The 268,925-nt window shown below is 42.1% G+C and overlaps 6 protein-coding genes, 1 long non-coding RNA gene, 1 other non-coding gene and 1 pseudogene across 10 annotated transcripts; 4 read left to right on the top strand and 5 right to left on the bottom strand.

Annotated features, from left to right (window-relative positions):
• Positions 1-40,087: 40,087 nt before the first annotated feature.
• LOC123391272 lies at positions 40,088-41,573 on the bottom strand. The gene is made up of 2 exons (XR_006605904.1): positions 41,515-41,573; positions 40,088-40,369 (listed from the first exon to the last, which is right to left on the bottom strand). It is a non-coding gene; the product is annotated as an uncharacterized LOC123391272 (long non-coding RNA).
• A 6,146-nt stretch (positions 41,574-47,719) lies between these two features.
• On the top strand, positions 47,720-192,120 carry LOC123391211 (zinc finger protein 493-like). The gene is given in 3 exon segments (XM_045077275.1): positions 47,720-48,897; positions 64,722-67,049; positions 191,453-192,120. Coding segments are annotated over 2 exon segments (2,925 nt in total). The 5' UTR covers positions 47,720-48,897; positions 64,722-64,792.
• Positions 128,891-146,266, bottom strand: LOC123391251 (zinc finger protein 883-like). The gene is given in 3 exon segments (XM_045077373.1): positions 128,891-130,784; positions 130,787-133,660; positions 146,188-146,266. Coding segments are annotated over 2 exon segments (2,181 nt in total). The 5' UTR covers positions 132,858-133,660; positions 146,188-146,266; the 3' UTR covers positions 128,891-130,674.
• Positions 128,891-161,350, bottom strand: LOC101693213 (putative protein ZNF720). 3 transcript variants are annotated; one of them, XM_045077454.1, is made up of 7 exons: positions 161,151-161,350; positions 154,168-154,349; positions 153,290-153,348; positions 149,548-149,674; positions 148,959-149,054; positions 141,059-141,120; positions 139,585-140,479 (listed from the first exon to the last, which is right to left on the bottom strand). In XM_045077454.1, the coding sequence occupies exons 3-7, from the start codon at positions 153,302-153,304 to the stop codon at positions 140,456-140,458; spliced, it is 324 nt and encodes a 107-aa protein (XP_044933389.1). In that variant the 5' UTR covers positions 153,305-153,348; positions 154,168-154,349; positions 161,151-161,350; the 3' UTR covers positions 139,585-140,455. The 3 variants fall into 3 exon arrangements, with proteins under 3 accessions (XP_044933391.1, XP_044933389.1, XP_044933390.1); XM_045077456.1 differs by lacking the exons at positions 139,585-140,479; positions 141,059-141,120 and adding an exon at positions 128,891-129,512 and having other exon boundaries at positions 161,151-161,349; XM_045077455.1 differs by lacking the exons at positions 139,585-140,479; positions 141,059-141,120 and having other exon boundaries at positions 148,348-149,054; positions 161,151-161,347.
• Positions 190,953-191,094, bottom strand: LOC123391286. Its single transcript, XR_006605910.1, has one exon. It is a non-coding gene; the product is annotated as a U4 spliceosomal RNA (small nuclear RNA).
• A 20,543-nt stretch (positions 192,121-212,663) lies between the features above and the next one.
• Positions 212,664-214,440, top strand: LOC101674722 (annotated as a pseudogene).
• Positions 214,441-232,103: 17,663 nt separating this feature from the next.
• LOC101674429 (putative protein ZNF720) lies at positions 232,104-238,255 on the top strand. Its single transcript, XM_045077457.1, has 3 exons — positions 232,104-232,192; positions 237,118-237,244; positions 238,146-238,255. Exons 1-3 carry the CDS (start codon positions 232,178-232,180, stop codon positions 238,253-238,255), a joined length of 252 nt encoding a protein of 83 aa, XP_044933392.1. The 5' UTR covers positions 232,104-232,177.
• Positions 238,256-239,958: 1,703 nt separating this feature from the next.
• On the bottom strand, positions 239,959-240,792 carry LOC101670033 (PEST proteolytic signal-containing nuclear protein-like). Its single transcript, XM_045077447.1, has one exon. The coding sequence runs from the start codon at positions 240,763-240,765 to the stop codon at positions 240,229-240,231; it is 537 nt and encodes a 178-aa protein (XP_044933382.1). The 5' UTR covers positions 240,766-240,792; the 3' UTR covers positions 239,959-240,228.
• Positions 240,793-247,277: 6,485 nt separating this feature from the next.
• Positions 247,278-249,792, top strand: LOC106003461 (zinc finger protein 850-like). Its single transcript, XM_045077405.1, has one exon. It carries the CDS (start codon positions 247,649-247,651, stop codon positions 249,389-249,391), a length of 1,743 nt encoding a protein of 580 aa, XP_044933340.1. The 5' UTR covers positions 247,278-247,648; the 3' UTR covers positions 249,392-249,792.
• Positions 249,793-268,925: the final 19,133 nt, after the last annotated feature.

Here is a 268,925-nt window from a genome sequence, read left to right as displayed (position 1 = left end):
CTCCACCCAGATTTTTATCATTATAATTTGAAGTGCTTGCACTTTGTTGTTGTTGTTGTTGTTGTTTTGTTTTTGGTTTGATCTGGTTTTCGTTTGTTTTGGTTTTTTTTTTTTTTTTTTTTTGCAATGTATGGGTCTTTATTAATTTAGGGCCAGTTTTGGAGATTTGTTTTGTTCCTCTGATTGGAACATATTTTTCTTTTTCTTTGAATGTGTTGTGATCTTGTAGTGGTATTTGGGAATTTAAAAAAAAAAAACAGTCTAAGGACCCAGGATTATAGACTTGTTTTTTTCTTCAGGAGAACACTAATAATAGCAATTCCTGGGTTCTGTCACACTTGACCCGGGCATTTGTCAAGTCTGCTTTCCTGTTCTTTCCCAGTTTCAGGAAGAGGAGTCACTACTGTACAACGAGTGATCCCCACCTCTCTTTGCCTTCAGCTCTGTCGTCTCTCCTTGTTTGAGCAGGAGCTCACCTGTCTGAGTAGCCTCCACACTGCCTCTACAGGTGCCCTGATTCCCTCTCTGTTTCCTGTGTCAGGCATGTGAAAAGGAGTCAGGTTTAGTAATGAATAAAGGAAATGTGTGTTGTGTATGTTGTGTGTTGTGCATGTGGTGTATGTGTGTCCAGACAGTAACATGACCACAAGCACCGAGGGTTTCTGAGAGTGCCTTCTGTGGGGATAACTCAGGATTGACCTGTGACTTGGTTCCTGCAGAGGTTGTGCAAATTGTCCCGGGTCAGAATCACCAGGAGCACTTGTAAATCTTGGATCGCTGTGCCCAGGCTTACATTACCATGTCAGTCGCTCTGGGGGCAGCCACCAACCTTTCCGTCATTACCCCATCTCAGGTGGTTGTGTAGGGACTAGACCTTGAGAACCTGTATCTTGGGACACATTCATAGTTGTGTTCTTCGGGAAAGGTAGTAGCCCATGTGTAATGTAGTGAGATACACAGGTGTGTAGTCTTGGTTCTCCAGGCATGAAAGTGGACTGTTGTGTGTTGGGCCTTTCCTGTGTTGTACCTTGGATGCCTGACCTTTGTGTCTACATCTGAGTATTCAACCAGGAAACCACTCAGGCTACCTATGTGTGGTGTGGGCTGGAATGTTCACTTTGAAGTGTTCCTTCATGGAAGCTGTTCTGTGTGAGGACTGCTGGGTGAACCACTGAGTGTCAAAGAGAAAAGGAACAATCCAAACATGGGTCACCTTCTAGAAGGCATATGTACTATGTGCTTCCTGTTCCTATGTAGGCACCCAGGTTCAAACCCCGACTCGACCAATAGTGAGAGGTTACCTATACCTTCCTTTATCTACATGATTTCTTTGAGTGAGAGGACAATAGTATTATCACTAACCCATAAACTCTAGAACATTGAATACATTAATAGCAAATACAGCATCAGTAACTGTGAGACAGACATTGTATACACTGTGCAAAGGAATGTTTCAGATACTAGTAAATATATTTTTCTAATTCTCTTGATCTTATGAAAAATTTTTTAAACCATACCACAGAGATAGAATCCCTTGTGTTTCTCTGAACACATCATTATGTTTAAAATTTTAGCCAGATACGTATTAGAAATTAACATACTCTGTGGTTTCTTTCTATTTTTATTTCCCCACTTGGCTAATAAAGTGAAATGTATTCTGAAAATTTGTATTATGCTTTCTTTTTATTTGCTTACACAAATCATTTTAAAATTTTTTCTTCATTTGAGAGAGGGAGAAAATAAATAGAAGTTAGGGGAGGGCCAGAGGCAGAGAGACCAGCAGAATCCCCACTGAGCAGGGAGCCCCAGGTAGGGCTCTTTCCCAAGACCTGCATCAGGACCCAGTTTTTAGGCAGAAGCTTAACTGACTGAGCCACCCAGGCTTCCCTACACAAGTCATATCTTGATATAGATTCCCATGGCCATGATCTTGTATCAGACTTCTCTGTTGTTTTATCTCTGTGTCTTCCTCCTCTAGTGGTGTTAGCAGTCTCCCAGGACCACTCACCCAATGCCAGTTGTGATGTCAGAGATCTTCTATGGGGCCTCTGTGCTCAGATCAATGATTATTCCTCTTTTCCCACAGCAGACATGCCTCCAGGAGCTGGGCAGTTGCCATAATCTTTGTGGTGCAGGCTGTCCATGCAATCGTGGCAACCTGATAGATGTTACACCACTGTCGCTCTTTACTTCACTGGAGATAGGATAAGTTCTACAGCTTTTATCGCCAAACAGGGGAGCATAGGCAACTCACTGTACATTGTTTGTAATGGAGTCCGACGCACACTGACAGCTTTTGGGTGAAAGATTTCTGCCATGACATTGGATGCACACTTCTTTGTTAGGTTGACAGAGTGGCCAGGGATGTGTGTATGGTGGCACAGTGTTCATCTTTGGGTTCTTCCAGACCTTCACAAGTGGCCCTATGGCCTATGGTTGAAAGCATCTTAAAGTCAAACTTTCCAGGTCCATTGACTTTGTGACCTACCCTTCATGGGACTGTATATCATTGCCAGGTGAGCAGGAAAAGATCATGAAGGAAAATGTATTGATTGCTGTTGTGGATACCTTCCCTGAATCATACATTCATATATGTGCCTCATACAGTCTTGTCACTATTCCTTGAAGTCATGTGTTGATGTTGTGATCTGCATGAGCATTTCCTTGTTTGATGTTTTAGTAATACTTGCCATTCCACACGTTTGTGTATAAAAAAGCTTGGGAATATAGTGAACGCATCTGGCTCTTGGGTAGAGGGCAGATGAGTTTGTTTATTGTACAGGAAAACAGATGTTTCTTTCTGTGAGAAAGGACCGGGTAGATACATTGGATGTTCCTTGATGATACTAGGGTTTCCTGTGCTCAGAATCCCACAGAAGTGATTCAAACCCACCGCATGTGTAGCATCTCGCAGTATCAGTTGTGGGTGTGCAGCTGGCCAGTGGAATTCGTGTGATGAAGACGTTTATGATGTTTGCTGTGTCATGAGTCATAAGATGCTTAGACTTTGACCTGGGAACCTCCTGTCGTCTGCCCAGATTGGGAAATGGTTACAGGCCACCTGGTCACAGTTTAGAATGTGTGTCATGTTGGGCTTTTCATACTCTTGGGATTATCCATGGATTTTATTCAAAACAAAATAGATATTCATGAGTGTGTTTCTTTTTTTTTTTTTTTAAAGATTTTATTTATTTATTTGACAGACAGAGATCACAAGTAGGCAGAGAGGCAGGTAGAAAGAGAGAGAGGAGGAAGCAGGCTATCCGCGGAGCGGACAGCCCGATGCGGGGCTCGATCCCAGGACCCTGGGATCATGACCTGAGCCGAAGGCAGAGGCTTTAACCCACTGAGCCACCCAGGCGCCCCCATGAGTGTGTTTCTTGTTTGTTCACTTACATTGTTGTTTTGATTATACACTTAAGTGAATATATATGATATGTCTTTGTGTTACTTGACATCGCAGAATACTCTGTGGTTCAAACCATGTTGTCATACATGACAAGACACAGTGAAAGAAGAAGAATCAGACCCATAAATGCAGAGAGTAACCTGACTGTAACCAGTGTGGAATGGAGAAGGATGATGGGCAGCATGAGGAAATGGGAATGGGAAGCACATGCTTCCAGTTGTGTTATAATGAGTCATGGGGAAAACAGAATATAGTGAACTCGTTCAGTGGCATAATGACAACATTTTATGGTGCCAGATGGTAGCTACTTGGTAGTGAGCAGAATAGAACCTATAGAGTGGTCCAGTCCCCATGTTTTACACCTGAACTAATGGAACATTTAAAAGAAAGCAAGATAGATAGCGAGAAGCATATGCCTTTATAGGTTAAAGTAGTGTGTTAAGAGGGTGCAGGCAAACAAAGTAAACCAACTGTGCAAAATAAGCTAATCCTAAGTATTAGTAGTAGGAAAAAATCCTAGGAAAGCAAACTGACCTGTATCACAGTGGAGATACAGGTGCATAGTGGTAGAAGGGAGAGAGCAGGGGAAAGACAAGCATCTACACAGTAGTGTGAGGAAGTAAATTGGTAGATGAAGAAGAGCCTGTGGTCCTCATAGACTGAGCAGCCCAGGGGGTACATGGAAGAACAGTTATTTCTGTGAGAGCTTCTTAAGTCTATTTCCCTACAGTGTGTTCTCTCTCATGTCTCACCATTACAGAGTGTGTAATAATGGCCACATGTGTCAGGAAGGCTTTTCTGTGTAAGTGGATTCTTTTGGGAAGACCAGAAAGTGCAACCAACTTTAATAACGGTACTCATTTTACACAAAGTCAATATTAAGGAGGAAGCCTAAGTTGAAACAAGTGATCATATAGCCTGATGAAGACATGGGTACTAGTACTAATGCAGGGGAAACTTGAAATTGATAAAGACCACGGATGCAGTGAGGTCCAAGCTACAAAATGCACTGCATTTGTTGTCAAGGAGGGAGTTGTTTCCATGAATACGGTGGCCATGGTGAATTTGGGTTGGGTGGTTTGTTGCTCTTAATGTATGATCCTGTTTTGGGAATTGCTCTTCGTTGTGTAGAAACAAAACTAAGTTTTATGGTTTGGTTTGTGTACTAACTTTCTAAAATCCACATGAGTTGTTAGAGAATTAAAACAATAAGGATTCACCACGGGAAGCAACGGCTGTGGAGCAGGAGGATCCTAGACTCATTTGTCCTGTCATGAGCACTACTAGGCAACTGTCAGGTCCTCCTGAATGCCCCAGACATTGGGCTGAGGAGTGACAGGACAGACTCCCAAGTGAACGGAGAGAAGAGGCCACATGGAAGATGGCAGATAGTGTGGAGACATGGTTTAGGGAGGAGAGGAGTATAGCACTGTGGCTGGAAGGGAGCCCTGGCTGTGCAGTAGGTTTCATGACAGCGGAACACTCTGGGGATGCCTAAGGAGGTTCCACAAAGCCAATGGCTTGGAGAGGGAGAAGGGCTGAATTTCATGAGTTCTTGGAACCAGCACATCTTAAAGCCTGGTTTAATGGGCAGCAGGTTTGGATGGGATAGAACTAGGATGGCACTGGGGTGCTCCTGGAGAGAAGGCTGGCAAACAGCCTGGGGGCTCACGGCATGGAAACAGCCACCTGGAGAACACCTGGGGTGCACAGTGGGGAGAGTATTCAGTAGTCTAGGAGCACATTCCTGAGAGGAAACTTTCAGTGACATGTGGCTCCCAGAACACTGGAGTTGGATGACACCATTTCCCTCTCCCATCCTGTAGCATAAAGCAGAGCCCCACTCAGTGAGGACACTGGCTGTCTGCCTTGCTTGCACCAGGCCCCACCCCCTGTGATCTGAGGGGACTGCCCTTCTCAGTGAGGCTTGTCTCAGGCTCAGCAAGGTCAGCCCCTGCCCAGATCCTGAGCAGGGATTCTGCAGGGCTGCAGTCCTGGTGGAGTTGATGTCAGGTCTCCTTTCACAATCAGAGCAGAGCTCACCTAGCTCAAACTGGCCACATTGAGGCCAGGGACAAAACACTGCCCATAGCAGGCAAGGAGAGCTCCTGCAGACCACTGGCCTGAAGGATACAGAATGAGTCATTGTTGAGTTTTCTAATGGACAGAGGAAGTTAGAGAATTAGACAAAAGCCATGATGAAAGAATTTATCCCAAACAAAACCAGCAGGTAAGGCCAGGGCCAGAGAAGCAATGGAAACAGTAGTTAGGAGCTGGATGGCGAATTTAAGGCAGCAATCCTAACAGTACTCAAGGAGTTGAGAAAAGAATAGTGAGAACTTTACTACAGGGATAAGAGTTTAAAAAAAAAAAGGTTGAAAAAAAGTTGGTTGTCTGGGTGGCTTACTCTGTTAAGCCCCAGGTTCTTGGTTTCTGCTCAGATCTTGATCTCAGGGTCCTGGAATCCAGGCTCAAGTCTGCCTCTGGACTCAGTGTGATGCATACATGTGATTTCATCTCTCTAGCTTCCACCCAAACTCTTATCACCCCCATTCCCCAGTAGATGTCTTTTTAAAAATCAAACATAGGTGAACAATGCAATAAGCTAGATTAGAAATAGGTTATTAAGAGAAGGCTGGAGTTAAGAGAAGGCTGGAAGATACAGAAGAATGACTTTGTCACATAAAAGGCAAAATGAAGGGAAATACTGAATTGGAACCAAAGGAGGGAAAAGAATCATGCAGCAAGGGATTTTTTTTTTTTAAGATTTTATTTATTTGACAGGCAGTGATCACAAGCAGGCAGAGAGAGAGAGGCAGGAAAGCAGGATCCCTGCAGAGCAGAGAGCTCTATGCAGGGCTCAATCCCAGGACCTTGGGATCATGAACTGAGACAAAAGTCAGAGGCTTAACCCATTGAGCCACCCAGGTTCCCCTAACACAAATTATTTAGGGAGCTCATTGACCCCATTGAAAGTAGGAAGATTCCCAGGTCTAGGGCTTTCCTGTGCTGGGAGAGTATTTCTTCGAAATTCAACCCTCATGCTTCTTACTGGTCTAAGGTGATTTCCAAATTCTTTGGTTCAAGGTTAGCAATTCATTCTTAATAACTTGTCTGTTTTTAGGCATTATCTTTCTTTTGTTCTAAATTACCCTATTTGTTTTTGTTTTTGTTTTTTATGATTTTGTTTATTTTGGGTGCCTGGGTGGCTCAGTGGGTTAAAGCATCTGCCTTCAGCTCAGGTCATGATCCCTGGGTCCTGGGGTCAAGTCCTGCTTTGGGCTCTCTCCTCAGCAGGGAGCATGCGTCCCTCTCTCTCTCTCTGCCTCCCTCACTGCCTACTTGTGATCTCTGTCTGTTAAATAAATAAATAAAATCTTTAAGAAAAAAAAAAAGATTTTGTTTATTTGACAGAGAAACACAGCAGGAGAGGGAACATAGGTATGGGGAACAGGAGAGGGAGAAACAGGTTTCCTGTTGATCTTAGAGCCTGAGCAGGTCTGGAGCCCCATATGGAGACTGCATCCCATGACCATGGGATACTTGACCTGAGCTGAAGGCAGAGGCGCCCCTTTATCTGTTATTATATAGTAGTTTGTGGGATTTAGTGTTTTACCACTTTTATTTTTGATAAAATGGGCATTACTTGTTAGTATTAATTACCTCTGTTAGTATTAATGTGCTATTTATTTCAGATATTTCTTTGTAATTTTTATTCCTATACTAAGTTTCTTTTAAAAAATATTTTATTTATCTGACAGAGGGATCATAAGTAGGCAGAGAGGCAGGCAGAGAGAGAGGGCGAAGCATGCTCCCTTCCGAGTAGAGAACCCAATGTGGGACTCGATCCTAGGACCCAGGGATCATGACCTGAGCTGAAGGCAGAGTCTTAACCCATTTAGCCACCCAGGCATTCCTCTCTACTAACTTTCATCTAATTGTTTCCTTTTTTAGTTGTGGTGGAAATTAAGTTGCTTATTCCAACATTTTTGTTACCTCTATTGTATAACATAACAAAAATGAAAAACAAAGTGTACTCAGGAAACTGGCAGAAATAAACAAATAATGACCAGAAACAGTAAAAGAATTAAGGTGATTTTTAGGGATTTCTGTAATCATGTCATGTGTGAACAGAGATAGTTTTACTGTTTCTTGTTTAGTTTAGATTCCTTTACTAGATTTATGGTTGCATAATTGTTCTCAATAGAGAACTCAAAAGGCAGTGGTGGGGTCAATTCATTACCTGCTGATCATAGAGGAGAAGCTTGCAGACTGTCCCTACTGAATAGGTTTCATCTTTTCATACATCTATGGCATTCATTAGGTTAGGGTTTCCTTCATTCTCTACCTTGAGTGTTTTTAGCATGACATGCTGTCCAATACTGTCTCCCTTATTTGTATTGTGTCTCCCTTAAAATGATCATGTCATTTTTGTCCTTGGTTCTGTTAATGTGGAGTCTTGAGTTTATGGTTTTCTGTATGTTGGAGCGCTCTTCATTCCAGGTCCAATTCCCACTTGATGATCTTGTAAAAAGGGAAAATGTTCTGTTGATTCAGATTGCTATTTATTGTGAGCTTCGAGTGAATATTGGTCTCAGGCAGTAGTTTGTAAACTTTGTTGTTTGTAGTGTCTTTGTCTGGCTTGCATGAGCTGGTAATGCTGGTGCCACAGAGAGAGTGTTCTGCTAGTTTCTCTGATAATTCATGCCTTAGAAATGTTTGAGGAGATTTGCAGTCCTTTCTCCTTCAGTGTCTGAATATCCAGTGAATTCATCTGGCACACAATTTTTGCTTGTTGGATTTTTTCCTTTATTCCTCTCTCACTCTGCTTTGTGGTTGTAGATCAGTTTGGGGTTTTATTTTTAATTTGTTTTTATGAATGCTGAAGTCTAAATTGTTCATACTTTTTTTTTTTTTAACATTCATACTCATCTTTTGGTGTGAGTTTGTAGTCCCTGATTATCCACTGTTGCCTCTTATTTGATTCCTATAGTCAGTTATGCTCTCCTTTTGCCTTTTTACCTCTCATTTTAGTCGCACTTTTCTTTATTCTATATTTAGTTCATGGGCTGTCAATGTTGATCTTTTCTGACAAACAATTCTTCCTGTGGTTGATAGTTTCTATTTTCCTGTACTCTAGTTGGTTCATTTCAGTTTTCTGTTTCAGTATCCACCGTTCTGCTAATTTTGAGCTCATGTGACCCTTTTCCTGATTGTTAGAGATTCAGGAACTTGATTTGTGCTACACCATGACCATACCGCAGTATTCTCTATTAGACTCTACCTAGGGTGCCTGGGTAGCTCAGTGGGTTGGGCCTCTGCCTTCGGCTCAGGTCATGATCTCAGAGTTCTGGGATGGAGTCCTGCATCAGGCTCCGCATCAGGCTCTCTGCTCAGTGGGGAGCCTGCTTCCTCCAATCTCTCTCTCTCTCTCTGTGCCTACTTGTCATCTCTCTCTGTTATATAAATAAAATCTTTAAAAAAAAAAAGACTCTACCTAGTACATTGTGTGCCATGTTGTGTGTCCATGGAGAAATGAAGTCCTGATGACTCATTCTCAGCCATCTTTCTGACATTGTCTGATTGACTTGATGCTTCTGTATTAAAAGTCATCAGTATATTTTTCTGAATGTAGTAAGTGCAATGGTTTTACTTTTATTTGGTATCTTTCAGCTGTATCGTCACATGACACCCAGAGTTTCCTGCTAAAGCAGAGCATACAAGGTTCTTTCCAGAACGGATCAATGCACAGATACAAACATAGTGCTGTTGAGATTTTACACTTAAATAGAGACTGGGACAATGATGGGGAAAGTGATGGGTATCAAAGATTTCAGAGAAGACAAATCCAAACCAAGTCAACTGTCTTTCATGAGAATCTCACTGCCCCAAATGGTGAAGGATGTAAACATCTGTGGAAATCCTCCCTTTTGAAGTCAACTGTTTCTGCAGAGCAGTGTGTTTCTGTCAGCACACGCTCCGATCAGATATTCCATCATAGCAATTCGTGGACAGACCATTTGGCACATCTGGAAAGTAACCTAGTCCATGCTGAGAATAATGATTTGAGCCATTTGGAAGATAGGACTGACCTGACCTTAAATCAGAGATTTAGAAATGAAAAACAAAGTGCTCAGTGGGATCCATTCTACAGGGGCTTCACCGAAGAGTCGACCCTCCAGAATGAACGGAGGCTTCTCAGGGGAGATAGAATTGCTCAGTGCACTGAATCTGAGAAAACATTGAACCAGGGCTCCCATGCTCACAGATGGGTCAGGACTAGGTTTGCAGAGAACCATTATGAATGTGATAAATGTGGGGAAGGTATTCATCCAAGCTCTAACCTCAGTATACTCCCTTCAGGAGACAGTCCTCACAAGGATAATGAATGTGGGAACGCTCATAACCATTCCTCCAGTGTTGGTGATCATCAGAGAATTTATGAGGGAAAAAGCCCATTCACATGTAATAAACCAGGGACCATGTTTAGTCCGTCATCGAGACCAAATAGAAACAAGACAATTCCTAGGGGCGAGGAAACTTGTATTTTTAAGGAATGTTGTAAATCCTTTGACTGCCACTCGACATTATCTCAGTTCTCACGAATGCATACTGGAGAGAAAATATGTAAATGCAAGGAATGTAGTAAACCTTTTAAGGAGCCTTCATCAGTAAAGGGACATAAACCAACCCATACTGGAGGGAAACCATACAAATGGGCAAAAGGTGTGAAAGCATCTACATTGTCCTCCACCCTTCCTGGAAGTCCCCAAACTCATACTGGAGAGAAACCTTACCAATGTCACATATGTGGCAAGGCCTTTAAGTCGCATTCAGATGTTACTCAACATCACCGAGTTCATACTGGAGAGAAACCTTATAAATGTCAAGAATGTGGCAAGGCCTTTCACCGGAGCTCAGGCCTTAGGCAACATCACAGGCTTCATACGGGACAGAAACCTTACCAGTGTCATGAATGTGGCAAGACCTTTAACCACAGCTCAGTGCTTACCCAACATTACAGAATTCATACTGGAGAGAAGCCTTACCAATGTCAAGAATGTGACAAGGCCTTTAGGCAGAGCTCAGGGCTTCTTCGACATCACCGAGCTCATACTGGAGAGAGACCTTACAAATGTAAACAGTGTGGTAAGGCCTTTAAGATGCCCTCAGATATTATGAAACATCACCGAATTCACACTGGAGAAAAACCTTACAAATGTAACGACTGTGGAAAGGCCTTTATGTGGGTCACATCCCTTACTAAACATAATCGAATTCACACTGGAGAGAAGCCTTACCGATGTAACAAATGTGGCAAGGCCTTTCATGACAGCTCAAGACTTACTGCACATCACCGAATTCATACTGGAGAGAAACCTTATGAATGTGAAGAATGTGGCAAGACCTTTATGTGGCCCTCAAACCTTACTCGACATCGCCAAATTCATAAGTGGAGAGTAATCTACAGACATAATGTAATTGTGAAAACATCTATGGCCTTTTCTTCATTTACTTCATGTCAGAAATTTTATATAGGAGACTAACTGGACACATAGAATGTGTCCGACCTCTCACTAGAACTCCCAACGTACTTCAAGTCATAGTTACCATGTAGCAGAAGAACTGTAAAATGTAAAGAAAGTGGATAAGACACGCCTTTTCTGGAATTTAGTATTTACTCAATATCACAAAATGCTTACTAGATTCAAACCCTTGGAACTAATGAATGTGGAAAGACCTTCATTTTTATACACACCGGAGCAAACACCGGAGAGAGCATTAAATAAAGTAAATTTGAAGACATAAATATTTAGATGACTTTCTAATTGAATTCAAATGCCAATAAATGTAAGGAATGAAGGAACTCAATTCAGACATTACTCTGAAAATAGTTATTACAAGGAAAAATCAATCACTTAGAAAAGGTATATACTATTCTGTTTCAACAGATATAGTAGATAGGCTTCTATGTATGCTTTGAATTTCAATATATTTTTTTAAACATTTTTTACATTGACCTTATTTGAGATTTGTGACAAACAGTTTTATTTTACTCTGAAATCTCTTACCAAGAATCCCTTTATCCCTACTGAATCTGGAAGACCATGTGGCTGATTGTTGCTCCATCAAAGACACTAGATGCCCTGCTACATTAACTGGGATGCACACATGCCTAATTTTCCATGGAAGATGTAGGATTGTATAATATATAACATATGAGGAAAATCACCGTGGAGATGTTTATGGTTACAACATTGATGTATGTTACCATGAAATAGGTGTTCAGAACACATACTGCTTCATGTTTTAAAATAAAGAACTTCCTCAATATTAGAAATAGAAGGTTTTACTAATTGTTCTTTAAGAAAAAGAAGGTGTCAGGCAGTACGCTACCAATGTGTCTTTGTAGGCACAATCATTAGAGAGTATGACTTGATGTGGTTAAATGAGGAAATCCTGACAGATGACTGAAGGAGGGTAGCTAACTCTTCCCTACAGTGTCATACCACTGAACATACACATTTCTTAGGAATGTACCTCAGTCCTGAAATTTTGGGAAATAGGTACTCCCCATCCTTCCGACAACACTTGAATGGTTTTGCACACGTTTGTTCTGTATTTCGAACAGTGACGATAGACTGTATTTGAAATGCATAACGTAGTGTACCTGTGAACTTAATATATATTTTCATTAATAAAACCTAGTGGTTTTTCATGTATTGATATGGGTGTGTCATGAATGAGATGTTATCCTACCTACAGTGTTAATCTCTCTCTTTGAAGGTTGCAGGTAAATGATGGAATCAATCACCTGTTTGGTACTGGAGTAAAACAATTTACTTAGGAAGCCATTTTCCCAGTGCTCTGAAGGTTTTAAGGGATATGTGATTGTTTTCCCCCTAGTCTGTGCTCTGATTCTCTCTTCTTTGTGAATATGATGATAGTACTGTGGGTGTATTAACTGAGGCATGTAGCATAGAGGTAGGTATTTTTGGTGTTTTTGCTCACGTACTCCATGATGCTACTTGGCATTGATTTTGTGTAGCTAGCAGTTTTGCAGGGGCCTTGCACTGACATTCCCCAGTCAGCACGCTGCAGAGTGTCAAGTTAGTGGAACATCTCATATGAGATCTACACTCCATCCTTGTGAGCCAGCATCTCTCTTTCCTTATTTTTTCTTTTTTAAAAATTCTAAAAAAGATTTTATTTATTCATTTTACTGACAGATCACACCTAGGCAGAGAGGGAGGCGCAGAGAGAGAGGAAGGGAAGCAGGCTCCCCACTGAGCAGAGAGTCTGATGCAGGGCTCCTTTCCAGGACGCTGGGATCATGACTTGAGCTGCAGGCAGAGGCTTTAACCAACTGAACCACCTAGGCATCCCCATCTCTATTTCTTGCAATGCCTTCCCTCCCATAACCCATAGAGAAGACTCCCCCGCCCCCAGGCCTTCCCTAAATCTGTTTTAGTTAGGATGGCATATTCTGGACTTAGACTTGGGACTCTGTAGCACAGCACCATGGCCCCAAATGAAACATGTGCCCCATGAGCTACACTGAGTGGTATTTTGATGTGTCTAGAGGTATACACATGTGCATATGACCATGTTATATGTGTCATAGATACCCCATAAGAAACAAATCTATCCCAATAGAAATCATGTGGTAGCCCAGGGAAGAGACAGAAAATATTCAAGATGAAGAATTAGCATGTAGAGGAGGAGAACTGTCCTGAGTTTCCCTAGGGACTCCCTAGATGTAGAAGTTATCTCCAGATCTCCAGTTGTTTTTTTTTTTTGTTTTGTTTTGTTTTTTTTTTGTTGTTGTTGTTTTTTTTTAAAGATTTTATTTATTTATTTGACAGAGAGAGATCACAAGCAGGCAGAGAGAGAGGAAGGGAAGCAGGCCCCCTGCTGAGCAGAGAGCCTGATGTGGGACTCGACCCCAGGACCCTGAGATCATGACCTGAGCTGAAGGTAGTGGCTTAACCCACTGAGCCACCCAGGCGCCCCAGATCTCCAGTTGTATTCATCCTCATTTTTCTTTCCAGCTATGTAGGCACCACAACCATCCTTTCTTGCCTGTCCTATGGAGAGAGTGTCCTCAGAAAATGCTACATTGAGATTAGACAGATGGAAACCGATGGGTATTAATTCTAACTTGAATGATGTGGGATGTGAATCTAAGTAAAATTTGAGGAAGGCACCGTCCTTTGAGAGAAAGACAAGACCTATTGAAAGGAAATGTGAGGAACTCTTTCCTGTGTGGGGAAAGAGCCAGAGGTGGCTCCCTTTAGTCACTGCAAAGGCACAGGCAGCTCTTGCTGATGAATACATGTAATGTATTCAATCAGTCTTCTGATGAATACATGTAATGGGGAAAGGAAATGGCAAATGTGGGTTTCTCGGGAGTATGGAGGTCCTGCTTCATCCTTATGATTTGATCGACCTCCTGTGTCTTCCTGAGGATTAATGCTGTTGGATGTCAGTGATGACTGTACTGCCCCGACCTAGATGCATGAAAAGGGATGGAGGAGGGTGTTAGATGATGCAGTCATGTGGGCATTCTACCATGTGACATCTTACGACGTCACACGGTAGAATAGATGTTTGAGATGAAGAAGCCTTTTGGAGAGTGGAATAGGCCGGATCAGCTGGGCATGTGCTGTGGTTGCTTTCAAGCCCTTGTTTCCTATGTAGATCCTGCAGGGAAGCTGCTTCACTGCTGTGCGCTACATTCCTGCCTTTCCTCAGCAGGGTAGGAAGTACAGTTCTAGGCTCTGCCTCCTTCCATGGCACAGATTTGTTAGAGAATCAGTTCAGCAGTGAGAGGTAGTGAACACATCTGCCTGAAAACAGTCCAGCCCAAGGACTGCAAGTTGGAAATCAGAAGGAATGATTTCCATTGCTGGCCACAAAACAACTTTAGGTCCACAAACAGAAGCACAACCACACGCCCTCTCAGAGTCTGTAACTTAAAACCAAAAGAGAACTAGTCCTCATCAAAATGAAGTTACGATACAATTGAAATAATTTCTTTGGTTTTATCACATGCCATGTTATTTTCCATGAGATCTGCCCAGTCAGATGCCTTATTTCTCTACACCGCAAACTGAAGGCACCATATTCAATAAGGATTTCACTTTTTCCTTCTCTCTTTGCCTGCCTCCCTGCCTACTTGTGATGTCTCTCGGTCAGATAAATAAATAAAACCATAAAAAGATTTTATTTGACAGGAAACACAAGCAGGGGGAGAGGGAGCAGTAGGCTTCCCACTGAGCAGGGAGCCCAATGTAGGTCTTGATCCCAGGACCCTGGGATAATGACCTGAGCTGAAGGCAGATGCTCAGTGACTGAGCCACCCATGTGCCCCCACAGGACAGACTCTTAACTGTTAACTGTCGAGAACAACCTAAGGGTGGTTGGATAGGGAGTGGGTGGGAGGGGTGGATGCAATGGGTGATGGGTTAAGTAGCAAACCGTGATGACTGATTGATGTTGTATGTAAGTGGAGAATAGAAATTCTCCCGCTGAAACTAATACTATGTGCAAATAAAGTGGAATCTAAAGAAAACTTGGAGCTACAAAAAAGTAACTTAAGGACAGAAAATTGTTACTTGGTGAAAAGATGAGACATAGAAACAAAAACACTTTTCGCCCGGAAGACTGACTTAGCCTGCATAGTTAGGATAAGTATCTAGTAAGTGCTGATAAGTGCTGCTTGCTACTTTTTTTTTTTTTTTTTAAAGATTTTTATTTATTTATTTATTTGAGAGAGAGGCAGTGAGAGAGAACATGAGCAAGAAGGTCAGAGAGAGAAGCAGACTCCCGGTGAAGTTGGGAGCCTGATGCGGGACTCGATCCCGGAACTCTGGGATCATGACCTGAGCGGAAGGCAGTTGTCCAACCAACTGAGCCAACCAAGCGTCCCTGGTTGCTACATTCTTAAAGGCTCTCGTAACTTTTGTCCATCCACTAATAAGTAATATGGAACTTGACGGGGTTTTGGAATATAGGTGAGGCACAGTGGGGTGGAATCCAAAGCTGATGACCAAGAAAGAATTCTTGAGATGTCTTTGGTGTAAACTGGTGGTTTCTTAAAGCACTAGGACAGGACCCCTAGGCAGAAAGAGCTGCTCATTTTCCTGATGTGTCACTGATTATATAATTGGGAACTGGGGAGTTGAGGACAAACAGGGTGTTCAGAAGGACTGTCACATGCGAAAGAAGACTCTAGAGAGAATGGGAACCTGGTTATTGTCAAGCAAAAGCTGTTTTTCTTTCCAGTGAGCTACGGATATGAAGATAGTTTCCAACTTCCTGGAGGACTGTTGTATTCTTCAATCACACATCCTTGTGGTTTGGTTTCAGGTTTATTTTATTTATTTGACAGAGAGAGATCACAAGTAGGCAGAGAGGCAGGCAGAGAGAGAAGAGAGAGGAAGCAGGCTCCCTGCTGAGCAGAGAGCCCGATGCGGGACTCGATCCCAGGACCCTGAGATCATGACCTGAGCCGAAGGCAGCGGCTTAACACCCACTGAGCCACCCAGGCACCCTGGTTTCAGGTTCAGAAGAAATTTAATTTTACGTACCTTTCCTTCTGCCTCAGCCTCCCTCAATTTTGTAGAGGGGAGGGTGATGTTAGGACCTCAGGAAACTGAGTTAATGGGTCTCCCGAAGTTAGGCTATACATCTGATAAGAAAGCTTCTTGCTCATAAATCCGTAGGATATGTGTAAAGTGAGGAAGAAAATTGTCCTGTAGTGATAAGGAAAACCTGTGTTCCAAGATGGCTTACCTAGGGAGCTAAGGAGTCCCAACTTCTACCCTTGGGCTCTTCTGGTTTCTCCTCTCTGCCCTGCTGCTTGAAGGTGCTAGAAGTACCAAGTATGCAGAAATAGGTACAAATTATCCTCTTTGTGATACATACTAAGAATCGATTAGATGGAGGACCTCGATCAGAAAGACTGCTGACACCAAAGATTAACTTTTTACATCCTCAAGAGTTGTCTACCTGGAGAGGCAAAGCATTATTTGATGTAGATTTCATCTTTTCATTCTCCTGTAAGTTTATGACTCCTGTTTGCAATTCTAAATCCCTCCCTCTTTTTTTAAATTCACTGTGGCATGCAAGCTTTCATTGCCTGTCTTTGAGCCTCATGTCTTTCAGGCGCTCATAATTAGGAAATTTTTAAAGTATTCGACAAACCAAAAATGGAGAATGGAGTGAGGAAAACAAATCTCTCCTTATATTCATTCTATTGTATGAACTGACCTCTATGTTTCAGACCCAGATCAGAACGTGCAGACAGAACTGGGGATCAAGGGCAGCTGTAGCTTCATTGCTTTGCCAGCCAAGGAGGCTTCAGCAGGTTGAGGCCTTCAAACTGGCAGCCCACTCACAGGAAGGGGCTAGGGGTTTGTAGGGGAACATGGGATAATGGCTGATTTCCAGAGGAATTGTGTCTGTGCTGCCAGCCGTGTTCATCATGCTGTCAGGGTTAAGTATGCTTTTTTTTTTTTAAGATTTTATTTATTTATTTGACAGACAGAGATCACAAGTAGGCAGAGAGACAGGCAGAGAGAGAGAGAGAGAGGGAAGCAGGCTTCCCATGGAGCAGTGAGCCCGATGCGGGGCTCGATCCCAGGACCCTGAAACCATGACCTGGGCTGATGGCAGAAGCTTAACCCACTGAGCCACCCAGGTGCCCAAATAAAAAATTTTTAAAAACTTAAATTAAAAAAGAGACACAGGGGCACCTGGGTGACTCAGTGGGTTAAGCCTCTGCCTTCGGCTCAGGTCATGATCTCAGGGTCCTGGGATCAAGCCCCACATGGGGTTCTCTGCTTGGTGGGGAGCCTGCTTCCCCCTCTCTCTTCCTGCCTCTCTGCATCCTTGTGATCTTGGTCTGTCAAGTAAATAAATAAAATCATTGAAAAAAAGGAAAGTAGAGTCACATGTACAGATCACAAGTGAAGAGCTTCATGGATGGAATTTCACAGACTTATTTCATCTGTATAAGCCATCGAGGTAATGAAACACAATATTGTCCTCTGAACTCCTTTTGAGGTCTCAGTAACTTTTCTCCTAAGCTCAGCACTGTTTCAGCATCTAAGGCAAAGGATTGCTGTGCTCCCTTTTTTTACTTTGTAGAAATATCATCAGGCAGTGGGGACTCTTATATTTGGCTTTTTTTTCTTTCTCTGTCTTTGTGAATTGGTTGGTTTTCCTGCATGTTACTGTGCATCATTCATTAGAATGGACCGATCCTGTTCCATTGTGTGGATGCCAGTCGCAACATTCTATTGTTAACAGGAGGGGGAATGGTTCTCTGTGCAGGACTGTCATGACTAGTAGTGACATATAAAATCTATGATTTGTATTTCAGTGGAACATGTACACAAGTTGTTTCTTGTGACAGATTCCCATTGCCATGATCTTAGACCTAACTACTCCTTCGATTTCTCTCCATCCTTTGTGTATCTCTACAGAGGCACAAAGCCTGCTGTAGGGCTCAGTCCTAAAACCCTGAGATCATGACCTGAGCCAAAATAGACGTTAACCCAAGTGAGTCACTGATGCAGCCCCATCTATGATTTTTATTTTATTTTATTTTTAATTTTTATTTTATTCATTCATTCATTCATTTCTTCATCCATCCATCCTTTATTTATGGAATTTAGAACTGTGGAATTGAAAGTATGGGCATTAGTTGCACACTTGTGAGAAATGTAGAAACTTAGACCCTAATCAGAAATGAATATCAGAATATGAATTTTAACGAAGCCTCAGTTGATTGTCATACACAGGAACATTGGAGAAATATATGTCTAGATGCTCTACACTCTTCCCTTATTCTGTGGCTTTCTTTCTGTCTGTAGTATATTATTTTGATAACTGTGACTTTGCAGTATGCCTTAAATCACGATGTATGCTGTTCATTTTCCAGATTATTCTGGTAGGTGCTATCCTGTGACATCCATGTAAAGTTAGGGTGCATTTTGTCCTTTCTGCAAAAATAGCATTGGGAATTTGATAGAGAGTACATTAAATCTGCAGGTCAATTGAAGTTTTATTGATAGGTCAATAGTCTTAAGTATTTGAGTGAAAGAACATCAATGTGTTTCCACTTATTTCTTCTTTCAATTCCTGCACACTATTCATAGTTTGCATTGTTCCAGATTTGATATCATTATTTTAAATTATAAGCATTTTATTTGGGGGATGTTCCTCTAAATGTATTATGTCTCAACTTTTGGATTCTTTTTTAAGTAGAAACAACAAATTTTCTATGTGTTGAGTTTGTATTCTCCAGTGTTGTAAATTTTTTTACAAATGTTTTTACAAATTTTTTTAGTTTGCACAGATTTCTTTTTATTTGTTAAAAGATCTTATTTATTTATTTATTTATTTATTTATTTATTCAATCAGTAGGGAAGGAAGATCCCTACTGAGCAGAGAGCCCGATTTGGTGCTCAATCCCAGGACCCTGGGATCATGACCTGAGCTGAAGGCAGAGGCTTTACCCCACTAAACCACCCAGGTGCCCCTTTTCACAGGTTTCTAACAACAAGGATTTCCAGGAGAGGAAAATGGCTTTGGAATAGGAGGACACTAGACTCATCACATCTCAGGAACACAACTAGATAAGTACCGAATCATCTTCAGTACTCCAGAAATGGCCATGAAGACTGTCAGATCATACTCCCCAAGTTAAATGAAAGAAGAGGCCACATCATAGATGGCAGAAAGTTTGGAAACATGGTTGAGGGAGGGAAGAATTACAGTGCTACGGAAGGCAGGGATCCCTGGTTGTGGAGAAAGTGACATGACAGAGGGAAAGCACAAGGAGAATGTTTCTCCAAAGCCCCTGGTGTGCAAAACAAGAGGGGTTGAATTTCACGAGTTCTTGGAACTAGCAGGTATTAAAGCCTAGAGTTTTAAAGTTCAGCAGGCTTGGCTGGGATAGAGCCAAGAAGGTGCTGTGCTACTCCTGCAGAGAAGGAGGACAAGCAACCTGGGTACAGACAACCTGCAGACAGAGATCAGAAGAATGACTGGGGGACACAGTGGGAAGAGTATTCACTAGTCTAGGAGTGTTTCCCTGTGAGGAAACATTCAGTGGGATATGTGTCTAAGAACACAGGAGTTAGATGGCAGCATTTCCTTCTCCTGCCCTGTAGCATAATCTCAGAGCAGTGTCCCAGTGTCCCAGTCAGTGAGGACATTGGCTGTCTGGCTTGCTTCCTAAGCCCCAGTCCCCTGTGCTCTGGTTGGACTGACCATCTCAGTCTAGCTAACCTCAGGCCCAGAAAGGTGGGCCCCTGCCCACACCACATCTCCTGAGCAGAGAGTTCTGCACAACCTCCGTTCTGGTGGAGGTGATTTCAGGTCTCATTTCACAAGCAGACCAGAGCTCACCTAGGTAAAACTGACCACATTCAGACCAGAGAGCAAATACTGTCTACAGAAGGCAAGGAGAGCCTCTGCGGACCACTGACTAGAAGGATGTAGCAGGACAAATCACTGGCTTTTCTAACACAGAGAGGAAGGCAGACTTAGACAAAATGCCACGATGGAAGAATTTATCCTAGAAGAAACAAAAGAATATGGCCATGGCCAGAGATCTAATGGAAGCAGTTATCAGTAACATACCTAATGGAGAATTAAAGGCAACAATTGTAGAGATACTCACAGGTTTGAGAAAAAAGTGCTGAGAACTTTACCACAGAGACAAGAGTTAGAACGGAAAAAAAGATGGAGCGCACGGGTATCTCAATTATATCTGATTCTTGGTTTAAGCTTAAGTAGTGATTTCAGGATCGTAGGATCCAGCTCCAGGTCAGTGTGGACATTCAGTGTGCTGTCTACTTGATATTCTCCCTCTCTCTCTGTAGCTCCCACTCATGCTCTTTCTCTCTCTTTATTTTTATCTCAAATAAATAAATCTTTTTAAAGACTTTATTCATTCATTTGACAGACAGAGATCACAAGTAGGCAGAGAGGCAGGAAGAGAGAGAGGAGGAAGAGGCTCCCCGCTGAGCAGAGAGCCCAATGTGGGGCTCCATCCCAAGACTGTGGGATCATGACCTGAGCTGAAGGCAGAGGTTTTAATGCACTGAGCCACCCAGACACCCCTCAAATAGATAAATTTTTAAAAATCAGTGAAATTAACAATGCAATAAATGAGATTGAAAAGAAGATTCGTGGGGCGCCTGGGTGGCTCAGTGGGTTAAGCCGCTGCCTTCGGCTCAGGTCATGATCTCAGAGTCCTGGGATCGAGTCCCACATCGGGCTCTCTGCTCAGCAGAGAGCCTGCTTCCCTCTCTCTCTCTCAGCCTGCCTCTCCATCTACTTGTGATTTCTCTCTGTCAAATAAAAATAAAATCTTTAAAAAAAAAAAAAAAAAAAAAAAAAAAAAAGAAGATTCGTGCAATAAACAGCCAGTTGGAGGAAATAAAGGACTTTCTGACCTCAAGGACACAAAAAAGGAAAATAATGAATCTGAGCAAAAGAGAGAAGAATCCTCTAGCACAAAATTTGATTTAGGGAACTCAGTGACTGCTTCAAATGTTGTAACATTCCTAGGTTTTGGGCTTTTCTGTGCTGGGAGAGTTTTGTTTCCAAATATAATTTAAATTCCTGTTTCTGGTGTAAGATGAGTTCCCATTTATTTGGTAGAGGTTAGATAATTCAGTCTTGGTGACTTGTGCAATTTTAGGAATTATCTATTGTTGTTGTTACTGCTTTTATTCCCAAATTATCTGATTTGGTAGTTTATAAATGCGGACCAAGTTAAAACACAGCCAGTTTTATTATTTTGGGTGAACTGGGCATTACATTCAGTGTTCTGTTACAATTCTGGTCTCCCTTTTACTTATTTCAGATTTATCTTTGTCATTTATTGTACTACTACATTTCATTTAAGTTTTTTCCTTTCCTAGTTTCTCGTGGAAAGTTTAGTTTTTTATTCCAGCTCTCTCTCTCTTTTTAAAAAGGTTTTATTTTTTTATTTGATAGAGATCACAAGTAGGCAGAGAGGCAGGCAGAGAGAGGAGAGGAGGAAGCAGGTTCCCTGCCAAGCAGAGAGCCCAATGTGTGACTCGATCCCAGGCCCCTAAGATCATGACCTGAGCTGGAGGCAGAGGCTTAACCCACCAAGCCACCCAAGCATTCTTCCAGCTCCTTTTTTTTTTTTTTTAACTGAGCCATACATTGCATAAAAGAAATTTGAAAATGGAAAGTGTTGTAGACAATGTTTAGCAGAAATAAACAATACAAACAATAGAAAAAAAAAGCACAGAAAAATTAAATTAGGATTTTTTTAAAAAGATTTTATTTGTTTATTTGACAGACAGAGATCACAAGTAGGCAGAGAGGCAGGCAGAGAGAGAGAGAGAGAGGGAAAGCAGGCTACCTGCGGAGCAGAGAGCCCAATGCGGGGCTCGATCCCAGGACCCTGAGATCATGACCCGAGCCGAAGGCAGCAGCCCAAACCACTGAGCCACCCAGGTGCCCCTAAATTAGGATTCTTTAGGGTCTTTTATAGATCATGTCATCTGTGAACACAGATAATTTTACTTTTTCTTTTTTTAGTTTGGATTCTTATTATGTGTTTTTTTTTTTTACCCCAGTTCTGACTTGAATGTCCAGTACCATGTTGAAAGGCAGTGGTGGGGTTATTTCATTACCTCATTTCTGATCATAGAGGAGAAGCTTACAATCTTTACCTGTTGAGTATGTTGGATTTTTTTCCATTTGTTTCATTTCAGTTTTATGTTTAAATAACCATCCTTCTAATTTTACGCTCATGTGGCACTTTTCCAGATTATTTGAGATGCAGGAAGGGACTTGTGCTAGAACATGACAGTATCACAGAATTATCTATTAGGGTATGTGGTCAGTATGTTGTGTTCCAAGGTAGGGTGTCCATGGAAGAAGGAAATTCTGATGATTCCTTCCCAGCCATCTTTCTGACACTCTCTGATTGACTGGAAACTTGTATGTTACAAGTCATCAGTATATTCATCTGAAAGTAGTAAGTTCAATGAGTTTACTTTTCTCTTATTTGATATCTTTCAGCCATATCTTCACATGACACCCAGAACTTCCTGCAAAAGCCAAGCATAGAAGCTTCTTTCCAAAAAGTGACAATGGGTAGATACAAAAATAGTGCTCTTGAAAATATATACTTAATGACAGACCGGGAAAGTAATAGAGAGAGGGAAGGGCATCACGGATACCATGAAGGACGTAGCCCATCTGAGGCAGCGGCATCTAATAAGACTCAAAATGACCCGAATAGTGAAAGATATAAAACATCGTGGAAAACCTCCCTTTTTAAGTCAGCTGTTTCCACAAAGCAGTGTGTTTCTGTCAGCAAAAGCTCCATTCAAGTATTCCAACACAGCTCTTTGCGGAAAGACAGTTTGGACAATCTGGAAAGTTACCTAGTCCGTGCTGAAAACAATGATTGGAACCATTTTCAAAACAGGATTGGACTGACCCCATCAGATACTTCTGAAAATCAGAGATTGAATAATGAAGAACAAAGTGCTAAGCGGGATCCATATGAGAGGGGCTTCACTGAGGAGTCGACCCTCCAGAATGACCAGAGCCCTTCCAATGGAGACAGCAATGCTCAGTGCCCTGAATCTGAGAAAACACTTAACCAGGGCTGCAGTGTTCAGAAACGTGTGAGGACTCAGTTTTCAGAGAACCAGTATGAATGTTATAAATGTGGGGAAGTCTTTCATCAGAGGTCTAACCTTATTACACATGAGAGTATCCATTTGGGAGAAAATCCCGATGAATCCAGTCAGTGTGAGAATGGTCCTCAGCAGTCCTCCAATATTGGTGATGATCAGAGAATTCATGAGGCCAAAAACCCATTCAGATATGCTAAACGTGGTCCCACATTTAGTCAGTCATCAAGACTAAGTAGAAAGAAGATGATCCCTAGTGGAGAGAAAACACCCATTTTTAAGGGATGTGGTAAAGTCTTTGACTGGCACTCAACCCGATCTCAGCATCAGCAAATGAGTACTGAAATGAAATCATACAAATGTGAAGAATGTGGTAAAATCTTTAAGTACTGCTCATCCCTAAAGAAACATAGGCAAATCCATACTGGAAAGAAACTCTATGAATGCAAAGAGTGTGGCAAAGTTTTTAAAATTCGCTCAACACTTATTCAACATCACAGAATTCATACTGGAGAGAAACCTTACAAATGTAAGGAATGTGGTAGGTCCTTTAACCAGCTGGCCCACCTTACTCGACATCACAGAATTCATACTGGAGAGAAGCCTTACAAATGTCAAGAATGTGGCAAGGCCTTTAAGGAGCGCTCACGCCTTGATCAACATCACAGAATTCATACTGGAGAGAAACCTTACAAATGTAAGGAATGTGGTAGATCCTTTAACCAGCAAGCACACCTTACTCGACATCACAGAATTCATACTGGAGAGAAACCTTATAAATGTCAAGAATGTGGCAAGGCCTTTAAAGAGCGCTCATACCTTGATCTACATCACAGAATTCATACTGGAGAGAAGCCTTACAAATGTCAAGAATGTGACAAGGCCTTTTACCAGAGTTCATTGCTTAGTGCACATCACCGAATTCATACTGGAGAGAAACCTTACAAATGTAAGGAATGTGGCAAGGCCTTTAACAAGCGCTCACGACTTACTCGACATCACAGAGTTCATACTGGAGAGAAACCTTACAAATGTCAAGAATGTGACAAGGCCTTTAAGTGTCACTCAACCCTTAGTAATCATCTCAGATTTCATACTGGAGAGAGACCTCACAAATGTCAAGAATGTGGGAAGGGCTTTCACCGGAGCTCAGGGCTTAGCCAACATCACGAAATTCATAGTGGAGAGAAACCTTATGAATGTCAAGAATGTGGCAAGGCCTTTAATGATCGCTCATGCCTTGATCAAGATCACAGACTTCATACTGGAGAGAAGAAACTTTACAAGTGTCAAGAATGTGACAAGGCCTTTTCCCATAGCTCATTGCTTAGTAAACATCACCGAATTCATACTGGAGAGAAACCTTACAAATGTAAGGAATGCGGCAAGGCTTTTAAACAGCGCTCACACCTTACTCGACATCACAGAGTTCATACTGGAGAGAGACCTTACAAATGTCAGGAATGTGACAAGGCCTTTAAGGGTCACTCAACCCTTAGTAATCATCTCCGATTTCATACTGGAGAGAAACCTTACAAATGTCAAGATTGTGGCAAGGCCTTTCACCGGAGCTCATTGCTTACTGCTCATCACAGAATTCATACTGGAGAGAAACCTTACAAATGTAAGGAATGTGGTAAGGCCTTTAGCCGAACTTCAGCCCTTACTCAACATCACCGAATTCATACTGGAGCGAAGCCTTACCAATGTCAAGAATGCGGCAAGGCCTTTAGCCGGCCGTCACAACTTACTCAACATCACCGAATTCATACTGGAGAGAGACCTTACCAATGTCAAGAGTGTGGCAAGGCCTTTAGCTGGCCTTTTGACCTTACTTGGCATCACCGAATTCATACTGGAGATCAACCTTACCAATGCCAAGAATGTGGCAAAGCCTTTAACAAGCGCTCACAACTTGATCAGCATCACAGAATTCATACTGGAGAGAAACCTTATAAATGTAAGGAATGTGGCAAGGCCTTTTCATTGCATTCAAACCTTCTTAAGCATCACAGAATTCATACTGGAGAGAAACCTTACAAATGTGAAGAATGTGGCAAGGCCTTTTACCGGCGCTCACACCTTACTAACCATCATAGAAGTCATACTGGCAAGAAACTTTTTAAAAATTTAAAGTCTAGGAGCAAGGACTGTAAAACCCTTACATCACAGACCTTACATCCAGTGTAACTGGAGAATAACTATACACATCTAAAGAAGTCCACCCTCTCTCTCCCTGACTCACAACATCGTAGTTCTCATATGGGAGCAACATGGTAAAATGTGATGAATGTGGTGAAACCTTTAACTGGAATTCAGTCTATGTCCCAATATGCACACTATGTTCAAACCCTAGAAACATGATGATTGTGGAAAGACCCTCATTTTAATATACACGTTCGCAAACAATGTGCTAAAGAAGGGAAATTGAATCATACAAATAATTAGAAAACTCTCTGATTGAACATCTAATGTCAATAAATGTGACAGATACCAAGTAAAAGGAGTGTATCAGTCCCTCTATTCAGATAGTACTCGTTAGTCCAAGTAAAAGGATCAAGTTAAACACTTGGAAAATGCAAATGCTGTTATGTTGGAAAGATTCAGTGGGGGGTTTTTTACAAGGGTACAATAGTTTTGATGTGCTTTTTGTTATATTGAGCCTTTTTGAGGTTTGTGACCAACAAATATTAATGTACTTTATTCTCAAATCACTTCTGGAGATTGACTTACTTGTACTTGGTGCATGAATCCGTGAGCCTGATTTTTGCTCCGTCAACGACATTTGATGCTCTGCTGCACTCGGGGGGACTCAATGCATCCCACATTTTCCTTGGAATATGAGAACTGTGTAATACAATACATGAACGAAGAAAATCTAAATGGAGACACTGCTTAGGGTTATAGCATTGATGTAAGTTACCTTGAAATAGGTGTTCACAACAATATTTTTCTCCATTTACTAAAACTAAAGAACTTCCTGAATATTAGACATACAAAGGTTTTCCTGATTGCTCTTTTTTATTTTTTTTTAAGATTTTATTTACTTATTTGACAGAGATCACAAGTAGGCAGAGAGAGAGAGAGAGAGAGAGGAGGAGGAAGCAGGTTCCCTGCTGAGCAGAGAGCCCGATGCGGGGCTTGATCCCTGGACCCTGGGATCATGACCTGAGCTGAAGGCAGAGGCTTAACCCACTGAGCCACCCAGGCGCCCCTCCTGATTGCTCTTTAAGGAAAAAAAAGTGGCACACCAGTTAACTACTCATGTATCTTCGTAATAGGGATCTTTAGAGAATAGGAGTGGATGTGATTGAAATGAAGAAATCCTGCTGGGTAACAGAAGGAGGTTATCTAACTTTTCCATACTATGCCATATAGCCTGTCATAGACATCTGTTGTGACTGTCAGTAGCACTGGAACTTAAGGAGGTCACTTCCACACCGTGATATCAGCTATGGGGGTTAACGCTTGTATTCCGTAGTTTGAACAACTGTAACAGTGGATTTGAAATGTATAACATAGTCTATGTGTGAACTTAATGTACTTCAATTAAACATAATGGTTTTTAATATGTTAACATGAATTTGTGATGAGTGGTGTGTTATCCTACCACCAAGGTGAACCTATCTCTTTTTTTTTTTTTTTTAAGATTTTATTTGACAGATAGGGAACACAAGCAGGGGGAGAAAGAGAGGGAGAAGGATGCTCCCCGCTGAGCAGGGAGCCTGATGCAGGGCTTGATCCCAGGACAGGGAGTATGACCTGAGCTGAAGGCAGGTGCTTAATGACTGAGCCACCCGAGCAGCCCCTATCTCATTTTACTGAAAGCTGTACGCAACTGGTATTATCTGTAACCTATTTGGTAACAGAAGGGAAAAATATTCCTATGAATCCATTCCCTCAGTAACCTTAAGATTGAAATGATAGGTGATTTCCCCGCCTAGTTTATCTAGTGTATCATTTTCTCCTCCTTGTGCTGACTTGGGCTGCATCAGGATTCTGAATTCTGGGTCACTGGAAGTTCGGCTATAGATAAAAGAAAGCTTCTTCTTTGTAAATCACTAGGACATTTGTAAACTGAGGAATACTCGGGTCTTGCAGGATTGTGATCTCTACAAGGTAACTATTTGTTTCTCCTTTAGGGCAGCCAGGAGTGCCTGAGGAATGTCCCATATATCCCATGGTGGGTGGGAGTTCATGGGGTGTCAGCTTCTGCTTCGTCCTCAGCTTGCCTTCTGTTCTCTTATCACTTAGACAGCACTCTGTAGAGTCACAATGTAATGTAACTTCAGACATAATGATCAGATCCACCTCTGTGGGCAATCCTCTGTCCCTTTTCCCAAGCATTTCCCATCCTGTGTTCTCCTAGAGAAGATGCCCACAGAGCTTACCTAAGCCGGCTTTAGTTTAAATGGCCAAGTGTGGACTTGAACTAGGACTCTGAAGCACTCCACCATGACCCATATAATAAAGGTATGTTCTCCATTTATTGATGGGAGTGTTGGTTTGAATCACAGGTGCCCATGTGACCATGCTGCATAGGTTAATAGAGACCCCGGAAGTAGGAGAAACCTCCTAAATGGAGTGACACTGTAGCCCAGGTCGCATATCAAAAATACATAAAATGAGTAAATGAGCATGTAGAGTGCAAATATCTCTTTTGGAGTCCATTATAAATGGAACAAGACTGAGACAAAGTGAAAGTTATGCAAAGCCTTATTCTATGCCAAGCATTAGAAGTTAGACTGACCGGCCAGGGGATGAGACTGAGACAAAGTGAAAGTTATATGAAGCTTTATTCTATGCCAAGCATTAGAAGTCAGACTGATAGGCCAGGGCCGCCTCTGTATTGAGCGACCCCCTCCTGATCTCACAGGCTGGTTTTATAGGGCATAAGCACAGACCGAAGGTATATGGCTTCTATTGTTAAGGCATTTACTCCCGGAATCGATACCCAGAACCATACCAGGAGCTACTGGGGCATTTATTCCCGGAATGAAGTCCGTGGATGTAAAGAACAATATGGCTACCTGGGCAATATGGAGTTGCTCTGGCTCAGCAGGCCCTAATAGTTATTAAACAGGTTTTAACATTAAATTGGCACTAACATTCCCCCCTTTTTTGGAGATTAGTCAATTCTTTGACTCTTCAGCCAGTTCTGGAGGGTGAATACAGGCTGACCTGAGGTGTTGTTAACCTTGAGTGTTGTTCCATCCGCTGTTTTTCTGGTTTTCTATTGAGCTGTTTCTAGGCCAGTGATGTGTCCTCTGCCCGCTGCTGAGTAGGAACAGGGTTAAAAGTGACCACGTGGGGCGCCTGGGTGGCTCAGTGGGTTAAGCCGCTGCCTTCGGCTCAGGTCATGATCTCGGAGTCCTGGGATCGAGTCCCACATCGGGCTCTCTGCTCGGCAGGGAGCCTGCTTCCTCCTCTCTCTCTGCCTGCCTCTCTGCCTACTTGTGATCTCTCTCTGTCAAATAAATAAATAAATAAATTCTTTAAAAAAAAAAAAAAAAAAAAAAAAAAAAGTGACCACGTTATGAAACCCTTTTGAGTCTTAGTTTTAGTCCACAGTTACTGGGGTCCACCGGTAGTGGCTCCCATTTCTGGGGGGTGTTCTTGTGACGTGACATGTGTGAATGCAGGCCCTCATCCAGGCCCTCATGCCTTATACTTTTACTGCTGTGCAGGTGGTCAGGATGACAGTGAATGGTCCCTTTCAGCAATGCTCCAAGTTTTCCATTTGGTGGTTACGTATCCAAAACAAGTCTCTGGGTTGGTAAGGACGCGGGTGTTTTTTTTCATCTTCATCTCCGTGTAGACAGCTCGGGTCTGTGCGTGGGCTCTTTTTAAGACAGACTGTAGTGCCTGCAGTGACTGGAGTACAGACTGATCAGTCATTTCTGTTAGGGCAACATTTTGTACCCATAGGCAGAGTGGAGGGAGGTCTCCTGAACATCATTTTAAATGGGGTAAGCTTGTTTAAGTAGGGTGTACATCGCGCCCTAAGGAGGGCGATGGGAAGGAGATCCACCCATCCATCGCCAGTCTCCAGAATTAACTTTGTAAGGTCTCTTTAAGAGTCCAGTTCATTCTCTCTACTTGTCTGGAGCTCTGGGGCCGGTAGGCACAGTGTAGTTTCCAATAAGTGCCATGGCCTTGGCCAATGCCTGTGAGACTGAACTCACAAATGCAGGGCCATTGTCTGTCCCAATCACAAGAGGCAACCAAAACCTAGGAATTATTTCCTCTAGTAGCTTTTTGGCTAACATTCCTGCTGTTTCATGTTTGGCAGAAAAAGTCTAACCACCCTGAAAATGTATCCACAAAAACTAACATATACTTGTGTCCATACTTTCCCTGTTTCATCTCTGTAAAATCTACTTCCCAATAAATTCCTGGTTCCCTTCCTCTTGCTCTTTTTCCTCTTCCCATCCGAGTTCCTCCCGCATTTACTGCCTGACATTGAGCCCATCTATCAACCATGTCCTGAGCCATATACCCCAATTTAGAAACCTGGAACTGTTTACCCACGAGCTCCTTAAGCTTCTGTGTCCCTAAATGAGTGCCCTGATGTATTTGGCTTACTAATTTTTTTCTCTAGTCTTCGAGGAAGAATTAACTTTTCTGCCTTAGTCTTAGCCCAATCCCCTTCATAGTCTAATTTAGTCCATTTTTGTAAATATTTTAAATTTTCCTCTGAATAATCTGTTTGGTTTTTTTTTTTTTTTTTTTTTCTGGTAGGGCTGGAGCCAGGAGTGTAACCAGTTCTTGAGCTGTTTCCCTGGCTGCTTGCTTTGCTGTTCGATCTGCTAATTTTTTTTTTTTTTTTTGAAACCAGATCAGTCCCCTTTTGGTGCCCTGGGCAGTGCATAAGGGCCACCTCTTTCATGTCCCAAATAGCCTGGAGGAGAGCCAATATTTCTTTTCTGTTTTTAATTTCTATTCCTTCTGCTGTTAATAGGCTCCTTTCTTTATAAATAGCCCCATGTATATGGAGATTAGCAAAGGTGTACCTGCTGTCCCTATAGATGTTGGTGGTCTTACCCTTGGCCATCTGCAGTACCTTAGTGAGTGCAATCAGCTCCACTTTTTGCAATGAGGTTCTGTGTGGCAGGGCTGCCTTCCAGAGCTCCTGTTCAGGAGAAACCACTGCAGCCCCTGCATACCTCTTTCCATTTGTCATGTAGCTACTCCCATCTGTGAACAGAGTCATCTTGCATCCAGGAGGGGAGTGTCTCTAAGGTCAGGCCTTATTCCTGTGATCTGGGTTAGGACTTCCCTGCAGTTGAATGGGTGGTCAGTTAGCTTTTATGGCAATAGTGTGGCTGGATTTAGCACTGCTGGGGGCCTGAAAATCACTTTCGGTTCAGTGAGGAGGAGGGCTTGATACCCTGTCACTTGGGTGTTTGTCATCCACCAGTCTGGTGGGGTCCAGAGGAGGCCTTCGACAGTGTGAGTAGTGGTCAAGATGAGATTTTGACCCAAAGTTAATTTACTTGCATGGCAAGTAATTATGTGGAGTCAAGGGGGGAACCCAGCCACTACTGGATCTAGTTTTTTTGCTAAGAAAGGCTACTGGCCTTTACCAAGGCCCCAGAGTCTGAGTCAAAACCCTTTGGCCACCCCTGCCTTATCATCTACATAAAGTGGAAGGGCTTGGTTACATCTGAGATGGCCAGTGCTGGGGCACTCAATAAGGCTGTTTGTAATTTTTGAAATGCTCCTTCTGCCTCAGTGGTCCACTCTACCATAGTGAGTTTTCCCTTAATCAATTCGTAGAGGGTTTGGGCAATCTCTGCGAACTGTGGTATCCACAGTCTGCAGTAGCCCACTGTCCCAAGAAACTCCCTCACTTGTTGGGGCATGGTAGGGCGAGGGTATCTGGTGATCACCTGTTTCCTGGACTCAGTGAAGGCACTTCCTCATGGAGATCAAAGCCTAAATAAGTGGCATGGCTCTGACAAAGCTGTGCTTTCTTTGTTGACACCCAATACCCTTTTTCCTGCAGTCTGTAAGAGAGTTTTCGCCCGTGGGCCCGCCCCCCCCCCCCCCCCCCACCCAAGCATGACTCACAGTCCTCAGCAGCTATTATCAAGTCACCAACATACTGTAACAGAGTGACTCCCATTTTGGTGATTCTGTACTCATGCAAATCCTCATGTAGGGTCTTGTCGAAGATGGTGGGTGAATTTTTGAATCCTTGGGGAAGTCTTGTCCAGGTGAGCTGGCCTTGGAACCCTTCCTGTGGGTCAGACCACTCAAAAGCAAAGAGGGGTTGAGACTCCCTTGCCAAAGGTATGCAGAAAAATGCATCCTTGAGATCTAAGATGGTATACACAGTTCTTTTGGGGCCTAGGAGGGAGAGTAGGGTATAGGGGTTGGGCACCGTTGGGTGGATATCTTCAACCCATTTGTTAACTTCCCACAAGTCCTGAAAGGGTTGGTACTCCCCAGTTTCAGCCTTTTTGATGGGCAGAAAGGTGTGTTCCATGGAGAGGGGATGTCTCTCCATGGAGGCGATTAATATGTTTTCTGATCCATTACTATGCTTCCCAGGAGAGGGAGTACTGCCGGACTTGAATGGCCATAGCCGTTACTTTTAACTGTACCACTACTGGAGGCCATCCCTTGGCCAGGCCAGGAGGCCTCCCTTCTGCCCAGATTTTGGGAAGTTTGACCTGTAGGGTTTGGAGAAGGCTTTCCTCCCTTATCTCCTCTGGTTTTGAGACTGGCTTGTAAAGGAGATGTTCATCTACTGCTGCCACAAGCATCTGCACAGTGGGTTGTCCCAAAGTCACAGTCATGTCTCCTTCCAAGAACTGAATGCCAGCCCGTAGTTTGTGGAGGAGATCTCTTCCCATAAGGTTATACGGGGCATTAGGGAGGACCAAGAATCGATGTTTGGCTACTCCCGAGGCCAAATTTAAAGTTCTTTCTGTTGTCCATTTCTGTCTTTCTGTGCCATTTACCCCTTGTACTCAGACTTCCTCTCCAGATAGTTTTCCCATAGACTTTAGTAATGATGAAAATTGGGCTCCCGTGTCCACCAAAAAATCAATTGATTTCCCCTCCACCTCAATTTTGACCCAAGGTTTGGGGAGGGGCCCCAAGCCACATCCCCTTCAGTCTTTGGTGGCCAGCATTGCCATTTTCTTCTTAGGGCACTCTCTGGCCCAGTGTCCTTTTTCCTTGCAGTAAGCGCACTGATCTGAATCTAAGCCTTCCCTCCTGCTTTCTCTGTGTTTAGGCTTTTCTTTCCATTGACCATCTGCTACCTGCCTTTTTCTTTCCCACTGACTTTTTTTTTTTCTGTATCCTTCCCACCTCATGTAATGCCAAAACTTTAACTATTTTTTTAGTCTGTTTTTCATACTTTAATATAAAACTATTTATTCTCTTAGGCCCTCTTTTTTTGTGTGTGTACAGTTTTTTTAAACTTACTATCAGTTAACTGTCTTTCCTCTGGTTTTTCAGACAACATTAAAACCTTTAATAAAAACCTTACGGTATATTTCTTTTGGTGGTCTGTCCTGATCATACCTAATTTTTTTTTTTTTTTCTGAAAATTTCTCTTCACAAACATTTTACAACTTCTTTTGTATCCAGGTTTTGTCCCAAGCCATTTCCTTTCAAACAACCATCTCATTTAGGAAAAAATAACCTTTTTCCTTAATAAAAGGTATTCCCATTCCTTATCTTTCTTATGTATCTCCTACTTTTTTATATGTATGGTTATTTCCCATACTTCTATCAGTCTTAGTTACAGTTAGCAGAATTTTATATTCTTAGAAACACTTCAGTCTCTCGTGATGGTTAAGTATTAACCGATTGTGAACAGTTACAGTAGAATTGCATAAGAAGTAAGAAGTCAAAAGCATAAACCTACATCAAGTACTCAGTGCTTTAGCATTTTGTCTCATTTGGTTAAGACCTAGATGTCCATAATTTAATTCCATTTGTCATCCAACCAAAACGTTCACGTTTCAGGTTACCAAATATTTTGAAAGTTACTTTAACAATTACCCATTAAAACTTTGAGACAGACAATTAACCATCAATTCAGTTATTTCTTTGCTAACATATTTTAACAAATAGCATGAATTTATTGGACCTTCAGTAAACTTTGATTGAAGTTTCACATTTACTGCTGTAACTTTAAAGACATGTCTATCTTAATTAAACCAACACATTTAACTTAGTTCAAATACCGATTTACGTTTCACCTGGACCCACTCCACTTTGAATGTTTACCTGAGACATGCGTGGGAAGATCTGGAAAGGGGGGTGTTAGGTCCAGGGGGTGCTCTTCTTGCTCCTTGACAGTGAAGAGGGAAAGGAGCCATGGTGCAGGAAGCACCGAGGACGGCCTAGAGGCAGTTATGCAGGCTGCACCCAAGTCAGTGCAGAAACAGAAGGGGGATTGCTGCCAGAAGGCATAGAAAGGATTCCTAGTTTTATTTATTTATTTGTTTGTTTGTTTGTTTGTTTGTTTATTTATTTTTTAAGAAGATTTTATTTGTTTGACAGAGAGAGATCACAAGCAGGCAGAGAGGCAGGCAGAGAGAGAGAGAAGGAAGCAGGCTCGAGGCTGAGCAGAGAGCCCGATGCGGGGCTCAATCCCAGGACCCTGGGATCATGACCTGAGCCGAAGGCATCGGCTTAATCCACTGAGCCACCCAGGTGCCCCTTGGATTCCTAGTTTTAGAGAGTTTTCCTGGGTAAACTTTGTCACCCAACTGGGTGGTTTCACCTTGAGAATTCTTGAAATGCTGGAGAACAAGACTTAGGGGTGTCATAGGTCCCTTATTCTCCGCTTGCCCCATTTCTTCAAATACAACAAACAACACAACAGACAACAAAAAGACAGGATCATACAACTGCAGACCAGACCCAGCAGCCCTTCCTCAACCAGATATCAAGTCTAAGGGTGTGCAAGACTTAATCGCAACTCAAAAATACAGCCTGCCGCTGGTGAGGATTTTCTTGGTCCCCTGACCACCTAGGGGGACTTGAACCCCCAGGCAGATCCCCTGACAGCCTAGGGGGATTCAAACCCCCTGGCAATATCCCAGTGGAGGGATGGGGCATCCCCACATCCACTGCAGCCCCGGGAGCAATGCTGTGTCCAGCTTGTCCCTGGTGGGCTATACCCTGGAGCTCTGCAACCAGACAGAACGGATCCTGCAGGATAAAATCTCAAGATCTTACCTCTGGAGGCTTTTCCCAGAAATTCTGATGCCTTCGGTCGTGGATGAGCCCCCGGAATGTTGAGCCAGTTATCAAAGGAATGAGCCTGAGACAAAATGAAAGTTATGCAAAGCCTTATTCTATGCCAAGCATTAGAAGTCAGAATGACCGGCCAGGGCCGACTCCGAAGACAACGACCCTCTCCTGATCTCACAGGCTGGTTTTATAGGGCATAACCGACAATCCAAAGTACATGTCTTCTATTGTTAAGGTGTTTGCTCCCAGAATCGATACCCAGAACCATACCAGGAACTACTGGGGCGTTTATTCCCGGAATGAAGTCCGTGGATGTAAAGAACAATATGGCTACCTGGGCAATATGGAGTTGCTCTGGCTCAGCAGGCCCTAATAGTTAAATAGGTTTTAACATTAAATTGACCGTAACAGTCTCAATTTAAAGAATGCACCCCGTGGATTTAGAAAAATAAATTCTATTTGTTTTATTTCCTAGTTATTTCCAGATTTACAGTTATATTTTGGCTAATTTTTTTTTCCATCTAATAGGCATCACAAGCATTTTTTTTTTCTTTGCCTGGGTTGTGCAGGAGTGTCTTCACTAAACACTTGATATTAGAGAGTTGGAAGGCCAATCGGTATTAATTCAGACATTAAACACTGGGATGTGGCATGTGAATCTATGTAGAACTTGATGAAATCACCATCCTTAGAGAGAAGCATAAGCCCTATTAAAAGAAAGTGTTAAAAAATTCTTTCTACTGTGAGGAGGGATCCGGAGGTAGCTCTCTTCAGTCGCTGCAAAGGCACAGACAGCTCTTGGTGGTGTCATCTGATCAATACATGTAATGGGAGAAAGGAATTGGCAAATGTGGTGGGTTTCTGAGGAGTAGGGAAGTCCTACTTTATCTTCATTATTTAACTGAATTCCTATTTGTTACTGATGATCGGATGCTGTCGGATCATATTTACCGCGATCGCCCAAACCTAATTCAGGATAAAGAGGGGTATTGGTGATGCAATCATGTGGTGATAGCTTCCAAAAGTCACATGGTAGAGTAGCTGTTTGCGGTGAAGGAGCCTTCTGGACACTGGGGTAGGCAGGATCACCAAAGTGTGTGCGTGGTTGAACTCAAGCACTGCTCTCCCAGGGATAAAAGCCCAATCAAGATTTGAGCCACTGTAGATGGGGGACCATTCAGGGAAGCTGCTGCAGTGCATTGTGGGAACTTCCTGTCTACTCAGTGCCATGTTCAATACCCTCCCCTGCTCTGGCTCTGTCTGCTGTAGTTTTGGAATATAGGTGAGCTTCAGTGGTGTGGGGTCTGGAGCTGATGACCAAAAAAAAAAAAAAAAAAAATTCTTGAGTCGTATTTGGTGCCAAATGTTGTTTTATTAAAGCATGGGGAGAGGAGGAAGGCAGAAAGAGTTGCTGCCACCAGGGTCATAGGGGTGGCTGGTTTTACACTATGGTTTGGGGAGAGGTGAGGAATAAGGGACCTTTCAAAATGATTTTTTTTCTTTTTTTAAAAAAAGATTTTATTTATTTGACACACACAAAGAGATCACAAGTAGGCAAAGAGGCAGGCAGAGAGAGTGGGGGAAGCAGGCTCCCTGCTGAGCAGAGAGCCTGATGCAGGGCTCCATTCCAGGACCCTGGGATCATGACCTGAGCTGAAGGCAGAGGTTTTAACCCACTGAATCACCCAGGCGCCCCCATCTCTATTTCTTGCAATGCCTTCCCTCCCATAACCCATAGAGAACACTCCCCCTCCCCCAGGCCTTCCCTAAATCTGTTTTAGTCAGGATGGCATATTCTGGACTTAGACTTGGGACTCTCTAGCACTGCACCATGGCCCCAAATGAAAGCATGTGCCCCATGTCCTACACTGAGTGGTATTTTGATGTGTCTATGAGGTACACATGTGCATATGACCATGTTATGTGTGTCATAGATACCCCATAAGAAACAGAAATCTATCCCAATAGGAATCATGTGGTAGCCCAGGGAAGAGACAAAAAATATAAGATGAAGAATTAGCGTGTAGAGGAGAATTGTCCTGAGCTTCCCTAGTGACTCCCTAGATGTAGAAGTTATTTCCCGATTTCCAGTTGTATTCGCCCTCATTTTTCTTTCCAGCTACATAGGCACCACAACCATTCTTTCTTGCCTGTGCTATGGAAAGAGTGTCCTCAGAAAATGCTTCATTGAGATTAGACAGATGGAAAGCCAATGGGTATTAGTTCCAACATGAATGATGTGGGATGTGAATCTAAGTAAAACTTGAGGAAGGCACCGTCCTTCGAGAGAAAGACAAGACCTATTGAAAGGAAATGTGAGGAACTCTTTCCTGTGTAGGGAGAGAGGCAGAGTTGGCTCCCTTTAGTCACTGCAAAGGCACAGGCAGCTCTTGCTGGTGTCATCTGATGAATACATGTAATGGGGAAAAGAAATGGAAAATGTGGGTTTCTCGGGAGTAGGGAAGTCCTCTTTTATTTTATTGATTTGATCGACCTCCTGTGTCTTCCTGAAGACTAGTACTGTTGGATGTCAGTGATTATTGTACTATCCCTGCCTAGATCCATGACAAGGGATGAAGGAGGTTGTTGGATGATGCAGTCATGTGGGCAGCTTTAAAATGTCACATGGTAGAATAGATGTTTGAGATGAAGAAGCCATCTGGACAGTGAAATAGGCCAGATAAGCAAGGCATGTGCTGTGGTTGCTCCCTATTTCCTATGTAGATCACCTAGTCAAGGTCAGATCCAGTGTGGTTGGGTGATCCTTCAGGGAAGCTGATACACTGCTGTGCGGTACCTTCCTCCCTTTCCTCAGCATGGTAATAAGTGTAGTTCTAGGCTCTACCTCTTTCCATGGCATAGATTTGTTAGAGTAGCAGTTCAGCAGTGAGAGGCAGTGAGCATTTCTGCCTGAAACAGTCCAGCCCAAGTGTTGCAAGTTGGGGTGCAGATCAGAAGCACTGATTACCATTGGTGGCCAAAAAACAACTTCAGGCACACAAACAGAAGCAGGATCACACACCCTCTCAGAGTCCGTGACTTATAACCAGAAGAGGACTAGTCCTCACCAAAATAACGTTACAATACAATTCAAGTAACAAATTTCTTTGGTTTCATCACATGTCATGTTACTTACTGTGAGATCTTCCCAGTCAGATGCCTTATTTCTCTACACCGCAAACTGAAAGCACCATATTCAATAAGGATTTCGCTTTTTCCTTCTCTCTTTGCCTGCCTCCCTGCCTACTTGTGATGTCTCTCTGTCAGATAAATAAATAAAATCTTAGGGACGCCTGGGTGGCTCAGTTGGTTGGACAACTGCCTTCCGCTCAGGTCATGATCCCAGAGTTCCGGAATCGAGTCCCACATCGGGCTCCCAGCTCCACGGGGAGTCCGCTTCTCTCTCTGACCTTCTCCTCGCTCATGCTCTCTCTCATTGTCTCTCTCTCAAATAAATAAATAAAATCTTAAAAAAAAAATATATATATATATGTAATCTTAAAAAGATTTTATTTGTCAGGAAATGCAAGCAGGGGAAGAGGGAGCAGTAGTCTTTCCACTTAGCAAGGATCCCAATGTTGGTCTTGATCCCAGGACCCTGGGATAATGACCTGAGCTGAGGGGAGATGCTCAATGACTGAGTCACACAGGTGCCCTCACAGAACAGACTCTTCTAACTGTCGAGAACAACCTAAGGGTGGTTGGATAGGGAGTGGGTGGGAGGGGTGGATGCAATGGGTGATGGGTTAAGTAGCACACCGTGATGACTGCTGGGTGTTGTATATAAGTGGAGAATAGAAATTCTCCTGCTGTAACTAATACTATGTGCAAATGAAGTGGAATCTAAAGAAAACTTGGAGCTACAAAAAAGTAACTTAAGGACAGAAAATTGTTACTTGGTGAAAAGATGAGACATAGAAATAAAACATTCACTTTTAGCCCAAAAGGCTGACTTACAGCCTGCATAGTTAGGATAAGGATCTAGCAAGTGCTGATAAGTGCTGGTTGCTACGTTCTTATAGGCTCCCATGACTCTGTCCATCCACCAATAAGCAATATGGAACTTGACGGAGTTTTGGAATATAGGTGAGGTTCAGTGGGGTGGAATCTGGAGCTGATGACCAAGAAAGAATTATTGAGATGTCTTTGGTGTAAATCAGTGGTTTCTTAAAGTACTAGGACAGGACCCCTAGGCAGAAAGAGCTGCTCATTTTCCTGATGTGTCACTGATTATATAATTGGGAGCTGGGGAGTTGAGGACAAACGGGGTGTCCAGAAGGACTGTCATATGGGAAAGAAGACTCTTGAGAAAGGGGACCTAGTTATTGTCAAGCAAAGGCTGTTTTTCCCTCCAGTGAGCTAAGGATATGAAGACATTTGCCAGCTTCCTGGAGGACTGTTGTATTCTTCTATCACACCTCCTTGTGGTTTGGTTTCAGGTTTAGAAGGGATTTAATTTTATATACCTTTCCTTCTGCCTCAGCCTCCCTCAATTTTGTGGAGGAGAGGGTGATGTTAGGGCCTCAGGAAACTGAGTTCATGTGTCTGAGTTAATGGAAGGTAGGCTATAGATAGGTAGGCTATAGATACGATAAGAAAGCTTCTTCCTTGTAAATCAGTAGGACATGCGTAAAGTGAGGAAGAAAACTGTCTTGTAGTGATAAGGAAAACCTGTGTTCCAAGATGGCTGACCTAGGGAGCTAAGGAGTCCCAACTCCTGCCCTGGGGCTCTTCTGGGTTCTTTTCTGTTCCCTGCTTCCCGCAGGCGCCAAAAATACCAAGTATGTGGAAATAGGAGGGTATAAATTACCCTCTTTGTCTGCGATACATACCAAGAAATGATTAGATGGTGGACCTCAATCTGAAAGACTGCTGACACCAAAGATTAACTTTTTACATCCTCAAGAGTTGTCTACCTGGAGGGGCAAAGCATTATTCGATGTCAATTTCATCTTTCCATTCTCCTGTGAGTTTATGACCCGTGTTTGCAATTCTAAATCCCTCCGTCCCTTTTTTAAGTCACTGTGGCATGCAAGCTTCCATTGCCTGTGTTTGAGCCTCATGTCTTTCAGGCTCTCATAATTAAGAGTTTTTTTTTCCTCATGAATCTGTCTTACCTCAATTTAAGTATTCGGCAAAGCAACGAATGGAGAATGGAGTGAGGAAAACAAATTTTCCTCTCCTCACATTCATTCTGTTGTGTTAACTGACCTCCACACTTCAGCCTGTAAGGACCTATTTAGCAAGAGGCTTCCATTAAGGTTAAACAATAACCTTGTTGTTTAACCCTTAAACTGTCCCTGCTCCCCTTCCCCCAGGGGACTTACTTAAAAACATGTCCTGGAAACCAGCCCCAGGTACCAAAGCTCAAATACTAGAATGGGTCAGGCCAGGTGGAGACATCCGATCAGTGGGGGATGCGTACTTTCTTCCTAGTTACCAAGGAGTATGGGCCCTGCCCTTTGGGCCCCTTTTGGGCACCAATTCTGACCAAGGTGATAGGCTGGTTCCAATGTCTGCTAGAGTAAGTGGTCATTCAATTGGTCACCTAGCATGACTGTGCAGCTTTCTCTGTGTTACAGTTTCATTGGCCACCTCTACATGGCCAGGCCCAACCGCATGGCCTTTGCCCTTAAAAGCTAGTATGTGCAACAGAGAAAGGTTGCCCTCTCTTTTAAGAGGTGTGTCCCCAAATGTTCGGTCTGATTCTTGATACTTGGCATGGAATAAAGCTTTGCTTGACCTTGGCTTTATATCAGTCTCACTCCTTTAATCATGGAACCATTTTTTTGGGGGGGCCTAACAAGCCCCAATACAGAACATGCAGAGAGTTGGGGATCACGGGCAGCCGGAGCTTCATTGCTTTGCCAGCCAAGGAGGCCTCAGTAGGTTGGGGCCATGAAGACTGCATCCCACCTAGAGTAAGGGGCTGAGATTCTGTAGGGAGATGCTGGATAATGGCCGATTTCCAGAGGAATTGTGTCTGTGCTGCCAGCCATGTTGATCATGCTGTCAGGGTGGAACCAGGTTCCTGAAATGAGGGGATGAGATGAGAAGAGGGGAGGTTTACCTAAGAGAGGGAAAGAAAGTTGCTTAGCTTATCCCGGAGTTCGCTGAAACATTGATGCAGCCATTTGGATATTTGTTCCACTTTATCGCCCTTGGCCCGCAAGGACGACAAGAACCCTGGTTCGGATGCATCTTCTCTCTCCTTATTTCCGCAAGTCTACACATTTATATACGCTTACATGACCAATCAGCGAGCAGGGCACAGGAGGGAGCGAATCAGGCTGTGCACCTAAACGAACAACTTTGCTAGCAACCAATACTGTTTACTTCCTCTTTGGGCGTTCTGCTTAGTCTCACGAAGCAATCCTAACCTGGCAACTAGCCAGGCGGAGGCCGCCCTGGCCAGGGGCCTGCCTCCGACATCTCCCCCTTTTTTCTTTTATGGCAGGGATCATGCCTGTCTTAGGTTGTCAGTGGCGGGGAATATCCTTACCCGTCATCAGACGGCAGGTATCAATGATCTACCTCCTGTCTTAGGTTGGTATATTTCCCCCACCAATCTTACCCGTCGTTGACTACCGATCCAGCATACTTAGCCACACTTGGGGCGATGTTCCAGCCTCGATGGCTAACAAGGCCTGCACCATGGCTTGCTGTTGCCTAGGTTGCTTTCGCCTCCAAATTTGCAGTTTCCTTACTAGCAGAATCAAGCCCACTACGAGGATTATCATCAGACCAATTATGCTAGCGCATTGTTTCATAAAGGTTAACACATCTTGCAATGTTTTGATTATCTCTGGGAGGGTTGCAAGCTCACCTCTGGTGTTATTTATCCTTGTTATGCCTAGTAGCAGGTGCTGAGTATAGTTTTGGAATTCTGCGGACTAATTCCCCCGCAAGTATTGGGAGAGCTGTCGGGAGACATTCTGTAAGTCACTCATATTAGTATAAGCTATGGGAGTTACATAAATTGCCGAGAAGGGTACTATACATCCCAGTCCCAATAGGGCCCCCCATATGTCCACTTGTTAACATGGACACTGCTGAGATATCAGTACATGCTCCTAGCAAGTTACAGACCTGCCATGCATCAAAGAGAGAGGAGGGAATATGAGAGAAGAGTTAGTCACTGGTAAAGGATATGGCCATGCTTTAACCACTGCTCACAGCTCTCTGCCTTGAGTCTGCCGCAGGAGGTGTAGCATCCCCAGAGTTATCATCAGCATCTTCAGCATCATGACTGGTGTTTGGAGGCAAGGCTGCACGCACCAGCCACTCTGGGATCCAAATTGGAGCCTCCTTTTCCTGTGGAAAAACACATACAGACCCCCTACTTCATACTAACACTGGATCTCGTCCATTCCACTTTCCTGTGAGGATGTCTCTCCAAAGTACTAAAGGCTTAGGGGAAGCAGCAGCATCACTTACATGTCTGTCTGCAGCTGATTTACCCGTTTTGTCCAACATTAAAAAATTCAAAATAAAGAGAATGGTGTTGAGCTTATCTTTAGGGGACCTGAAGGTGTCCCCTATTCCCCCTCTTTGTTTATAAAGCCCATTTTTTATTGTAAGATGCGCGCGCTCCACAACACCTTGTCCTTGTGGGTTATAGGGTATTCCATGTATCGAGTCAATGTCAGGTTGTTGTAGGAAGGCTTTAAAGGGTTGTGGGCTATAGGCTGGACCATTATCTGTCTTTAATTGGCGTGGCTTTCCCCATGCCGCAAAAGCCTGTAGGCAATGGGCGATAACATCTCTGGATTTCTACCCCCCCCCCATGCACTGAGGCGAAAATTATTCCAGAGCAGGTATCTACAGAGACACGAATATATCTTAACTTTCCAAATTCTGAAACATGTGTGACATCCATTTGCCATATATGATTAGGTAACAAACCCTTAGGATTAACCCCGAAGGATGGTGCAGATAGTAAGATCACGCAATTTCTGCAGGAGACTACTATGTCCCATGCCTGTGCTTTTGTTATGTTAAATTTGAGGCGGAAGAGTTAAAGCATCCTGTTTCTTCAAATCCTCCCCTAAGTGGTCCCATTGAGGTATGTTTAGCAAGCCTTCATCTAGGAACCATGGAGCCGCCTTTTCCATTGTATTCAAAAAGGCCCGAGCAGTTTTTGCTTTTAGTGGAGTTCCATTGGCTTTCAGCAGGTCTTCTAAAAAGACCCTTCAGATCCCATTATGAACACACAGACAACAGACGCAGATGTTAAAGACTCGCTGCTAAATTCCGGCTCTAAGGCCGCCCCGCTTCTTATTGCGGACTTGCTAAATCCCGGCTCAAAGGCTGCCCCGCTTCTTATTGCGGACTTGTACATGTTAATCCCGGCTCTATGGCTGCCCCGCTTCTTGTTGCGGTCTTGTACAAGTTTCCCACCACCTTTGTCGTGGTTTTACCCCACATACTGCGGACTTCTCCCTTGCAAGGTTTTTCTATTTTTACTCCCCGCTTTACCACGGAATTCCCACTTTTGAACGTGGCTAATGTCCCCGCTTACCTGTGGACCTTTACTCCCCGCTTTCCTGAGGATTACCTTGCAAGATTCCTTTTTTTAGTTCCTGGGTGCCGGCGCCATTTATCACCCTCGGCCCGCAAGGATGACAAGAACCCTAGTTTGGATGCATCTTCTCTCTTTATTTCCGCAAGTCTACACACTTATATACGCTTACATGACCAATCAGCGAGCAGGGTACAGGAGGGAGCGAATCAGGCGGTGCACCTAAATGAACAACTTCGCTAGCAACCAATGCTGTTTACTTCCTCTTTGGGTGTTCTGCTTAGTCTCACGAGGCAATCCTAACCTGGCAACTAGCCAGGCGCCATCTTTTAATGGAGGAGGCCGCCCTGGCCAGGGGCCTGCCTCCAAAACCACTTGATGTTTTTAAGTGGCTTCCTTTTCAGGAACCAGAACAACTGTAGTAAGACCTTTTCCTATTTTACAGTTGAGAAAGCACTCAATATTTTTTAGAATGAATAAAATAAAAAGTATAGCCCCAACTTTCAGTGAGAATGCTAAGAATTAGAATTCTCATATTGAGGGTGCCTGGGTTGCTCAGTGGGTGAAACCTCTGCCTTCAGCTCAGGTCATGATCCCAGGGTCCTGCATCAGGCTCTCTACTCAGTGGGGAGCCTGCTTCCTCCTCTCTCTGCCTGCTGCTCTGCCTACTTGGAATCTGTCATATAAAAAAAAAGAAAAAAGAATTCTCATATTGCTGATTGGAGGGTAAATACATTCACTTTGGGAAATTGTGTGGCAGGTAGTTATGGAAATAAACATTTACCTATGGAAACGGAGCAATTTGTCACCCTAAAATGTGTCTCCTTGGTCTAAAGATTATTTCAGACTAGTATTTTAAAGAAACAGCAGATAAAGGAAAAGCTCTGAAATCCTGTGTTTACTTTGAAAGAGACATTTGCATTTCTATGGGAAAGTTCGGTCTGTCTGGGGTCTCCCTCTGGTAGCAGATAGAGGGAGAAGGAGGCAATCTCTGGAAACTGTGGTCGTGGAGAAGGCAGGGCTCGAACTGTGCTCCCAGCTCCAGCCTTGGTTCCCCTGCTTTGCATGGTGTCTTCCCAGATGCTTCCGTATAGGATGAGGTTGGAAGATCCAAAAGGATCCGATCTGTTGGCCTCCCCCTCAGAGTCTGTCTGTCGGTTTGGGTGGAGACATCATTGTTGTGTTAATTACGGGCTCCAGGTGATTCTCAGTGAAGCCAGCGGTGAGCAGGAGGTTTTTCGGCTTATTTTACTAGTGGAGAGGGGGCTTTGGCTCCTGGAGGGGTAAGAGGGTCTCTGCTTCGCGAGTCTGCAGGGTTAGGTCCATGGAGAACAGGATTCCTACACTGAAGCCGAATTTGTGGGCTCTGTGGGAGGGGAGACGCCCCTGAAAGCAGAGAAGGAAAAGGCAGGGATTTCTCTTCCTGCAGGAGCTCACGGTTTCTGACTAGCTCCTGACACAAAGGCTAGGAATTTGGGCCTTTTCTGCATTTTAGGATCCTGCAGGTAGCTGAGCCGTTTTCGGGTGAAGAGGCTCTGTTGGCGATGTTAAAAGCAGTTCTTGTGATGCATCTGTGGTTTCTCCGCAGAAACCTTGTGAGAAAGAAATCTAGAGAACGATGCGAGAGCAGAAATGGCTGGGTGCTCTGTAAGTCGTGAGTCCCAGTGGTCATGTCATCCTTTTCCCTGGAAATTCCTTGTGTTTAGAAATTGTGAATCTTGATTTCTGTAGCTCTGATGTTTCTTCCTTATATTTGTACCTATTTTTAAAACCTTTTCAGAAATAATACTCAAAGTTAGGTCTTTAGAACCCTTCTCCCCAGTATCCCAGATCCTTCTCTGCCTTCTTAGAACCTGCGTTCCAATAGGACACCAACCGTTGTCACTTTGAATTAAGTAAAGTCCGGTAAGTATTGAAAATATTTCCTTGGGACATCAGCGGAGGAAAGCATTTTCATTTATGTCCCATGCGAATGCTTTATCAGCTCTGTGCATCCCAGGGTTAAGAAAATGCATAAATAAACAGGATAGATAAGAGATCCAGAATCACTCAGAGAGTTCGCAGGGTAATCCCAGGGAGTGAGTCGTGCTCCCTAAAATGTGAAAAACAGGGGCGCCTGGGTGGCTCAGTGGGTTAAGCACTGTGCTCTTGATTTCTGATGGTGATGAACCTGGTGGTTCTCTACTTAGTGTTCCTGGGGGTGTGCAGGGAGTGTAAGATCATCGCTGTTTCTTCGAATGTGTACTTGTGATGAAGTCCCAGAACCTAAGTCAGGTTCGATGGGGTGAGGAGGTTCAAAGCCGACGACTAAAGAAAGAATTCTTAAGACGTCGTTGGTGCAAAATGGTGGTTTATTAAAGCATGGGGACAGGACCCGTGGGCAGGAAGAGCTGCTGCCCCGGGTTGTGAGGGTGGGCATGTTATATACCCCACGGTTGGGGGGAGGTGGTGAAGGCATGGGAGGTTTCAACAGAGTTCTCACATGTTAGGGAGGGCCTACAAAGTGCGGGGGGGGGGAGGCCTTGCCCTTATGGCTTGATCAATGTCGTCTTTAGGTCAGGCATTAACATCAAGATAGTTGGGAGATTCTTGGTGGGGTGTTATGATCCTGCTATCATTCACATTCCCTTCTCCCTCAGTCTCCTCCGGTTTATGGTGGGGAGGGAGACATTAGGGCTTCAGGAACCGAGAGTTATTTGCCTCTGGAAATTTGTGCTATTGATAAGGTAACCTCCCTGTTTAGGTCTCTAGGACATCTGTAGAGCAAGGGAGATTCCTGTTCTGCAGGATTGCGATCCCTGCAAGTTAACTATTTATCGTTTTATGGCAGTCAGGGGTGCCTGAGGAATGCTATACATAGGGAGGGGGCAGGTGGAGAGGGGGTGCAAGGCGCCAGATTTTGCTTTGTCCTCAGCCAACCTCCTGCTCCCTCATCACTTGTACTACTTTTGCAAGATTTCTCTGGTGCTAATGAGTTCTGTATTAATTGTAGCTGAGATGTACAGGCAGTCATGAGATCTAACCTGAATGCAGCAGTTTGCCCTTATGTGATGGTTCTAGAACCATCCATAGAGACCATAGAGACCATAGATAGGTCAGACTTCTGGGCTCCAGGTGAACATTTTTTGCTTCTATCCCTCATCCTAGATGACTCAGAAATAAGAGCTGTTCCCTTTCTGTCATTCTGTGTGTTTGTGTTGACAATGTGAATAAAAGACAAAAATCATCATGGGTAAAAAGATTTATGTACCCTATCATTGAAAATGTTTCTTAAAGTAGTCGTCATGACAAGTTTCTATTCTGTCACTTTTCCTTTGGGGGTAACCACTTTCTAAATCTCTGGGTGTGTCCTTGAATGTACAATGGCAGATCAGTGCTGGGTGAATCAGTTCTTGTTTCCCTCGTTCTTCTCAGGTTTGACCCCTGCTTTAGGGTCTCTCTGCATAACGGCCTCTGTGTCATTTTAGAGTGACTCTAGGTCACAACACCTTGGTGAAAACTTGATCCCTTGCATGTCACTGGATGTTTGACAAAATATTCCTATGAAAATAGAATAATGTGTTTGTTCTCTGAGATGGTTATTACACATTTTCCCTTAATTTATGATCAAGTGTTAGGAGCTCTCTAGAAACTAGGAAATGGTGAGAAAGGATTGTTTTTGTCTTTCTGGCTTTGCCAGTAGAATCTATAATTGGTATAAAACCCACTCAGGCATGCTTGGGTGGCTCAGTCGGTGAACTGTCCGACTTTGGCTTGGGTCATGGTGCCATGAGTCCTGGGATGGAGCCCTGTGTTGGGTTCCCTGCTCAGGTGGGAGTCTGCTTATCTCTCTCCCTTTGCTACCGGCCCTCTATTCTCCCCCCAGCCTTGTTATTTCTTGTGTGAGCACGCGCTCTCTCTCTCTCTCTCAAATAAAAAAAAATAAAAACCAGTTTAAACAAACAAACACACATTTCTGTTCCAAGTCCTCCAAGAATTCCTCCTCAGAGTTCTACCTCTTTCTTACTCCAAAACGTATCCCTTGGTGGTTGGGCTATTGCTCTCTTAGAAATGCAGACTCACATCCCAACCCAGTCCTCCAGAACAGAATTTGTATGTATATAAGATCTTCCCTGCCCTCTTAGAATTTAATAAGTACATTTGTAACCCACTAAACCATCCCACCTAAGAAGCAGACACTACTTACACTGTATGATGTTAACATGGTATAAAAAATGTGTATGCCTCTGTTGATGCCTTCGTATGCCTGTGTTGATGCCTTCGTTTAACAAGTTGTTTTGGATGAACACACAGTATTATACTGATTTTGTGGATTCTGTGTCGTCCTCTTACCTCAAAGCCAGAGAATACATTAGCGCCTCTTACTGAGTTAATAATTATCTTCCTGTACAAAGGAGGATAGTCTTGAGGGCAGAACAAGTTGTCCTAATAAAATGGGACTAACATGGGTTCACTGCTTGGTGAGTCACAGAAAGTACACAGGGATGGGGTGATGGTGGTCACACAGTGGAAACTTGATTTGCCTTTAAAAAAAAAAAAAAGGCGGGGTGCTTCACAGGGAATAAGTTCCAAATAAGACACTGACAGAGCAAGGGGGAAGGATTTCCTGTTACTTGGGGTTAGGGTGGATGTTCAGAAAGTGGAGTCTGGTCTTGTGTAGAGCTGGGCAAAAGGTGACACAAGAGTCTCAAGAAAAAAACTTCTCAGGCCTCTGGGGGGCTCAGTCATTAAGCATCTGCCTTCATCTCGGGTCACGATCCCAGGGTCCTGGGATCGAGACCCACATCGGGCTCCCTGCTCCATGTGGAGCCTGCTTCTCCCTCTCCCACTCCCCCTGCTTGTGTTCCCTCTCTCGCTGTCTCTGTCAAATAAATAAAACTTAAAGAAAAAAAAAACCACAAACCACTTCTGCACATACTTTGTATGTTATGTACATGATCTTTGAGTTCCTTTTTGGGTGGAGATTTTAATACTAAAATAAAGGGAGCTCTATAAATCACTCCATGGGTTACCCCTTGGTACATCTGCTTAGGTGTGAGTCTGGGCTTAAGCTTAAACTGGGCCAGCCTAAGCTCTTCCTCAGGACAGTTTGTACTTTTGTTGGATAGTTTCCGTTTGTTTTGCAGGAGACGGTGGGGGAGGGGGGTTGAATGAGGTAAAAGATAAGGTGGAAACACGAGGGTAAGTAAAATCTGGGTTAGAGGTTAGAGGGTACAAACATGTAACCAGAGAAGGTCAGGTCTTGGGTCTGGCTGGTGACATTAACTCCTTTCATCTTGGGGACCATCGTGAAGTCTGCCAGTGGCCACTTGGTGACTGTGGTATTTATTGCAGGGACAGCTGACCTTCAGAAATGTGGCCATAGAATTCTCTGAGGAGGAGTGGGGACGCCTGACCCACACTTAGTGGCAACTGTAAAGGGATGTGATGTTAGAGAATTATGGACACCTTGTCTTCTTGGGTGAGAATAAGTCCTTCCAGATTTCCAAACCCCACTCCGGGTTTTGTTCCTTCTTGTGAAGACTGTGTCTTGGAAGATTCCTGTGTGAGTGACTGGAATTCAGATCCAGGCAAAAAGGGAAATAAGTTGGGATTTGTAGATGGAGAGAGAAATCTTCATGATGTGTCCTTTTCAGCTCTAGCTTCCCCTTCTTCATCACTTCTGTAGATTCCTGGTCATTCTAAACACTGAGTGGCATAAAATGGTTCTGCCCACGTCTTCTACTCCAGTTTCCACTCACTGTTGTGTAGGTGGTACGTGGAAGTGGAGGTCAGGACGTGAATGTTGGAAGTACCTCCCGTGTGTTCTAAAGGGGCTGTTGAGCAACAGGATGTGGGAAATGTTTTTCTAGAATTCTGCAGTTTCCTCTCTTCTCTACCAAGCACAACTGTGATTGAAAGAATCTCCAGTGATACTCACTTTCATTTTTTGTAAAAAACAGGCCTCATTACATCCAATCCAGACTTTGTCTCCTTTTTAGAACAAAAGAAGCAGCTCTGGGATGTGATAAGAAAGGAGACAGTAGTCATCCATCCAGGTAGGTGGGAATGAATGAAGTGGGTGACAGAGGTGACGTCCAAATGTGAAGGAGGAGATTTCCTTGAATGGAGATTAGTTTAGGAAGCCTGGTGGTGCTGGTCTCCCTGTCACCGAGGGACATCTGCTATCCAAGATTATCAGGCTGTTACATTCTCTAGGGATTCTCCTTCAGCTCGAGTGCTGTAGTGAGGGCGAGGCAACTGCCCTGGGAGTGGGAGGGCCTCCATGATCTGAGAGCTTCTCCATTGCCATGAGGGACCCAGGGAAGTCACTTTATTTCTAAAAACCTTAGTGTTGAGTCCTTTGTAAGTTCTGTTTTGCCTCATGGGAGGTACATTTGAGGGTAGTGGTGGGCATAATGGGATTTGGTGCAGAAATGCTGGGAGCACTGGAGACAGACATCCCATGTTTTCTTGATTTATGCTTTCCAATGTTATGGAGGCTTTAATCTGAACTATACAAAATTGAGACTCAGTAGCATTATCAGATCAGAAAGTACCTCCCTGAAATGACAAGGTCTGATCCTTTACTCCCTTTCAAAAGTTGGTTTTACTTCATATGAACTTGATCCTGGTATCTCCCCTGCCAGGTAAGTTCTGTATGAACTAATAGTAGAAATGTTTCCACTCTGTATTCCATTCCTCAGTGGTGAAGTAATGTAATGTATGTTTGTTTCCTAGAATTCATACCTAAATAATGCCATGGGGGGCTAGAACATTTGGAACTCAACATTTGTAGCCTATAATACAGTCTCAGTTGTTGCTTTATTTATTAATAATTGCATCATTTCATAATTTCATTTTATATAAAATGACTATTTTATATAAATATATATGTTTATATTTATATATATACAAATATAAATAAATATAGTTATTGTGACTTTGCCATGTGTTTTTATTTTTTAATTAGTTGTAGTTGAGATTCATTTCTTTTTTTTTTTTAAGACTGTATTTATTTATTTGGCAGACAGAGATCACACGTAGGCAGAGAGAGAGAGGAGGAAGCAGGCTCCCCACCTAGCAGAGAGCCCAATGCAGGGCTCGATCCCACGACTCTGAGATCATGACCTGAGCCGATGGCAGAGGCTTAACCCACTGAGCCACCCAGGCACCCCGAGATTTATTTCTGATGTTTCTTAAATCCCAAATCCTGATAGGACATGGGCATTTGCTTTATAAGAAGTGAGGTAGATCATTAGTATAGTCCCCATGTTTAAGAAAAACTTCTGTTTATAAATGTAGTTTTACATCAGGGAAGGTCAGTCATTAGATTTTTGTTCTGCTTTCTTCAGAATATACGTGAATTCATCCAAATACTTATGTAAAGTCTTTGTCAGTATATTTTAGGTATTTTTCATCTGGAAATGAAACGATTTTGCTTGCTGTTCTACAGAATGAATTATACATTCTGCATCAAAAGAGGACTCTGTTAATAACATGATATATTTTTAATGTCTTGTAAGTCCTTATTGGTAAAATTTTTCATTAGATGTTTTTCTGGTTGATATTAATGACTATTCATTGCAATTTGACTGTCCGTGAAGACATGCCAATAATTCCACTGCTTGTTTTTTATGGGGTCACAGTCACAGTCTAAAAATACAGTTACACGGTGGTTTTCTTTTTAAATAACTCATCCTTTTTAAGTAAAATGTTTTGGATTAAATTTGGACTTACTCTGGTTTTGCAATTCCATGATCATGTGCTTCTTTTTGTCTTGGACTTCCCATATCACAAAGTCATCTGGGTTTCCTTTTTACCTGTTTTATTTTATTATATTATTATAGGGTGACAATTTTTAACTCAATAGATTTCAAGACAATGTGAGTTTTCCTCAAATCTAAATCACTTTTAGGCCCTTTGCCAAAAAATTATGTATGTATTGGTCTGTATCAATATTACGCATACATACTATGTTACTCCTCTTGCGTAGTTCATTGGTCAGTGGTCAGTGTATGTTGTATCATGTCTGTGGAGTTGTCATAACAATAGAATTCATTTCATCATCTATTGGTGAAATTATATTTTCCTTGCATGAGAGAAACACTTTCTTGAACTGAAAGTAATTTTTGTAAAGATTTTATTTATTTGACAGAGAGAGAGAGATCACAAGTAGGGAGAGAGTCAGGCAGAGAGAGAGAGGGAAGCAGGCTCCCCACTGAACAGAGAGCCCGACACAGGGCTGGATCCCAAGACCCTGAGATCATCATCCGAGTCAAATGCAGAGGGTTAACCCTCTGAGCCACCCAGGCTCCCTAAAGATAGATTTTCGAGTAACAGCACCAACTAAGAGGAAGCACATATATGTATGTATCACACCTGTGTCTTCAGAAGGAAAAGGAATATTGGTTCTGAGGAGAACATTTCCAGGTTTCAAAACTGATGATATCCTAGCAAGCAAAAGTATTATATATTCATGTTAGGAATAGTACGGAACTGGGGCGCCTGGGTGGCTCAGTGGGTTAAAGCCTCTGCCTTCAGCTCAGGTCATGATCTCAGGGTCCTGGGATTGAGCCCCAAATTGGGCTCTTTGCTCAGCAGGGAGGCTGCTTCCCTTCCTCTCTCTGCCTGCCTCTCTGTCTACTTATGATCTCTCTCTCTGTCAAATAAATAAATAAAAATCTTTATAAAAAAAAAAAAGGAATAGTACGGAACTTATAGTTCCTAAATCTCAAGAGTATCTTGGTTTGAGACTCTCTGCATGTAAATCCTATCTTGTGTACCTGGGTGTTAACTCTTGCAGGATCCACTCTGCTTCTCTTCCAATCTGCATAATCTTAAAATCTCAAGGATTTTAAGAACAGTTTGCATGAAATGACTTGGTGTTCAGAATTTAATGTGCACATGGGAGTAATTCTCCAGGGAGCATATGATATTCCATGTAGTTTAATTGATAACATTCATTCTTTCCTTTGTGATTGGAGAAGTAATCTTCCTTTCTTGGAAGTGACATCATCCAGGTTGCTCACTTCACTGTAACAGTTTGATTTGGTGAAAACGTAGAGACTTCAGGACGCCTGGGTGGCTCAGTGGGTTAAACCTCTGTCTTCTGCTCAGATCATGATCCCAGAGTCCCAAGATCGAGTCCTGTATCGGGCTCCTTGCTCAGCAGGGAGCCTTGCTTCTCCCTCTGCCTGTCACTCCATCTGCTTGTGCTCTCACCCTCTCCCTCTCTCTCTGTTAAATAAATGAATCAAGTCTTTAAAAAATGGGGGGGGGGAGGAGTGATGATGTAGCTCAGGGTAAGAGATGAAACACATCTAGGCTAGAGCTTTGGCACGAATTCTTCATGTGGGAGAGGACCCTTGAACAAGGCTGTGCTACTGACTGAATTTAGAAATGTAAATTTTTCTCGTTTCCTTTCCAAATCATCTCCAGTTCTTCTGTCTCCTTATTTCCATTCTGGTGATGTGTAGGCATCAGAGCTGACCTTCCTTTTTATGCTATGGAGGCCCCATCGTCACTGCTCTTTCCTCCCCCAAGTCACACAGGCTCTTGTAGCTCCTTAGAAGTACCATGGAATTTTCTAGTTTATTAGTAAATCATTGGTAACAAGATAATTTGAGGCCATATCTCAGATTTAAATACATTGTCATTACCGCTTCATTGGAAGCTTTGGAAAACACCATCAGTGGGCCACAGGATTGATTTAGACACTTGGCACTGAGAGAGTTGTGAGGACAGATAAAACATGATGATGACCTAGTTTGAGAGGAAGAGAAGTCCTACAAAACACCAAATATGGAGAATTCTTGATGTGGGCAAGTTCTGTAGGGAGCTCCCTTTGGTCACTGCAAGGCCTTAGGAAGCTACTTGTGATGAGCAAATGTGACAGAGATGGGGACTTGAGAATGGTGAGGGTGTTCTAGGATTCAGAGGAGTAAGATGCTTTCTTCACGGATTCATGAATTCCTTGGTTATAAGGGAATCATCAGCAGTGACCATTTCTGCTTCAGACAGCCTACCCAATTTGGGGGCTAGCTGTCCCTATGTTGTTTCACAGCCCATGCTGTCCCTACAGTCCTCCTAACCTGAGTGGAAAGAGGACTTGCATCAGTTGTAGAAACTAATCAGATTAAGTACATGTTATCCTCACATTTAACATTGGAGGGATAATAATGCATTTTTCAATACCTGTTACTTTGTGGTCAGGTCTACCGTGAAAAGACTGATGTGTGGGGCACCTGGGTGGCTCAGTGGGTGAAGCCTCTGCCGTCAGCTCCGGTCATGATTTCAGGGTCCTCTGCAGGGAACCTGCATCCCCCTCTCTCTCTGCCTGCTTCTCTACCTACTTGTGATCTCTCTCTCTGTCACATAAATAAATAAAATCTTTTTTAAAAAGTTGAAAAAAATTAAAAAAAAAAAGAAAAGACTGATGTGTATGCATAGAAAAGAAGATGTGTATTTTGTGTTATGTATACAGTGAGTAGATAGGTGTTCAGGCCTGATAGAATGGCTCAGACACACTCAAGTGCACTCTCATCTTTTATTTCTTCTCTGCGATATGGTCCTCCCTCGGCATTCTGTTCATACTAGCTCTCTAATGGCCCCAAAATACCTGCTCCTCCCCACCACACACACACCAGGCATCAGTCCATGTTGAAGACAGCAAAGAAAACAGTGTAAGTCTGTTTCCACTTAAGAAATTTGAATTGATGCCTCTTCGTGTTCATTCAGGGAAAGCCATCCTCCCCAAGGCCTACTCCACCATGCCGTTGACCAGAACTCTGTCATAGGAGTCAGTCTAAGTAGAAATGTGGAAGTGTAGCACAGGTGGACATAGAGATGTTTGCAAATGGCTCTTGCTCTGTGAACTGGTTCACAGCATCTGAGAGAAAGGTAATCACACTTTGCACTGAAACTGTTTTTTAAAAAGATGCTAAAATTTAGAGCATCTTTAATCTTAATGCACATGGATTTTATGCTGCATGCAAATTGAATGCTGATGAGCTCCTTAAGCCTGCAATTATTTATGATCTAACGGTAAAAATCATCATCAACAGATTTACAGTGAAAATGGTGGATGCCATCTCAATATAATACATGACATGTATCAATGTCTTGTGTGTATGTCATAACTTAGTTGATAAAATATTTACATAAGTGCACATTCATTTTAATTATATTACCTTTATACAAGAATGCGACCAGAGGTGTGTTTGGGGTGATTCCAGAAAGCTCAAGGAGAGTATTGAGAGAAAGCAGAGATGGAAAAGAAGGAAGCCAAGATAGACTTCATTAGAGTCAGATTAATTTATGAAAAAAGAAAATGTGTCTTGTGTATGTTGTGTGTGAGTTGTCTAAGTGTATGTCACAACAGTAGCATGATCACAAGCATAGAGGGATTCTGAGAGTGACTTATCTGTGGATAACTCTGGGATGACCCATGACATTTCCTTCAGAGGTAATCAGATTTTGCCTGCATCAGAATCACCAGGACAGTTTGAAATCTTGGATTGCTTTGCCTATCCCTATATTACCATGTCAATAAGTCTGGGGTGTAACTCAGGAATTTCTTTTCTTACGCATTCTCAGGTCCCTGTCCAGGGAACAGATGCTGAGAACCAGTGTCTGGGGACACATTTAGAGCTCAGTGCCTCAGGAAGGGTATTAGCCTATGCAAAATGTAGTCAGGGTACAGGTCCATAATCTCCACGTGTGAAAGTGGACTCCTGTGTGTGCTGGGCCTTCCCTGTGTTTTGACTTTGGACACCTGACCTCTGAGTCTTAAGTAGTCAACCGGAAAGCCACTCAGGCTACATGTGTGTGCTTTGAGCTGGAATTTTCACTTTGAAGTCCCAGTTTAGGGAACCTGCTCCATGTGAGGGCTTCTGGTTCAACCGCTACATGTTGAAGATGAAAAAGAATGCAAGCATGAGTCACCTTCTGGAAGAGCATTGGACCAGGGTGCCTCGTGTTGATGTGCAGGGTATCCAGGGTCAAACCCTGAGTCTACCAATATTGAGATAGTCACTCAACCTTCTTGTATCTAAACCATTACTGCCAGTAAAAGGACAATAACATTAGCACTAACACACAGAATTAAGGATATTAAATACATTAAAATAGATAAAGCAACTGGCACCTGAGTGGCTCAGTGGGGTAAGCCTGTGCCTTCAGCTCAGGTCATGATTTCAGGGTCCTGGGATCAAGCCTTGCATTGGGCTCTCTGCTCAGCAGGGGGCCTGGTCCCCACCCCCCCTTCCTCTCTGCCCACTTGTGATCTCTCTTTCTCTATCAAATAAATAAATAAAATCTTAAAAAAACATATAGATAAAGCATTAGTAACCATGGGACAAACATTGTAGGTATTATGCAGAGGAATATGTGAGACTTCGGTGAATATTTTAGATTTTATTTTTCATGAAAAAGGTAGCCCAGCAGTCCTGTTCCATGCTGAATGCTCTCCATTTGAATGTAGCTTTTGAACCTCAGAAGAAAGCTGAGTAGACTGCATGCGTGTGAAAACTACAGTGGTCTGTCTGGTCCAGATGGTCCCTGGAATCCTGCAGAATTGCTCACGCTGCTATCTGTACCTTTCCCTTTACTGGAATGGAATGAAGGCACCTTTGAGAGGTTTTAGCCTCAGTCATCTGTCATTCATTCTAGAGGTATCCCAGGGACCATGGCAACTTTTAGTTTAAACATTTGCAGTAATTTGGTTGCTAATGTTATTTTCTGTGTTCACAGAGGGTCAGATATGTACCCATTGGCAGCTGTGGGCCCGAGTGTTTTCCAAGCCAGTGCTGGCATGTCCCCGGTCAGGTGGATCCCCAGGTTATGTACAGACGTTGGCAGGACTGAAGCCCATTCTCTGTTGCAGAAAGAGTACAGTAGGTTGGGCTCTGAGACCGCCCCAGTTCACTGTTCAACACAAGTTCACTGGTCATCCTGCAGAGAGACGTTATGCTCCACACTTGGGCCATGTTACTGGCTTGCTGCTCTCCTCAGTAGCCATATGACATGGGCTCTGTGCTCGCCCAGGGCCTATGTTCAGGCATCCTGATATGATAGCAGCGGAAGCTATGGTCAGCAGTGGAAAGTGACTGCCTGTTTGCAGGCCTGCCCAGACAGAGGGATAGAATGTCCTTAATGCTCTAGTGCAGTGTGTTGGCAATGACCAAACACAAGCCTAGCTGGTGACAAACCTTGACCAGGAAGTTCCATCTAGCCCTGCACATGAGCAGAGTCCCTGGGGTCTCTCGGTGTGACTGCAGGGCGGGACACAGTCTAGTCTGGCAGTCTTCCAAGATCTGATCACCTTTTTATTTTTTTAAGGTTTATTTATTTGTCAGAAGGAGCATAGGTGGGAGGAGCTAGGCAGAGGGAGAGGGAGAAGCAGGCTTCCCGCTGAGCAGGGAGCCTGATGCAGGGCTCCATCCCAGGACCCCGGGATCATGACCTTAGCCAAATGAAGGCAGACAGTTAACTGACTGAGCCCGAGGTGCCCTTGATCACTGGTCGTTGTAGCCCTGCCCACCTTGCCCGTGTCTGTGAGGTCCTCTGGTCCAGCACCAGCTTCCTTCCAGGGTTCCCCATGACGTGAGATCTCAGTTGGCCACCCAGAAAGGGGCCTGCCATTTGGGGAATGCTGGATGCCCATGGGGGTTTTTCTTGGTGGAGCAATTGTAGTTCGTTTTGGTCCTTCATGGTAGGGCTGTGCTGGCCATAAGGAGGAGCCTTGTAATCAAAGTGAAATCACTCCTCTTACTTTTTTAATGACCCTCTTGGTCTCTGGGATTCAGGGGCTACTTTGGCCTCACCACTGAGTACTGAGAGTTGCCATGGAGGTCTGATGCAGACAGGTTCTAGTTTGATGTCGTCATCCCTCTGTGATGGATGGTTTTGTGTTTCAAGCTAAACATATTTCTCTATATGCCAGTGTTTATGTGTGTATATTTTTACGTTTCTGTATATAAATATGCACACAAATGTTTGTCATCCATGAAGTAGAATATTTACATAGTGTAACATTTGATATTGACAGGTATAAACTCCTTTCATGCTAAAGATTATACAATATGCATATTGTGAAGCTGGTTATTTGATTGGTTGTGGAATATATTTTTGTTCTGTTTTGTTTTTTGATTTTATCTTGTGTTCTAGTTAATGCCTTTTGATTTTATCTTGTGTTCTAGTTAATGCTCCAGGAAAACTCCAGTGAAATATATTCAAGCAGAGTTTACTGTTACCGTTAATATTTTTTTTATTTATGTCCAGTGTTCCAGTGGAGGTTGGGTTTGCATTTACTGAGTTGTTTTATGTTTTTCCTTAGACTTTATCTATTTTTTTTAACTCTTTGTTTCTTGTGTTTCCTTGTGTTCATATTTAAAAAAATAATTCTAGGGCGCCTGGGTGGCTCAGTGGGTTAAGCCGCTGCCTTCGGCTCAGGTCATGATCTCAGGTCCTGGGATCGAGTCCCACATCGGGCTCTCTGCTTGGCAGGGAGCCTGCTTCCTCCTCTCTCTCTGCCTGCCTCTCTGCCTACTTGTGATCTCTCTCTGTCAAATAAATAAAATAAAAAATCTTTAAAAAAAAAAATAATTCTACAGTTCATTCTTTGTGACCATTCTGTTTCCAGTAACATACTGCTTCAGCTAGAAATAAAAGCATGCATTTTTTTTAAAGCATGCATTTGAAATCTAGTCACAGTGTGAAATTCCTTCCTACTTTAATTTCAGTTTGTCAGTATATGTATATTTTTCATACTTACATCTATGTTTTTGATGATATGGCTTTTGTTTCTATTTTTAATTTAATTTTTTTTAAAGATTTATTTATTTATTTGACAGAGAGAGATCACAAGCAGGCAGAGAGGCAGGCAGAGAGAGAGAGGAGGAAGCAGGCTCCCTGCTGAGCAGAGAGCCCGATGCGGGGCTCGATCCCAGGACCCAGAGATCATGACCCGAGCCGAAGGCAGTGGCTTAACCCACTGAGTCACCCAGGCGCCCTTTAATTTAATTTTTAACAAATTATTTATTGGGGCATCTGGTTGGCTGAGTTGGTTATGCCTCTGCCTTCAGCCCAGGTCATGGTCTCGGGGTCCTGGGATCAAGCCCCACATTGGGTTCTCTGCTTGGTGGGGAGCCTGCTTCCCCCCTCTCTCTGCCTGCCTCTCTGCTTGTTTCTGATCTCTGTCAAATAAATAAACAAAATCTTTTTTTTTAAATTTATTTATTTATCAGAGAGAGAGGGAGAGAGAGCGAGCACAGGCGGACAGAATGGCAGGCAGAGGCAGAGGGAGAAGCAGGCTCCCTGCGGAGCAAGGAGCCCGATGTGGGACTCGATCCCAGGACGCTGGGATCATGACCTGAGCCGAAGGCAGCTGCTTAACCAACTGAGCCACCTGGGCGTCCCAATAAACAAAATCTTAAAAAAAAAAAAAAAAAAGAAAGAAAGGTCACGTCACGTGTACAGATCACAAGCAAACAGCTTCATGGAATATCACAGACTGATCTCATCTGTATAAGCCTTTGAGGTCATGAAACACAATATTGTCCTCTGAATCCCTGTTGAGGTCTCAGTAACTTTCCCCCTAATCTCAGCACCATTTCAGTGTCTAAGGCAAGGGATTGCTGTGCTCCCTTTTTTACTTTGTGGAAATATCATCAGGCAATGGGGACTCTTGTATTCGGCTTTTTTTTCTTTCTCAGTATTTGTGAATTGGTTGGTTTTCCTGCATGTTACTGTGCATCATTCATTAGAGTGGAGCAATCCCGTTCCGTTATGTGGATACCAGCCGCCTCATTCTATTGTTAACAGGAGGGGGGATGGTTCTCTGTGCAGGCCTGTCATAACTAGTACTGACATGTAAAATCTATGATTTGTCTTTCAGTGGAACATGTACACATATCTGCTGGCTGTTTGATGTGGGACTGGAATCTGGGTACTTAGGTTAGATATGTTCAGTTTTAATAGATACTACCAAACCCTTCCCCCCAAAACTTGTACCATTGTTCACACACACCAGCAGTGATTCCTAGGACTTCTGGCTTATCTGCGTGCCTTCTAAAACTTGGTAGCTTATGTGATTTTGGTGTCGGGCTTTGGGTTAGCAAGTGATGTTACCAAGTTGTGGTTTTATTTGCTTTTTTGTTTTGTTGTTACTCTCTACTAGTATGAAGTTGGGTATTAACCTATGGATAATCTCTTTGTCAAAGTGTCTTACTTATTGTGCCCCTTTTTTTCTGTTATGGTATTTTTTTCTTTAGTCTTTGTAGTTCTGCATATATTATGAGAATGAGTTCTTTGTCTCCTCTCTCACTGTACTTCTATTTCTATCTCTTAAGATTGTGATGCAAAGAAATTCTTAATATTTTTGGAATCTAATTCATCATTTCATCCTTCATGGTTAGTTTTTTTTTTACTGGTTTCAGAATTTTCTTCTTATAGCAAGCCCAGAGAGATAGAATGATTTGTGTTTCTCTAAACACCTCATTATTTTTACAATTTCAATCAGAAGTGTATTAAAAATCAATGTGCTATATGGTTTCTGCAGTTACTGAGGTTTTCTATTCTTTTTTCCCCCCACAACATCACTAACATATTGAAATGTATTCTGAAAATGTACTGTAGTTTCTTTGCAGTTGCTTACACAAGTCGTTTCTTGTGACGGATTCCATTGCCATGATTTTAGACCTAACGACTCTTTGATTTCTCTCCATTCTTCATGTGTCTCTAAAGAGGCACAAAGCATGCTGTGGGGCTCAGTCCCAAAACCCTGAGTTTACGACCTAAGCCAAAATAGATGCTTACCCAACTGAGCCACTGATGCAGTCCCACCCATGATATTTATTTTATTTTATTTTTATTTTATTCATTCATTCATTCATCCATCCATCCATCATTTATTCATTCATTCATTTATGGAATTTAGAACTGTGGAATTGAAAATATGGGCATAAGTTGCACACTTGTGAAAAATATAGAAACTTAGACCCAACCCAGAAATCGGAATCAGAATATGAATTTTAACAAGGCCTCAGTTGATTGTCATACACAGTAACATTGGAGAAATATATGTCTAGATCATCTAAACTCATCCCTTATTCTGTGCTTATCTTTATATCTGTAGTATATTATTTTGAGGCACCTGAGTGGCTCAGTAGGTTAAAGCCTCTGCCTTCAGCTCAGGTCATGATCCCAGGGTCCTGGGATCAAGCCCCACATTGGGCTCTCTGCTCAGCGTGGAGCCTGCTTCCCTTCCTCTCTCTCTGCCTGCCTCTCTGACTACTTGTGATCTCTGTCTGTCAAATAAATAAATAAAATCTACAAAAAAAAAAAACAAAACAAAAATCTGTAGTATATTATTTTGATAACTGTGACTTTACAGTATGCCTTAAATCATGATGTGTGCTGTTCATTTTCCAGATTATTCTGGGTATGTGTTATCCTGTGACATCCATGTAAAGTTAGGGTGCATTTTGTTCTTTCTGCAAAAAATAGCATTGGGAATTTGATAGAGAGTACATTAAATCTGCAGGTCAATTGAAGTTTTATTGATAGGTCAATAGTCTTAAGTATTTGAGTGGAGGAACATCGATGTGTTTCCACTTATTTCTTCTTTCAATTCCTGCACACTATTTTATAGTTTTCATTGTTCCAGAATTGATATCATTATGTTGAATTATAAGCATTTTATTTGGGGGGATGTTCCTCTGAATGTATTATGTCTTTACTTTTGGAATTCTTTTTTATGTAGAAACAACAAATTTTTTATGTGTTGGCTTTGTATTCTTCAGTGTTTTAAATTTTTTAAGTTTACACAGGTTTCTTTTTCTTTTTCTTTTTTTTTTTTAAGTTTAACAGAGAGAGATCACAAGTAGACAGAGAGGCAGGCAGAGAGAGAGAGGGAAGCAGACTCCCTGCTGAGCAGAGAGCCCTATGCGGGACTCAATCCCAGGACCCTGAGATCATGACCTGAGCCGAAGGCAGTGGCTTAACCCACTGAGCCACCCAGGCGCCCTTTTTTTATTTTTTTAAAGATCTTATTTATTTATTTGACAGACAGAGATTACAAGTAGGCAGAGAGAGAGGGGGAAGCAGGCTCCCTACTGAGCCCAATGCAGTGCTCAATCCCAGGACCCTGGGATCATGACCTGAGCCAAAGGCAGAGGCGTTAACCCACTGAGCCACCCAGGCCCTTCTTTTCACAGAGCTCTAACAAGGATTCCCAGGAGAGGAAAATGGCCTTGTAATAGGGGGCGCTAGACACATCACATCTAAGGAACACAATTAGATAAAACCGAATCACCCTCAGTACTCCAGAAATGGCCATGAAGACTGACAGATCATACTCCCCAAGTTACAGGAGAGAAGACGCCACATCATAGATGGCAGAAAGTTTGGAGACATGGTTGAGGGAGGGAAGAATTACAGTGCTATGGAAAGCAGGCATCCCTGGTTGTGGGGAAAGTGGTATGACAGAGGGAAAGCACAGGAGGATGTTTCTCCAAAGCCCCTGGTGTGCAAAACAAGAGGGGTTGAATTTCATGAGTTCTTGGAACTAGCACAGAAATCCCTTGCCTAGAGTTCTAAAGGTCAGCAGACTTGGCTGGGATAGAGCCAAGAAGGTGCTGTGCTACTCCTGGAGAGAAGGAAGGCAAGCAACCTGGGTACAGACAACCTGCAGACAGAGATCAGAAGAATGACTGGGGGACACAGTGGGAAGAGTATTCACTAGTCTAGGAGTGTTTCCCTGTGAGGGAACATTCAGTGGGATATGTGTCTAAGAACACAGGAGTTAGATGGCAGCATTTCCTTCTCCTGCCCTGTAGCATAATCTCAGAGCAGTGTCCCAGTGTCCCAGTCAGTGAGGACATTGGCTGTCTGGCTTGCTTCCTAAGCCCCAGTCCCCTGTGCTCTGGTTGGACTGACCATCTCAGTCTAGCTAACCTCAGGCCCAGAAAGGTGGGCCCCTGCCCACACCACATCTCCTGAGCAGAGAGTTCTGCACAACCTCCGTTCTGGTGGAGGTGATTTCAGGTCTCATTTCACAAGCAGACCAGAGCTCACCTAGGTAAAACTGACCACATTCAGACCAGAGAGCAAATACTGTCTACAGAAGGCAAGGAGAGCCTCTGCAGACCACTGACTAGAAGGATGTAGCAGGACACATCACTGCCTTTTCTAACACAGAGAGGAAGGCAGACTTAGACAAAATGCCATGATGGAAGAATTTATCCCAAAAGAAACAAAAAAATACGGCCATGGTCAGAGATCGAAGGGAAGCGGTTGTCAGTAACATACGCAATGGAGAATTAAAGGCAACAATCATAGGGATACTCACAGGTTTGAGAAAAGAGTGCTGAGAACTTTACCACAGAGGCAAGAGTTAAGAGGGGAAAAAATGGAGCATATGGGTGTCTCAATTATATCTGATTCTTGGTTTAAGCTTAGGTAGTGATTTCAGGATCCTAGGAGCCAGTGTCAGTGTCGACATTCAGTGTGCTACTTGATACTCTCCCTCTCCCTCGGTAGCTCCTACTCATGCTCTTTCTCTCTCAAATAAATAAATTTTTTTAAAAAATAAATGAGATTAACAATGCAATAAATGAGGGGCGCCTGGGTGGCTCAGTGGGTTAAGCCGCTGCCTTCGGCTCAGGTCATGATCTCAGGGTCCTGGAATCGAGTCCCGTATCGGGCTCTCTGCTCAGCAGGGAGCCTGCTTCCTCCTCTCTCTCTCTGCCTACCTCTCTGCCTACGTGTGATCTCTCTCTCTGTCAAATAAATAAATAAAATCTTTAAAAAAATTTAAAAAATAATAAAAAAATTTAAAAAAACAATGCAATAAATGAGATTGAATACAGGATTGATGCAATAAACAGCTAGCTGGAGGCAACAGGGGAAGGACTTTCTGACCTCAAGGACACAAAAAAGGAAAATAATCTGAGCAAGAGAGAGATTTGACTTAGGGAACTCAGTGACTGCATCAAATGTTGTAACATCCCTAGGTCTTGGGCTTTTCTGTGCTGGGAGAGTTTTGTTTCCAAATATAACTTAAATTCCTGTTTCTGGTGTAAGAAGAGTTCCCATTTATTTGGTAGAGGGTAGATAATTCAGATTTAGTGACTTGTGCAATTTTAGGAATTATCTATTGTTGTTATTGTTTTTATTCCTAAGTTACCTGATTTGGTAGTATATAAATGCTGACCAAGTTAAAGCACAGCCAGTTTTAGTATTTCGGGTAAACTGGGCATTTCATTCATTGTTCTGTTACTATTCTCGTCTCTATTTTATTTATTTCAGATTTATCTTTGTTACTTCCTTGTACTACTAAATTTCATCTAAGTTTTTTCCTTTCCTTGTTTCTCATGGAAAGTTAAGTTTTTCTTTTTTTTTTCTTTTTTTAAAGATTTTGTTTATTTATTTGAGAGACAGAGATCACAAGTAGGTAGAGAGAGGAGAGGAGGAAGCAGGCTCCCTGCCAAGCAGAGAGCCCAATGCGTGACTTGATCCCAGGACCCTGAGATCATGACCTGAGCTGGCGGCAGACGCTTAACCCACCAAGCCACTCAAGCACCCTTCCAGCTCTTTTTTTTTTTTTGAATTAATTTTTTATTTTTTATAAACATATATTTTTATCCCCAGGGGTACAGGTGTGTGAATCACCAGGTTTACATACTTCACAGCACTCACCAAAGCACATACCCTCCCCAATGTCCATAATCCCACCCCCTTCTCCCAAACCCCCTCCCCCCAGCAACCCTCAGTTTGTTTTGTGAGATTAAGAGTCACTTATGGTTTGTCTCCCTCCCAATCCCATCTTGTTTCATTGATTCTTCTCCTACCCACTTAAGCCTCCATGTTGCATCACCACTTCCTCATATCAGGGAGATCATATGATAGTTGTCTTTCTCTGCTTGACTTATTTCGCTAAGCATGATATGCTCTAGTTCCATCCATGTTTTGTTTTTTTTTTTTAACTCAGCTATGTATTGCATAAAAAAAAATTGGAAAATGGAAAGTGTTGTAGACAACGTTTAGCAGAAATAAACAATACAAACAATAGAAAAAGAGCACAGAAAAATTAAATTAGGATTCTTTAGGGTCTTTTATAGATCATATCTTCTGTGAACACAGATAATTTTACTTTTTCTTTTTTTAGTTTGGATTCTTTTTATGGGGTTTCTCTTCCCCAGTTCTGACTAGAATGTCCAGTACCATGTTGAAAGGCAGTGGTAGTGTTACTTCATTACCTCATTTCTGATCATAGAGGAGAAGCTTACAATCTTGACCTATTGAATATGTTGGATTTTTTTCTATTTGGTTCATTTCAGTTTTTTATTTTTTTATTTTTTTTAAGATTTTATTTATTTATTTGTCAGAGAGAGAGCGAGCGAGAGCCAGCACAGGCAGACAGAGTGGAAGGCAGAGTCAGAGGGAGAAACAGGCTCCCTGCGGAGCAAGGAGCCCGATGTGAGACTCGATCCCGGGACGCTGGGATCATGACCTGAGCCGAAGGCAGCTGCCTAACCAACTGAGCCACCCAGGCATCCCGGTTCATTTTAGTTTTATGTTTAAATAACCATCCTTCTAATTTTATGCTCATGTGGCACTTTTTCAGATTATTTGAGATGCAGGAAGGGACTTGTGCTAGAACATGACAGTATCACAGAATTATCTATTAGGGTATGTGGTCAGTATGTTGTGTTCCAAGGTAGGGTGTCCATGGAAGAAGGAAATTCTGATGATTCCTTCCCAGCCATCTTTGTGACACTCTCTGATTGAGTGGAAGCTTGTATGTTACAAATCATCAGTATATTCATCTGAAAGTAGTAAGTTCAATGAGTTTCCTTTTTTCTTATTTGATATCTTTCAGCCAAATCTTCACATGACATTCAGAATTTCCTGCAAAAGCCGAGCATAGAAGCTTCTTTCCAAAAAGTGACGATGTGTAGATACAAAAATAGTGCTCTTGAAAATGTATACTTAATGACAGACTGGGACGGTAATAGAGAGAGGGAAGGGCATCACGGATACCATGAAGGACGTAGCCCATCTGAGGCAGCGGCATCTAATAAGACTCAAAATGACCCGAATAGTGAAAGATATAAAACATCGTGGAAAACCTCCCTTTTTAAGTCAGCTGTTTCCACAAAGCAGTGTGTTTCTGTCATCAAGAGCTCCATTCAAGTATTCCAACATAGCTCTTTGCAGAAAGACAGTTTGGACAATCTGGAAAGTTATCTAGTCTGTGCTGAAAACAATGATTGGAACCATTTTCAAAACGGGATTGGATTGACCCCATCAGATACTTCTGAAAATCAGAGATTGAATAATGAAGAACAAAGTGCTAAGCGGGATCCATACGAGAGAGGCTTCACTGAGGAGTTGACCCTCCAGAATGACCAGAGCCCTTCCAATGGAGACAGCAATGCTCAATGCCCTGAATCTGAGAAAACACTTAAGCAGGGCTGCAGTGTTCAGAGACGTGTGAGGACTCAGTTTTCAGAGAACCAGTATGAATGTTATAAATGTGGGGAAGTCTTTCATCAGAGGTCTAACCTTATTACACATGAGAGTATCCATTTGGGAGAAAATCCTGATGAATCCAGTCAGTGTGAGAATGGTCCTCAGCAGTCCTCCAATATTGGTGATGATCAGAGAATTCATGAGGCCAAAAACCCATTCAGATATGCTAAACGTGGTCCCACATTTAGTCAGTCATCAAGACTAAGTAGAAAGAAGATGATCCCTAGTGGAGAGAAAACACCCATTTTTAAGGGATGTGGTAAAGTCTTTGACTGGCACTCAACCCAATCTCAGCATCAGCAAATGAGTACTGAAGTGAAATCATACAAATGTGAAGAATGTTGTAAAACCTTCAAGTACCGCTCATCTCTAAGGAAACATAGGCAAATCCATACTGGAAAGAAACTCTATGAATGTAAAGAGTGTGGCAAAGTTTTTAAAATTTGCTCAACACTTGTTCAACATCACAGAATTCATACTGGAGAGAAACCTTACAAATGTAAGGAATGTGGTAGGTCCTTTAGTCAGCAGTCAAACCTTACTCAACATCACAGAATTCATACTGGAGAGAAGCCTTACAAATGTAAGGAATGTGGTAGGTCCTTTAACAAGCAGGCACACCTTACTCGACATCACAGAATTCATACTGGAGAGAAACCTTACAAATGTCAGGAATGTGGCAAGGCCTTTAAGGAGAGCTCACGCCTTGATCAACATCACAGAATTCATACTGGAGAGAAACCTTACAAATGTCAGGAATGTGGTAGGTCCTTTAGCCTGCAGGCATACCTTACTCGACATCACAGAATTCATACTGGAGAGAAACCTTACAAATGTCAGGAATGTGGTAGGTCCTTTAAACAGCAGGCATACCTTACTCGACATCACAGAATTCATACTGGAGAGAAACCTTACAAATGTAAGGAATGTGGTAGGTCCTTTAACCAGCAGGCATACCTTACTCGACATCACAGAATTCATACTGGAGAGAAGCCTTACATATGTCAAGAATGTGACAAGGCTTTTTCACAGAGATCATTGCTTAGTAAACATCACCGAATTCATACTGGAGAGAAACCTTACAAATGTAAGGAATGTGGCAAGGCCTTTAAACAGCACTCAGTCCTTACTCGACATCACAGAGTTCATACTGGAGAGAAACCTTACAGATGTCAAGAATGTGACAAGGACTTTAAGTGTCACTCAACCCTTAGTAATCATCTCAGATTTCATACTGGAGAGAAACCTTACAAATGTAAGGAATGTGGCAAAGCCTTTAAACAGCGCTCACACCTTACTCAACATCACAGAGTTCATACTGGAGAGAGACCTTACAAATGTCAAGTATGTGACAAGGCCTTTAAGTGTCACTCAAACCTTAGTAATCATCTCAGAATTCATACTGGAGAGAGACCTTACAAATGCCAAGAATGTGGCAAGGCCTTTCACCAGAGCTCATCGCTTACTGTACATCACAGAAATCATACTGGAGAAAAACCTTACAAATGTAAGGAATGTGGCAAGGGCTTTTCATTGCACTCAAATCTTCTTAAGCATCACAGATCTCATACTGAAGAGAAACCTTACAAATGCGAAGAATGTGGCAAGGCCTTTAACCAGCGCTCACACCTTAGCAGACATCATAGAAATCATACTGGCAAGAAACTTTAAAAATGTAAAGACTAGGAGTAAGGACTGTAAAACCTTTACATCACAGACCTTGCATCCAATATAATTGGAAATATCTATACACATCTAAAGAAGTCCACCCTCTCTCTCCCTGAAACTCACATCGTAGTCATATGGGAGCAACATGGTAAAATGTGATGAATGTGGTAAGACCTTTAACTGGAATTCAGTCTATACTCAGTGTCCCAAAATGCACACTAGATTCAAACACTAGAAAGATGATGATTGTGGAAAGACCCTCTTTTTAATATACACATTTGCAAACATAGAAAGTGCTAAAGAAGGTAAATTGAATCATACAAATAATTAGAAAACTCTCTGATTGAACATCTAATGTCAATAAAAGTCACAAATATCATGTAAAAGCAGTGTATCATTCCCTCTATTCAGACAGTACTTATTAGTCCAAGGGAAAAGATAAGTTAAACACTTGGAAAATGCATATGCTGTTACGTTGGAAAGATTCAGTGGGGAGTTTTTACAAGGGTACAATTAGTTTTGATGTGCTTTTTGTTATATTGAGCCTTTTTGATGTTTTTCACCAACAAATATTAATGTACTTTATTCTCAAATCACTTCTGGAGATTGACTTACTTGTACTGGGTGCATGAATCCATGAGCCTGATTTGTGCTCCTTCAACGACATTTGACGCCCTGCTGCCCTCGGGGGGACTCATGCATCCCACATTTTCCTTGGAAGATGAGAACTGTGTAATACAAAACATGAACGAAGAAAATCTAAATGGAGACACTGCTTAGGGTTATAGCATTGATGTAAGTTGCCATGAAATAGGTGTTCAGAACAATATTTTTCTCCATTTACTAAAACTAAAGAACTTCCTGAATATTAGACATACAAGGTTTTCCTGATTGCTCTTTAAGGAAAAAAAGGTGGCGCACCAGCTAACTACTGATGTATCGTCGTAATAGCGATCTTTAGAGAATAGGAGTGGATGCGATTGAAATGAAGAAATCCTCCCCGATAACAGAAAGAGGTTATCTAACTCTTCCCTACCATGCCATATAGCTGGGCATACACATCTGTTGCGACTGTCAGCAGCAATGGAACTTAAGGAAGTCACTTCCACATCATGATATCAGCTATGGGGGTTAATGCTTGTATTCCGTATTTTGAACAAGTGTAACAGTGGATTTGAAATGCATAACATAGTCTATGTGTGAACTTCATGTGCTTCAATTAATCAAACATAATGGTTTTTAATATGTTAACATGAATTTGTGATGAGTGGTGTGTTATTCTACCACCAAGCTGAACCTATCTCTTTTTTTTTTTTTTAAGATTTTATTTGACAGGGAACAGAAGCAGGGGGAGAGAGAGAGGGAGAAGGAGGTTCCCCACTGAGCAGGGAGCCTGATGCAGAGGTAGATCCCAGGACTGGGGCCACGACCTGAGCTGAAGGCAGATGCTTAACTACTGAGCCACCCAGGCAGCCCCTATATCATTTTACTGAAAGTTGTACACAACTGGTGTTATCTGTTACCTATTTGGTAATGGAAGAGAATAATATTCTTATGAATCCATTCCCTCAGTGACCTTAAGGTTGAAATGATGGGTGATTTCCCCGCCTAGTTAATTTAGTGTATCATTTTCTCCTCCTTGTGCTGACTGTGATATTACTGATATATTACAGGTTTTGTGGGGGGTATTGTTGATATTTTAGCTCACCTATGGTGCTGCTACTTGCCATCCACTTTGTGTACTCAGCACTTTTGCAGGGACCTTGAGTGGACACCTGCCCTGCTAGCTAGTGTGTTTCCTATGATGTGGTTTTGGAATATAGGAGAGGTTCTGTGGGGTGGAGTCTGGAGCCTATGACCAAGAAAGAATTTTTGAGATGTCTTTGGTGCTAGATGGTGGTTTGTTAAAGTACAGGGACAGGACTCATGGGCAGAAGGCGCTGCTCCCCTGGGGTTGTGAGGCATGGCTGATTTCTCTCTATAGTATGGGCTTGGGGGAGGTAAGGAAAAAGGGAGGTTTTGAGAAAGAACATTCATATATTAAAGAAGATTCAGGGGATCCTGGGGGCCTTGCTGTTGTCAAGGTTGTTTACCCCTCTCGTAAAGCATTAACGATAAGATAGTTGGGATATTCCGGAAGCAGTATTACATTCCTCCTATTCAACCCCATCCTTTTTAGTAGGGTGTAGGTTTAAAAGAAATTCAATTTTATTTACATTTCCTTCTGCCTCAACCTCCCTCAATTTGAAGGAGAAGAGGGTGATGTTAGGGCTTCAGGAATCTGAGTTATGGGTCGCTGGAAGTTCGGCTATAGATAAAAGAAGGCTTCTTCCTTGTAAATCACTAGGACATTTGTAAACCGAGGAATACTGAGGTCTTGCAGGATTGCGATCTCTACCAGGTAACTATTTATTTCTCCTTTAGGGCACCTAGGAGTGCATGAGGAATGTCCCATATATCCCATGGGGGGTGGGGGTTCATGGGGTGTCAGTTTCTGCTTCATCCTCAGCTTGCCTTCTGGTCTCTCATCACCTAGACAATACTCTGTAGAGTCACAAGGTAATGTTACTTGAGACATGGCAATCAGATCCACCTCTGTGGGCAATCCTCTGTCCCTTTTCCCAAACATTTCCCATACTGTGTTCTCCTAGAGAAGATGCCCACAGAGCTTACCCAAGCTGGCATTTGTTTGAATGGCCAAAAGTGGACTTGAACTGGGACTCTCAAGCACTCCACCATGACCCATAATAAAGGTATGTTCTCCATTTATTGGTGGGGGTCTTGGTTTGAATCACGTGCCCATGTGACCATGCTGTATAGGTCATCGATAACCTGGAAGTAGGAGAAACCTCCCAAATGGAGTGACACTGTAGCCCAGGTCACAGATCGAAAATACATAAAATAAAAAAGTGAGCATGTAGACTGCAAATGTCTCAATTTGCACAATGGACTCCATGGATTTAGAAAAAGAATTTCTATTTGTTTTATTTCCTAGTTATCTCCGGATTTATAGCTATATTTTTGCTCATTTTTTCCCCCAGCTAATAGGCATCACAAACATCTTTTTTGCCTGGGTTGTGCAGGAGTGTCTTCACTGAACACTTGAGACTAGAGAGCTGGAAGGCCAATGGGTATTAATTCAGACATTAAACCCTGGGATGTCGCATGTGAATCTATGTAGAACTTGATGAAATCACCATCCTTAGAAGCATAAGCCCTATTAAAAGAAAATGTAAAAATTGTGTCTACTGTGGGTAGGGGCCCAGAGGTGGCTCTCTTCAGTCACTGCAAAGGCACAGGCAGCTTTTGGTGGTGTCATGTGATAAATACATGTAATGGGAGAAAGGAATTGGCAAATATGGTGGGTTTCTGAGGAGTAGGGAAGTCCTACTTTATCTTCATGATTTAACTGAATTCCTATTTATTACTGATGATCGGATGCTGTTGGATCATATTTACCGAAATTGCCCAAACCTAATTCGGTAGCACTGGATAAAGAGGGGTATTGGTGATGCGCTCATGTGGGCATAGCTTTCAAAAGTCACGTGGTAGAGAAGCTGTTGGCAGTGAAGGAGCCTTCTGGACACTGGGGTAGGCAGGATCAGCAAGGTGTGTGCTGTGGTTGAACTCAAGCACTGCTCTCCCAGGGATAAAAGCCCAATCAAGATTTGAGCCACTGTAGATAGGGGACCACTCAGGGAAGCTGCTGCTGTGCATTGTGGCAACTTCCTGTCTATACTCAGTGCCATGTTCAATACCCTCCCTGGCTCTGGCTCTGTCTGCTGTAGTTTTAAAATGTAGGTGAGCTTCAGTGGGGTGGAGTCTGAAGCTGATGACCAAGAAAAAATTCTTGAGGCATCTTTGGTGCAAAATGTTGTTTTATTAAAGCATGGGGAGAGGAGGAGGGCAGAAAGAGTTGCTGCCACCAGGGTCATGAGGGGTGGCTGATTTTATACTATGGGGTTGGGGAAAGGTGAGGAATAAGGGAGTTTTCAAAATGATTTTCATATGTCGAAGACTCACAGGATACTGGAGGCCTTGCCATTGTCAAGTTAAGGTTGTTTTTCCCTCTTCGGAAGGCATTACCATGAAGACAGTTGGGAGTTTTCTGGAGGAACATTACATTTTGCCCTCTTCAAGCATCTGTCAATGGGCTGCAGACTCTAAAGTCACTTAAACATATGTACATTCCCTTCTGGAAGCTGGGTAATTGATAGAAATGCTTTGTTTTTGTAAATTTCTAGGACATTTGTAGAACAGAGGGACACCCATGTCTTGCAGGAGTGTGATCTCCATAAGTTAACTATTTGTTTTTTCCTTCAGCCAGGAGCTCCTGAGGAATGTCACATGCATCCCATGGAGGGGGAGTTGAGGGTGTCAGCTTTTGCTTTGTCCTCAGCTTGCCTTCTGGTCCCTCATCATGTCCATGACATGGATTTGTTGGAGGGACAGTTCAACATGGGATATTAATCTGCCTACCTGCCATTTGCCTCAACATGGGTGAATTAGAGAGTATTATGCTAAGTGAAATAAGAGAAAGACAAATACCGGATGATTTCACTCCTATGTAGATTCCAACAAACAAAACAAGTGAGTAATGAGAAAGAGAACAAGAAAAGGAAAGACAAAGTACGAAACAGACTCTTAACTATAGCAAGCAGACTGGTGGTTGCCAGAACAGAGGTGGGAAGGCGGATGCGTTAAATGAGTGATGGGATAAGGAGTGCACCTGCAAGGCGCACTGGGTGTCGTATGGAATTGTACACTTTTGTACTCCCGAAAGGAATATTGCCTTGTATGTTAACTAGCAGGAATGTAAAGAAAAACCTTTAAAAAATGCTTTTTACAGATGGGAGAAACTTTGTGTCTTAGGTCACCAAAATATACTTTTGGAAAGAAATTGAAACATTTATCCTTTTTCCCTTGCTGATGCTATCAAGTTTGGAGACTCCTTTTCACTATTCTTATTTATATGTATTTTTTAAAGGTTTAATTTGTTTATTTGACTGACAGAGATCACAAGTAGGCAGGGAGGAAGGCAGAGAGAGAGGAGGAAGCAGGCCCTCTGCAGAGCAGAGAGCCTGATGCAGGGCTCCATTCCAGGACCCTGAGGTCATGACCTGAGCAGAAGGCAGAGGCCCTAACCCACTGAGCCACCCCAGTGCCCCAACTATTCTTATATTTTTCAGCCAACATGTATATATTTGCATAATTTCAATAAGCAATTGTTCTGCTTATGACAAGACACACTTACCAATGCTGCTTTTAGGAGTTCCTAGTGGCCCAGTGGGTTAGGCATCTGCCCTCGATTCAGGTCATGATCGCAGCATCCCACGATTCAGGCCAGTGTTCATCTCCCTACTTACTGGGGAGTTGCCCCTTCCCCTGCTGGATGCTCACTCTTTCTCTCTTTCCCAAACAAATAAAATAATACAACAAACAATTTAAGAAACCCTGGTTATATTACCAATGCTTTCCGTAGGATGTCCTAGTTGGAAAGAGCTGCATAGACTCAGGCATGACTCGAAAACTATAAGGGATTAAGATTCACTTTATGAAACAAATGAAGCCCCCTTGGAAGGAGCATCATGAGACCTTCTTGACAGAGATCCCAGCAGACTTACTGTGTGAGTCAAGAAGATCATTTTCTAACAGCTGCAGGAACCTAGAGCTATTTGAGGGACTCCAAGAAGAGAGGAGTTCACCCAAATCCATAGGTGTTCCACACAATGTCTGGTGGCAAGGATTTGGCTTGTCTTCTGGCCTGGAGAGGCTGTTAAGAGTTCTGTCTAGGGGTGCCTGGGTGGCTCAGTCAGTTAAGCATCTGCCTTCATCTCAGGTCCCAGGGCCCTGGGATTGAGACCCACAGAGGACACCTTGCTTGGCCGGGAGCGTGCTTCTCCCTTTTTCTCTGCCTGCTGCTCCCCCTGCTTGTGCTCTGTGTGTGTGTGTCAAATAAATCTTTGAAAAAAAAAAAAAAGAGTTCCATCTAGAGATTCAATATGAAACATTCAGCAAAGCTGCTCTTAAAGTCTGTAAGTCAAACATCTGTTCTTGGGGCACTTACGTAAATAACCAGGCCAAGTTTTCTTTCTTGAACTAGCCTTATTTTCCAATAAAATTTGTGTTCATTTGGTTGTGTTTTTTGGTAACAATGAGAGTGATTATAGAGAAAAATATGTCTCAGTAATACATGTGTCTAGATAAAAGATTCTAATAACATTCATTATAAAGTGGAATAGATCCTGATTTTTTTTTTTTCCTAGTGTCATCCAATGCCAGGGTCCAAATCCCCAAGTATTTTGATCTTTCTGTCAAGTTTCTAACTTTAATCATTTGAGGATGAAAACTGCCTTTTTTCCTGAAGCTCTGTAGATTTAGTACAAAGGACTCAATGTAACAAAATGGTCCTAATAGCTCATGTAGAAACAGCCTTAGGGCTGTGCCTCCATGGGCCACTAAACACATTACCAGATGCATTTGAACTGTAAACCAGGAAGATCCAACCGGTGGTCACTACCTGCCCTCAGTCTATCTAAAGATAGTTCAAGTCTGACATCCAGATGTCTGCTCAACGGGCTAGCCTTAAAAGTCAGAATCTGGCTTCACCTTTTTTTTTTTTTTTTAAAGAGTTTATTTATTTGACACAGAGAGCGCAAGCAGAGGGAGAAGCAGGCTCCCCACTGAGCAAGGAGCCCAACTTGGGGCTTGATCCCAGGACCCTGGGATCATAACATGAGCCAAAGGTGTTGCTTAATTGACTGAGCCACCCAGGCGCTCCTTAACTTTCAATCCAATCATCAATCACAGTTCTTTTGTTTTCATATAAAAGCCTCCTTTTTTTTTTTAAAGATTTTATTTATTTATTTGATAGAGAGAGATCACAAGTAGGCATAGAGGCAGACAGAGAGAGAGAGAGAGAGGAGGAAGCAGGCTCCCTGCTGAGCAGAGAGCCCTATGCGGGACCTGAGCCAAAGGCAGCGGCTTAACCCACTGAGCCACCCAGGCACCCTAAAAGCCTCCTTTTATTACATTACTTGTACCATAGGGTACATTTGAAAATACACCTGTGTCATTGCCTCCTGAAGTGACTTTGACTCAACTGACCTATTGTCAGGCCTGGATCATTGATATGAAACAATCTACATGTTCAACTTTTAATATGTGAAACTCCCAAGGAAGTTTCAGATGGGAGAACTGAAGGGAGTCAGGACAGCATCTCTGTCCTCCCAACACCCGAATGTGCCACCTTGGTCTATGGATTATTTGACTTCAAGGTACTTGAGAACCTCCAGGCTCAAGAGAACATTCTCCCCCTCCCTTAAGCACCCAACAGAATTATTGGGGGTCTTCCCCAGCATTAGGGTTATTAGAGAAAAGTTTGTCTCAGTGACTGATCCTTAAGGTAGGACAAATATCTCATTACAAACTATGTGCTCTTATCAGCCTATAAAAGTGTTTTCCTGTGTGCTGAAACTTCAGGCCCTGGTTCTTTTGCCTTAGTTCAGGATCACACTTGTAACTCTTTTTGTTTTTTTTTTGGAAAGATTCTATTTATTTATTTATTTTATAGAGAGCGTGAGACAGAGCATGAGAGGGGAGAAGGTCAGAGGGTGAAGCAGACTCCTTGTGGAGCTGGAGACTGATGCAAGACTCCATCCCAGGACTCTGGATCATTACATGAGCTGAAAGCAGTGGCTTAACCAATGGAGCCACCCAGGCGCCCAAACTTGACTAGCCTGACAGTCTCTAGAATTTCCATGTCTATGTGGATTCTCTGTATGTACACTGATTTAATTTTATTTTCTCCTCTTTATCTGTTCCTGACAGTTTCTTAGTCCAGCCTAAATGAATCTTTAAGGGGACAACAAATCTTGTTCTCTGATACGGTTTGATTCTAAGGCCTAAGTTCCTGGTATTTTACTTTTTAAAGCATAAAAACAAGGTGGAACAGTAGGAAGTATTTCTACAGGAGTTGATTTTTTTTTTTAAGATTTTATTTATTTATTTGACACAGAGAGAGATCACAAGTAGGCAGAGAGCAGGCAGAGAGAGATGGGGAAGAAGACTCCCTGCTGAGCAGAAAGCCCAATATGGGGCTTGATCCCAGAACCCTGAGCCAAAGGCAGAGGCTTAACCCACTGAGCCACCCAGGCGCTGCTACCAGTTATTTTTTTAAGTCATTTTAAATTTTCTTTTTTACATTTATGTTATATATGTATATATAGTTTTCATTTTTTGATTCCTCTCATTGTATTCAATTTTATTTTTGTGTATATGTGTTTTTTCTTTCCTATTTTGGGATCCTTTTCTTCTTTATTTCTTTCTTTCTTTTTTTTTTTTTTTTAAGATTTTATTTATTTGACAGGCAGAGGTCACAAGTAGGCAGAGAGGCAGGCAGATGGAGAGAGAGGAACCAGGCTCCCTGCTGAGCAGAGTGCCTCATGCAGGGCTGGATCCCAGGACCCTGGGATCATGAACCGAGCCAAAGGCAGAGGCTTTAACCCGCTGAGCCACCCAGGGGCCCCATCCTTTTCTTATTTCTTATTTTGGATTTTCTTCTACCAAGCCAACCAAAATAAACCCAGGGTCTAGTTTCTCTATCTAGTTGTCTTCTATTCTAATTTTTGTTTGATTTTATTTTCTCTCCTCCCCCCCCCCTTTTTTTGTTCCTTTTTTGAAGTGTACATTTTTTTCTGGCGTCATTATTGCTGTTTTTGTTTTTTTTCCCCCTCATTCATCTATTCTTTTCTGGATGTAATGACAAGATGGAAAAACTTATCCCAAATAGAGAAGAAGGGACAGTACTCACTACCATGGATTTAATCAATATGGATATAAGTACACAGAACTAGAATTCAAATCAACAACTGTAAAGATATTAGCTGGGCTTCAAAAAAGCAAAATGACACAAGAAAATTCTTAACCGGAGCAATAACCAAAATCTAATCAAGTTGAAACCTAAAAGGCTATTACTGAGATGCAATTTAGGAAGGAGGCTCTAACTGCTATGGTAAATGAGGTAGAAGGGAGCATCAGTGACATAGAAAACAAAATAGAGAATAAGAAAGCTGAGAAAAAGATAAACAGCTATTGGGTCACAAAGTGAGGATTCAAGAGATCAGTCATAGCACAAAGTAAAACAAGTTAGTATAATTGGGATCCTAGAGGAAGAGGCGGGGTTGGGGGGCAGGAGAAGGTTTATTTGAGCAAATGATAGCTAAGAACTTACCTAATCTTGGGAAGAAAATAGACATTCAAGTCCAGGAGGCACAGAGAAACCCCCCACAAAATCAATAAAAATAAGTCAACAACATAGAATAGTGAAGCTTGCAAAAATCAGAGATAAAGAGAAAATCCAGAAAACAGCTCAGGTCAAGAGGTGAGTAAACTACCAGGGTAAAAAGAGAAGGCTGTCAGTACACCTAACCACAGAGATCTGGCAGGTGAGAAAGGACTGGCATGATAGTGTCAATTTACTAAATGAGAAAAATATGCAGCTAAGAATACTTTATACAGCAAGCCTGACATTAAGAATAGGAGAGATGAAGAGCTTCCAGGCGGAACAAAAACCACAGGACTTTGTGATCACTAAACCAGGCCTGCAAGAAATATTAAGGGGATCCTCTGACCAACGAGGGAGTCCAAAAGAAGAAACACTCAAAAGAAACAGAGACATTTTACAAAAAAGTGACTTTATAGGTAATATGATGGTGCTAAATTCCTATTTTTCAATAATCACTCTAAGTGTAAAGGGACTAAAAAGTTCCAATTAGAAGACACAGGTTAGCCAATTCAATTCAAAACAAAACAAGACCCATCAATATGCTGCTTAGAAGAGACTCCTACGAGAGCCAAACACACCTCCAGATTGAAAGTGGGGGGTTGAAGAACCATTTATCATTCTAAGGGACATTGAAAGAAAGCTAGAGTAGCAATCCTTATACCAAACTAGATTTAAACCAAAGACTAGTAAGAGGTGAGGTAGGACACTATATCATAATGAAAGGGTCTATCCAATAAAAAGACCCAACAACTGTAAATACTTATGCCCCTAACTTGGAAGCAGCCAATTGTATAAACCAATTAATAACAAAATAAAAGAAATGCATGGATAATAAAACAATAATAGTAGTGGACTTCAGCACTGCACTCACAGCAATGGACAGATCATCTAAGCAGAAGATCAACAAGGAAATGAGGGCTTTAAACAACACACTGGACCAGATGGACTTCACAGATAAATTCAGAGCATTTCATCCTAAAGCAACAGAATACATATTCTTCCTGTGTTTACATGGAACATTCTGCAGTATAGATCACATACTGTGTCAAAATCAGTCTCACCTGGTACCAAAATATTGGAATTATTCCAGGCATATTTTTGGAGGCTTTAAAACTAGAACCCAATCACAAGAGAAAACTTGGAAGGAACACAAAGACTTGGAGGTTAAAGAGCATCCTACTAAAGAATGAATAGGTTAACCAGGAAATTAAAGAAATACTTTTTTAAAAATCATGACACAAGTGAAAATTAAAAACAACAACAACAACAACAACAATTCAGAACCTTTGGGTTGTAGCAAAGGTAATGTTAAGAGGGAAATAGTAATGCAAGACATTCCCAAGAAACAAGACAAGTCTCAAACACACAGCTTAATCTTACACCTAAGGAGCTGGAGAAAGAACAGCAAATAAACCTCAAATCCAGCAGGAGAAGAGAAATAATAAGGATTAGAACAGAAATCAATGAAATAGAAAGCAAAAGAAGAGTAGAACAGATTAATGAAAATAGGAGTTGGTTCTTTGAAAGATTTACTAAGGTCTATAAACTCCAGGCCAGACTTTTCAAAAAGAAAATTGAAGAGCAAAAAGAAAAGATAAAGGACCCAAATAAAATCATAAATGAAAGAGGAGAGATCACAACCAAAACTGAATAAATACAAGAACATATTATGAGCAATATATGTCAAAAAATTAGACAATCTGGAAGAAATGCATGCATCATAGAATCACATAACCTATCAAAACTGAACAGGAAGGGCGCCTGGGTGGCTCAGTGGTTTGGGCTGCTGCCTTCGGCTCGGGTCATGATCTCAGGGTCCTGGGATCGAGCCCCGCATCGGGCTCCCTGCTCCGCCACCAAGTGGGCCTAATGTAGAAAGTCTAAAAGAGGGGCTCCTGGGTGGCTCAGTCATTAAGTGTCTACCTTCAGCTTGGGTCATGATCCTGGGGTCCTGGTTCGAGCCCTGCATGGGGCTCTCTGCTAAGTGGGAAGCCTTGTTCTCCCTCTCCCACTTCCCCTGCTTGTGTTCCTGCTCTCGCTATCTCTGTCAAATAAATAAATCTTCAATGAAAAGAAAAACCAAAAGACTCCACCCAAAAATTGCTAGAATTGAATCAGGAAGTAAAGTGGCAGGATATAAAATCATTGTAGATATTAGTTGCATTTCCATACAGTAACAATGAGACAGAAGAAAGAGAAATTAAGGATTCTATGCCATTTACAATAGCACCAAAAACCTTAGGATACCTAGAAATAAACCTAACCAAAGAGGTGAAGAGCCTGTACTGAGAAAACTATAGAACACTCATGAAAGAAATTGAGAAAGCCACGAAGAAATGGAAAAACTGTCCATGCCCATGGATTGGAAGAACAAATATTGTTACAATGTCTATGCTACCTAGAGCAATCTACATATTCAATGCAGTCCCTATGAAAATACCATCAACTTTTTTCTCAAAGCTGGAACAAATAATGCCAAAATTTGTATGGAACCAGAAAAGACCCCAAATAGAGAAATGTTGAAAAAGAAAACCAAACTTGGTGGCATCACAGTTCTGGCCTTCAAGCTCTATTACAAAGCTGTAATCACCAAGACAGCATTGTATTGGCACAAAAACAGACACGCAGATCCATGGAACAGAATAGAGAACCCAAAAATGAACCCTCAACTCTATGGTCAACTAATCTTCGATAAAGCAGAAAAGAATATCCAATAGAAGACAGTCTCTACAGAAATGGTGTTGGAAAATTGGATAGCAACATGCAGAAGAATGAAACTAGACCATTTTCTTAGGCCATTTACACGGAAATAAACTCAAAATGAATGAAAGACCTAAATGTGAGACAGGAGTCCATCAAAATCCTAGAGGAGAACACAGGCAATAACGTCTGTGACCTCAGCCAGAGCAACTTCTGTCTAGACACAACTCCAAGGCAAGGGAAACAAAGGTAAAAATGAACTATTGGGACTTCAAGGTAAAAAGCTTTACAGTCAAGAAAACTAAAAGACAGTCAGAGACTGGGAGAAGATATTTGAAAAATGTCTTATCAGATAAAGGAGACTAGTATGCAAAATCTCTACTTATCAAAGTCAACACTCAAAGAACAATTAATCCAATCAAGAAAAGGACAAAAGACACAAAGAGCTCTTTCTCCAAAGAAGACATACAAATGGTCCACAGAAAAATGAAAAAATGCTCAACATCATCTAGCATCAGGGAAGTACAAATCAAAACCATAGTGAGATACCACCTCACACCAGTCAGAATGTGTAAAAGTAACAAGTCAGGAAACAACAGATGTTGGCAAGGACGAGGAGATATGGGACCCCCTTATCCTGGTTGGTGGGAATGCAAACTGGTGCAGCAGCCACTGTAGAAAACCATATGGAGGATACTCAAAAAGTAAAAATAGAGCTACCCAATGCCCCAGCAATTGCACTACCCTGTATTTACCCAAAGAATACAATCATAGTGAAACAAAGGGGCTCCTGTGCCCAGCGTTTCCAGGAGTAATGTTCTCAATAGCCAAAATATGGAAAGAGTGCAGATGTCCAGTAACAGATGGATGGATAAAGAAGACATGATATATATATATAAAAGAATATTACTCAGCCATCAAAAATGAAATCTTTCCATTTGCAGTGATGTGGCTGGAACTACAGGGTATTATGCTAAGCAAAATAAGTCCATCAGAGAAAGATAATTATCGTATGATTTCACTCAAGTGTGGAATTTAAGAAACAAAACAGGATCATAGGGAAGGGGAGGGAAAAATAAAGTAAGAGAAAATCAGAGAGGTAAGACAAACCACAAGAGACTCATAACTCTAGGAAACAAGTTGAGGGCTGCTGGAAGGAAGGTGGATGGAGGATGGGGTAATTGGGTGATGGGCAATAAGAAGGGCACATGATGTAACCAGGACTTGGTGTTGTATATAACTGATGAATTACTAAACTCTACCACTGAAGCTAGTAATACACTATATGTTCATTTATTGGAAAAAATAAAAACAAAACAAAAAACAGTGACATCTGTGCTTCAGACCCAAAATACAATGTGAACATAGAGTTGTGGATAAAGAGGAACAGTAGCTTCATTGCTTTGCCAGCCAAGGAGGCCTCAGCAGGTCAGGGCCTTCAAACCTGCAGCCCATCCAGAGGAAGGGGCTGGAGGTTTGTAGGGAAATATGGGATTATGGTCGATTTCCAGAGGAAATTGTGTGTCTGTGCTGTCAGCCCTGTTCATCAGGTTGTCAGGGTGGAATCAGATTCCTGAAACAATAGGCTCAGAAGGTAGGAAGGGAGGTTTATAGAAGAGAGAAAACAGTTCATTTAGTTTGAAATGGAGTCTTGCTGAAGCAGGAATGCAGCCATTTTTGGTTTTGGTTTTTTTAATTGAGAATGGCTAATACAAGCCTTTCAGGTCTTTAAGATTTTATCTATTTATTTGAGAGAGAGACAGCATGAGAGGGGAGAAGGTCAGAGGAAGAAGTGGACTCCCCATGGAGCTGGTAGCCCGATGTGGGGCTTGATCCCAGGACTCTGGGATCATGACCTGAGCCGAAGGCAGAGGCTTTAACCAACTGAGCCACCCAGGCCTCACCATTTTGGTTTTTGTTCAACTTGATGATTTGAAGTGGTTCTGGTTCAGTCACCAGGACAAGTGTAGGAAGACAACTTCATATTTTATAGTGAGAAGCCAGTCCACATTTTCTAGAATGGGTAAAGTAAAGAAAAAAGATAAAACAAACAATAAATTTCATTGAGAATGTGGATGAATTGGAATTCTCATATTGCTGATGAGAGAGTAAAAAGTAGATTCACTTTGCAAAACTGTGTGATACTTATGAAAATAAGTATTTATCTACCAAAGAGGAGCATTTTGTCACCCTAAAATATCTGATCAGTGGGGAAAGCATGGATCTAAATGTGCTCACAATCATTGACTTGGTTCCTGTTCTGTGCCTGGTCACCTCTCCAAACGCTTCCCCATAGGCTCAGGTGTGGAGTTTGAAAGATGATTGTCACCTGAGCCCTCCCTCTCTGGTTCTATCAATTGGTTTGGGTGAAAACAACAGTGTTGTGTTAATTGGGGGCTCCAGGTGATACTCAATGAGACTAGGTGATCCTGTGTTAAACTTGAGGGCTTCCTGTTATTTTTTGAGTGTTGAGAGCAGGCTTTGGCTCAAGAAGAGGTCTGAGGGACTCTCCTACAAGAGTCCGGGTGGGTCATGTCCATGCAGCACACAGTTCTTATGCTGTAGCGGAATTTGTGGGCATCTGTGGAAGGGGAGGGTCCCTGAGAGCAGGGAAGAAAAAGTTAGGGATTGGTCTTCAAGTAGGAGCTGCTGACAAAATGGATGAGGAAGCTAGGACTTCTCTGCATTTCGTGGTCCGGTCCTCAGGTGAGCAGGTTATACGTGAAGAGGCTCTGTTGGTATCTTTTTTTTTTTTTTTTTTTTAAGATTTTATTTATTTATCTGACAGAGAGAAATCACAAGTAGACGGAGAGGCAGGCAGAGAGAGAGAGAGGGAAGCAGGCTCCCTGCCGAGCAGAGAGCCCGATGCGGGACTCGATCCTAGGACCCCCAGATCATGACCTGAGCCGAAGGCAGCGGCTTAACCCACTGAGCCACCCAGGCGCCCTCTGTTGGTATCTTTAAGGGAATTTTTTTTTCATGATATTCCTGTGATTTCTCCACAAATACCTCGTGAGAAAGAAATCTAGAGGATGAGGGGAAAGAAGAAATGGTCAGTTCTTGGGTAAGTCTTGTGTCCCAAGTCCGAGACCATGTCATGTTTTTCTCCTGAAATTCCTTGCATTAGAAATTGCAAATGTGGGTGCCTTGGTGGCTCAGTGGGTTAAGCCTCTGCCTTCGGCTCAGATCATGATCTCAGGGTCCTGGGATCAGGTCCCACATTGGGCTCTCTGCTCGGTGGGGAGCCTGCTTTCTCCTCTCTCTCAGTCTGCCTTTCTGACTACTTGTGATTTCTGTCAAATAAATAAATAAAACCTTAAAAAAAAAAAGACTTAAAAGAAAAAAAGAAACTGCAAATGTTGGGTGCTTGGGTGACTTAGTTGTTAGGCAGCTGCCTTAGGCTCAGGTCCTGATCCCAGGATCCTGGGATCGAGCCACGTGTCGGGCTCCCTCCTCAGTGGGAAGCCTGCGTCTCCCTCTCACTCTCCCAGCTTGTGTTCCCTCTCTGGCTGTCTCTCTCTCTCTGTCAAATAAATGAATGAATCTTTAAAAAATAAAAAAAAAAAAAAAGAAGAATTTGCATATGTTGATTCCTCTGGTTTTTAAGTTTCTGCATCATGTTTTCACCTATTTATAAAACCTCTCCAGAAATGACACTCAGGGCTAGGTCTTTAGAACACTTCTCGCCTATGGGGCGCCTGGGTGGCTCAGTGGGTTACGCTGCTGCCTTCGGCTCGGGTCATGATCTCAGGGTCCTGGGATCGAGTCCCACATCGGGCTCTCTGCTCAGCAGGGAGCCTGCTTCCTCCTCTCTCTCTCTGCCTGCCTCTCTGCCTACTTGTGGTCTCTCTCTGTCAGATAAATAAATAAAATCTTAAAAAAAAAAGTTATAAAAAAAAAAAAGAACACTTCTCGCCTATATCCCAGATCCTTCTCTCCCATGTCTCCAACCAGGCTTCCAGTAGGGCCATCAGTGTTTGTCACTGAATTAAAGTCCTGTGCGTGTTGAAAATACTCCTCGGTGACAGATCCGCAGGGGAAGGTGGTGAGTCCAGGTTTCCTATTGCTGCCAAGGTCTGTTCCTGGGATCTCGGGGAAGGAAAACGTCATCTAGGTCCCACCTGGATACTTTACCAGCTCTCTCTAGCCCAGAAGCAAAAAAACACACAAATACCCATGATGGATATGAGGTCTAGAATAACTGGCAACGTTTTCAGACTGCAAATAGGTGTCAGTGTGAGTCTTGTTCTTGAGAATGTGAAAAAGATGCTCTACTAAAAATATGATGGGGGGCACCTGGGTGGCTCAGTGGGTTAAAGCCTCTGCCTTCAGCTCAGCTCAAGATCACAGGGTCCTGGGATTGAGCCCCACATCAGGCTCTCTCCTCAACAGGGAGTCTGCTTCCTCCTTCTCTCTCTCTCTCTGCCTGCTGCTCTGCCTACTTGTGATGTGTCAAATAAATAAATAAAATCTTTTAAAAAATATATGATAGGGGACACCTGCATGGCTCAGTCATTAAGCATCTGCCTTCAGCTCAGTTCATGATCCCAGGGTCCTGGGATGGAGCCCCTCGTTGGGCTCCCTGCTCAGTGGGAGGCCTGCTTCTCCCTCTCCCACTCCCCCAGCTTCTGTTCCTCTCTCTGTGTCTCTCTCTCTCTATCAAATAAATAAATAAATAAAATATTATAAAAAATATGATAGAGAGGCATGTGGGTGGCTCAGTCGGTTTAGTTTTGGACTCTTGATTTCTGATCTGGTTGTCATCTCAGGGTCCTACAATGGAGCCTCATTTTTGGCTCTGCGCTCAGAGGTGAGACTGTGAGATTCTTTCCCCCTTTCCCCTGCCCCTCGCCTCCTCTCTCTAAAATATAAAAAAGTCTCTAAATAAAAATTAAAATTAAAATAAAAAGAAAATAACTTCCCCACTACCCTTTCTGAAAGAGTTCCACTCCCAATATATTTCAGGAAAACCAATGGATGCCTTTTTCCATGGCAGTGGTTTGGGTAGATACGCTGGATATACATTTAAGCTCTTGGAGTTCCCTATGCTCATGGTCTACAGATGTGAATGAAAACCACTGCATGTGCAGCATCTGCCTGTATCAGTTGTAGGTGGCGGAGCTGACAAGTGAGATTAGTGTGATGGAGAAGTTAATGGTTTTCGCTGTGTCATGAGCCATAACATACTTTGTACTTTGCTAGGAGCTTCCTGTCTTTTTTTTTTTTTTAATCTATTTACTTATAAAAGATTTTATTTATTTATTTGACAAACAGAGATCACAAGTAAGCAGATAGGCAGGCAGAGTGAGAGGGGGAAGCAGGGTCCCTGCTGAGCAGAGAGCCTGATGTGGGGCTCGATCCCAGGACCCCGGGATCATGACCTGATCCGAAGGCAGAGGCTTTAACCCATGGAGCCACCCAGGTGCCCCTATTTATTTATTTATTTATTTTTAGTGTTCCAAGATTCATTGTTTATGCACCACACCCAGTGCTCCATGCAATACGTGCCCTCCTTAATACCCACCACCAAGCTCACCCATCCCTCCTCCCCAACCCCCCGCCAAAACCCTCTGTTTCTGAGTCCACAGTCTCTCATGGTTCATCTCCCCCTCCGATTTCCCCCAATTCCCTTCTCCTCTCCATCTCCCAATGTCCTCTGTGTTATTCCTTATGCTCCACAAATAAGCGAAACCATATGATAATAGACTCTCTCTGCTGGACTTATTTCACTCAGCATAATCTCTTCCAGTCCCATCCATGTTGCTACAAAAGTTGGGTATTCATCCTTTCTGATGAAGGCGTAAGAGTCCATAGTGTATATGGACCACATCTTCCTTATCCACTCGTCTGTTGAAGGGCATCTTGGTTGTCTCCACTGTTTGGCGACTGTGGCCAGTGCTGCTATGAACATTTGGGTACAGATGGCCCTTCTTTTCACTACATTTGCATCTCTGGGGTATATACCCAGTAGTGCAATTGTAGGGTCATAGGGTAGTTATATTTTTAATTGCTTAAGGAGCTTCCTGTCTTCTGCTGGGTTTGGAAAATTGTGAGTGGCCAGCTTGTTACATTTTAAAATGTGTGTAATTTGGAGTTTTTAATAGTCCTCGAGATTGTCCATGGACTTTATTAAAAACAAAATAGATATTTATGGATCTGCTTCTACTCTTATTTACTTGTTTTTAGATTTGATTTTATATATATGTGAATTCATATGGTATTTGTCTTTTTTTGACTTATTTCAAATAGCATAATACCTTCTGGGTCTATCCACACTATCACAAATGTCAAGAAACAATGAAAAAAGCAGAAAGAGACCCATAAAGACCGTGAATAACCTGCTGGTTACCAGAGTGGAATGGAGAAAGATGATTGGCAAAATGAGGAAATGGGAATGGGAAATACAATCTTTCATTTATAGAATTAACAAGTCCTGGGGGGTGGGGAGCGGCACCTTGGTGGCTCAGTGGGTTAAATCTTCTGCCTTCCACTTGGGTGGTGGTCACAGGGTTCTGGGTTAAAGTCCCACATCAGACTCTCTGCTCAGCAGGAAGCCTGCTCCCCTCTCTCTCTCTGCCTGCCTCTCTGCCTACTTGTGATCTCTGTCTGTCAAATAAATAAATAAAATCTTTTAAAAAAATCACATTTAAAAATTTTTTTTAAAAAAGACATCAGTCCTGAAATTTATGGAAATTACTACTCCCACTTCATTCTAACAGCCCTTGAATGCTTTTAACCACTTCTATTCTGTATTTTGAAGACAATAGAGTGGATTTGAAATGCATAACATAACCTGTGTGTGAACTTAATGTATTTTAATTAGTAAAACTTAATGGTTTTTAAAGTGTTAACATGGATGTGTAATGAATGACATATCCCAGCACCAAGGTGAACGCATCTCATTTTACCGAAGGTTGTAGGGAACTGATGGTATCTATTCCCTATTTGGTAATGGAGTGGGATAATATTTCCAAGAACCCATTTTCTCAGTGCTCTGAAGGTTTAAATGACGTGTGATTATTTTGTCCCCCTAGTATTGTATCCTCTTCTCTTTGTGAACGCGGCAGTATTATGACGGATATGTTGCCGATCATGTGGAGGTACTGTTGGTGTTTTAGCTCACGTGCTCCATGATACTGCTGCTCGGCATCCACTGTGCATGCCCAGTCATTCTGCAGGGACCCTGAATGGGCTCCAGTCCCTGTCACTAGTGCGTTCTCTAAACAACATGATGCTGAGTCACAAGCTAATCGTAACTGCTGATATGACAGTCCCAGCAAACCCTTCTGAGCCGCCATCTTTCCTTTTTCCCAATTCTTTCCCCTCCCAGGGTCCTTGGAGAAGACTCCCACAGAGCTGACCTAGGCCTGTTTTGGTCTGAACAGTCTAATGCAGACTCCTTCCTGGGATTCTAAAGCACCACGGCCCCAGATAGAGAGATATGTGCTTCTCTTTGCATGTAGGGGTGTTGCTGGGGTATGTTTCTGAAGTAAACATGCACATTGAACAGTGCTGGGTGTGTAACAGGTACCTCCTAAGTAGGAGAAACCTATCCCAATAGGAGTGATATTGTAGCCCAGGGGAGAGAAAGAGAAGATTGACATGATGAGCATCGGGTGTTCTACTTAACTGATAAATCCTTGAACACAATGTCTGAAACTCATGATGTAGTATATGTTGGCCAATTAAAATTTAAATAAAAAAAAAGAAAATACAGAAGATGAAGAATTAGCATGTGGAGGAAGACAACTGTCCTGAGTTGGACACCAGACTCCCTGGATTGGAAAAAAAATGGCTCCTACTTGTTTTATTTCCTAGTTGTCTCCAGAGCCCCAGTTGTATTTTTCCTCATTTTGTTGCCAGCTACATAGGCACCACAACCGTTCTTGTTTGCCTGAGTTGTGGGAAGAGTGTCCTCACTAAACACTTAATTGAGATTAGAGAGATAGACCAGCAATGGGTGTTAATTCAGACATTTAGCACGGGGATGTGAGATGTAAATATAAGTAAAACAAAATGAAGGCACTAACCTTGGAGAGTCCAGTCTTATTAAAAGAAAATGTGAAGAACTTTTCCCATGTGGGGAGGGGCCTGGAGGGGCTCCCTTTAGTCACTGCAAAGGCACAGGCAGCTCTTGGTGGGGTCATCTGTTGAATGCATGTAATGGAGAAAAGGAATTGGCAGATGTGGTGGGTTTCCGAGGAGTAGTGAAGTCCTACTTAGTCTTCATGATTTAATCAAATTCCTGTGTTACTGAGGACCGGATGCTGTTGGATGACAATAATGACTGTGATGGCCTAGGCCTAGATCAGTGGCAGTGAATAGAGGAGGCATATTGGATGACGTAACCATTCGGGCGTAGCTTTATAGCACTTGGCAGAGTAGATGTTGGTCATGAAGTAACCTGCTAGACAGTGGAATAGGCAGGGTCAGCAAGGCGTGTGCTGTGGTTGCTCCTGAGCACTGGTATCCCAGTTATATAATGCCAGCATAGGTCAGATCCACTGCAGATGGGGGACCTTTCAGGGAAGCTGCTTTCCTGCTGTGTGGGACCTTCCTCCCTTTAGTCAACACCTTGATGAGTATATTCCCTGCTCTGGCTTTGTCCTTTCTATGATGTTGGAGGAGCTGTTCAACAGGGAGAGGCTGTGGGATTTTCTGCCCCCAAACAGACCCAAGTGTTCATTGAATCCTGAATGAATAAAGACTGGGTATATAGATAAAGATATAGATTGGAGATCGATGATAGATAGATAAATGATAGAATAGGTATGCCTGGGTGGCTCAGTGAGTTAAAGCCTCTGCCTTCAGCTCAGGTCATGATCCCAGGGTCCTGGGATCGAGCCCCACATTGGGCTCTCTGCTCAGCAGGGACCCTGCTTCCCTCCTGTCTCTCTGCTTGCCTCTGCCTGCTTGTGCTGTCTGTCAAATAAAATAAATAAAATCTTAAAAAAAAAAAGATAGATGATAGAATATATATAGTTTGGAATATTTAAATCACCCTAAAAAGGAATGAAATCTGGCCACTTGCAGCAACATGAATGGAGCTGGAGAGTATTATGCTAAGTGAAGTAAGTCTGAGAAAGAAAAATACCATATGATTTCACTCCTATGTGGAATTAAAAATAAAACAAAACAAAAACAAGTGTGCAGTGGGGAAGACAAAAGAATGGGAGAGGCAAACCAAGAAAAGAACCTTGACTATAGATCATAACCTGATGTTGCCAGAGAGGAGCTGGGTAGCTGCTTGCATTAAGTGGGTGATGCGGTTTATGGGGGGCACTTGTGATGCACACGGGGAATTGTATGGAAGTGTACAACCGCTGTGGTACTGCTGAACCAAATGCTACCTTCCATGTTAACGAACTGGAATATATACAAAAACCTTGAAACATGTTTTGTTTTTACAGATTTAGAAAACTTTTTGTGTTAAGTTGACTGACTTGTAGCAGTGGCACAAAAATACTCCTTTAGAAAGAAACTGGAATCTTTATCTTTTCTTCTTTTCTGATTCCTCCCAAATCCAGAAACTCTTGGTGACCACTCATATATATATATGCATATGTGTGTGTGTGTGTGTGTGTATATATATATATATACATATATATAAATTATATATATAAATTATATATAATTATATAATTATATATATATATATATATATATATATATATATATATATATATATAATTATATATAATTATATATAATTATATATAATTTATATATATAAATGTCAAATAAATAAATTTAAAAAAAAAGTTCAGTCTAGAAATTCATTATGAAACAGCAGCAAAGCTGGTTTTAAAGTCTGTAAATCAAATCTCTGTTCTTGGTGGAATTATGTAAATAATCAGGCTGAGTTTTCTTTCTTGAACTAGAGTGATTTTGTGATGAAATTGATGTTTTTTTCTATGTCTGGTAAAAATGCAGGTAATTATAGAGAAAAATGTAGGGTTTTTTTTTTAAGATTTTATTTATTTGACAGACAGAGATCTGCTTTAACCCACTGAGCCACCCAGGCGCCCCAAAACTGTGTTTTAATAACACATCTTAGTTGATAAAATATATATTTTTAAGATTTTATTTATTTATTTGACAGAGATCACAAGTAGGCAGAGAGGCAGGCAGAGAGAGAAGGGAAGCAGGCTCCCCGCTGAGCAGAGAGCTGGATGCGGGGCTGGATCCCAGGACCCTGGGATCATGACTTGAGCCAAAGGCAGAGGCTTTAACCCACTGAGCCACCCAGGTGCCCCATGCATAAAATGTTTTAATAGTTTTCATATACAATGGATTAGATCTTGATTTCTTCTAGGGTTCTCCAATGTCTGGCTACAAATCACTAAACTAATATTTTTATTTTTCTCCCACCCATTTTGATATGGAATTATGAGAGAACTAAAACTGTCCTTTTCCCTGAAGCTCTGGAAACTTAATATAAATGACTTGATGGAACAAAATCACCCTTACATTCATGTAGAGACGATCTTAGGGCTATGGCTCCATAGGCCACTGCAAACATTGCCAGATGTATTTGAACTACAAACCAGGAAGATCTATCCAGTGGTCGCTACCTGTCCTCTATCTCAAGATACTTCAAGTCTGACATCTGACCAGATGTCTGGTCAACTGCTACCCTTAGAAGACAGAAATTGGCTTAACATTTGCTCTAATCATTAAGTGTAAATACTTCATTAATTACATTACTTGTGCCACAGGGCTAACTTTGAAAATACACCTGCATCACTGCCTCCTGAAATGACTTTGATTCTACTGACCTATTTATTGTCAGGCCTAAAATGCTGGATCAGTGACAGGAAACAATTTATCGGGTGAAATTTTAATGTATGAAACTCATAAGGAAGTTTCAGGTAGGGAACTGAAGGGCTTCTAGACAGCCGGTCCATCCCCCCCAGTGCCTGAATGTGCTGCTTTGTCCTGGAGGTAACTTGAGTTCAAGGCACTTGAGAACCTGCAGCCTCAAGAAAGCCTTTCCCTGCTCCCTTAACCACACAATGGAATCTAAATTGGGGCTCTTTCTCAGAACAAAGGTTAGTCACAGAGACCAAGTTTATCTCCATGACCCAACTGTAGGACAAATATCCTGTTACCAAATATGTGCTCTTCTTATCACCCTGTGAGGGGTTTTCCTTTCCTCAGAAGCTCCAGGCCCTGACCCGTTTGTCTTAGTTCAGGATGACATTTGTACCTCATCTTGCTTGACAGTCTTTGGAATTTCCAAGTCTGCAGATTCCCTATATGTACACTGATTTAATATGATTTTTTTCTTGTTAGTCTGCTCATGTCATTGTGATTCTTAGTCTAGCTAGAAGGATCTTTGAGGTGACAAGAATTCCTGTTCTCTGATAGAGGATTTGATTTTTTTTTTTTAAAGATTTTATTTTATTTATTTGTCATAGAGAGAGAAGCGAGAGCAAGCACAGGCAGACAGAGTGGCAGGCAGAGGCAAGAGGGAGAAGCAGGCTCCCTGCCAAGCAAGGAGCCCCATGTGGGACTCGATCCCAGGATGCTGGGATCATGACCTGAGCCGAAGGCAGCCGCTTAACCCACTGAGCCACCCAGGCGTCCAGAGGATTTGATTTTAATGCCTCATTTCCTGACATCCTATTTAAGGTATATAAAGAGGGATGCCTGGGTGGCTCAGTGGGTTAAGCCTCTGTCTTCGGCTTAGTTCATGATCTTAGCGTCCTGGGATCAAGGCCCGCATTGGGCTCTCTGCTCAGTGGAGAGCCTGCTTCCCCCTCTCCCTCTGCCTGCTGCTCTGCTTCCTTGTGCTCTCTCTCTGTCAAATAAATAAATAAAATCTTTAAAAAAAGTATGTGAAGAAGGTGGAGTAGTAGGAAATACTTCTGCAGGAGTTGAGATTTTTGACCTCTGCTGTTGTCACTGTCTCTCAGGGTTCCTTAGTTGTTTCCTGCGTGGTTGCTGTCTTGTCAGTGGTTCCTTAATGCTTCTCAATCCCAGTCAAAATATGTGTCCACTTAGTTTGTTTAGATTAATAGTTGTCTCTCTCACAGTAGGTGCCTAATTATGCAAATTATGTATTTCCAATGTTTCTCATTTAGGCCACTTGAACATTAAAATCATCCTTAGTATCATTTTCATTTCATGTAGACACTTGGAAACAGGTCACCAATGTGTATTGAACATGAGTCATACCAGATTGTTGGAAGATGGTTCTCTATCACTTCTTTCATGGTGTGATGGTTACTTTCCATCCTTGTGGGTTGATTGCTCAGCACTACCTCAGGGGAGTTAGCTGTGACTGAATGTGCTGATTAGAGTCCTCTTGCTCCTTCTGGTGTCACTGGAGATGGTTGATTATATTTCTGCTGGTTTTCTCTGGAGTCATAAATTCAGAGCACTCAGTGTGCTAAGTGGTGAGTTTTCTATGCTTCCCCGGATGGAGCATCTGAATTATTTGTATTGTGAATGTCATCCTTGGGCCATGGCTGATGGGTGCTGAAGGTGACTCTGTCAGGTTCTACTAAGAAGAGCTAAGGTCCTTTGTCTTTGGCTTTATTCAGAATCTCCTCTACAGAATGCATCAAGCCTTTAAATGGGCTGCATTGTGAAGAATTTTAAATATCTAAGAGGCAGATGCATCTGGGCCTGCAATCTGTGCTTCTCTTGACCATAAAGCATATTGTGGCCATGCGGTATTACAAGTTGAGGTCATCATCCTTTAGTCAAGTCATAACTGAACTGCAGCTAATTTTGTAACGTGCAGCCTATTGGGCTATAAGTGGGGAGCTAGATCAGAAACAGTTTCTCGTGGCTAGCTAAAAAACAATTTAAACAGGGACACTTGGGTGGCTTGTTGTGTTCTCAGGGTTCTGTGATTGACTTCTGGTGGAGTTATGCTGCGCATGGAGCCTGTTTAAGTTTCTCTCTCCTTCTACCCAACCCCCCCATCTGTCTGTCTGTCTGTCTGTCTCTCTCTGTTAAACACACACACACACACACACACACTCATCAACAACAAAAACCATCAAGCTTCTCAGATTCCATAGCCTACTATAACTAGTAGAGGACCAGTCCTCACCAAAATGAGTTTATGATCAAACTCCAACGACACAAAAAGAAATTTCTCTGCTGTTACATATGCTAAGTTATTTACCAAGAGAGATCTTCCCAGCCAGAAGCCTTACTTCTCCCACTGCAAAATGAAAACACCATACTCAGGAGTCATTTCACATTTTCCTTCAGTTTTCTTAAAGCTAAGTTTTTGATATGCACATCCTTTTAAACCTTTCTGTTGTTGTTCATTACAGTTTAATTCTATTTTTTATATCTTTAAAACAGAACAAATGCTTTTAATGTTATTTTTGCTTACATAGATATTTGTAGGTTGAGACCAACTGTGCAAAGTCTGGGGCAGGTGATATTTGTGGTATGGCTGTATTGTCACAGAAAATAATCAGATTGGCAAGAGACCAAGAGACACTCAGAGTAGTAGGAGAACTTGAATTTATTTTACGCTGGTGGACCTAGACGAGCTAGTGCTCAAAGCTCTGGGCCCTATGTAGTGGGATTACAGAGTTTTTATAGGGGGGTAAAAGGGGTCAGGTTCCAAAGGCTATGATAGCTGCTGGGAGGTACATTTAAACCGGGGGAGTGGGAGGTTGCTTTAGTCTCTTATGGCAGTGGAGGGGGCTTGTGGTGGGAAGTCTGTTTATAGAAGCAGAAACAGCTGGTTTTCTCTTGCTCCTTAGTGGGACTTCTAGTTATCTCTTGCTCTATCTACTGGGGTTTGCTGGCCTGGGGCTACCCTGGGTGGACCTGCTCTGACTGATTTTCCTCTTCATCCCCTGCTTTCAATGACTTTTTAAACTTAGAATGGACATCGATAATTTCCATTGGATTTTTTGTTGATCTAGAGACCTGTACTGAGTTACCAATAGTTGCAATTTAATTGATTCCAACTGAGAGCTGATGAATAGGGGATAAGATTAATAATACATGGACTGAACAGGAGTACCAACAGGAGGATGCGAAGAGGGCTGGCTAAGGAGCCACACAGCCCAGCCACAGACATCATACCAATTGCCCCTTGTCTCCTGTGTGCAATCTGATCTTGTAGTCATTAGATCATGTCTCTGACTAACCCTGACTGGTTCATATAGAAACAACATTCCTCTTTTGGGAAGAGGCAGAGTTCCCCCCTTTTTGGCAGTGAGCAGGTCTAAGCCCCTTTGATTCTGTAGTACCCCTGCTTCTAAGGAGTAAATCTTATCTTATATGGTCATCATAGACTTAGCCACCTGCTCCATATCTTCTGCAAGATTTTCTGACAGCTTCTTGTAGTAATAGGATGAGGCCTTTCCTCCTATCCTTATGCCCACAGCTATCATTATGCCTAATCCAACCAAAAGTGGGATGATTTGGATGGCCCTCTTGGGCCGTGCATATGCCAACAAGGGAATGGAGAGGGATTGATTTTTGGGGACTATATCTACCTGTGGAGTAGGAAGCATCCATGGACATGGGCCTCTCTGGTTAGCTGGTAAACATTGATGGATATATCTTCCACATGTGAAAAGGGTGCCAGGTTCTGGAGTGCACCATGATGTGGTGGACATGTGCCCATCAAGTGAAGGGCAACTATGGGTTTGGAGACATTGGGTGTCATCATTTTCCTTAACTGCAGTGCAACCATGACAAGTTGGAGAGGTATTTCTCAGTCATTTGAATGTAGGAAAGTGTTGGTCATCCTTCTAGTGGAATCCCAGACACCTTGGCAGCTTTTGCTTTAAAACATCTTCTCCATCATTTTCTAGTTTCACAGAGTGTCCAGAGATTGCCCACTGGCAACTCTGACCTCTTGAATATCTTCCAGGCCATCACCATCAGTCCAGCTAGGCAAAGCATTAAGGAAAGGTTCCACATTCCATTGGCTGCTCCAATAATCTCTGCTGAATTCTACCTCAGCTGGTCAATATCATAGTTACTTTGTATGTATAGGACCAGAAGATCAAGTACATCACAAACATTATTAAGCTTTGGATCCTGTTCTACTACTCTACCTTGTGAGGAACACATAGTTACTCTATGCAGCATTCAGATGTATCTCAACTGTTTTGTGCATAGGACTCATTATGGTTTTAATTCTGCTCATGTACAAGCTGAGGGGCCAACACCTTCATAGGAAATATCACACCTAGATTCTCCCCTGAGATAACAGCTGTGACCCCAAACATTCTCATCCTGGGGAGCACTGTTGTAAATTTTTATATTCTCTCTGCCATCATTGTAATTTCTCTTTTTTATTAAACCACATGGAGGGAAAGGAACAACTGGGTCTTAATCAATGCATGTTTCCAACCTGCCAGAACTTTACTCTGTTGAGTGATGACCACTGTGTATCCAGGTCCTTCTCTGTATCCTGGAGAAATCATAAAACTTCCTCATCTCATGAGCAAAATGTAGTCTGTTTTCCTCCATGTATGTCATTTACATATTCATGCCTCAAAGAGTGTCATATACAATGACAAGACAGTCACATTGTAGGTAAAATTGTAAATTCTTACTATTTCATAGTAAGAAATAATAAACTATAGCCATAGAATGAATCCTTTTATAATTATTATATAATTATCCATACAATTATGTTATATTGAGGGTCCCAAGAGATAAGGTCAGAGTCCAATCAATGATGAAGTAGTTTCTCTTGAAAGAATGCAGAGATACTCAAATGTCTTTGAATGTATAACTTTCAATATGAGATGTTATATTTGCCTACCATTTACCTGGGGGTTGGGTTATAAAGAAAAGCTCCACAGAGGTGGTTAACAAGTTTGATGGTCCTTCAAGAAACTGGTGCACCTGATGGTCAGAGCAGAATGTCTACATGGCAACAAGTATAGGCATTAAAACCTGCCACATTAGGTTCTGCCTCAGTGCAGCCTCAGGAGCGGGGGTAGATTCTTTAACAGTGCAAAGTTAAGATCCACAGCAGTTCTAAAATCATGACCACAACTACAGCTACCTGTAACCCATGTTAACTGAAGTACAGGCTACTTACTGCAGAGAGCCCTGCTCAGACATGGGAAATATTATACCTGCACCAGAGGACACTGCTCCACCAGGACAGGTCTGTGCTCTCTACCTGATAGCCCAGACTCAGCCCAAGGTTTCTGCTCCCTGGATCCCTATGGGGGCAGTCTCACTGGGGACACACTCTTCAGGACCAGGGACTCTTGGGAGTACATAGGGATGGCCTCTATAGACTGGGGTTAGGTTGGCATCAGAATCTGAATCTGCTTTCATCTCCAAGAAAGAGGAATGAATCATCCAGGGTCCTCTTCTCCCTCCATAGAGGGAATCTTCTTCGTGGTACCCACGTGGGAGTCCCTCTGGGTTCCTCACACTATGGTAAAGAACACTGAGAAAGTATAGAGATGAAAACAGAAACTTTATTTCCATAGCATCCCATCATTAGAAAAACAGATAAAGAGTCATGACCCACATCATCCAGGAATTTTTAGGTTAGGGTAATTGGGCACATTGTTGAATTCGGGATTGTGGAGTCAGTGTGAGGAGGAAGAGTGGTCTACATGGAACTTTGTTTCAGTTGGGTCAGTTCCTTGTCTGTGTTGTTGTGTGTGTTCTGATGTTACCCCTGATGGGTCATCCATGGACCACAGACTTTTCTTTTTTTTTTTTTTAAAGATTTATTTATTTATTTATTTGACAGAGAGAAATCACAAGTAGACAGAGAGGCAGCCAGAGAGAGAGAGAGAGGGAAGCAGGCTCCCTGCTGAGCAGAGAGCCCCATGTGGGACTCGATCCCAGGACCCTGAGATCATGACCCGAGCCGAAGGCAGCAGCCCAAACCACTGAGCCACCCAGGCGCCCCCCACAGACTTTTTATTAGCAGTAACAGTAGCATTGATTTGACATTCTTCTTAAGAAAAGCTTTCTGATATAATTGTCCCAGAAAATTCTGTTCATGTTAAGTTGCTTTTTTTTTTCTAACATAGAAAGTAAAGAGACCAAATAGATTTAAATAATATGAATTCTGTGTGTTAATCTTCTTTGGATAGGCTTAGGAATGACAGAGCTGGATATATCCCCGAGGCAGGGAGATAAGGGCCTACAGCCCACTCCCTCCCTAGGTCAAACCAGATACACCCTCTTCTGAGTCTGGGTCCCTGTTTCTCTGGCTCTGGGAGCTCCTCCCTTCCCAGGACAGATTAGAGAACAAATTCTGAGCAGCTGTTCCTTTCATCTCTCCAGGGCTGGTGCTCACAATTCCCAAAACCGGGAATCAGAAAAATGGGAGCAAAGAACTATGTATCTTAGTGCCTTCATTTCTGTTTTTATCATTAAATCCTGTGCTTCACAAGTCTTTCACTCAGAATCCTGTTTTCCATTCCTGAAGATGGAGTAGTTACTCAAGTAACAAAATAGAAATATATGTATACATTATGACATGGTTACAATAACCTAGCTAATGAACATGTCCATCACCTCAAAGTGTTAGAAATTTTTCATTTTTGATGCTTTAATTTTTGTAAGAACATCTAAGATATACTCCCTTAGCAAATTTCAAATATTAAAAGACACAGAATTGTCTGTAGTTACCATGCTGTAGCTCAGATCCCAGAACTTACTCAACTGCATAAGTGAAATTTTGTACTATTTGACCAGCACCTCCCACTTCGCCATCAGCTACCTCTTGGCATCACATTTCTATTCTGCTTTTAGGAGTTCAGTTTCATTAGATTTCAGATATAATTGAGATAATACAGTATTTGCCATTTTGTGTGTCTTATTCCACTTAGTGTAATATCCTCCATGCTCACCTCCACTGTCCAGATGGAAGGATGTCCTTCTTCTAAGCTGAGTTTTGTATAGATAGATACAGAGATCAATATTATATTATTTTTATATGTATCTTGAATGTATATATTTGATATGTATATATGTCTACATTTTATATATTTGATATGTATTTTTATATATATCATAAATAATATATTTATATGATATTTATATTTATATACATATACAGTTTTCTTTAGTCACTACTCTTAGAAACCAGGGAGACTACTCTTCCTATTTGTTAGAATAACTAAAATTGAGAAAAAAAAATAGAAATTTGTATCACCAGGGATGCCGAGGTGGCTCAGGTGGTTAAGTGTCTGCCTTCAGCTCAGGTTATGATCCCAAGTCCCACACTGGGTTCCCTGCTCAGCAGAGAGCCTGTTTCTCCTTTTGCCCACCATTCCCCCTGCTTGAGCTCTCTTTTTCTGACAAATGAGTAAAAATAAAATCTTTATAAAAAAAAAAAAGAAATTTACACTATTGTGGAGGAATTAAAATAATCATATATTGGGGGCGCCTGGGTGGCTCAGTGGGTTAAAGCCTCTGCCTTCGGCTCAGGTAATGGTCCCAGGGTCCTGGGATTGAGCCCCGCATCGGGCTCTCTGCTCAGCGGGGAGCCTGCTTCCTCCTCTCTCTCTCTGCCTGCCTCTCTGCCTGCTTGTGATCTCTGTCTGTCAAATAAATAAATAAAATGTTTAAAAAAATAATCATATATTGATGAAGAGAGTATACATGGTACACAAAAACTCATTTATGTATAAAATATTTTCTTTCCTCTTAAAAACATGTAAATGCACAATGAAAACTCCCTGAACTTTTCTTCCTTTCTGTATTTTTACATTCATCCATATTTCACTCATACAGAATACAAACATTTCTTGTAATCGACAGGAAAAAAGGCAGATAGGTGGGGGCCAGTATCTACATCTTCATGGTTATTACAATACACCTAGTGCCCAGCTTGCAGGATTATATGGGGGTGAAATCGCATCATACATGGGCAGTTGCCAACATGTCGCACCATAACCCTTGTGAACACAAAATCAGTGCTCAGTCAACATTGCAGTAATCAATGTGTACACATTGTTTTCCAAATAGAGACTTGCTCAGACATTAGTGTATTCATTGGTCTTCTTTCTGTAAACTTCAAAGTGCTGTGAAAGCACGTGGTCCTTCAGGGTGGTGATGGTAGTCTTTGCTGGGACCAACAGTAAACTCACAACAGTGAAAAGTAAATAGTAAATTCTTTCCTGGGAACTTACCAGGAAATGTTTGTGTTGACATAAGATGGTGGCGGGGGGCGGGGGGGGGGGCTCAGGTGTGCTGTCCTTGCATTCTCCAGTGTAGCCACTAAACGATTCCCCAGGGGCAGCATCAGCACTAAGGAGGAACTTGTGAAAGGTGCCAATTCTGGGATCCCATTCCAAACCTGCAGAATCGCCATCTTTTTCTGTGGAACCTGGAACACCAGGTGATTTTTTAAAAAAGATTTTATGTATTTATTTGACAGATCACGAGTAGGCAGAGAGGCAGGCAGAGAGAGAGAGGAGGAAGCAGGCTCCCCACTGAGCAGAGAGCCCAATGTGGGGCTCGATCCCAGGACCCTGAGATCATGACCTGAGCCGAAGGCAGAGGCTTTAACCCACTGAGCCACCCAGGCGCTCCTACCAGGTGATTTCGATGCCCATCGAAATGTGGAAGCTCATCATTGCTTATCAGCCTGGGTTTACGGTAAAGATCCCACGGTGCGTTTTAAAGAACCGCCATCACCTGTGCGCTCTGCTAGAGTCTGTCTATGAGTCAAGGGGAGAGCATCAGTGCCGCTTTAACTACTTGCTCCAAGTGATTTTTCAGGGAGACCAGGGAAAAGCACGAGGATTTGAAGGTATATCTGTGAGAGCTGACCTGGCTTTCTGGTGAAGAGAAGGTAACAGTCTGTTCGGTCTGCAGTTGAAAGGGGCAGGTCAGGGCAGCCCAGGCTCCCTGTGCTGTGGCAGGATTTGTGGCTGCCTGTGGGAAGCGAGGACATCTGAAACCGGGAAGGAGAAACACACTTGTAAGTGTCCACTTAGCAGCTCCTTTTTTCTGAATCCTTCCTCTGACAAAGGAGAGGTGGCCTTTTGTGCAGTTCGAGATCCTTCTGCCTCTGAGCTGATGATAGTGGGTGAAGAGACTGTGCCAAGAACTTAAAAGGCTTAAAGGTGAGATTTCTCTGTATTATCTCACCCCGAGAAAGAAACCTGCAACAGAAGGGAGAGGAAGAAATGGCTGCTTCTCAGGTAAATCTTGTTTTGACTTAGCTCAGGGCACTGTTCTCATTTTTTACTGAAATGTCATGTATTTAGAATTTATACACATTTACTTCTCTAGCTCTGGTGGAACTGTCTGCCAAATGTATTTTCCACTACTGTTTGTTGTTTCAATGATAGTCAAAGTCAGCCCTTTAGGATATTTCTCTCTTTCATCCCTGGGCTGTCTCTCCATTCTCTCCAACAAGGTTTTCTATGCAGCATGAATTCCTACCATGAACTCATGATCTGGAACTACTGAAAATACTCACTTTGTGACAAACTAATATGGGGATGAGTTAAAATCCAAGATTCTTACTGGAGGTGGTTTAGATTTCAGGACCCCAGTGTAAGAGGAGAATACATACCATTGAGGTCCTGTCTGGATGTGGCCTGACTCTATGGAACCTAGATGAACATAAACAAGCCCCATGGTTATTAGGCCCAGAACAAGCCAAAGTTCGGGGACAGCCTTGCTGTCTAGCTTGCTTCAAAGAAAGACTTACTGGGGCACCTGGGTGGCTCAGTGGATTAAGCTTCTGCCTTTGGCTCAGGTCATGATCCCAGAGTCCTGGGATCAAGCCCCACATTGGGCTCTCTGCTCAGCGGGGAGCCCGCTTCCCCTTCTCTCTCTCTGCCTGCCTCTCTGCCTACTTGTGATCTCTCTCTGTGTCAAATAAATAAACAAAATCTTAAAAAAAAAAAAAACAACTTTGAAATACATTCAAGATTATAGGACGCGAGAGCAATCTGTCTTAATTTCATAAAAATATTTTCACAATTGGAATTATGATATATATATATATATATATATATATCATATATATATATATGATATATATATATATCTTATATATATATATAAGTATATATAAGTATATGTAAACAGTATCACAGCAGTGGTAATTCTTTCTACATGCTTCATGCCATCGATACCAGTTTGTCTTGTTACATCTGATGTTAAAATTTGTTGACTTGATTCAGGGTTTCTCTGCTGGATGCCCCCAGACAATGAAAGCTCTAACCTTTGTTTACTGGAGATCCTGGCCTTTGCAAATAAAAGTTCTAAATGAGTCATGGACCTGTAAGTTTCCATTTTATTCTGTACAATGTCACAACTGTTCTCTCCTTTATTGCTTTTCTTTTTAATTTTCAGCAAAAGGAAATAAGTATAATTACTCTATGTTTACATGTTAAAAATCTGTGGTGTAACTTACCACAAATTAAAAATGATGTGCTTTTTTTTTATTAACATGTAATGTATTATTTGCTTCAGGGGTACAGGTCTGTGAATCAGTCCTACACAATTCAGAGCACTCACCATAGCACAAACCTCCCAATATCCACCACCCAGCCACCCTATTCCTCCCCCCGCCCTGGTCCCCAGCAACCCTTAGTTTGTTTCCTGAGACTGAGTCTCTAATGGTTTGTCTTCCTCCCCAGTCCCATCTTTCCCTCCCTACCCCTCACAGCACACCCCCCCAATTCCTCATATCCGAGAGATCATATGATAATTGGCTTTCTCTGATTGACTTATTTCACTTAGCATATTGAAATATGCTAGGTCCATCCACAACATTGTAAATGGCAAGATTTCTGGTTTTTTAATGGCTGCATATTATTCCATTATACACCCCCCAACACACACACACCCCACATCTTCTTTATCCACTCATATGTCAATGGACAGCTCAGCTCTTCCACAGTTTGGCTATTGTGGACATTGCTGCCATAAACATTTGGGTACACATGCCCCTTCGGATCACTACATTTGATTCTTTAGGGTAAATACCTAGTAGTGCGATTGCTGGGTGAGCCATTGAGTGTCAAAGAGGAAAGAGAATCCAACTGAGGTTACATTCTGGAATCTGGTTGTAGGGTAGCTCTATTTTCAACTTTTTGAGGAACCTCTGTACTCTTTTCTAGAGTGGCAGCACCAGCTTGCATTCCCACCAACAGTGGAGAAGGGTTCTTCTTTCTCCACATCCTCACCAAATATCCACCTTATTTCAGACAAAATTACCTTTTTATCCTTCAAAAAAAAATGTATTTTCATTCATTTTCTCTTTCCTACATATCTCCTACTTTTCTACATACAGAGCATCTTCCCTTATTTCCATCAGTTTTAGTTATACTTAGCAACTTTTGCATTCCTAGAAACCTTAGTCTCCAGTGACAACTAAGTAGTAACCAACTGTCAACTGTCACACCAGAATTCTTTAGATAGCAAATCTGTGAATCGGTTAAGCATGAAGCATGTTTACCCACAGACTCAAATATCCTCCGGGTTTTTCCAGTAAGTAAACAAAAGCACAAACCTATGTCCAGTCCTCAAGGCTTTAGCACTTTATCCTATTTGAAAAGACCAAGATGTCCAATGAATTCAATCCCATTTATCATTTAAGCAAAAGTTTGAAGTTTAAGGTTACCGAAAACTTTGATGAAAGCTATCTTCACAATTTTGTATGAAAACTTTGAGACAAGACAAGATTAATCATTACATCTGTTTATTGCTAACAAACTGCAACAGAGATAAAATGGCTTATCTGACCTTCAGTAAACCTCCACAGAATAAAAGTTTCATGTTTACTGCTGATAACTTAGAAGATAGGTCTATCTTAATTAAACCAACAAACTTAGTTTAGTTTTAGGGTTTTTTTTTTTGTTTGTTTGTTTTTGTTTTTTAAACTTAAGTACTGAACTGTGTTCCACCTGGACCTATCCCATTTTCAATGTTTATCTGAGACCAGTGGGGAAATCTGGAGTGGGAGGTATTAAGTTCAGGGGTGCTCTTTTGGCTCCTTGACAAGGAGGGTAGGAGAAGCCAATGGTGCAGAAGGCACTGAGAATGGTTGTTCAGAAGTTCTTCAGGTCTCACCCCAGCTGGTACAGAAACTGGAAGAAGGGCAGGGGGAGACAGAAGAGGCAAAGTGCTGACAGAAGACAGTGAAAGGGTCCCTGGTTCTAGAGGTCATCAAATCCAACAGAGGAGCCATCACCATGTTTTTGCACAAACCAGGGGGAATAGGCAGTCCATGTCAGGCCAGAGAAGACAGGGAATTTCCACCAAAACAAAGGGAGAGCCAAGCCAGCACTGTTTGCTTAGTGTTGAGTATAACATCTGACTCTGCTTGACCAAGGAAGCTGAACAGTAAATCTAGGCAGTCTCAGAGGCTAGCTGATGGTACTGCCCACAACAGAGAATGTCCATTAGTCCTGACAAATCTCAATATCACCTCTGGCCCCACCTAAACCACAGAGCTAGCAGCATAGTTTTGGAAAACACATGGGGGACCCCAGTGTCAATGAACATATATGTGGCAATCTGTAATCTTAGAATATGAAATTACATCCAAGATGATTGTGGGGGACCTGGGCAGCTCAGTGGTTAGTATCTGCCTTTGGGTCAGGTCATGATCCTATGGTCCTGGGATCGAGCCCCGCATTGGGCTCTCTGCTCAGTATGGAGTCTGTTTCTCCTTCTCCCTTTGTTCCTAGCCCCCACTTTGCTGGTGCTTGCTCTAATAAATGAAACAAAATCTTAAAAAAAAAAATGACAAATGTTTTAAACCAGAAGTTGCCATGTCTCTGGGAGATCTCTAGAAGAAAGGACAGAATAGTTGGCTACCTTCAGATGACGGAGAATAAAACCTCTCAAACTTGCCTTCATTCCATTTCAGTTAAGAAAGAGGTACACATACAAGAGAAATTCTGCAGACGTCAGTTGACATACTGGACCAGACAGATCATTCCACTAATGAAATGCACACAGGTATTTCTTTTCCAAGGTTCAATATTCACATTCAAATAGAGAGGACTCAGCATGAAACATGACTTGTGGACTATCTTTTCCTGAAAAATAAAATCCAAAATATTCACTAGTATCTGGCACATTCCTCTACATAAAATGTACAATGTATGTCCCACAATTACTAATGCTTTATCTACTATAATGTATTTAATGTTCTTTTGATTCTATGTGTTAATACTAATACTATTGTCCTTTTATGGACAGAAAGGATTTAATGAGGGTTTAGTGAGCCTCGATATTGGTAGAGTCAGTGTTTAAATATGGATACTCTAAAAATCAACATGGGGAACCCAGGTCAAATGCTCTTCCAGAATGTGACTTCTCAGAAAGAGAATGGATTCTCTTTCCTCTTTGACACTCAATGGCTCACCCAGAAGTCTTCACACAGAACTTCCATGAACTGAGACTTCAAACTGAAAATTCCAGGCTACATGACACACATGTAGCCCGAGTGGCTTTCTGGCTGACTACTGAGAACCAGAGACAGAAGTCAGGTGTCTGAGGTAAACACACAGGAAATTCCCAGGAATGAGTTCACTTTCACACCTGGAGAAGCAAGACTATACAGTTGTGTATCTGACAACATTTTGTATAGCTAATACCTTGCCTGAAGAACACAACTATAAATATGTCCCCAGACATTGGTTCTCAGTATATTCCCTAGACAGGCACTAGAGATTATGTAAGAAAGGCAAGCTGGGGGAGAGGGGTTGTACCCCAGGACTACTGACATGGAAATGTGGGGATAGGCACAACAATCCAAGATTTACAGATCCTCCAAGTGATTCTGAAACCTCTGCAGGAACTAAGTCACAGGTCAATCCTGAGTTATCCACACAGAAGTCCCTCTTAGAAGCCCTCTATGCTTGTGGGCATTTTACCGTTGTGACACACAAATATGACATTCACAGCACACATTTTCTTTATTCATAAGTACATCTGACTCTAACAAAGTCTGTCTTGGCTTCCTCCTCTTCCATCTCTCTCTCCTCTCTATGCTCCTTGAGCTTGCTGAGATCACCCCAAATATACTTTAGTTCACATTCCTGAATGAAAGCAATCCAAATTTATGTTAATTAGAACAGGGGTGCCTGGGTGGCTCTATTGGTTAAGCAATCACTCGGTTTCAGCTAAGGTCATCATCTCAGGGTTCTGGGGTCAAGCCCCAAATCGGGCTCTCAGCTCAGCCAGTAGTATGCTTCAGGATTCTCTTTGTACCTACTCACTTGCTCTGCTCTAAAATAAATAAACCTTTGGGGTGCCTGGGTGGCTCAGTGGGTTAAAGCCTCTGCTCCCCACTCAGATCATGATCCCAGGGTGCTGGGATCGAGCCCCGCATCGGGCTCTCTGCTCAGTGGGGAGGGGAGCCTTCTTCCCCCTTCCTCTCTCCGTCTGCCTTTCTGCCTACTTGTGATCTCTGTCAAATAAATAAATCAAAATAAATAAATAAATCCTTATTAAAAAAAAATAAAGTGTGGCTCCTGTGTGCTCTGTTGGTTCACCATCCAACTCTAAGTTTCAACTGAAGTCAGGATCCAAGGGTTGTGAATATAATCACAATGCCTGGGGGTGGACAATACCGGAGAGCAGAAATGGAAAAATCAGGATACCCAAGTGTATCTAACATATTTTATAAGATTTGAGTGTCTACCTACTCACTGTATACATAACTGAAAACATAACATTATCTTTTCTATATGTACACATCAACCTTTTCATTATATAGCTGACCACAAAACAAAGGTACTAAAAATGAATTATCGTCAATTGATGCAACGTTAAATATGACTGTAACATGCTAACCAAGTCCTCTTTTCTCCCAGGTCGGGAGGAGTAGAGGGACGGCACAGGCTGTGAAACAACCTAGGGACAGCTAGCCCCAAAACTGGGTAGGCTGTTTAAAACAGAAATGGTCCCTATGGTGTCAGGTGACCTGCTTCTCAATCAATGCCTTGCATATAGCTCAGAGCACAGGACTAGACTCATCATGGGGCTGAGTGGAAGTTCCTGCCAACCTCAGGTCAGCTTCCTTGGAAGGTCACCCATCTATACTCGAAGAGATCGGTGTTGGGGTTATATTCCTGGGATACCAATGCTTTGTGGAACTACAACACACACCGTGCTGGTTCTAACTAGTTGCACCCAGAAGCCTTTCTTCATCTTCTGCATCTACTCAGTCATGTGATATCTTCAAACTATGCACACAATACTTAAATCCTCCAATATCGCCCCCCCACACATCACTCTGTGAATCGGAGCCTGGAAAAGTAGAGTTATCTCTGTCATCCAACAGCAACTGGTCCTCAGGAGCACCAGGAAATTCTCAATCATGAGAAAAACACCTGACTTCCCAGAAAAACACCGCAATTCCCAAGAACACATCTCTGTCACATGTGCTCATCATGAGTAGATTCCTAAAGCCCTGCAGTGACCAAAGAACTTCCTCACATTTCAAGAGTTCTCCATATTTGATTTTCATAGGATTTAACTTCCTTCAAGCTGTGTCATCATGTTTTATTGCTCCTCCCAACTCTCAAAGTGCTAGTACCTAAATTAATCCTGTTCCCATTGGTGGCATTTTCCTATGCTTCCAATGAAGTGGTGACAACACTGTATTTAAATCTCAGTTATGGCCTCAAATGATCCTGTTACCAACCTTTTACCCTTGAAGTGGAAAAGTCCAAGCTATTCCTAAGGACTGCAAGGGCCTGCAAGGTTTAGATGGGAGGGGGAGACCAGTGACAGTGGGCTTTCCAGAACACAGGAATGAAGATCAGTTTTGATACCTCCATCATTGGAATGGAGAAGAAGAGACAAAAGATGTGAGAGGATTCGGAAGGAAAACAAGTAAAATTTGGCCACCTGGGTGGTTCAGTGGGTTAAGCTTCTGCCTTTGACTCAGGTCATGATCTCAGGGTCCTGGGAGTGAGCCCTGCATTGGGCTCTCTGCTCAGTGGGGAGCCTCTCTCTCTGTGTCTACCTCTCTGCCTACTTGTGATCTCACTCTCTGTCAAATCAATAAATAAAATATTAAAAAAAAAAGGAAACAAGTAAAACTTATCTTTCTAGATTCAGAGTCAATAGTGTAGCATTGGACAGGCCACTCTCCAATGAAGACTTCATGCCAGTGATTCAGCTTAGACATGTTTCATCTCTTACCTTAAGAGGCATCATCACTACTAATAGAGGACTGATTCTTTCCTGAGGTATAATATCTACTCAGCAACAGAATATACATTCTTCTTGAGTACACATGGAACATTCTCCAGAACAGTTCACATACTGGGTCAAAAATGGGTCTTGAATGGTACAGAAAAAATGGGATTATTCCCTGCATTTGTCAGGCCACATTGCTTTATTTTTAAATTTTTTTAGATTTTATTTATTTGACAGAGATCACAAGTAGGCAGAGAGGCAGGGGGGGGGGGGAAGCACTGAGCAGAGAGCCCCATGAGGGTCTCAATCCCAGGACCCTGAGATCATGACCTGAGCCGAAGGCAGCGGCTTTAACCCACTGAGCCACCCAGGTGCTCCAGGCCACACTGCTTTAAAATTGAACTCAATGATGAGAAAATTTGCAAGGAAAACAAATAAATGGAGGTTAAAGAAAATCCTACTAAAAAATGAATGGGTTAACCAGGAAATTAAAGAAGAATTTTAAAAAATACATGGAAAAAAATAAAAATGAAAGCATGACTGTTTAGGACATGTGGGATGCACCAAGGGCAGCCCTAAGAGGGAAGTATAGAGCAATAGAGGCCTTTCTCAAGAAAAAGACAAATCTCAAATATGTAATCTAACCTTCCATCTAAAGGAACTGGAAAAACAACAACGACCAGCAAATAAAGCCTAAAGCCAGCAGAAGAGATCTGAGCACAAATCAATGAAATAGAAATAAAAAAAAACAAACCCACAGTAGAACAGATCAACAAATCTAAGAACTGTATCTTTGAAGGAATTATTGTCTGATAAACTTGATAAACCCCTAGGAGACTTACGAGAAAGAGCAGAGGACCCAAATAAAATCATGAATGAAAAATGAGAGATCATAACCTACACTGAAGAAATAGCAACAATTATAAAATAATATTGAGAGTAATAATATACCAACAAATTAAGAAATCTAGAAGAAAAATGGATATATTCCTCAAAAACTCTACCTACCAAAACTGAAGCAGGAAGAAATAGAAACCCAGATAGACTCATAACCAGCAAAGAAGTTGAAGCAGTAGTCAACAATCTCCCAACAAAAAAGAGCCCAGGGCTGGATGGCTTCACAGTGGAATTCTACCAAACAATTCAAGGAGAATTAATACCCATTCTTCTGAAAATGTTTTAAAAAGTAGATGTGGAAGAAAAACTTATGAACTCATTCTATGACATTACCCTGATTCCAAAACCAGAAAAAGACCCCACTGAAAAGGAGAATTACAAATCAATATCCCTGATGAACCTGGATGCCAAAACTCTCACCAAGGGTGCCTGGGTGGCTCAGTGGGTTAAGCCTCTGCCTTTGACCCAGGTCATCATCTCAGGGTCCTGGGACTGAGTCCCACATCAGGCTTTCTGCTCGGCAGGGAGTCTGCTTTTTCCTCTCTCTCTCTGCCTGCCTCTCTTCCTACTTGTGATCTCTGTGAAATAAATAAATAATCTTAAAAAAAAAAAACCTCCCATCAAGATACTAATAATACGATCCAAAAATACGTTAAAAGGATTATTCCTGGTGCACCTGGGTGGCTCAGTGGGTTAAGACTCTGACTTTGGCTCAGGTCGTGATCTCAGGGTCCTGGGATCGAGCCCCACGTCAGGCTCTCTGCTTAGGGGGGAGCCTGCTTTCCCCCTCCATCTGCCTTCCTCTCTGCCTACTTGTGATCTCTTTCTCTCTGTCAAATAAATAAATAAAATCTTAAAAAAAAAAAAGAATTATTCATTAGGACCAAGTAGGATTTATTCTGGGTTGTAAGGGCGGTTCAACATCCACAAAATCAATGTGATTCATCACATTAATAAAAGGACAAGAACCATATGATCCTCTCAATTGGTAAAGAAAAAGTATGTGACAAAAACAGCATCTTTTCTTGACAGAATGCTCTCTGCAGTGTAGGGATAAAAGGAACATATCTTGACATCATAAAGGACATATATGAAAAACACACAGCTAATATTCTCAATGTGGGAAAAATTGGGAGTCTTTCCTCTAGGGTCAGGAACATGGCAGGGATGTCCACTCTCATCACTGATGTTCAGCATAATCCTAGAAGTCCTAAACTCTGCAATCACACAATAAAAAATAAAACCTATCCCAATCAGCAAAGTAGTTAAACTCTCACTCTTCACAGACAACATGATATTCTATGTAAAAACCCCAAAAGACTCCACTCATAACTTGCTAGAAGTGGGACACCTGGGTGGCTTAGTCATTAAACATCTGCCTTTGGCTCAGGTCATGATCCTGGCGTCCTGGGATAGAGCCCCACATCAGGCCCCCTGCTCAGCAGGAAGCCTGCTTCTCCCCTTCGCACTCCCCCACTTGTGTTCCCTGTCTTGCTGTGTCTCTCTGTCAAATAAATAAAATCTTTATTTTTAAAAAAATGCTAGAAATGATATAGTATTCAGCAAAGTTGCTAGATATAAAATCAATGCACATAAATCAGTTGCACTGCTATACACTAACAATAAGGCAAAAGAAAGAGAAATCAAGGAATCCATCTCATTTATAATTGCACCCAAAACTGTAAGATACCTGGGAATAAACCTAAAAGAGGGGAAAAATAAACCTAAAAGAGGGAAAGGATCTGTACTCTTAAAATCTAAAGAAAACTTAGGAAAGAAATTGAGGACACACACACTAAAATATCTATGCTACCCAAAGCAGTCTCACATTCAATGCAATCCCTATCAAAATATCATCAGCATTTCTCACTGAATTGGAACAAACAATCCTAACATTTCTATGGAGCCAAATAGGCCCCAAATATCCTAAGTAATAATGAAAAGGACATACAATTCTGGAAGCATCAAAATTCCTAACTTCAAATTGTATCACAAAGCTGTAACATCAAGACAGTATGGTACTGGCACAAAAACAGACACATAGATCAAACAGAATAGAGAGCCCAGAAATGGTCCCTGAACTCTATGGTCCATGTATCTTCAACAAAGCAGTAAACAGTATCTAGTGGAAATCGGATAATCCCCTAAAAAAATGGCATTGGGAAAGTTGTACAGACACATGTAGAAGAATGAAACAGGGCCATTTTCTTACAGCATACAGAAAGATAAACTCAAAATGGATCAAAGATCTAAACATGAGACAAAAGTCCATCAAAATCCTAGAGGAGAACTCAGACAGCAACCTCTGTGACCTTGGCCGCAACAGCTTCTTGCTAGACATGTCTCCAAAAGCAAAGGAAACCAAAGCAAAAATGTTAGGATTTCAGCAAGATAAAAAAACTTTTGCACAGTAAAGGAAACAGTCAACAAAACCAAAAAACCAGATGTCAATCAACAGATAAATGGATAAAGATGTGGTGTTTGTGTGTACACACACACGTCTACATGTATACATATATGTATATATACACATGTATGCATGTATATATTTGTATATGTGAATATTTAATGAACTATATTATATCATATATACATACACATATATTATATACATATACATATACACACATCAGGGAGACAAAGTTTGTGACGCTTGCCCACGATGGTGACTCACCCTCCCAGACACTCCATGTCAACACTGTGAGAACACTCTCACCTCTCCTCAGGAGAGAAACAAATGAGTGACCTGTGCGTTCAGTGCTCTCACTACTTTGCTGCTGCCTGTGGACATGCTTCAGTCATGCCTGACACAGAAGGAGCAAGGAATGACAGCACCTTCTAGATGCACTGTGGTGGCTGCCCGGCCAAAAGGTGAGCATTTGTTCAACCAATGGAGAGACTACAGAGATGAAGCAAGAGAGGAAGATATCACAGACTCTGAAAAGGTAACTACATTTTGAGAACTGAGAAATCACACATTTTCAGACACGGCAAATGCCTAGAACATGTAAGAGCAGTCCCCAAACTGCTATTATTTCTGTTCATCTGTACAAAGCAAGTCCATAATCCTGGGCCTGGAGGCTGCTTTTTAAAAATTCCCAAATGTCAACAGAAGATAATAAGGCATTCAAAGAACCAGAAAATTGTGTTCTAACCAGATGAATGAAACAAATGTCCAATACTGGCTCTTAATTAATTAATAACTGCTTCTCTTCCTTTCCCTCTGCTTGTGTTCCCTTTCTCGCTGTCTCTGTCAAATAAAGAAAATCTTAAAAAAGAGGGGGGTGCCTGGGTGACTCAGTCATTAAGCATCTGCCTTAAGCTTAGGTCATGATTCCAGGGTCCTGGGATCGATTCCCGCATCAGGCTCCCTGCTCAGCAGGAAGCCTGCTTCTCCCTCTCCCACTTCCTGTTTGTGTTCCCTCTCTCTGTATCTGTCAAATAAAATCTTTTTAAAAATAATAAATAAATTAATAGCTATTTATTGCCTTAGAAAGAATTCAAATAACCATGGTAAAGCTGCTCATGGAGAAAGAAGAAAAATAGATGGGTAAGTAAATCTTATCAGGAAAACTATGCAGGACCAAAATGTAAATCCAAAGACACAGAAACTATAACAACCAACCAACCAACCAGAAACTGGGATTTGAAGAATACAATTCCTGAAGTGAAAAACACACCAGCAGCTCACCCACAGACTTGAGCAAGTGGAAGAAAGATTTAACTTCAAGATCCATTATTTTGTTCTGTTTTTTGTTTTGCAAAGACCCCTTGTTTTAAATTACCTGCTGAGAGGACCAAAGAAAAATGTGGAATAGGATAGTCTAGGCACTCACGGGACACCAGAAAGTGGTCCCATGGCTACATTAAGGGGCCCCCAAAAGGAAAGGAGAGTGAAAGGGGGCAGAGGGCTTACATGAAGTTCTAAGGGCTTGTGCTTCTCATGTATGTGGAAAGAACAAATTCAGCAAGCCCAGGAAATTCAAAGTGGGATAAATGTCAACACAGGGACACCTTGTAATTAGCCTATGAAAAAAATCAAAGGTGAAAAGAAAATTTTGAGACAATATGAAAAAAGCAATTCTTCTTATACAAGAGAGCTCCTATAAGTAGTAGGATTCTCAGTAGACCTGGTAGGAAGAACTGTATGGGACAGTGTATTCAAGCACTGAAAGATCAAAATATCCACCAAGAATACTCTATCGGGGAAAATTATTTTCCATGAAGGTAGAAATGAAGACTTTCCCACATAGAAACCCCTGTATGTTTACCAGTAGTCCTGTCCTTCAAGAAATACCAAAGGAAGTACTTCTAGTTGAAAGAAAAGGATTCTAAACAGAAACTAAAACCACAAGACAACATAAAGCTCTCAACTAAATATAAATATTTCCAAGATTATAGAAACCCACAGTGTTGTAATAAGGTAGCACAGGTTGCTTTCATTTCTACCTCAAAATATTTTAAAAACCAAAGCACAAGACATAATAAATATAGGTAATAAAGCACACAACATAAAAGATAGGATTCATGATATTACAAACAAGGTGTGTGCAGGAATGGAGATAAGCAGAATAATTTTGGATGCAGTTGAGACTATCAGTTTAATTTATTTTTTTAAGATTTTATTTATTTGACAGAGTCACAAGTAGGCAGAGAGGCAGGCAGAGAGAGGAAAGGAAGCAGGCTCTTTGCTGAGCAGAGAGCCCAATGTGGGGTTAAATCCCAGGACCCTGGGATCATGACCTGAGCCAAAGGCAGAGGCTTTAACCCATTGAGCCAGCCAGGTGCCCCAGGAAGTGTGTCAAAATTACTTTTCAAAAGTGTCTCTCATGAAAGGAGAATAAAAATCCACCAGTAAATAGATGATGAAATTATTTCTATAATGACAACTCATGTAGGCATGATGCAGTATACACGGACCACTAACCAGTGAAAGAAATACACAAGATGAGTCACAAAGTATGTATGGGTGATATTGACACAGACAGATACATAATATTCTTGGCAAAGGGCATAAAGTGAATTCATATTTGAGTAAATACACATGGTTTTCAAATCCAGACTTAAAAATTGTTATCCTATATCAAGATACACAGTTAATAAGGAAACAAGAAGTAACTAAAGTTGTGGAGAGTCCCAGACAAAAGGAAGTGCATGATTATGGAATTGCAAAGCTGGAGTAAGCCCAAATTGAACCCAAATTTCTACATTAAAAAACACGATTTAGTAAGAAAACTACTAAATAAATACAATTTTAAACTGTGTATGCAAGAAAAACAAGCAATGAATTACTGACAGGCCTTCACTGACAAATTAATTAAAATTCACACACACAAAAAAGTCTAATGATAATTTTACAAATAAGTGCTTAAAAGACTTGAAAAAAAAATGTATCATGTTATTAATATATTCCTCCTTTCATCTGAATGTAAGATATAACTCATTCCTTGGAACCAAGCAAATTAAAATCCTTTTATTTCTATTTTTAAAAATACTTTATTTTTTTTGACAGAGCCCATGAGCGGCTGGGGGGGGGGGTGCAGAGGCAGTGGGAGAAGTAGACTCCCCACTGAGCAGGAATCAGACCTGGGGCTCAATTTTAGAAATCTTAGATCATGCCAGGAGGTGAAGGCAGATGCTCAATTAGCTGAGTCACACAGACACCTTAATCTGTTCATTTCTAAATAAACACCACCAATATGTAAAATATCCTGACAACTTCATTAAACATAAATATTTGGGATGAAATTCAGATACATTCTGAGGAAAGTAGATGAAAAGTACATGTTTAATTTTTAGTGAAGTAAAAAATTTATGAACAAAATTTTTTCCTTAAATATGGGGATTTTACTCATTACCTTGCTTCTTATAACGGACATGCCTACATACTATGAGAACTTTTGATGAAAAAAAAATGAGGATGCTTATATATAACTATTTAAAGATTTTTTTAAAAGATTTTATTTATTTATTTGATAGAGATCACAAGTAGATGGAGAGGCAGGCAGAGAGAGAGAGAGAGGGAAGCAGGCCCCCTGCTGAGCAGAGAGCCCGATGCGGGCCTTGATCCCAGGACCCTGAGATCATGACCTGAGCTGAAGGCAGAGGCTTAACCCACTGAGCCACCCAGGCACCCATATATAACTATTTAGAAAATGAAAACGCACAGGAAAAAGTCACAGGAGCTTCATACAAGACAGAATTATGAACTGATGCAATTTTTAATAAGGTAGCAACTGAGACTTTATTAAAAGCTACAAATCCAAATGTTCTGACTCCACTGTGGCATTCATTTAGGTAGGAATTCTATGTTATTTCAACGCTGAGGAACGAAACAGAGTGGAAATTTCTATATTAGTTAATATTTAAAAAAATAACTTTTTAAAAAAAGACCTTATTTATTTATTTGACAGAGAGAGAGAGATAGTGAGAGAAGGAACACAAGCAGGGGTAGTTGGAGAGGGAGAAGCAAGTCTCCCATGAAGGAGCAGGGAGCCTGATGCTGGGCTTGATCCCAGGACTCTGGAATCATGACCTGAGCCAAAGGCAGACACCCAACCACTGAGCCACCCAGCGCCCCCAAAAAATACTTCTGAAGGGAAAGGAAGCATTAGATTTTCTCATTTCAGGGAGGTGCTTTGTTATCTGACAAAATTACTGAGTCTCAGTTTTGTAGAGTTCAGATTATAGCCTCCATAACATTGGAAAGCATAAACCATTTCTGGTTTATACATGTGGTATCTGTCTCCACTGTTCCCGGATTTCTGCACTAAACTCCAATATGTCAACCATGACCGGACACATTTCTTAGAGGAGGAAAAACACAACTTGCAAAGGGCTAAACATAGAGTTCCTCAGAAATAGGGAGATTTCTGCAGGCCCTCGAAGCAATGGAAAAACTCTCAGATTATGGAGGCCCTCCTTGTGAATGTGATGGACCATGACTGAAGGAGAATCCTTAGAGAATGAGAGACCAAGAATGTTGGATGGCATCTGCCCCTCTGTAAGAAAGAGAGAAATAACACCACACTACTAAACTAATTTCTATTCAGACAGCTACTCAAACCACAGTTTAAGGTCTATCATCTTCCTTTGCATTTGGACCTCCCCTCTGTCACCCGCCTCATTCATTCCCACCCACCTGGATGGAGGATACAGTATCCTTTCTCATCACATCCCTAGGTTCTCTCTTTGGTTCCAAAAAGGAGACCAAGTCTGGCTCTGACACAATGAGACCTATTTATTAGAAAAAAAAAAGGAAAGGTGGGGCACCTGGGTGGCTAAGTGGGTTAAGCCACTGCCTTTGGCTCAGGTCATGATCCTGGTGTCCCAGATTGAGTCCTGCATCAGGAATCCCTGCTCAGTGGGGAGCCTGCTTCTCCTTCTGACCTTCCCCACCCCCTTGCACTTTCTCTCTTAAAGAAAGAAAGAAAGAAAGGAAAGGAGTACTGCAGGAGATTCTAACTTTCCATTATGACTGTGCTCAGGAGAGAAGAGAGGACACTGCAAAATCAAGAACATGTTTTCCCAAATGCTGCTGAAAAACAGCCCCTTTACAACATGAAGGAGGGATTTCCAAAGTTCACATCCTGACCCTCACTTCCAAGAATGAAATACAATAATAAAGAGTAGAAATTGAAGTAGAAGATGTGAGAAGTACCCATTTTATGCCCCTCAGTATTTAGAACTGACACTCATCTACAGAAGTGATGATGTTCCCTTAAGGAAGGGAAGGTAAATCTGAAAAGGACACATCATGAAGTTGCTTCTCTACATGTACAAACCTGTATTTATTTCCCTTTCTGCCCCGATCTGAAATCCAGTGTTCAAAGAGGAATCTCCAAAGAGACAGTCTTCACAGACTGAGTGGGGGGCACCTGGGTGGCTCAGTGGGTTAAGCCTCTGCCTTTGGCTCAGGTCATAATCTCAGGGTCCTGGGATCAAGTCCCTCATTTGGATCTCTGTTTGGCAGGGGGCCTGCTTTCTTCTCCCTCTCTCTGCCTGCCTATCTGCCTACTTGTGATCTCTCTTTGTCAAATAAATAAATAAAATCTTTAAACAAAAAACAAAAAACCCTGAGTGGGGTGTGGGAAATCTGGAAGGAGTCTTCCTCACCCAAGAATAGGAAGTGTCCATAGTTCTCCAACATCACATCCCTGTACAGTTGCCGCTATGTGTGGGTCAGGAATCCCACTCCTCCTGAGAGAATTCTATGGCCACATCCCTGAATGTGAGCTGTCCCTGAGCTGTCCCTGCAATAAATACCAGTCACCAATTGGCCATTGGAAGAGTTCATATTGTACCCAAGATGATACAGGGAGGTAGTTAGTTCCCTTTATCTCATTATAGTTTAAAATCTCCACCCAAGCAGGAGCACAAACTCATTTAGGTAAAATGCAAAGCATGTAGAGAAGTGTTTTCTTGGGGCACTTGTGCCCCCTTGTGGCCAGCTCTACAGAAGATGACAAGGGCCCCCTTTTAAATATTTACCCTAACCCCAAATAAAAAGAAATCATTCTCCCTTGCTCTGTAAATCTCTACTTTGGAAGTTATTTACTGTTCCCTCCTTATTGGCTGCAAATTGCAGGGCTTTTTTGGTGTGACAACCCCTACCGAGTACACTTTCTGTGACTCACCAATCAGCGAACTCATGTTAGTTCAATTATACCAGGACAACTAGTTCTGGCTTAGGTGAATTTTCTACTTTACACAGGAAGATAATTTTTAACACAGTAATATGCTCTAATGGATTCTCTAACCTCGAGGTAAGAGGATGGCTAGGATCCACAAGACCATTATTAACACTTTGTTTCTCCAAGATAACTTGTCAAATGAAGGCATCAACACAGGCATACACATTTTTTACTACTGTGTTTACATCATACAGAAAGTTGTGTCTGTTTCTTAGGTGGAATCTCTTAGTGGGTTAAACTTCAAAACCATGCATTAGAGATGTTGTGAAAATGCATATTCTGTTCAGGAGTACTGGGGTGGGATCAGAGTCTGTGTTTCTTTCTTTCTTTCCTTTTTTTTTTAAAGATTTTATTTATTTATTTGAGAGAGAGAGTGAGAGAGTATGAGAGGGGAGAAGGTCAGTGGGAGAAGATGACTCCCCGTGGAGCCGTGAGCTCAATGTGGACTTGATACTGGGTTTCCAGAATAATGACCTGACCTTAAGGCAGTCGTTCAACTGACTGAGCCACCCAGGTGCCTAGAGTCAACCTTTCTAACAAGGCAGTAACTTATGGGCAAAGGGATAAAGTTTTAAAGAAGAAAGGGGTAGAACTCTAAGACAAGAAGTCTTGGAGGATTTGGAACAGGTAAAAAATGCTTTTAATTATTTTTTAAAATCTTTTTTTTTGTTTGAGAGAGAACACAAGAGATGACTTGAGGAAGGCAGGGGTTACAGAGGGAGAGAGATAAGCAGACTCCCCCCTGAGCAGGGAGCCCAATGCAGGGCTCCAGCCCAGGATCCTGGGACCATGACCGAAGCTGGAGGCAGATGCTTAATTGACTGAGCCACAGAGGTGCTCCCTGAATGGGTTTTATACCCATTATAGATGTTACTGGAAGAGCAAGAAAGCCAACAACAATCCTTTCTCACCATTTCCTAGTTACCCAAGACCATCTAGCAGTAATTCATAAATTAAATTAATTAATAATAAATTAATTATAATAAACAGTTAATTATAATATAATTATATATTATTATAATTATATAATTTATATATGATTATATAATTTATATAATTATATAAATATAATATAATTATATCTTTACGATCGATAAAATCATAATTAATAATTAATTATAATATAGTAATATCTTTATAATTAATAAATTAATTATAACAAAAATAATAAATTAATTATAATAAATCAATAAATAATGAATTAATAAATTCTTCTTCTATTTTGGGGGGAATATTTTGTCAGACATCCAGTAACATGGAAGTGATTGGGTTTTCACCCAGGTTTTCTGACCTTTATAGAGTCTATCTAAAATGACATGCAGATCAATATACAGAGAGGACCTTAAAGCACTGTTCACAGCAGGTGTCAAACTGGAGAAGAATGAGGGAAACAAGAAGGGGTCTAAATAAAATTGATCTACTTTTTGTTTGTTTGAGAGAGAGAGAATGAGAGAGACAGCACAGAAGGGGGCAGGGTCAGAGGGAGAAGCAGTTGCCCCCAAAAGCAGGGAGCCATATTTGGGACTTGATCCTTGGACTCCAGGATCATGACCTGGGCTGAAGGCATTTATTTAACTGACCCACCCAGGCACCCAATTGATCTACCTATTTACTTTTCATGCACACATCCATACTTTGTAAAAACAGATTTTATTTCTTTATTTGACAGAGGAAGACAGAGCAAGAGAGGGAGCACAAGTAGGGGCAGTGGGAGAGGCAGAAGCAAGCTTCCTGCTGAGCAGGGAGCCAGGGGTGGGGCTCAATTCCAGGACCCTGGGATCATGACCTGAGCTGAAGGCAGAGGCTTTAACCCACTAAACCACCCAGGTACCCCTTTCTTGGCTATTTTAATCCATGATTCCTCAACATGGTATTTCATTAAAAAGTTTTGTTTCAATGATCATTTGTGATCTATTATATTTCAGGATTTTAAGACCCTCAAAAAGTTAATTATGGGGATACCTGGGTGGCTCAATGGGTTGGGCCTCTGCTTTTGGCTCAGGTCATGATCTCAAGGTCCTGGGATAGGACCCCACATCCAGCTCTCTGCTCAGCAGGGACCCTGCTTCCCCCCACCTCTCTCTGCCTGCCTCTCTGCCTACTTGGGATCTCTGTCTGTCAAATAAATAAATCTTTTAAAAAATGTTAATTATGTGATTTTTCTCTTTTTCTGAAAACACAAAGAGCTAAACAGAAATGTATGTCCAGGGGTGCCTGGGTGGCTCGTGGGTTAAGCCTCTGCCTTCCACTCAAGTCATGATCTCAGGGTTGTGGGATTGAGCCTCACATCAGGCTCTGCTCAGCAGGGAGCCTGCTTCTCCCTCTCTCTTTGCCTGCTTCTCTGCCTACTTGTGATCTCTCTCTCTGTCAAATAAATAAATCTTAAAAAAAAAAAAAAACTTGTTATTAAAAAAAAAAGAAGAAGAAGAAGTGTATGTCCATGACATTAATGTGGAGAAAAGAAAAACCAATGGGACAGAGGGCTGGCTGCCTAAGAACCTCCACCCCCAGAAGTCAAATATATCAACTACACAAAGGTGAGAGCTCTCCCTATTCAGTGCAAACAGGGATGTGGGACAGGAGCCACTGGTCAAGAAAGAATTCTTGAGATTTTTTTGATGTGAAATGTTGGGGTTCAGGAGTGAACGATGAAGAAATCATTAAGATGTCTTTGGTGCAAAAAAGTGGTATTATTAAATATGGCGACAGGACCTGTGGGTAGAAAGAGCTATACTAGGTTTGTGAGCAGTGACTGATGATGTATGTTCAGTGGGGGAGGGGGTTGAGGGAACAACAGAAGTCTCTAATGAATTTGGAAGCAAGGTTTCCAGGACCTTGAAAGTGGTATCATGATCAGGTCACATATGACTATCTTGTAAAACCTTAGTCATGGACCCTTCAGATATCTATCAGTGGGCTCTATGCTTGGGGGATGATTGCCAACATATATTCAGGGGGTAGCCATAAAGACAGTTTTCAAAGGGATTATCCTATGTTAAAGAGGACTTACAGGATCCTAGAGGTCTGGCTAATGACAAGCTAAGGTTACTTTTTACCTCCAACAAAACAACATTGCCATCATTGTGAACACCTTGAGGAATGTCACACTGTGCCTGTCTCAAGAGTTTAGCAATGGGCTGCAAGTAAAAGGAAATTTAATTTTATCTGCACTTCTTTGATTGTGTTCTTTTCCTCAGAGAATACAAGAAAGGTGCATCTGGGTGGCTCAGTTAACTGTCCGCCTTCAAGTCAAATTGTGATCCCAGGGTTCTGGGATTGAGCCCTGGATCTGACTCTGAGGTCACCCTCCACCACTGCTCATTTGCTATCTTTATCAAATAATAAATGTCATCTTTTTAAAGTTATGTTATTATTATTGACAGAGGGAGAGACAGCAAGAGAGGGAACACAAGCAGTGGGAGAGGGAGAGGGAGAGGCAGAAGCACAGTCCCCACTGTCCAGAGCCAGATGCAGGGCTCCATCCCAGGACTGTGGGATCCTGACCTGAGCCCATGGCAGATGCTTAACCCAGAGAGCCACCAAGATGCCCCAGCAAATATAATCTTTAAAAAAGAAAGAAAGAAAGAAAGAAAGAAAGAAAGAAAGAAAGAAAGAAAGAAAGAAATCTCCTGCCTATCCCAATGCTGCCATGGCCAGTGCCATTGGCCTTCCTCCTATACCTGCCTCCCTCCCACCCCCGCCCTGGGCTGGGGCCAGAATGGGGGCAGGCTGCTCTGGCTGCAGGCAGCTTTGTGCTGCTGGAGGCAGGTAAGGCTTCCTCTTGCTCAGAGGAGCTCCTGGCCCAAGGCTGAGGAGGGAGCTCCCGAGGGCACCGTCAGACCTCCTCTCAATGGTACCCCAGCCGGCTCCATTTTGTGCGGTGAGCTGGGTGGGAGACACTGGCCTGGACCCAATTCCCGACCCTGGGCCCTTAGCAAGGCTGGTGCACAGAGTCAGGGTGGGGGTGGGGGGCTCCCAACAGCTAGCAGGGGCATGGCAGGGCTGGGTATCTTTGCCCCAGTGCCCTGGGTGGGTAGATGCCCGACAGGTGTTGGGCGCTAGCCTGGCCTGGGTCAAGGCGTAGGGTGATGCATGCCATGGTTGGCCTGACAGTCAGCCCACAGGGGCGGAGGGGCTAGGGTCAGCCTGCAAACCTGCCTGGGTAGGAACGGAGGTGCCCGGGAGGGAGGAGTGGATTTGGCTTACATGTAAAAAATGCAGCCTTCTGGCGGCTTGTGGTCCCTGGACTTGCCTCAAAGGCTGAAGTTGGGCAAAGATCAGACCCCTTTTTAGAAAGGTGTTTCTGAACACCACTGACAACACGGTTCTCACAGTATTTCATGACAACCAATGGCGACAGTGCTACGACAGATGCTTCTCTACTAGGCACAGCTGCACACTACATGGGAGGAAGCCACGATGTGATTCAGCCTCATGATGACACTGAGCACAGCGTGAATGATCTGAAGACACAAATGGTTCAAAAGACAGTTTCAGAGAATGCGATATCTATCTTCCAACTGCAAATGTAGCAAGGATAATGAAAAATGTCATACCTCAAACAGGAAGGATTGTAAAATGCCAAGGACTGTGTTCAAGAACGAGTAAGTGAGCTCATCAGCTTTGTAACATCTGAAGCAAATGAAAGATACCATCAAGAGAAATGGAGGGCAATCAAGGGAGAAGAAATTCTCTTTGCCATGCTGACCTCAGGCTGTGATGGTTCTGTTGAACTTCTAAAATTATCCTTTCAGGGGCGCCTGGGTGGCTCAGTGGGTTAAAGCCTCTGCCTTCGGCTCAGGTCATGATCCCAGGATCCTGGTGATCGAGTCCCATATCGGGCTCTCAGCTTGGCGGGGAGCCTGCTTCCTCTTCTCTCTCTGCCTAACTCTGCCTACTTGTGATCTCTGTCAAATAAATAAATAAAATCTTTAAAAAAAATAAATAAAATTATCCTTTCAGAAATTCAGAGAGGCTATGAAAGGAGAGAAAGGAGTTGGTGGAAGACTCATAGCTACAGATGGACTAAGTGAAGAACTTACAGAGGATCAACAAAATGTTACGTTTATACAATGTCATATTTCTGGTGTTCAACGAATTCAGTTTTCAGGGTCTGAAGAAATGGTGGCATGCGGTGGAGAGAAGCTTAAGTCTGTATGATTCTGGAACAGACATTGGATGAAGTGACTAGGGAAAGAAGACTCTTTGTACATTAAATAGCTGTAATGTAGCTTCCTAATGCTTGACTGAGGGCTTAATTCTGACTTGGGATGCTTTTTCATGAATGATTTAAGAAATATTTGGATTTTAAAGGTATTAAAACATTTTTGTTTCACATGAGTTTGTTGCTCTGTAGGACTCCTATATACATTATACATTGCAATTTACTACTGTCAGAGATTTGTAGAAAGTTTCTTATTTTCATGTTAAATCATGTTACTTTTATAATTCAAGTCAACAGCTGGGTTAATTCATGGTATTTGCTGTTTTGGTAAAATATAAGGGTGGAGTTAAAAGAAGGAAAGACTCCAAGCAAAAGAAACTCAGGAGAAAGAAGTTTTCATCTGAAATGTGATGGTTTCTGCTTATCACTCAGTACACCTAAGGTCTGTACAAATGTAAGACGGGGAATATGAACACTATAGGGGAGGAATCTGGCAAAGAGCAACAGGCCAGTAAAAGCAGTTAACATTAGGTGTATGCCAACAACTTGATCTCAGTGCCCAAGGAACACCAAAGGACACGCTATCACTCGTGTTTTCTTGTGGTCTGAGAACAGTAATGCAGACTAGAAATCTAATTATGAAAATAGTGGATATAAATGATGTTAAATCACCTATAGTTTCTATTGAGGCTGCTTTTAGGGAAGCAGACTTGATCAAAGGAATGGAGAAAGGGCCCCCAGCACCCCTATGGTTGAATACAGACAGGCCCATCAGGGGACCCACCTCAAAGTAACCATGGGCCCTGAGCAACCACTGGGCTACTGAAGATGGGGTACAGTGACCAGAAAAGGGAAAATTGGATAAGCTCCCATAACCCCCACCTTCCCCATTTAAACCCTGTGTTTAAAGGCTCCTTACAGACAGCCTCTCCTCTGCTGTCCTGCCTGCTGCTCTCTTGCAGTGTATTCAATAAACTTCTAATACCTTTGTTCTGCCTCAGGTGAATTCTTCTCAGTGCCTACTTGACTGACTTCCACTCAATCATTGACCCACATTCGGGGTCCCCATCTGACTCTCAGAGATACCATATTTAGACACCACGTGCTGTAATACCTACTGTATTTTTTTAATGTCTATTTTTATTAAAAGATTTATATTTTAGAAGGAGGAGGGGAGGGCCAGAATTAGAGGGAGAGAATCTCAAAGAGACTCCCCACTGAGCAGGGAACCAGGATTCTAGGATCTAGGAGATGCTAGATTCTAGGATCTGGAGATCATGACCTGAGCTGAAATCAACAGTCCAGTGCAAAACTGACTGAGCCACTGAGTCAAAGAGACTCCCCACTGAGCAGGGAACCAGGATTCTAGGATCTAGGAGATCCTAGATTCTAGGATCTAGGAGATCCTAGATTCTAGGATCTGGAGATCATGACCTGAACTGAAATCAACAGTCCAGTGTGAAACTGACTGAGCCACCCAGGCAAACCTCTAGTGTATTCTACATAGAACATCTTTTTTACATTATTTTTTTAAAAAAATATTTTATTTATTTTTTGGTCAGAGAGAGAGAGAGAGAGCATGTGCACACAAGCCGGCAGAGTGGCAGGCAGAGGTGGAGAGAGAAGCAGGCTCCTGCTGAGCTAGGAGCGCAATGGGGGACTCAATCCCAAGACCCTGGGATCATGACCTGAGCTGAAGGCAGCTGCTTAATGGACTGATCCACCCAGGCTTCCCATCTTTTTCACATTCTAAAGGGGAAGACTCAACAATCTCCTCCCCCCACTTCTTTTATCTGAGCAACTTCCACGTTATTCTGGACCCTATATCCATCATTTTATTTGTGCATTTTCTTCCTCCTGGGCTACACAGACCTGGTAAAGCATACAGACAGGCCCTAAATGAGAAATGTTTCCCTTCCCTGATAAACCAGGACTAGACCTCATCAGCAACGGGAATCTTAGACGCCACACACCTTCCCCTCTGGATATGCCACCAAGGGAATATTTTCAATACTTGCAGGACTTTAACTCAAAGTGACAACTGCTGATGGCCTACTGCAGCCAGGTTGGAAAGAAGGCAGAGAAGGGAGGTAGGGGAGGTAGGGGTTATCTGGGATATAGGGGAGTAGTGTTCTAAAGACCTAGCCTATCGTATCACTTCAGAAAATGAATACTACATTCAAGAACACATGCACCAGAAACATCAGGACTAGAGCAACCAACATTTGCAATTTCTAAATGCAAGGAATTTCAGGAGAAAAACATGACTAGACTTCTGACTTGGCATGCTAGGCTTACCTGAGAACTGGCCGGCCATTTCTTCTTTCACTTCATCCTGTAGATTTTTTTTTCTCATAAGGTTTTTGTAGAGAAGTCACAGCTCTATCAGGAAAAAATGCCCCTCAACCCACCAATACAAACTCTTCATCTGTAAACTGCTCTCCTGAAGACAAGACCCTGACATGCAGATAGACCCAACATCCTAGTGCTTTGTGTCAGAGCTATTCAGAAACTTGGGAGTTCCTACTTGAACACCAGGCCCTGAATTTTCCTTCTCTAATTCCAGGGGGGCTCCGCTCCCAAAATGCCCAGAGAGACAGAGAGCGCATAGGCACCATATGCTGCATGGTCCTGACCCTCCCAGACTCACATAGCAGAGACCATGTTGCCTCTCCATGAGCCAAAGCCTGCTCTCACTCTCATAAAATAACCTGAAGCCCTCGTGCTTACCCTGGCCTCACTGAGAATTACCTGGAGCCCTTAATTAATGCAACAGGATTGTTTCCACCCAAACTGACCAACAGAATCTGAGCGGGAGACTAACAGAGAAGATCCTTTTTTTTTTTTTTTTTTTTTAAAGATTTTATTTATTTGACAGAGAGAGAGATCACAAATAGGCAGAGAGACAGACAGAGAGAGAGATGAGGAGAAGCAGGCTCCGGGCTGAGCAGAGAGCCCCATGCGGGACTCGATCCCAGGCCCCTGGGATCATGACCCGAGCCGAAGGCAGAGGCTTAACCCCCTGAGCCATGAGAAGATCCTTTTTGAAACTCCACATGTGATCCTATTGGAACGTAATTGCGGAGTGACTAGGCAAAGCACATTAACCAAGGCTGTGGTGGTGACAGATGAAGATCCATGCCTTCACTGGAGTTTCTGGAGACACATTCTCCCTCTTTCTGCTACACAGAGACACCTTACAGGTGGAGATTTTCCTTACAAATGCAAAAGTCTTCCAAAAGTAAACACAGGATTTCAGAGCCTTTCCTTTATCTGACTCTTATTTAAAATAATCAGCCTAAAATAATGCTTATGCCAGATACATTTTAGGGTGACAAATCGTTCCCCTTCAGTTGGTAAATGTTTCTTTTCATAAGTAACTGCCACACATTCTGAAGTGAATGTCCTTTTGACTCTCCCATCAGCGATATGAGAATTCTAATTCCTCAACATTCTCACTGAAAATTGGTGTTATCCTTTTTCTTTTAGCCATACCAGGAAATACTGAATGGTGTCTCACTGTCAAAGATGAAGTGGTCTTTCTAGAGTGGTCCTGGTGACTGAAACGGGAAACCACATAATAGAATCAAGTGGAACAAAAATCATGTGGCTGGGGGAGCCTGGGTGGCTCAGTGGGTGAAGCCTCTGCCTTCGGCTCAGGTCATGATCTCAAGGTCCTGGGATCAAGCCCCGAATTGGGCTCTCTGCTCAGCGGGGAGCCTGCTTCCCCCTCTCTCTGCCTGCCTACTTGTCATCTCTGTCAAATAAATAAATAAAATCTTAAAAAAAAAAATCACACGGCTGCATTCATGCTTCAGGGAGACTCCATTTCAAAGATTAAGGGGGACATACACCTGGTGAGTACTGGGGGAGGTACAGAACTGTGGAATCGTTAAATTCAACACCTGAAACCGAAAACATGTTATGTTAACTAATTGGAATCAAAATAAATTATTTAAAAAGGAAAACCGGAGGCTAAGTTGGATAGGCAGCTGACTCTTGATGGGGCTGAGGTCAAGATCTCAGGGTTAGATGGAACCCCAGGACTGGCTCTGTCCCCAGGGTGGAGGGTACTTAAAATTCTCTCCCTTTGCCACTGCCCTCCCCCAACACCACCAGTAACAAGTGTAGTCTCTCTCATAAGAATTTTTTTCTAGAGTGCTGTGAAGTGTGTAAACCTGGTGATTCACAGACCTGTACCCCTGGGGATAAAAATATATGTTTATAAAAAATAAAAAATTAAAAAAAAAAGAATTTTTTTCTAAAGATTTATTTATTTGACAGAGAGAGACAAAGCGAGAGATGTAACACAAGTAGAGGGAGTGGGAGAGGAAAAAGCAGTCTTCCCACAGAGCAGGGAGCCCAATGCAGCGCTTGATCCCAGGACCCTGGGATCATGACCTGAGCTGAAGGCAGACAACAACTGAGGCACCCAGGCACCCCATCTCATAAGAATTTTTAAAAAGCAATTGTTCTATGTTAAGACTACAAAATAAATCCTAGAATTAAGTTGTCATAAACCAAAGAGAAAAAAATTTAAAAGTTACTGTAAAGGGACTGTGTATATCAAAAAGTTAGCATTAAGAACACTAGGGGCACCTGGGTGGCTCAGTGGGTTAAGCGGCTGCTTTTGGCTCAGGTTATGATCCTGGCATCCCAGGATCGAGTCCCACATCAGGCTCCTTACTCAGCAGGGAGCCTGCTTCTCCCTCTGCCTCTGCCTGCCATTCTGTCTGCCTATGCTTGCTCTCTCTCCCTCTCTCTCTGATAAATAAATAAATAATTTTAAAAAATCACTAGGAATTCAGTTATGAATCTACTAAAAGGAAGGTACTTTTCTTTTGTAATACTGCATGGCCACAACACACTTTAGAGTTAGGAGAAGCACAAATTGCAAGTCTGTGGCACAGATAAAACTGTCTTTTGAAATTTAAAATTCTTTTTTTAAAGATTTTATTCATTTATTTGACAGAGAGAGAGATCACAAGTAGACAGAGAGGCAGGCAGGGTTGGGGGGGAAAGCGGTCTCCCCGCTGAGCAGAGAGCCTGATGCAGGGCTCAATCCCAGGACCCTGAGTTCATGACCTGAGCTGAAGGCAGAGGCCTAACCCACTGAGCCACCCAGACACCCCTAAAATTTTAAATCCTTCACAATGTAACCCATTGAAATGATGCATTCTTGCAGTAAGATTCTGAATGAATCCAAACACAAAAACGACAGTAGTTCCTCTCAGTAGACAGCGGCAGAGTCAGCTTCAGCATCCAACAGCCATCCCACAGGGATTTCCATTCAGGACACCAATAATTTAGGTATTCCATCAAGGGAAGTGTAGAAGAATCAGCCACTTAACATACTAAGCACTTTGAATTTAGGCAGACTAACTACAGAGAAAACCATAACATGAAATATAGTAAGATCACTCTGATTAGCATATTCATTCAGAGCTAAAACATATAATGGCATAAAAATTAAGAACAGTCACCAAAACTTTCTGAATTTGGGAAGAATGAGGAAGGGAGAACAATAAGTATTTCTATTTGTGGGCAAAGGTGTATTTTGGGCAACAGCTACAAGTCAGACAATATAAAACAAAAAAAATCTCTTAAATGTGCAAAACACAAAATATGTTTAAGATTATTCCTTATATTCCACTTTGTTAACATATGAAGTAATATTTGATTAAGGTGTACAACAGTGATTATACAATTCCATATAACATTCTATGACTATCACAGGGGCAGTCCTTAATCCCCATTATTTACTTAATGCATCCACTAAACCATGTCCACTCTGGCAACCATCAGGTTGTTTTCCAAAGTTAAGAATCTGTTTCTTGGTGTGCCTGGGTGGCTCAGTCATTGAGTATCTGTTTTCAGCTCAGGTCCCGATCCTAAGGTTCCAGCATCAAGCCTCAAATCCTGCTCCATGGTCAACATAGTGCCTACTTCTCCCTCTCCCACTCCCACTCCTTTCGTTTCCGCTCTCACTGTCTCTCTGTAAAAACAATAAAATCATTTCTTAAAAAGTTTATTTCATGCATTGCCTCTCCCTTTCTCTTTTCTTTCCGATTGCTCACTTGTTTTGTTTTCTGAATTCCAAACATGAGTGAAATGATACAATACTTGTCTTTCTTTGAATTATTTCACTTGGAAGAATACACCCCAGCTCTATCCATCTTGTGGCAAATGGCAAGATTTCATAACTTTTAGGGTTATAAATATGTCTTTTGATTTCTATCTTTCTTTTTTATTCATTGAGGGGTCAATAAACGCTTGGGTTGGACTGTTTCAAGCAGATATACTCACTGCTTCTCACTGCTGAACTGCTTCACCAACAAATCCATGCCATGCAAAGACCCACAATACAGAACTACACTCATTATGGTGCTGAGAAAAGGGAGGAAAGTCCCACACAGCAGTGAAGCAGCTTCCCTGAAGATCACCCAACCACACTGGATCTGACCTTGACTGGGGTGATCTCCCTGGGAAATGAGGGCTTGGGAGTAACCACAGCACATGTCTTGCAGATCCTGCCTATTCCACTGTCCAGAAGGATTCTTCATCTCAAACATCTATTCTACCATGTGACATCTTAAAGCTGTCCACATGATTGCATCATCCAATACCCTCCTCCATCCCTTGTCATGGATCTAGGCAAGGAAAGTAGTGTAATCACTGACATCCAGCAGCATTAGTCCTCAGGAAGACAGAGGAGATCAATCAAATCATCAGGATAAAGCAGGACTTCTCTACTCCTGAGAAACCCACATTAGTCAATTCTTTCCCCCATTATATGTATTCATCAGATGACACCAGCAAGAGCTCCTTGTGCCTTTGCAGTGACTAAAGGGAGTCACCTCCAGGTCCCTCCCCACATTGGAAAGAGTTCCTCACATTTCATTTTAATAGGTCTTGTCTTTCTCTTGAAGGATGGTACCTTCCTCAAATTTTACTTAGATTCACATCCCACATCCCCGTGCTAAATGTCCTAATACCCATCAGCTTTCCACCTGTCTAATCTCAATGAAGCATTTTCTAAGGACGCTCTCTCCACAGCACAGGCAAAAAGGAATGGTTGTGGTGCCTATGTAGCTGGAAAGAAGAATGAGGAAATTCAACTGGAGATCTGGAGATAACTAGGTCGTAAACAATTAGAAGTTATTTTTCTACATCTAGGGAGTCCCTTGGGAAACTAGGGACACTTCTCCTCCTCTACATGCTAATTCTTCATCTTGAATATTTTCTGTCTCTTCCCCGGGCTACCACGTCACTCCTATTGGGATAGATTTCTCTTTCTTATGGGGTATCTATGACACACATAACATGGTCATATGCACATGTACACCTCACAGACACATCAAAATACCACTCAGTTTAGGACATGGGGCACATGACTTCATTTGGGTCCATGGTACAGTGCTAGAGAGTCCAAAGTCTAAGTCCAGAATATGCCATTCCAACTGAAACAGATTTAGGGAAGCTCTGGGGGAGGGGAAGTCTTCTCTAAGGGACATGGGAAGGAAAGCATTGGGAGAAAGAGAGATGGTGGCTCACAAGAACAGAGTGCAGATGTCTTATGAGACATTCCACTAACTTGACACCCTGCAGTGTGGTGACTGGGGACTGCACTCTTGAGAATGGCTCCTGTCAGTGCAAGGACCTTCAAAAATGTTGGCTACATAAATTGATGCCAAGTAGCAGTAACACAGAGTATGTGAGCTAAAACACCAACAATACCTCTATGTTACATACCTCGGTAATACACCCATGGTTAATATCACTGTATTCACAAAGAGGAGAAAATCACAGCATAGACTAGGGGAAAAATAATCAGTTATCCCTTAAACCTTCAGACAACTTAAACCTTCAGAGAAAATGGATTCCTAGTATATTGTTTTACTCCAGTATCATATAGGTGATTGACTCAATTAGATCCCTACAAACTTCAATGAGATAAATGAACACTAGATGTAGGATCATACATCATTTATGACACACCTATATCCAGATGTTAAAACACCCTAGGTTTTATTAATGAAAATGTATCAAGTTCACACAAACACTAAGTTATGCATTTCAAATCCACTCTATTGTCACCATTCGAAATACAGAACACATGTGCAAAAGCATTCGAGTGTTTTCAGAAGGATATGGAGTACCTGTTTCCAAAAATTTCAGGACAGAGGTACATTCCTCAGAAATGTCTATGTTCAATGGTATGGCATTGTAAAGAAGAGTTAGCTACCCTCCTGCAGTCATCTGTCAGGGTTTCCTCATTTAACCACATCAAGTCATACTCTCTAACGATTGCACTTAGGGAGATACATTGGTAGTTTATTGACCGGCTACCTCTTTTTCCTTAAAGAACAATCAGGAAAACCTCTTATTTCTAATATTGAGTAAGTTATTTAGTTTCAATGCGTGCAGAAGTGTGTGCTCCGAACACCTCTTCCATGGAATTACATCAATGTTATAACCATAAGCACCATCTCCACTGAGATATACTTCATATGTTTTATATCATACAGTCATCTTCCATGGAAAATTAGGTACGCATGGGTCCCACTTAATGGAGCAGGACATCTAATTTGATGTAGCAACAATCAACCACGTGGTCTTACACACCTACAAGGAAAGGAAGAATTTTCTGGAGTGATTTCAGAGGAAATACATTCATACATTATTCACAAATCTCAAATAGGGTTAATGTAAAAAACTAAAAAATACTGAAATCCTTATATATATGAAAAAGTCAATCCGCTAAATCTGTTGCAACAGAATACCACATACATTTTCTAAGTGTGTAAGTTTGATTTTTCCTTATAATCACTATTTTCATAGAGAGTAATGTTTGAATAGAGTAAATAATGTTTGATTTCTGTAACATTCATTGGCATCAGGTGTTCAATTCAATAGTTTTCTAAACACTGCTAATTTTCTGCTGACTTCTCTTAATGCACCCCCTGGTGTGTGCTCCAATGTACTAAAATGAAAATCTTTCCACATTCACGATGTTCCAAGGGTTCAAATCTACTATGCATTTTGAGATACTGAGTAAGCACTGAATTCTAGTTACAGGCTTGGCCAGATTCTTTACATTTCACACTTTCACTCCTGTATGAAAACAACGATGTTAAGAAAGTTGGGAGTCCCACTGAGAGGTCAGATACATTCTTAGTATTTTAACACTTACTCTCCTTTTTAAAATCTCTCATATGGAGTGAGGAGGGAGCAGTCCTTAGCACTCTCACACATTCATTACATCTATAATTTTCTCTGCAGGGTGAATTCTGTGATGTGCAGTAAGGGTTGTGTGCCTGCTAGGAGTTTGGCCACATCATTCATCCAATATGAATTCTCTGTTTAGAAGGTGTGCATGCTGGACAAGGGCCTTGCCACCCTGGTTATATTTGGGAGGTTATGGTCCAATATGAATTCTCTCATAGGCATGAATGGGTGAGCACTCCTTAACTGATTTTTCTCACGTTTTTTTTTTTTTTCTTTTTTCTTAAAGATTTTATTTACTTATTTGACAGAGAGATGGAGAGAAAGCACACATAGTGAGGAGGGTCAGGCAGGGGGAGAGGGAGAAGCACGCTGCCTGCTGAGCAGGGAGCCTGATGCAGAGCTCAATTCCGGGACTCTGGGATCATAACCTGAGCCCAAGGGAGTGCCCTAACTGACTGAGCCACACAGGCATCCCTCTTATTACATTCTGTACACTGGTAAGCTTTCTATCTAATATGGATATTATGATGTTTAACGAGGACAGAGTGCCTGCAAAGGCCTAACACCATTCTTGACGTTGGTAAGATTTCTCTCCAGGATGAACCCTGTGATGCTGAGTCAGGGCTAAGCGGTCCTTAAAGGCCTTGCCACATTCATGACTTGTTAAGTTTTCTCTCCACTATGAGTTCTATGATGTCGAATAAGGCCTGAGTTCCGGTTAAAGCTCTTGCCACATTCACAACATCGGTAAGGTTTCTCTCCAGTATGAATTCTGTGATGTCGTATAAGGGTTGAGCTGTGGATAAAGGACTTGCCACATTCTTGACATCGGTAAGGTTTCTCTCCAGTATGAATTCTGTAATGTTGAGTAAGGCTTGAGCTGTGGCTAAAGGCCTTGCCGCATTCTTGACATTGGTAAGGTTTCTCTCCAGTATGAATTCTGTGATGTCGAGTAAGGTCTGAGCTGTGGTTAAAGGTCTTGCCACATTCTTGACATTGGTAAGATTTCTTTCCATTAGGAATTCCCTGATTTTGAGTAAGCCTTGAGCACCAGTTAACGGCCTTGCCACATTCTTGGTATTTATAGTGTTTCATTCTGGTATGGGTTCTGCTATGTTGACTGAGGTGTGAGTGCACGTTAAAGGCTTTGCCACATTCCGGACATTGGTAAGGTTTCTCTCCAGTATGAATTCTATGATGTCGAGTAAGGTGTGAAAGGCAGTTAAAGGCCTTGCCGCATTCTTGACATTGGTAAGGTTTCTCTCCAGAATGAATTCTTTGATGTTGAATAAGTCTTGAGCTCTGGTTAAAGCTCCTGCCACATTTCTGACATTGGTAACATTTCTCTCCAGTATGAACACTATAATGTTCAATCAGAGTTGAGTTGTCCTTTAAGGTCTTGCCACATTCTTGACATTGGTAAGGTTTCTCTCCACTATGAATTCTGTAATGTTCAGTAAGACTTGACCTCCAGATAAAGGCCTTGCCACATTCGTGACATTTGTAAGGTTTCTCTCCACTATGAATTCTGTGATGTCGAATAAGGTCTGAGTTCCGGTTAAAGCTCTTGCCACATTTGTGACATTGGTAAGGTTTCTCTCCTGTATGAGTTCTGTGATGTTGAATAAGGGCTGAGCTCCGGTTAAAGCTCTTGCCACATTTGTGACATTGGTAAGGTTTTTCTCCACTATGAATTCTGTGATGTCGAATAAGGATTGAGCTGTGGTTAAAGGCCTTGCCACATTCTTGACATTGGTATGGTTTCTCTCCAGTATGAATTCTGTGATGTTGAGTAAGGGTTGACCTGTCATAAAAGGCCTTGCCACATTCCTGACATTGGTAAGGTTTCTCTTTAGTATGAATTCTATAATGTTCAGTAAGACTTGACCTCCAAATAAAGGCCTTGCCACATTCTTGACATTGGTAAGGTTTCTCTCGAGTATGAATTCTGTGATGTTGCATAAGTTGTGAAGGGAAAGCATAGGCCTTGCCACATTCTTGACATTGGTAAGGCTTCTCGCCACTGTGAATTCTGTGATGTTGAGTAAGGGTTGACCTATCATAAAAGGCCTTGCCACATTCTTGACTTTCATAAGTTTTCTTGGCATTATGAATTCCCTGATGTTCAGTAAGCCCTGAGCTCAAATTAAAGGACTTGCCACATTCTTGGTATTTATAGGGTTTCTCTATACTATGAATTATGCAATGTCGAGTGAGATGAGAGTGCATATTAAAGGCCTTCCCACATTCTTGACATTGGTAAGGTTTCTCTCCAGTATGAATTCTGTGATGCTGAGTAAGGTGTGAAGGGTGTTTAAAGGCCTTGCCACATTCTTGACACTGGTAAGGTTTTTTTACACAATGAATTTTGTGATGTTGAGTAAGTTCTGAGAATGATTTAAAGGCTTTGGCACATTCATTACCATTGTAATTTTTCCCTGCAATATGAATTCGTTTATGTCTATTAAGACTTGAGTGACCATTAAAAGCCTTGCCACATTCTTGACATTTGTAAGGTTTCTCTCCAGAATTGATCTGCAAATGACCATTTAGTGATGAACAATCCTTAAAGGTTTGACCACCTTCTTCACATTTGTATACTTTTCCTCCAGTATGCATTCGCTGATGTTGAGATAGAGTTGAGTGGCAGTCAAAGGATTTACCATATTCCTTAAAGATGTAAGTTTCCTCTCCCTGAGAGATTATCTCATTGATGTTTAGGCTTGGTGGCTGAGTAAACATGGTCCCTGGTTTACTAGATGTGAATGGGCTTTTTCCCTCATGAATTCTCTGATGATCACCAACACTGGAAGACTGGTTACAAGCTTTCCCACATTCATTATCTTTATGAAGACAGTCTCCTGAAGGGAGTATACTGAGGTTAGAGCTTGGATGAAAGCCTTCCCCACATTTATCACATTCATTCTCTGCAAACCTAGCCCTGACACATCGGTGAACACTGGAGCCCTGGTTCAATGTTTTCTGAGATACAGTGCATTGAGCAAATCTGTCTCCAGTGAAAAGCCTCTGGTCATTCTGGAGGGTCGACTCCTCAGTGAAGCCCCTCTTGAATGAATCCCACTGAGCACTTTGCTCTTCATTTCTAAATCTCTGATTTAAGGTCAGACTAGTCCTATCTTCCAAATGGCTCAAATCATTATTCTCAGCATGGACTAGGTTACTTTTCAGATGTTCCAAATGGTCTGTCCACAAGTAGCTATGTTTGAATATCTGATTGGAGCTTGTGCTGACAGAAACACACTGCTCTGCAGAAACAGTTGACTTAAAAGGGAAGGTTTTCTGCAATGGTTTATATCCTTCACCATTTGGGGCAATGAGATTCTCATTAAGGGCAATTGCCTTGGTTTGCGTGTATCGCCCAGAAATTCTTTGATGCCCTTCTCTCTCCCCATCATTGTCCCAGTCTATGCGTAAGTGTAAAATCTCAACAGCACTATGTTTGTATCTGGGAATTGATCCATTCTGGAAAGAACCTTCTATGCTCCGCTGTAGCAGGAAACTCTGGGTGTCATGTGAAGATACAGCTGAAAGATACCAAACAAGAGTAAAACGATTGCACTGACTACATTCAGAAGAATATACTGATGAGGTCTAATACAGAAGCATCAAGTCAATCATACAAAGTCAGAAAGATGGCTGAGAAGGAGTCATCAGGACCTCATTTCTCCATGGAAACACACCATGGCACACAACGTACTCAGCAGAGTCTAATAGAGAATTCTGCGGTATGGTCATGGTGTAGCACAAATCACTTTCCTGTATCTCTAACAATCAGGAAAAGGGTCACATGAGCTCAAAATTAGCATAAGAATAGAGGATATAGAAAGAGAAGACTGAACTGAACCAAATAGGGTATAGTAAAAATAGGAACATATCAAGCACAGGAAGAGTTGTTTGGCAGAAAAGATCAATGACGCTGACAGCCCATGAACTAAATTAAGAATAACACAAAAAAGACAAACTAAAATGACAGGGGAAGAAGTGAAAGCAGACACAATGTAACTGACTGTAGGAATAAAAGTAATTATAAGAGGCAACAATGGATAATCAGTGCCCATAAATTGTTAATAAAAGACAAGTATACATTTCAAAAAAGGTATAACCAATTTAGACTCCATCACTCTGAAAAGTAGAAAAAAATTCTCAGCTGATCTGCAAACATGAAGCCAAATGAAAGGGGAATAAAATTAAAAAGCCGAACAAACAAAAACTGGTGGAAATTAAGTTCACTGGAAATTGAGTTCACAGGGTATTCAAACAGACACCAAAGGAGAAAGGACTGCAAATCTCCTCAAACATTTCCAAGGAGTGATGACCAGAGAAAATAACAGAACACTCTCTCTGTGGCACCAGCATTCCCAGGTCATGCAAGCCAAAGACACTACAAAGAACGAAGTTTGCAAAACTCTACCTGTGATGCATATTCACTCAAAGTCCACAACAAAATAGAGGAAATGGAATCAAAAGCACATTTTCCCTTTTTACAAGATGATCAAGTGGGAAACGGACCTGGAATTAAGGGCACTCCAACATACAGAAAACCATAAATTCAAGACTCCACATTGACAGAATGAAGGGCAAAAATGACATGATCACATTAAGGGAGACAGAATACAAATATCGTCATACCAGACAACATGTCATGATAAACATACTCACAGGAGAGACAGAAAGAAACCCCAACCTAATGAATGCCACAAATGCATGAAAAGCTGAAACCTATTCAGTAGGGACAGTCTGCAAGCTTCTCCTCTATCATCAGCAGGTAGGTAATGAAGTGAGCCCACCACTGCCTTTGAGCATAGTACTGGATTCTCTATTCAGAACAATTATGCAACCAAAACTAGAGTAACGGAATCTAAACTGAAAAACAATAAAACTCATTGTTCACATGGGACATGATTACTGAAATCCCTAAAGATCATCATTTTAATTTTTTTTACTGTTTTTGGTCATTGTTTGTATTGTTTATTTCTGCCAGTTTTTCCCTACTAGACTTCCCATTTCCCAAGTTTTTCATGTTATACAATACAGAATTAAGAAAAATGTTGGAACAAACAACTTAATTTCCACCAGAAGAACTAAAAAAGGAAGAGACTAGGATGAAACTTAGTAGAGGGATGATATAAAGAAAAGTGTGAAATAAATACAGTAGAAGATAAGCATTAATGGAACACAGAAAGTAATGCCAATTTCAATCAATAAAACAAAATTGGCCATGCTTTAACTCCACAAACCATTACATAACAACAAATGGAGAAATTTGTGTTTTTAATATTTAATTTATTTATTTGACAGGCAGAGATCACAAATGGCAGAGAGAAAGAGATAAGCAGGCTCCCCACTGAGCAGAGAGCCCGATGCAGGGCTTGATCCCAGGACCCTGGCATCATGACCTGAGCTGAAGGCAGTGGCTTTAACCCACTGAGCTTCCCAGTGCGCCCAACTAGGGAAATTTATTAAAAACAAAAACAAAAACAAAACAGAGAATTCCTAAAATTGTACAAGTTATTAAGACTGATTTCCTAACCATGAACCAAAGAAATGGGACATCTCCTGAGATCAGTAAGAAGGGTGAAAATTGAACTTGGAATCAATACTCTAGCAGCACAGACAGAAAAGCCCAAGACCAAGGAATTTTACTACAACTGATGGGGTCAATGAGTTCCCTAAATGCAATCCTGTGTTGCATGATTCTTCTCCCTCTCTTGTTGAGATTCAGTATTACTTCATTTGCCTTTTATATGACAAAGTCATTTTTTTTGCTTCTTCAAGCCTGCTCTCTAGATCAAACCTTTTTCTACTCTCACTTACTGCATCATTCATCTATGTTTGATTTTTAAAAAGACTTATATATTTGAGGGGGGCACTCACAAGATTCCAGGTGGGAGCTACAGAGAGAGGGAATCACATGCAGGCATCACACTGAATTCACAGTGTGACTTGAGCCTACATCCCAGGAGCCTGAGATCAAGATCTGAGCAGAAATCAAGAGTTGGTACTTACCCAAGTGAGCCACCAAGCACCCAATTATTTTTTAACTCTTATCTCTGTGGTAAAGTTCTCACTATTGTTTTCTCAACTCCTTGAGTATCCTTATGATTATGACCTTAAATTCTCCATCAAGCTCCTTACTACTCCATCAGGACTGTGGCCCTGCAGAACTCTCTGCTCAGGAGATGTGAGGTGGGCAGGGGCTGACCTTGCTGAGACCGAGGAAAGCCTCACTGAGAAGGGAAGTTCCCTCAGATCACAGTGGGTGGGGACTGGTGCAAGCAAGGCAGACAGCCAGTGTCTTACTGAGTGGGACTCAGTCTTTATGCTACAGGACAGGAGAGGGCTCCCATGTTTTGGAAGCCACATGTCACTGAATGTTTCCTCTCAGGAATGTGCTCCTAGACTACTGAATACTCTCCCCACTGTGTGCCCCAGGTGTTCTTCAGATGACTGTTTCCATGCTCGGTGCCCCCAGGTTGTTTGCCAACCTTCTGTCCGGGAGCACCCCAGTGCCCTCCTGATTCTATCCCATCCAAACCTGCTGACCATTAAACCTCCAGGCTTTAAGATGTGCTGGTTCCAAGAACTCATGAAATTCAGCCCTTCTCCCTCTCCAAGCCAATGGTTTTGGGGAATCCAAAAATGTATCCCCGGAGTGCTCCTCTGTCATGACACCTACTGCACAGCCGGGCTCCCTTCCTGCCACAATGCTATACTCCTCTCCTCCCTAAACCATGTCTCCACACAATCTGCCATCTTCCACGTGGCCTCTTCTGCCTCTTACTTGGAGAGTTTGTCCTGTCACTCCTCAGCCCAATGTCTGGGGCATTCAGGAGGACCTGACAGTTACCTAGTAGTGCTCATGACAAGACACAGGAGTCTAGGATCCTCCTATTCCACTGCCCTTGCTTCTCCTGGGAATCCTTATTGTTTTAATCCTGTTAAAACTCATATGGATTTTATAAAGCTGGTATGCAAATCAACACATAAAAATTAGTTTTGTTTCTACACAACAAAGAACAACTCCCAAACAGAGATATCATACATTTAGAGCAAACCCCCTCGTCCCACAAAATGCTTCCAATTTAACATAATGGTAGAGGTCAAACCAGAAACGATGAAAAGTGTAATATACTGTGCTGGATTCAAAGAATGAATAACTATGAAACACATCCATGTTCTTTCACTGGAATAACTGAAACACAATAAATCTTGATGTGACCTATAGAAAATGCAATCTCTACAAAATGCCAATGTCATTTTTGCACAAAGATCAAAATCCATCCTAACATTATGTGATGTCATGGGATAACCCATGCCCAAAATAATCTGGGAAGTGAAGAGCATATATCCTGACTTATAGCATACAAAGCACAGATATCAAACTAATGTCCTATAGACATGACATCAGGAGTAGAATAATGGAAGAGTCTGGCTGAGCTAGATGTGCACGTCTCCAGTGTTAATGTGTATGACAATGAACTGGAGAGACTATTAAAATTCATATTCTGATTTTTTTAAAAGATTTTATTTATTTATTTGACAGAGATCACAAGTAGGCAGAGAGGCAGGCAGAGAGAGGCAGAAGCAGGCTCCCTGCTGAGCAGACAGCCTGATGTGGAGCTCGATCCCAGGACCCTGGAATCATGACCTGAGCCAAAGGCAGAGGCCTTATAACCCACTGAGCCACCCAGGCACCCCCATATTCTGATTTGGATGTTTGGATGAGGTCTGAGTTTCTACTTTTCACAAATATGCCACTGATGTCTTACATTGACAATGCATGCTTCCCACAGAACTCCACAACTGAATCACGATGAAGAGTTTCAAAGGTTCCTAAAAGGCGGGAAGAGCATAGAGGTGGGCATGGAGACCTTCCCTTCCCTTCCCTCTTCATTCAAGCCAACTCTACCCCTGTAAAATTTTCTCTGGACCTCCTCTTATTTTTGTTTCTTCAATTCACCACGCCACCGTATTCACAGAAATAGCTCCCTCTTTCATGAGAAATGCAGGTGCAATCTACTTCTGGCTGCAACCCTGGATTTTGTAGCTTGGACCCCACTGTGTCCATGGCCTTTATGAATTTCAGGTTTCCCCTGCACTTTTTCCTAATACTCATGGCTTCAGGCTACAGGATCACTTCTTTCCACCTAGGCTTCCTCCTGAAAACTGACTTTGGTGGGGGGCCTGAGTGGCTCAGTGGGTTAAGCCTCTCCCTTCGGCTCAGGTAAGCTCTCAGGGTCCTGGGATCAAGTCCCACATCTGGCTCTCTGCTCGGTGGGGGACCTACTTCTCCCTCTCTTTCTACTTGTGATCTCTTTCTCTGTCTAATAAATAAATAAATCTTAAAAAAAAAAAGAAACTGACTTTGGTGAAAATGAGCACTTTATAAAAGTTGGTTATACTTTCTGGTCTTCTCCAAAGAATACACTTACACAGAAAAGCCATCCTGAAAACTGTGGCCATTACTACCCACTCTTAAATGGGGAGAGATGAGAGAGACCACACTCAAGGAAACAGACTTAAGAAGCTCTCACAGAAGTACTGCGAAGTATGTAAGCCTAGTGATTCACAGACTTGTACCTCTGGGGCTAATAACACATGATATGTTAAATTTTATTTTTTTAAAGATAATATGGTTCATATATACAATGGGATATTATGCCTCTATCAGAAAGAATGAAAACCCAACTTTTATCAACATGGACAGGACTGGAGATGATTATGCTGAGTGAAGTAAGTCAAGCAGAGAGAGTCAAGTATCATATGGTTTCACTTATTTGTGGGGCATAAGGAATAATACGGAGGACATTGGCAGATGGAGAGAAGTGAGCTGGTGGGAATTGGAGTGGGAGGTGAACCATGAGAGCTGGCTGACTCTAAGAAACAAGCTGAGGGTTTTGGAGGGGAGTGAGGTGGGGGTTTGGGAGAGCCTGGTGGTGGCTATTAAGGAGGACACATATTTCATGGAGCACTGGGTGTGGTGCATAAACAATGCATCTTGGAACACTGAAAAAAAACAAAACCAAGTTTAAAAAAAGGAAAAAAAAAAAGCTCTCACAAAAATGACTGTTTTTCCATGTACCCTCGTGGCTGCTCAGCCTATGAGGACCACAGGCTCTTCTTGGTCTTCCGGCTCATTTCTTCACACTGCTGGGTACATGCTTCTTATTCCCTGTCCCCTCCCTTCTATATTAAGGAAATTTTATCTCTACTGTTGTACAGATCAATTTGCTTTCCTAGGACTTTATCCTTATATGAATACATAGGAGTAGCTTCCTTGGAAGAGTAGGGTTAGTTTTCTCTACCTGCAAATCTTTTTTTTTTTTTTTAAGATTTTTAAATTTATTTGACACAGAGAGAGAGAGAGAGAGGCAGACAGAGAGGGAGGGGGAAGCAGGCTCCCCGCTGAGCAAAGAGCCCAATGTGGAGCTCAATCTCAGGACCCTGATATCATGACCTGAGCTGAAGGCAGAGGCTTAACCCAGTCAACCACCCAGGCACCCTACCTGCAACTTCTTAAGACACTAGTTTAATCTACATAGGCATATGCCTCTCGGTATCCATCTTGATTTCTTTTCTATGAATGTATAATGGACAATGTTCCATTAGTTCAGGTGTAGAACATGGGGATTCGACAACTCTGTAGGTTCTACTAAGCTCACCACAAGTAACTACCATCTGGCACCATAATATGCTATGAAAATACCATTGGAGGAGTTCCCTGTATTCTTTTCACCCATGGAAGCCTCTAGTTCCCATTCCCACTTCCTCATGATGCCCATCATCCTTCTCCATTCCACACTGGTAACATTCAGGCTATACATTGTATTTGTGTGTCTCTTTATGCTTTTTTCATTGTGTCTTGCATTTGCGATAATGAGGTTTGACCCAGAAGTAATTATGTGATGTGAACTAAGTCAGAGATTCAAAGACAAATACCATACATATTCACTTATATGTACAATCAAAACAACAATGTAAATGAACAAACAAGAAACAGACCTATGAACATCTATTTTGTTTTGAATAAAGTCCATGGATAATCTCAATAAATATAAAACTTCCAAGATGACACACATTCCATATTGTAACCCATTGGTATGTAACAGTGTTCCAATATGGACAGAAGACAAGAGGTTCCCAGGTCAAAGTCCAAGTGTCTTATGGCTCATGACATAGCAAACATCATAAACATCTTCATCACACTAATAACACTGGCCAGCTGCTCACCCCCAACTCATACAGGGATGCACTGCACATGCGGTTGGTTTATGTTGGACACTCTGAGCATAGGAAACCCCAGTATCTTCAAGGAACAGCTAGCGTATATGTCCAATCTTCAGCTATGAAAAGAAACATCTGTTTTCCAATACAATAAACTCATCTGTCCGCTACCCACAATCAAGATGCCATCACTATACTACCAAATATGAGTGGAATGACAATTATAACTAAAATATCAGTCAAGGAAACACCTGTGCAGATCATGAGGTCACCACATGACTTCAAGGAATATTGATAATACTATATAAGTCACATCTGTGATTCGATGCAGGTATCCACAACAGTAACCAATACATTTTCCTTCATGATCTTTTGCTGCTCATCTGGGAGTGATATACAGTTACATGCAGGGTAGGTCACAAAGTCAATGTACCTGGAAGGTTTGACTTTAAGATTTTCCAACCATCAGCCATAGGGCCAATTGCAAAGCTCTGGAAGATACCTAAGATGCACATGGTACCACCAAAGACACATCCCTGGCTACTCTGTAAACCTAAAAATGAAGTGTGCATCCAACATCATGGCAGAAATCTTTCATCCAAAAGCTGTCAGTGTGGGTGCGACTCCATTACAGACAATGGACAATGAGTTGCCTATGCTCACCTGTTTGGCAATAAAAGTTGTAGAACTTATCCTACCTCCAGTGAAGTAAAGAGAGACAATGGTGCATCAATCAGGTTGCCAGGATTGCAGGGACAGCCTGCAAGACAAAGATTATGGCATTTGCCCAGCTCCTCGAGGCATGTCTGCTGTGGGAATAGAGGAATAATCATTCATCTGAGCACAAAGGCCCATGGAAGATCGATGACACCACAACTGACATTGGGTGTGTGGGCCTGGGAGACTGAAAAACACTGCTAGAGGAGGAAGACAGAAAGATAAGTCAACGGAGAAGTCAGCATCTAAGATCTTGGCCATGTGAATCCATATCAAGATACAACTTGTGTAGGGAAGCCTGGGTGGCTCAGTCAGTTAAGCTTCTGCCTAAAAACTGGATCCTGATGCAGGGTCCTGGGATAGAGCCCTGCCTGGGGCTCCCTGCTCAGTGGGGAGTCTGCTTGTCTTTCTGTCTCTGGTCCTCCCCTGACCTTGTGTTCATTCTCTCTCTCTCACACAAATAAGTAAGTAAAGTCTGTAGAAAAACTGATCTGTGTAAGGAAATGAAAAGAAAACATAGTTCAGGGGCGCCTGAGTGGCTCAGTGGGTTAAAGCCTCTGTCTTCAGCTCAGCTCATGATCTCAGGGTCCTGGGATAAAGCCCTGCATTGGGCTCTCTTCTCACTGGGGAGCCTGCTTCCCCTTCTCTCTCTGCCTGCCTCTCTGCCTATATGTGATCTCTGTCAAATAAATAAATAAAATATTTTTAAAAAAAGGAAAAAGAAAAGAAAACATGGTTCAACTTTTTCAGAGGACATTTCATTTTGTTAGCCATGTAGGGAGAAAAAATTAGGAAACCCCAGACACTAAGGAAACCACAGAGCACATCAGTTTATACTACATTTCTGACTGATAAATATAAGGACTCAATCTCTGGGGTATGGTATAAGAAAAAATTGCTAAGAGGAAGAAAACAACAACAACACACCAACCATGAATGGTGAAATGAAGAAAAGGATTACAAAAAGAATTAAAAACATCTCTGTATCACAAGCTCAAGAGAGAGAAATAGAGGACACATTCTCATGATACATGGAGAACTACAAAGACTGAAGAAAAAGGCATAACAGAAAAAAATGAGGACAAGAACTCACTAGACACTTTGAGAAAGAGATTGGCCAACAGTTAGTGCCCAACTTTGTAGTAATAGAGAGAAGCACCACCAGCAACAAAGCAGATAAATGTAGGACATGGTATGATCATGTATGAACCAGGAGCCAAACATCAAAATCACATAAGCTGCCAATATGGGGACAACGCAGAAACTGAAATTTTTCTTTTAGCTATAAATAAAAAACTGGATGATCAAATTTAAAGAGACGGAAGAAGAAACAACCCATGTGGTGATAAGCAATCAAATAAGCAGCATGGCAACAGACATATCTCACAGAATAATCATTAACACGAAAGGCATTTGTCTCTGTTAGGGTTATGTTTCAATATCAAAAAAATCACGATTTAAACATACTACCTCTTGGATATCAAGCATGTATATGTGCAAATTCATACACACATATAAAAAAAAAAAACCCACAAATACATGTATACAGGGAAACAACTGTTTTTACCCCAGGAGAGAGAAGACTGCTCCTCACAGAGTGAGGACCTCATGAAGATAGTGAAAAAGTAGTTCCACCTTCGCTCAACAAACAATTGTTCACATGAGACACCAATTCATGATTCTCAATACAAAAGCATAGGCTGATGCACCCCGGGACCCCAGAGACCAAGAAGGACACCTCTAGAAGGGTAACAGGAGCAATTTCACATGCATCCCAGTATGCCTTCCCCGGGCCAGCAAAGTGTGCCACTAAGAGGGACCTGAAGGAACTACAATGGCTCCACAAAGAAAATGACAGCACAGAGTGGACATCCAGCATTCCCCAAAGGGCAAACCACTCTCTGGGTGGCCCAGTGAGAGCTCACCTCACGGGGATCCCTGGGGGAATCTGTGGTGCTGGACCACTGGGGATCCTATAGAACGGAGAAGGTGGGCAGCGCTTACAGCAACCAGTGCTCAGATCGTAGAGTTGCCGAACAAGAGAGTGCTCCAACTTGTAGTGGCAACGAATCAGAGATCCATGGGAATCTGCCCACTTGCAGAGAGGAGATGAACCTACCTGGCTAAGGAGATTTGTCAGCAGCTGTGACTGACTTGGGTGTCCAGCCAACGCTTTGAACTAGAACATTCTCTGTTCTCTGTCTGGTAGCTATGCAAGTTCTAAGTTACTTCCCATGGCTGAACCTAGCCTCCAATCCTGCTCCACTAGAAGCCTGAACAGAGACCCTAGACAACCTCAGAGCCTCTCTAACAGGCCTCTGGGGATAAAACCAAGCCAGCAGCAGGGACCAAGCATTGAGCATAACCTCTTACTCTGCATGAGCAGGGAGCCTCCTCAGTGAACCTGGGCAGCCTCTGAGCCCAGCCTATGGTCCTGCCCAGCAATAGAGAATGGCCTTTGGTTCCGCCACATGTTCAGCATCACCTCTGGCCCTGGCTGATCACAGAGTTGCCAGCATAGGTTTTGGAGGCACTCAGGAGTCCAAATGTGTCGGACAGATGTCTAGCCCTCTGTGCTCATAGAGAATAAGTGTATATTCAAAATGATCGCACATGTTTTACAGCAGAAGTTGCTGAGGTCCATGGGATACCTCAAGAAGGAATGCCAAACAGTTGGCTACATTCAGATGACTGCGAATAAAACCACAATTTCAAAGGATTCCAATGAAAATTGGCATCAGACAGATACTCTCACGTTTCAAATGCACACAGGGTATTTTTTTTTTTTAAACAGGGTTCAATATTCATTTTCAGAGATGATTCACCATGAAACATGGCTTGTGGGCTACTTTTTATCATTAAAAAGAAAATCCAAATATTCACTAGCATCTGACATGTTCCTCTGCATACTGCATACAATGTATGTCCCACGGTTATTGAATCTGCTCTTAATGTATTCAATGCTCTGGATTCTATGGTTTAGAGCTAACACTATTTTCCTTGTACTGAAATAAATTATTTATTTTTTCATTTATTTATTTTGAAAGAAATGATGTAGATAAAGGAAGGTATAGTGAGCCCCTATTGGTAGAGCAGGGTTTGAATCTGGCTGCCCTACATAGGAACATGAGGCATACAGACAAAGGAGAAAGAGACCCTTTTAGAAGGTGACCCAGGTTTGGATTCTCTTTCCTCCTGGACACTCACTGGTTCACGCAGCTGTCCTCACACAGAACAGCTTCCATGAAAGGACACTTTAAAGTCAACATTCCAGTCCACACCACACATATATAGCCTGAGTGGTTTCCAGGTTGACTACTCAGAAGTAGACACAAAGGTCAGGCATCCAAGGAACAATACAGGAAAGGCCCAACACACAGGAGTCCACATTCACACCTGGAGACCCAAGACTACACACCTGAGTATCTCACTACATTACCCACAGACTACTACCTTCCCTGAAGAACCCAACAATGAATGTGTTGCCAGATACAGGTTCTCAAGGTCTAGTCCCCAGACAGCCACCTGAGACTAGGTAAGAAAGGAAAGGTGAGAGGCTGCACCCCAGAGCTACTGACATGGTAGTGTAAGGTTAGCCATAGGGATCCAAGACTTATAAGTGCTCCCGGTGATTCTGACCCAGGCCAATCTGCACAACCTCTGCAGGAACTAAGTCACAGGTCAATCTGAGTTATCCCCACAGAAGTCCCTCTCAGGGGCACCTGGGTGGCTCAGTGGGTTAAGCCCCTGCCTTTGGCTCAGGTCATGATCTCAGGGTGCTGGGATCAGGCCCCGCATCAAGTTCTCAGCTCAGCAGGGAGCTTGCTTCCTCCTGTCCCACGCTCTCTCTCTCTCTCTCCCCCTGCCACTCTGCCTACTTGTGATCTCTGTCAGTCAAAAAAAAAAAAAAAAAAAGTCCCTCTCAGAAACCCCCTGTGCTTGTGGTCACATTAGTGTTGGGGACACACACACACACACACACACACACAGGATTCCTTTTCCTTCTGAAGATACAGGTACCCACACATATGTATGTACACGTGCTTCTTCCTAGTTAGTTCTCTGACCCCCAAATCTGTCTTTAGCTTAATATAACACATTGCATTCTGTGCATATCAAAACCCTAAAACTCTGCTTGTGTTCTCTATGCTCACAGAACAACTGGAGAAACATACAGGATAAAATTTTATTGAGAGTCCCTGAGAATTCTCTGACTAGGCCATATCATTATATTTTTAGTGACTTTGTTCAATTAGCACTTGTTAGGTAGAAACCCTGGGCATTAGTTCAGTACAACAAAAAGAAACTAACATTTACAAAAACCATTCATGACAATCCTTACCAAAATCTTAGCAATAAAAAAGAAATTTTTATGTACTGAAATAGAAAAATACACTCAAAACCATTCTGTGAGGTCAGCATACCCTGATACCAAAGTAGTATAAACAAAAGATAAAAGGCTGGTTTATCTCATGAATTTTCTGCTACTCTGGCTTTCTTTGGACATCCATCTACATGTACTAATAGAGTCAAAAGAAAAAAACGAATCACACTGAAAATAACTGTCCCTCTCTAGAGATCCATCTGCCCCTGAATCCTTTCAGGTCTACTAACAAATACAGTCGACCACTGAATAACGTGCTTTTCATAAGTAACAGTCCACTTACAACAGACAAGTTTATCTTAATAAATCTAGTGCACCACAGTAAATGTCTTTGCACTATGACTGCCTTAATATTTTATTTCCTCAAATTAATTCCTTTTTTTAAAATTTTTTTTAAAAGATTTTATTTATTTATTTGACAGAGAGAGCTCACAAGTAGACAGAGAGGCAGGCAGAGAGAGAGAAGAAAGAAGCAGACTCCCTGCTGAGCAGAGAGCCTGATGTGGGGCTTGATCCTAGGACCCTGGGATCATGACCTGAGACAAAAGCAGAGGCTTTAACCCACTGAGCCACCCAGGCGCCCCTCAAATTACTTCCTTATAAAACTATGGTATATACAGCAGACCACATACAAAGAATGGGAAGACTGATGACATGTTGCAATTAAACCATCAAACACCACAGATGAAAAGAGACTTTTGAAACAGCAAGGCAAATGCACTTCACCTTGTGCAAGAGCTCCTAGAAGAGCAGTAGTGGGATCCCAGCAGTCCCAACAAGAATGGGGCCAGCATAATGCACTCTGGTACTGAAAGATCAAAAAATACCACCAACAATACTTTACCCGGCAAAATTATTTTCCGCAGACATAGAAATGAAGACATTCCCAAGTAAAGACCCCTCTACATTTACCAGTAGATCTATCCTACAAGAACTATTAAAGAAACACTCTCTAGATGAAATAAAAGGATTCTACCCAGAACCTGCAACCACACAAGAACACAAAGCTCTCCACTGAGCAGAAATATGTAGACAATTACACAAACCTGTAGTGTTGTAATGAGATACCAGTCACGTTTATTTCTGCTACAGACCTTTGTTTTTGTTTTTGTTTGTTTAATACTTTGTTAAAGTATTAAAATCACAAATGTAGGTCATAAAGTACACAACATAAAAGAATTTGTAGTATCAAAGTGGGGGGGTGCAGGGGTAGAGACAGGAAGAAGAATTCTTTATGGTATTGGTACTGAGTTTTAAACTGTTTTATAACAATGTTGTTTTAAGGAATCTCTAAGGTAATCACAAGGAAAATACTCCCAGAAGACACAAAAGGCAATGAGAAAGGTACCAAGGCATATCATGGGTATTCATTTTACAATTACAGATAAAATATATCTTTCATATTTCATACCAAAACATGATACAGAAGTATAAAATGTTTGAAAATTACTTTGAATTCAAAACAGTCTTTCTCTCATGCAGAGAGAATAAAAATTCACCCACAAAAACATGGTGAAATGAATTCTATGTTAATGACAACTCACCTAGACATGGTACAACATTCACTGACCACTCACCAAGAAGAGAAAAAGTAGGGGCACACAGTATGTATGTGTGACATACAAACAAAGACAAAGACACACAAAATTCACTGGCAAAAAACATAAACAGCATTTTTTTGAGTTATGCTCACATGGTCTTAAAATATACTGAGCTGAAAATTCCCTTCCTATAACAACACACACAGGTAAGACCAAATCCACACTTAACAAATATGGTGGAATAAGCCAGACAGAAGAAACACTTTATTAGGAAATTACCAAATTAGAGTAAGACAAAACTCAACCCAAGAAATTCTAAATAAAACACTGATGTATGACAGAAAAGGAATACTTCCATATAACCATAATTTAAAACTGTGTCCACGTGCCCATGAATAACAAGCATTTGATTGGCATGTATTCATGAACTATAACATCGTAAAGAATTCTCATTAGGGCACCTGGGTGGCTCAGTGGGTTAAGCCGCTGCCTTCCGCTCAGGTCATGATCTCAGGGTCCTGGGATCGAGTCCCGCATCGGGCTCTCTGCTCAGCAGGGAGCCTGCTTCCCTCCCTCTCTCTCTGCCTGCCTCTCTGTCTACTTGTGATCTCTGTCAAGTAAATAAATAAAATCTTTAAAAGAAAAAAAAAGAATTCTCATTAAAATCAATTATAAAAAGCTGTAAATAAAAAATTTATAAACACTTAAAAAAGCTTCAAAGAAATGTACTACGTTATTAATATATTTCCCCTCCTGCACAGAATGTAATCCTATAATCCATTCTGTAAGACAGAGGAAACAACCTCTTCATTTTTCAGTATATAAACACCATGGAAGTTGAAAAATATGCTGAGAGACAGTGTATATGAAATTAATATTTGGGATTAAATCCTGATACATTCTGAGGAAAGTAGAAGGAAAAGCTCATGATTAATTTCCCAGAAATAACATTGCATTATTGAAAAAAAGGATTTCCCAAACATGGGTATTCAGGGTACCTGTGGGGCTCAATTATTTAAGCAGTTTCCTTCAGTTCAGGTCATGAGCTTAGGGTTCTGGATCCAGGACTCCCTGCTCAGCAGGGACGTTGCTTCTCCCTCTCCTTTTGCCCTTTCCCTACTCATTTTTTCTCTCTGTCTGTCAAACAAATAAAATTTTTAAACAAAATATATGAGAATCTTACTAATTGTCTAACTCACTACTTAAAAAGCACATGTGCATGTTGTATCAGGACATTTGATGTACAAAATATAGAGCTAAATCACATATAGAACTAATCAGAAAGTGAAAACACACATGACAAAGTCACGAAAAGTTCACAGAAGACAGAATCATGATGCAATTATTAACAAATGAGATAATAAATTAAACTTTATTAAAGGCTACAAGTCCAAGCACTAAATGTGCTAGTTCCCCAGTAGTACTTGTTACGTAGGAATTCTAGGAAACAAAGAGAGACATTGCACTATTTGACTACTGAGGAACAGAACTCAGAGTGGAAATTTCTATAGGTTAAAAAAAAAAGGAAATAAGAAAAAAGAACACTTGAAGGGAAAAAAAGCAGTATATATTCTCATTTTAGAGCAGTGCTATGTTATCTGATGATGTTACTAAATCTCAGTTTTGTTTAAGACTAGTATTAAAGCCTCTAACATTAGAAAGTCAAGGCAGAGAACATTAGAAATCTGTCTCCAGTGGTCTGGAAATTTCTGCATCAAACCTCACTGTGCATGCATCAACCCTGACCTACTTGTCTCATGATGAACCAGAATTTACAAAGGCTTTAGCCTAGTGGAAGAGCAGATACCCTTCGGAGAGAGACAGAGACATAAAACTGGGCATGTCTCCAACTGACATTCCTTCAAGGAGAGCTACTCAAACCACAGCTTAAGGTCTACCTCCCTCCTTAAGACTTGGACGTCCACTCTGTCACCTGCCTCACCCATTCCCACCCACCTGGATGGACAGCTACAGTCTCCTTTCTCTTCACATTCCCGAGCTTCTTCTCTTGCTCCAAAAACATGATCAGGTCTGGCTTTGACAGAAGGAGACCTGTTTATGAGGAAAAAGGAAAATGACTATTGCTGCTGATTCTAACTTCCCATGAGTCTTGTGTTCAGTAGAGTAGAGATGATATTAGACAATTCTAGAAAATGGTTTCCCAAAAGCTGTTGCCCAACAGTCCATTTAGAACACACTGGAGGCATTTCCAATGTTCACATCCTGACCTCCACTTCCAAGTAGCAGACATGATAAGAAGGGTAAATTTCAGTCTCAGATGTAAGCAGCACCATTCTATGACCCAATGTTGAGAACTGCCACTCCTCTTCACAAGCCATGATGTTACCTTGAGGAAGGAGAAGCTGACGCTGAAAAGGAAACATCATGAAGATTTCTCTCTCCATCCACAAACCCCTACTTTTTCCCTTTCTGCCTTGATCTGTTATTCAGTCATCCCAAGAGAAATCTCCCAAGAGGCAGTCTTCACAGGAAGCAACAAAACACGGTGTGGGGCTTTGGAAACCTGAAAGTAGGTCTTCCTCACCCAAGAAATGGAGGTGTCCATAGTTCTCTAACATCACATCCCTGTACAGTTGCTGCTGAGTGTGGGTCAGGCGTCCCCACTCCTCCTCGGAGAATTCTATGGCCACATCCCTGAAGGTCAGCAGTTCCTGTAACAAATACCACAGTCACCAAGTGACCAGTGACAAACTGTGCCCCTAAGATGGTCCATAAGATGAAGAGAAAGTTAGTGTCACCAGCTAGAACCAGACCTGACCTTTTCATCTCCGTGATATGAGTGTGGGAAAAAAGCAAACCTAAGGGTCAGGGGGCTGCCTGGTTGAGAACTTTCACTCCTTTCACTCCCAGAAGTCAACTCTATCCACTACACAGAGGTGACAGCCCTCCTTGTCCAGTGCAAAGTGCTGGGATGTGGGAGAGGAACCAATGGTCAAGAAATTCTAAGACAAACCATAAGTGACTCTTAATCTCACAAAACAAACTAAGGGTTGCTGGTGGGAGGGGTGTTGGGAGAAGGGGGGTGGGGTTATGGACATTGGGGAGGGTATGTGCTTTGGTGAGTGCTGTGAAGTGTGTAAACCTGGTGATTCACAGACCTGTATCCCTGGGGATAAAAATATATGTTTATGAAAAATAAAAAAAAAAAAAAAAAAAAAAAAAGAAATTCTAGACATGTTTCTGATGTGAAATATTGGGGTTATGGAGTGAATGATGAAGGAATTGTTGAGATGTCATGGTACAAACACTGTGGTCCTAACACAAGGGGAGAGGAAAGTTGTGAGCAGTGACTGGTTCTAAGCGTTCAGGGGGAGAGGGGGTGAGGGACAGCAGGAGGCTCTAAGAAATTTGGAAGCAAGTTTTCAGGACCCTCAGGGCCTCCCAGCTGGTGTTTTGATGAGGCCACTCACTGTTTAGTAACACTTTAGTCAGGAGACCCTCCAGGTATTTATCAGAGAGCCACAAGCTTGAAGGATCATGGCCAAGCTACATTTAGGGAATAGAGTTCAAGGAGGTTTCCAAAGGAATTTTCATCTGTTAAGGAATTACAAGATCCTGGAGGTCTGGCTAGTGTCAAGCTAAGGCTGCTTTTTGCATCCAACAAAACATTAACCTTGAGGCAGTTATGAGTTCCCTGAGGAATGTTCTACTCTGCCTTTCTTAGGTATTTATCAAGAGACTGGAAGCTGAAGGAAATTGAATTTTATCCACACCTCTTTTGACTTTGTTCTCCTCCTCAGAAATTATAAGCAAGGGGGAACCAGATAGTTCATTCAGTTGGTTAAGGGTCTGCCTTCTGCTCAGGTCATGATCGCAGACTCCTGGGAAGGAATCCTCTGTTTGGCTCCCCACTCAGTGGGGATCTGCTTCTTTCTTTCCCTGTCCTCACTCATGTGCTCTGTCTCACAACTGAGAAAATGTGTAAAAGAAAGAAAGAAAGAACAAACCTACAAGCAAGCGAAACGCAAAAGAAAGAAGTTGACACCTGAAATGCGATAGTTCTTGCATATTCCTCAGTATCCCATGTTCCTTACAAATGACAGGAGGGAAAATAGGATCATTTCAGGGGAGGATCTGGCAGACAGCACCAAGCCAATAAAAGAAGTTCCCATCAGCTGAATGGAAACAAACGTTATCAGTGCCTAATGCACATCATCATCACTGGAGTTTCCACTGGACTGAAAACAGGAATTCAGAATATAAATCTGATTTTTGAAATACAGTAGATATACCTAAACAATTGAATCACTGTAAGATTTGTAGAGGCTGCTTTTATGCAAGCAGGCTTGAGCAAAGGAGTGGAGGAAGGGCCCCAGTGTCCCCTTGGCTGAGTCCAGACAGGCCCAGCAGGGGACCCTCCTCAAAACTACCAAGACCCTAAGGAACCAATGGGCTTCTGACAACCAGGTACAGTGAGCAGAAAGGAGCAAGTTCCTGGTTCCCCAGAACTCCTCACCTTCCTTCCCCCTTTAAGGAACAACACCCCCAAGCCCCTTGCAGACAGGCTCTCCTGTGCCCTCCTCCTTCTCATCTCTTCGGTCTTCAGGAAACTCCCACCACCTTTGTCCTGCCTCAGGGGAATTCTGGCAGTGCTGCGGGACAGGCTTCCATCTGATCATAGACCCATGTCTGGGGCACCAAGCGACTGACAGAGACACTACACTGAGATAGCACAGCGTCCCTGTGCTAGTAATACCTAGCTTACTCCTTTCTTTTAATTTTTAAGATTTATTTTTATTTTTGTCTTCTTTAAAGATTCTATTTATAGGGGCACCTGGGTGGCTCAGTCAGTGGGCATCAGCCTTCTGCTCAGGCCAAGACACAAGGTCCTGAGAATGCCTCCTAAATTGAGGCCCAGGGGTGTGTTTTTACTCAGTGGGGAGCCTTCTACCTCTGACCATAACACAGCCTATTTGTGTTCTCACTCTTTTTCTTACAAATAAATAAAATTTTTTACAAAGATTGTATTTATTTCAAAGAGAGCAAGTGAGAGAGCACAAGCAGGCAGAACAGGAGTAGAGGGAGAAGCAGGATCCCTGCCCACCTGGGAGCCTGATGTGGGGCTGGACCCCAGGACCCTGAGATCATGACCTAAGCTGGAGGCAGAGGCTTAACCCAAGTGCCACAATAAATAAAATTTTGAAAAAAAACCCACAAAACTATAGTATTTATTTCAAAAGGAGCAAGAGAGAGACCACAAACAGGCGTAAGCAGAGGGAGAGGAAGAAGCAGGATCCCTGCCCACCTGGGAACCTGATGTGGGTCTGGAACTCAAGTCCCCAGGATCAGGACCTGACGTTGAGGTAGAAATCAGACTCTTAACCAACTGAACCACCTTAGGTCCCCAAGACTGATTTATATTTTAGAGGAGATGGAGAAGGGCAGGAGAGGGAGAAAGAGAATGTCAAGGGGACTCCCCTCTGGGCACAGAGCCTGAAGCGGGGATACCAGTCCAGACCAGGACCCTGAGATCCTGACCTGAGTGGCAATCAACAGTCCAACCTTAGTTGACTGAGCCCCCAGGCACCTTCCTGTAGTGCATTTTTTTTAAAAGATTTTATTTATTTATTGGACAGAGAGAGAGATCACAAGCAGGCAGAGAGGCAGGCAGAGAGAGGAGGAAGCAGGCTCTCCGCTGAGCAGAGAACCCGATGCAGGGCTCGATCCCAGCACCCTGGGATCATGACCTGAGCCGAAGGCAGAGGCTTAACCCACTGAGCCACCCAGGCACCCCTCATCTAGTGCATTTTAAGTAGTATATCTCTTTCAAGTGCTAAAGATGGAGATACACACACCCATTTTTAGAATAAAAACTTTCGAAGTTTTTCTGGACTCATAGCCACCGAGCTTATGTCCACATTTCCTTACTCCCAGACTGCACACAGCTGATCGAGAATCCCGAGAGCCCGAATGAGAAATGATTTCCCCCACTGACATCCCAGGACCAGACCTCATCAGCCACAGGAATCTCGGACTCAACACCTTCCCCTCTGGATCTGCCACCAATGGAATATTGTCACTCCTCGTGGGACTTTAATTCAAAGTGACAATGACTGATGCCCTATCAAAGTCAGGTTGGGGACAAGACAGAAGGCTCTGAGAAGCATTCTAAAGACCTGTGAGTTATCACTTCTGACCAGATCTTAAAAACAGGTGAACACAGAAGGAAGAAGCACCCGGAGTCAAGGCATCCACATCTGCAGCTTCTAAACGCGAGGGTCTGCGGAGAAACAGAGGACACGGCTCTGCGAGGACACCAGGCTCACCTGAGAACCAGCCATTTCTGCTTTTGCCTCCACCTCTAGATTTCGTCCTCAAGAGGGATCTGTGGGAAATCACAGCTGCATCAGGAGAAAATGCCCTGAAATCCAGCAACAGAGCTCCTTGTCCTCACACTGCTCACCCACGGGCAGGACTCGGAGATGCAGAATAGGCCCAACTTCCCAGTCCTCTGTGTCCGGAGCAGCTCAGAAACTGTGAGCTCCCATGAGGACACCCATCCCTGCATTTTCCTCACCTGCTTTGTGGGGAGGGAGGGGTCTCCTGCCACCGCCACTCACAACTTCAGCGTCAGCATAGGAACCGCGGGCTGCAGGGCCCCGACCTTCCCAGACTCACGGAGCAGAGACTCTGCCACCTCTCCAGGACCAAAGCTGAAAAACTACTCTCAGAAAACCACCAAATCCCTCAGGCTCCCCCCCTCCCTGGCCTCACTGAGAATAACCTGAGCACTTAATTAACAAAACAGTGTTGTTTTAGGTCAAACCAAGTGACAGAGATCCTTTCTGAAACTCCACAGGTGACCTTGCTGGGAAGGAACTGAGGAGGTGACCAGTCCAAGCAGGGGAACCAAGGCTGGGGCTGGGAGCAGAGATTGAGCCCTGCCTTCTCCACCATCAGAGTTTCTGAAGACTGGTTCCTTCTCTCTCTTTCTGCTACAGAGGGAGACCACTGAGAGACTGAACTTTCCTGTATAAATGCAAATGTCTCTTTCAAAGTAAACACAGGATTTCAGAGTTTTTCCTTTATCTTATTTTGCTTCAAAATAACCGACCAAAAATAATGTTCAGTTCAAGGAGACATATTTTTGGGTAACAAAATATTCTCCTTCAGTAGGTAAGTGTTTCTGTACATAAGTACCTACCACACAGTCTTCCACACGGCATGTTCTTTTTACCCTCGGATCAGCGATATGAGAATTCTAATTCTCAGCATTCTCGGGAAAATTGGATGTTATCCTTTTTCTTTATTTTAGCCATTCCAGAAAACACGGAGTGGTTTCTCACTGTAAAGTTTGCAGTCTTCTTAAAACAGCTGTCTTGGTGACTGAAATGAAAACCAATTGAAAAGTATCAGGAGGAACAAAGAAAAAAGCAATTAATGCTTCAGGGAGACTCCTTTTCTAAAAAAGGAACCTTTCCCTTCTCCACAGACCTCTTCTCCTCACTTCTCAGCCCTTTCTTTCAGGAATCTGGTTCTAAGAATATAAGTGAGTTTTGGTGTGTGAGGTGCAGAGCTGATGACCAAGAAAGAATTCTTTAGACATTTTTGGTGCAAAATGGTGGATTATTGAGGCACAGGGACAGGATCCTAGGCAGAAAGAGCTGCTGCCCTGGGGCTGTGAGGAGTGGTTCATTATATACTCGCCAGTTGGGAGGGGGTCAGGGATGGTGTAAGTCTCTAAGGAGTTTTGGAAGCCAGGTTTCCAGAACAGTGAGGAGCTAGGTATTATTGGGGAAAAGGTTATTCATTATTGGTAATAAAACCTTTGACGTGAGACCCTTTAGATGTATGTCAGTGGGCCATATGCTTGGGAATGATTGTCAACACATATCTTGGAGCGTTTAGAGATAAAGTTTACAAGGCATAGTTACAGTAGACTTCCAGGATCCTGGTTGGGGGTAGGGGTCTGTCAGGCTAGGATTGCCGTTTGCCGTTAGCAAAGCCTGAATGTGGAGTTTGTTGAGTCCCTAGAGGAGAGTCACTCTGCCTGTATGAAGGGCTTGTCAGGGGGTAAGGAAATTGAGTAATTTTTCTTCTGCCTCTGCTTCCCACCTCAGTGAGACTCCATTCCCAAATACGTAACCTTTTCCTTCTCCACAGACCTCTTCTCCTCACTTCTCAGCCCTTTGATTCAGGAACCTGGTTCCACCCCGATGACATGATGAACAGGGCTGGCAGCACAGACACAATTCCTCTGGAAATGGGACATAATCCCATATTTCCCTACAAACCCCCAGCCCTTTCCCCAGGTGGGCTCCAAGTTTGAAGGCCCGACCTGCTGAGGCCTCCATGGCTGGCAAAGCAATGAAACTCTGGCTGCCCTTGATCCCCAGCTGTCTGCATGTTCTGTTCTGGGTGTGAAGCGTGGAGGTCAGTTCACACAACAGAATGAATGTGAGGAGAGGAAAATTTGTTTTTCCTGCGCTGTTCTCAATTCTTCGGCTGGTCTAAGACTTAAAATGATGTAAGAGTAGAGAAAACAATTTCAGTAGAGAAAACAATTAAGTTCTTAATTATGGAAACAAGAAAGACATGAGACGCAAAGACAGGTGTTTGAAGCTTCTGTGTCACGGTGACTTAAGAAGGAGGTAGGATTTCGAATTTCCAAAGAGGGGATTATATTCAGAGAAAGGAAAGATGAAATATTTATCAATATTTATCAATGTTTGTCCTCCAGGTAGACAACTCTTATTATTTTTTTTTCAATTTTATTTTTTTTTCCAATGTTCCAACATTGTTTATGCACCACACCCAGTGCTCCATGCAGTATATGCCCTCCTTAATACCCCCCACCAGGCTCACCCAACCCCCACCCCATCCCCTCCATAACCTTCAGTTTCTTTCTCAAAGACAATAGTCTCTCATGCTTCATCTCCCCCTCTAAGTTCCCCCAATTCAATTCTCCTCTCCTTCTCCTAATGTCCTCCCTGTTATTCCTTATGCTCCAAGTAAATGAAACCATATGATAACTGACTCTCTCCGCTTGACTTAATTTCACTCAGCATTCTCTCCTCCAGTCCCATCCATGTTGATAGAAAAGCTGGGTATTCATCCTTTCTGATGAAGGCATAGTATTCTATTGTATATATGGACCATATCTTCCTTATCCATTCATCTGTTGAAGGGCATCTTGGCTCTTTGCACACTTTCATGACTGTGGCCATTACTGCTATGGACACTGGGGTGCAGATGGCCCTTCTTTTTACTACATATGTATCTTTGGAGTAAATACCCAGGAGTGCAATTGCAGGATCATAGGGTAGCTCTATTTTTAATTTCTCAAGGAATCTCCAGACTGTTTTCTAACGTAGTTGCACCAACTTTCATTCCCACCAACAGTGTAAGAAGGCCCCCCTTTCTCCACATCCTCTCCAACACTTGGTGTTTCCTGTCTTGTTAATTTTGGGCATTCTAACTGGTGTAAGGTGGTATCTTAATGTGGTTTTGATTTGAATCTCCCTGTTGGCTAATGATGTTGAAACTTTTTTCATGTGTCTGTTATAGGTAGGCAACTGTTTGTGATATAAACTGTTCATCTCTGGTATCTATGCAGGAAAGAACATTAGGGCTTGATACCCATGGCAAGGAAAGAATTCTTGAGATGTCTATGGTGCAAAAGGTGATTTTATGAAAGCATGGGGACAGGACCCAGGGGAAGAAAGACCACACTCTGTCATAAGGCATGGCCCATTATATACTTTCAAGTTGGATGGGGTTTGGGATAGCACAAGAATCTAAGGAATTTTGGAAGCAAGGTATCCAGGACCTTGAGGGGCCTATCGGTTCTTGGGAAAAGGTCATTAATTGCCAACCAAAAATCTTTAGTCAGGGAACCCTTCTGATGTCTACCAGCCGGCCATCTGCTTGGAGGATGATTACCAATAGATAGCTAGGGGGTTTGAGAGAAAGGGGAAGTTTCCAAAGGAAATGTTTTATGTTAAAGTAGACTTACAGGATCCTGGTGGGGGTTGGGGAGTTAAGGTCAGGACTGTCTTTTCCCGTTAGCAACCTATTAACATCATGGCAGTTGAATCCTTGGAGAAATGTCACTCTGCCTGTTTCAAGGATATGTCAATGACCTGTAGGTATAAGGATATTAGTAGTTTTTCTTCTGCCTTTGTTTCCCACATCATGATCAGTTCTCTTCCTAATAAAGGTCCTCCATCTAATTGATTCTTGAATACACACACACACACACACATATAACTCGGCATCATAGCAGAAGATAATAATGCCATTTGTATTAGAGGACAAACCTTGAAGACAGATTTCTAACTTTTTTTTTTTTTTTAAGATTTTATTTATCTATTTGACAGAGTTCACAGGCAGAGAGGCAGTCAGGGAGAGGAAGGGAAGCAGGCTCCCTGCTGGGCAGAGAGCCAGATGCTGAGCTGAATCCCAGGTCCCTGGGGTCATGACCTGAGCCAAAGGTGCAGGCTTAACCCACTGAGCCAACCAGGCACCCCTCAAAATAACAGATTTAAGCAAAACATATTTGAGTACAATTAACCCATCAGCAAGATAATTGGTAGTAAAATCATGCCAAATACAACATTTAAAATTACATCTCAGCAAGAAAGTTTCAGCAAACACTATGATCAGCAGTCAACATTGAGAGCATTTTCGTGAAAGTGAGTCTGGGACTAGGGGCCCAGTCCGGGTTCTTCCCGTTCACTACACACAGGATGCCTGAGCGGGGACCCAGATAAACAGGTAAAGGTGGAAACAAGACAAGGACAGTAGAAGGCTAGAACTGTTATTATTCATGGGTGACGTGATTACATACCTGAAACAGCAGAGTTTGTATTTCGAGTGTTAGACTAACAAGAGAATTGAGAATGTCAGTGAGGGAGAACTTCCCCTACCCTGTGTTCCCTCTCACTGGGCTTAAGAATCAAATTGACACGAAACAGGCGTACATCCGTGGAACTCAGACATGCAAGTCCAAAGACAACTAGGCACCACGAAGCTTACTTGAGCTAAGGAGAGGGGCAGGGAAGAAGACTCCTTGGCAAGGTGAAAGAGAAGCTTGGAAAAACAAGATTGTTCCATCAGGCAGATGAGGGGCCTCGGTTAACACCTGTCTTCCTGCAGCAGGCTGATCTTTCTGATGTGTGTTAGGCAGTTACATGGGAAGCAGAGGGCCTTTCCTGCATCTGCTGGGTTTTTATTACTTTTAGCTCAGAACAACTTTTATGTGCCACTTTTGGGGGCAGCCTGCTTTGTGTCCCTACAAGAACACAGAGCAAATCCTTAACACAGTGACATCAGTCTTTCTGCTTTACTAGCAGTAATTAAAAAATAATGCAAACAAAAATCGAACGGGTTGCATTTCCCATCAGCAAATACACTGTGACTCTTTCTTATGAAGCATTTCCAGATTTGCACAAAGGAGAACGTAACATTAAACATATCAGATGGTCTGGTTAAATTAGTTTTTGACTTAATGTAAGAGATCATCAATATCCTTAGTATTAGGAGTTGAACTGTGCTTTTTCTCAGAGAAGATATTGTTAAGTCCTAACCCACACCCCCTTTGCCCCTGGCTTCCTCAGTGTGATCTTACTGGAAGTGGGGTCATCGCTGATATAATGAGTTAAGATGAGGTTATCCTGGGGTAGAACAGGGCTCTAATTCAATATGACAGGTGTCCCTATATAAAGACATGCATCTTGTGAAGATGAAGGACTGGAGTGATGCACCACAAGCCAGGGAAAGTCAAACACTGCCCACCAAGACCAGAAGCTAGAGGAGGGGATGCCTGGGTGGCTCAGTTGGTTATGCTGCTGCCTTCAGCTCAGGTCCTGATCCCAGGGTTCATGGGATTGAGTCCCCAATCGGGCTCATTGCTTGGCAGGGTGCCTGCTTCTCTTGCTGCCTCTGACTGCCTCTCTGCCTGCTTGTGTGTACTCTCTCTCTCTGGCATATAAATAAAATCTTAAAAAAAAAAAAAAAAGCTAGAAGAACCAAGGAAAGATTTTTTTCCCGACAGGCTTCAGAGGGAACAGGGCCTTGCAGACACCTTCCACACTCAGGACTAGGAATCAATACATTTGTTTTTATTTTATTTTGGCTTCTCTTTCTTTCTTTCTTTTTTTTTTTTTTTAACATTTCTGTTTTAGGCCACCCTATTTGTGGTATTTTTTTTTTTTTAAAGATTTTATTTATTTGCGAGAGAGAGAGAGAGAATGCACACAGGCAGGCTCTCTACTGAGCAGGAGCCTCTTGTGGGACTTGATCCCAGGACCCTCAGATCATGACCTGAGCTGAAGGCAGATGCTTAACAACTGCGCCACCCAGGCATCCCTATTTGTGGTACTTTGTTAAAGCAGCACTAGGACTCCTGTATGTTAAGCAAGTGCACAATGAAATAGTGTAAAATTATGTACCAGATACTAAGAGTCTTTTCAATATATAATTATTATAAAACCCTTGAGAACTCATCTGTGATACAATTTAAAGGAAAAACACTGGATACTTAAAAAAAAAAAATTGGAATCAAATTTAAATGAAACTTGAGGATACAAAGATAGGAAAAACAAAACAAAAGAGAATAAAACAAAAAAAAAAACCCCAAAAAACAAAACCCCCCCAAAACCCTTGTATGGGGAATACTCTTTCCAGTGGGGCACTGGGGCCGTACACATGCCACTAAAAGAGGACTTTGGGTGCCTCCATTTTGACCTCAATCTTTCTGGTTGGGTTCTTTCCAGTTCGAGTCTCAGCTCACATGGAAGATCCTGAGAGCAAATCATCCTGAGGGAAAGTGAATCCACCCCCTCAAGGAAAGAATGGCCCTGAGCCAGCCAGTCCCCACCAATGATTGACTCACAGACGCCGTCACTTAGACTTCCACTGCCTACCTGCACTACTACTCATCCACCCACCTTTGCCCTACATTTTCCTTAGAAACTTGGCAGTATTTTCAATAGTTTGGAGAACAGTCTTTGAGAGGCTACTCTGATGTCTTCCCACTGTCCGCCTCCCTGAAGCAAATCCTTTTTTTCTTTCACCACCACTGGTTTCTCTGCCTTTGAGTTTTGTCAGCGGGAATGGCAGAACCTGGCTTGTTTAGGACCCCAAAAGATGTGGATCCCAGCCCTCCGCTGTGATGTGGGAAATCGAGGCAGAAGATAACTTATTAAATGCTCTTACTGACTACAGCCCAATGGTAAGTCCTTCAAACAGGGAGTGACATTCCTCTAGGAACTCAGCTGCCTTGATGTTCATACTTTGATAAGGGCAAAAGGCAATCCCAGCCCAACCTCCTGGATCCTGCACGTCTACTTTAACACATAAAAACTCCTTTAGAATTTTCCTGTAGCTCTAACCTAGTCCCCCCAACCCCCACCCCGCCAAGATATGTGTTAACAATCATCCTCCAAGCATATGACCCACTGATATACACTGGAAGAGTCTCATGACCAAGGTTTTATTAGATGGTAATAAATGACCTTACCCTAACAGCTAGCCCCCTCAAGATCCTGGAAACCTTGTTCCCGAAATTCCTTAGAGACTTACGCTATCCCTAACCCTCTCCCAACTTGAAAGTATACAATGGGCCACCGCTCATGACCCCAGTGCAAAGGTCCTGCCCAAAGGTCCTGTCCCGGTGCTGTAATAAAATCACCTTTTTGCACTAAGACGTCTCAAGAATTATTTCTTGGCCGTCACTTCAGGCTCTAACATCTTTCTTACATCAAGCTGCTGCTGCACAGCTGCCCCCGAGCCACAGCACGACTAGCACATCCCCCTCATGGGATGAGCCTAGGGATGGAACAAACACGACCTGTCACGGGACACGAGCCTGTCACCTTCTGCAGGGGTAGCAACAGTGAGCAGAAGCCCAGGCGAAAGAGGCCCTTCGTGATGCTGTGGGGGTGGCGCCTCAAGACAGGGTGAGGTGCACAGAAGCCCCGGACCAGGGAGGACACCGGGCAGGGGGGCGGCCGCGGGCGGGACGGCGCCCCCGCGAGTGGCATCCGGCCACTAGTGGGGCTTTCACACGGCACCGGGTGCGTGAGGAAGGTGGGCCAAGGGTACCAAGCAGAGAAACGAAGAGGCAGGTGGTGTCCCCACGCCAGAGCTGGAGAGGGACCAGGGGTGGCCTCCCCAGGATTTTACCGGCAACGGAGGCGAGACCCAGCCCTCCGATCGTGTCGCAGCGACGTCCGGGCTCATGACTGGAGAACACAGGGGCCATTAGTATCCTACCACCCCCACACCCATGTACGGACCTTGGCCGACTGAGTGCCGCCGCGCTACAGCTTGAAGCGGAAACAAAGTGACCTTCTACAGGGAGACCGCCAGGGCTCCAGAACCGCTTCCGGGTCTGCCGGAAATACGCCATGGCGGTGCTGGGAGTGGAAAAGGGCGGGTCCGCGGCGGTCGCGGGGGCGGGGGCGGGGTCTACGAGTGAGCCGGGAGTCGGCTTCTGTGCTCCCTGCCCTATCTGCCAGGCTGAGCTTGGTCTTCTGGTTTGGGTTCGTTTGTGTTCTTCCGGCATCACGCGGAGCCCCTAGCAAAGCCTCCTGACTATTCTACAATAAACGTTTCCAACCGTTCAGGGTAAAAGCTTACTGTGCTGTGGACACTTAGGCCGGAAGCTGAGATGTTTTCCTCTTACTAGTCGGGAAAGCTTTGAGTCTGAAGCTGCCTCTGCTAGCAAGTGGAGACGTGAGGGGGCGCTGGGACCTCCGCGGGGATCTGTGTCGACCTTGGCTCCACTCCGGACCTGTACCTGCAGCCCGGACAGGGAGAATGGCTTATTTAGTTGATGGAAAACTGGAGATGTCTGTTGTCTGTTCAGGGTACATGAGCTGGAAGGGTCAGGCATAGCGCCTGTGCAGAACCTGTAGCTTTGTACCCACTTCCACCAGAACACAGCTTCCATTCTTCACCCCCCGCAGGACGGCTGAGCAACCAGAGGATTCAGGTCCAGCAGCTTTCAAGGAACAAGGATGGGTGGGTGGGTGGACAGGAATCTGATGGTTTAGGTCACCAATCTATTGCTTTAAACCATGAAATAGGGGCACCTGGGTGGCTAAGTGGGTTGAGTGTGGGACTTCTATTTCAGCTCAGGTCGTGATCTCATGGGTCCTAAGATCAAGCCCCTCTTAGGGCTCGTTCCTCAGCGGGGAGTCTGCTTGATATTCTCTGCCTCTGCCCCTCCCTCAACGCACACAGGCTCTCTCTAAAATAAGTGAAGAGATCTTTTTTAAAAAACCAGTTTAGGGATGTCTGGGTGGCTCAGATGGTTAAGCCATCTTCGGCTCAGGTTCTGATCCCAGACTCCTGGGATCAAGTCCCACCTCCGGCTCACTGCTGGTCAGGCAGCTTGCTTCTCTCTCTGCCTCTGCCTGCTTGTGCTCTCTCTCTCTTTCTCTGACAAATACATAAATAAAAGAATTTTTAAAAAATCAATTTAAAAAAACCCTTGAAAATAGGTACTAGTTACTAGTTACTTTGTTCATCTATCTTCAGTGTGTTGATCTATATATTATATGCTGGAGGTGAGCCATAAATCCATGTCTCTTGAAATAGTTGGATTATATCTACTTTTTTTTTCTGTTTGGTGAATTTTTTTGCCCTACTGTAATCCCACATTGATAGATGTTTTGTTACAGCACCCAAAGTCCAGGTTCCCATGGCTCAAAAGACCAATACCCAAGAGACAAGACATGAATTTCTGTTTTGTTTTGTTTTTAAAGTATGATCCACACCCAGCATGGGGGGCAGCCTGGGGCTTGAACTCAAGGCCCTGCTATCAGGACCTGAGCTATGATCAAGAGTTGGAGGCTTACCTGGCTGAGCTACACAGGTGCTCCCCAAGAGATGAGTAATGACTGGGAAGGAATTTGGGCTTGATTTAGGAGTCTGGCCACCTGGAGAGAAGGCAGACTCTGATGACACCAGCTACAGATGTTATCTCAGTGCTTAGAATTTGTACAAGGGGGTCTGGTTCCTTATGCCCCAGGGGTTGTGCAAGGGTGTCAGGGGTCTGGTTCCTTAGTACCTAGAGATTACACAGTGGGTCTGTTGTTTTTTTTTTTTTAAGATTTTATTTATTTATTTGACAGAGAGAGATCACAAGCAGGCAGAGAGGCAGGCAGAGAGAGAGAGGAGGAAGCAGGCTGCCTGCTGAGCAGAGAGCCCGACTCTGGGCTCGATCCCAGGACCCTGGGATCCCAGGACCCTGGGATCATGACCTGAGCCGAAGGCAGTGGCTTAACCCACTGAGCCACCCAGGCGCCCCTGGGTCTGGGTTTTGTTTGGTGAAGCACAGAGGTGCTCTGCTGTTTCTAGGAAAGAATGTATGACCTATAGATATTCAAAGATAAGATAATCAATCACAGAGGCTAAGAGTATTTGCTATAGTTTAAAGACTTCTAGATTGATTGGAGGGGCCAAGGCAGCTTCACTATGTGTGTGTTCAAGTGGAATAAAGAGTATTTCTTAGGCGCACCTGGCTGGCTCAGTGGGTAGAGCATGCAACTCTTGGTTTCAGGGTCATGATTTTGAGCCCCACATTGGGTGTAGAGCTTACTTAAAAAAACCAAAACACATCGTTTAACAAAAGTGTAAGAAGAAACAGTATTTAAATACAAATATTTTATTGTAGAGAACTATCATAAGCTATTTCAGCAAAGATAAAAACTAATGAGTCTGTGATTCATCCCAATCATCACAGGGAAACATGTGCCAAATAACACCAATCCTAGGATGCCAGCATTCCCCTGAAAGGAAACCAGGTTTTAAAATCTTTCACAGGTTTCAAATTTCTCACTTGTTTCAAAATATTTCATAAGATTTCCTGACAATCTGGTGAGATATTGCCATGTTGATTATCTTTAAAATGACCAGCTCTCAGGGTGCCTGGGTGGCTCAGTGGTTTAAAGCCTCTGCCTTCAGCTCAGGTCATGATCTTGGGGTCCTGGGATTGAGCCCCATATCGGGGTCTCTGCTCGGCAAGGAGCCTGCTTCCCCCCACATCTCTGCCTGCCTCTCTGTCTACTTGTAATCTTTCTCTGTCAAATAAATAAAATATATTTTTTTAAATGATCAACTCTCCTCAAACAATGAAAACATATGAAGAAGGTACAAAAGCATGAAAAGAGTTGGAACATATAATGCAAACTGATGGAGAAGTGGTCCCAATTTTTTTTTTTTAAACATTTATTATGGGGCGCCTGGGTTGCTCAGTGGGTTAAGCTGCTGCCTTCAGCTCAGGTCATGATCTCAGGGTCCTGATCGAGTCTTGCATCAGCTTCTCTGCTCAGCGGGCAGCCTGCTTCCTCCCCGTCTCTGCCTGCCTCTCTGCCTACTTGTGATCTTTGTCAAATAAATAAAATTTTAAAAAATTATTATTGAAGTTTAGTGGACATACAATGTTATATTAATTTCAGGTGTACAGCATAGTGATTTGAAAATTCTATATGTTGCTCAGTGCTCACCATGATAAATTTACTCACCATACAATGTTAATTACAGTATTATTGGCTATGTTTCCCATATTGACTTATTTATTTTATAATTGGGAGTTTGTATGTGTTATTCCTCTTCACCTCTTTCACCCATCACCCCACCATTTCTCTCTGGCAAGCGCCCATTTGTTCTCTGCATTTAAGAGTTCTGTTTTTTTTGTGTTTGTTTTGTTTTTTAGACTCCACATATAAATGAAATCCTATGGTGTTTGTGTTTCTCTGACTTACTTCACTTTGCATACTGCCTAGGTCTGAGTCTTTATTTTCATTTCAGCAGTCTCTGTATCCAACAAAGGGCTTGAACTCACAACCCCAAGATCAAGAGTTGCATGCTCCACTGAGCCAGACAGGTGCCCCAATCTTGATTTTTCTTTAAAAAAATAAAAAGATTTTATTTATTTATTTGACAGAGAGAGATCACTAGTAGGCACAGAGGCAGGCAGAGAGAGGGGGGAAGCAGGCTCCCCACCCAGCAGAGAGGCAGATGCGAGGCTAGATCCCAGGACCCTGAGATCCTGACCTGAACTGAAGGCAGAGGCTTTAACCCACTGAGCCATCCAGGTGCCCAATCTTGATTCTTAATAGCAAAAATCTTTCCCATCTGAGAACTGCTACCAAAGCCACATCCTAATACTTTGAAAACTTCAGTGTTCATAGATATAAGGTATAGTTGAATTTGACAAGTACTTATGCCTGTAGAGTTTTCAATATGGTCATCTAGGACAGTATATCTCAAAATCCCTGATGATAGCCACATGATACAATTCCATCAGAATCTCTGATATATTTTTTGAAACTCCCAGGTAATTCTAAAGGACTGCCCTGTCTGAGAAATCACATGTAGGGTGTCTTTTTTTTTTTTTTTTAAGATTTTATTTATTTTTTTGACAGAGAGATCACAAGTGGGCAGAGATGGGGGCAGGGGCAGGATCCCTGCTGAGCAGAGAGCACAACCAGGGGCTTGATCCCAGGACCGTGGGATCATGACCTGAGTAGAAGGCAGATACTTAACCGACTGAACAACCCAGATGCCAGATGGTTGCAACTTTAATGTAATTTTTTTACTTTGGAGTCAGTTTAGCAAAGAACATACAGAGAATTCCCATCTTCCACTCAGTCTGTTTCCCCTATTGTTAACATCTTAGGTTACCATAGTACATTCTGGAAAACTAAGAAACCAACACTGACACCACATTAGAAATTGAATTGTAGACTTTATTCTTATTTCATCAGTTTTAACACAGATGTCTTTTTTCCTCCCTCTTCCAGGATCCAATCCAAAATACCACATTACATGTAGCCCACATGTGTCTCCCACCTCCTCTTCTCTCTGTCAGATTCTGTCTCCTCAGTTTTTATGAACATGATAGGTATGTGGAGGACTGGCCAGGTACTTTCTAGTACCTGGGTTTGTCTGATTCGATAGTGTTTATAGATTTTTTTCTCCCTTTTTAAAATTAACATATAATGTGTTATTTGTTTCAGGGGTACAGGTCTGTGATTTCTCAGTCTTACACAACTCATGGCACTCATTTTTGGACCTCCCCTTCAAATCCCTATGTTCGTACCTTTGGGGTAAATAGCCAGTAGTGTGATTGCTGGGTGGTAGGGTAGATCTATTTGGAACTTTTTGAGGAACCTCCACACTGTTTTCCAGAGTGGCCGCACCACCTTGCATTCCCACCAACAGTGTAGGAGGGTTCCCCTTTCTCCACATTCTCTGCCAACACCTGTTGTTTCCTAATTTGTAAATTTTAGCCATTCTGACCAATGTGAGGTGGGATCTCACTGTGGTTTTGATTAGTATTTCCCTGATGCCAAGTGGTTGAGCACTTTTTCATGTGTCTATTGGCTGTTTGGCTGTCTTCTTCTTCTTCTTCTTTTTTTTTTTTTTTAAGATTTTATTTATTCATTTGACAGAGAGAGATTACAAGTAGGCAGAGCAGCAGATAGACAGAGGGGGGGAAGCAGGCTCCCCGCCGAGCAGAGAGCCTGACATGGGCCTCAATCCCAGGACCCTGAGATCATGGCCTGAGTCAAAGGCAGAGGCCCAACCCACTGAGCCACCCAGGTGGCCTGGATGTCTTTTTTGCAGAACTGTCTGTTCATGTCTTCTGCCCATTTATTTATTGGATATTTTGTCCTTTGGGTGTTAAGTTTGATAAGTTCTTAATAGGTTTTGAAGACCCTATTTATTTATCAGAGAGAGAGAGGGAGAGAGAGCGAGCACAGGCAGACAGAATGGCAGGCAGAGGCAGAGGGAGAAGCAGGCTCACTGCTGAGCAAGGAGCCTGATGCGGGACTCGATCCCAGGACTCTGGGATCATGACCTGAGCTGAAGGCAGATGCTTAACCAACCGAGCCACCCAGGCGTCCCTCTTAATGGATTTTGAATACTAGCCCTTTATCTGATAGTTAATTTGCAGGTATCTTCTCCCATTTTGTTCATTGTCTTTTGGTTTTGGTGACTGTTTCCTTTGTTAGGCAAAATATTTTTATTTTGATGAAGTCCCAGTAGATCATTTTTGCCCTTGCTTCCCTTGCTAGGAAGAAGTTGCTGTAGCTGAGGTCAAAGAGATTGCTGCCTGTGTTCTCCTCAAGGATTTTGATGGATTTAAGACATGTATATAGATTTTTATAAAAACATCTCACATCTCATCTAATCACATCATATCACATCAGGGAATTCATGCAATTAGCTACTACTTATCATTGGCGATGGTAATCTCTATCACGTGGTTATCAAGAGTTGGTAGTGTTATCCAGTCTCTCCACTGTAAAATTGCTATCTGCCCATCCCCATTCTGTACTGACTGGAAGGGAGTCAGTAAGTTTAGCAGGTCAATCAGTCTCCACCTCTTAGAAAGAGTGGTATCTGGGGTGCCTGGGTGGCAGAGTCGGTGAAGTGTTGGACTATTGATTTTGGCTCAGGTCTGATCTCAGGGTTGTATGATCGAGCCCTGTGTTGGGTTCTGCACCTGGCAAGGACTCTGCTTGAGTTTCTCTCTCTCCCTCTTCCCCTCCCCGCTCCTTTCTCTCTCTTTCTTTCTAAAATGGGTAGATAAATCTTTTCTTTTAAAAAAAACCATCTTTTTTTTTTTTTAAGACATCTTTAAAAGAATAAATAAATCATTTTTTTTAAAAGTCACCTGGGTGACTCGGTTAAGCATCTGCCTCTTGATATGGGCTCAGGTATTCATCTCATGGTCATGAGTTTGAGCCCAGAGTCAGGCTCCATAAGCACACTTAAAAAAGAAAAGAAGAAAAAAAAAAGAAAATGTGCAAATAAACAGGAAGGATTGGTGGTCTAAAATAATTCAGAATTTTCTGCAAAAAAGAACTTTGCTGTGTAGTTTGCTAAAGAAACACTACTTACATACCCTGCAGATTATAGGGCTTGAAAGCTAAATGTGCCTTGATATTTGCATATAGCCGATGTTTTCTCATGATTCAATTCTGATTATAATTTTCTTTCTTTAAAAGTCAACTTTTGGGACACCTGGGTGGCTCAGTTGGTTAAGCCACTGCCTTCAGCTCAGGTCATGATCCCAGAGTCCTGGGATAGAATCCCGCATCGGGCTCCTTGCTCAGTGGGGAGCCTGCTTCCCTCTCTGCCTCTGCCTGCCGCTCTGCCTGCTTGTGTTCTCCCGCACTCTCTCTCTCTCTCTGACAAATAAATAAATAAATAAAATCTTTAAAAAAAAGTCAACTTTTATTGTAATTCACATATATTGTGGAAACAGGATTGTAGCTAATAAGTCAGGTTTATACAAAAAAAAAATTGTTTTTAAGCTATAGCTCTGTGCATGTTGGAACAGGCTCTCCCCCGCATGGAGGCCGGCAGGCCCACTTGTCCAATGCCGACACAGCCTAGGGCACAAGGCCAGGCCCACAGTGTGATGCACTGGCAGGAGCTGGTGCACGTGCCTGGGCTGCTGGTGGAATGTGAGCTCCTGGGATCTACTTGGAGTCCAGCTGAGGATGGAGGTCCACAGCAAGTGACAGGGAGGCACTGGTGCAGGCAGGAGGCGTCTGGATTTTGTTTTTCCAATGACACAAAAATTGGTGATGTGTCCTGGGTACATCAGGCACCTGACAGCGCTGTGATGTGCTATGTTATGGCCGATGTTACCTTCATCCCCTCAGCTCAGGTGTTCTCTGCCAGATCACCCCGCTCTACAGCTAATACAGCATTTCATCCTTATTTAAATTCAATTAGCCCACATAGAGTGTATTATTAGTTTCCAATGGAGTGTTCAGTGATTCATCATTTAACAGCTAGTGCTCATCACAACACATGCCCTCCTTCATGCCCATCCCCCAGTCACCCAATCCGCCCTCCAGCAACCCTCAGTCCATTTCCTAGAGTTGAGTCTCCTGTGGTTCATCTCCCTCTCTGATTTTTTTCGTTCCCTTCATCTATGGTCTTCCACACTATTATTATGGTACCACATATGAGTGAAACCATATGATAATTGTCTTTCTCTGATTGATTTACTTCACTCAGCATAATCCCCTCCAGTTCCATCTATGTTGATGCAAATGGTGGGTATTCTTCCTTTCAGATGGCTGAGTACTACTCCATTGTGTATATGGACCACGACCTCTTTATCCATTCATCTGTTGAAGGACTTCTCAGCTCTTTCAGTTTGGCTGTTGTGGCTATTGCTGCTATGAACATTGGGGTGCAGGTGCCCCTTCTTTTCACTACATCTTTACCATTGGGGTAAATAGTGCAATTGCTGAGATAATACTGTTTTAAAGTTAGTAAAGGGGGTGTCTGGGTGGCTCAGTTCATTAAGCGTCTGCCTTTGGCTCAGGTCATGATCCTAGGGTCCTGGGATTGAGACCCCTGTTGGGCTTCGTGCTCAGTGGGGAGCCTGCTTCTCCTTCTTCCTCTGCCCCTCCCCCTGCTTGTGTTCTCTCTCTCTCTCAAATAAATAAATAAAATGTTTAAAAAAATTAATAAGGGGCACCTGGGTGACTCAGTGGGTTAAAGCCTCTGCCTTCAGCTTGGGTCAGGATCCCAGGGTCCTGGGATTGATCCCCGCATCCGGCTCTCTGCTCAGCGGGGACCCTGCTTCCTCTTCTTTCTCTCTGCCTGCCTCTCTGCCTACTTGTGATCTCTCTCTGTCAAATAAATAAATAAAATCTTTTTTAAAAATTAAAAAAATTAAAAATTAATAAAATTATTAAAAATTAATAAAATAAAATCGTTTAAAAAATAAATAAAATTAATAAAAATTAATAAAAATAAAAATAAAATCTTTTTTTAAATTTTTGAAAAACTAATAAATATTTTTTAAAAATTAATAAAAAAAAGTTTGTCTTTTACTGTTAATATGGGTCCTGGGTGAATTGCTTTGAGATGAGTATAAAACATGGTGTTTATTTTTTATTTATTTTTTTAAAGATTTTATGTATTTATTTGACAGAGATCACAAGTAGGCAGAAAGGCAGGCAGAGAGAGAGAGAGAGAGAGAGAGAGAGGAGGAAGCCGGGACCCCGGGACCATGACCTGAGCTGAAGGCAGAAACTTTAACCCACTGAGCCACCCAGGAGCCCCAAAACATGGTGTTTAATCTGGAAAGCCCCCTCTCTCCTTTCTCTTTGCTTACAGTTTGCTTGGGAAATGAAGGCTCTCACCTTTTTTTACTTGGAGATTCTTAACTTTGCAGGTGGAGGTTCTAAATCATTAGGGCATTGGTCCTGCAAATTTACACCCATTCCACACTCATGTCACACAGACACATTCTTCTTATTGCTGGGAAACAATCATATCATATTAACATATGTTCAAGGGTTCCAGAATTCTAAAAGATAACACCCAATTGATCAACAAAATAAATTTTCAATGAAAACATGGTGTGTTGAAACTACCCAAAAGATGTGTATGTTTTATACCACTGAAAATATTTAAAATTGCAGTCACAATGAGAAATTTTCTACACTACCTCTTTTTTTAAAAAAAGATTTTATTTATTTATTTGACAGACAGAGATCACAAATAGGAAGAGAGGCAGGCAGAGAGAGGAAGAGAAGCAGGCTCCCTGCGGAGCAGAGAGCTCCATGCAGGGCTCAATCCCAGGACCCTGGGATCATGACCTGAGCCAAAGGCAGAGGCTTTAACTCACTGAGCCACCTAGGTGCCTCTACACTATCTCTTTTAAAGTGTATATAATTATCTTGTCAGTGTATCAGTATATGCATAAAATATAGAAGTTGTTAGATGAGTTCTGTGGTCTTACCTTCTTTATATTATTCCTCTCACTTAGAAAACCTGTCATGAATAGTCTTTTAGCACCTTTCTGTACATTGACCAATGCGGTCCTTTTGGAGAAATTCTACATCTCACAAATGAGGTTAAAACCCAGGCCCTTCTGTTTACTGGATGTTTGACAGAATAGTCTCATAAAAGTTGAAGAATAATATTCTCTTAGATTATTTTTGTGGTTTTATGTGTTAATGATGAAAGCTCTTTGAATAATACCTAGGGAAATATTCAAAAAAGATTGTGGTCATATATTAGAATCTATAATTTCTTTGCTCAGCTGGGAACTTGCTTCCTCTTCTCTCTCTGCCTACTTGTAATCTGTCTCTCTTGTCAAATAAATAAAATATTTTTTAAAAAGGATCTATAATTTCCATAAAACTGTTCTAAGTCACATATAACTATTTCCCTCAAGATTTTACTTCTTTACTATTCAGAAGTGAAGCCCTTAGGGGTGCCTGGGTGGCTCAGTCAGTTAAGCATCTGCCTTTGGCTTAGGTCATGATCCTAGAGTCTTAGGATTGAGCTCCTCATAGGCCTTCCTGTGCAGCAGGGAGTCTGCTTCTCCCTCTGACCCTTTCCCCTCTTAAACACTCTCTCTAAAATAAAAACATTAAAAAAAATCTTAAAAAAAAAAAAGAGTGTGTCTCTTAGACCAGAGGCAACACTTGGTGAACTTGTTCAATATGCAGAAACTCAGGGCACCTGAGATTGAGCCCCACATCGGGGCCTTTCTCTCTCTCTCTGCCTGCCTCTCTGCCTACTTGTGATCTCTGTCAAATAAATAAAATGAAATCTTTAAAAAAAACTGCAGAAACTCAGGTCCCACCCCAGAATGGAATCAGAGCCTGTATTTGAATAAGTTCTCCAGCTTGTGGCTGTATACATTAAATTTTGAAGAAGTGCACTTTTGACTCACCATGACTCCCATTGAGAAAGATACACAACTTACGATGTAAATAGAGAGACCAAACATATCCATGTATGCCTGTGTTGATGCCCTAATACATTTTACCATCTCTGGAAGTAGTATTTATCAGGGTTTTGTGAACCTTATGCTGTCCTCTTTCCTCTGAACTAGGGAAAACATCAGGGAGTGTTTTTGTGTCTAATCATCTCAGTGTGTAATTCATGCCACTCACCTAAGTCAGTTCTCTGAACTCTCTTAGGCAAAATGAAAAACTCTGCACAATGGCCACATGATAAATGTATTCTTTATCTCAGAGATGGTTGACATTCAGGAATGGGACTGAAGATTTCTCACAGGAGCCGTGCTAGTGATGAAGTTCTTGAACCTAGGTGAGGTTCAATGGGGTGAGGTTCAGAGCCGACGGCTAAGAAAGAATTCTTAAGATGTCTTTAGTGCAAAAAGGTGGTTTATTAGAGCACAGGGACAGGACCTGTGGGCAGACGGAGATGCTGCTGCGCCAGGCATGTGAGGAGTGGCTGGTTATATACACAGGAGTTGGGTAGGTGAGAACAAGGGCTATTGGGGTAAAGAAGACTGTCAGGATATTGAAGGCCTGGTTACTATCAAGCCAAGGCCACTTTCCCTCTGATGAGGCACTAACATAAAGACAATTGGGAGTCTCCTGGTGGAATGTTACATTCCTGCTATCAAGCGTCCTTGTTAGTGAGATTTGGGTTTAGAAGAAATGTAACTTTATTTACTTTTCCTTCTACCACAGCCTCCTTCAGCTTTTATGGAGGGGAGGGTGACATTAGGGCTTGGGGAATTGAGTTATGTGCCTTTGGAAATTGGGCTATTGATAAGGTAATTTATTTGTTGTAAATCTCAAGGACATTTGTAAACCAAGGGAGACTCCTGCCTTGCGGATTGTGATCTCAGCAAGTTAACTCTTTGTTTTCCTTTTAGGTTAGTCAGGGGTGCCTGAGGAATGTGACACATATTACCAAGGGGAGTGGGTGGAGAGGAGGTGCAAGGTGCTAGCTTTTGCTTTGTCCTCAGCCAGCCTCCTGCTCCCTCATCACTAGTGCCTGGACCCCGTTCAGTGGGATTTCAACCAGTGCTTATTGTTAACAATTCTGGGGAAAAAATCAAGTGATGAGAACTATGGTAATCCTTCACTACTCTAGATTTCAGTAAGTTCCATTGGGTTAAGTGATTGATAGAAATAGTGCAATCTGGGGTGCCTGGGTGTTGCAGTGGGTTGGGCCTCTGCTTTTGGCTTGGGTCATGGTCTCAGGGTCCTGGGATTGAGCCCTGTATCTGGATTTCTGCTCAGCAGGGAGACTGATGCCCCTCTCTCTGCCTGCCTCTCTGCCTCCTTGTGATCTCTCTCTCTGTGAAATAAATAAATGAAATCATTTAAAAAAATGTAGTACAATCTGCCTCTTAAAGTCTGACCCCAATGCTTTTATTTGTGAGGGGCTCTTCTGAGACTTCCCTCTTTCTTCCATGGACACTCTTCTGTTGTTCCTGTTGTGAGTGGGGGTCAGTGTCACTGTTCACCTTCCTATGAATTCATATTAATTTGCATTGAACTATGCCGAGAACTCAACATGGGGACAGAGTCATGCAGATTAAGTCCACTGATTTCTAACTGAAATATTGGTGTCGTGGATAGCTTTCACTTGTTGGTGTCGTGGATAGCTTTCACTTGCATCTGTCTGGAAATCCTCAGGGGATGCCTGCCTCATTTTTGTCTCTGCTCATAACTGATGTTTTGGTGCACGTGACAGTCCAAAGAGGGAAAGAACATGTTTTCCTGGCAGAATGACTTCTTACAGATGTTCTCTGTGAGTGCAAGGAGACCCATGTGTTTCCTGCCCACTTCATTGCAGTATTGTGCTAGTGGTCTTTAGATGTGCTAATGTTTGCCAGCATCTGCCTTTAGGGATCATGGAGAAAGAGTCATTCTCAAACGTTCCAAAACTCCCTTGGGAGACAATGAAAGGAGATGTGTAATTGTTTTGTTTGGTTGATTTTTTTTTTTTTTAATTAGCGACTGGAAAAGGGTTTCTGGAAACTTTCTTCCTCCCAGCCTGCACTCTCATTGCCACTGAAGGAGAAATGATAAGTGCGGTCAGGGGGTTGGTGAGGTTACAGATTCCTGAACTCATATCTCAGGGTCTGGCTGCCTCCTCTCCTCACCTGTCCTGGCTGTTAGGACCTTCACGTCTGCCCACCATCCTCATAGTGGGAAGGGGGTGGTGGCTTCTGTTTCAAGCAGAAGGTCAGAATCTACCATACCTCTGCGTTTATTAAGATTTCTAAATCTTCATTCATTGTTGGCATTGACTATGGGGTAAAGCTATATCTATAAATAGAAACTTTTTTTAACATCTGAATTTAATTTTATTTTTTCAATGTTTTAATTTTTTTAAAGATTTTATTTATTTATTTGACAGACAGAAATCACAAGCACGCAGAGAGGCAGGAAGAGAGACAAGAAGAAGCAGGCTCCCCCCCTGAGCAGAGAGCCCAACTTGGGACTCAATCCCAGGACCCTGGGATCATGACCTGAGCCAAAGGCAGAGGCCCCAACCCACTGAGCCACCCAGGCGCCCAGTATTTTCATTTCATAAGGAATCTCTACACTGCTTCCCAAAGTGACTATGCCAGCTTGCATTCCCATCAACAGTGCAAGAGGGTTCTTCTTCTGCCACATCCTCTCCAACAGTTGTTGCTTCTTGTCTTATTAATTTTGAGCATTCTAACTGGTGTAAGGTGGTATCTCAATGTAGTTCTCATTTGAATTTCCCTGATGGCTAATGATGATGAACATTTTTTCATGTGCTTTTAGCCTTTTGTATGTATTCTTTGGAGAAGTGTCTGTTCATGTCTTTTGCCCATTTTGTGATGTAAAATCCTAGAGGAGAATGCAGGCAGTAACCTCTTTAACATCAGCCACAGCAACTTCTTTCAATATATGTCTCCAAAGGCAAGGAAACAAAATAAAAAATGAACTTTTGGGACTTCATCAGGATAAAAAGCTTCTGGGGGTGCCTGGGTGGCTCAGTAGGTTAAGCCTCTGCCTTTGGCTCAGGTCAAGATCTCAGGGTCCTGAGATGGAGTCCCGCCTCAGGCTCTCTGCTCAGCGGGGAGCCTGCTTCCCTCTCTCTCTGCCTGCTGCTCTGCCTACTTGTGATCTCTGTCTGTCGAATAAATAAAATCTTTAAAAAAATAATAATAAAATATACTAGATGGGCACCTGCATGGCTCAGTGGGTTAAGCGTCAGACTCTTGATTTCAGAACAGGTCCTGATCTCAGGGTCCTTCAGTGGAGCCCTGTTTTGGCTCCATGCTCAGCAGGGAATCTGCTTGATATTCTCTCTCTGCCTCTTCTTCAGCGCTTCCCCTCTTCTCTCTAAAATATAAATAAATCTTTAAATAAAGTAAAAAAAACCCCAAAACTAAAACATACTAGCTATTACAGGTCATGGAAACTGGTGTTTCAATGACTTTGACAGTCAGATGGGGACCCCAAACATGGATCAAAGATTGGGAGGAAGCCAGTCATGTGGGCATTGAGAAGAATGCACCTGAGGAAGAACACAGGAGACATAAATTGACTGAACACCCTGCCAGAGAGCTGCAGGCAGGGCACCAGAGGCTGGCTGCCAGGATGCAGTGAGTGGGGCTGTGTTGGAAGGGGGAAGGTGAGGAGTTGTGGGGACTTAGGACCCTTTATTCGTCACTGTACCTGGTTGTTAGGTCCTATGGCTACCTTGAGGTGGGCCCCCTGTTGGGGCTATTTGGACTCAGCAGGAGGGTCACGATGGGCACTTTCTCCCCTCCTTTACTGAAGCCTCTTTGCCTAAAAGTAGGCTCTACAGAATCTACATGTGATTGAAGTGTATATAAATCCACTGCATTCTCATAATAAGATTTTATTCTGAATTCCTGTTTCTGGACTCTAAGGAAACACCCATGATGGTGTGTCCTTGGGTGTGCCTTAGGCACTGATAGCAATTTGTTTCTATACACTTGATGAGAACTGCTTTTATTTGCTTGGTGTTGTCTGCCAGATTCATCCCTTATAATATTAATGTTTTCCCTCTTATTATTTGTAAGGAGCTCAGATGTTCTGAGCCACATGCAGCAACCATTGCCTTCCAATTGGAAACTTCTTTGTTCTGAGTTTCACTTGCTTTTAGTTTCTTTTTCTTTTTAAAATTTTATTTATTTATTTGACAGACAAAGATCACAAGTATGCAGACAGGGAGACAGAGAGGAGGAAGCAGCTCCCCACTGAGCAGAGAGCCCAATGCGGGACTTGATCCTAGGACCCTGGGACCATGACCTGAGCCAAAAGCAGAGGCTTTAATCCACTGAGCCACCCAGGCACCCCGAGTTTCTTTTCTTAAAAAAATATTTTATTTACATTTTGAGAGAGTATGAGAATTAGGGGTGGGGGACAGATAGAAGCCGATTCCCCACTGAGCGAGAGCCCCAGGAAAGTCTCCATCCCAGGACTCTGGGATCACTACCTGAACCAAAGGCAGACCCTTAGCCAACTGAGCCACCTAGGTGCCCCTTGCTTATAGTTTCTGAGGAAGAGAACAAAGTCCTAAGAAGTGTGGATACATTTCCTTCAACTTGCAGCCCATTGATAAATACTTGAGACAAGCAGGGTATGGCATTCCTCAAGGAATTCACAACTGCCTCAATGTTCATGATTTGTTGGAGGTGAAAAGCAGCCTTAGTTTGATGTGCCAGGCCTTCAGGATCCTCTAAAAACTCTTTAACATATGAAAATCCCTTTGGAAACTTCTTTTATCTCTACTCTCCAAATATGTGTTGGCCATCATCCTCCAAGCATATGACCCACTGATAGATATCTGATGGATCTCCTGATAAGGTTCTGGAAGCCTAGACTCCAAATTCCTTAGACACTTCCACCATCCCTCACCTTCTCCCCATTTGAAAGTATGTAATCAGTCACTGCTTACAACCCCAGTGCAACTCTTTGACCAAAAGGTCCTCACCTGTGCTTTAATAAGGCCATATTTTTTGTACCAATAATATCTCAATGATTTTTTTCATAATTCACTATTGAACCCCAATATTTCACATCAAAAACATCTCAAAAATTCTTTCTTGACAAATGGCTCATATCCAAAATCCATCAGTTTGCACTGGACAAGAAGGGCTCTCACTTCTGTGTAGTTGGTATATATGAGTTCTGGGTTGGAGATTCTCATTCAGTCAACCCACCATCCCATAGTTTTTCTTCTATTGGACACTCCTATCACAGACTTACTCTTCTATTTACTTCTTTGTGTTTTCAGAAAAAACCCAAGAATCACAAAATGAACATTGTTCAGTATTTTAAAATCCTGAGATCTAATACAACACAAATCATAATTTAATCGAATTTTTCAATGAACTACTATGATACAGGATCATTGACTACAATGGCCAAGAAAGAGAGAATTCTTGAGAGGATATATGGTGCAAGTTAGTAAATTTATTTTCTTTTTTTAAGGTTTTATTTATTTATTTGAAAGACAGAGATGACAATTAGTCAGAGAGGCAGGCAGAGAGGAGGAAGCAGGCTCCCTGCTGAGAAGACAGCCCAACGTGGGGCTCCATCCCAGGACTCTGGGATCATAACTGGAGCAGAAGGCAGAGGCTTTAACCCACTAAGCCACCCGGGTGCCCTGAGTAAGTTTATTTTAACAGCACTGTATCAATGGGCAGGAAGAGCTGCACTTTGGCTGCATCAAACTGGTGGTTCTGTGCTTTATATTCATTGGGGAGGGGCTGTGCAAGGAGTATAAGATCATAAATGTTTCTTTGAATCTATACTTGTAAAACTCCTTTTGCAAGATTCCTCGGACACTTATTCCACTTGATATTAATATGGGGGAGATGTACAGGTAGTTTCAAGATCCACTGAGAATGTAGCAATTTGGCCTTAGGTGATACTTCTAGAACTATGCAGGCAGGATGCCTGGGTGGCTCAGTCAGTTAAGGGTGTGCCTTTGATTCAGGTCATGATCTCAGTGTCCTGGTATTGAGCCCACATCAGACTCCTTGGTCCATGGGGAGGCTGCTTCTCCCTCTCCTTCTGCCCTGCTCATGCTCTCTCTCTCTCTCTCAATAAAATCTTAAAACTACAATAACAGAAAAACTATGCCAGCTGTAGGTCAGCCCTCTGGACTACAAGTGAACATTTTTTGCTTCTAGCCCTTATCATGGTAGTGTCAGAAATAAAGAGTTGTTTTCTTTCTGTCATCCAGTGTGTTTGTGTTGATAGTGTAATAAAAGACAAGCATCGTCATCAGGGCACCTGGGTGGCTCAGTCATTTGGCCTTTGCCTTGGGCTCAGGTCATGATGCTGGGATCCTGGAATGGAGCACCAGATCCAGCTCCCTGCTCAGTGGAAAGTCTGCTTCTTCCAATGCCCCGGCTTGTGTTCTCTCTCTCACTGACTCTCTGTTTGTCAAATAAATAAATAAAATCTTTTTTAAAAAAGCATCATCATCAGCAAAAATATTTATGAATGTCATGTCATTGAAACTGTTTCTTAAATTAGGCATCACAAAAATTTTCTATTCTATCACTTTTCCTGTGGGTATAAGTACTTTCTAAATATATGGATGTGTGCATGAATGTACAATGGTAGATCAGCATTGGGTGGATCCTTCTTGTTTTCATCATTCTTCTCAGGTTGGGCACCTTCTATGAACACTGCTTTAGGGTCTCTCTGTATATTGACCTGAGTGCCATTTTAGATCAACTCTAGGTCAGATAACCTTGGTGAAAGCCTGATCCCTTCCATGTTACTGGATGTTTGACAAAATATTCCCATAAAATTAGAAGAATAATGTTTTCTTCTCTAAGATTATTATTCTTCATTTCACCTTAATTTATGAACAATTGTTAGATGCTCTCTAGAAACTAGGAAATGGTGAGAAAAGGATTGTTGTTGACTTTCTTGCTATTCCAGTAGAATCTGTCATTGGTATGAAACCTACTCAGAAACACTTGGGTGGCTTAGTCAGTGAACTGTTTGCCTTTGGCTTGGGTCATGGTGCCAGAGTCCCGAGATGGAGCCCTGTGATGGGCTCCCTGCTCAGTGGGGAGTCTGCTTATCCCTCTCTCTCTGCAAACCTCACCTTACTGCCCACACCCCAGCTCATGCTGTTTCTTGCTCTCTTTCTCTCTGTGTTTGAAATTAAATGAAAATCAGTAAAACAAAACAAAAAACCAACCATTTCAATTCCAAGTCCTCCAATAATTCATGCCTTGGAGTTCTAACTCTCATTAAAAAATAGATCTCTTGGGTCATGTGCTATTGCCTCCTTAGACATGCAGACTCCCATCCCACCCCAGTATTTCTGAACAGAATCTACATTTTTACAAGATCTCCAATGTACTGATTTAAAATTCGAATTCACAATAGAATGTGATAAGTACATTTGTAACCCACTAAAACATCCCACCTAAGAAGTAGCCACAATTAATACTGTATGATAGTAACACGGTACTCAAAACTGTGTATTCCTTTGTTGAGGACTTCATTTGACAAATTATTTTGGATAAACCCACAGTATTTATACTGGTTTTGTGGATCCTATGCCATCCTCTTACCTCAAAGTCACAGAATACATTAGAGCCTATTACTGGGTTAAAAATGATCTTCCTGTACAAAGGAGGATGTTCTCTGAAGGCAGAACCAGTTGTCCTAATAAAACTGGACTAACAGGAGTTCACTGCTTGGTGAGTCACAGATAGAAACTACAATTGATGGTGTTGTCACAGAATGCAAACTTGATTTGCCTAAAAAAAAAAAAATCACAGGAAATAACTTGCAACATAGAGACTCCTAGAACAAGGGAGAAGGATTTCCTATTATTTGGGGTTAGGGTACATATTCAGAAACTGGAGCCTTATCTTCTGTAGAGCTGGGCATTAGATGGCACAAGAGCCTCAAGGAAACCTTGTCTACATACTTTGTATTTATGTAAATGGACTTTGTATACCTTCTTCGGTGGAGATTTTCATATTATCATGAGATAAAGGGGACTGTAGATCACTCCAACATTTACTGCTTGGTCCATCTGCTTGTCATGGGGGTGAAGTTCAAATTGCACCAGCCCAAGCTCTTCCTCAGGGCTGTAAGTGCCCTTAGTTGGATAGTTTCTGTTTTCCTGGGAGCAGACTCTGTCCATGGGTGTTTTGAAGAAAATGAAGATAAGGTGGAAACAAGAGGGTAAGTAAAATGTGGTAGAAAGTTCAGAGGGTACAAGCAGGACCAAGAAAGTTTGGATCTTGGGTTTAGAGGTGAACATTAACTTCCTCTCTCATCTTAGGGACCATCGTGAACTGTGTCAATGGCCACTTGGTGACTGTGGTATTTATTGCAGGGACAACTGACATTCATGGATGTGGCCATAGAATTCTCTGAGGAGGAGTGGGGATGCCTGACCCACGTTCAGCCGGAACTGTACAGGAATGTGATGTTGGAGAACTACAGACACTTCTGCTTCCTGGGTGAGGAACACTCCTTCCGGATTTTCCAAACCCCCCTCTGGGTTTTGATCCTTCCTGTGAAGACTGTTTGTTGGGAGATTCCTGTTTGAATGGCTGAATTTCAGATCCAGGAAGAGAGGGGAATAAGTAGGGTTTTGTAGATGGAGAGAAACATCTTTATGATGTTTCCTTCTCAGCTTTAGCTTCCCTTTCCTCAAGGTAACATCATCACTTCTGTAGATTCCTGGCAGTTCTAAACATTGAGTGGCTTAAGTGGTACTGCCCACATCTTCTACACCAATTCTCACTCATTATTCTATCTACTACTTGGAAGTGGAGGTCAGGGTGTGAACATTGGCAATCCCTCCATCCTGTTGTAAAGGGGATTTTGAGCAATACCATTTGGGAAACCATTTCCCAAATTTTCTAGATTTCCATTTCCCATGTTCTAGATTCTACAATGTTCTCTCTTCTCTACTGAGCACACCTGTGATTGGAAGCTAGAATCTCCAGCAGTACTTGTTTTCCTTTTTTCTAATGAACAAGTCTCATTGGGTCCAAGCCAGACTTGGTATCCTTTTTGGAACAGAGTAAGTTCTGGGATGTGATAAGAAAGGAGACAGTAGCTTTCCATCCAGGTAGGTGGAAAAGAATGAAGCAGATGACAGAGGTGAGATCCAAATGTGAAAGAGGGTGGTTGACCTAAAGTGTGTAGCTTCCATGTATTTTCTTTTTTTTTTAAGATTTTATTTATTTATTTGACAGACAAGAGATCACCAGTTGGCAGAGAGGCAGGCAGAGAGAAAGAAAGGGAAGCGGGCTCTCTGCTCAGCAGAGAGCCCAATGCTGGGCTTGATCCCAGGACCCTGGGATCATGACCTGAGCTGAAGGCAGCGGCTTTAACCCACTGAGCCACCCAGGCACCCCCCATGTATTTTCTTGAATGGAAATTAGTTCAAGAAGCCCAGTGTTGTTGGTTTCCCTCTCAGTGAGGGATATCTGCTATCCAAGATGATAAAATTCTTACATTCTTGAAGAATTCTCCTTCAGCTCCAGTGATGGTTCATCATATCGACAGGGAGGGCCTGGAGACTCTCCTTGGAGGGGGAGGGCCCCCCTAATCTGAGATTTTCTCCATTGCTGTGAGGGCCCTGGGGAAATCACCCTACTTCTGAAGACTTTCGTGTTAAGCCCTTCGTAAGTTCTGTTTTGCCTCCTGTGAGATATGTGTCAGGGTAGTGCTGAACATGTTGGAGTATGTGTGGAAATTCCAGAAACACTGGAGACAGACATCTCATACTTTCAGGTTTATGTTTTTGGGTGTTATGGAGGGTTTAATATGGACTATACAAAACTGAGACTCTGTAACTTCATCAGATTACAAAGTACCTCCCTAAAATGAGAAAATTCACATCCTGTATTTCCCTTCAGAAGTTCACAGTCTGTGTGTTCCATTCCTAAATGGTGAAATACTGTAATGTATCTATCTGTTTCCTAGAATTCCTACTTAAATAATGCCATAGGGGAGCTAGGACATTTAGAACTCAATTTATAGCCTCTAATATAGTCTCAGTTGTTACCTTATTTATTAATAATTGTATCATTTAATAATTTTATCTTATATGAAGTTCTTGTGTGTTTTTCCATTCTAATTAGTTGTATATGAGATTCAGTTTTGATTTTTTAGATCCAAAGTTCCGATGGGACATGGACATGTACTTTATAAAAAGTGAGGGAGATAATTAGTACAATCCCTATATTTAAGAAAAACTTTTGCTTATAAATGTAATTTTACTTCAGGGAAAAATTAGTCATTGGATTTTTCTTCTGATTTCCTCAGAATATACCTGAATTCATCCAAATACGTTTTTAAAAATAAAGTCATTGTCAGTATATTTTCCAAAGTTGGTGTTTATTTAGAAAAAAAAGGTTTTTGGTTGCTTGGTTCTACAGAATGAATTATAGCTTTATATTCTACATAAAAGGAGGTGTATATTAACATCATACATTTTTCAATGTCTTTTAAGTGCTTACTAGTAAAATCTTTCATTAGACTTTCTTATGGTTAATATTAATGAATATTCATTACAATTTTACTATCAGTGAAGGCATGCCAACAATTCCAAAGTTTGTTTTTCATGGGGTCACAGTCTGTGTTTGAAAATACAGTTACATAGTGATTTTCCTTTTAGATAATTCATCTAATTTTTTATTGAGAATTTTTTATCTTCAATTTGGTCTTTTTTCTGCTTTTGCAATTCTATAATAATGTACTTCTTTTGTCTAGGACTTTCCACAACATGAAGTAGTTGTGCTTTCCTTTTTGCTTGTGTATTTTATTCTAGGGGATGCAAGAGTGGCTTGGTGACTTAAGCATCTGCCTTTGGCTTAGGTCATGATCCTAGGGTTCTGGGATTCTAGATTCTACAATGTTCTCTCTTCTCTACTGAGCACAACTGTGATTGGAAGCTAGAATCTTGGAAGCTAGAGTCCCAAGTTGGTCTCCTTGGTCAGCGGGGAGCCTACCTCTCCCTTTGCCAGCTGCTTCCCCTCTTTGTACACACGTGCTCTCTCTCACAAATAAAGAAATAAATCTTTAAAAAGAGATATTAAGTAAGCATTTTAAACTGATATTCTCAATTGCATACAAAATTATTCAACTTATCTCCACCCCTGCACCCACTTTGTTACCAGTATCACAAATTCTATCTTTTATATTGGGTTTATGATTTAAATGCTTTGATTTAAAAACATTTTGTAGGGGCGTCTGGGTGGCTCAGAGGGTTAAGCCTCTGCCTTCAGGTTAGGTCATCATCTCAGGGTCCTGGGATTGAGTTCTCCATTGGGCTCTCTGCTCAGCAGGGAGCCTGCTTCTCTCCACCCCTTCCCACCCCCTCTTGCCTCGCTGCATACTTGTGATCTCTCTGTGTGTGTCAAATAAATAAAATCTATAAAGAAGACATTTTGTGGCACAAATAAAAACAACTTGTGCTACCTCATTACAACACTGCAGGTTTCTATAATTGTGAAAATATTTATAATTAGCAGAGAGGTTTTTATTGGTATATGGTTTTAATTACTGCTTAGAATTCTTTTACTTGATCTAGAAGGATTTCCTTTAACATTTCTTGTAGAACAGGACTAGGAGTAAACTTAACAGGGGTTTCTATGTGGGAAAAGTGTTCATTTCTACCTTTATGGAAAACAGTTTTCCCAGATAGAGGATTCTTGGTGGATATTTTGATCTTTCAGTGCTTGAATAAACTGTCCCATGCAGTTCTTCCTACCAGGTCTGCTGTGAATCCCAGTAATAATCTTATGGAGATCTCTTAAATAAGATGAGTTGTTTTTATCACACTGTTTCAAAATTCGCTTTTTTACTGGTGACTTTTCATAGGTTAATTGTAATGTGTCACTGTGTTCATGTCTTGAATTTTATCTTACTTTAATTTTCCTGAGCTTCTTGAATTTGTCTCTTCTTTCCACAAACATGGAAATTACAAGTCTTTAGATCTTTAAATAAACCTTCTTCCCCATTTACTCTCCCCTACCTTTGGGGTCCCCGTAACGTGCATATGAGAGCACTTGTTGGGGTTACATTTCTGTCATGTATAGTTTTACTGATGGCATTTAGTTACCCTCCTACTTTTCTTCTTACTCCATGACGATTTTTATGACAGTTATTTGAATTCTTCATCAGACAGTAAGTACTTCCTTATTAATTCAGGGCCAATTTTAGAGATTTATTTCATTCCTCTGATTAGAACATGTTTTCCTAATTCTTTGCCTCTGATTCTAAATCAGCATATTTATTTTTAGAGAAAAAAACAACTAGATTAATTATATTTTAGTCATGGAAAATGTAGGCATGTGGGCTGCCAACCTCTCCACAATTGGACATCTCTGTGGATCATTTGTGTTCCCTAAACTGAAAGCCATACCTACTTTTAGATGGAAATATTCTATTTTTGACCAGAACCCTTACCTAGAACATTAACAGTCCATTATATCATACTTTGCTGGGGTCAATGGTGTATATTGTATTTCTATAATGAATGAAACTTGAGAAAATAAAACATTAAAACAGTCATAATGAAGGGAAAGTGAATTTACAGTAGTGCACTGTATTTGTGAAAAAAAGAAAATTGGGGGTTGCCTAGGTGGCTCAGTGGGTTGAGCCTCTGCCTTTGGTTCAGATCATGATCCCAGGGTCTGGGATCGAACCCCGCATCATTTTCTCTGCTCAGCAGGGACCTTGCTTCCCCCCTGCCCTCTGCCTGCCTCTCTGCCTACTTGTGATCTCTGTCAAATAAATAAATAAATTCTTAAAGAAAGAAAGAGAATTGAGGGGCAAGTGGGTGGCTCAGTCAGTTGGGTGTCTGCCTTTTGTTCAGATCATGATCCTGGGGTCCTGAGGTTGAGCCATGTGTTGGGCTCCCTGCTCAGTGGGAAGCCTGCTTCTCCCCCTCCCTCTGTCTGCAGCTCCCCCTGCTTTTGTTCCCTGTTTCTCCCTCTTGATCACCAGTAAATAGAGGTGACTATTTCTGCTTCAAACAGCCCACCCAGTTTTTAGGTTAGATGTCCCTATGTTGTTTCACAGCCCATGCTCTCCTTATACTCCTGACCTGAGTGAAAAGTGGGTTTTTATCAGTTGTAGAAGCTGATAAAATTAAGTTGAGTACCCTGTTATGCTTACATTTGAAATTGGATCAATTGAAGGATATGGACGTCTGGGTGACTTAGTTAAGCATCTGCCTTTACTCAGAACAGGATGGTCCTGGGAAGGAGCTCCATAACTGGCTCCCTGCTCAGCCAAATATGTCTCTCTCCTTCTGCCTGCTGTTCCCCATGATTGTATACACACACTGTACATAAAATAAGTGAGTTAAATCTTTAAAAAAAAAGAAGGATAATAATTCATTATTCAGTATGTGTCATCTTCTGGTCAGCTATACCATGAAAAGGCTGTTGTGTACTTGTAGGAAAGAAGACACATATTTTGTGTTATGTACACAGTGAGTAGGTAGATGCTCAGGTCTTATAAAATAGCTTAGATACCCTAGATATACTCTGGTTTTTCCATTTCTTCTCTCTAGTGTTGTTTACCCCCAGGCATTGAACTTATTCTTGCCCTGTTTTTGCCCCAGGATACCTGCCTCACCACTAGGCATCAATCCATGTTCCTTGCAGCAAAAGAGACTGTCAATCTGATAGGATTTAGGAAATTTGATCTGAATTCTTTCTGTTTTCCTTCAGGGAACACCATTTTCCCCAAGGTAGTACTCCCACAATGCCATTGAACCCTACTATTCTACGGGCCAGTGTAATATATAAATGTTACACACATGGATGTAGATATGTAGATATTTGAGAACGTCTCTTGAACTTCACCACAGCATCTGGCACAAAGGCAATCACACTTTGTCCTGAAACTAACTGTTTCTTTCTTTCATTTTTTTTAAAGCTTTTTTAAAAGATTTAATTTATTTATTGACACAGAGAGAAATATCACAAATAGGCAGAGCATCAGGCAGAGAGAGAGGGAGAAGCAGGCTCCCTGCTGAGCAGAGAGCCCAATGTGGGGCTTGGTCCAAGGACCCTGAGATCATGACCTGAGCTGGAGACAGAGGCTTAACCCACTGAGAAACCCAGGTGCCCCAAAACTAGTTGTTTCAAAAAGGCCCTAGAATTAAAAGTATCCTTCATCTTAATGCTCAGGGATTTTATGCTATATGTAAATGCATAGCTGATGAACAGCTACTTAGACCTGCAATTATTTTCTTATGAGAAAATTGATTAAATACAGATTTAGAGTGAAAATGTTATATCCAATCCCTTTAAAATTTGTAACCTATATTAATGTCTTGTATACATTTCTTGACTTATTTGAAAAATATTTAAATAATTTCCAATACATTTTTTTAGGAGTTATTTACTTAATTTAGAGAAAGTACAAAGGAGTGCGGCAGGGTGGGGCAGACTGAGAGGGAGAGAGAATCCCAAGCCAACATCCTGCTGAGCTCAAAGTCTAACCCAGGGCTCCATAATATGATGTTGAGATTGTGACCTGATCTGAAACAAAGAGGTTATTGCTTAACTGATTAGCACCCAGGAGCTACACTTTATTATTATTATTTTTTAATATTTAATATTTATTTTAGAGAGAGGGAGAGAGTTAGTAGGGTAAAGGGCAGAGAGAAAGGGATTTCTTTTTTTTTTTTTTTTTTTTTTTTAGATTTTATTTATTTACTTGAGAGAGAGACAGTGAGAGAGAGCATGAGCGAGAAGAAGGTCAGAGAGCGAAGCAGACTCCCCATGAGCTGGGAGCCCGATGTGGGACTCGATCCCGGGACTCCGGGATCATGACCTGAGCCGAAGGCAGTCGTCCAACCAACTGAGCCACCCAGGCGTCCCGAGAAAGGGATTTCTGAAGCTGACTCCCTGCTAAGTAGAGAGCCCAATGCAGGGCTCCACCCCAGGACCCTGAGATCATGACCTGAGTCATAACCACTTAACCAACTAAGCCACCCAGGTACCCCTGTTCCGAATCACTTAAATTTGGATTGCTTTCATTCAAGAACATGAACTAAAGTGCATCTGGGGTCATCTCAGGAAGCTCAAGGAAGTATATTTGAGGTGGGAGCTCAAGGAAGGTATAGAGGGAAAAGAGAGATGAAAGAAGTGAAGACTCTGTCAGAGTCAGATACATTAATGAATAAAGAAAATGTGTGTTGTGTATTTTGTGTGTCTTTGTGTCCCAACACTAACATGACCAGAGGCATAGAGGGTTTGCAAGAGTGACTTATCTATAGATAACTCAGGGATGACCTGTGACTTAGTTCCTGTAGAGGCGTCCATTTTAGCCTGTGTTAGAATCCACTGGAACATTTGGAAATCTTGGATTGTTGTGCCTATCCCCATATTACCATATCAGTAATTCTTAATTTTCTTGTCCTCTAATTTGTCATTTCAACTTTCATGGTTAGTGTTTTTTATTGTTCTTCAGAACTTTTTCTTACACCAAGACCACAGAGATAGAATCCTTTTAGTTTCTGTAAATACAACATTATCCTTAAAATTTCAATCAGAAATGCATTAAAAAATCAATGAATTGTGAGATTTCTGTAGTAACTGAAGTATTTATTCTTTTTTTATCCCCCCAACATAACTAACAAATTGAAATGTATTCTGAAAATGTTGTGCTTTCTTTTCATTTGCTTACAGAAGTCATTTCTTGATATGGATTCACATTGCCACAGTCTTGGAATCAACTTCTCTGTGATTTGTTTCCATCTTTTCCTGCGTCTAGTCCTGCTTAGCAATCACACAGGACCACACAACCCATGTCAGCTTGGATGTCATAAACCTTCCATGGGCCACTCGACTCAAATGAATGATCATTCCTCTTCCCACAGTAGCGTGGCCTCTGGGGCTTGGCAATAGCAGCAGTCTTCATGTTACAGGCTGTAGCTGGAATCCTGGCAACCTGATGGCTGTTTTATCATTATGTCTTTATTTCACTGGGTGTAGGTGAAGTTATACAGATTTACTGCCAAACACATGAGTATAGGCAATAGGTTTGTCTGGGATAGAGCTAAGAGGGCACTTTGGTGCCCCTGGAGAGAAGGGAGGCAGACAACCTGGGAGCAGACAACATGGAAACAACCATCTGAAGGATGGCACAGAGTGGAAGATTATTCAGTAGTCTAAAAGTCCTATCCTGAGACAAAACTTGCAGTGAGATGTGTTTTCAAGAACACAGAAGCTGGATGGCACCATTTCCCTCTCCTGCCCTAGAGCATAAACATAGAATCCCACTCAGCAGGGACACTAGCTGTCTGCTTTTCTTGCACCAAGCCCCACTTCCCTGTGTTCTGGTGGGACTGCCCTTCTTGGTGAGGCTTGCCTGAGGACCAGCAAGGTGGGCCCCTGCCCACACCACATCTGCTGAGCAGGGAGTTCTGTAGGGCCTCAGCTCTGATGGAGTTGATGTCAGGTCTCCTATCACAGGTAGACCAGAGCTCACCTAATCACAGTGAGGTTAGGGTCCAAAGATTTCCCACAGCAAGCAAGGAGAGCCTCTGCAGACCACTGGCCTGAAGGATAGAAGAGGGCACATTAGTGGCTTTTCCAAATACAGAAGAAGGCAGAGACTTAGACAAAATACCAAGATGAAAAAATTTATCTTACGTGAAATGAGATATGGTCATAGCTGGAGACCTAATGGAAACATAAATGAGTGACTTGCTTGATGGAGAATTTAAGGCAACAATCTTGGGGGATATTCCCAGAGATGAGAAAAGAATAATGAGAACCTTAAAATAGAGAGCAGAAAAAAAAAAAATGGGGGCATGTGAGTATCTCACTCCATTAAATATCTGACTCTTGGTTTTGGTTCAGGTAGTGATCTCAGGATCCTGGGATCTAGCCCCAAGTCAAGTTCCTCATTCATTGTGGTGTCTTCTTGGTATTCTCCCTTCCTCTCCTTTCGTATAGCTCCTACTCATGCTATTTCTCTCTCTCTCTGTCTCAAATAAATGAATCTTTTAAAAAAATCAAAGAGATTAACAATGCAATCAATCAGTTTGGAAACAGGCTTGATGCAATGAACAGGAGGCAGGAAGAAATAGAGGAACAACTTTCTGACCTAGAGGACAATGAATGAATGAATGAATGAAAAATAATGAATCTGAATCAAAGAGAGATATATCATCTCTCTCAAGATTTCATTTAGGGAACAGAGTGACTCCATCAAATATAGTATCATTCCTAGATCTTGAGCTTTTCTGTGCTGAGAGAGTTTTGTTTCCAAATTAAACTGTTATTCTGATCTAAGAAGATTCCCAGTTTTTTTGGTATAAGTTTGATAATTCAGTCTTAGTAACTTGTGCATTTTTATGAATTATCTGGGTATTTTTTTTTCTAAGTTACCTGATTAGTATGTAATTGTTGACCTAATTAAAGCATTGCCAGTTTTGTTTATTATTTTGGTTAAAAAGGGCATTATACACCTGAACCAAAGAATACATTATATGTTAATAAAAAAATAATAATTTTTAAAAAACCAACAGAAAAAAAATAAAAAGAGCATTACATTCAATGTATTGTTATTGTTTATTCTGATCTATTCTATTTATTTCACATTTTTGTTATTTTCTTTCTCTAATAAATTTCAGTAGTTTTTTCTGAAAGGAAAACTTATTTTCAGTATTTTTCCCCTTATATTATTTTATTTTATATTTTTAAATACTTAGTTTATTTATTTGACAGAGATCCCAAGTAGACAGAGAGAGACAGGCAGAGAGAGAGGGGGAAGCAGGCTCCCTGCTGAGCACAGCCCAATGTGGGGCTTGATCCCAGAACCCTGAGATCATGACCTGAGCTGAAAGCAGAGGCTAAACCCACTGAGCCACCCAGGCACCCCAGTTTTTCCCTTCTTTTAGTAGGAAAGTTGTTTATTACAACTTTTTTCTTTTCTTTCTTTTTTTTTTTTTAAAGATTTATTTATTTTTATGACAGACAGAGATCACAAGTAGGCAGAGAGGCAGGCAGAAAGAGAGGGTGAAGCTCAGCTCAGCAGGGAGCCTGATATGGGGCTCGATCCCAGGACCCTGCGATCATGACGCAAGCCAAAGGCAGAGGCTTCAGCACACTGAGCCACCCAGGCGCCCTAACCCAGGCACTTTTATTGAGTATTTTTAATCATGACATGTCCAATATGCTCATACTTGTGTTCTGTCTCAATTAATAGGATCATGCCTTTTTTGATCTTCATTCTGTTATTATGGAGTCTTCAATTTATAGTTTTTCATACTTCAACACCCTTAATTCCAGCGAGATTATTAACTTATGTTGCCAAATGGTAAAATCGGCTTTTGACTTAGTTTGTTCTATTTTATTGTGGACTTTGCATAAATATTCCGCACAGGTAGTAGTTTGTAGACTTCTTTAGCTATAGTGTCTTCTCCTGGCTCAGATGACCTGGTAACGCTGGTGCCCTAGAGAGCATGTTCTGCTGATTTCTCTGATCTTCACTCCTTGGAAATGTTTGAGGAGATTTGAAGTCCTTTGTTATGAAGTGTCTGTTTGAATTCTCCAGTGAATTCATCTACATAGGACTTTTCCTTGTTGGGAGTTTCTTCACTACTCTTTCAGTGTGCTTAGTAGTTGTTGATAAGTTTTAATTTTAAAATATTTCTTCATGATTGTTATACCTTTTTTGAAATTTATTGTTGACTTTTGTTATCACTTTCTTGGCACATGATTATACATTGTCTCCTTTGATAATTACTTTTATTTCTATGGTATTAGTTCTACGATGTCTGCTTTTACTTCTTCATTTCTCCTTTTACATGGTCTTTTCTCATTTATTTGTTCTTGATTTAGTTCATGGGCTGTCAATTTTGTTGATCTTTTCTGACAACCAACTCTTCCTATTGTGGATATGTTCCTATTTTTACTGTATTCTATTGGGTTAATTTCAGTTTTATGTTTAAGAACCCACCCTTCCACAATTTTATTCTCATATGACACTTTTGCTGATTATTAGAGATAGAGGAAAATGATGTGTGCTACAAGATGACAATACCACAGAATTATCTATTAGGATATGTGGTCTGTATGTTGTGTGCAAAGTTCTGTATCCACGGAGGAATGAAGTCCTCATGATTCCTTCTCGGCCATCTTTCTGACATTCTTTGATTGACTTGAAGCTTGTATATTAGAAGACATTCGTATATTCATCTGAATGTGATAAGGAGAATGACTTCACTTTTCTCTTATTTGATATCTTTCAGAAAAGTTTTCAGTTAGCAATAATTGTGCCTCAGATAAACCTCATTGGCTATGATACTGCCAGTGTGCAAAGCTTCTCTTATTTGATATCTTTCAGCTGTATCTTCACATGACACTCAAAGCTGCCTGCAGAAGCCAAGCATAGAAGCTTCTTTCCAAAAAGTGTCAATGGGTAGATACGAAAATAGTGCTGCTGAAAGCATATACTTATTGACATACTGGGACAATGATGGGGATAGTGAAGGGCATCAAAGATACCATGAAGGACATAGCCATTTGGAGAGAACTGCACTTGATAAGAATCAAAATGACCAGAATAGCGAAGGATATAAAATATCACTAAAAACCTTACTTTTTAAGTCAACTCTTTCTGCAAAGCAGTGTGTTTCTGTCAGTAAAAGCTCCAATCAAATATTTGAGCATACATACAGAGAGAAACCTTTCCAATGTAAAGAATGTAGCAAAACCTTTAAATTCAGCTCAACCCTATTTCAGCATCACAGAAATCATACAGTAGAGAAACCATACAAATGTGAGGAATTTAGTAAAACCTTTAAGGACTGTTTATCACTAACTGGACTCAGGCAAATCCATCCTGGAGATAAACTCTACAAATGTAAAGAATGTGGCAAAGATTTTAAATTTTACTCAGCACTTACTCGACATCACAAAATTCATACTGGAGAGAAACCTTACAAGTGTAAAGAATGTGGCAAGGCCTTTAACCAGCACTCAGCCCTTATTCAACATCACAGAATTCATACTGGAGAGAAACCTTACCAATGTCCAGAATGTGGCAAGGCCTTTAACCAGCACTCAGCCCTTACTCAACATCACAGAATTCACAGTGGAGAGAAACCTTACAAATGTCCAGAATGTGACAAGGCCTTTAAGAGGAAATCAAACCTTACTCAACATCACAGGATTCATACTGGAAAGAAACCTTAGAATTGTAAATAATGTGGCAAGGCCTTTAGATTGTTCTCAACACTTACTCATCACAGAATTCATCACAGAATTGCATATAAATGTAAAGAAATTGGAAAGACTTTTCAACAGCACTCACACCTTAGTAACCATAATAGAATTCATACTGGATAGAAATCTTACAAATATAAAGAATGTGGTAAAAAATGCTTAAGGACAGCTCTACCATACACTACATCAGAGATTTCATATTGGAGAGTAACTATGCAAATATAAAGAATGTGTCTTACCTCTCTCTCCCTGGAGCACACAACTTAACGTCGTCATCATTATCATAGGAAGAAAACTGGAAAATGTGAAAAAAAAGTGGTCAAGCCTTTAACTGGAGTTCAGTCTGTACTCAGTTCCAAAAAATGCATACCCTAGGGGAGCCTGGGTGTCTCAGTGGGTTAAAGCCTGTGCCTTCCACTCAGTTCATGATCCCAGAGTCCTGGGATCGAGCCCTACATCAGGTTCTTTGCTCAACAGGGAGCCTGCTTTCCCCCCTCTCTCTGCCTACTTCTCTGCCTACTTTTGATCTCTGTCAAATAAATAAAGTCTTTTTAAAAAATGCAAACCCTAGAAATATAATGAATGTGTAAAGGCCTTATTTTCAATATACACTTAGGCAAATACCAGAGAGGACATTAAAGTAAGTATATTGAAAGATACCAGTGTTTAGAAAACTATTTAATTGATCATCAGATGTCAATAACATTTGACAGATAGCAAGTAGAAAGCCATACATCAGTCACTCTATTCAGACAGTACACTGCATCAAAACAGTTATTCCAAGGAAAAAGACAAAGTTGAAGGAAATAGATATGTTGTTATATGCAAGAGATTTAATGGGTGGACTTTTACAAAGATATAATTAATTTCAATGCACTTTTTCATTACATTGATCCTATTTGAGATTTGTGACTAATAATAATGTACCTAATTCTCAAATCACTTCAGAAAATGTATTTATTCCTACTGTGTGTGTGTGAAACCATGTGGCTGATTGTAGGTATATCAAAGATATTTGATGCCCTTCTGCATTAGATGGGACTCATGCATCCCTAATTTTCCATGGAAGATGAAGGACAGGATAATATGCAACAAATGAAGAAAATCTAAATGGAGATGCTGTTTATGGTTATAGTATTTTTTTTTAAAGATTTTATTTATTTATTTGTCAGAGAGAGAGAGAGGGAGAGCGAGCGAGCACAGGCAGACAGAATGGCAGGCAGAGGCAGAGGGAGAAGCAGGCTCCCCGCCGAGCAAGGAGCCTGATGTGGGACTCGATCCCAGGACGCTGGGATCATGACCTGAGCCGAAGGAGCCGCTTAACCAACTGAGCCACCCAGGCGTCCCTATGGTTATAGTATTGATGTAAGTTACCATGAGATATGTGTTCCGATCATGATTGTTATCCATTATTAAAACTAAGGAACTGCCTCGAACTAGAAATACAAGGTTTTACTAATTGTTCTTTACAGAAAAAGAGGTGGCCGTCCAGTTCAGTACTAATGTATCTTTGTAATAGTGATCTTTAGAGAGTAGGAGTTGCTGTGGTTGAAATGCAGAAATCCTCACAGATAGCAAAAAGATCCTAGCTCACTGTTCCCTACAATGCCATATCATTGGACACACACATTTGTTAATGATTCTCAGGCCTGAAATATATGGTAATTACTACTCCCACTTCATGATACCAGCATTTGAGGGCTTTTTCATGCTTGCATCTTGTATTTTGAACAGGGATAATAGAGTTGATTTGAAATGCATAACCTAGTTGGTGTACTTAATACATTTTAACTAATAAAACATAATGGTTTTTAACATCTTAATATGGGTGTGTAATGAATGATGTGTTATCCCACCACCAACGTGAAACTATCTCACTCTATTAAAGGTTGTAGAGAGCTGATGGTATCTATCCTCTACTTGGTAATGGAGTGGAATAATATTCCTAGGAATCCATTCTCTCAGTTCCTTAAGTTAAAATCATGTGTGATTCCCCCCTCCAGTTTATCTATTGTATCATTTTCTCCTCTTTATGAATACTGTGTAATTATTGTTGGTATGTTACAGATTATATGGAGGTATGGTTGACCTTGTAGTTCACATGCTCCATGATACTGCTATTTGGCATCTCCTATGTGTAACCAGTAGTTTTCCAGGAGCCTTGAACTAACACCTACCCTTTTCACTAGTGTGTTCCCTAGACAACACCCTGCAGAGTCACAAGACAATGTAAATTCTGATATGACAACAATCCACCCTTGTGAGCAGCCATCTCCTTTTCCCCAAGGCTTCTGCCTCCCATGTCCCTTAGAGATGATTTCCGCAGAGCTTACCTAAACCTGTTTTAGTTTCAATGGCCTAGTCTGGACTTACTGCTCAAACTCTAAAGCATTGAATCATGGCCCCTAGTAAAGGTATATTACACTGAGCTGTTGTTTTGATGTGTCTATGAAGTACATATGTGCATATGACCTTGATGTGTGTGTAACAGACATGCCAGAAGTAGAAGAGACCTATTCTAAATGGAGTGATATTGTAGCTCAGGTAAGAGATATAAAATATTAGAACATGATGAATTAGCGTGTGAAGAACTGTGGTCTGGGGTGAACAACAGACTCAGCATTAGAAGAATGTATATTCTAAGGAAAACCTATCATATGTTCTGAAGTGGCCGACCAGTCCAACAGGGGAATCCCAGTCCCAGTCCCAGGGCCATCCCAGGCTTTCCTCTAGCCCTACCAGCCACAGCTGCAAGAGTGACACAGATAAGGAAGTAAAAATGTATAAATACTCCCTTTGTTTTTGCTCGGGGTTCAGACCTTGAGAGAGTACTCTCTTCTGAGCTTGCGGGTGTGAAATCAACCTCTGGTCCTCCATGGTCTCTGAGTGCCACTTGGTCCTTTGGCCAGGATCCAGTCCACAGTCCATAAGAATATAACCACTGTTAAGGTTAGATCCATTGCAGATGGGGGGACCTTTCAGGGAAGCAGCTGCATTGCTGTGTGGGGCCTCTTCTCTAGTCAGTACCATGAGGTGTATGGGCTCAGGTTCTGGCTCTGTCCGTGGTGCTGATTAGCTACAGGAGCAGTTCAGCGGCGAGAGCGAATGAGTATTTTTGTTTTGAACAGTCCAACCCAATTAGTCACTGACTACTGAATGAATAAATAAAATTTGATATGTAGGTACAATGGAATATTAGCATAAAAAGGAATGAAATCTTGCCACTTGCAACAATGTGGATGGTGCTAGGGAGTATTATGCTAAGTGATATCAGTCAGAGAAAGAGAAATGCCATATGATTTCACTCATAGGTAGAATTCAACAAATGAAAAAGTGTGCAATGAGAAAGAAAAAAAAAAGAAAGAAAGGGAGACACAAAGAAAGAAACAGACTCTTACCTATAGAGAGCAAGCTGATGGAAGCCAGCGTCCAGGTAAGTAAGCAGATGAGTTAAACTAGTTACAGGGTTTAAGGAGTACAATTGTGACAAGCACCAGGTTTTATATGGAATTGTATAGTAACTATTGTACTCCTGGAATGAATATTACCTTATATGTTAACTAACTGAAATGTAAACAAGAGCCTTAGAAATGTTTTGTTTTGGCTGACTTAAACTTTTTGTCTTAGATTGATTGACTCCTAGCCATTGCAGAAAAAATAATTTTGGAAACAAATTGAAACATTTCTCTTTCCTCCCTTCCAGATTCCCCCCAAGTTCAGAAACTCTCAGTGACTATTCTACTTTTATGCCAAAATATGTATTTGCATAATTTCAATAAGACTATGCCTGCTTATGACAAGAAACATAAACAAACACTGGCTATGGGGCACCTGGGTGGCTCAGCACATACCAGGCACCTACCTTGACCTCTGGTCATGATCCCAGCATCCTGGATGGAGCCCAGAATCAGGTCCCTGCTCTGGGGAAGTTGCTTCTCACTTTCCCTCTGTCCTTTCCCTTGCTCATGCTCATACTTTCTCTCTCAAAGAAATACATAAAATAAAAATTATCGGGGCACCTGGGTGGCTCAGTGGGTTAAAGCCTCTGCCTTCGGCTTGGGTCCTGGTCCCAGGGTCCTGGGATTGAACCACACTTTGGACTCTGCCTGGCAGGGAGGCTGCTTCCCTTCCTCACTTTCTGCTTACTTGTGATTGTCTGTCCAATAAATAAATAAAATGTTAAAAAAATTTTTTTTAAACAAAAGTATTTAACAAACACTGGTTATATTACCAAAGCTTTGACTGGAGTGTTGTAGCTGTGAATGAAATGCATAGACTCACACATAATGAGACAGCTAAAAGGGACTAAAATTCACTTTATGCAACCAATGAAGCCCCTTTGGAAATATCATCCTGACACCTTGCTTAGAGAGTGTCCAGCAGCCTTTCCAGGTTATTAAGAGGATCACTCTGTAACAGGTGCAGGAACCTAGAGATATTTGGGGATCTTAAGATAAGAGGAACTCACCCAAATCTATAGGACTCCTGGGCAATGTCTGTTGGGAAGTATTTGGCTTGACTTTTGGCCTGGGGGCACTATTGAAAATTCAGTCTAGAGATTCATTATGAAATGGTCAGCAAAGCTGGTCTTAAAGAGGCTGTAAGACAGGGTGCCTGGGTGGCTCAGTGGGTTAAGCTGCTGCCTTCGGCTCAGGTCATAATCTCAGGGTTCTGGGATCAAGTTCTGCATTGGGCTCTCTGCTGGGCAGGGAGCCTGTTTCCCTCTCTCTCTCTCTCTGCCTGTCTCTCTGCCTACTTGTGGTCTCTCTCTGTCAAATAAATAAATAAAATCTAAAAAAAAAAAGAGGCTATAAGTCAAAACTCTATTTTTGGTGTGCTTATGTAAATAACCAGGCCAAGTTTTCTTTCTTGAGCTAGACTTACTTTACAATAAAGTTAGTGTTAATTTGGGTGTGTTTGGTAACAATGAGGTGATTACAGAGAAAAATATGTTTTAATAACACATGTATATAGATTAAAAATTTTAATAGTATTCATAATAAAATGTACTGAATCCAGATTTCTTCTAGGGTCGTCTAGTGCCTGGCTTCCAATCCCTATATTAACATTTTGATTCTTCTCTCATGTTTCACACTTGGAATCATTTAAGAACAAAAACTGCCTTTTTCCCCCAAAGGTCTTCAAACTTAACGTAAATGATCTGATGTAATAAAATTGTCCTAATAGCTCCCGTATAAACAGTCTTAGGGCTGTGGCTCCATGAGCCACTGAAAACAAGAGCAGATGCATTTGAACTATAAACCAGGAAGATCTGTCCGGTGGTTGCTACCTGTCCTCTATCTCAAGATACTTCAAGTTGGACATCTGACCAGATGTCTGGTCAACTGCTACCCTTAGAAGACAGAAACTGGCTTAACATTTGCTTTAATCATGAATCACCATTCTCCTTTTATTTTCATGTAAATGCCTCATTTAATTACATTGCCTGCAAATGTAATTAATGCAATTAATTACTGCATGCATGCATGGCTTCAGTAGGATCTATCAGTTAGATATTTTCTGCAGGAAACTGGGAAAATAGACATAAGTACCCTGGTCCATCCCAGGCCTTCAAGGCTCTAAATCAGGACATGAACATAAAGGCCTCTTGCAGAATGTGTTTGGACATAAGCAGACCAGTAAACTCCCTCCTGACCTACTATAGTAATTATCTAAATAGGCCTCCTCCAAACAAACCCAGGTTATGGGAGGAAAGAGGCTATTGTGGATGAAGGGGCTTCTGACTCTCTCTCTCTCACTGTTCTTGCTCCTAATAGATGTGGGGTCTTCACCCTCACTCATTGCCCATTTTAATGCCTCTGACTGGAGCCAGCTGTGGTTGGTCTCCCTCAGGATGAGACATTTTTTTTTTTTTTAATCACAAAAAAACTGTATTTAGATTTAGCCAGCTGGACTCAGTTTAGATGATCCCAATTTTGTTGGCAACATCTAAAGCATCATAGTCAGGGGCCAGCCGAACTGATGTCTTCTTCTCTCCATCAGGCCTGATTAAGGTGTTGACCTTGGCTACATCAATGTCATAAAGCTTCTTCACAGCCTGTTTGATCTGGTGCTTGTTGGCCTTGACATCCACAATGAACACAAGAGTGTTGTTGTCTTCTATTTCCTTCATGGCTGACACAGTAGTCGGGGGAACTTGATGATGGCATAGTGATCAAGCTTGTTTCTCCTCGGGGCGCTCTTTTGAGGGTATTTGGGCTGCTTTCAGAGACGCAGAGTCTTGGGTCGTCGGAACATAGGTGATGTGCGGATCTTCTTTTTTTTTGTGACTGGACACCTTTCAGAACCGCTTTCTTGGCTTTCAAAGCCTTTGCTTTGGCTTCGGTTTTGGGGAGGCAGGGGCTTCCTTCTTAGCTTTCAGTGCCATCTTTGTAAAAGGGGAGGATGGGACATATAAGGGGCATTCCCAAGCAGCTGCTGAAACGCCCTTTGTTTCAGGGGAAATTCCCTGTCATCTCTGGCCTGACATGGACTGCCTAATTCCCCTTGTTGGTGGAAAAAGCATGGTGCTTAATCCCCTGGCCAAGTGGACGACACCCTCTGTCTGCTTTCTGGGAGCACTTCCAGGCCCTCCTCCCATTTCTACACCAGCATGGGTGGGGCCTGAATTACTGGATTCTCTACTGGCCTCCATGCCTCCAGAATCATTGGCTTCTCCTCCTACTACTATTCATTGTGAGGAGCAAAGAAGACCACCCCGTGGATTTGGCACAGCCCAGTTAAGATTTCCCCACCAGTGTTCCAGGTAAAAATTGGCAATGCGGTGGTACTTTGTTGGTTTAATTAAGATAGACATGTCTTTAAGGTTATTGGCATAAAATGTAAAGCTTTTATCCTATTGAGGTTTGCTAAAGGTCAAATAAGCTCATGCTACCTCTTTTGGGATTTGATAGCAAAAAGATGACTTGAAATGATGGTTAACACTGTCTGTCTCAAAGTTTTCATGGGCCATTGTTAAGAAAGCTTTCAAAGTCTTCGGTAACCTGAAATGTTTTGCTTGGATGATAAGTGGGATTGAATTCATTGGACATCTAGTTTTATTTTAAATGAAATAAAATACTAAAGCATTGATTACTGAATGTAGAACTGTGCTTTTGCCTTCTTATTGAAAAGGAACTAAGGATATTTGAATGTGTGGGTAAAAATGCTTTGTGCTTAACTGATTCATAAATTTGTCATCCAAAGAGTTCTGATGTAACAGTTCACAGTTGATTACTACTTAGTCTTCCCTGGAGACTAAGATTTTGAAGAGTGCAAAATGCTGCTAAATGTAATTAACACTCATAGAAATAAGAAAAGCAACTCTGGGGGAGCCTGGGTGGCTCAGTGGGTTAAGCCTCTGCCTTTGGCTCAGGTCATGATCTCAGGGTCCTGGGATCAAGCCCCACATCAGGTTCTCTGTTCAATGGGGAGCCTGCTTTCCTTCCTCTCTCTGCCTACCTTTCTGCCTACTTGTGATCTCTGTCTGTCAAATAAATAAATAAAATCTTAAAAATAAAAAAAGGAAAAGCAACTCTGTGTGTACAACGAAGATCAAAGAATGGGAATACATTTTTGTTGAAGGTAAAAGAAAGTAGTTTTGTCCTAAATGACATTGCTTCTTTGGAGAAAAGTGGCCTGGGAAACATCTGAATGCAAAGGAAAATTGTAGAACATTTTGAAGGGAAATCTTTGGTAAGGAATTTTAGGTGTGGTCAGGATAGACTAAGACTGAAATGAATGGGTTTTAAAGTACATTGGTGTAAGACTGAGAGTCTCCTTTATTTTTGTAAAAGACAAAGTTTTCTTGAATTTTTGGTCTGCTCTTGATGAGAAAATGTGAACAGTTGTTTTTCTCTTTCCCTTCCTGGAAAAACCAGTTTCTCTATTTTGCCTTTATCTGTAAGGATGCCTAATCCTCTTTGGGCCTGTGGTTGAAAACAATCTTTTTTTTTTGTTTTTTTAAAGATTTTATTTATTTATTTGTCAGAGTGAGCACAGTCTGAACTTCAAGAAAGTCCATAAGACCAGTCTTTTCAGACTGAGAAATTCACATAGCCCAGGAACAAAGATATTCAAAAATGCACAGGACTGTCTCATTGATAATGAAGGAAAAGATCTTTATACACAAAAATAAGCAGTGGAAGGTAATACTGGGTTTACACCAGGCTGTTGATTTGTGTAGAAAGTCCACGGAGGTAAAGAAAAAAACAAAACAAAACAAAAAAAAGAACTTTGCTAAGAAAATTGGTCCCTAGATTTGGACTCTCTTGGTCCCTACAAAGTGACAGAAGACTGTCTTTTATGACACAAAGACCTCCCCCCCAAAACTGAAGAGCCCTTGATACCTTGACTGCAGTTAAAGTGATGAAGTTTTAGAACATAGGTGAGGTTCAGTGGGGTGAGGTCCAGAGCTGATGACCAAGACAGAATCCTTGAGACATCTTTGGTACAAAATGGTGGTTTATTAAAGCACGGGGACAGGTCCCTTGGGCAGGAAGAGCTGCTGCCCTGATATCCTGAGGAGTGGCTGATTATATACACAGGAGTTGGGTAGGTGACAGCCCTTCTGAACACAAAGAGGGTGTTCAGAAGGGCTTTCATGGTAAAGAAGACTGTTAAGATACTGAAGGCATGGTTATTGTCAAGCCCTCTAATGAGGCACTAACATGATGACAGTTGGGCGTTTACTGGTGGAATGTCACATTCCTCCTATCACACAATGAGCTTTAGCTTTAGAAGAAATTTAACTTTATTTACATTTCCTTCCACCTCAGCCTCTTTCAGTTTTATGGAGGGGAGGGTGATGTTAGGGCTTTAGGAACTGTGTTACTTGTCTCCGAAATACGCTGTTGATAAGCTTCTTTGTTGTAAATCACTAGGACATTTGTAGATGGAAGGAGACTCCTGTCTTGCAGGATTGTGATCTCTGCAAGTTAACTCTTTGTTTTTCTTTTAGGGCAGCCAGGAGTGCCTGAGGGATGTCATATGTGTCACCGAGGTGGGGGGGGGGGTTGTAAGGTACCAGATTTTCCTTTGTCCTCAGCCAGCCTTCTGCTCCCTCATCAAAAGGAGGTCCCAAATTAGATGGCTGTCTGCTAGGGGGACTCAGTGGCTATGTGGCTCTAATATGTCCATGGCTTCCCTCAGGCTGGAGGGTCCACTGTGCTCTGGGTTTTGCCTGGATGCACAGATGCATTATTAACACCATGATCAACCAGCCAACCTTCTAAGTGTATTTTTATTTTTGTTTCCTTAATTAATTAGTTTATTTGACAGCGCACAAGCAGGGGAGTGGGAGAGGGGGCTCTCTCTGATGTGGGGCTCCATTTCAGGACCCTGAGATCATGACTCAAGCCAAAGGCAAATGCTCAACAACAGAGCCACGCAGGTGTCCCTAACCTTACAAAGTTAAAACTGGTGGACATTTTCTGTGTCTCATTGGTAGTACCACTTAATTCTTTTTTTCCTCTTTGGGACTGGAGGTGGTTGTTTGACACAGGAAAGCTCTTAAGTACATGATCAAAGCCCTAAATGATTCTCAGAATAGTATTTCTCTACTAAATACTTAAGTAACACGAATGCATGAAGCAGTTTTTCTGACTAGAAAGGCGTTAGATGTTGTAACAGCTGCACAAGATAGAATGTGTGCTATCCTGAAAACAAAATGCTGTGTACACAGTCTAGATGACTAGAAAGTATTTCTGGGTTTTAACAGACATGGACACTCAGATTGGCATGTGACAATTGCTCTTCTTCCTTCAATGCTTAGGGAAACTCCTAGAGTCCAGGAGATTTTGTCAACTATCAGAGGACCCTTATTTAGGGTTCTTTTTGTGTTGTCATTTTGTCCCAAGTCTCCCCACTTGGTCCTGAGATGCCTTACCTGCCATGACTTCAAGCTCACAGATGACCCTTTCCACCCAAGATGTCCACATACGCAGTCTCCATTGGATTCAGCTGCTTCTGTTTCATAAGTCATGTCTGTATAAGCCCCAAATGACCAATGTTGACCCATAGGTAGGGACATCGCTATGTATCAATTCAGCAGGTAGAAGTTACAAAAAATGAGAACTTGCGCTCTGAGCAACCTTCAAGATTTAAGGGTAGAAACTTTTCGGTGGGGGGGGATGATATGAGAAATAAAGGTGAAGAAAGATTATTATATTTCTTCACAATTACAGCCCACTGACAAGTCCTTGATACAGGAAGAGTTGCCCTTCCTCCAGGGATCCAACTGCCTCCCAGCTTAACATTTTGCCAAGGGCAATAGGCAATCTTAGCCCATCCCCCAGGATCCTGTAAATCTCCTTTAACATATAAAAACTGCTTTCGAATCATCCTTTTTCTCTACCCTGTCGCTCTCGGCCCGCAAGAACGACCCGCAGACGAGGTGAGTGGCAAACTTCTTTTATTACTACTCTAATGGCGGCCGCCCGCACCAAGCGCTTACAGCAGTATATATGCACGCACATACGCCCCCTTTTCGCCCAATCAGAATGCCGCGCACGCAGCGTCCTCGTGCACTCTTATGTAACCATACAGGACTCTATTGTTCTCTAGCAGTGATCATGCGTTTATCTCTTGGCTCCTGGTGCTGCTCATGCATCAGCCACGAGCGCATCCTCCTAGACTAATCATTCTCAGTTCCTCAATCTTCAGGCACTCCCGTCTATGTGACCTTGCATCTGCTGGATGACTCTCCACACTACCCTGCAAAATACATGTTGGCAATCATCCTCCAAACTTATGACCCTCCCATATACATCCTAAGGGTCTCATACCAGAGATTTTACTAAACAGTAATAAATGACCTTTCTCAACAATAGCTAGCTCCCTCAAGGTGTTGGAAACCTTGTTTCCAAAATACCTGGGAGCCTTAAGCTATCCCTACCCTCCTCAGAACATGAATGTATATAATAGGTCACTTCTCATAATCCCAGGGCAACTCTTTTTGCCCACAGGTCCTGTCCTCCAGCTTCAACAAAACCACATTTTTACACCAAAGGCCTCTCAAGAATTCTTTATTGGCCATCAGTATTGGAACCCTAATGCCTTTTCTGCCTCATCTATAAGGAAGAGAGCTGACGCCAGACATTAACTTTTTAAATCATGAAGAGTTGTCCCAGTGGATTGGCAAACCATTGTTGGACATGCATTTTCTATTTCCTGCGAATGTATGTCCCCTGTTTGAAATTCTAAATCCTCTCCCCTCGTCCTGTCACAGTGGCACAGAAGCCCCCGTCACCTGTCTCTGAGCCTCATGTCCTTCAGTTTCCCATAATTAAGATTTTTTTGGGGCGCCTGGGTGGCTCAGTGGGTTAAGCCGCTGCCTTCGGCTCAGGTCATGATCTCAGAGTCCTGGGATCGAGTCCCGCATCGGGCTCTCTGCTCGGCGGAGAGCCTGCTTCCCTCTCTCTCTCTCTGGCTGCCTCTCTGTCTACTTGTGATTTCTCTCTGTCAAATTAATAAATAAAATCTTTAAAAAAAAAGATTTTTTTTTAGTCTCCTTAAACTGTCTTACATCTTTTTAATTATTAGCAGGCCAAAATGAGAATGGAGCAATAAAACCAAGTTTTTCTCTCCTAAATTCACTTCTGCTGTATGATTCGATCTACACGCTTCAGACCCCAAATCTAATGTGAACACAGAGTTGGGGATCAAGAGGAACAGCAGCTTCATTGATTCACCGGCAAAGGAGTCCTCAGCAGGTCGGTCCAGCAAACCTGCCGCAAACCCGGAGAAGGGGCTGGGGTTTCTAGGGCAATAGAGAATCTCACCAGTTTCCGCAGGAATTGTGTCTGTGCTCCCTGCCCTGTTCACTGTGTTGTCAGGGTGGAACCAGGTTCCTGAAACAAAGAAGGGCTGAGAAAGGAGGGGAGAGGCAAAGTGTCATTTAGTTTGAACTGGAGTCTCCCTGAAGCATTAATGCAGCCATTTTAATTTCTGTTCAGCTTGATGCTCTGAAATGGTTTCCATTTTAGTCACCAGGACAACTGTAGGAAGACCACTTCATATATTCCAGTGAGAAACTATTCGGTATTTTCTAGAATGGGTAAAATAATGAAAAAGGTTAAAACACCATATTTCGTGGAGAATGTTGAGGAATCCAAATTCTCCTATATTGCTGATGGTATGGTAAAAGTACATTAGTTTGGAATACTATTTTGGAGTTATATATGAAAATAAACATTTACCTAATAAAGGGGATCATTTTGTCCCTCTAAAATACATCTTTAGCCTAAGGATTATATTAGGCTGGTATTTTAAAAAAAGGGAAAAAGCAAAGCTCTGAAACCCAGGCTTCCCTCTGTGAGATACTTTGGATTGATAAGGGAAAACTTCATTTTAAGGGTGTCTCCCCCTGTGTAGCGGAAAGAGGGAGAAGGTGTCAGTCTCCAGAAACTCTGATCAGTGGAGAAGACGTGGATCTAAATGTGGTCACAACCACAGCCTTGGTTTCCCTTCTTCTCGGGCTCTCCTCCCCAGATGCTTTCCAATAGCATCACCTGTGCAGTTTCAAGAAGGATCTTATCTGCTGTCCCTCCCCCTCAAATTCTACCCATCCATTTGGTGGAAACAACATTGTTGCATTACTAAGGGTGGCAGGAGATTCTAAGTGGGCCAGAGGTTAAGCACAAGGGCTTCTGGTGGTTTTATGGGAGTGGAGAGCAGAGTTTGGCTCACGGAGAGGTAAGGTGGTCTCTGCTGCGTGAGTCTGGGAGGGTCAGGTCCATGCAGTGCACGGTCCCTATGCTGAAGCAAAATTTGTGGGCATTCTGTGGGAGGGGAGCCCCCTGAAAGCTGAGAAGGAAAATTCAAAGATTATTATGGCAGTAGGAGCTTATTTGAGTAGCTCCTGACACAATGGAGTAGGAATTTGAGCCTTTTCTGTTTTTCAGTGTCCTGCCTCCAGGGAAGCAGTTTTGATAAGAGAAATCCTTGTTCTCAGGAAGCTAACCCATCCAGCAGGGAATCCCTGTCTCGGCCCCAGGCCCATTCTGGATTTTCCCCCCTTTCCCGCCATCCATGGCCACAAGAGAGGAACAGACGCGGAAGTAAAAGTGTATAAACTCCCCCCTTTGTTTGTGCCCCGGGCTCAGACCCTGGGAGAATAGTCACCCTCCTCTGAGCCCACTGGTGTTAAATAAACTCTGATCCCCATGGTCTCCCAGGGCCGCTCGGTTCTTCTGCAGGATCCAGCCCAGTCCCAGAACAGTTTCCAGGTGCACAGGCTCTGTTGGTGGCCTGAAGGGCATTTTCTCCTGATGCTGCTGTGATTTCACTGCAGATATCTTGTGAGAAAGAAATCTAGAGGAAGAGGTGAAAGAAAAAATGGTCAGTTCTCAGGTAAGCCTGGTGTCCCAGGAAAGGCCATGTCATGTTTTCCTCCTGAAATTCCTCACTTCTAGAAATTGCAAATGTTGGTTCCTGTAGTTTTGATGTTTCTCCCTTCTGTTTTCACCTATTTTGAAGATCTTTCCAGAAATGATACTCAAGGCCAGGTCTATAGAACCCTTCTCCTCTGTATCCCAGATTCTTCTCTCCCATGTCTCCAACATGCCTTACAATAGGACAGCAGAAGCTGTCACTGGGAGTTAAAGTCCTGCAAGCATTGAAAGTAATTTCTGAATCACAGACACACAGTGGGAAGCCTTGCGTCTGTGATTCTGCTGCTGCTAAGGTCTGGTCCAGGGCTGTCAGTGGGAGAAAACCTTTCTCCTTTAGGTCCCAAGTGCTTGCTTTTCTCAGCACTGTGTAGCCCAGGGCTCAGAAAATCAAGAAATGAACTCGATGTATTTGGGTCCAGAATAACTCCAGATGTTCTCTGAGAGAAAAGTGTGGGAAGTGGGGTCCTTGAGACTTGCTCTTTAGAACGTGAAGTAAGTGATAGGTCCCCCAATGATGGGTCCGTGATCAAAGGAACGAGACTGATACAAAGCAAAGTTCAAGCAAAGCTTTATTTTGTGCCAAGCATCGAGAATCAAACCAACCGGCCGGGACTGCCTCTTACAGAGAGAGTAGCCCCTCCCAGCCTCACAGACTAACTTTTATAGAGCAAAGGCCATGTGGTTGAACCTGGCCACACACAGGTGGCCAATGAGATTGTAACACATAGAGAAAGTTGCATTGTCATGCTAGGTCACACACGGGTGGCCCGTTGAATTACAATTTACCCTATAATAGACATTTGAACTAGCCTATCACCTTGGTCAGAATTGGTGCCCAAAAATGCATCCAAAAGGTGAGGCCCACACTCCTTGGTAACTAGGAAGACAGTATGCACCCCAACTGATTGGATGTCTCCACCTGGCCTGACTCATCCTGGAATTCAGGCTCTGTTATCTCCACCTGACCTGACCTCCCCTAGTATTTGGGCTCTGTTATCAGGGACTGGTCTACTATATTTTACTGGTTTCCTGAACTTGCTATTAAATAAGCTCCCCTTGGGGGGGGGGCAAGGTCAGTGTAAGTCTTACTGCATAAACAACAAAATCACTGTTTAACCGAGATGGAATCTCTCTAGCTAAATATGCCCTTACAGTAGGTATTTTATGTAAAATACACTAGTTAAAATACACTAGAGGGGAACCTGGGGGCTCAGTCAGTTAAGCCTCAAGACTGTAGATTTCCCCTCAGGCCTTGATCTCAGGATCCTAGGATGAGCTCTTCCTTTGGTTGCAGGCTCAGCTGGGAATCAGCTTGAGATTCTGTCCCTCTCCCTCTCCCTGGCCCTTGCACTAAAGTGTAAATAATCTGTAATTAAGACTATACTGCCTCGGGGCGCCTGGGTGGCTCAGTGGGTTAAGGCCTCTGCCTTCAGCACAGGTCATGATCGCAGGGTCCTCAGATCGAGCCCTGCATCGGGGTTTCTGGTCATCGGGGAGCCTGCTTCCTCCTCTCTCTCTGCTTGCCCCTCTGCCTACTTGTGATCTCTGTCTGTCAAATAAATAAATAAATCTTAAAAAGAAAAATTTATACTGCCTCATAGGGGACATAGAAACTCTGTTGTCTAAATGTGGTGTCTCTGCCAGTCAGGTGGGGTCCCCAAACCCGGGTCCATGATTGGGTGGAGGAAATCAAGTGGGATTGAAGAGTTCACCTGAGGCAGAACCACGCTCTTCGCAGTTCTGGGAATATCTTGAGGGAGGCAGGGGGCAGGTGGCAGAGGAGAGAGAGGCTCTGTGCAAGGAGTTGTGGGTGTGGTGGGGCCTCTTTTTAGTGCAGGAAGGTGAGGAGTTAGGGGGCTCAGGGAAGTTTCCCACTTCTGGGCACTGTCCCTGGTTGTCAGTAGTTCACTGGTTAGTTCAGGCCTGTGGCTCCTTTGAGGTGAGGCCCCTGATGGGCCTGTCTGGGATCAGCAAGGGGGTCACTGGGGGCCATTCTCCATGCCTTTGCTCAAGCCCACTTGCCTCACGGCAGCCCCTACAGAGACTCTAGGTGATTGAACTGTATATATATCTTCTGTTTTCATGAGATTCGTATTCTGAATTCCTGTTTTCAGAGCACAAAAAAAATACCAGTGATGGTGTGTCCTTGGGTGTGCCTTAGCATCAAGATCACTTTTCTTTATCTCCTCTCCCCAAATGCATGTTGGCCATCATCCTACATGCATGTCCCCCACTGATACAGATCTGCAGGATCTTCTGTCTAAGGTTTCACTCAACAGTAGTAAGTGATATCATCATCACACCAGACGGGCCCTCAAAGTCCTGGGAACCTTGCTTTCAGCTTCCTCAGTGATGGCTGTGCTCCTGAGCCACTCACCATTATAGTGCAGACTGAGTTCCTGCTTACACCCCAGTGCAGCGTCTCTGACCTATGGGGCCTGTGCCTGTGCATCATCAAGAAGACCACAGCTTTTGCACTGAAGACCTCTCAGTAATTGTTTCTTCATCATCCACTCCCATGCCTCCAAGATTTCACATCAGAAACATTTCAAGGATGATCTTTCTTGACCACTGGCTCCTCTCCTGCATGTCAACAGTTTGCAGTGGACAAAGAGGGCCATGACTTCTGCGTAGTTGATAGAGTTGACTTCTGGGAATGAAAGGAGTGAATATTCTCAACTAGCAGCCCTCTGACTGATAGGATTTTCTTTTACTTCACACCCATGTCAGGGAGAAGGAAAGGTAAGGTCTAGTTCTTTGTGGTGACACTAACTTCCTCTTCCATCTTAGGGACCATTATGAACTCTGTCAATGGCCACTTGATGACTGTGGTATTTATTTCAGGAACTGCTGACATTCAGGGAATTCTCTCAGGAGGAGTGGGGACACCTGACCCACGCTCAGTGGCAACTGTACAGGGATGTGATGTTGGAGAACTACGGACATCTCCTCTTCTTGGGTGAGGAAGTCTCCTTCCAGATTTCCCAAAGCCGACTGAGGGTTTTGTTCCTTCCTGTGAAGAATGCCTCTTGGGAGATTTCTGTCTGAATTACTGGAATTCAGATCCAAGCAGAAAGGGAAATATGTAGGGGTTTGTAGATGGAGAGAAAAATCTTCACGATATTTTTTTTCCGCCTTGGCTTCTCCTTCCTCCAGGTAACATCATCCCTATTGTAGATTAGTGGCAGTTCTCAACATCTAGTGACAGAGAACGGTGTTGCTCACATTTTTTTTTTTTTTAGATTTTATTTATTTATTTGACAGAGAGAAATCACAAGTAGGCAGAGAGGCAGGCAGAGAGAGAGAGAGAGAGAGGAGGAAGCAGGCTCTCTGCTGAGTAGAGAGCCCGATGCGGGACTCGATTCCAGGACCCCGAGATCATGACCTGAGCCGAAGGCAGCGGCTTAACCCACTGAGCCACCCAGGTGCTCCTGTTGCTCACATCTTAAACTGAAATTTTCAGGGCGCCTGGGTGGCTCAGTGGGTTAAGGCCGCTGCCTTCGGCTTGGGTCATGATCCCGGTGTCCTGGGATCGAGCCCCACATCGGGCTTCCTGCTCAGCAGGGAGTCTGATTCCTCCTCTCTCTGCCTGCCTCTCTGCATACTTGTGATCTCTGCCTGTCAAATAAATAAATAAAATCTTTTAAAAAAACTGAAATATTCCCTGCTTATTACCATGTCTACTACTTGGAAGTGGAGGTCAGGATGTGAACACTGGAAATGCCTTCTCTGTGTTCTAAAAGGACTGTTGGGCAACAGCTTTTGGGAAACCATTTTCTAGAATTCTACAGTGTCCCTTCTTCTCTGCTGAACACAAGCCTGATGGGAAGTTAGAATCCGCAGCAATAGTCACTTTTCCTTTTTCCTCATAAACAGGTCTCACTGTGTCAAAGCCAGACCAGATTATGTTTTTGGAGCAAGAGAAGCATCTCTGGGATGTGAAGAGAAAGGAAACCATAGGCTTCCATCCAAGTGGGTGGGAATGAATGAGGCAGATGACAGAGGGGAGATCCAAGTCTGATGGAGGAAGGTAGACCTTAAGCTGTGGTTTGAATCTCTCTCCTTAAAAGATTAGTTGGAGACATGCCCAGGTTCTTTTTTCTCTCTCTTCCAGAGAGACATCTGCTCTCCAACATTATGAAGCTCTTAGATTTCTCTAGGTATTCTCCTTCAGCTCCAGTGATGGTCTGTCATGTCCACCAGGAAGGTCAGGAGACTGCTTGGAGGGAGAGTGCCCCCTAAACTGAGAGCTTCTCCAGGTGGGTCAGATGGTTGGACATTTGCCTTCAGCTTTGGTCATGATCCAGGCTCCTGGGATAGGGCCCCGCATCAGGGTCCCTGCTTGGCAGGATCCTGATTCTCCCTCTCCCACTTCCCGTACTTGTGTTCTCTCTCTCACTGTGTCTCTCTCTGTCATATTAATAAATTAAAAAAAAAACTGAGACTCAGGAACTTCATCAGATAACAAACCACCATCCAAAAATGGACAGTGTGTAGTTTTATTTCCCTTCAAAAGTTTTTTTTTTTTTTTTTAAATATTAACTAATACAGGGGTGCCTAGGTTGCTCAGCAGGTTGAGCCACTGCCTTTGGCTCAGGTCATGATCCCAGGGTCCTGGGATCGAGTCCTGCATCAGGCTCATCGCTCAGCAGGGAGCCTGCTTCTCTGTCTGCCTCTTCCTGACACTCTGTCTGCTTGTGCATTCTCTCTCTCTCTGACAAACAAATAAAATCTTTAAATAAAATATTAACTATTAAAGAAACTTCCACTCTCTGCGTTCTATTCCTCAGTGGTGGAACAATGTAATGTCTCTATTTGTTTCCTAGTCTTCCCACATAAATAATGCTATTGGGGAACTAGAGTATTTAGAACTCAGATCTTGTAGCCTTTAATAAAGCCCCAGTCATTACCTAACTCAAAAAATGAGCTGTATACTTTTTGTCAATAAAGTTATGTGTATATTTGTATGTATTTGGATATCATACATACATACTCTGTGATTCCTACTGCTTAAGTTCTTTCCTTGGTGAGTGGTCAGTAAATGTTGCATTCTGTCTAGATGAGTTGTCATCAACACAGAATTAATTTCATCAGGTATTTGTGGGCGAATTTTGTTTCTCTATGCATGAGAGAAAAGACTTTCTGGAATCGAAAGTAATTCTGAAACATTTTATAGCTCTGTACTGTGTTTTGGTATTAAATAAGAAATATATATTTTATCTTTAATTGTAGTATTATACCATGACATGACTTGGTACATTCCTCATTAACTTTTGTGTCTTATGTGAGTATTTTCATTGTGGTTACCTTACAGATTGCTTAAAACAACTTAGAGGTAAAAAAAAAAAAAAAAAGATTTTAAATCTCATGTCATCAATTGCACACAAAACTCTTCATCCCATCTCCACCCCTGCAACCACTTTGTTACCGATATCACAGATTCTGTCTTTAGGTCGTGTGCCTTACTACCTACATCAAATATTTTTACACTTTTTTAGAAACAAAATTCTGTAGCAGAAATAAACGTCAGGGATACCTAATTACAACGCTTAACACTACAGGTTTGTGTAATTATCTAAATATTTATGTTTAAAAGACAGTTTTGTGTCCTCGTGTGGTTGCAGTTTGCAGTTTCTGTGTAGAATCCTTTTCATTTCATCAAGAGCGTGATCCTTTTACGTGTCTCAGAAGACAGGTCTACTGGTAAATGTAGAGCATTTTTACTTGGGAATGTCTTCATTTCTACCACTGTAGAAAAGAGTTTTGCCCGATAAAGCATGCTTAGTGGCCATTTTTTATCTTGCAGTACCTGAGTACTCGATGCCATCCCCAGTCCTGTCAGACCCACTGGGAATCACAGAGGAGAAGCTTGCAGTCTTTCCCTATTGAATAGGTTAGATTTCAGTTTTTCACACTATGGCTTCATTAGGTTTGAGGAGTTTCCTTCTCTCTCTCCATTGAGTGTTTTTAATGTGACAAGTTGTCCACTGTGCCCATATTTGTATTCTGTCTCCCTTAATATGATCATGTCATTTTGATCTTCATTCTGTTAACGTGGAGTCTTCAAGTTATGGTTTTCTATATGTTGGAGTGCCCTTAACTCCTGGACTGTTTCTTACTTGATCTTGTAAAAAGGGAAAATGTGCTGATTTTTCCACCAAAGTATAAAAATCTTTGATGTAGCTAGTAAGGCATGGTGATTGTTCCACCACTGAGGAATGTGCTGATTTTATTGTGGACTTTGAGTGACTATTCCTCACAGGTAGAGTTTTGCAAACGTTGTCATTTGTAGTGTCTTTGTCTAGTTTGCATGAGCTGGTAATGCTGGTGCCACAGACAGAGTGTTCTGCTAGTTTCCCTGATCGGCACTCCTTGGAAATGTTTGAGGAGATTTGCGGTCCTCTCTTCTTCAATGTCAGTCTGTATATAAACCAAATTCATCCAGCACACAATTTTTGTTTGTTGGGAGTTTTTTCTTTTTTTCATCCTTCATTCTGCTTTGTGCTTATAGATCAGTTATTTATTAATTTTTTTGAATGATGGAGTCTAAATTGGTTATACATTTCTTTTGAAATTCATACTCATCTTTTGGTATGAATTCATGGGCACTGATTACCCATTGTTGCCTTTATAAGAACTTTTATTCCAACCGTCATTTATACTGTATCTACTTTTACTTCTTCACCTCTCATTTTAGTCAGTCTTTTCTCTATTATTCTTAACTTAGTTCATGGGTTGTCAATGATGTTAATCTTTTCTGACAAACGACTCTTCCTGTGGTTGATATATTCCTATTTTTTTTTTTGTACTCTGTTTGGTTCATTTCAGTTTTTTGTTTCAGTTTCCATCATTCTGCTAATTTTGCACTCATGCGACCCTTTTCCTGATGGTTAGATATAAAGGAAATTGATTTTTGAGACAGCAAATATGTGTGACCATACTGCAGAATTATATATTAGGATATATGGTCAGTATTTTGTGTGCCATGTTATGTTTCCATGGAGAAATGAAGTCCTGATGAGTCCTTCTCAGCCATCTTTCTGACGTTGTCTGATTGACTTGTTGCTTCTATATTAGCATTCAAGGGTATATTCTTCTGAATGTAGTAAGTGCAATGATTTTATTTTATTTGAAATCTTTCAGCTATATCTTCATCTGACATGCAGAGTTTTCCCCTAAAGTGCAGCATAGAAGGTTCTTTCCAGAATGGACCAATGCACAAATACAAACATAGTGCTGTTGAGATTTTACACTTATGCACAGACTGGGGCAATGATGGGGACAGTGAAGACCATCAAAGAAATCCTGAATGATACACCCAAACCAAGGCAATTGCCTTTACGAGAATCTCAATGCCCCAAATGGTGAGGATATAAACTGCTGTGGAAAGCCTCCCTTTTTAAGTCAACTGTTTCTGCAGAGCAGTGTGTTTCTGTCAGCACAAGCTCCAACCAGATATTCAAACATAGCTATTTGTGGACAGACCATTTGGAACATCTGAAAAGTAACCTAGTTCCATGGTGAGAATAATGATTTTGAGCCATTTTGAAGATAGGATTGACCTGTCCTTTCAGTCAACTATTTCTGATCATCAGAGATTTAGAAATGAAGAACAAAGTGCTCAGTGGGATCCATACAAGAGGGGCTTCACAGAGGAGTCAACCCTCCAGAATGACCAGAGAGTTTCCACTGGAGTCAGAATTGCTCAGTGCACTGAATCTCAGAAAACATTGAACCAGGGCTCCAGTGTTCACTGATATGTCAGGGTTAGGTTTGCAGAGAGCCATTATGAATGTGATAAATGTAGGGAAGGCTTTCATCCAAGCTCTAACATAAGTATACATAATGGTCACCATTTGGGACACAGTCCTCATAAATGTAATGAATGTAGGAAAGCTCATAACCCACCCTCCAGTTCTGGTGATCATCAGAGAATTTATGAGGGAAAAAGCCCATTCACATGTAATAAACCAGGGACCATGTTTACTCAGTCATCAAGCTTAACATCAATGAGATAATCCCTTGGGAAAAGGAAACTTACATTCTTAAGGAATGTGGTAAATCCTTGGACTGCCACTCAACACTATCTCAACATTAGCAAATTCATACTGGAGAAAAAATGAAATATGAAGAAGGTGGTTAAGCCTTTAAGGACTGTTCATCAATAAATGGACATAAGCAAATCTGTACTGGAGGGAAACTTTACCAATGTCAAGAATTTGGAAAGTCACTTAACCACAGCTCAAAGCTTATGCAATATTGTAGAATTCATACTGGAGAGAAACCTTACCAATGTGAAGAATATGGGAAGGCCTTTAAACAGAGCTCAGGGCTGACCCAACATCAAATAATTCATTCTGGAGAGAAACCTTACAAATGTCAAGAATATGGCAAGACCTTTAACATTAGCTCAAGGCTTACTCATCATCACAGAATTCATACTGGAGAGAAACCTTACAAATGTCAAGAATGTTGCAAGGCCTTTAACTGGTCTTCAGACCTTATTCAACATCCCATAATTCATATAGGAGGGAACACTTTACAATGTCAAGTATGTGGTAAGACCTTTAACTGGTCTTCAGACCTTACTCAACATCCCCAAACTCATAGTGGAGAGAGAAACCTTACCAATGTCAAGAATGTGGAATGGTCTTTAACCAGGCTTCAGCCCTTATTCATCATCATAGAATTCACAGTGGAGAGAAACTATACCAATGTCAAGAATGTGGCAAGTCCTTTAAACAGTGCTCTGCGCTTACCCAACATCACATAATTCATATGGAGAAAAACCTTACAAATGTCAAGAATGTGTGAAGGCCTTTAAGTCACCCTCAGAGCTTATTAGATATCAAATAATTCATACTGGAGAGAAACCTTACCAATGTAAAGACTGTGGGAAGGCCCTTACATGGCTTTCATCACTTACTAAACATCACCGAATTCACACTGGAGAGAAACCTTACAAATGTCAAGAATGTGGCAAGGCCTTTGTCCAGCAGCCACATACCTTACTAAACATAGAATTCATACTGGAAAGAAACCTGACAAGTGAATTTAATGTGGCAAAGCTTTTAACATGCAAACAACCCTCACTGGACATGAGAAAATTCGTACTGGAGAAAAACCTGCAAATGTAATGTATATGAGAAAATGCCCAAGGACTGCTCCTCCCTTAGTGCATATCTGATTTTATATAGGAGAATAACTGTACACAGAGAGAGCATGTGTTTGACCTCTCAAAGGAACTCCCAACTTACTTAACATCATAGTTACCATATAGGAGTAAAACTAAAATGTAAAGAAAATGGACAAGCCTTTTTTGGAACTTAATCATTACTCAGTCTTACAAAATGCATATGAGTTTCAAACCCTTGTAACATAATGTGGGTAGACATTCATTTTAATATACACTGAATATTATGCACCAGAGAGTGCATTCAGGAAAGTAAGTCGAATGGCATAAATATTTAGAAGACTATTTAATTGCACATTAAATTCCAATAAATGTAACATAAATCAAGTAAAAAAAAAACTTTATCCACTCTATTCAGGCATTACTCTGTATGAAAATAGTGATTATAAGGAAAATTCAAACATTTAGAATGTGTATATGTTATTCTGCTTCAACGGATTTAATGAATGGACTTTTACATATGTATAAAGGATTTCAATATTTTTATGTTTTACATTGACCCTATGTGACTTTTGTGACTAACAATATTCATGTATTTTACTCTGAAATCTCTCCTGAGAATCCCTTTACTCCTGCTGAATATGGAAGAGCATGTGGCTGATTGTCGCTCCATCAAAGATACTAGATGCCCTGCTACATTAAGTGGATGCATGCATGCTTATTTTTCTATGGAAGATGTAGGACTGTATAATATACAACATACAAGGAAAATCTCTGTGGAGATGCTTATGGTTAAAACATTGATGTAAGTACCATGAAGCAGGTGTTCAGGACACCTACTACTCCATGTTTTAAACTAAAGAACTTCCTCAATATTAGAAATAGAAGGTTTTACTAATTGTTCTTTAAGAAAAAGGAGGTGGCAGTCAGTACACTACCAAGGCGTCTTTGTAAGCACCATCGATTCGTAGTATGACTTGATGTGATTAAATGAGGAAATCCTGACAGATGAGAAGCAGGATAGCTAACCCTTTCCTACAATGCCATACCATTGAACATGCAAATTTCTTAGGAATGTACCTCAGTCCTGAAATGTTTGGAAATAGGGACTCCCACATCCTTTTGACAACACGCAAATGCTACTGCACATGTGTATTCTGTATTTCAAATGGTGACAATAGACTGGATTTGAAATGCATAACTTAGTGTATGTGTGAGCTTAATATATTTTCATTAATAAAATCTAGAGTGTTTTAACATATGGATATGGGTGTGCCATGAATGATGTGTTATCCTACCTCCAGTGTTAATCTCTTTCATTGAAGGTTGCCTGTTAATGATGGAATCAATCACCTGTTTGGCACTGAGTAAAACAATATACCTAATAATCCATTTTCCCAGTGGTCTGAAGGTTTCAAAGATATGTGACTGTTTAACCCCTAGTCTGTGCTATGATTTTCTCCTCTTTGTGAATATGATGATATTACAGTGGGTGTATTACCGAGGCATGTAACATAAAGATATTGTTGGTGTTTTAGCTCATGTACTCCATGTTGCTACTACTTGGCATCAATTTTGTGTAGCTAGTAGTTTTTTCAGGGCCTTACACTGACAGGAGCCCTTCTCATTAGTGCATTCCCCAGTCAACACACTGCAGGGTCACAAGTTAGTGGAAGATCTGATAGGATATTTGTACTCTGTCCTTATGGCCCTTTCTCTTAATGCTTTTCCTCCCATGTCCCACAGAGAACACTCCCCCTCCCCCAGGAATTCCCTAAATATTTTGGTCAGAATGGCATATTCTGGACTTAGACTTAGGACTCCATAGCTCTGCACCATGGCCCCAAATGAAATCATGTGCACCATGTTCTACACTGAGTGTTGTTTTGATGTGTCTATGAAGTACACATGAGCCTATGACCATGATATGTGTGTCATAGATAACCCTTAAGAAAGAGAAATCTATCCTAATAGGAGTGGTGTTGTAGCCCAGGGAAGAGACAGAAAATATTTAAGATGAAGAATTAGCATGTAGAAGAGGAGAAGGGTCCCGAGTTGCCCAAGTGACTCCTTAGATGTAGAAAAATAATTGCTACTTGTTTTAGGTCCTACTTATCTCTAGATCTTCAGTTGCATTCCCCCTCATTTTTCTTTCCATCTGCAAAGGCACCACAGCCATTCTTTTTTCCTGTGCTACAGAGACAGTGTCCTCAGATAATGCTTCATTGAGATTACATAGATGGAAAGCCAATGGGTATTAATTCAGACATTTAGCACGACGATGTGGGATGTGAATCTCAGTAAAATTTGAGGAAGGCACCACCCTTACTAAGAATAACAAGATGTATTAATAGGAAATGTGAGGAGCTCTTTACAGTGTGGGGAGAGAATAGGAGGTTGCTCCCTTTAGTCACTGTAAAGGCACAGGCAGCTCTTGTTGGTGTCATCTGATGAATACATGTAATGGGGAAACAAAAGCTATTTTTGCCAAAGGTGGTTTTCTCTGGCTAGGGAAGTCCTGTTTTATCTTGATGATTTGAATGACCACCTGTGTCTTCCTGAGGACTAATGCTGTTGGATGTCAGTGATTACTGTAATTCCCCTGGCTAGATCTGTGACAAGGGATGGAGGAGGTGTTGGAGGATGCAATCATGTGGGCAGCTTTAAGATGTCATGTGGATGAATAGATGTTTGAGATGAAGAAGCCTTCTGGGCAGTAGAATAGGCCAGATCAGCAAGGCATGTGCTATGGTTGATCCCAAGGCCTGTTTCCCAGGTACTTAACCCCAGTGTAGGTAATAAGATCCATTGTGGTTGGGTGATCCTTCAGGGAAGCTCCTTCCTACTGTGCGGGACCTTCCTCCCTTTCCTCAGCACCATAATGGGTGTCGTTCTAGGGGTACCTGGATGGCTCAGCAATTAAGTGTCTGCCTTAGGCTCAGGTCATGAGCCCTGCATTGGGCTTCATGTTCAGAGGGAAGCCTGATCCCTATCCTTCTGCTATTGCTTGTGTTCCCTCTCTCACTGTGTCTGTCTCTGTCAAATAAATAGAATCTTAAAAGTGAAAGGGTCCAACACCAAACCAGCTCTACAGGAAATATTGAAAGGGGTCCTCTAAGCAAAGAGAGAGCCTACAAGTGGTAGATCAGAAAGGAACAGAGACCATATACAGTAACAGTAACCTTACAGGCAATACAATGGCACTAAATTCATATCTCTCAATAGTTACCCTGAATGTTAATGGGCTAAATGCCCCTGTCAAAAGACACAGGGTATCAGAATGGATAAAAAAACAAAACCCATCTATATGTTGCCTCCAAGAAACTCATTTTAAGCCCGAAGACACCTCCAGATTTAAAGTGAGGGGGTGGAAAAGAATTTACCATGCTAATGGACATCAGAAGAAAGCAGGAGTGGCAATCCTTATATCAGATCAATTGGATTTTAAGCCAAAGACTATAATAAGAGATGAGGAAGGACACTATATCATACTCAAAGGGTCTGTCCAATAAGAAGATTTACAATTTTAAATATCTATGCCCCCAACGTGGGAGCAGCCAACTATATAAACCAATTAATAACAAAATCAAAGAAACACATCAAGAATAATACAATAATAGTAGGGGACTTTAACACTCCCCTCACTGAAATGGACAGATCATCCAAGCAAAAGATCAGCAAGGAAATAAAGGCCTTAAATGACACACTGGACCAGATGGACATCACAGATATATTCAGAACATTTCATCCCAAAGCAACAGAATACACATTCTTCTCTAGTGCACATGGAACATTCTCCAGAATAGATCACATCCTCGGTCCTAAATCAGGACTCAACCGGTATCAAAAGATTGGGATCATTCCCTGCATATTTTCAGACCACAATTTTCTAAAGCTAGAACTCAACCATAAAAGGAAGTTTCGAAAGAACCCAAATACATGGAGACTAAACAGTATCCCTCTAAAGGATGAATAGGTCAACCGGGAAATTAAAGAAGAATTGAAAAAAATCATGGAAACAAATGATAATGAAAATACGATGGTTCAAAATCTGTGGGACACAACAAAGGCAGTCCTGAGAGGAAAATATATAGTGGTACAAGCCTTTCTCAAGAAACAAGAAAGGTCTCAGGTACACAACCTAACCCTACACCTAAAGGAGCTAGAGAAAGAACAAGAAAGAAACCCTAAGCAAGCAGGAGAAGAGAAATCATAAAGATCAGAGCAGAAATCAATGAAATAGAAACCAAAAAAAACAATAGAGCAAATCAACGAAACTAGGAGCTGGTTCTTTGAAAGAATTAATAAAATTGATAACCCCCTTGCCAGACTTATCAAAAAGAAAAGAGAAAGGACCCAAATAAATAAAATCATGAATGAAAAAGGAGAGATCACAACTAACACCAAAGAAATGCAAACTATTATAAGAACATACTATGAGCAACTCTACGCCAACAAATTTGACAATCTGGAAGAAATGGATGCATTCCTAGAAACATATAAACTACCACAACTGAACCAGGAAGAAATAGAAAGCCTGAACAGACCCATAACCAGTAAGGAGATTGAAACAGTCATCAAAAATCTCCAAACAAACAAAAGCCCAGGGCCAGATGGCTTCCCGGGGGAATTCTACCAAACATTTAAAGAAGAACTAATTCCTATTCTCCTGAAACTGTTCCAAAAAATAGAAATGGAAGGAAAACTTCCAAACTCATTTTATGAGGCCAGCATCACCTTGATCCCAAAACCAGACAAGGATCCCATCAAAAAAGAGAGCTATAGACCAATATCCTTGATGAACACAGATGCAAAAATACTCAACAAAATACTAGCCAATAGGATTCAACAGTACATTAAAAGGATTATTCACCACGACCAAGTGAGATTTATTCCAGGGCTGCAAGGTTGGTTCAACATCCGCAAATCAGTCAATGTGATACAACACATCAATAAAAGAAAGAACAAGAACCATATGATACTCTCAATAGATGCTGAAAAAGCATTTGACAAAGTACAGCATCCCTTCCTGATCAAAACTCTTCAAAGTGTAGGGATAGAGGGCACATACCTCAATATCATCAAAGCCATCTATGAAAAACCCACCACAAATATCATTCTCAATGGAGAAAAACTGAAAGCTTTTCTGCTAAGGTCAGGAACACGGCAGGGATGTCCATTATCACCACTGCTATTCAACATAGTACTAGAGGTCCTAGCCTCAGCAATCAGACAACAAAAGGAAATTAAAGGCATCCAAATCGGCAAAGAAGAAGTCAAATTATCACTCTTCGCAGATTATATGATACTATATGTGGAAAACCGAAAAGACTCCACTCCAAAACTGCTAGAACTTATACAGGAATTCAGTAAAGTGTCAGGATATAAAATCAATGCACAGAAATCAGTTGCATTTCTCTACACCAACAGCAAGACAGAAGAAAGGGAAATTAAGGAGTCAATCCCATTTAAAATTGCACCCAAAACCATAAGATACCTAGGAATAAACCTAACCAAAGAGGCACAGAATCTATACTCAGAAAACTATAAAGTACTCATGAAAGAAACTGAGGAAGACACAAAGAAATGGACAAATGTTCCATGCTCCTGGATTGGAAGAATAAATATTGTGAAAATGTCTATGCTACCTAAAGCAATCTACACATTTAATGCAATTCCTATCAAAGTACCATCCATCTTTTTCAAAGAAATGGAACAAACAATCCTAAAATTTATATGGAACCAGAAAAGACCTCGAATAGCCAAAGGAATATTGAAAAAGAAAGCCAAAGTTGGTGGCATCAGAATTCCGGACTTCAAGCTCTATTACAAAGCTGTCATCATCAAGACAGCATGGTACTGGCACAAAAACAGACACATAGATCAATGGAACAGAATAGAAAACCCAGAAATAGACCCTCAACTCTATGGTCAACTAATCTTCGACAAAGCAGGAAAGAATGTCCAATGGAAAAAAGACAGCCTTTTCAATAAATGGTGTTGGGAAAATTGGACAGCCACATGCAGAAAAATGAAATTGGACCATTTCCTTACACCACACATGATAATAGACCCAAAATGGATGAAGGACCTCAATGTGAGAAAGGAATCCATCAAAATCCTTGAGGAGAACACAGGCAGCAACCTCTTCCACCTCAGACGCAGCAACATCTTCCTAGGAACAACGCCAAAGGCAAGGGAAGCAAGGGCAAAAATGAACTATTGGGATTTCATCAAGATCAAAAGCTTTTGCACAGCAAAAGAAACAGTTAACAAAATCAAAAGACAACTGACAGAATGGGAGAAGATTTTTGCAAATGACATATCAGATAAAGGACTAGTGTCCAGATTCTATAAAGAACTTACCAAACTCAACACCCAAAGACCAAATAATCCAATCAAGAAATGGGCAGAGGACATGAACAGACATTTCTGCAAAGAAGACATCCAGATGGCCAACAGACACATGAAAAAGTGCTCCATATCACTCGGCATCAGGGAAATACAAATCAAAACCACAATGAGATATCACCTCACACCAGTCAGAATGGCTAAAATCAACAAGTCAGGAAATGACAGATGCTGGCGAGGATGTGGAGAAAGGGGAACCCTCCTACATTGTTGGTGGGAATGCAAGCTGGTGCAGCCACTCTGGAAAACAGCATGGAGGTTCCTCAAAATGTTGAAAATAGAACTGCCCTATGACCCAGCAATTGCACTATTGGGTATTTACCCTAAGGATACAAACGTAGTGATCCGAAGGGGCACATGCACCCGAATGTTTATAGCAGCAATGTCCACAATAGCCAAACTAGGGAAAGCACCTAGATGTCCATCAACAGATGAATGGATCAAGAAGATGTGGTATATATACACAATGGAATACTATGCAGCCATCAAAAGAAATGAAATCTTGCCATTTGCAACACCATGGATGGAACTAGAGCATATCATGCTAGTGAAATAAGTCAAGCGGAGAAAGACAACTATCATATGATCTCCCTGATATGAGGAAGTGGTGATGCAACATGGGGGCTTAAGTGGGTAGGAGAAGAATAAATGAAACAAGATGGGATTGGGAGGGAGACAAACCATAAGTGACTCTTAATCTCACAAAACAAACTGAGGGTTGCTGGGGGGAGGGGGTTTGGGAGAAAGGGGTGGGATTATGGACATTGGGGAGGGTATGTGCTATGGTGAGTGCTGTGAAGTGTGTAAACCTGGCGATTCACAGACTTGTACCCCTGGGGATAAAAATATATGTTTATAAAAAATAAAAAATTTTTAAAAAAATAAAATAAATATTTAAAGAATTTAAAAAAAAAAAAAAAGTGAAAGGGTCCGTGACAGAAAGACGAGACCAATACAAAGCGAAGGTTAAGCAGGGCTTTATTTCGCGCCAAGCATCAAAAACCGGAACCCAACGTTCGGGGTCACCTTTCACAAAGGAAAGTGACAACCTTCTATTCTCATAGGCTAGTTTTTATAGAGCAAAAGCCACATAGTTGAGCCTGGCCAGTGAGGATGCTGCACACAGAAAACGTCACACAATCATGCTAGGTTTCGTACGGGCAGCCAATTAGATTACATTTTACCCCATGATAGTCACTTAACTCAGCTTATGACCTCGGCTAGAATCAGCGCCTTTGGCTGGTATCCAAAAGGCAGGGGCTCACACTCCCTGGAGGGTAATACGTGCGCTTTTACTTGATTGGACAACTCCACCTGGCTGAACATGTCCTTGGCGGGTAGAGAGGTAATATGTGCGCTTTCCCTTGATTGGATGTTCCCATCTGGCTGGACATGTCACTGTATCTGGACTCTGTTATCTCTGGTCAGCGTGACATGTCCTGGTATCTGTGCTCCATTATTGGGGCTATTTGGCCATATTTCACCAGCCAGCTGTATTTCACTGGTTTTGTTTTTTAAGCGCTTTCTCCCTGGGGGAAGGGGTATGTTCAATCTAAGTTCACTACCTATATATTGGGGATGGCTATTCTATGGGGATGAAGCCAGTACTGACCAAGTAGGCCCTTACAAAAAGAATAATATTTTTATTGCGGGGTAGGAAAAAAATAAATGAAACAAGATAGGATTGGGAGGGAGACAAACCATAAGAGACTCTTAATCTCACAAAACAAACTGCGGGTTTCCAGGGAAATGCCAGGAGAGGGTGGTGGGGTTGTTATGGACATTGGGGAAGGTATGTGCTATGAAGTGTGTAAACCTCATGATTCACAGACCTGTACCTCTGGGGCTAATAATACATTATCTGTTAATAAAAATATTTTAAAAAATTAAAAATTAGAAAAGGGAGAAAAATAATATTTTTTAAAATATAAAGAAACTGGTGGAATCATTTATAATCTACTTCTGTCTGCAAGAGCCCACCCCCTTAAGCGCTAAGCATACAACCACCTCCTTCAGACATTAAAAGTATAGCTCTTAGGTGCTCCGGGGGTGAGTCAGTTAAAGGTCTCACTTTGGCTCAGGTCATGATGTGAGGTTACCAGCACATAGCCCTGCAGTGGGCTCCCTGCCCAGTGGTAAGTTGTTTTGTTTCTCTTCCTCTGCCCATCACCACCTGCCACCAGGAGGGTGTCTCTCTCAAAGAAAAAAAAAAAGAAGTGTAGCTCTTTCTGAACACAAGTCCCATCCACATGCTACTTCAATAAACTTATTAAGTTACACCATAAAATATCACAGAAGTTCTTCCTGACCACTGTGCTGAAGGATCCAACAATTTTGTTATCCAGAAACCCAAGCTGGCTGCCATTCCATTGAAAAATCAACTCCAGGGGCGCCTGGGTGGCTCAGTGAGTTAAAGCCTCTGCCTTTGGCTCAGGTCATGATCCCAGGGTCCTGGGATCGAGCCCCGCATCGGGCTATCTGATCGGCGGGGAGTCTGCTTCCTCTTCTCTCTCTGCCTGCCTCTCAGCCTACTTGTAATCTCTGCCTGTCAAATAAATAAATAAAATCTTTAAAATAAAAAAATCAACTCCAAGAAATTTACCAGGCTTTCAGAGTTTTGAAGGAGCTTTAGGACAGTGAATCAGGAGGAGGGAAAAGGACAGTCTGATACAGTTCTTGATGGCCTGTGCGCTCACTGTGCCTCCTATGGACATGACAGAGGTGCTTGCAGGATATGTATGTGTCCCCAGGCGTGGTTGTGTCAGAGGATGAAATTTCCAGTCCTTCTTGTAGACAGTGTGTGGTATATAGATGTACAGAGAAGAGTTTACTCCATTCATGGAAAGGTGCACGCAGAAACTTAAAGGCTATTAAGTTGGCCCAAGAGGCCAAGGGAGGGTTTCAATTTAAGTTAGAAACCTGTCTTGGTGCGTCTGGGTGGCTCAATGGGTTAAAGCCGCTGCCTTTGACTCAGGTCATGATCCCAGGGTCCTGGGATCGAGCTCCGTGTCAGTCTCTCTGCCCAGCGGGAAGCCTACTTCCCTTTCTTTCTACCTGCCTCTCTGCCTACTTGTGATCTCTGTCTGTCAAGTAAATAAATAAAATCTTAAAAAAAAAAGTTAGAAACCTGTCTTCAAGGTTTGTCCTGTAATACAAATGGCATTATTGCCTTCTGCTATGATGCTGAGTTATGTGTGTGTGTGTGTGTGGGCGCGCGCGCGCAAGAGTCAATTAGATGGGGGACCTTTATTAGGAAGAGAGAGGATCATGATGTGGGAAACAAAGGCAGAAGAAAACATATTAATAATATCCTTATACCTACAAGTCATTGACAAATCCTTCAAACAGGCACAGTGACATTCTTCCAAGGACTTAACTGCCATGATGTTAATAGGTTGCTAATGGGAAAAGACAATCTTTTTTTTTTAATTTTTAATTTTTTATAAACATATATTTTTATCCCCAGGGGTACAGGTCTGTGAATCGCCAGGTTTACACACTTCACAGCACTCACCATAGCACATACCTTCCCCAATGTCCATAACCCCACCCCCCTTCTCCCAACCCCCTTCCCTCCAGCAATCCTCAGTTTGTTTTGTGAGATTAAGAGTCACTTATGGTTTGTCTCCCTCCTAATCCCATCTTGTTTCATTTATTCTTCTCCTACCCCCTTAACCACCCATGTTGCATCACCACTTCCTCATATCAGGGAGATCATATGATAGTTGTCTTTCTCCACTTGACTTATTTCGCTCTAGTTCCATCCATGTTGTCGCAAATGGCAAGATTTCATTTCTTTTGATGGCTGCATAGTATTCCATTGTGTATATATACCACATCTTCTTGATCCATTCATTTGTTGATGGACATCTAGGTGCTTTCCCTAGTTTGGCTATTGTGGACATTGCTGCTATAAACATTCGGGTGCATGTGCCCCTTCGGATCACTGCTTTTGTATCTTTAGGATAAATACCCAATAGTGCAATTGCTGGGTCATAGGGCAGTTCTATTTTCAACATTTTGAGGAACCTCCATGCTGTTTTCCAGAGTGGTTGCACCAGCTTGCATTCCCACCAACAATGTAGGAGGGTTCCCCTTTCTCTGCATCCCTGCCAGCATCTGTCATTTCCTGACTTGTTGACTGTAGCCATTCTGACTGGTGTGATGTCATATCTCATTGTGGTTTTGATTTGTATTTCCCTGATGCCGAGTGATATGGAGCACTTTTTCATGTGTCTGTTGGCCATCTGGATGTCTTCTTTGCAGAAATATCTGTTCATGTTCTCTGCCCATTTCTTGATTGGATTATTTGTTCTTTGGGTGTTGAGTTTGGTAAGTTCTTTATAGATTTTGGACACTAGCCCTTTATCTGATATGTCGTTTGCAAAAATCTTCTCCCATTCTGTCAGTTGTCTTTTGGTTTTGTTAACTGTTTCTTTTGCTGTGCAAAAGCTTTTGATCTTGATAAAATCCCAATAGTTCATTTTTGCCCTTGCTTCCCTTGTCTTTGGCGATGTTCCTAGGAAGATGTCTGAGTGGAAGAGGTTGCTGCCTGTGTTCTCCTCAAGGATTTTGATGGATTCCTTTCTCACATTGAGGTCCTTCATCCATTTTGAGTCTATTATCGTGTGTGGTGTAAGGAAACGGTCCAATTTCATTTTTCTGCATGTGGCTGTCCAATTTTCCCAACACCATTTATTGAAAAGGCTGTCTTTTTTCCATTGGACATTCTTTCCTGCTTTGTCGAAGATTAGTTGACCATAGAGTTGAGGGTCTATTTCTGGGTTTTCTATTCTGTTCCATTGATCTATGTGTCTGTTTTTGTGCCAGTACCATGCTGTCTTGATGATGACAGCTTTGTAATAGAGCTTGAAGTCCGGAATTCTGATGCCACCAACTTTGGCTTTCTTTTTCAATATTCCTTTGGCTATTCGAGGTCTTTTCTGGTTCCATATAAATTTTAGGATTGTTTGTTCCATTTCTTTGAAAAAGATGGATGGTACTTTGATAGGAATTGCATTAAATGTGTAGATTGCTTTAGGTAGCATAGACATTTTCACAATATTTATTCTTCCAATCCAGGAGCATGGAACATTTGTCCATTTCTTTGTGTCTTCCTCAATTTCTTTCATGAGTACTTTATAGTTTTCTGAGTATAGATTCTGTGCCTCTTTGGTTAGGTTTATTCCTAGGTATCTTATGGTTTTGGGTGCAATTTTAAATGGGATTGACTCCTTAATTTCCCTTTCTTCTGTCTTGCTGTTGGTGTAGAGAAATGCAACTGATTTCTGTGCATTGATTTTATATCCTGACACTTTACTGAATTCCTGTATAAGTTCTAGCAGTTGTGGAGCAGAGTCTTTTGGGTTTTCCACATATACTGTCATATCATCTGTGAAGAGTCATAGTTTGACTTCTTCTTTGCCGTTTTGGATGCCTTTAATTTCCTTTTGTTGTCTGATTGCTGAGGCTAGGACTTCTAGTACTATGTTGAATAGCAGTGGTGATAATGGACATCCCTGCCGTGTTCCTGACCTTAGCGGAAAAGCTTTTAGTTTTTCTCCATTGAGAATGATATTTGTGGTGGGTTTTTCATAAATGGCTTTGATGATATTGATGTATGTGCCCTCTATCCCTACACTTTGAAGAGTTTTGATCAGGAAGGGATGCTGTACTTTGTCAAATGCTTTTTCAGCATCTATTGAGAGTATCATATGGTTCTTGTTCTTTCTTTTATTGATGTGTTGTATCACATTGACTGATTTGCGGATGTTTAACCAACCTTGCAGCCCTGGAATAAATCCCACTTGGTCGTGGTGAATAATCCTTTTAATGTATTGTTGAATCCTACTGGCTAGTATTTTGGTGAGAATTTTCACATCTGTGTTCATCAAGGATATTGGTCTATAGCTCTCTTTTTTGATGGGATCCTTGTCTGGTTTTGGGATCAAGGTGATGCTGGCCTCATAAAATGAGTTTGGAAGTTTTCCTTCCATTTCTATTTTTTGGAACAGTTTCAGGAGAATAGGAATTAGTTCTTCTTTAAATGTTTGGTAGAATTCCCCCGGGAAGCCGTCTGGCCCTGGGCTTTTGTTTGTTTGGAGATTTTTGATGACTGTTTCAATCTCCTTACTGGTTATGGGTCTGTTCAGGCTTTCTATTTCTTCCTGGTTCAGTTGTGGTAGTTTATATGTTTCTAGGAATGCATCCATTTCTTCGATTGTCAAATTTGTTGGCGTAGAATTGCTCATAGTATGTTCTTATAATTGTTTGTATTTCTTTGGTGTTAGTTGTGATCTCTCCTCTTTCATTCTTGATTTAATTTATTTGGATCTTTTCTCTCCTTTTTTTTTTTTTGATAAGTCTGGCCAGGGGTTTATCAATCTTATTAATTCTTTCAAAGAATCAGCTCCTAGTTTTGTTGATTTGTTCTATTGTTTTTTAAATTTCTATTTCATTGATTTCTGCTCTGATCTTCATGATTTCTCTTTTCCTGCTGGGTTTAGGGTTTCTTTCTTGTTCTTTCTCCAGCTCCTTTAGGTGTAGGGTTAGATTGTGTACCTGAGACCTTCTTGTTTCTTGAGAAAGGCTTGTACCGGTATATATTTTCCTCTCAGGACTGCCTTTGTTGTGTCCCACAGATTTTGAACTGTCGTGTTCTCATTATCATTTGTTTCCATGATTTTTTTTCAATTCTTCTTTAATTTCCTGGTTGACCCATTCATTCTTTAGAAGGATACTGTTTAGTCTCCATGTATTTGGGTTCTTTCCAAATTTCTTCTTGTGGTTGAGTTCTAGCTTCAGAGCATTTTGGTCTGAAAATATGCAGGGAATGACCCCAATCTTTTGATACCGGTTGAAACCTGATTTAGGACCGAGGATGTGATCTATTCTGGAGAATGATCCATGTGCACTAGAGAAGAGTGTGTATTCTGTTACCTGGGAAAAGACCATCTTGACCTGAACTCCCCAACCCCCACCAGGATCCTGTAAGTCTACTTTAACGTAAAACATTTCCTTTGGAAACTTCCCTTTTCTCTCAAACCCTCTAGCTACCTATTGGTAAACATCCTGCAAGCAGATGGCCGACAGATAAATATCAGAAGGGTCCCGTGACTAAGGGTTTTTGGTTGGTAATAAATGACCTTTTCCCAAGAACTGATAGCACCCTCAAGATCCTGAATACCTTGCTTCCAAAATTCCTTAGATACTTGTGCTATCCATAACCCCCTCCAACTTGAAATTATATAATGGGCCACGCCTCATAACAGAGTGTGGTCTTTCTGCCCCTGGGTCCTGTCCCCATGCTTTCACGAAATCACCTTTTGCACCATAGACATCTTGAGAATTCTTTCCTTGCCATGGGTATCAAACCATAACATTCTTTCCTACATGGATACCAGAGATTAATAGTTTATATCACAAACAGTTGCCTTCCTATAACAGACACATGAAAGAATGTTCAACATCATTAGCCATTAGGGAGATTCAAATCAAAACCACATTGAGATACCACCTTACACTAGTTATAATGGCCAAAATTACAAGACAGGAAAGAAGTTTTGGAGAGGATGTGGAGAAAAGGGGACCCTCTTACACTGTTGGTGTGAATGCAAGTTGGTGCACTCACTTTGGAAAACAGTGTGGAGATTCCTTGTGAAATTAAAAATGGAGCTACCCTGTGACCCTGCAATTGCATTCCTGGGTATTTAGCCCAAAAATACAGATGTAGTGAAATGAAGGGCCATCGGAACCCCAATGTTCATAGCAGTAATGGCCACAGTCACCAAGGTGTGCAAAGAGCCAAGATGACCTTCAACACCCGAATGGATAAAGAAGCTCTGGTCCATATATACAATGGAATATTATGCCTTCATCAGAAAGTATGAATACCCAATTTTTGTATCAACATGGATGGGACTAGAGGAGACTAGTGAAATAAGTCAAGCAGAGGAAGTCAATTATCTTATGGTTTCACTTACTTGTGGAGCATAAGGAATAGCATGGAGAACAATAGCATGGAGAAGAAGAGGAGAAGTGAGTCGGGGGAAATCAGAGGGGGAGATGAAGTGTGAGAGACTGTTGACTTTGAGAAAGAAACTGAGGGTTATGGAGGGGATGGGGTGGAGGGGTTGGGTGAGCCCGGTAGGGGGTATTAAGGAAGGCACATATTGGAGCACTGGGTGTGGTGCATAAACAATGTTGGAACACTGGAAAAAAATAAAATTGCAAAGAAAAAAGAAGAAGAAGAAGAAGAAGAAGAGAGTTGCCAACCTGGAGGACAAACCATTGTTTGATAAATATTTCATCTTTTCTTTCTCCTCTGAATATAATATCCTCTTTGGAAATTCGAAATCCTACCTCCTCCTTCTTAAGTCACCATGACACAGAAGCTTCAATCACTTTGTAAGGACCTATTTAACAAGAGGCTTTCATTAAAGTTAACCTGTCCCTGCTCCCCTTCCCCCAGGGGATTTACTTAAAAACAAGTCCCAGAAACCAGCTCCAGATAACAAAGCCCAGATATAAGGGTGGGTCAGACTAGGTGCAGACATCAGATCAGAAGGGGGTTGCATACTGTTTCCATAGCTACCAAGGAGTCTGAACCCGCCCTTTGGTCACCTTTTGGGGAACGAATTCTGACCAAGGTGATAGGCTGGTTCAAATTTCTACTAGGGTAAATTGTAATTCAATAGGTCCTAGCATCACTGTGGAGTTTCCTTGTGTTTGTGACAATCTCATTGGCCACCTGTGCATGGACAGGCCCAACCGCATAGCCTTTGTCCTTAAAAGCTAGTCTGCGAAAGAGAAAAGTTTCGCCCTCTCTTGTAAGAGGTGCATCCCCGAACGTTCGGTTAGATTCTTGATGCTTGGTGCGAAATAAATCTTTGCTTGACCTTCGCTTTATATCAGTCTCACTCCTTTAATCATGGACCCATTATTGGGAATAACACACCTCTCTTTGAGCCTCATGTCTTTCTCATTCCCATAATTAAGAACTTCATTGTTTTATCTCTACTGAAAATGTCTTACATCATTTTAAGTATTAGACCAACCGAAGAATTGAGATCAGCACAGGAAAAACAAACCTTCGTCTCCTCACATTCATTCTGTTGTGTGAACTGACCTCCATGCTTCATACCCGGAACAGAATGTGCAGACAGAGCTGGGGATCAAGGGCAGCATTAGCTTCATTACTTTGCCAGCCAAGGAGCCCTCAGCAGGTCGGGGCCACAAAACCTGCAGCCCACATGGGGAAAGAGGCCAAGGGTTTGTGTGGAGATGCTAGACAATGGCTGATTTCCAGAGGAATTTGTCTGTGCCACTGATGAGGGAGCAGGAGGCTGGCTGAGGACAAAGCAAGAGCTGGCGCCTTGCACCCCCCCCTTCCATCCGCTCCCCTCCATAGGTGTAGCATTCCTCAGGCACCCCTGACTGCCATAAAATGATAAATAGTTAACTTGCTGAGATCACAATCCTACAAGACTGGAGTCTCCCTTGGTTTGCAAATGTCCTTGAGATTTACAAACAAAGAAGTTACCTTATCAATAGCCCAAATTCCAAAGACACAGAACTCAGTTTCTCAAGCCTAATGTCACCCTTCCCTCCATAAAAACCGAAGGAGGTGGAGGTAGAAGGAAAAGTAAATAAAGTTAAATTTCTTCTAAACCTAAATCTCATTAACAAGGATGCTTGATGGCAGGAATGTAACATTCCACCAGGAGACTCTCAATTGTCTTTACTTGATAGTAACTAAGCCTTCAATATCCTGATAGTATTCTTTGCCCCAATAGCCCTTCTGAATACCCCTTTGTCCTCACCTACCCAACTCCTGCGTATATAACCAACCACCCCTCACAACCTGGGGCAGCAGCTCTTCCTGCCCACGGGTCCTGTCCCCGTGCTCTAATAAACCACCATTTTGCACCAAAGATGTCTCAAGAATTCTTTCTTGGTCATCAGCTCCGGACCTCAGCCCACCAAACCTCACCTAGGTTCTAGAATTTCATCACCACCAGTCCTGTTCTTCATGCTATCAGGGTGGCACCAGGTTCCTGAAACAAAGGGCTGAGAAGTGAGAAGAGGTCTGTGGGGAAGGGAAAGGTTACTTATTTGGAAATGGAGTCCCATTGAAGCATTAATTGCTTTTTTCTTTGTTCAACTTGATGCCTTTCAAGTGGTTTTCATTTCAGTCACCAAGACAGCTGTTGTAAGAAGACTGCATACTTCATACTGAGAAACCACTCAGTGTTTTTTGAAATGGCTAAAATAAAGAAAAAGGATAACATCCAATTTTCCTGAGAATGCTGAGAATCAGAATTCTCATACATCGCTGATGGGAGGGTAAAAAGAACATGCAGTGTGGAAAACTGTGTGGCAGGTCCTTATGAGCAGAAACACTGAAGGGGAATATTTTGTCACCCTAAAATATGTCTCCTTGGCCTGAGCATTATTTTTGGCCGGTTATTTTGAATCAAAGGCAGAAAAAGGAAGAGCTCTGAAATCCTGTGTTTACTTTGAAAGAGACATTTGCATTTATACAGGAAAGTTTAGTCTGTCAGGGGCTCTCTCTGTGTAGCAGAAAGAGGGAGAAGGTGTCAGTCTCCGGAAACTCTGACGGTGGAGAAGGCAGGGCTCGGCTCTGCTCCCAGCCCCTGCCTAGGTTCCCCTGCTTGGCCTGGTCACCTCCCCTGTTCCTTCCCAGCAGGGTCACCTGTGGAGTTTCAGGAAGGATCTTCTCTGCGGGCCTCCCCCTCAGATTCTGCCAGTTGGTTTGGGCGAAAACAACACTGTTGTGTTAATTAAGGGCTCCAGGAGTTTCTGAGCGAGGCCAGAGGGGAGCCTGAGGGTTTTCTGAGAGTGGATTTGTGGCTTTGATCCTGGAGAGGTGGCAGGGTGTCTGTGCTCCGTGAGTCTGGGAGGGTTGGGTCCATGCAGCCTGCAGTTCGGATGCTGACGCTGAAGTTGTGAGTGGCGGTGGCAGGGGACCCCCCCCCCCACAAAGCAGGTGAGGAAAATGCAGGGATGGGTGTCCTCACGGGAGCTCACAGTTTCTGAGCTGCTCCCGACACAAAGGACTGGGAAGTTGGGCCTTTTCTGCATCTCCGAGTCCTTCCCGAGGGCGAGCGGTGTGAGGACACGTAGTTCTGTTGCTTGATTTCAGGGCATTTTCTCCTGATGCAGCTGTGATTTACCCCCAGATCCCTCGTGAGGACGAAATCTAGAGGTGGAGGCGAAGGCAGAAATGGCCGGTTCTCAGGTGAGCCTGGGTCCCCGCGGAGCCGTGTCTTCTGTTTCTTCGCAGACCCTCTTGTTTAGAAGCTGCAGATGTGGATGCCTCCAGTTCGGGTGCTTCTTTCCTCCGCGTTCACCTCTTTTTAAGACCTGGTCAGAAGTGATATTCAGGGTTAGGTCTTTAGAATGCTTCTCTATGTCCCAGAGCGTTTTGTCCTGTCCCCAACCTGGCTTCGATAGTGCATCAGCTGTTGTCACTTTGACTTAAAGTCCGGCGAGGAGTGACAATATTCCGATGGTGGTGAATCTGGAGGGGAAGGTGTCGAGTCTGAAATTCCTGTGGCTGATGAGGTCTGTTCCTGGGATGTCAGGGACGGAAAGCATTTCTTGGTCAGGCTCATCTGGATTCTCGATTAGCTGTGTGCAGCTGGGGAGGAATGAAATGCGGACAGAAGCTCGGTGGGTATGAGTCCAGAAAAACTTGGAAAGTTCCCATTCTAAGAAAGGGTGTTTGTGTGTCTCCATATTTAGCACGTGAAAGAGATATTCTGCTTAAAATGCACTAGAAGAGGGTGCCTGGGGGCTCAGTCAACTAATGTTGGACTCTTGGTTGCAGCTCTGGTCGGGATCTCAGGGTCCTGGACTGGTATCCCTGCTTCTGGCTCTGTGCCCTGAGGGGAATCCGCTTGACATTCTCTTTCTCCCTCTTCTGCCCTTCCCCATCTCCTCTAAAATATAAATCAATCTTGGGGACCGAGGGCGGTTCTCTTGGCTAAGAGTCTGCTTTCTGCGTTCAGCTCAGGTCGTGATCCCGGGACCTAAGATCCAGTCCCACATTGGGCTCCCAGGTTCCCAGGTAATGAAGTTCTAGAACATAGGTGAGGTTCGGTGGGGTGAGGTCCTGAGCCTATGACTAAGAAAGAATTCTTGAGACATTTTTGGTGCAAAATGGTGGTTTATTAATGCAGGGGGACAGAACCCATGGGCAGGAAGAGCTGCTGCCCATCTATCCTGAGGAGTGGCTGATTATATACACAGGAGTTAGGTAAGTGAGGACAAAGAGGGTGTTCAGAAGGGCTATCAGGGTAAAGAAGACTGTCAGGATATTGAAGGCCTGATTATTGTCAAGCCAAGGCCATTTTCCCCTCTAATAAGGCACTAATATGAAGATAATTGGGAGTTTCCTGGGGAATGTCACATTCATCCTATCAAACATCCTTTTTAGTGAGATTTAGGTTTAGAAGAAATTTAACTTTATTCACATTTCCTTCTACCTCAGCCTCCTTCAGTTTTAATGGAGGGGAGGGCGACATTAAGGCTTGAGGAACTAAGTTATTTGCCTCTGGAAATTGGGCTACTGGTAAGATAGCTTCTTTGTTTTAAATCAGTAGGACATTTGTAGACCAAGGGAGACTCCTGTCTTGCAGGATTGTGATCTCTGCAAGTTAACTCTTTGTTTCCCTTTAGTGCAGCCAAGGGTGTGTGAGGAGGGGAGCGGGTGGAGAGAGGGTACAAGGTTCCAGCTTTTGCTTTGTCCTCAGCCAGCCTCCTGCTTCCTCATCATTCCCTCCTGAACAATTTTGACCCTTAATTCTTTAAGGTAGTTGAAAGTGGAAAGTGTCATCTTCTGTAACTTCTTCCTGCTGAATAGGGGTGTAGAACTGTCCCTACCTAGTTGGGTCAACATTGGTCAGTTGAGGAATGTGGAGGGGAGTTACAGAAGATGGAGGCAGCTGAATCCAGGGCTGACAGTGAAGAAGTGTCTCTGTGCGTGGTAAGGATCATTGTGAAGTCATTGCAGCAATGGAGTCTTGGCACCAAGTAGAGAAAAAATGAACAAGGCAACATATTAAGATTAATAAGGCTATAAGAATGAAAAGCCCAAAAAGGAGATTTTTAATTGTTGGCCATAGTCCTCCTTTAAACCAGGAACTTAACCAATCACTGAGAGGGAGAGAAGGATCATGTAGAACCTTAATCTGGGTATTCATATTTTTTATTAGTCCTGTCACATTTTTGTCCCATAGTCTGGGATGTACACGCAACATTCTGCTTTGATAATTGCACATGTGCCACCCTGTGCTGCTGTCAGGACATCTTATCGCCCTCGCCCCACAAGGACGACAAGACGCCCTGGTTCGGATGCATCTTCTCACTCTTCTCTCTTTATTTCCGCAAGTCTACACACTTATATACGCTTACATGACCAATCAGCGAGCAGGGTACAGGAGGGAGCGAATCAGGCTGTGCACCTAAACGAACAACTTCGCTAGTAACCAATGCTGTTTACTTCCTCTTTGGGCGTTCCGCTTAGTCTCACGAGTCAATCCTCACCTGGCAACTAGCCAGGCGCCATCTTTTAATGGCGGAGGCCGCCCTGGCCAGGGGCCTGCCTCCGACAACATCTAAAGCCATTCTATTTTTGTAGGACTGCCTTGCATTTCTGTAAGACTTCGGTATTAAGTAAAGAGATGCTATTTAGTGAATCATAGAGTGCCTTTGTAGTATATTTATTAAGGGCTTCTACATGCCACATAACATGCTCTAGTCCCACAGATGGAGCAAAAATGGGTAAGTGACCTTACCATTTAAAAAGAGATCATGTCCATCTTTGCCCAGGTTAGTTCCACAGATCCAGTGGGTTCCGTTTGGAGCTGACCATCTAATGCCAGGTCGCCTTACCCAATCAGTAGCAAACCGTCAGTAGCCTGGAGTACTATTATTTGGGAACAACATTTCTTTTTCTTTTTCTTTTTTTTAAAGATTGTATTTATTTATTTGTCAGATATCAAGAGGGAGAGAGCAAGCACAAGCAGACAGAGTGGCAGGCAGAGGCAGAGGGAGAAGCAGGCTCCCTGCCCATCAAGGAGACCAATGTGGGACTCAATTCCAGGATGCTGGGATCATGACCTGAGCCGAAGGCAGCCGCTTAACCAACTGAGCCACCCAGGCGTCCCATTGGGAACACATTTCTAATGATAGTCATCCCAGATGTTGTGTGTTATTTGCCCAAGTATCATATGTCTGATTTCTTTGTTCCCACCATTAAACTGCCTTTTGAATGAGCTGTCCAATAATGGGTATGAGCCACAAATATGTATCCCAGATTTGATATATGCCATCGTCAGTATAGCAATATGGAGGGTTTTGTAACTTAGGCCCATATTTGATTGAGGAGTTATGGCTTGACAGCAATCCCCTTTCCTTCCAAATAGTTCCATGGGCATGTAGTACCAGGAAGGCATATTTGGAGTCAGTATTCATGTTTATTTGTAAAGCTTTGGCAATTGCAAAGTGCTAGTGAGCACTATAACATACTTAGCTTTTCTTATTCTTTTTATGAAAAGTATTGTCATCAGTAAACCAACCGTCATTTGTATTTTTAACAGGGACATCTTAAATCTGGCCAAACAGAGTAAGCAAGATCAGTAACCTCGAACAGTTTTTGCTCCATAGAGAAAGAAGCACAATGGTCAGGTTCAGGCATATGGGTAACTAGGTTTAAAGTTTGACAAGTTTTAAGTATTATTTCTGGCATATCTGTAAGTGTAGCCCAGTATTTAATAAGTCGACCCCCATCATCCATTCATGGCCTTTGGCTTCTAAGACAAATCTGGACCTGATGTGAAGTCATTACAGTCAGGGACTGTCCCATAGTGAGATCTGAGGCTCTCTTTATGAGGAAGGCTGTTTTATGCTTTGCTAAAGCAACTGTTTGCAACTGCACCTCAGAGGTGGCTTCTAGGATAAATATGACTGAGGGATGAAACCATTAAGAAGCCCTTTGAGTGGTCCAGCCTTAACGATATCCTGATTACAGAGGATCATTGGCAAGTGGGAGAAAACTTGTCAAGAGATAAGGGGAGTCCCCCAAGCATCATTCAATCCAATCATAAAATGGGGTCATACATTATCTCCACAAGTCCATAGTTAAGTCTATTGAGTGCGGTATGCTGAATTTTAGGTAATTTCATTATTCCAGCCACACACAAGGTGAAAGGTAAGTTATACAATTTTGGGGGAATCAATTTCATTTTTCCATATGTTTAAATATTTGAGCTATGTGCCCAATGGGTTCTGTTATTATCCCTACAGAATATTAGGCAAGATCATCTAATTGAGCTATTATGCAACTTCTCTGAAGTTTACCTCAAGTTGCCTACCTTAGGTAAACAAACATTTAAAGACAATCAAATCTAGAATTTAACATCCATCAAGGTGTGTTATTAAAAAATAATTTTTCTCTCTAAAATAACCCTCATTTCCAGAAATAGCCATATCGGGACTAATTTATTTGAAAAAATAGTCCAGTTTTAACAAACTTGGCCTAATTATTTACCATAACCTCAGTAAGAACAGTGAGTGATCATATAGATCTTTTAGAATCTGCTTTGCTGGAACTTCTTATAAGGAATCTCTAGGTTGAACTTTTAGTGGCCTCTTCAGGCCAGAAGCCAAGCCACATAGTTGCCATCAGACATGCCTGCAATACCTTTCAATTTGGGCAAAGTCACTGCTCACGTTTCTCTCCCCTTGTGTTAGGACCACAGTTGTTGTACCACGGGTATCTCAACAATCTTTCTTCATCATTCACTCCAGAACCCCAATATTTGACATCAAAACATGTCTGGAATTGCTTGACCATTGGCTTCTCTCCTACATCCCAACACTTTATACTGCACAAGGAGGGCTATCACCTCTGTGTAGTGGATATAGTTGACTTCTGGGAGAGAAAGGAGAGAAAGTTTTCAATTAGGCAGCCCCATGCTCCATAGGTGCTTTTTTTTTTTTTTTTTTAGATTTTTCTTATTCTTATTTATTTATTTGACAACAGAGATCACAAGTAGGCAGAGAGAGAGGAGAAGCAGGCTCCCTGCTGACCAACTTTTATCTTAGGAAACATTGTGAACTGTGTCAGTGGACACTTGGTGACTGTGGTATTTATTACAGGGACAGCTGACCTTCAGGGATGTGGCCATAGAATTCTCTGAGGAGGAGTGGGGACGCCTGACCCACACTCAGCGGCAACTGTACCGGGATGTGATGTTGGAGAGCTATGGACACCTCCTCTTCTTGGGTGAGGAAGACTCCTTCCAGATTTCCCAAACCGCACTCAGGGTTTTATTCCTTCCTGTGAACACTGTATTTTTGGGGATTTCTCTTGTAATAACTAGAATTTAGATCCAGGCAGAAAGGGAAATAAGTAGATGGAGAGAAAAATCTTCATGATGTTTTTTCTCAGCATTAGCTTCTCCTTCCTCAAGGAAACATCATTGCTTGTGTAGATGAGTGGCAATTCTCAAACTTAAGTGACATAGAATGGTGCTGCTCACATCTTTTTTTTTTTTTTTTTAATTTATTTGACAGATCACAAGTAGGCAGAGTGGCAGGCAGAGAGAGAGAGGAGGAGTAGGCAGGCTCTCTGCCAGGCTCTCTGCTGAGAGCCTGACGTGAGGCTCGATCCCAGGACCCTGGGATCATGACCTGAGCCAAAGGCAGAGACTTTAACCCACTGAGCCACCCAGGCGCCCCTGCTGCTCACATCTTACACTGAAGTTTCCCCTGCTGATTATCATGTCTACTACTTGGAAGTGTAGGTCAGGATGTGAACATTGCAAATTCCTCCTGTGAGTTTTTTTTTTTTAAGACTTTGTTTACGTATTTGACAGAGAAAGATGACAAGTAGGGAAATAGTCAGGCGGGGTGGGGGGAGCAGGCTCCATGCCAAACAGAAAGCCTGATGTGGGGCTCAATCCCAGGACCCTAAGATCATGACCTAAGGTGAAGGAGAAGAGGCTTATCCCCCTGAGCCACCCAGGTGCCCTACCTCCTGTGTGTTCTGAAGAGACTGTTGGGGGACAGCTTTTTGGAAACCACTTTCTAGGATTGTACAATATCGTCTCTTCTCTCCTGAACACAAGACTGATGGAAATTTAGAATTGGCAGCCATAGTCGTTTTCCTTTTTTCTCATAAACAGGTCTCACTGTGTCAAAGCCAGACCTGATCATGTTTTTGGAGGAAGGGAAGTGGCTCTGGGATGTGAAGAGAAAGGAGACTGTACGCTTCCATCCAGGTAGGTGGGAATGAATGAGGCAGATGACAGAGGGGAGGTCTGAGTCTGAAGGAGGAAGGTAGATCTTACGCAGTGGTTTGAGTAGCTCTCCTTGAATGAAGATTAGTTGGAGACATGCCCAGTTAGTTTTTTTTTTCTCTTTCCCAGAGGAACATCTCTCTCCAACATGATCAAGTTCTTAGATTTCTCTAGGGATTCTCCTTCAGCTCCAGTGTTGGTTCATCACGTTCATAGGGAGAGCCAGGAGACTCTCCTTTGAGGGGGAGGCCACTCCCAATCTGAGAGATTTCCGTTTTTTTTTTTTTTTTTGAGTTTGACAAATTTATTGGTATTTTAGTAAAGACATTCATCTCAGTCGTTCTCTCCCATCTTGACCTTAGGTTAATATTTCACTTGAGTCAAGAAAAGAGTAAGTAGGAGAGGGATGTTATTTTAACATAAGCAGTAAAATGGACAAAAGTGGAAAGTTTGCCTACATTAAAGCAAGTTAAATTCATGTATCTTGATATAATTAAATCATGTAAGAACTAATAGTTCTATATACATTTCCATTGTTTTACTTGGGGCTTACTCTAAACTTAAATGCAAATGAACAAAATGTTAGGAATATATATATACAGGCTGCTTCTCCAGAGTTATTACCTATTAAAAGAGCTCAGCAAGTAGTTACCACCAATAAAATAGTCTGAAGCTGCCTCCAAATTAAGCACTGCAGGAGTATTCAAAGAAATCATTATACTGTTTCTTTTATTTGTCACAAAGCTTTTAAAGATGTATTTTACTGTCACATTAAAAAATAATTTATACAAGAATTAAAAAAAAACCCTAGAATACATAGGTCTAACAACATATATGTGGTCAACGAATCCATAAAATATGTTTAAAGATGCATTTTCTTTCTTTCTTCAGTACCTAAAATGTGCTTTTGAGAGGCCACTGGTTAATATGTATACACTTCAAATAAACCATATTACTGTACTAAAATAATTCTTGGATTAGGTTCAAATCAAATTTGCTTTCACAAGTTAGTAACTTAAATTAAGCTTAAATGAAGTTACAGCAAGTGCATCTTTCTCATTTTTATCTTCATACAATGTTGTTTTTTGGTGTTTCTACCTTTTAAAAATAAAAACAGCCAAATATTTAAGTATTATGTACATTTAAATTTTTGGTGGTGGTTTGTATTTTAAAAGAAACAGCTTCCTTACGATTTGCCTCAAGATCTGGTGGAAATGCTTACAGGAACTAGCTAGTAACAAAAACCAAGAGAAGCACATTCAAAATACTGATTTACTTTGGTAGCAAATGGTCTTTGAAGACTAAGGTAGACAAGACCCATTAAAGTGAAGTGGGCTATTTCCAATACTCAACAATTTACATAAAATTAAAAAAAATTTTTTGAAGAGCTAAGCATCTGTACCAACTGATAGCAATGCAATATCTAGTTTACAATGACTTGAAACAAAACAAATGCCCATTAGGGGGGAAAAAAGCTGTATTTTAATTTTATCTAACGTACTTTTTTCAGTTATAGGTCAGTAACATTTTCTTCCCAATACAATACTCCCTCTCTATAAGGCTGTTCCTGGGAGCCAGACACTTTAGGTTAATAAGGGAGTTAAGAATAATTGCTTGCAGCTTAATAGATGATAACTTTTTGTATTCCTCTTAATGTGCTAATAGTTGTGTCTAAAAAAATATGCAATTCTTAGAAAGGTACCATTTCTGATTTTTTATTATCTGTAACCTTTGGAAACTAATCACATGAAACTACAAAATTAGCAAATGTCTTGAAATCTGTATATAAAACATAAATTACCTCTAATTTCAAACTCTCATTTATTAGTGTACCACTCAATCTTAAAAAAAAAAAAAAAAAAAAAAAAAAAAAGGCGGCTCCAAAGATAGTCTTATACCATTCTTTAAAAAAGGAAACTGTTCCTTTTAACTTTACACCCACCCCCACACCCCAATTTCAACACATCATTTAATTGTCTTGGTCATGGACATTTCCAAGATGAGATTTTATATTTCGTTCCCAGAGCTTCTGGTTATCAGAAAAACCATGCTTTCCTTTATTGAAGGAGTTTGGTCCTGCTGATGTTGGTGTATCCCTTCCAATATTCTTCATCCTCATCTTTGCTTCTGGAGGCATTTCCTCTGGCTCACTATCTTCATCTTCATTAAAAGCTGCTGCTACTGAAAGGGTTTTTGGAGCAAGTGTTGGAACAGTTTCTTTAGGCTTACTTGATCCAAGTTTGATGGATATGGCTGAGGCTTTCTTTGTCGTCTGACTACCTATGGCAAATCCAAACTTGGAGATCTTTGTAGGTTTTGTTGGGAGGTCTGCAGCTTCTTCTTCAGCTGATCGCTTCTCAGCGCTGCCACTGGAACTTTCCCCTCCATTACTGGAAGAAACAGTCTTAGTTTTCACAGGTTTTTCTGCTTCTTCTTCAGGTCCTCCGGTGGCTCCAGCTTGCTGCGGTTTCTCAGGCTTCTCCTCTCCCGCCTTCCCGTCCGCCATTTTCCCCGCCACGGCCTCCCCTGCAGCCACGCCAAGCTAGATTTCCATTGTTCTGAGGGCCCTGGGGAAGGCATCCTATTTTTGAGGACCTGTATGCTATGGCCTTTGTACATTCTGGATTTCATTATGGGACAAGTAGGTCAGGGTAGTTATATGCACACTGGGGTTTGGTGGGGAAATTCTCGGAACACTGGAGACAGATTTTTAATGTTTTATGGCTTATGCTTTCTAAGGTATGGAAGCTTTAATCTTAGTCTTATAAAATTCAGTTTCAAAAACTTCATCAGATAACAAAGCACCACCCTAAAATGAGAAAATATACTGCTTTATTTCCCTTCAAATGGTCTTTTTTCTTTTTCTTTCTTTCTTTCTTTCTTTTTTTCCCATATAGAAATTTCTGCTCTATGAGTTCCATTCCTCCGTGGTGAAATACTGTAATGTCTCTATTTGTTTGCTAGAAATTTCAACATAACAAATGATATTGGGGAACTAGCACATTTAGAACTTGAACTTGTAGCCTTTAAGAAATTCTCATTTATTACATTATTTTTTAATAATTATTGTATGATTCTTCTATGAACTTCTTATGACTTTGTCCTGTGTGTTTTTACTTTCTATTTAGTTCTATATGAGATTTATCTTTTTTTTTTTTTTAAAGATTTTATTTATTTGACAGAGAGAGATCACAAGTAGACAGAGAGGCAGGCAGAGAGAGAGAGGGAAGCAGGCTCCCTGCTGAGCAGAGAGCCTGATGCGGGGCTCGATCCCAGGACCCTGAGATCATGACCTGAGCCACCCAGGTGCCCCTATATGAGATTTATCTTTGAATTTTTACATCAAATGTCCTGATATGACATAGGCATGTGCTTTATCAGAAGTGAGTTAGACAATTAGTAATATTCCCACATAGTTTGTTTAAAAATTTTATTTGTTCAAGACAGAGAGAGAGAAAATGAGTCCGGAGGGGAAGGGCAAGAGGAGAGGGAGATGACAAGTCCCTGCTGAGCAGGGAGCCCAGTGTGGGGCTGGATCCAAGAATCCTGATATCATGACCTGAACTGAAGGAAGATGCTTAACTGACTGAGTCCCCAGGTACCCTAAACCTCCATTTTGAAAAATCCTTGTGTTCAGTAATGCAGTGTTGCTTCATGGGAAATTAATCATGAGCTTTTTCTTCTACTTTCCTCAGAATGCATCAGAATTAAACTCCAAATATTAATATAATATACAGTGTGTCTCAGCATATTTTCAACATCTATGATGTTTATTTTTTCAGAAATGAAGATATTGTTTGTTTCCTCTGTTGTAACGGAATGGACTATAGGGTTACATTCTGTGGAGGAGAACGAATATATTAATACCATAATACACGTCTTTCAAGCTTTTTAAGTGTTCATGAAATTCTCATTTACACCTCTTTATGATTGACATTAATGAGAATTCTTCATGATATTATAGTCCACTAAGACATGCCACTCAGTTGCTTGATTTTCATGGGTATGTGGACACAGTTCAAAATTCTGGTAATATACAAGTTTTCCTTTTCTGTCATACATCAGTGTTTTATTTAGAATTTCGTGCGTTGAGTTTTCTCTTATTCTGGTTTGGTAATTTCCTAAGAATGTGCTTCCTTGTCTGGCTCATTCCATGACATTAGCTAGGTGTGGGTTGGGTTTTATCTGTGCAGGTTGTTAGAGGAAGAAAATTTTCAGCTCAGTATATTTTGGCGTATTTCAAGACCATGTGAGTATAACTCAAAAAAGAATTAGCTTTATGCTTTTTGCTGGAAAATTTAGTGTGTTTTTGTCTTGTGTTTATATGTCGCACATATATACTGTGTCACCCCTACTTTTTGTCTCCTTGGTGAGTGGTCAGCGAATGTCGTGCCATGTCTAGGTGGGTTGTCATCCACATAGAATTGATTTCATCATGTATTTGTGGGTGAATTTTTATTCTCTGCATGAGAGCAATACTTTTTTGAATTCAGAGTAATTTTCAACATTTTATACTTCTGTATACTTCTTTATACTTCTGTATATACTTCTGTTTTGGTATGAAATAAAAAAGATATACTTTATTTAATTAATTGTAGGATTAATACCCATGATATATCTTGGTACTTTTGTTATTGAGTTATGCATCTTCTATGAGTATTTTCATTGTGGTAACCTTAGAGATTCATTAAAACAACTTAGCTGTAAATGAACCTTTTATATTTGTTTTTATTTTTAAAAGATTTATTTATTTATTTGACACAGAGAGAGATCACTAGTAGGCAGATAGGTAGGCAGGGAGAGAGGGGGAAGCAGGCTCCCCGCTGAGCAGAGAACCCGAGGTGGATCTCGATCCCAGGACCCTTAGATCCTGAACTAAACTGAAGGCAGAGGCTCAACTGACTAAGCCACCCAGGCACCCCCAAAACAAACCTTTTAAAACATAGTGTCAATTATATAGAAAACTCTTCTTCCTGTCTCCATACCTGCACACCCTCTGGACTTTGTTACCGACATTACAAATTCTTTTATGTTGGATCCTCTATTACCCACATTTGTAATTTTTATTATTTCTTTTTTTTTTTTTTTTTGCCAGATATTAGCGACTATTGGTGAGTATAGTAGCACCCATAGAGTTTTTGAGTCCGCATGTTGTACACCTAATGTAATGGGACATTGTAGAGTATATATTAATAGAAAAGAAATCAAGGCGGATACCAAAAAGATATACAATGTAGATTAGTGTCTTAAGAAGTTTCCGGTAAAGAAAACTAACCCTACTCTTCCAAAGAAGCTAATCCTAAGTACTCACAATAGGATAAAGTCCTAGGAAAGCAAACTGATCTGTATCACAGTGGAGATAAATGTTCCTTAATGTAGAAGGGAAGGGACAGGGAAAGAGAAGCATGTGCCCAACAGAGCAAAGAAGGGAACTAGAAGACCAAGAAGATCCTGTGGTCCTCACAGACAGCCGAGGAAGAGCAGCCCACGGCGTCCATGGAAGAACAGTCATTTCTGTGAGACCTTCTTAACTCCATTTCCTTGAATTTGGTCTCTCTCCTCTCACCACTGAGGAGCATCAGGAAGGCTTTTCTTTGGAAGTGGATTCTTTGGGGAAGACCAGAAAGTGCAACCAGGTTGTAAAGCTGCTCATTTTAGGCAAAGTCCATTTCAGAGGGAAGCCTAAGTTCAAAGAAGTGATCCTGTACCCTGACCATGGGTATTAGTAAAAATGCAGGGGAAACTTGGATACAGTGGGGTCCAAGGTATAAAACCCAGCGTTGCAGTCAGAAGCAATATGCACCTGCATTTCTTGTGAAGGAGGGAGCTGTTTCCATGAGTATGGTGGTATGGGAAATTGAAGAAAGAAAAATAAGAGGAGGTCCAGAGAAGTGTGATTGGGTTAAGTTTGTTATGCAGGAGTAGGGTTGGCTTGAATGAAGAGTAAAGGGAAGCAAAGGACTCCATACTAACCTGTATGCTCTGCCCCCTTTTTAGGAACCTTTGAAACTATCGTGATTCAGTTCTGGAATTTTGAGCAGAGCATGCATTGTTGATCATTGGCACATGTGTGAAAAGTAAAAACTCAGATGCCACCCAAACATCCAAATCAGACTATAAATTATAACAGGATCTTGAGTTCATTGTCATTCACATTAACATTGGTGACGTGCACATCTAGCTCAGCCAGACTCCTCCATTATTCTACTCTCGACGTCATGTCTGTAGGACATTAGTTTGATATCTGTGCCTTGTATGCCATAAATCTGGATATATGCTCTTTACTTCCCAGATTATTTTGGGTATGGGTTATCCCATGACATCCACATAAATTTAGGATGGATTTTGATCTTTATGCAAAAATGGCATTGGAGTTTTGGTAGAGATTACATTTTGTGTAGATCACTTCAAGATTTATTGTGTTTCAATTATTCCAGTGAAAGAATATAGTTAGGTTTCCTACTTAGCAATGTGAGTTAGGAAACCTAATTATAGGTTAGGTTACTAGGATTCCTGCAGAGTATATTGCACTTTTCATCGTTTCTGGTTTGACCTCTACCTTTATGTTAAATTGGAAGCATTTATTGTGGGGGGACGGGGTTTGCTGTAAATGTATGATGTCGCTGTTTTGGGAATTGTTCTTTGTTGTGTAGAAACAAAACTAATTTTTAATGTGTTGGTTTGTGTAGCCGCTTTATAAAATCCATATGAGTTTTAGCAGGATCACAACAATTAATCCTCCTAATTCCTAGGAGAAGAAATGGCAGTGGTGTAAGAGGGTCCTAGACTCATTGGTCCTGTGATGAGCACCACTAGGTAAAAGTCAGGTCATCCTAAATTCCCCAGACATTGGGCTGAAGAGTGACAGGAGAATCTCCTCAAGTAATAGTAGAGAAGGCGCCACATGGAAGATGAAGATAGTGCGGAGACATGGTTTAGGGAGGAGTATAGCATTGTACAGGGCAGGGAGCCCCCATTGTGCAGTAGGATTCATGACAGAGGAGCACTCAGGGGAATGCCTATGGAGGTTTCCCAAAGCCATTGGCTTGGAGAGGGAGAAAGGATGAATTTTCTGAGTTCTGGGAACCAGCACATCTTAAAGTCTGGAGGTTTAATGGTCAGCAGATTTGGATGGTATAGAACCAGGAGGGCACTGGGGTGCTCCCAGAAAGAAGGTTGGCAAGCAACCTGGGGGCACTGAGTGTGGAAACAGTAATCTGAAGAACACCTGGGGTGCACAGTGGGGAAAGTATTCAGTAGTCTAGGAGCACATTCCTGAGAGGAAACATTCAGTGACATGTGGCTTCAAGAACATGGGAGCCCTCTCCTGTCCTGTAGCATAGAGACTGAACCCCACTCAGTGAGGACATTGGCTGTCTGCCTTGCTTGCACCAGGCCTCACCCCCTGTGATCTGAGGGGACTGCCCTTCTCTGTGAGGCTTGCCTCAGGCTAAGCAGGGTCAGCCCCTGCCCACATCACGTCTCCTGAGCAGGGATTCTGCAGGGCTGCAGTCCTGGTAGAGTTGATGTCAGGTCTCCTTTCACAATTGGAGCAGAGCTCACCTAGTTCAAACTGGCCACATTCAGGCCAGGGACCAAACATTGCTCATAGCAGGCAAGGAGAGCCCCTGCAGACCACTGGTCTGAAGGATACAACAGGACACATCACTGACTTTTCTAATGGACAGAGGCAAGTAGAGACTTAGAGAAATGCCAAGATGAATGAATTTATCCCAAGGAAAGTTGGCAGATAAGGCCAAGGTCAGAGATAAAATGGAAATAGTAGTAAGGAGCTTGATGGAGAATTTAAAGTCACAATCATAAGGATACTCAAGGAGTGAGAAAACAATAGTGAGAACTTGACCACAGAGCTAAGAGTTAAAAAATAATTGGGTGCTTGGTGCCTGTTCTGACTCTTGATTTCTGCTCAGATCTTGATCTCAGGTCCTGGGATACAGGCTCAAGTCACACTGTGTATTCAGTGTGATGCTTGCATGTGATTCCCTCTCTCTGTAGCTCCTACCCAAAATCTCGTGATTACCCCCTCAAATATTATTGCCTCTTATAATTTTATTCCTATAGTCAGTTATACTTTGTCGGCTTTCACTTCTTCACTTATCATTATAGTCAGTCTTTTTCTGTTATTCTTTATTTTAGTTCATGGGCTGTCAGTGTTGTTTATCTTTTCTGCAAAACATCTCTTCCTGTGCTCAATATGTTTCTTTTTTACTGTACTCTTGTTTGATTCAGTTCAGTTTTCTATCTCCATATCCACCATTCTTTTGCTAAGTTTGAGCTCATATGGTCCTTTTTGTGATTGTTAGAGATACAGGAAAGGGATTTCTGGTAACGCTGTGACCATATCACAGAATTATCTATTAGGATATATGGTCATTACGTTCTGTACCATGTTATGTTTTCATGGGGAAATGATGTCCTGATGACTCCTTGTCAGCCATCTTTCTGACATTGTCTGAGTGCCTTTATGCTTCTCTTTAAAAGTTTTCAGTATATTCTTCTGAATGTAGTAAGTGCTTTTAAGTGGTTTTACTTTTATTTTGTATCTTTCAGCTGTATCTTCACATGAGACCCAGAGTTTCCTGCTAGAGTGTAGCATTGCAGGTTCTTTCCAGAACGGGTCAACGCACAGATACAAAGATAGTGCTGTTGAGTTTTTATACTTATGCACAGATGGGGACAATGATGGGAAGAGTCAAGTGCCTCAAAGAAATCCTGGACGATACACCCAAACCAAGGCAATTGCCCTTAATGAGAATGTCACTGCCCTAAATGGTGAAGTATATAAACTGCTGCAGAAAACCTCCCTTTTTAAGTCAACTGTTTCTGCAGAGCAGTGTGTTTCTGTCAGCACAGGCTCCAATCAGATTGTCAACCATAGCGATTTGTGGACAGACCACTTGGAACATCTGGAAAGTAACCTAGTCCATGCTGAGAGTAATGATTTGAGCCATTTGGAAAATAGGATTTGTCTGACTTTAAATCAGAGATTTAGAAATGAAGAACAAAGTGCTCAGTGGAATCCATATGAGAGAGACTTCACTGAGGAGTTTACCCTTCAGTATGACCAGAGGCTTTTCATTGGAGACAGAATTGCTCAATGCACTGAATCTGAGAAAATACTGAACCAGAGCTCCTGTGTTCACAGATGTGTCAGGGCTAGGTTTGCAGAGAACCATTATGAATGTGATAAATGTGGGAAAGGCTTTCATCCAAGCTCTAACTTCAGTATACATAATGGTCACCGTTTGGGAGACAGTCCTCATAAAGATAATGAATGTGGGAAAGCTCGTAACCAGTCCTCCAGTGTTGGTGATCATCAGAGAATTCATGAGGGAAAAAGCCCATTCACATGTAATAAACCAGGGACCATGTTTAGTCAGTCATCAAGCTTAAACATCAATGAGATAATCCCTCAGGGAGAGAAAACTTACATCTTTAAGGAATATGGTAAATCCTTTGACTGCCACTCAATACTATCTCAACATCAGCAAATGGATACTGGAGAAAAAGTATACAGATGCGAAGAAGGTGGTCAAAGCTTTAAGAACTGTTCATCTCTAAATGGACATTCACAGATCTATTCTGGAGAGAAACCCTGCAGATGTCAAGAATGTGGCAAGACTTTTAACAATCACTCAAGTCTTAATAGACAGCACCAAATTCATATTTCAGGGAAAAATTACAACTGTAATGAATGTGCCAAAGCCTTTACATCATGCTCAAAACTTATTCAACATCAGAGAATTCATAGTGGAGATAAACCTTACCAGTGTCAACAATGTGGCAAGAGGTTTAACCACAGCTCAACCCTTACTCGACATCACAGAATTCATACTGGAGAGAAACCTTTCCAATGTCAAAAATGTGGTAAAGCCTTTATCCACAACTCAGACCTTATACAACATCACAGAATTCATACTGGACAGAAACCTTACCAATGTCAAGAATGTGGCAAGGCCTTTACCAGGAGCTCAGATCTTTCTCAGCATCACAAAATTCATACAGGACAGAAACCTTACCAATGTCAGGAATGTGGCAATACCTTTACCAGGAGGGCAAATCTTTCTCAGCATCAGAAAACTCACAGTTCAGAAAAACCTTACCAATGTCAAGAATGTGGCAAAGCCTTCAAATGGAGGTCACATCTTTGTCAACATCACAACATTCATAATGCAGAGAAACCTTACCAATGTCAAGAATGTGGCAAGGCCTTTAACTGGAGGTCAGGTCTTGCTAAGCATAATAGAATTCATTGTGGAGAAAAATCTTACCAATGTGAAGAACATGGCAAGCCCTTTAAGGACAGCACAACTCTTACTGAACATTGCAGAACTCATAGTGGAGAGAAACCTTACCAATGTCAAAAATCTGGCAACAGCTTTAACTGGAGGTCATCCCTTATTCAACATCACAGAACTCATACTGGAGAGAAACCTTACCAATGTCAAAAATGTGGTAAGGCCTATGCCATCCCTTCACAACTTACTAAACATCACAGAATTCATACAGGACAGAAACCTTACCAATGTCAGGAATGTGGCAAGGCCTTTACCAGGAGGTCAGATCTTTCTCAGCATCACAAAATTCATACTGGACAGAAACCTTACCAATGTCAAGAATGTGGCAAGGCCTTTACCAGGAGGTCAGATCTTTCTCAGCATCACAAAATTCATACTGGACAGAAACCTTACCAATGTCAGGAATGTGGCAATGCCTTTACCAGGAGGGCAAATCTTTCTCGGCATCAGAAAACTCATAGTGCAGAAAAACCTTACCAATGTCAAGAATGTGGGAAGGCCTTCAAGTGGATTTCACATCTTTGTCAACATCACAACATTCATAACGCAGAGAAACCCTACCAATGTCAAAAATGTGGCAAGAGCTTTAACTGGAGGTCATCCCTTATTAAACATCACAGAACTCATACTAGAAAGAAACCTTACCAATGTCAAAAATGTGGCAAGAGCTTTAACCGGAGGTCATCCCTTATTAAACATCACAGAATTCATACTGGAGAGAAACCTTACCAATGTCAATGTGGCAAGGCCTTTATGTACAACTCAGACCTTATACAACATCACAGAATTCATACTGGAGAGAAACCTTATTAGTGTCAGGAATGTGGCAAGGCCTTTAAGGTGAACTCACACCTCAGTCAACATAGCAGAACTCATACTAGAGCGTAACCCTATAAATTCCAAAAATGTGGCAAGGCCTCTAACTGGTGCTCAAGGCTTAGTCAGCATCAGAGAACTTGTAATTGAAAGACTTCTTACCAATATCAAGACTGTGGCAAGGCCTTTAACAACAATTCAGGCCTTACTCAACATTACAGAATTCATATTGGAGAGAAACCTTACCAATGTCAGGTGTGTGGCAAGGCCTTTATACACAGCTCAATACTTAACTTGACATCACAGGATTCATACCGGAGAGAAACCTGGCAAATGTCATGAATGTGGCAAGGCCTTTAACTGGAGGTCAAGTGTTACTGAGCATCAGAGAATTCATCCTGGAGAGAAACCTTACATCAAGAATGTTGTTAGGCGGGGCTCCTGGGTGGGTCAGTTGGTTCAGCGACTGCCTTCGGCTCAGGTCATGATCCCGGACTTCCTGGATCGAGTCCCACATCCGGCTCCCAGCTCTTTGGGGAGTCTGCTTCTCCCTCTGACCCCCTCTCTCATGCTCTCTCTCACTCATTCTCTCTCAAATAAATAAATAAAATCCTTAAAATTAAAAAAAAAAAAAGAATGTTGTTAGGCCTTTACATGCACTCAGTCCTCACTAAACACCATAATATTCATACTAGATAGAAGGCTTATCAGTGTATAGAATGTAAGAACAGGGGCACCTGGGTGGCTCAGGTGCTTATGGGGCTCCCTTAGGCTCAGGTCATGATCCCAGGGTCCCGGGGTTGAGCTCTGCATCGGGCTCCCTGCTCAGCGGCCAGCATGCTTCTCCCTCTCCCCCTGCCTGACCCTCCTCTATACTTGTGTTCTCTCTCCATCTCTCTTAAATAAATAAATAGAATCTTAAAGAACGAAAGAAAAAGAGAATGTGAGCAAAATTGGTTAAAGAGTGCTCACCGATTCATGCCTATGAGAGAATTCATATTAGACAATAACCTCACAAATATAACCAGTGTGGCAAGGCCTTTGTCCAGCATGCACGCCTTCTAAACAGAGAATTCATACTGGAAAGAAACCGGATGAATAATGTGGCCAAACCTCTAGCAGGCAGACAACCCTTTCTGCACATCAGTCAACATAGCAGAACTCATACTAGAGCGTAACCCTATAAATTCCAAAAAATACATTAATATAGTTAGTCACAAATCACATACAGGGTTAATGTAAAAATTAAAAAATACTAAAATCCTTATATATATAAAAAAAAATTCACCCTGTAGAGAAAATTACGGATGTAATGAATGTGAGAGAGTGCCTAAGGACTGCTCCCTCCTCACTGCATATGAGAGATTTTAAATAGGAGAGTAAGTGTACAAATGCTAAGAATGTGTCTGACCTCTCAGTGGGACTCCCAACTTTCTTCACGTTGTTTTCATGCAAGAGTGAAAGTGTAATGTAAAGAACGTGGCCAAGCTTGTAACTGGAATTCAGTGCTTACTCAATATGTCAAAATGCTCACTAGATTCAAACCCTTGGAATGTGTAGAGGCCTTCATTTTAGTATACATTGGAGCACACACCAGAGAGTGCATTAAGGAAAGTCAATTGAAAGTTAGCAATGTTTAGAAAACTATTGAATTGAACATCAGATGCCAATGAATGTTACAGAAATCAAGCCAATGGAATACATTATTCACCCTACTCAGACATTACTCTGCATGAAAATAGTGATTATAAGGAGAAATCAGACCTGAACACTTAGAAAATGTGTATGGTAGTGTGTTGAACAGATTTAGGGAATGGACTTTTTTATATATATAAGGATTTTAGTATTTTTTAATTTTTACATTAACCCTGTATGTGATTTGTGACTAACTATATTAATGTATTTTTTCTGAACTCAGTCTGGGAAAGTCCTCTGTTCCTTGTGGGTGTGTAAGAACACAGGGCTGATTGTTGCTTCATAAAATATATTAGATGTCCTGCTCCATTAAGTGGGACTCATGCGTACCTAATTTTTCATGGAAGAGGACCATCTGATATACAACATATGAAGTACATCTCAGTGGAGATGGTGCTTACAGTTATAACACTGATGTAAGATTCCATGGGATAGGTGTTTGGAGCACACATTTCTGGATGTATTGACACTAAAGAACTGCCTCAATATTAGAAATAGGATGTTTTCCTAATTGTTTAAGGAAAAAGAGGTAGCCATGCAGTAAACTATGAATGTATCTTTTTTTTTTTTTAAAGATTTTATTTATTTGTCAGAGACAGAGGGAGAGAGAGCGAGCGAGCACAGGCAGAGAGAGAGGCAGGCAGAGGCAGAGGGAGAAGCAGGTTCTCTGCCGAGCAAGGAGCCTGATGTGGGACTCGATCCCAGGACCCTGGGATCATGACCTGAGCCGAAGGCAGCTGCTTAACCAACTGAGCCACCCTGGCGTCCCTGAATGTATCTTTTTAAGTGCAAACGTTAGAGTATGACTTGATGTGGTTAAATGAGGAAATCCTGACAGATGACTGCAGGAGGGTAGCTAACTCTTCCCTACAATGCCATACCACTGCACATACACATTTCTGAGCAATGTACCTCAGTCGTGAAATTTTTGGAAATAGGTACTCCCACATCCTTCTGACAACCCTTGAATGCTTTTGCACATGTATGTTCTGTGTTTTGAATGGAGACAGTAGAGTGGATTTGATATGTATTACTTACTCAGTGTATGTATGAAATGAATGTATTTTCATTAATAAAACAGTGGTGTTTCTTCCTTAAAAGAATTTATTTTGTTGACAGAAAGTGATCACAAGTCATCAGAGAGGCAGGCAGAGTGAGAGAGGAGGAAGCAGTCTCCTGGTGGAGCAGAGAGCTCAATGTGGGCTGGACCCCACGACCCTGGATTATGACCAGAGCCAAAGGCAGAGGCTTTAACCCACTTAGCCACCCACATGCTTCAATAAAATACTGGTTTTTAACATATGGATATGAGTATGTCATGAATGATGTCCTATTCTACGTCTAGTGTTCATCTATTTCATTGCAGGTTGTATGAAACTGATCAAATCCATCACCTGTTTGGTACTCGAGTAAAACAATATACCTAGGACACCATTTTCCCAGTGCTCTGAAGGTTTAAGGGATATGTGATTATTTTTCTCCAGTCTATGCTATGATTGTCTCCTCTTTATGAATAGGATGATATTACTGTGTATTATGTGTATTACCAAGCTTTGTGACATAGAGGTATTGTTGGTGTTTTAGCTCATGTACTCCATGATACTGCTACTTGGCATTGATTTTGTGTAGACAGTAGTGTTGTTAGGGCGTTGTACTGACAGGAGCCCTTCTCACTAGTGCATTCCCCAGTCAGCACGCTGTAGGGTGACAAGTTAGCAGAACATCTCATAAGACATCTGTACTCGATCCTAGTGAGCCACCATCACTCCTTTCTTCTAATGCCTTCCTTCCCATGTCCCATAGAGAAGATTCCTCCTCCCCCAGAGCTTCCCTAAATCTGTTTTAGTCAGAATGGCATATTTTGGACATAGACTTGGGACTCTAAAGTACTGTCCCAAGGCCCCAAATGAAAGTATGTGCCCCATGTCCTGCATTGAGGGTGGTTTTCATGTGTCTGTGAGGTACACATGCACATATGAACATGCTATGTATGTCATAGATACCCCATAAGAAAGAGAAATATTTCCCAACTGGAGTGATGTGGTAGCCCAGGAGGAGAAAAAAAAAATATTTCAGAGGAGGGATTAACATGTAAAGGAGGATAACTGTGCTGAGTTTCCCAAGTGACTTCCTAGATATAAAAAAAATAACTACTACTTGTTTTATGACCTACCTATCTCCAGATCTCCAGTTGTATTCACCCCCATTTTTCTTTCTAGCTACATAGGAACCACAACCGTTCTCTTTTGCCTGTCTTGTGGAGAGCATGTCTTCAGAAGATGCTTAATTGAGATTAGACAGATGGAAAGCCAATGGATATTAAGACATTTAGCACAGGGATGGGGGAATTCAATCTAAGTGAAATTTGAGGAAGGCACCATCCTTTGAGAGAAGGACAAGACCTATAAAAAGAAAATGTGAGTAACTCTTTCCCATGTGGGGAGGGAACCAGAGGTGGCTCCCTTTAGTCACTGCAAAGGCACAGGCAGCTCTTGCTGGTGTCAGTTGATGAATACATGTCATGGGGAGAAGAGATGGCTAATGTGGGTTTCTCAAGAGTGGGTAAGTTCTGCCTTATCCTGATGATTTGATCGACCTCCTGCATCTTCCTGAGGACTGATGCTGTTGGCTGTCAGTGATGACTGTACTTTCCCTGCCTAGATCCATGACAAGGGATGGAGGAGGGTGTTTGATGATGCAATCATGTGGGCAGCTTTAAGATGTCACCTGGTAGAATATATGTTTGAGATGAAGAAGCCTTCTGAACAGTGGAAAGGCTGGATCGGCTGGGCATGTGCTGTGGTTGCTCCCTCATTTCCCAGGTAGGTAACTCCAGTCAAGGGCAGATCCAGTGTGGTTGGGAGATCCTTCAGGGAAGATACTTCACTGCTGTGCTAAACCTTCCTCCCTTCTTCAGTGCCATCATGAATGTAGTACTAGGGGTGTCTGGGTGGCTCAGTCATTAAATGTCTGCCTTAGGCTCAGGTCATGAGCCCTGCATTGGGCTCCCTGCTCAGTGGTGATTTGGTTTCTCTCTCTCCTCTGCCCATCACCACCCAGCACCACAAGTGCCTCTCTCATTTTCTGAAATAAAATATATTTCTTAGAGATTTTATTTATTTATTTGACAGAGAGAGGGAGTTCACTAGTAGGCAGAGTGAGAAGGGAAAGCTTGCTCCGTGTTGAGCAGAGAACCTGATGTGGGGCTGGATCCCAGGACCCTAAGATCATGAGCCAAAAGCAAAAGCCGAACCCTCTGAGTCTCCCAGGCACCCCAGCAGTTGATACAGATAGAGTTGCCTAGGGGCGCCTGGGTGGCTCAGTGGGTTAAAGCCTCTACCTTTGACTCAGGTCATGATCCCAGGGTCCTGAGATCAAGCCCAGCATGGGGCTCTCTGCTTAGCAGGGAGCCTGCTTCCCCCCCCCCCCCGACCCCATCTCTGCCTCTTGTGCCTACTGCTCTGCATACTTGTGATCTCTCTCTCTCTCTGTGTCATATAATTAAACAAAATCTTAAAAAAAAAATAAAAAGACTTGCCTACCTAAAATAGACACATGAAAAACTGTTCATCATCATTAACCATCAGGGAGATTCAAATCAACACCACATTGGGATACCACCTTACACCAGTTAGAATGGCCAAAATTAAAAAGACAGGAAACACAAAGGGTTTCAGAGGATGTGGAGAAAGGGGAACCCTCTTACACTGTTGGTGGGAATACAAGTTGGTACAGCTACATTGGAAAACAGTGTGGAGATTTCTTGATAAATTAGAAATAGAGCTTTCCTATGACCCTGCAATTGCACTCCTGGGTATATACCCCAAAGATAGATATATAGGGAAAAGAAGGGCCATCTGTACCCCAATGTTCATAGCAGCCATGGCTACAGTCACCAAAGTGCACAAAGAGCCAAGATGACCTTCAACTCATGAATGGACAAAGAGGATGTGGTCCATATATACATATATATATATGTATATGTATATGTATATATATGTATCTATATATGTATGTATATATATATATATATATATATACAGTGGTGTATACATTGTGCATATATACAATGGTCCATATATACAATGGTGTATTATGCCTCCATCAGAAAGGATGAATACCCAACTTTTGTATCAACGTGGTCAGGACTGGAGGAGATTATGCTGAATGAACTACATCAAGCAGAGAGAGTCAATTTTCATACGATTTCACTTATTTGTGGAGCATAAGGAATAACATGGAGGACATTGCATGATGCAGAGGAGAAGTTAGTTGGGGGGCATCAGAAGGAGAGATGAAGCATGAGAGACTGTGGTTTCTGAGAAACAAACTGAAGGTTTTGGAGGGGGTGGGTGGGAAGTTGGGTGAGCCGGGGGTGGGTATTAAGGAGGGCACGGATTGCATGGAGCACTGGGTGTGGTGCATAAACAATGAGTCTTCAAAAAGTGAAAAAATAAATTACAAAAAAAAAAAAAAAGAGTGGTCCACCTGGAGGGACAAACATTGTTTCATAAATATTTAGTCTCTTCTTTCTCCTCTGAATACAATCCCCTCCTTGGAAATTCTAAATCCCACCTCCACCTCCTTAAGTCACCATGACACAGAAGCCTCACCTTCTCTTTGAGCCTCATGTCTTTCTCAATCCCATACTTAAGAATTTGATGTTTTTTGTGGGTTTTTGTGTGTGTGTGTGTGTGTGTGTGTGTGTTTTTGTGAAACTGTCTGACATCGTTGAGAACAACACAGGAAAAACAAACTTTCCTCTCCTCACATTCATTCTGTTGTGTGAACTGAGCTCCATGCTTCAGACCCGGAACAGAACGTGCAGACAGAGCTGGGGGTCAAGGGCAGCAGGAGCTTCATTGCTTTGCCAGCCAAGGAGGCCTCAGCAGGTCGGGGCGTGAAACCTGCAGCCGACCCAGAGGAAGGGGTTGGGGGTTTGTAGGAAAACACTGGATTATGTCTGAATTCCAGAGGAATTGTATCTGTGCTGCCAGTGCTGTTAATCATGTTGTCGGGGTGGAACCAATTCCCAAAACAAAGTGCTGAGAAGTGAGGAGAAGAGGTTTGTGGAGAAGAGAAAGGTTACTTATTTGGAAATGGAGTCCCACTTAAGCATTAATTGCTTTTTTCTGTGTTCAACCTATTGCTTTTTAAGTGGTTTTCATTTCAGTCAGCAAGACAGCTGTTGTAAGAATTCATACTTTACAGTGAGAAACCAGTCAGTATTTTCTGGAATGGCTAAAATAAAGAAAAACCACAACACCCAATTTTCCTGAGAACGCTGAGAATTAGAATTCTTGTACATCGCTGATGGGAGAGTAAAAAGTAGACGGACTGTGGACAACTGTGTGGCAGGTCCTTATAAACAGAAACACTTACTGAAGGGGACTATTTGTTACCCCAAAATATGTCTCCTTGGCCTGAGCATTATTTTCAGCTGGTTATTTTGAATGAAAGGCAGATAAAGGAAAAGCTCTGAAATCCTGTGTTACTTTGAAAGACACATTTGCATTTATATAGTAAAGTTCAGTCTGTCGGGTATCTCCCTTTGTGTAGCAGAAAGAGGCAGAAGGTGTCAGTCTCCGGAAACTCTGACGGTGGAGAAGGCAGGGCTCCGACTCTGCTCCCAGCCCCAGCCTTGGTTCCCCTGCTTGGCCTGGTCACCTCCCCAGTTCCTTCCCAGCAGGGTCACCTGTGGAGTTTCAGGAAGGATCTTCTCTACTGGCCTTACCCTCAGACTCTGTCCCTTGGTTTGTGTGAAAACAACACTGTTGTGTTAATTAAGAGCTCCAGGAGTTTCTCAGGGAGGCCAGAGGGGAGCCAGAGGGTTTTCCTAGAGTGGATTTGCCACTTTGGTCCTGGAGAGGTGACAGGGTTTCTGCTCAGTGAGTCTGGGAGGGTCGGGTCTATGCTGCCCACGGTTCCGATGCTGATGCTGAAGTTGTGAGTGGCGGTGGCAGGGGACCCCTCCCACCCCACAAAGCAGGTGGGGAAAATGCAGGGATGGGTGTCCTCATGGGAGCTCAGTTTCTGAGCTGCTCCTGACGCAAAGGACTGGGAAGTTGGGCCTTTTCTGCATCTCCGAGTCCTGCCAACTGGTGAGTGGTGTGAGGAGAAGGAGCTCTGTTGCTGGATTTTGGGGCATTTTCTCCTGACGCAGCTGTGATTTCCCCCAGATCCCTCGTGAGGACGAAATCTAGAGGTGGAGGCGAAGGCAGAAATGGCCGGTTCTCAGGTGAGCCTGGTGTCCCTACGGAGCTGTGTCCTCTGTTTCTCTGCAGACCCTCGCGTTTAGAAGCTGCAGATGGGGATGCCTTGAGTCTGGGTGCTTCTGACTTCTGCATTCACCTATTTTTAAGATGTGATCAGAAGTGATACTCATGGTTTGTTCTTTAGAATGCTTCTCTATGTCCCAGAGCATTTTGCCCTGACCCCAACCTGGCTTTGATAGGGCATCAGCTGTTGTCTCTTTGAATTGAAGTCCCACGAGGAGTGACAATACTCCTTTGGTGGCAGATCCATAGGGGAAGGTGTCAAGTCCGAGATTCCTGTGTCTGTTGAGGTCTGGTCCTGGGATATCAGAGAGGGAAATCATTTCTCATTCAGGCTCATCTGGATTTTCGATCAGCTGTGTAGCTGGGGAATAAGGAAATGCAGATATAAACTCGGTGGGTATGAGTCCAGAAAAATTTGGAAATTTCTCATTCTAAAATGTGAGTGTGTGTATCTCTCCACCTTTAGCATGTGAAAGTCCACTAGAGGAGGGTGCCTGGGAATCTCAGTCAACTAAGCTTGGACTGTTGGTCGTAGCTCAGGTCAGGATCTCAGGGTCCTGGACTGATATCCCCGCTTCTGGCTCTGTGCCTAGAGGGGAGTCTGCTTGACATTCTCTTTCTCCCTCTTCTGCTGATCTCCATCTCCTCTAAAGTATAAGTAAATCTTGGGGACCAGGGTGGTTCTGTTGGCTAAGAGTCTGCTTTCTGCCTCCAGCTCAGGTCCTGACCTTGAGGACCTGGGATCCAGCCCCACAGTGAGCTCCAAAATCAGCCAGCACCCTCCTCTCCTGCTGCTCCTCTCCCTGTTTGTGCGTTCTCTCGCTCTCTTTGAAAGACATACAATCTTTTTAAACAATTGTATTTATTTGTAAGAAAAGAGTAAGAGCACAAGTAGGGTGAACAGTGGGCAGAGGGAGAAGGCTCCCTGCTGAGGAAGGAAACCCGCCCACCATTGTGAGAGACATTCTTGAGCCAAAGGCTGATGCCCAACTTACTGAGCCACCCAGGCATTCCAATAAATAAAATCTTTAAAAAGAAGGTTATATAGGGGCGCCTGGGCGGCTCAGTGGGTTAAGCCTCTGCCTTGGGCTCAGGTCGTGATCTCGGGGTCCTGGGATCGAGACCCACATCAGGCTCTCTGCTTGGTGGAAAGCCTGCTTCCTCCTCTCTCTCTGCCTATGTGTGATCTCTGTCAAATAAATAAATAAAATCTTAAAAAGAAAAAGAAAAGATTACATAAATCTTCAGGAGTTAAAATTTAAAAAGGACTAAACTAGATATTTCTAGCTCATGGACACTGTTCTGTCTCAGTGTAGTGTCTCTGTCAGTTGCCCGAGGCCCCAGACGAGGGTCCGTGATTGGCTGGAAGCTCATCCCACAGCACTGTCAGAATTCCCCTGAGGCAGGACAAAGGCTGGAGAAGTTAATTGAATACCTAAAAGACCAGCAGGCAGAAGGGCACAGAAGAGCAGGTCTGTAAGGAACAGTGAGTAGGGGTGTTTCTTAAAGGGGAGTTATGGGGAACATGTGAAACCTTCCCAGTTTTGGTCATCGTACTTGGTTTCAGAAGCCCATTGGTTCATTAGGGCCTTGGGAAAGTGGAGGTGGGTCCCCCGCTGGGCCTGTCTGGACTCAGCCAAGTGGTCACTGGGGCCCTCCCTCCACTCCTTTGCTCAAGCCTGCTTGCCTAAAAGCAGCCTCTACAGATCATATATTGATTGAATTGAGTATGTATATCCAGTGTATTTCCAAAATTAGGCCTATATTCTGAATTCCTGTTTTCAGTCTACAGAAAAGCACCATCAGTGGTGTGTCTTTTGATGTGCTTTAGGCACTGATAGCAATTCGTTTCCATTCAGCTGATATGAACTTCTTTTATTGGCTTGGTGCTGTCTTCCAGATCCTCCCCTGTAATGTATCTATTTTCCCTCCTGTCATTTGTAAGGAACATAGGATACTGAGGAATATGCAGGAACTATCCCAATTCAGGTGCAAACTTCATTCATCTCATTTTCTCTTACTTGTAGGTTTCTCTCTCTCTCTCTCTTTTTTGTTTGGATTAAACATTTTCTCAGTTGAGATAGAGGGAGCACATGAGTGTGGAAAGGGGAAGAAGGAGAAGCAGGTTCTCCACTGAGTGGGGAGCCCAACTCAGGGCTCCATCCTAGGAGTCTGGGATCGTGACCTGAGCTGAAGGCACACCCTTAGCCAACTGAATTATCCAGGGACCCCTTGCTTAGGCTTTCTGATGAGGAGAACAAAGTCAAAAGATGTGTAGATAAAATTAAATTTCCATCAACTTCAAGTCTGGTTCTTTTTTAAATTTTTTTTAAAAAAATATTTATTTATTTATATGACAGAGAGATCACAATTAGGCAGAGCAGCAGACAGAGAGGGGAAGCAGGCTCCCTGATGAGCAGAGAGTCTGATGAGGGTCTCCTGATCCCAGATCCCAGGGATCATGTCTGAGTTGAAGGCAGAGGCTTAACCTACTGAGTCACCCAGGTGCCCCTTAAGTCTGTTGATAAATACCTGAGAAAGGCAGAGTAGGACATTCCTCAGGGAACTCACAACTGCCTCAAGGTTAATATTTTGTTGGATGCAAAAAGCAGCCTTAACTTGACACTAGCCAGACCTCCAGGACCTTGTAATTCCTCTTTAACATATGAAAATTGCTCTGGAAACATCTTGAACTCTATTCCCCAAATATAGGTTGGCCATCATCCTTCAAGCTTATGGCCCACTGATAGATATCTGGAGGGTCTCTTGACTAAAGTGTTGCTAAACAGTGAGTAGCCTCTTCAAAACTCCAGCTGGGAGGCCCTGAGGGTCCTGGAAACTTGCTTCCAAATTCTTTAGAGCCTCCTGCTATTCCTCTCCCCCTCCCCACTTGAAAGAATAGAAGCAGTCACTGCTCACAACTTTCCTCAGTGTTTGTACGATGGCTATCTCAATAATTCCTTCATCATTCAGTCCAGATCACAAACATGTCAGAAATTTCTTGACCATTGGCTCATCTCCCACATCCCAACATTTTGCACTGGACAAGGAGAGCTGTCATCTCTGTGTAGTCGATAGAGTTGACTTCTGGGAGTGAAAGTTCTCAACCAGGCAGCCCCTTGCTCCATAGGTTTTTCTTTAACTCCACACCCATGTCAGAGAGAAGGAAAGGTCTAATCTGGTTCTAGGTGGTGACACTAACTTTCTGTTTCATCTTAGGGATCATCGTGAACTGTGTCAATAGCCACTTGGTGACTTTAGTATTTATTACAGGGACAGCTGACCTTCAGAGATGTGGCCATAGAATTCTCTGAGGAGGAGTGGGGATGCCTGGCCCACTCTTAGCAGGAACTGTACAGGGATGTGAAGCTGGAGAACTACGGACACCTCCTCTTCTTGGGTGACGAAGACTCCTTCCAGATTTCCCAAACCTCACTGAGGGTTTTGTTCTTCCTGTGAAGACTGTCTCTTGGGAGATTTCACTTTGAATGAGGTGAATTCAGATCCAGGCAGAAAGGGAAATAAGTAGGGTTTGTAGATGGAGAGAAAAATCTTCATGATGCTTCCTTTTCAGCCTTGGCTTCTCCTTCCTCAAGGTAACATCAACCCTGATGTAGTTGAGAGGCAGTTCTAAACACTTGGTGGCATAGAATGGCACTTCTCACATCTTAAACTGAAATTTCCCCTTCTTATTACCATGTCTACTACTTGGAAGTGGAGGTCAGGATGTGAACATTGTAAATACCTCCAGTGTGTTCTAAAGGGACTGTTGGGCCATAGCTTTTGGGAAACCATTTTCTAGAATTCTACAGTGTCTCCTCTTTGCTGAACACAAACCTGATGGAAAGTTAGAATTGACAACAATAGTCCTTTTCCTTTTTCCTCATAAACAGATCTTCTGTCAAAGCCAGTCCTGATCATGTTTTTGGAGCAAGAGAAGCAGCTCTGGGATGTGAACAGAAAGGAGACTGGAGGCTTCCATCCAGGTCGGTGGGAATGTTTGAGGCAGATGACAGAGGGGAGGTCCAAGTCTGAAGGAGGAAGGTAGACCTTAACCAGTGGTTTATTTCTCCTTGAAGGAATGTCAGTTGGAGACTTGCCCAGTTTTATGTCTCTCTCTTTCCCAGAGGAACATCTGCTCTCCAATATTATCAAGTTCTTGCGTTCTCTAGGGATTCTCCTTCAGCTTCAGTGATGGTCCATCACATCCAGAGGGAGGGCCAGTAGACTCTCCTTGGAGGGGGAGGACCTCCATAATCTCCCTCCATTGCTGCAAAGGCCCTGGGGAAGTCATCCTATTTCTGAGGACCTGTGCGCTACAGACTTTGTCAATTCTGGTTTTCATCATGGGACAAGTAGGTCAGGTTAGTTGTATGCACAGTGAGGTTTGGTGGGGAAATTCCCAGAACACTGGAGACAGATTTCTAATGTTCTCTGGCTTTTGCTTTCTAATATTATGTAGGGTTTAATCTTAGTCATACAAAATTGTCAGTAACTTCAGATAACAAAGCACCGCCCTAAAATGAGAAAATGTACTGCTTTATTTCCCTTCAAAATGTCCTTTTTCTTTTTTCTTTTTCTTTCTTTTTTCTTTTTTTTTACATATAGAAATTTCCACCCTATGAGTTCCATTCCTCAGTGGTGAAGTAATGTAATGTCTCTATTTGTTTCCTAGAATTCCTACATAACAAATGCTATTGGAGAACTAGCACATTTAGAACTTGAACTATTTCCATATAGTTTGTTTAAAATTTTATTTCTTGGGGCACCTAGGTGACTCAGTGCATTAAATCCTCTGCCTTCTGCTCAGGTCATGATCCCAAGGTCCTGGGATGGAGCCCCACATCGGGCTCTCTACTCTGCGGGGATCCTACTTCCTCTTCTCTCTCTGCCTGCCTCTGCCTAGTTGTGATCTCTGTCTGTGAAATAAATAAATAAAATCTTTAAAAAATTTTTATTTTGTTGAGACATAGAGAGAGAGAAATAGTGGGGAAAGGGTAAAAGGAGAGGGTGAAGCAGACTCCCTGCTCATCAGAGAGCCCAGTGTGGGGCTGGATCCCAGAACCCTGAGCTCATGACCTGAACTGAAGGAACCTGCTTGACTGATTGAGCCCCCAGGTACCCCAAACCTCCATTTTGAAATATCCTTGTGTTCAGCAATGCAATGTTGCTTCATTGAAAACTAATCATGAGCTTTTTCTTCTACTTTCCTCAGAATGTATCAGAATTTAACCCCAAATATTAATTTGTTTGTTACAGGAAGAGAATTTTCAGCTCAGTATATTTCAGGACAATGTGAGTATAACTCAAAATGAATGGGCTTTATGCTTTCTGCCAGTAAATTATGTGTGTCTTTGTCTTGTGTTTGTATGTCACACATATGTACCATGTGACCCCTACTTTTTCTCTCCTTGCTGAGTGGTCAGTGAATGTAGTACTATGTCTTGTTGAGTTGTCATCAAGGTAGAGTTAATTTTGGAGTGCCTGGGTGACTCAGTAGGTTGAGCGTCTGCTTTGGCTTAGGTCATGATCTCAGGGTCCTGAGATCAAGCCCCGCAACAGGCTCTCTGCTCAGCGGGGAGCCTGCTTCCCCTCTCTCTCTGCCTGCCTCTCTGCCTACTTGTGATCTCTCTCTGCCTGTGTCAAATAAATAAATAAAACCTTCAAAAAAGAAAGATAGAATTAATTTCACCATGTATTTGTGGGTGAATTTTTATTCTCTCTGCATGAGAGAAAGACTTTTTAGAATTCATAGTAATTCTGAAGCATTTTATACCTCTGTGTCATGTTTCTGTATGAAATTCAAAACATACATTTTATTTTTAATTGTGGCATTAAAACACATGATAGGTCCTGGTACTTTCTCATTGGCTTTTGTGTGTTCTGTGAGTATTTTCATTGTGGTTACCTTAGAGATTCTTTAAAACAGCTTAGTTGTAAATTGAACCATTTAAAACTCATAGTGTCAATTCCATAGAAAACTCTTCTTCCTGTCTCCTCCTCCCTGCACCTACTTTGTTACCGATGTCACAGATTCTTTTCCTTGTGTACTATATGACCTACATTGATGAGTCTTACATTTTTTTTTTTTTTAAACAAAACTGTGGGTGTCTGGGTTGCTCAGTGGGTTAAGCCTCTGCCTTCAGCTCAAGTCAGATCTCAGGGTCCTGGGATTGAGCCCTGCATCGGGCTCTCTGCTCAGCAGGTAGCCTGCTTTCTCCTCTCTCTCTCTCTCTCTCTTTCTTTGCCTGCCTCTCTGCCTACTTGTGATCTCTGTCTGTCAAATAAATAAATACATAAATCTTAAAAAAAAATACTGTATAGCAGAAATAAATGTGACTGGTATCTCATTACAACGCTGCAGGTTTGTTTAATTGTCTACGTATTTATGCTCAGCGGAGAGCTCTGTGTTCTCGTGTGGTTGCAGTTTCTGGGTAGAATCCTTTTATTTCATCGAGAGCTTTCCTTTAATGGTTCTCGTAGGACAGATCGACTGGTAAACGTAGAGGGGTCTTTACTTGGGAATGTCTTCATTTCTACATCTGTGGAAAAGAGTTCTGCCTAGTAAAGTATTCTTGGTAGTATTTTTCGATCTTTCAGTACCTGAATAAATTATGCCAGCCCCATTCTTGTTGGGACTGCTGGGAATCCCACTATATCCTTCTAGGAGCTCTTGCACAAGGTGAAGTGCATTTGCCATGCCATGTCAAAAGTCTCTTTTTATCTTTGGTGTTTGATGGGTTAATTACAATCTGTTACTGGGTTCATGTGTTGCCCTTTATCCTATTTAGAATTTAGCAAGCTTGAATTGTCTCTTGTGTCCACAGAGGTCACACACCTGTCCTTATGGGGGCCTCTTAATGTGCATATTGGACCACTCGTTGGTGTCCCTGAGTCCCTCAGACTCTGTCCTTTTCCACCTATTTCTTTGGTCCCCTCAGTAGAGAATTTAGAAAAGGTGTCTTTAAGAGTTTTGATTCATTCTTGTCCTTCAAGACTGTTGCTGATCCCTTAGTGTATTTTTCAATTCAGTAATTGTTCTCATCGGCTCTCAATTTCTGGTTCATGGATGTTACACTTTCTGTCTCTTTGGGTTTATATTTTGGTCATGCTTCATTTTCCCAATTATGTTTCATCACCTGTGTGTTTTCTCTTCTTCCTCCATGAGGATCTTTATGATGGTAATTTGAATTCTTCCCAGTGATTTTTTTGGGGGGGGGGCAATATATGAGTCTTTATTAACTTAGGGCTAGTTTTGGTGATTTATTTTGTTCCTCTAATTGGAGCATATTTTTCTGTTTCTTTTTATGCCTTGTGATCTTTGAGTGGTAATTTGGAATTTAAGAAAATAGCCTGTGGGGTCCAGAATGATGGACTTGCTTTCTTCAGGCGAACACTAATAATAGCAGTTCTGGGTTCTGTCACACATGTCCTGAGCATTTTATCAAGTCGATGCTACAGTAATTTCCTGGTTTCAGGAAGGGGAGTTACTACTTTAGAATGAGTGATCCTCTCCTCTCCCTTTGCCTTCAGCTCTGTAGTCTCTTCCTTATTTGAGCAAAAACTAGCCTTCTGTCTGAGTAGCCACCACACTGCCTCCAGAGGTGCTCTCATTCTCTGTGTCTTCCATGTCAGGCAAGTGAAAAGAAGTCAGATTATTGAAGCTTCAGGTCACTCATTTGTCTCTGCACTGAGGAGAGGAAGGAGTTTTCTCATAGTGTTGCCATGGAAGTTAGGGTGAACAGCCTTGTGGGAAACTGTCCCAATCTTTCCTTGTCTCTTCAATGTCTCTACTTCATTTGTACTTGTGTGGGCGTGCTGTGTTCTCCTAACTGGTTTCTGGAGCATTCTAAAAGGTTATTTGGTCCATTTTTTTCTCCATTGGGGTGCAGAATCCTGGTGGTTCTTATTTCTGTTTCTGTCCTCAGATGGGTATTATTTGGAAGAGAAGATAGACTTGGAAGTGGAAGAAGCCAAGACAGACTCTGTTAGAGTCAGATTTAGTAATGAATAAAGGAAATGTGTGTTGTGTATGTTGTGTCTATGTGTCCCAACACTAACATGACCACAAGCACAGAGGGTTTTTGAGAGTGACTTCTGTGGGAATAGCTCAGGGTTGACCTGGGACTTATTTTCTGCAGAGGTTGTCCAAATTGCCCTGGGTCAGAATCACTGGGAGCACTTGTAAATCTTGAATTGCTGTGCCCATGTCAGTAGCTCTGGGGGTGCAGCCCCTCACCTTTCCTTTCTTACCCAGTCTCAGGTGGCTGTCTAGGGACTAGACCTTGAGAACCTATATCTGGGGACACATTCATAGTTGTGTTCTTCAGGGAAGGTAGTAGCTCATGGGTAAGGTAATGAGATACTCAGTTGTGTCGACTTGGTTCTCCAGGAGAGAATGTGGACTCCTGTGTGTTGGGCCTTTCCTATATTGTACCTTGGATGTCTGATCTTTTGTGTCTAGTTCTGAGGATTCAAACAGAAAACCACTCAGTCTATATTTGTGGTATGGGCTAGAATGTTCACTTTGAAATGTCCATTCATGGAAGCTGTTCTGTGTGTGGATGGCTGGGTGAACCATTCAGTATCAAAAAGGGAAGAGAACCCAAACATGGGCACCTTCTAGAATGGTATATGTTCTGTGTGCCTCCTGTTCCTGTGTAGGGCACCCAAATTCAAACCCTGACTCTACCAATAGTGAGAGGCTCCCTGTACCTTCCTTTATCTAAATCATTTCTTTCAGTGAAAGGACAGTAGTATTAGCCCTAATCCATGGAATCTCAAACATTGAATACATTAATAGTAGATAATTCATCAGTAACGTGTGGGACATACAGTGTATGCAGTATGCAGAGGAAAATGTCAGACACTGGTGAATATTTTGGATTTTGTTTTTAATGATTAAAAAGTCACCCACAAGTCATGTTTCATGCTGAATTCTCTCTGTTTGAATGTGAATAGTGCACCTTGTTAAAAATAATAGTCCATGTGCATTTGAAACATGGGAAGTATCTGTCTGATGCCAATTTTCATTGAAATACTGTGGAACTGCTCACTCTGGTATCTGTGACTTCTCCTTTAGTGAATTGTCAGGAAGGCAATTTTTTATTTTATTTATTTGACAGAGAGAGGTCACAAGTAGGCAGAGAGGCAGGCAGAGAGAGAGAGGAGGAAGCAGGCTCCCTGCTGAGCAGAGAGCCCGATGCGGGACTCGATCCCAGGACCCTGAGATCATGACCTGAGCTGAAGGCAGCGGCTTAACCCACTGAGCCACCCAGGCACCCCAGGAAGGCAAATTTGAGTGGTTTTATTCACCATCATCTGAATGTAGCCAACTGTTTGGCATTCCTTCTAGAGGTATCCCATGGAACTCGGCAGCTTCTGGTGTTAAAACATGTGCGATCATTTTGGATATAAAATTATTCTCTATGAGCACAGAGGGCTAGACATCTGTCCATGGATACGTGTGGACTCCTGAGTGCCTTCCAAACCTATGCTGGCAACTCCATGATCAGCCAGGGCCAGAGGTGATGCTAAGCATGTGGCGGGACCAAAGGCTATTCTCTGTTGCTCAGCAGGACCATAGGCTGCACTCAGGCTTCCCAGGTTCACTGAGGAGGCTCCCTCCTCATGAAGAGCAAGAGGTTATGCTCAGTGCTTGGTCCATGCTGCTGGCTTGGTTTTCTCCCCAGAGGCTGGTTAGAAAGGCTCTTAGGTTGTCTAGGATCTTTGTTCAGGCTTCCAGTGGGGCAGGATTGGAGGCTAGGATCAGCCATGGGAAGTGAATTAGACCTTGCAAAGCTACTCAGAGAACAGAGAATGTTCTAGTTCAAAGCGTTGGCAGGACACCTAAGTCAGTCACAGCTGCTGACAAATCTCCTTAGCCAGGTAGGTTCATCTCCTCTCTGCCCACATCCACATTCCCGTGGATCTCTGATTCATTGACACTACAAGTTGGAGCACTGTCTGGTCTGGCAGCTCTAAGATCTGAGGACTAGTTACTGTAAGCCCTGCCCACCTTCTCCGTGTCTACAGGGTCCCCAGTGGTCCCTCACTACAGACTCCCCCAGGGAAGCTGAAGGCCGAAGCAGAGAGGCAGAGAGGTGAGCTCTCACTGGGCCACCCAGGGAGTGGTTTGCCATTTGGGGAATGCTGGATGTCCACTCTGGTCTGTCTTTTTTATCCTGAAGCCATTGTAGTTCCTCTGGTCCTTGCTAGTGGCACACTGTGTTGGCCCAGGGAACACGCACTGGGATCCACGTGAAATTGCTCCTGTTACACTTCTATGGTTGTCCTTCTTGGTCTCTGGGGTCCCCGGTGCTTCAGCCTCACACTTTTGTATTGAGAATCATGCACTGGTGTCTCATGTGAACAGTTGCTCATTGAGCGAAGGTGGAACTACTTTGTCACCATCTGGATGATGTCCTCCCTCTGTGAGGAACGGTTTTCTCTCTCCCGGGCTAAAAAGAGATGTTTCCCTGAATGCATGTGTTTGTGGGTATGTATTTGTATATATGTGTGTATGAATTCGCACATACAGATGTTTGATATCCAAGAGGTAGAATGTTTAAAACGTGAATTTTTTGATATTGAAACAACATGCTAAGAGAGACAAATGCCTTTCGTGTTAACAATTATTCTATGAGATGTTTATGTTGCCATGCTGCTTATTTGATTGCTTATCACTACCTGAATTGTTTCTTTCTTTCTTTCTTTTTTTTTCATAATTTGATAGTCATTTCTTTAAGTTATAGATACAGGAAAAATGCCAGTGAAATATATTGAAGCATCATTTAGTGTTACCTGGAACGTTTGTTTCATTCATGTTTAATATTATAATGGAGATGTTGGGATTTGGATTGACCATGTATTTTAATGTTTTACTTTATACCTTACCTATTGTTTTGTTTTACTATTTCTGTTTTGTGTTTTCCTGTGTTTGTATTAGGAAAATATAAACTTTCAGTCCTTCTCTGTGACCATTACGCATTCAGTAACGTTGCTTTAGCTAGAAATAAAGGCATGCTTTTTTTTTTTTAAGATTTTATTTATTTATTTGACAGAGAGAGATTACAAGTAGGCAGAGAGAGAGAGGAGGAAGCAGGCTCCCTGCTGAGCAGAGAGCCCAATGCGGGACTCGATCCCAGGACCCTGAGATCATGACCTGAGCCGAAGGCAGCGGCTCAACCCACTGAGCCACCCAGGTGCCCAAGGCATGCTTTTTTTTTCTTAAGCATGCTTTTTGAATCTGGTCACGGTAGGACATTACATCATACCTGTGATTTCAGTCTGTCAGTACGTGGACATTGTAATGCTTATGTATTTATGTACATCTGGTTTTCATGAGTACATTTTTGTATTTAAAGTAAAGTCACGTGTGCATAAGAGAAGTGAAAACCACTCAGTGGAATTTCACAAACTGTTCACATCTCTCCAAGCCAGTGAGATCAGAACACAGAGTACTGTCCTCTAACATTCCCTCTGAGCTCCTCAGTAACCCTCCCCCAAACTTGGCACTCTTTTCACCTGTAAGGCAAGAGGTTGCTGTGCTCATTTTG

The sequence above is a fragment of the Mustela putorius genome, unplaced genomic scaffold, assembly GCF_011764305.1.
Source record: "Mustela putorius furo isolate JIRA1106 unplaced genomic scaffold, ASM1176430v1.1 tig00000196_pilon_pilon_pilon, whole genome shotgun sequence".
Taxonomy (NCBI): domain Eukaryota; kingdom Metazoa; phylum Chordata; class Mammalia; order Carnivora; family Mustelidae; genus Mustela; species Mustela putorius.
The sequence above is the reverse complement of the archived record's forward strand: the minus strand, read 5'-3'. Positions and strand labels throughout refer to the sequence as shown.

What these genes read in the sequence shown, in the direction of transcription:
- LOC101693213 (XM_045077454.1), bottom strand. An exon ending in TGGACACCTCCATTTCTTGG is followed by an intron (nt 149,055 to 149,547) that starts GTGAGGAAGACC and finishes CCTCATAAACAG; the next exon opens with GTCTCCTTCTGTCAAAGCCA. An exon ending in GACTGTAGCTGTCCATCCAG is followed by an intron (nt 141,121 to 148,958) that starts GTGGGTGGGAAT and finishes TTTGTCTTGCAG; the next exon opens with GCTGTCCCTGCAATCCTGGC.
- LOC101674429 (XM_045077457.1), top strand. An exon ending in TGGACACCTCCTCTTCTTGG is followed by an intron (nt 237,245 to 238,145) that starts GTGAGGAAGACT and finishes TCTCATAAACAG; the next exon opens with GTCTCACTGTGTCAAAGCCA.
- LOC101670033 (XM_045077447.1), bottom strand. Translation starts at nt 240,765, where the DNA reads ATGGCGGACGGGAAGGCGGGAGAGGAGAAGCCTGAGAAACCGCAGCAA.
- LOC106003461 (XM_045077405.1), top strand. Translation starts at nt 247,649, where the DNA reads ATGTTTAGTCAGTCATCAAGCTTAAACATCAATGAGATAATCCCTCAG.